Source organism: Syngnathus typhle, linkage group LG12 (assembly GCF_033458585.1).
Source record: "Syngnathus typhle isolate RoL2023-S1 ecotype Sweden linkage group LG12, RoL_Styp_1.0, whole genome shotgun sequence".
Classification (NCBI taxonomy): Eukaryota; Metazoa; Chordata; class Actinopteri; order Syngnathiformes; family Syngnathidae; genus Syngnathus; species Syngnathus typhle.
In genome coordinates, this window is record NC_083749.1 from 10757723 (window position 1) to 10976143 (window position 218421).

The following is a 218421-nucleotide window of genomic DNA, read 5'->3' on the forward strand; positions in this document are numbered from 1 at the left end:
TCACTTATTTGGTATTACACTGTGTGGTTGATGTTTGGCTTTGAGCAACTTTTCTGGTCACTGTACATTTTCAAGTAAAAGATTCTGAAATTGAAAGTGGTAATTAGTAAGCACAAAACAAAGCCCAATGTAAATGAGGATTAGTTATACTTCAAACATAAATTGAAATATAATGTACAATTTTACATTGCTGATTGGATCTGTAAAGCCCATTCTTTTGAATTTTGATTTACCGTATTTTCTGGAGTATAAGTTGCTCCGGCGTATAATTTGCACCAGCCATAAAATGTATAATAAAGAATAAAAAAACATAAGTCGCACCGGAGTATGAGTCGCATTTTTAATGGGAAATTTATTTGACAAAATCCAACACCAAGAACAGACATGAATAGGCAACAACAGGCGTAATGGTACGGTATGCTCACGTTAAATAAACACATAAATGAGGAACTGAGAATGTGCCTGACGTAACATATTAAGGGTTATTCAAATAACTATGACATGTCAAGTTTATTTATATAGCCCTAAATCATAGACAAGTCTCAGAGGGCTTCACATGTACAGAAATTGTCAATTATTCTCAACATCCCCTGATCTTAAACTCCCAGGAGGGCAAGGACAAACTAAAAAAAAAACTATTGGGGAAAATGAGAAGTGACCACAGATGGGAGGATCCCCCTTCCAGGATGACCAGGCTACAATGGATGCAGAGAGGGCACATAATGTAAAACAATCCAAAGAAACAGTGGATATCCATATTCAAAGTGAAGAGCTGCAGGAAGGTGCCCTCAATTGTCCTGGCAGTGTCTTCGAGGGTGGTAATCCGCCTCAGATCCCTCATCCCGATTGGTCGACAAGAAATCCAGACAGCCATTTTCAGTTTGGGTGTCACCTAACCCCCTCGCCAGCTGGAGGACATAAATATACATAAATAAGTTTATCGAACCATCTGTGTCACTCCAAACCATTAAATCCATCGAAATCTTCGTCCTCTGTCTCACTTATAAACAACTCCGCTGACTCCGGAAGTAGATGCGGCACTTTGCTGACATCAGACTCATTGTCAGTTGCAGTTCCAATGTTTCCACAGGCCTAGAGTGTCCTCATGCGGTTTAGTGTGAAAATAACATGTAAAATCATACACGAGTGAGTAAGTAATGTGTTAATGATCAAGTAATATTGTGTTAATAATTTCACATATAAGTCACTCCTGCGTGTATGTCGCACCCAAACTAAAACAAATGCAACTTATAGTCCGGAAAATACGGTACTCATTGTCAACTGTCTCAACTGTGTTTTCATCAGTTGCTATCAGTGTATACTTGTTCACATAAAACTACAGTACTATTAATAACGAGAGATTGTCATCTTTAAGAAATACTGAAAATGCCATTATTAAATTACATTTTATGCAGTTTTGAACATGCCGCATTCGTGAGCAAATAAACATTGGAAATGAGTAGTCATTCCTTGATAGATTCACATAACAAACAAGGTCAGACTAATTTGGCATATTTTACAAAAAAATCACAAATGAGAAATATAATTATACCTGTAAAAATACTTTGTGCTTATTTGATAACTACAAAAAAAATGTTGAGACATGTTGGATGTCAATCATTCGTGTAGCCATGACTCTGTTCCAAACTTGGCATCTGATGATTTTGCAATTTTCCTTGATAGTCAGTGTGGTTTACAGATTTGAGGGAGATGATCTGCAAATTTGAATACGTTCTGTAATATTTGGGATTTTATTAAACAAAATAACTATTGTAGAAACGGTATTTTTACTGTAAAGTGACTCGAAATACTGTGTTCCAAATTACTATGCAGTTTCAACTAATGAAATAGGTTGAAAAGAATATATGTAGTGCATTTCTCTCCTTAGTTAAAAACTATACATACATAAATCATAACTAAAATTTTCTTTACTGGTCAAGTTTTATATTAACTAAAGAAACGGTCTTCAATCTCACCTTAACTCACTCATCCATTGAAATTTTACAGTAGATGATGTCTGGCTGTCACATAAGACACAATGGTGGATGTAAGAATTGTTACCTAAAGCTTTCGTTTGGAGGAATACTGCCATTCACCCTCAGACATTTTAAGGATTGTGCCACAGGTTCCAATAGGGTTGAGGTCAGCAGGTGACGGTGGTTACACCATGAATTTTTCCTTTACATATTATGTGGTAAAGAGAACTGATACCATATACATTTCTTATTGTATGTAAGACAACTCGTCTTACATACAGTCAGATATGCTCAGTGGCCTAGTGGTTAGAGTGTCCGCCCTGAGCCTGGAGGGTTGTGGGTTCTAACCCTGGCCGGGTCATACCAAAGACTGTAAAAATGGGACCCATTGCCTCCCTGCTTGGCACTCAGCATTAAGGGTTGGAATTGGGGGTTAGAAGGAGTGGAGCTCTTTACAAGTCCTAGGCTTCGTCTCCCTCCTTGCACAGTTGTTGATATAATATGTGCTAAACAATAAACTAAACTAAATGTATATGGTATCATAGTTCTTTATATGGCCTTAATCTTGTTTTGACGCATGAGCCAACATTCTTTCTCCACGTGTGTTTTGGGTACAGCGGCTTCCTTGTCTTCCCACTTTGTACGTGTTCTTTTCAGGTCTTCAGTTTCAGTTGATCGCCAGGTCTTCTTTGGCCTCCCTTCTCTCTTTTTCCCTTTTCTGGCACCCATTTTAGTGCATGCTTAAATTATCAGGTCATTTTGACTCCTTCAGGCTACTTCAAAGGGGACAGTGATCTTACTCCTCTTTGTCTCAGCTTAGACTTCACTCCGCCACGATTGTGCCGATGTCACAAACTTGTCTGAATGTGATGACCAACCAGAACTCCATTCATCACCATACATACAATGTAGCACCACATTCAACAGTGAATAAAAGTGAGTAAGATTAGTCTCCATAAACAGTATTTATGTGAGCTGAATATTGTCATTTATCCAAGTAATTTCGTTCTCACATGACATTGAATCGATCGCCAAAGGCGAAGAGATTTAATGCCCTGAGAAATACCGTATTGGCCCGAATACAAGACGGTCTTTTTGCGTTGAAGTAAGACTGAAAAAGTGGGGTCATCTTACATTCGGGGTCTAGACATTATACCCATTCACAACGCTAGATGGCGCCAGATATCTTTAACGCGAATGCTGAACTTAACTCCCCAGGCCAAAGCGAACCCCTCTTACAAAGAAGAAAAAGAAAAATAGCGGTAGCAGTTTGCATTATTTTGTTGCAATGTTTTTCCTTATTCAGATTTGTTTCAAGACTACAGTTACAGTTAGACTTCAGTTTGATGTTAATGAAGTTATTGCAATTTTGTTGTTTTATCACAGTAGATTGGTTTATTTAAATTTAATGAACCGGAAGCCATTCATTTACAAATGTGATTGCACTTTAGTTTACATATTTAAATTTTCAGATATTAAGATGTGATTGACAGTTTTTGCATGATTTGAATGAGGCAAAATAACATGCTTTTTCTCTCGCATATATTGTTATAATCATTTGTTTCAGATGTACTGTAATTATTTCCTGTATAAAAATTCAATTTGGTGTTCAAAAAGTATTTTTTCAAACTCAAGTCTTGAAAAAGAGGGGGTCGTCTTATATTCGGGCCAATACAGTAGTCTCCATGTACCTGTTTGTCACATACAAATGAATAGTATGATGTTCTTGAAATTTCCAGTCTTCATTTCTTTTGCAAGTTTCTTTAGCAGAAAAGCCCCCCTCCCCCCATTATGCATAGAAAAATGGGACCTTAAGTCAACACCCTGATGTAATTTTCTTTCACTTTTAGTTTTAGTCGGGCAACGAATAATCATGTCTGACAGTAATCGACACAGAGACGTGCTTTACCGGTCAAACTCTAGCATGCATAATCTGGAACACTTACAGTGTATGTGTGGCGTTTTTCTTTTCCTTATAGTGTTGCTGTTACTCCTCTCAACATAGTCCTTTCAACTACCATTCCGCTTTGATGCACTGGTAAAAAGTTAACAGCCGTTGCATTCCTGCTACCCCAATCGATGGCAGTTTGGCAAATGTTGCCAAAGGTTTTTAACTGGCTGTTTTGCCTTAAAGCTACAATCCATAAAAGTTTTGATCAATGAGATACGTATGTCAGAGACACTCAAAACTGTGTATGTACTTGGAATGTTTCAGGTAATGTAAAAATGTGGACATTACAGTGTGGTATTTAGTACTTTAATAAACTGGTGGTCACATTTGATAGAATTTTATTGTTTTATACAAATTGTATATATAGCACTTCAGCAAAATACTTTAATGTGATAAATAAACAAAATATATGAAGAATAAATGAAATGTAATGAATTTGTAGTGGTTCTTGTCTTTTAAAAAGATTTGTGGATTTTAGTGCATTGTATTCACCATTGCTTTCATGCTACTTTCTTGCATAAATTCTCATCAAACTCTCATCAGAAATCATACTTTCATTTGCATTGTAATATTTAGAAATGTTATTAATTGCTTCCAGGCTTCTCCCTTGCCCACCCTAAAAGCAAAAAGGGTCAGATGTATTTTAATGAGGCAAAAATTACAATAGATATCTAAAATATCGTATAAAAAAACCATTTGCCACACGTTTTGCTTCAATTCGATGGGAACTAGAGAATGCAATTTCGGAAACAAATTGTGTGTGAAAACTGAGAGGTTGAATGAAAACTTGAATGATAATAAATGATGTGAAATGACATTGAGTGACTGGAAATGAGCAAAACATGTTGAAGTTGGTTGGATAGGTAGAATCGGTCAAAAAAAATTAAATTCCATAAAAAGAATGTGTGTGCGTGTGCGCGCGTGTGAGTGTGCGTGTGTATGTGCGCGTGCGTGTGTGTTGTAATGGAGAAAATGTTGAATTTTTGGTAAGTGGGAATTTTTTGGGAAGTAGCCATAAACTAAAAAGTTTAAAGTTGGAAAAGTTAGAATCAGTCAAAAAATGTAGACATTAAAGAAGAATTTCTGATTATTTTTTGTGGGTATTTTAAAATCCACAGTGTTTGTTATAAACTACGTACAGTGGAGCCTCGGTTTTCGAACGTCCCGGTTCTCGAACAAATCTGTATTCGAACAATAAATTCGGGATATTTTTGCTTCGGATGTCGGACGAAATTCGGTTGTCGAACCTCGCGAGATGAGCCGAGAGGACCCGCATGCCAACTGACTCCGTTCGTTATTACATTCTCGTTATTCTGAGGATTGCATCAACTCTAATCATGCCTCCAAAGAAAGCAAGTGGGAGCAGTAAAGCCATCCTAAAACACAAAGACGCTCCTGAAGCAATGCGACAGTGAGCGCCTGGCGCGTTGCAGTTGCGCGATCGGACAAAATTAAGCTCCCTGCGCACTGAGGTCCACTTAAATTTTGGAAAGTACATCAGGATTTAAAAAATATTTTCTAAATTTCAGCGACGGCTCTGTCACAATAATGCGACCAGCGTGGTGCAGTTGCGCGGTCGGCGGCACGCTGCGGTTGCGCGTTCGGCGGTGCCCAAATGAACAAATGCTTAAAAAAGGCGGAGTTTTTTGCTTGGAACGGATTAATTTTTATTCCATTATTTGTAATGGGGAAACCTGATTTGGAATTCGAAGGATTCACTTCTCGAACAGCCTTCTGGAACGGATTGTGGTCAAAAACCGAAGCTCCACTGTATATACTTTTCTACACTTTACTACTAAAAGTAAGAACATCTCAAAAGTTTTTGTGTACCGTTTTTTTCCGTGTATAGTGCGCCCCCATGTATAATACGCACCCTAAAAATGGCATGCTGATGCTGGAAAAAAGCTTGTACCCATGTATAATACGCACCCAATTTTTGATTTTTTTTAAATTTTATTTTATTTTTTTAAGTCCCAATGATCGTCACACACGCAGGGAGGCAATGGGTCCCATTTTTATAGTCTTTGGTATGGTCTTAACTAGGCTGGATGTCATTTTTTTTGTTGGCGTTGATTTCTCCGACTGCCCGTAAACGCACCACCGCGCTCCGTGCGCGCACGGGAAAGACGCGTGCGGACGTGAAAAAGGCGGCTCTGTATGGGAGAGACGTTGAAGAGGAATAAGAACACCCTTGGAAACCAAAACTTGCCGCTCGTCGTGACTCGGAGCCGCAACAAATGTTTCGGATTTGTGTAGGGTACATTGTGACAGACAGCAAACGAGCAGGTGATCGAGCAAGCGTCTGATACGAGAGCATTGCGGTCGCATGGAGCGTGTTTGAAGTGAACAGCAGAGAAGAAAGGAACAAGGCAAAGTGTTGTGAAATAAAATATTACCTGTAATACGGATTTAGGTAGAGAACTGAACTCTCGCTCTTTATATAGCTGACGTGTCTTGTGCATCCGTTCTGCGCATCTGTAATGGCGGCCTCCGTATAATATCCGGTTTGCGTGTGTGCGAGAGCGAGAGAGAGCGAGAGAGAGAGTGCGAGAGAGAACGCTCAACCGTAGCGCGCCGCCGACCGCCCAACTGCACCGCGCTGGTCGCATTATTGTGACAGAGCCGTCGCTGAAATTTAGAAGATATTTTTAAAGTCCTGATGTACTTTCTAAAATTTAAGTGGACCTCAGTGCGCACTGCGCAGGGAGCTTAATTTGGTGCGGTCGCGCAACTGCAGCGCGCCGGGCGCTCACTGTCGCATTGCTTAAAGAGCGCCTTTGTGTTTTAGGATGAACAGCAGAGACCAAAGGAACAAGGCAGTGTTGTGAAATAAAATATTACCTGTAATACGCATTTTGTTATTTGCTGATTGAAACTGCTAATTAAACTGTGAATTGAAACTAATAGGAAGAAAACAACTCTCGCTCTTTATATAGCTGACGTGTCTTGCGCAGCCGTTCTGTGCATTTTATTTCACAACACTTTGCCTTGTTCCTTTCTTCTCTGCTGTTCACTTCAAACACGCTCCATGCGACCGCAATGCTCTCGTATCAGACGCTTGCTCGATCACCTGCTCGTTTGCTGTCTGTCACAATGTACCCTACACAAATCCGAAACATTTGTTGCGGCACCGAGTCACGACGAGGGGCAAGTTTTGGTTTCCAAGGGTGTTTTTATTCCTCTTCAACGTCTGTCCCATACAGAGCCGCCTTTTTCACGTCCGCATGCGTCTTTCCCGTGCGCGCACGGAGCGCGGTGGTGCGTTTCTGGGCAGTCGGAGAAATCAACGCCAACAAAAAAAATTACATCCAGCCTAGTTAAGACCATACCAAAGACTATAAAAATGTGACCCATTGCCTCCCTGCGTGTGTGACGATCATTGGGACTTGAAAAAAAAAGAAAAAGAAAAATTATAAAAAAGAAAATTAAAAAATTTTTTGTACCCATGTATAATGGGCACCCCAGATTTTAGGACAATAAATTTGGTAAATTTGGTAAATTTTGCGCACTATACACGGAAAAAAACGGTAAGTGCCACGGGGCGGTAGTCATTGAAGCAGGACGGAGCAGGTTTCTTCGGCACAGGCACGATGGTGGCAGCTTTGAAACACGACAGGAGGATGGCCTGCTGCAGGGAAGTGTTAAAGATGTCCGTGAAGACACCCGTCAGCTCACCAGCGCAGTCCTTCAGCGCTCGACCCGGGATGTTGTCAGGGCCCGCCGCCTTACGGATGTTGATAGCGGCAAGCGCCCTCCTCACGCTGTCGGCGGAGAGGCACAGGGGCAGCTCGTGTGAAGGGGGAGTGGCCTTCAGCGGGCAAGTGCTGTTCTGAGCGTCGAAGCGAGCAAAGAAGCGGTTAAGGTCATTGAGCAGACGGACGTCGCCTTCACAGCTCTGGGGCGCGGGCTTGTAGTCCGTGATGGTCTGAACGCCCTGCCAAAGGCTCCGTGCGTCCCTGCTGTCCTTGAAGTGGGCGGTAATTTTGCACGAGAACGCCCTCTTTGCTTCTTTGATGCCCCGGGACAGGTCGGCCCTCGCAGTCATCAAGCCAGCCTCATCCCCCGCTCTAAAGGCTTTGTCCCTGGCCCTCAGCAGCCTGAAGACAGCCCCTGTCAGCCATGGCTTCCGGTTAGCCCGAGTGACGATGGATTTTGAGTGAGTCACATCATCAATGCACTTCCTGATGAAGGAGGAAACAGAGTCAGTATACTCCTCAATGTCTGTCCGATCGTCGCAAGTGGCAGCCCTCCTAAACATGTCCAAGTCAGTAGAGCCAAAGCAGTCACGAAGCGCATCAGAGGCACCCTCAGGCCACACCCGTACCCGCTTGCGAACCGGTCTGGATGTTCTCACCATTTGTCTGTAAGCGGGCAAAAGCATAAAAGTGATATGGTCAGAAAGTCCAAGATGGGGGAGGGGGGCGGCTTTGAAAGCACCTTTATGCAAAGAGTAGACCAGGTCCAGGAAGCTGTCGCCACGCGTCGGAAAATTAACATGCTGGTGAAGCCTCGGAAAAACAGACTTCAGGTTAGCATGATTAAAATCCCCAGCGAAGATGGTGAAACCGTCAGGGTGCGCTGTCTGTTGTTCACTGACAGCCTGGTACAGTTCACTAAGAGCCGCGATCCTGTCGCCTTCGATGTTGGAAGGCGGGATGTAAACCGTGACCAGCAGAAAAGCGGCAAATTCCCTTGGCAGGTAAAAAGGACGGCACTTAATGATCACAAACTCCGCCAGTGGCGAGCAGTGCTTGCATACCACTACAGAATCCCGGCACCATTCGTCACGGATGTAGACGCATATTCCACCTCCACGAGATTTTCCCCCTTGTACAATGGCCCGGTCCGCCCGTCCGGCGACGCTTCAGGACGTAGCAGTCCGAGCTCCTTTAATGTCCCCGCATCAAAGTCCAGAACTCGACAAAACTCGCTTTCGCCGATGTCGAGCAGAACCTGCCTGCCGTACTTGTAGCACGACTCAGTACGACAAGACGAACACATAAAACTGCCGGACAAACACTCATCAGACGAGCAAAACACCGTTCGGGCGGGACAGAGAGAGGTCGCTGCGTATGCACGCGCCGCCATCTTGAAAAATGGTCTTTGCTGACGACGCAGTGATCTTTGCGGAGACCCTAAACGTCTTGACCGAAGCACTTGAAGCGCTGAGCGAGGAGGCGGAGCCGCTGGGACTGCGTGTCTCCTGGATCAATACGAAGATCCAGGTCTTCGGTGACTTTCTGGATGCTGCTATCGAGTCAGCCGATGCGGCGGGCGAGAAGGTGGAGATCGTAGACAACTTCATTTATCTCGGCAGCGTGGTTCACCGCTCCGCTTCGTGTAAGGCTAAGGTCGCTCGTCGGCTTGGTTTTGCGCATGGAGCGATGGGCTCACTGAATGGGACTGTTTGGCGCGCCCGATATCTGAGTTGACAAACGTTCGAGTCTTTTGCTCGCTGGTCATGCCCGTCCTGCTTTACTCTTGTAAAGCATGGACACCGACTGACGGGCAAAGGTGAACACTGAACACCTTTGTGTGCACTTCCCTCCGTCGCGTCCTCGGGATCCATTGGCAAGACCGTGTGTCAAACCAGACAGTTCTCGAGTGAGCGGGGATGGAGTGCGTCAACTGCCAGATATGGGAGCGACAGCTGCGCTTCTATGTGGTACGCTACCCGCCCTCAGTTCGTGCGAACAGGATTCTGTCCGCTCCGGACCCGAGGGGGTGGAATTGCCCAGTAGGACGACCGCATGAGCGCTGGTTGGAGCAGCACGGGAAGCATCTTGAGATTGTGGGGGTGTCGGGCCGGGTGGGCGCTCAGTCCTACGCCATAAGGTCACTGATGGAGTGGAGCAAGAAGGTGAGCGCAGCGAAGCGTCACTGCGACGCGTGCCCCCATACCTGACCTGACCTTCACTTCCCACAGAACTAAGCACTTCAAAGTTGGGAAACCACAATGTGTAACTGCTATCACAGCGGGTTGACAAGACTACATTTATTAATAGCACGATAAAGGCGGCTAGCATTTTACGATAGAAAGCATGGGGGCAGCGACTGAATTACGTTGGGGAAGTACATTTTTAAATAGTATTTGTGTTTTGAGCTATTTGTCTCTTTCTATCTCTGTCTGGAGGCGGCACGGTGGAACACTGGCTAGCATGTTCACCTCATAGTTCAGAAGGTGTGGGTTCCATTCCACCTCCAGCCATCCCTGCGTGGAGTTTGCATGTTCTCCCCGTGCCTGCGTGGGTTTTCTCCGGGCACCGGTTTCCTCCCACATCCCAAAAATATGCACGGTAGGCTGATTGAGCACTCCAAACATCTCATGGGTGTGAGTGCGGATGGTTGTTTGTCTTTGTGCGCCCTACAATTGGCTAGCACCCGGTTCAGGGTGTCCCCAACCTACTGCCCGATGATAGCTGGGATAGGGTCCAGCACGCCTGCGAATCCTGTGGGAACAAGCGGTACAGAAAATGGATGGATGGATGGACGGACGGACGGATGGATATCTGTTTGTACTCCACCATCTGGAGCAGGGAAAATGTCTGTCATGGTGCCCACTGGCCAGGATACTTTCGGGAACCAATGATCCACAATAGGGACCAACTGATAAGCACAGAGCTCCTTAGAGTTGTACTGTCACTTCGGACGATCTTAAAAACCCGGTAAGTATTGGCAGACTAAGAATGACCAAAGGTAGTCCGCAAGCACTTGGCTGTGTCTACACAGATGTTGCCCCAGAAGGTCTTAACTGTGAAAGATAGCTTGTGGAAGTGTTAAATCTCTGCGTTGCATGAGCATCATATGCTGCGTGATGGGATTATGGGGTCACGAGCGATGTCAGTTGAGACATGTCCAAGTGGCTTGGGGTCTGAACCCTTCCACTTGATGAGTAAGGTATGCAGGACAGGCTACAGAATGACTTGTTCTTTCATGACAACTCTCAGTGAGAGAAATGCAGAGCAGTCGGAACTGTATCTTCTGTTCAACTAGTTGAAATGGGCCAAAACACTGAACGCCGACTGTTGAGGATAGCAACCTCTAATGCTGGACTTTAATGTGATTGATCACTGTTAGAAAGTATGCTGGACATCAGTGAAGATTTGTCTGTTTACTTTGGAATGATGCGCTCCGGTAGAATGCCATTCAGTTATGCAGTGAAGTTAGTCATTTAGGAAAACAAACAAGCATGCGACCAGCAAGCAACCAAGCAAGCAAGCCAACAAGCAATCCAGCAAGCAGTTTATCGTCAATGACTGCTGTAACACTGTAACCAACATGTACGTACGTATGTACGCTAACGTGAAGCAGGAAGTGGTATCACTTTAGCGGCAGACTTTTGCACCCTCGATGTAGTAAGGAACGGTTCCGCAGGTCCTTCATTCCCTCTGCTGTCAGACTTTACAACATGCGTAGTACCTGATAATATTAACGTGTTTCGTCTCTACTAGCGGCACTTGTGTTTGTCCTTGTCTGTTATTTACCCTTTTTTGAAATTTTGGCACTTGTTTTATTCTTGTACCGTAATTTTCGGACTATAAATCGCACCGGAGTATAAATCGCAACAGCCATAAAATGCCCAAAAAAGTGAAAAAAAACATATATATGTATATAAGTCGCTCCTGAGTATAAGTCGCCCCCCCCCACCCAAACTATGAAAAAAAACGCGACTTATAGTCCGAAAATTACGGTACTCGTATTATTCTTGCACTCATGCGCTGCTGTGACAAGTGAATTTCCCCGCTGTGGGATGAATAAAGTTCAATCAATCAATCAAAAACGGCCTTCAGAATAAAGCACCTTACTTCAAATTAAAGCACTGCTGACATGAACTAACATGAAGAATTCTTAACACCGACTGAGTAAAAGCTTAAGGAAGATCCGACATTCTTGGATTTTGAGGTTTCGCCTACCAGAACTGACACTTATGGTGAAACTTATGGCAGTTCTACTCTCAAAATCCAGAATTTGCATTGCAGCTCTGCTCGGATGTGTTCTGAGAATGGGGAAGCCTTTTATCACAGTCTTTAATGAACAACTTCGTGAGAGGGTTCCCGGGGTCCAGAACGATGGTTTCAGCTTCAAGATCAGTAGCTTATCGAAGCCTACCACTGATGCGCCCAATGCCAGTTTCCAGCTCGTACTCTGGAGCCAGGAAACCGATTCTGCTTCCTGAAGAGGGTGGATGGTACTGCTTAAGAGCTTTGACTTCTCCCAGAAAGGAGTCAGCGTGTGCTTAGACTAATATGGCCCTCTCGGCACTGATGTAGTTGGAAGATTTGATCTGAGAATCGGGGTTGGCTGCCCCATGATGGGAGTGCACAGTAGCTTTATTCACTTCTGTCCATGTTGGAGATTGGCTGGAGTCGGATAGTTGGAGGCCAGGCAACTCTGTAACTGTTGCGATGAAGCAATTCTTTTTGAGTTCATTTTGATTTAGCGTTTTAGCTACAAACTATATATCATGCTTTTTTTCCTTCTCGATCAATCAAAAGACTCGTCAAACCCTTATTGCCATTGTGTGTTTCTTCAAAGAAACCCACAAACATGTCAAATTCACCTTTAACATCATTGGGATGTGCTTTATCTTCCATCATTATAACAATGTTTTGTTTCAGTTTGTAGAGTTCATTTATCTTAACCTTTCTTTTTCTAAATTACCAGTTTTAGCCAATAAAGCTTTGGCTATTAATTTTACCTCTCGCTTTTCTGCTTCTGCCATGTTGGCTGAAAGTCAACAACTCTTATTGGTTCGCCACTGTGATTTTTTTATATGTAGGACAGTACACCTTGATGCGCAGTTTGTTTGACAATTGCGAGTCAGCTACCAATGCATACCAGGTGTGGACATCATTTATATGGCCCTTGATAGAAACCATCTCTGAGATGCAGCTTTAGACCACGCGCATCGTGTCTAGGCGGCTCCACGCTTGCACTGAAGCAATAACAAGCCCACTTTGCGCTGTCCAGGTGGTTCCAATAGCATGCAGTGAAATACTCCTCCTCCTCAACGTACTTTGTCCCAACAGCTCCAGTAGCCCGCTGGAATGTAGATTCAAGCCAGATGCACAGCTTTTCAAGGGCTTCAATACCCCACTGTGTGCAGCTCAAAACACCTGTAGCTGGTGCAGACATCGTGCCAGCTCACTGCTGTTCTTGCTCTAAACCATGGGTGTCAAACTTAAAAATTTGCAAAACTCTACTTCAAAGCCCAAAACTCCTCCACAGATCTGCACAACATTACACACAATGTCTGCTTCACCCTTTTTGTAAAACATTACAAACAGTGATTTGTAAAACTCTACACACATTTTCACACCTTGGTCGCGCCATCTTGGATTCGCTCAGACGCTAAACAAAGTTAAAGATAGTGCTGCAGCTGCGCGTCAAGTGACAGTGGCAATTTGGGATCACAGCAAGACAAGCGAGTGACCGTGATGAAAAAGTTTTTGAGAAGGGAAAATGCAAATGCTGAACAGGACCCTAGACAAAATTATGACACAGATGAAGGCTCTAATATGATTGTCAGGAAGCAAAGGCAAGGCAACCAAGTGCAGCACAATCCTTTATTGCCAAAGGGGAAATGGAACGCCGGACCTGCGGTCGGGCTGGCGTGGCAGAGCACAGCGCGTAGGAGTAGTCGGAGGCAGGCAGGCAGTCGAAGGACGAGCACGTTGTCAGGACAGGCGGCGAGCAGAAGCGTGGTCGAAGGGCGAGCTGGTTGTCAGGACAGGCGGCGAGCAGAAGCGTGGTCGAAGGGCGAGCTGGTTGTCAGGACAGGCGGCGAGCAGAAGCGTGGTCGAAGGTCACGGAAGCAGGTGGCTACAAAGATCGGTTCGGGGAAAAAAGGCAGGAGTATCACAGGCAGGGTAAGCAGACGAACTGACAACCACTGGCAGAACACAGAGAGGTTAAGTAGGGGACCTAACGAGCTGTAGCAGGTGCTGGCAATTCACTGAGTAGGGCTTGGCTGGAAGTCAGGTGACGCGGAGGCGTGACAGAACCCCCCCCCCCCAAGGGACGACTCCCGACGTCCAAAAAACAGAACCCCGAGCCAGGGCAGGAGGCTCTTACCCCAAGACGCGCGTCGATCAATAATCCGAAAAGTCTGAGTCAGAACACGTCGACCAAGCCCCATCCTCAGGCGGCATCACCGCCCAGTCCCCCTCTCCAGCCGTGGCATCGGGAGATTCCGACCAGGGGGCCGGCACGGGAACCGAATGGGCCCCTACCGGCCTACCTTGAGCAGGGAGCCGGTCAGACCATATCACCCCGCCCTCCGGAGCAGAACCCGGCTGCAAACGTCGCAATGGCAGCCGAGTTAGGGCCCGGGCCATACGCCGCGGCTGACGACGAGGCCGGACCCGCGGCCGCTGTCCCCGGGCTGGTGAAGTGGGGGGCCGAGAGGCAAGGGCAATTCTGTCAGGAAGCAAAGGCAAGGCAACCAAGTGCAGCACAATCCTTTATTGCCAAAGGGGAAATGGAACGCCGGACTTGCGGTCGGGCTGGCGTGGCAGAGCACAGCGCGTAGGAGTAGTCGGAGGCAGGCAGGCAGTCGAAGGACGAGCACGTTGTCAGGACAGGCGGCGAGCAGAAGCGTGGTCGAAGGGCGAGCTGGTTGTCAGGACAGGCGGCGAGCAGAAGCGTGGTCGAAGGGCGAGCTGGTTGTCAGGACAGGCGGCGAGCAGAAGCGTGGTCGAAGGGCGAGCTGGTTGTCAGGACAGGCGGCGAGCAGAAGCGTGGTCGAAGGTCACGGAAGCAGGTGGCTACAAAGATCGGTTCGGGGAAAAAAGGCAGGAGTATCACAGGCAGGGTAAGCAGAGGAACTGACAACCACTGGCAGAACACAGAGAGGTTAAGTAGGGGACCTAACGAGCTGTAGCAGGTGCTGGCAATTCACTGAGTAGGGCTTGGCTGGAAGTCAGGTGACGCGGAGGCGTGACAATGATTAGTGGACAAAAGAAAAAGAAAAGACGGTGAGATGGAGCCAATACAGTGAACGCTATCTTTCATTTGGATTCACTTTCAGCGGGGATGCAATGGCACCAACTCCGCTGTGCTTGGTGTGTGGTGAGAAGATGTCCAATAGCGCCATGGTGCCAAGCAAACTTAAACGCCATCTCCAAACAAAACATCCTTCCATTCAAAACAAGCCGACGGACTATTTTGTACGCTAATGTACAAACAATGAGAAACAGGCAAACCTTTTGAGAAAAAACACAAAGGTAAATGAGAGCGCCCTCAAAGCTAGCTACCTTGTCGCTGATCTCGTAGCTAAATCAAAAAAGTCCCACACTGTGGCAGCCCATCGTATTGATGACATGTCTGCGGATATCGAAACTGTTGTTTTAGAAAAAATGCGCATCAGTAAGTAATTTGCCTTGCAACTTGATGAGTCGACGGATATTGGTGGACATTGTCAGCTCTTGGCCAACGTGCGTTTTGTGGATGGAGAAGCCATTAGAGAAAACTTCCCATCTTGCAAGGCACTGCCAGAAAAATCAACAGGAGAGGAAGTATTTCGGGTCACTTCAGAATATCTTGACAAAAGCAAACTTACGTGGCACTGTTTTTTCCATCGTGAGGCCCTCAGGGCAAAGACGTCACTAGCAGATCTAGCTCCTGTGTTGGATGATGTTGTGCACACAGTGAACTTTGCGACCTTTGAAATGTCACTTATTTGCGTCTTTGTGTGAGGAAATGGGAGCGGAACATGAAGTCTTATTGCTCCACACAGAGGTCCGGTGGCTGTCGCGTGGCAAAGTGCTGGCCCGAGTGTATGAGTTGCGAGAGGAACTTGAGGTTTTTCTGACAAACGAGGGATCCGATTACTAAAAGCTGCTTACAAGTGATGAGTGGTGTGCAAAGCTGGCATACCTGGCTGATATATTCCATCATCTGAATTAATTTAACACACAGATGCAAGGAAGAAATGAAAATCGGCTTACAAGCACAGATAAAATGAACGGATTCCGTTTAAAGTTGCAGCTCTGGCAACATGTGCAGCGTGGCAGCCTTGAGATATTCCCACTCACCGTAAAGCTGCATGATGGCAACACTGCTGCAATGTGCGAGGTGATTGGCACACATTTGAAAACCCTTGAGGAGACATTGTCATTTTATTTCCATTCAGCCTTCACAGAATGCTTTGACTGGGTTAGAGACCCATACAGCTCAGCATCGGTTGCTGGAAAGGACATGACTTTAAAGGAGCAAGAGGAACTCGTTGAACTGAAACAAGATTGTAGTTTAAAGCTAAAATTTGCTGATGTTCCTTTGGACAGTTTTTGGTTATCTGTTGCCAAGGAGTTCCCCATTCTGGCCATCAAAGCTATTTTGACATTGTTCCCGTTTTTAACCGCATATCTGTGTGAGCTGAGCTTCTCAAGGTTGACAGCAATAAAAACTAAAAATAGAGAGAGACAGAGAGCTCTTGAGCAAGAGCATTAATACATTAAATTACTTATTAACTATATGTAATACTGTGTTTGAGTGTCATTTTGGTTGGTGGTGTGCCCCAAGATTTTGTAAATGTAAAAAATGTGCCGCGGCTCAAAAAAGGTTGAAAATCACTGATCTACTGAATGTTTTGTCTGTGTCATGCAAATTAACTGAGCTCTGTGTGCCGTGTCTGTGCTCTGATTGAGCAACTATGTTTGTATAAATTAATAAGAGTATTTACACATTGATTGACATAAAAAGTATATAAATTAATAGGAATATTTACACATTGATTGAAATGATAGAGAAACTCATATGAACTAATAACAGGATGTACACATTGCTGTTGCTCCCTCTTCAATAACCGCATCCACCAGGTGTGGAAGCACACGTGCTAATTTCAAAACACAGCACTCATTCCATCAGGCTGCTCTGGTCCAGAATTGGTTCCACCCTGGAAGAGATGGAACGCCTTCTTTAAAAAATCTGCCAAGCGGTCGAGTGATGGTGAGGAGGAAAGTAAAGCAAAGAAAAAGCCTGAATTGAGTGGAAGTGTAGAGGGTGAAGATGAAAGTTAAAACGAAAACATAAAACACATATAAAAAATAAATAAGCTAAGTTAGCTTTAAGTTAATGTTATGTAAGTTGGATAAAAAAACCTGAAAAATAGAAAAGATACCGTTTTTTTTCCGTGTATAATGCGCCCCCATGTATAATACGCACCCTAAAAATGGCATGTTGATGCTGGAAAAAAGCCTGTACCCATGTATAATACGCACCCAATTTTTATGATTTTTAAAAAAAACTTTCTTTTTTTTTTTCAAAGTCCCAATGATCGTCACACACGCAGGGAGGCAATGGGTCCCATTTTTATAGTCTTTGGTATGGTCTTAACTAGGCTGGATGTAATTTTTTTTTGTTGGCGTTGATTTCTCCGACTGCCCGTAAAGGCACCACGCGATCAGTGCGCACATGTGAAAAAGGCGTGCGGACGTGAAAAAGGCGTGCGGACGTGAAAAAGGCGGCTCTGTATGGGAGAGACGTTGAAGAGGAATAAAAACACCCTTGGAAACCAAAACTTGCCCCTCGTCGTGACTCGGAGCCGCAACAAATGTTTCGGATTTGTGTAGGGTACATTGTGACAGCAAACGAGCAGGTGATCGAGCAAGCGTCTGATACGAGAGCATTGCGTTCGTATGGAGCGTGTTTGAAGTGAACAGCAGAGACGAAAGAAAGGCAAGGTGTTGTGAAATAAAATATTACCTGTAATACGCATTTTGTTATTTGCTGATTGAAACTGCTAATTAAACTGTGAATTGAAACTAATAGGTAGAAAACAACTCTCGCTCTTTATATAGCTGACGTGTCTTGCGCATCCGTTCTGCGCATCGGATCCATAGTGCGCATGCACAGTGATACTGCCTCCGTATGACGTCCGGTCCGCGATGGAGATTACAAAACAAATTTTTCAAATGACAGTAATCCCTTGCTACATCGCGGTTCCACTTTTTTTTCCGAAAATCTTTGAAAGAATTCACATATAAGTCGCTCCTCATTATAAGTTGCCCCCCCCAAACTGTGAAACAAAACGCGATTTATAGTCCGAAAATTACTGTATATGAAATGTAAAAAACCCAACAACAAGCTAAGTTAGTTTGAAGTTTACATACTGTAAATTACGGAACGTATGTATTAGGGGTGTAACGATTCATCGATACACATCGATTAATCGATATAATGCTCTACGATTTATTGGCATCGATGCTAAACGTAAACATCGATTTATGTCGCCGTGTTTGACCTCGGACATTAGACGCGACTTCCAGTTCATTGTTGCTTGCTTCCTCTTTCCGGGAGCAGTGCGGGGGCGTGTTGTGTTGTGAGCAGAGCAGGCACGTGAAAGGGAAGTCGACAACTAGTACGCGGCTCCTGGGCTGGTGCTATTGCTAGTGTCCAAAAAGACGAGGAAATTTGCTCTCCTTTAGGCTTCAAGTCATTCGTTCGGAAGCACTTTGGATCCCAAAGGAAAGATGGCTCAACGGGCAAGACACGTGCAGTTTGTAAATCCTGATCAAATATTCAGGGAGCACAAATCTCGCCGCACATTTAAAGAAAAAACACGACATCAAAGTTCAGTGTTAAATTAAGCACTTTGTATACTACAATACTCTTGTAATTTCCTAAATAAAGAGTTTGCAGTACAAAGTCAAAGTCAAAGTCAGCTTTATTGTCAATCTCTCCACATGTCACAACACACAAAGAGACCGAAATTAGGTTTTTCTCTATCCCACGGTGACGAGACACATAACACGATAGACATACATGTACGCGACACAATATAAAAACAAGAAGGCAAAAATTCAAACAATCAATAGTAAGAGTGATGAATAAGTCCTTGTTGTACCTTGTTGATTTTGCGTATGAATTGTTATAAATCAGGATATTGTTCTATATTTTTTATTTAAAAAATATATATATATCGATCGAAGAGCACTATATCGCGATGTATCGTGAATGAATCACAGCAGGCTTTAAGATATCGGCAAATATCGTATCGCGGTTCTTTGTATCGATATGATATCGTATCGTCACAAAACCCGCGATTTACACCCCTAGTATGTATCTCTATGTGTCTCTAAGGTACATCCATCCATTTTCTATACTGCTTGTCCCCACGGGGGTCGAGTGCATGCTGGAGCCTATGACAATAAAACCCTCTTTTTATTGATTATTTTCTTGGAATGTATTTCTCTTTACTATTTTCAGCGGGGAATTGGAGCACTGACATAATTTCTCAATAGAGGTGTATCACATAAGTGCCAATGTTGGGCTCGCTCTACCCTCCATTTAAGATGACTTCCCAATGTTAATAATGATTGACGAAATCGAAATGTTTAATGTTTGATTACTGCTTTTTGCAGACGACGTGGTGCTGTTTGTTTCTTCAAGCCGTGATCTCCAACTCTCACTGGAGCGGTTCGCAGCCGAGTGTGAAGCGGTCGGGATGAGAGTCAGCACCTCCAAATCCGAGTCCTCGGTTGGAAAAGAGTGGAATGCCCTCTCCGGATCGGGTATGAGATCCTGCCCCAAGTGGAGGAGTTCAAGTATCTTGGGGTTTTGTTCACGAGTGACGGCAGGATGGAGCGCGAGATCGACATGCGGATCGGTGCAGCGTCGGCAATAATGTGGACTCTGTACCAGTCCGTCGTGGTGAAGAGAGAGCTGAGCCAAAAGGCAAAGATCTCAATTTACCGGTCAATCTACGCTCATACGCTCACCTATGGTCACGAGCTATGGGTTGTGACCGAAAGAACAAGATCCCGGATACAAGCGACCGAAATGGGTTTCCTCCACAGGGTGTCCGGGCTCTCCCTTAGAGATAAAGTGAGAAGCTCAGTCATCCGTGAGAGACTCGGATTAGAGCCGATGCTCCTCTACGTTGAGAGGAGCCAGGTGAGGTGGCTCGGGCATTTCATCAGGAATCCTCCTGGACGCCTCCCTGGGGAGGTGTTCCGGGCAAGACCCCGTGGACGACCCAGGACGTGCTGGAGAGACTATGTCTCTCGTCTGGCCTGTGAACGCCGGGATGAGCTGGATGAAGTGGCTGGGGAAAGGGAAGTCTGGAAGTCCCTCCTAAAGCTGCTGCCCCCGCGACCCGACCCTGGATAAGCGGAAGAAAATGGATGGATGGATGGAAATGTTTAATGAAAGACGCTGAACAAGTCCAGCATAGTGGTCGGTCACCTTGTGTTTGCTTGGTGAGTTTTCACAGGCCAGGGTGGAGCTACCGTTCTGGCCACCACTAACCAAGGGTGTCATCGTTTAGTGATTGATTTGACCCACATGCAGAAAACCCAACTCAGACGTCCAGAATCAGTGAGGAATGTTAATTGGAGGAGCTCCGGTGGAGGTAGAGCGGAATGATCGGAGCCAGGAGCACGGAGCGGGGCAGAAGTGGCGGAGCGTGAGTTCAGCCAGAACGGGGTGGATCTTGGCGGTGATCAGTGGAGGTAATCTCCAAGCAGGATGCACAAGACTTGGTCAGAGAATTCAACGTAGCTGTGGCGGGGATCTTACTGCAAACCAGAGGATCTAAAGAACTTGCCGTCGAAAAGCAAGGCGAGAACTATGAGCGAGGGGCACAATGATGGAGAAGATCACACTGAAGGGACACTCAGGCGACTGCTCGTCGACAGCATGCTCCTAAAGAGCTCTCCTTTAACAAGCCTGATGAGTTGCACCTGGGCCCTCTGCACTCTGTTGCTCCCTGTGGACAAAAGAAGTATGCCACCCCAGACCCTGACAAAGGGTTAATTCTGATGCCTGGCTTTCCTGAAAGTTTGACATTGATGCAATTACTCACTTGATTCATAGCCATTTTCCTATTAAAGTGTATATTTTCTAAATATACAAGTGTAATTCATTCCATGACTCAATGCATAATGACACCTGCCACAAAAGTTAGTGCTGAGAACTGATTGATCCGCCTGCCATCCACAGTCAGAGTTAGATGGCATCAAATGCACATGATCAAAGAAGCATTAAACCTAAGTCAAAGTTAATGTTTAGAATTGCGAAAAATGTTTGTGCTGTCATTGTGATTTTTCGATAGGGCTTGAATGAATGGGTCACCAGTTGCAGTATGCAAAATTCGATCACTCTGATTGGCTGTTAACGTGTGTGAGATAGAAGTAGACAATGCGAGCTCAACCAATGACCTTATCGAGCAAACTGAGCTGTACGAAACCATGAATTCATTTCAGCATGATCCTGCTTGTATTGAGTGTGTTGTGTAGGTTTCTGGGTATGTGTGCATTTGCTTTCATGAAAGCCTGACTGCAAAAAGAATGTCGAGCAAACTGAGCTGTGGCGAGAACGACCGCTATGCGGCAGCCCTTCACAGGACATTCAGTGTTAGAAACGGAAGTCGTCTTCATATTATCGAGGAAGATTCGCCCGGGAACTTTGACGCTGTCGTAGACCCTTCAACTTTATCTTAGATCGTATATATCCCCTGTTGGTGAGTTGCGGTTTGTCTTTGTGATTTTATTAGTCGTAAAGTCTCACGAGGTTTGGGTTTAAATAAGCGTCAATGTCTGTTTAATGACTCTTCTTTCTATCGTTTCTCTGAATGCGTCAACCTTAGGCACAACGCCAATATACTTATCAGCACACTAGTACAGTAATAGTAGTATAAATCCGAGTAGTGTCGTCTTTCATTGAACATTTACTAATCTGTTTGTTTGCGGTTAAAAGCTCGGGTCTGGGTTGTAGGTTTGCATGGACATTTTCCAATGTATCATTTACATGTCCAACCAAGTATATTGTTCTTACACTGGCGATCAGTCCTCTTTTTGAGCTGTCTTGAAATTCGTGTGTGTGTGCGCGCGCGCGTGTGTGTGTGCGCGCGCCCACGCGCAGGTGTGGGTGTGGTCGGTCGGTGGTCCAGCTGTCATGGAGGGCCGATTCGCTCACCTGCTGCAGCCTATCAGGGAGCTAATCAAAAACTGGGACATGGACCTGGCGGCGGAGCTCAACGACTACCTGGAAGAGGTCGAAAACGTTTGACTGCAAGCCAACAAAACAAACATGGACAATGTGGTTCTAAAGGTCTGTGTTTCAGCTGGACGATATGTGCATTACGCTGGACGAAGGGGAAACCCAACTCAACTTTGCGGAGGCGGCACTGCTGATTCAAGGTTCTGCCTGCATCTACAGCAAGAAGGTAAACAGAAAGCTGGAGATGTTTGATTTAAAATGTCCACCCAGGCTCCAACTTTTCTTCAGAGTGTTTTTCAATGAGAAAGACCAACAAGCATTCGGTTAAGAAATCTTCTTGCAGAAATCAAGCCTGACCAATCGGCCGTTATGACATTTCTTCTGCTAAAAATTCTGCAATCGCATGTAGCAGACAATACTGGACGTCAACTCTGTCTTTTCCTTGTATACGCTGGTCAATTGGATTCATTTACATTTGCGGGGCTTGAGAGTCAGCAATCCAGTTCTCTTTGTTGAAGTTTGTATGTTCAAATCAAACTCGCTAACAGTCTCTCCGTCACTACAGACTGTTAGAGACCACCAATATAGTGAAAATCAAACAAATCGAACTAACCAGCGTATCGGCGTATGCATTGGCAAGGAAGACGGAGTTGACATTCAGTCTGGTCCGCCGCATGGTATTGTGGGATTTTTAGCAAATGTCCGCCGTCTCACTCGCTCTTGAACAAGGAAATGAACAATTTGCGCTATCCTGTATGTGACTCCACTCTGATGCCGATGATGTGTTTGCAGGTGGAGATGCTGCATAATCTGGTCTTTCAAACATTGGACTACATTCGAGACAGGAAGAACAAGTAAGCAACACATCAAGTCTGCCTTTCTCTGATTGTTTTGCTTTTGTTTGTTTTTTTACATTCTGGTGACAGGCAAAGCAAAGAAGCGGTTGGGCGTGAGGATGTCGGCACAACAGCGGTGCACGGGCACAATGCTGACGACGACGACGTAAGAAGTGCACCGCGTGAATGTCAACAACTGCATCTAGTTTCTTACGTGCTGTCGTCGTTGCAGTTTTGCGAACTGGACATTAAAACAACTGACTGGGTGGACAAGCCGGAAGCCAACGCGGTCAGAACACGCGCACACACACGCTAACACACACACACACGCATCTACAGTACATGAACATATATAAAGACAACCTGTACAGAAAGCCAACTGGGCACAAATAGCAGATGCACGCACACACCCCTGTGGTTTTTCTGTGAGCTGTCAGTCAAAGTGGCTGTTGGTGTTATTGTAGCGGGTGAAGGTGGTTCCTCTCCCTCCGGTATCTCTGATTCCTCCTGAAAGTCGAGACAAGCACAAGTATCCTCTCATCAGGTGGGCCAGCAAGTCTTAACCTCACAACAATACATGGGCTCCAGGTCTTAATATGCTTATGTGGCTGTCAGTGCCAAAGGTGAGGTGGTGTGTAGCCAAAAGGACTTTCGCATCAATATTTTCCTGCCAGGACATGAGGACTTGATCGATCTGATGCTGCCCTCTGCCACGAGTACGCCTCGCCAGGATGCTGGTAACACGCACGCGCACGCACACACACACTTATTTTGTATGTACATAACCTCGGATGTTCTCCATCCCATGTACAATTGTACATTCTCCGTGACTGGTGATTACAAAGTCATGGCCGACGATCACGAGAGCATGGTTGACCTCCCCGAGCAGAGCTTTCTTCCTGCCGGCGCAGTGGAAGTGCAACAGGAAGTAGACGAGTACATCGACAGACAGCAGGTCGTGTAGTGCCGGCGTGTGTGTGGTTTGTTTTTTACTCTGTGTGGCATGTTGTGTTCAGGGTCCAAGTCGAGAACAGCAGCAGGTTGTGTCCATGGATGCGGCGGCGCGCCCTGCTGTATGGTGCCCAAACCCCCCCCTCCCTGTTTTCAACGTTCTGTTTCAACACAACTTGTGGCCACTTCATGACCCGTACGCCACACTGGGAGCAGACACACCTTTCCAGCCAGGTATGCCTTCAATGGGGAGGGGATGAGGGTATTCAGCTCAGTTCAGAGGTGGACTTGACCACTCCGATGCTGGCTGCAGGAAAGAACTTCAAGGTTCCGTCCGGTTTGGACGACAAAGGCAAGAGGAAGCGTCAGGCTGTGTCGCCCCTTCAGGACTTCAGGACCTGGTTCAAACAAATATGTCAGACTCAGGCACCTTCTGGAGGCTTCGACTCTTTTGCCTTTTCATTATATCAATGCTGCTACTTCTTGCAGATGACCTTCCAGAACGCAAGCTCAGAGAGGGACCCGCCTGCATCGGTACCGCTGATGTGCTAACATCGCAGTTTAGCTTCAAGTCACATCAAATCTGAACAAAGAGCCGTTGTTTTACCGCAGACCTCGGCTACATTCATCGCCTCAGAAGAAAGCTGAGTCGTTTTAAGAGAACCAACAAGGAAGAAGTTGAAGATCATGCTTTAGAGGAGGACCTTCTGGAGCCTGAGGAAGCAGAGACCCAAGAAAAGCGCCAGGATCGTATGGATGGACTCGGGGAGCGCGACCTTCTGGGTAACATGCGCAAGCACTTACACATGCACATACGCACACCTGAGCGGTACGTTATGTACATGTGTGTATAGATGCAGATGAAGACAACATGGAGCAGGAAGCGTTTGCGGCAGGAGATGACGTGTCTGGAGGTGAGTTGAAAGGACTGATGGATGGATTTCTGACTTGGTGACTTGCAAATGTTGGCTTGCAGAAGCTGAGCTGACTTACGAGGAGTTGGTCAAGCTGCGAGTGGTAAGTGATGATGCCTCCCACAAAATGAGATAGTGTCACGTGCGTACATGCGTGTTTAGGAGCAGATGATGGGGAACTGTCGAGAATACACACAAGAGACTGCCTTGTCCCACCGTGTCCAAAAGTGGGAGGAGCAGATCCGTCCCAAGCTCCTTTGGCAGGTCAGCCGCCTCTTCTTCCTCCTCCTCCTGCTGCTACTGCTACTCTTCCCACTCCTTTCCCCACCTGATGCCATTCCCCCCAATAGGAGGCGCGTGCACCATTAGACATCCATGAGTACAGTAGCAAGATTGTGTCAGCATTGGGCGGCACAGGTCGGCGTCTTGCCTTCTCGTCCATTGTGCACGGCTTGGACAGCACTGAAGCCTGCAGGTTCCTGCTGGCCTCCCTTCACCTGGTAAGTGGTATGCCGTCACTGTGACATCGCATTGACCTCACCGTGCGTCTTGTAGGCCAACGAGTACACGGTGGACATCGACAGCGCGGCAAGTTTGGAGAAGAGCATAGACTCGATGGGCTTGACGCTGCTCAGCGGGCTTCCGAAATAAATAAATAAATAAACTACTTTGATCGTCACCTGGATACTGTGTTGAACTCTAAACTGCCCAAGTCCTCGCTCATTTCAGCTTAAAAGCAGACTGCGTCAACATCTTTGAATTTGGAAAAAAGCAAATGTCAGTTTTGAGGATTTTTCTCATGGACTTTGTGCAGAAAAAGAATTGTCAGCAATTGTCAGTAATTGATGTTTGTGCATTTTATGCATTCTTACTGGAAAACCTTTGTTCACAATAGAGCAATGTAAACGCGTTGTGTTTCCGTATGTTGGTGACTGGTGAGAGGAAATAGACGTGATGGCACTTCAGCTGCAGCTAGGCATATGCTGAAGTAGTCCTAAGTAGAGATGTCCATGTAGATTTTGGTGCCAATTGATAACTGTTTTTGTTTATTTTAAGCAATAACATTTACAATGAATTCCAATGCAATGGAGAAGTTGTGATCTCTTCCTTCCATGATGTAGTCAGATTGATGTCAAATCAAGCAGACTGCCCAAAAAGTGGCCATCAGTAAGTGTTCCAAAATACCGTTAAAGCTCTTCTGTTTTTTTTTTCCTGGGGGTATGGTAACACTGACAGCATTTTTTAAATACAGTTCTATCATATAAGTGCCAATGTTGGGCTCGATTTGCCCCCACTTCCCTTTAAAAAACCCCACTTCTAATGAGTAATAGGGCCACACCTGTGATTTCTTTATGCATAAATATATTGTTTATTATAAGGAGTTGTATGCAGTGTAAAATCTCCATCCTTAGTCACCGGCTTTTTTCTATAAGTATTTTATATTTTGCCTTAGTGTTTTCTTATACAATTAATAAAGCATACGAATTATTGTACTTTTATTGACTTATGCTAGTTTTTCAATGTCTGTCTGGAATCTCTGTATTATTGTCTATGGTGGTGGGCAGCTCGCAACAACATTAAGGCTTGAAAAGAAGTAACTGAATGAGTTTTAGCACAGCCTATTCTCGTTTTACACTTGCATTGTTACAACTCCCGTTTCGTTATCACTTCTGAACTGGTGGCAAGTGTCACGTGATGATGTCACGTGAATAAGGTCAGAGTTCAAAGTCATAGGTACGCTTCGTAAATATGGCGGCCCTAGTCGGACGCAGAGTGCTTTTACAAGCTTGCCGCTTGCATTTTACAGACAATGATAACGCGTGCAAGCTCGGTTCGTCCTTCTTCTCTTCAAGAAAGTATGCCGGCTCCACTATATCCTTTTGCCCGCCGTTTGGCTTTGGCGCACTAGCACGACAGTATAGCTCAGAGGCAAAAGACGACTTGCTCGTGAGGTACCTTGACGGAGAAGATTACGGTATGTTTTCCTCTCCCAATAGTGACCGTGAAAGACACTGGCTAACCTCCGGTATGCGATGCTTGCACAGTTGTCTCATTACGCCTGTAAATATGAAGTAGAGTTACGCCGAGCGCTAAACTACAGTGGCTGGATCTTGCACCGATTTAGTCGAAACATGACCGTCTTGTATCAGTACCTGAAATCAATTCTTCAGTGAAAGTTCACATAACTTACTGGAAAATGTTTTTGCTAATGAACGAGTAAAAGTTAGACATTTACTCACCCTGGAGAATATTAGTCATGAAGTATCACAAAGTGAAAGCACTAAATTTAATTTTCTCATATTAAATGCACACAAAGTAGAAGTCTTTAAGTTGGTAAGATTTTGATTGTTTTAATTTTTAATTTTGCCTTTGTATTTAGTTTACTAAAGTGGTCATTGATAGTCACTGCAAAGTGAATATCAAATATGCCTTTTAAATTTGGCACACCACAGAAGGTAGTTAATGACCCTGCCGAATTTGAATGATTGTAAAAAAATGCTGGGTATAAAAGTAGGCGAATTAAGCTGTTTCCTCATGAGACGACAAAGCCAAAATAGTCACCGAATCGGTTTTGTGTTCAAAACAATGGTGAACACCAGTGCTGTTTGCAGTTTCTCTATTCGCCCATCTAGAGATAAAAAGAAATTGTCAGCCTTGTGTGAAAGAACACAAACACATCTTCGATGTGACTACTTTACACCATCAAAACATACAACGTACAAAAAACAATCAGTCTATATCGGGTACTTTTGTATTTCATATGCAGTGGGTCATATATTCAAGGCATATGCGATCTTTACCTGTTTGCATACCCATACAAGTTTTATTTTGCATTGCTGATCAACAATAATCTAATTATGTAGGCTACACATGTTGGCTTATGAAAAAATTGCTTCAATTTATGCTAATACTCAAAAGCCATGTTTGAGGTGGCGTAACCTTTTTTGAATTGGTTTTACAATGTTTTTTTCCGTATGGCGATCTTAATGCTTGATTTTAATAGTTAGTTGTGCTCTCTGTGTTGACATGTTTAACAGATTTTGTGTTTTTTTATATGTGAAATTTCTATGTTGTTCTGGTTAATAACACATTCAATCATCATTTACCCTTTTGTTTCAGGTATAGTGGTTGTTGGGATAAACCGACCAAAAGCCAAAAATGCTATAAGCAAAAATCTGGTAAAAATGGTATGTTTTCTCTGTTTGCCTCTTGTATTTGTCAAATGTCTGTAAATTAGTGTGCTTGTCAACCGAAATGCATTTTGCCTAAATGCGTAATGTAGGTACTTTTATATTAATGTATACTATTGAATTTGTATGTTAAAACTATATACCGTATTTTCCGAACTATAAGTTGCTCTGGAGTACAAGTTGCACCAGCCAAAGAATTCATGACAAAGAAGGAAAAAAAAAAAATCGCACTGGAGTACAAGTCGCATTTTTGGGAGAACTTAATTTGACAAAATCCAACACAAAGAACAGGCAACAGCAGGCTAAACGATACGGTATGCTAATGGTACATAAAAATCGTAGCGTTACCAAAGTACCAGGCAAGTCGTGGGTTTGGTAACCACCTCTTTATTTCACAAAACAAGAGTTCAACATACAAGCCAACACACAGTGTGTGTAGCCTCACTCTGACAACGCGCCCCGGATCTCTCTTCCCGTCTCCTCCCCCCTGCTGCCTTCACGGCCTCTTTAGGCAATCTGAAACTACTGAACTCCAATGATAGACAAGCTGCTACACTAAATAAACCATATATATCAAATAATTATAGAATAAATAAGTTTATTGAACCATCCGTGTCACTCCAAATCATTAGAGCCATTGAAATGTTCGTCCTCTGTGTCAATCTCTGTTATAAACAACTCCGGATTACTCATATATGTCGCTCCTGATTATAAATCGCACCCCCGGCCAAACTATGGAAAAAAAACTGCAACTTATGGTTCGGAAAATACGGTACTTATACTTAACGTTTGTCTAATAACATTTGACAAAATGAAAATGATCAAAATATCTCAGAAAGCAGAAACTAATTGCCATATTCCAACGAATCTCATGAACAGATGAAAAATAAAACAGACATACATCAGTATGGAAATGCGTAGTTACCAAGCTGTTTTAAGGCCTGTTTATACATTGCATGCGCAACAACTGCCGTTTTGCATCACGTGACTGACGCATTGTGTCAAATGCTGCATGGATCATCTTTTGTGATTGGTTTATTTAGTCTCAAGCAGTGATGACACAGTAGGGCTTCCCCCAGCTGCATTCCATAAAGCCTCTTCAATCGTAATGTAGTCAATGCAGCCTAGATCAGCTGCAGTGACATCCTCAGACTTGAAGTGATACTGCAACACACTTTCAAAACAATGAATGGGCTGTGCTCCAGTGTGAAGACAAACTGCGTGCCGCCTTGAGTATAAAGAGGCCTTAAAACATTAGTCCTCCAGTGAACCACAAAATGAGTCATTATGCCCAAATAGAGAATACATAGAACAGTGGTAAAGATTCAAGGAATCATAAATCACCACGCAACTCAAGCACATTGATGACTCATCCAGAAACCCTGGACAACATCAAATGAAATGCAGACCTTTCTTGTCTCAGTGATCTGTGTTTATGATTATAAAATGAAAAAGAAACTGGGCAAAAATGGCAAACTTCTGAGGCCAGGTGACTACTAAAGGCTCTTGTTACTTTTTAGGAAGATGGGAGTGGGGGCATTTGAACGATCCCCAAGACTTTTGGGAAAATATTTTAAAATATGAGTTGATAAGACAAAAGTAGAACTTTCTGGATGGCATGCATCAAATGATATATATATATGTATATATGTATGTATATGTATGTATATGTATGTATATGTATGTATGTATATGTATGTATATATATGTATATGTATGTATATATATGTATATATATATGTATATGTATGTATATATATGTATATGTATGTATATATATGTATATGTATGTATATGTATGTATATGTATGTATATGTATGTATGTATATGTATGTATATGTATGTATATGTATGTATATGTATGTATATGTATGTATATGTATGTATATGTATGTATATGTATGTATATGTATGTATATGTATGTATATGTATGTATATGTATATGTATGTATATGTATGTATATGTATGTATATATATATGTATATGTATGTATATATATATGTATATGTATGTATATATATATGTATATGTATGTATATATATGTATATGTATGTATATATATATGTATATGTATGTATATATATATGTATATGTATGTATATATATTATGTATATATGTATGTATATATATTATGTATATATGTATGTATATATATTATGTATATATCTATGTATATATATTATGTATATATATGTATATATATTATGTATATATATATGTATATATATATATGTATATATATTATGTATATATATATATGTATATATATTATGTATATATATATATATGTATATATATTATGTATATATATATATGTATATATATTATGTATATATATATATGTATATATATTATGTATATATATATATGTATATATATTATGTATATATATATATGTATATATATTATGTATATATATATATATATGTGTATATATATTATGTATATATGTATATATATTTCTTTCTTTCTTTCAGATGTCTGATGCTGTAGGGGATATAAAAAAGAATAACAAAATCCGCAGTGTCATTTTTTGCAGTCTGGTTCCAGGGATCTTCTGTGCAGGTCAGTCTTCATTTTGTCCATTTGTCAAATCAGTAAATGCAAATTTAAAGAGGTTTAAGGTTTACTGCTTTGTCTCGTGTACAGGAGCAGACCTTAAGGAGAGGGCCAAGATGCATCAAAGTGAAGTGGGACCATTTGTGTCCAAAGCAAGAACACTAATCACTGAACTGGGTAAACATTTGTCCATTTTAATTGGATCCTATGGATGTCACATATTGTCACTGCCTGGTGAAAACTGGTCCAAATTTGGTCAAGTTAATATTTTTTTCAATTTAATACAATTGGTCTGTACCCATGTGGGTCTAGTTTTACATATCTACCAATCTTGTATTCATTGTTTTTAATACAATTACTGTATTTTCTGGACTATAAATCGCTCCGGAGTACAAGTCACATCAGCCATAAAATTAAAAAAAGATTCAAGAGTTTTTATTTGCCATGTTTGAGCGTTCCAAACAAGGAATTTGACTTCGGTAAATCACACTCTCTGTTCAACATTTAGGTGACTAACAACACTCAGGACATGTGAAAAATGGCAAATACTCTCAAACATCCCCTGATCTTAACCTCCCAAAATGGCAAGGAAAAACTCAAAACTCCAGCTAGGGGAAATGAGAAACCTTGAGAAGAGACCACAGATGGGAAGGTCCCTCTTCCAGGATGACCAGGCTGCAATGGATGCAGAGAGGACACATAGTACAAACAATGTAGACAAATTCAAAAAAGGTGTGTGGAGAGCAGGATGTTATTGCACAGTAATGACTCTGAGACTCTAAGAGTGGTATGAGTTCATCAGAGCAACAGCCTGGGGGAAGAAGCTGTCTCTGTGTCTGCTGGTTTTGGCGTACCGAGCTCTATAACGCCGTTAAAATGCGTAATAAAGAAGAAAAAAACATAATAGTCGCACCGGAGTACAAGTCGCATTTTTGGGGGAACTTTATTTGACAAAATCCAACACCATGAACAGGCAACAACAGGCTAAACGTTATGGTATGCTAACCGTTACATAAACACAAACAAGGAACTGAGAACGTGCCTGACATACACAAACAAGGAACTGAAAACGTGCCAGACATAACATTAACAGTTATTCAAATAACTATCACATAAATAACATGTTTATCAAACCATCCGTGTCACTCCAAATCATTAAATCCATTGAAATCTTCGTCCTTTGTCTCTCACGTCGCTGCTGACTGCGGAAGTGCATGCGGCGCTGACTCGTCAGTTGCGGTTCCAGTTTTTCCACGAGCCTATATATATATAAATTATATATCAAATAACTATAACATAAATAACAATTTTATTGAACCATCCGTGGCACTCTAAATCATTAAATTCATCGAAATCTTCGTCCGCTGTGTCACTTTAAAAACAAAGCGCCAATGCTGACTCTGGAAGTACATGTGGCGCTGACATCAGACTCGTCATCAGTTGCGGTTCCAACTATTCCACAGGCCTATTTAACTATATATAAACCAGGGCTGTGCACTCTGACTCGGGGACTCGGACTCATCGGACTCAGTCATTTTTGCCGGACTCGGACTCGGTGCTGATTTTGACCGAGTCCACCGAGTCCGACAATAAAAAAAATACGTTCAATTTAATTTTCATCATGCTGCTGAGAATGCGCGTAGGAAGACAAATTTAGTCGTTGCGTGCGCGCCCGCGCCTGCCTGCCTGCGTGCGTGCGTGCACGTACAAGACCCACAATGCCAAGATGGAAGAACCCGGGAGCAGCGAGAGAACAATGTTTTGCCTCTAGATTTAGGGGTAAAACGGAGTGTAAGTTACGATCAATGCGGCCACGTTGAGTTGCACTTAGGCTAATGTTTACATTATGTACCAATGTCAAGGACGATTATGTCACCCAGCTTATATCATTGATGTGTTTCGATAGTTGTGGGGTCGTCACTAATTATTTGTGTTTAGATAAATGTCTGAGCTATAATGGTGTAATTAATGATTAAAACTTGAAAGTATCTGTTTATTGTATTTGTTTATATGTTTAATAAAGACAAAGCTATCACAAAACTGTTGTAATTATTTAGATTTTGATCTAAATTAGCCTTGAATAAAGACTAAGCAGTCACATGAATTAACAGAAAAAATGGACAGCCGGACTCGGACTCGTGGTCAAGAGGCCGGACTCGGACTCAGTGCAAAAATCCGACCGAGTCCACAGCCCTGATATAAACCATATATAAAATAACTATAGCATAAATAAGTTTATCGAACCATCCGTGTCACTCCAAATCATTAAATCCATCGAAATCATCATTCTCCATGTCGCTTATAAACAACACCGCTGCTAACTCCGGCAGTAGATGCGGGGCTGAGGCCAGACTCATTGTCAGTTGCGGTTCCAATTATTCCACAGGCCGAGTGTTCCCTCATGCGGTTTAAAGTGAAAATAATGTGAAGTGATCAACTATACTAGTAAGTAATGTGTTAATGATCAAGTAATAATGTGTTAATAATTTCACATATAAGTCGCTGATTATAAGTCACACCACCGGCCAAACTATGAAAAAAACTGAGACTTGTCGTGTTGATGTAATCATATATGTTATCCCATATTTACCGTAATTTTCGGACTATAAGTCGCAGTTTTTTTCATAGTTCGGGTGGGGGGGGCAACTTATATGTTTTTTTCACAAATTTTTACTTGATCATTAACACATCACTTACTAACAAGTATAGTTGACCACTGCACATGTTATTTTTAGTATAGTTGATCACTTCACATGCTTTGATATCTTTATCTTGAACATATTCTAAACATGAAAAATAGAGAGAAGAAATCAAATAAAGTAATTACTAGGGGTGTAACGATACATCGATACACATCGATTAATCGATATTATGCTCTACGACAGGGGTCCCCAAACTTTTTCCTGTGAGGGCCACATAACCTTTCCCTTCTCTGATGGCGGGCCGGTGGCAGTTTGTAACAGAAAAAGTGTGACGATCGTAGGGGAGCTTAAAAAATTTATTGTTTTCCAGAAAGCCACACATAACCAAATAACGGTTATTTAATAACCCTTTCCAGGTTCTTTACAGAAAAAAAGTCAGGAAACAAATAATAACACTATTAATGAAATAAATAATAACTAAACCCTCTCTGAGTTCTTCACAGAAAAAACAGAAAATAAATAATAACTAAATAACTCTCTCTGGGTTCTTCATAGAAAAAAACCCATGGAACATTAACTTTCTGTTGTGCCATGCACAATCTTAACAGATAAAAGTTCAGCTCAGTTGTCAGAGCAGAACCTCTCTGACACATATGAGCAGTCTCTTAAAGTTCTTGTGTTCCTTCCTTATAATCCTTTTGTAGGTTCCAGTAGGCTTGTAGACACCGCTGTCTTTTTTGTTAAAGTTTGATAGTGCGTCATAGTCTGGAGTAAAATTTGTTGTGGCAATTCTTAGGCGAGATCCAAGGTGTTGGTCTGTTTACCTCGATCTGTGACGGGTAGATGTTGACGTTCATGTGGCTGAACGTCACGTCGCGTACGTCGAGCCAAATTGGCTCTTTTAAACGCTCGGCACTGTGTTCACCCTGCTTTACTTGGGCGACATTTTAACGGAAGGATTCCAGGGGAAGGTTTGTGGGTGGCCTTAGGGCAAAACTGCATCTGAAAGCTCAGCGCGCAAATTACAAGAATGCTGTCGTCACAGCCCACGCTCTAAATTCGGGACTGATACAAATAGAGCGCGAGTGCGCCATGTCCGTACACGCACTTGTGAGTGTGCACCGAGCTTTCTGACACGGCTTCCGGTAGTAAATGCGCAGGCGAGCGCTTCCCCATCTACTGGGGAAACGCAGTCATTGCAGGCAAAATGAGAAAAAAAAAAAAAAAAAAAAAAGGTTAATAATACAATTTATTCAGGGTTGGCGGGCCGGATTAAACGGTCCCGCGGGCCGTATCCGGCCCGCGGGCCGTAGTTTGGTGACCCCTGCTCTACGATTTATTGGCATCGATGCTAAAGGTAAACATCGATTTATATCGCCGTGTTTGACCTCGGACATTAGACGCGACTTTATTTTGAAATCCAGTTCATTGTTGCTTGCTTCCTCTTCCGGGAGCAGGGAGCAGTGCGCGGCGTTGTTGTGTTGTGAGCAGAGCAGGCACGTGAAAGGGGGAGTCGACAACTAGTACGCGGCTCCTGGGCTGGTGCTATGGCTAGTGTCCAAAAAGACGAGGAAATTGGCTCCCCTTTAGGCTTCAAGTCATTCGTTTGGAAGCACTTTGGATTCCAAAGAAAAGATGGCTCAACGGACAAGACACGTGCAGTTTGTAAATCCTGCCATGCGGTGATCAAATATTCAGGGAGCACAAATCTCGCCGCACATTTAAAGAAAAAACACGACATCAAAGTTAAGTGTTAAAGTAAGCAATTTGTATACTACAATACTCTTGTAATTTCCTAAATAAAGAGTTTGCAGTACCTTGTTGATTTTGCGTATGAATTGTTATAAATCAGGATATTGTTCTATATCTTTTATTAAAAAAAAAATTATCGATCGTAGAGCACTATATCGCGATATATCGTGGTTGAATCGCAGCAGGCTTTAAGATATCGGCAAATAACGTATCGAAGTTCTTTATATCGATATTATATCGTATCGTGACAAAACCCGCGATTTACACCCCTAGTAATTACCGTTTTTCTCCGTGTATAGTGCGCCCCCATGTATAATACGCACCCTAAAAATGGCATGCTGATGCTGGAAAAGTCGCGTCTAATGTCCAAGGTCAAACACGGCGATATAAATCGATGTTTATGTTTAGCATCGATGCCAATAAATCGTAGAGCATTATATCGATTAATCGATGTGTATCGATGAATCGTTACACCCCTAATACATACGTTCCGTAATTTACAGTATGTAAACTTCAAACTAACTTACCGTTTTTTTCCGTGTATAGTGCGCCCCCATGTATAATACGCACCCTAAAAATGGCATGCTGATGCTGGAAAAAAGCCTGTACCCATGTATAATACGCACCCAATTTTTATGAATTTTTTTTACATTTTATTTTTATTTTTTTTAAGTCCCAATGATCGTCACACACGCAGGGAGGCAATGGGTCCCATTTTTATAGTCTTTAGTATGGTCTTAACTAGGCTGGATGTAATTTTTTTTGTTGGCGTTGATTTCTCCGACTGCCCTTAAACGCACCACCGCGCTCCGTGCGCGCACGGGAAAGAGGCGTGCGGACGTGAAAAAGGCGGCTCTGTATGGGAGAGACGTTGAAGAGGAATGAAAACACCCTTGGAAACCAAAACTTGGTGATTTCAAGTTTCATTTCGAGGGACATTTGTCACGTCTCGTCCCCACTTTTGCTATGTGTCTAGGTTGCCATAGTTTCTGTTTGCGTCGCCCCTCTCCTCCTGTGTCACCTCAATCGATGTAACGTGTTTTGTATTTAAGTCCTGTCTGCCCCTCGCTCACCGTCGGATCATTGCATGTGTTACTGTCATGATGTCTGTTTGCTTTCTGTTCCTGTCTTTGGTAATGTCACCCTGTCTTTTTGTTTCACGACTTTGTCGGTCAGTCCTGTTGTTGGTTTTGTTTTCTAAAAAAAAAAAAAAAAAAAAAAAAATTAAAATATTTTTATACCCATGTATAATGCGCACCCCAGATTTTAGGACAATAAATTCGTTAAATTTTGCGCACTATACACGGAAAAAAACGGTAACACTTTAAAGCGCCATATCCTCTGGACATGTCCTCTGTCACCAGGATGACATAAAGGACGAGAAATTTAATCGATGGATTTAATGATTTGAAGTGACACAAATGGTTTGATAATATTGTTGTTTATGTGATAGTTATTTAAAATATAGTTTATATATCTTTGTATGGGCCTGTGGAATAATTTGAACTGCGGCACGGCACACGGCATTGTTGACAAAGGACGATCGATGGATTTAATAAATTGGAGTGACACAGATGGTTTTATAAACATGTTATTTATGTGATAGTTTTTTTAAATAACTGAATGTTACGAGCAGGCCCGTTCTCAGTTCCTCGTTTGCGTTTGTCACGTTAGCGTACCGTATTGTTTAGCCTGTTGTTGCTCGTTCATGTCTGTTCTTGGTGTTGGATTTTGTCGAATAAATTGCGACTTATACTCCGGAGCGACTTATATGTTTTTTTCCCACATTTTTGGGCATTTTATGGCTGGTGCAACTTATACTCCGGAGCGACTTATATTCCGAAAATTACAGTACTCAACATTATTGTGCATTGTACTAGATAGTAAGAGATGTCACGAGAACTGATACTTTCTGTACCAATTTGGTACCAACACGCAAAAAATACGTCAATACCTGCTTTTAGTGATACAGAATATTTAACTTTTCACTCAGCGAGCTGTGTTGATTCTTGCCGGAACTGAAGGGGGCAGTATATGCATGCGAGCATCAGGGAGCAGCAGTCAGCGGCGCTGAAGAAGAAGAAAACTTTCGTTGTTTCAGAACAATGGCTTTAGCAAGTGGGAGTGGAAGTCCAACACCCCGGCTTGTTGAGGAGCCAGGTCGCACAAAGAGTCGTGTGTGTGGAAATATTTTGCATTCAAGGCGGATGCAACCGGACCAATTATAGATTCGTCCTTTTACTATCACTGTTGTGCCACGTTAAGTTATAAATATGTTAACCCGAATATGCCTAAGTGCCGTCATTCTGGCATGAGTCAGCTGGGGCATTACGGTTACCAAACGTATCTAATGTCAAACATTTTGACAAAGTGCCCAGACAAAGGCTCAAATATGCACAATTATGTTTGTGCACATGTTTAGGGTTAGTGCGCAAGCCTTCTTGGCTGGATTAGTGATTTTAAAAGTAAGTGTTTTTGTTGTTTTTTACCGTGGTACCGAATTGGTATCAAGAATGGAAAATCAAGGTATTGGTACCGACTACTGAAATACTGGTATCGTGACATCCCTAACTTGTACTTGTGCTTCTGCTGAAATGTATTTCCACTAATAGGCAACCTACCAATGCCCACAATTGCTGCACTTGATGGAGCTGCCTTAGGAGGAGGCTTGGAAATGGCTCTGGCATGTGACATCAGAGTTGCCTGTAAGATTCTTTTAGGTTTTGTTTTAGAATAATAGCGAGAGGTTGCGTTTGTATTTGTATTGCTGTTACATGCACATGACTTTCTGGCCATTTTGTGAATCTTTACTCTTTTGTCCCTTTGCACATTTGTTTTTCATTGATGTGGAACCTTCAAAAGTTTCATTGTCATGTTATCTCTCCCTATAGCAAATTCTGCAAAAATGGGACTTGTTGAGACTAAACTTGCAATTATTCCTGGGGCAGGTAAGATTATATTCTGTTACGGTGAACAATAGATTTTTTGGCTTGTAAAAAAAATTAAAAACCTTTGGTTGAGAGGCTTTATGCACACACTCTTATTGTAGATGATGGTGACTGTATTCATTATTTTGATTTATTTTATTGATTGTTGCTATTAGAAAGTATTTTTTTGAAGGATGTTGGATGGTCTTGTATTTTATTGAATAAACGGAGCTTCTTATTTTACCCTTTTCCAATGCAGGTGGCACTCAGCGTCTCCCCAGGGTGATTGGTGTGTCCCATGCTAAAGAGTTGATGTACACTGCCCGGGTGGTGGATGGAGCAGAGGCTTGTCGCTTGGGCCTGGTCAGTCATTCTGTGGAGCAGAATACGAGTGGAGATGCTGCCTATCTGCGAGCTTTGGAGCTTGCGCGTGAGATTAACCCTCAGGTGAGAGGGTGCTAGTTGCAAGAAGCTATCAAGGAAAGCATCTTGTCATTTTTTTTTCTATTCATGCTGTCATACTCCTGTTAGACCTTGTATTTTGTTCCCACAGGGTCCAATTGCAGTGAGAATGGCAAAATTGGCTATCAATCAGGGTATAGAGGTAAGCCAGCAATGCACAACAGTCCACTTTATGCGCTACCAACTCTTACATTCTGCGAAATACGTGAAAGCACTTTGTTCTGGCACAAGTAAATGGCAGAACCCTATGACAGGATACTCAAACCAACTGTCTTCAGGCAGTTGGCGGTATACACTCTAAACTGGTCCCCCAGCCAATTGTTGTGCACACAATGTCATATTACGATGAAAATTTGATGTACATGTGTATTTTAAGGGGGAGGAAAATTATTTAGGGATGTTCTGTGCAGCCCCATCAGTTTATTTATCGATAAATTGTTTTATCCCAGTAAATTATGTATTTTGAGAAATGAATTAATCTCAGGAAACGAAAGTTATGAATGTAACTATGGTTTTATGAATCCCGAATGACCACCAGGAGGCGGTGCTTAAAGCACTGATTGATTCCTTCAGGCATGCGCAGTCCGAGTGTGCATACCAAATTACCGTAATTTTTGGACTATAAATCACGTTTTTTTTTCATAGTTTGGGTGGGGGGGCGACTTATACTCAGGAGCGACTTATATATGTGTTTTTTTTTCAAAAATTTTAAGAAAAAAAAAAGTGAAACCACGATAAACGAACCGCAATGTAGCAAGGGATTACTGTAATTTGAATTTCAAGTGACGACAGCAGCGCAACGTCGCGTCAGCCGCAGCTCTTCGAGTCAATCTTTGTCCTTTATGTAAACAACCGCCGCGCTGCTGACGCAGCGTCGCAACAACACGTGAGCAACAACAGGCTAAACGATAGGTATGCTAACGTGTCATAAACACAAACTGAGCTGAGAACGTCCGTGACGTAAAATTCAGAGTTATTCAAAAAACTATTACATAAATAACACGTTAATAAAACCATCTGCGTCACTCCAATTCATTAAATCCATCAATCGTCCTTTGTCAATAATGCGTGCGCGCCGCTGACGGCTCTTGCACTTCAAAATATTCCACAGGCCCATATAACGATATATAAATAATATATCAAATAACTATTATATAGGCAATAATGTTATCAAACCATCTGTGAGCTCTAAATCATTAAATCCATCGATCAAATTCCTCGTCCTTTGTCAACATCGCCGCGCGTGCGCCCTGACGTCAGCCTCGTCGTTATTCCACAGATCTACTATATAACTATATTGTAGCGTTAACAAAGTTCAAGGAAAGACGTGGGTTTGGTAAACGGCTCTTTATTTAACAAAACAAATTTACTGGCGTGTGGTGAATGACAGCTCGGTGGAGTAGGACCGGGCGTGCGTAAAAGCATTGTCCGAGCCTCATCCACCGTCCCTGGACGAATCGATCTTTGTCCTTTATGTAAACAACCGCCACGCTGCTGACGCGACGTCGCGCTGCTGACGTGCGACCGCGACGTCGCGTCGCGCTGCTGACGTCAGCATGACCATTTCCCGTGACTCCCGGTGCTGATGCTGGAAAAAAGCCTGTACCCATGTATAATACGCACCCAATTTTCATGATTTTTTTTTTTATTTTATTTTTTAAGTCCCAATGATCGTCACACACGCGGGGAGGCAATGGGTCCCATTTTTATAGTCTTTGGTATGGTCTTAACTAGGCTGGATGTAATTTGTTTTGTTGGCGTTGATTTCTCCGACTGCCCGTAAACGCACCACCGCGCTCCGTTCGGGCATGTGAAAAAGGCGTGCGGACGTGAAAAAGGCGGCTCTGTATGGGAGAGACGTTGAAGAGGAATAAAAACACCCTTGGAAACCAAAACTTGCCCCTCGTCGTGACTCGGAGCCGCAACAAATGTTTCGGATTTCTGTAGGGTACATTGTGACAGCAAACGAGCAAGCGTCTGATACGAGAGCATTGCGGTCGTATGGAGCGTGTTTGAAGTGAACAGCAGAGACGAAAGGAACAAGGCAAAGTGTTGTGAAATGAAATATTACATGTAATACGCATTTTGTTATTTGCTGATTGAAACTGCTAATTAAACTGTGAATTGAAACTAATAGGAAGAAAACAACTCTCGCTCTTTATATAGCTGACGTGTCTTGCGCATCCGTTCTGCGCATCTGTAATGGCGGCCTCCGTATGACGTCCGGTCCGCGATGGAGATTAAAAAAGAAACAATATTTGACAATAACACACCATCAAGGATTGCACCATCGCATCAAACGATGTGTCGTCAATTATGAATTTTACTAAGTGTGTTGGGCAGGATGGCTGAATGCGATTGACAACAAACAAGAAGAAAGGTGATTTCAAGTTTTATTTCGAGGGAGATTTGTCATGTCTCGTCCCTAGTTTTGCTATGTGTCTAGGTTGCCATAGTTTCTGTTTGCGTCGCCCCTCTCTTCCTGTGTCAACTCAATCAATGTAACGTGTTTTGTATTTAAGTCCTGTCTGCCCCTCGCTCACCGTCGGATCATTGCATGTGTTACTGTCATGATGTGGTTTCTGTTCCTGTCTTTGGTAATGTCACGCTGTCTTTTTGTTCCACGACTTTGTCGGTCAGTCCTGTTGTTGGTTTTGTTGTACCATGACTTTCTTTAAAAAAATAAAATAAAAATAATAATGATTAAAAAAAAACGGTACCGTTTTTTTCCGTGTATAGTGCGCAAAATCTAACGAATTTATTGTCCTAAAATCTGGGGTGCGCATTATACATGGGTACAAATTTTTTTTAATTTTTTTTAAAAAAATTTTTATTTTTATTTTTTTAGAAAACAAAACCAACAACAGGACTGACCGACAAAGTCGTGGAACAAAAAGACAGGGTGACATTACCAAAGACAGGAACAGAAAGCAAACAGACATCATGACAGTAACACATGCAATGATCCGACGGTGAGCGAGGGGCAGACAGGACTTAAATACAAAACACGTTACATTGATTGAGTTGACACAGGAAGAGAGGGGCGACGCAAACAGAAACTATGGCAACCTAGACACATAGCAAAACTAGGGACGAGACATGACAAATCTCCCTCGAAATAAAACTTGAAATCACCTTTCTTCTTGTTCGCCGTGTTTGACCTTGGACATTAGACGCGACTTTTCCAGCATCAGCATGCCATTTTTAGGGTGCGTATTATACATGGGGGCGCACTATACACGGAGAAAAACGGTAATTACTAGGGGTGTAAATCGCGGGTTTTGTCACGATACGATATAATATCGATATAAAGAACTTCGATACGTTATTTGCCGATATCTTAAAGCCTGCTGCGATTCAACCACGATATATCGCGATATAGTGCTCTACGATCGATAATTTTTTTTTTAATAAAAGATATAGAACAATATCCTGATTTATAACAATTCATGCTAAACATAAACATCGATTTATATCGCCGTGTTTGACCTTGGACATTAGACGCGACTTTTCCAGCATCAGCATGCCATTTTTAGGGTGCGTATTATACATGGGGGCGCACTATACACGGAGAAAAACGGTAATTACTAGGGGTGTAAATAATGTAAAAAATAATTTCATAAAAAATAATTCATAAAAATTGGGTGCGTATTATACATGGGTACAGGCTTTTTTCCAGCATCAGCATGCCATTTTTAGGGTGCGTATTATACATGGGGGCGCACTATACACGGAAAAAAACGGTATATGTTTTCTTTCGCTTTCTTGGGCATTTTATGGCTGGTGCGACTTATACTCCGGTGCGACTTTTAGTCCGAAAATTACGGTAGTCACCAGTGACACTAGACTAGTATGGTGTCACCATAGGCTCGTTTCCTACGGAATCTTCTCACGTGAACACGAGGATTCAGAGAGACAGGACGTTGTGGCGGTCATTCGTGATTCATAAAATCGTAGTTACATTCGTAACTTTTCGTTATATTGCATCCTTGCCGACCGCCAGGAGACGGTGCTTAAAGCACTGAATGAGAAATGCCAGCGTTGTCACAAGGAATCCCAGACACAAAACTTCACTGGGAAACCTCAGCAGGACCAACGACCAACCCCAAAGGAAAGGGTGATGGGACATCCGCAAAGTAGAACCTGGAGAAAGTACTGGGCGCTGACCAGAAAGCAGCGGCACAAATGTCCTCCAGGGACACTCCCCTCAGGGTGACCCAGGATGTGGCAATGCCCCGGGTAAAGTGGCAACGCACCCACTATGTTAGGGGTCGGCCAGACGCCAGGTAACAATGGCGGATGGCATCCACAACCCAGCGGGACCAACGTTTGGAAAGAGTGCATCCCCTGTTTACGCCCCCATAGAAGACAAAAAGCTTCAAAGACGCACAAATGTTAGCCACATAGGCCCGGACAAGCATAAAAGGTTTGATTCAACACTGCCCTCACTCGACAGGGGCACGAATCGGGCAAGCTGCACAAGCTGGTTTTGATGAAAGTCCAACAGCCCCTTCGGGACAAAAGCGCAGTTTGAACACAGGGTGACGCTGGCACGATCCGGGTGCCACCGCAGGCACCCAAGGCTCACCGACAAGGAATGCAATTCTCCATCCCGCCTCGCAGAGGCAATGGCGAGCAGGAAGGTGGATTTATGGGACACTCACTGAAGGTCCGCATCTGCCAGGGGCTCAAAAGGAGGCCAACACAGGCGGTCAAGCACCAGATGAAGATCCCTTGGGTCAAGATAGAAACCACTCAGGGATCCAAGGCACACGCAGCCCAGTAACTGAGCTGCTTCAAGATTCAAGAGTTTTTTATTCGCCATGTTTGAGCATGCCAAACAAGGAATTTGACTTTGGTAAATCACAGCCTCTGTTCAACATTTTGGTGACTAACAACACTCAGGACATGTGAAAAATGGCAAATGTTCTCAAACATCCCCTGATCTTAAACTCCCAAGAGGGCAAGGAAAAACTCAAAACTCCAGCTAGGGGAAATGAGAAACCTTGAGAAGAGACCACAGATGGGAGGGTCCCTCTTCCAGGATGACCAGGCTGCAATGGATGCAGAGAGGACACATAGTACAAACAGTGTAGACAATTCAAAAAAGGTGTGGAGAGCAGGATGTTATTGCACAGTAATGACTCTGAGACTCTAAGAGTGGTGTGAGTTCATCAGAGCAACACCCTGGGGGAAGTAGCTGTCTCTGTGTCTGCTGGTTTTGGCGTACATAGCTCTATAACGCCGTCCGGAGGGGAGTAGTTCAAACAGACTGCAACCTGGGTGAGAAGGGTCTGTAGAGATGTTACTTGCATGTTTCCTGGTCCTGGACAGGTACAAGTCTTGGATAGATGGGAGGTTGAGTCCAATTATCTTTTCTGCAGTCCTGATTGTCCGTTGCAGTCTGTGCTTGTGTTGTTTGGAGGCCAATCCAAACCAGACAGTGATGGAGGTGCTGGTGGGAAAAGCAACCGACGACCAGCCCCGAGGCCTCGGTCCCTAGACCACTGGGGCCGAGGAACCCTAGACAGACGGCAGGGTAGAAGTGGCAGACTGGGGCTGTCCGGGAGGCAAGCGGGGAGAGGAGCGGAGTGTTGTAGCCCCACCCCGCAGAAGCCACAGGGCGCCACCGCCATCCACGTGCCGAAACCACGGTGGAGGGCGCGGCTGGGAAAAAGATGGGACACGGGGCCCACTCGGGGGTGCCCGGCCCTCATTAAGGCCAGAGAAACACTCCCTGGTCTCGCAAGCTCTTGTTAGAATAGGCCTCTTTGGCACTTATGATTAGCTAGTTCGCTTGAGCTATGCCGTTATATCGCTGTAACATTTCTCTTGCTTTATTGGCTGTTCCCTTCTCTATGAGACTCTTTGCACATATGTAGGAGTCGCTGTCAGTTAAGACTACAAGGTCACACATTATCACACAGGGTAGGCAGAGTAGCCACCTTGCAGGAGCACGAGGGGGCAACGCCCCCGCAAACAGATGTCCTGCCCCCTCGAATCAAACTGTTAGAAGTGAAAAATTCGCTAGCAGAAACACACGTTAATCAGCCCCCTCTTTTCTCTCATGCCGGTGCAGTGTGTCTCCTCACACAGCCTGCTGTCAGGACTCCGCGCCCCTCCGTAAACATCCAATCACTGTGAGTATGCAAATGAGGCAAGAAGCAGCCGGAGAGTGTCAAGTTACAGTCAGCGCGGTAGTAGTTGGAAGAAGCAGTAAAAACTCCACCAAACTCGTCCTAATGACCCGTGATATAACTAATGATTAACGACAACTCAAATAATAGTTAATATAACATTATATGTTCCCCCCCCTGAGAGATTTCCACCTTATTGTGGTCAGGGGGTTTGCGTGCCTCAGTTACCCTAAGAGCAATACCAGCAGAAGCTTTAATCTTCAGGTGGGACACCTAAGCGGGACAGGTCTTAGTGTAGTGGCCTGACAGAGTGCAATCCACTTCTCCAGGTTGAGATCTGGACACACAGCTAACAACTGCCGTGAAGAAAACACTAACATTGTTAAAAAAAAAAAAAAGAGAGAACATGCCCCCTTCACATTTCTGACTGCCCCGTCTTATGTGCATTCCTAGAACCGGCCCTGGGGGGACGGGCCACAGCAGCCGGTAAAGCACAACGCTTATAGCGTAGCATGTAGACAGCTGGTCCCGGCGGCGGGTACCTTTCATGTCCACGGTGTCAGCTTGAAGGAACCTCGGACAGCGCTCAGCACTTATGTCCGAGGCCACAAAGAGGGCACTGTAGTCCACACAACAATGGGAGTCCTCCATTGTGAAAAAAGGACAATCCCAAAGAAGGCAACGCGGATGTTGCCTGCAACAAGCGCAAGCGGGGCAGCCGAGGGTAGGTGGAGCGAACGGCACTTGCACAGCGAGTGCAAACGCACATCGCGAGCGACAGTCTAAGCAGCAATGAGCCGAGGGAAGGCGGCGCGAATGCCACCTGCTCAGCAAGCACAAATTCGCGACGCGACAGTCCAAGCAGTGACAAGCCAAGGAAAGGCAGCGCGAGCGCTACCTGGACGGCAAGCACAAATGTACTCGCGGGGCAACAGCCCAGTGATAAGCCGAGGGAAAGTGGCGTGAACGTTACCTGCACAGCAAGCGCAAATGCACGTCGCGGGGTGACAGACTAAGCCGAGGGAAGGCGACGTGAACACTACCTGAACAGCAAGCACGTTGCGGGCGACAGCCCAAGCAGCAACAAGCTGAGGGACGGTGGCGCAAATGCTTCCGACACACAGCAAGCGCAAAACGCACGAAACAAAAGGAAAAGGGGGATAACCAAGGCACACGACGTGGAGGTCAGCACGCGACTACGCCGGGACACGAGTATGGTTACAACAACTGCGCCAAAACACCATACACAAAGCCAACCACAGCCGCAGCCTAGGAGGGCGAAAATATCCTGCTCCAACCAAAGGCTCCACAGCGGCAGGGAAAAGATGTCAAAAGACGAATCCAACTTTCTTCAGGGCCGAAAACACCCATTGGTATACAACCCACGCGAGAAGAAAAGAGGAAACGAGCCTCTGGTGACACCAGACTTTATACCCGTCTCGGGTCATCCAGGGGTCACAGGTTTTTGCATTTGGTATGCAAACTCTGACTGCGCATCAGCGAAGAAATTATTTAGTGCTTTAAGTACCACCTTCTGGCGGTCAGCAGGAATGAAATTGAATTTGCTTAAAATCACACTCAGATTGTAGATTACAACACTTTGTGTCTTTCAGGTGGATCTGTCTACTGGCTTGGCTATTGAAGAAGCATGCTATGCCCAAGTGAGAATCCTTTCATGTTGAAATGTTACCAAAATTGGCACCTCTTAAATACTGTGAAATCAACATCCTGTTTTCCAAAAGGGCCCTTGTTTTAGAAATTATTTAAGGAAAATTATTTAGTTTTAACATTCTTATAAAGACAATTCCTTTGGCCTGTAGTGGTATAAATGGCTAAGGAAGTAAAATAAAATGTGCGGAAATCAAGATGAAAGGTGATCTTTTTCAAGGGACAACTCATAATGTTAAAATAGGCAAAGCAGAGAGAGAATAGTGCGTTATAACACAAGGACAACTGTTGATTTTAATATTTACTTGTGTACCAAATGTAAACTACTAAAGTGCATTTGTTAGTGTGTGCATTTCCTGTACACCTTTTTTTTTTTTTTTTTTTTTAAATAGTAGCCAGAAACATGATCAGTAAATACTAGGGGTGTAAATCGCGGGTTTTGTCACGATACGATATCATATCGATACAAAGAACTACGATACGATATTTGCCGATATCTTGAAACCTGCTGCGATTCATTCACGATATATCACGATATAGTGCTCTACGATCGATATATATATTTTTAAAATAAAAAATATAGAACAATATCGGGATTTATAACAATTCATACGCAAAATCAACAAGGTACTGCAAACTCTTTATTTAGGAAATTACAAAAGTATTGCAGTCTACAAAGTGCTTATTTTAACACTGAACTTTGATGTCGTGTTTTTTCTTTAAATGTGCGGCGAGATTTATTTATTTATTTATTTATTTATTTATTTATTTATTTATTTATTTCAAACATGTGAAAAAAGAAGAATAAGCTTATTGTACACAATAAAGGACATAACAAAATACATGCATATACACATACAGACGTACCTACATTCATACATATACATATAGCCGCAAAAGAACCATAAGTCACATTCACATGTCTGAAAAGGAGTAGGAAGAAGTATAACTTAATAGAGATTTGTGGTCCCTGAATATTTTATCACCGCATGGCAGGATTTACAAACTGCACGTGTCTGGTCCGTTGAGCCATCTTTTCTTTGGAATCCAAAGTCCTTCCAAACGAATGACTTGAAGCCTAAAGGGGAGCAAATTTCCTCGTCTTTTTAGACACTAGCCATAGCACCAGCCCAGGAGCCGCGTACTAGTTGTCGACTCCCCTTTTACGTGCCTGCTCTGCTCACAACACAACGCCGCGCACTGCTCCCGGAAAGAGGAAGCAAGCAACAATGAACTGGATTTCAAAATAAAGTCGCGTCTAATGTCCGAAGTCAAACACGGCGATATAAATCGATGTTTACGTTTAGCATCAATGCCAATAAATCGTAGAGCATTATATCGATTAATTGATGTGTATCGATGAATCGTTACACCCCTAGTAAATACCACATTTTTGTTAATGTAATTTTTTTTTTTAATGGGCTGAAAACTCCTGCAATTGTCTGTATCTTGTTGAATGTCTTGTCACCATGTTAAAAACAAAACAAGCCACTAGGTAACAATAAGTGAAGAGTATTAATGTTGCATTTTTCTTTCTAAGGTGATACCAACCAAAGATCGACTGGAAGGTTTAGCTGCATTTAAGGAAAAGAGGCGTCCTCAGTACAAGGGAGAGTGAGTCATTGTGCTCCTCAGAATGTTCAAGACTTTGGCCTTAATTTCTTGTACCGCTGCTTCCGACATGCTTAGAGGTGAAATTGTACATGACAGTGCATTTGCCTGCACAGTCCTTGAAGGGCAGGATTATGTTTGATCCTTGTTTTAGTGACCATAGCATATTATTCAAGTAATGTCCAGTAATTTCTTTTAGTTCCCCAATGCAAAAAGCCATAAATTAGTATGATTTAGTTATTGCTTCTTGAATGATGTATCAATAGGAATTTTTTTTCTTTACTTGGGGGTCTGTCTATCAAAAACACTGTGACCTGAGAATCGCCATAGCCATTTTGCAAACCAAAGCAATGATTGCTAAATGACTGTGGTGTCACTCATGCAATGTTTCCTCTCAAAAACTACAGAGAGAAATATTGGAGTATGCTCATACCACATCCCTTACAGTTTGCATGGAGCTTGCATGGAGTCATAGGAAGTGGAAAATTGTTTTGTCTGACCTGTTTTACAGTTTATGCCATACTTTTTGTCACAGTCACTGATTGGAACATTACAATTAGTCTGCATTAAAAAAATTACATGAAAAAAAAAAAGCCAACATTCTGTGTTGCAATTCCGAATATAGAATTCAAATATAAGTTTTTCCTCAATATGCGTGCATGTGTGTTCGTCCGCGAATAACGTTTTTTGACAAAAGATTATTTTGTACTATTGTAAGGCATATTAAAACAGTGTAGCTGTAACTTGTATATACAGTAGTTTCGCTACAGAGTATAAGTCGCACCAGCCATAAAATGCATAATAAAGAAGAAAAAAAAACACAAGTCGCACCGAGTATAAGTTACGTTTTTGGGGGAAATTTATTTGACAAAATCCAACACCAAGAACTTACATGAATAGGCAACAACAGTCCGAACGGTACAGTTTGCTAACGTTACATAAACACATAAACGAGGAGCTGAGAACGTGCCTGACGTAACATTAAGAGTTATTCAAAAACTTTAAAAATATTTTCTAAATTTCAGCGACGGCTCTGTCACAATAATGCGACCAGCGCGGTGGAGTTGCGCGGTCGGCAGTGCGCTGCAGTTGCACGATCGGACAAAAATGCGCAAATGAAAAAATTGTTAAAAAAGGCGTTTCTATAGCCTTGGAACCGATTAATTTTTTTTTTCATTATTTGTAATGGGAAAAATAGATTCGGAATTCGACCGATTCACTTTTCGAACCGCCTTCTGGAACGGATTGTGGTCAAAAACCGAGGTTTGACTGTACTTGGAATACAATAATGAAGATAACAGATGAGTTTATACTTGATGAATGGGTGCACATGGACATCTAGGTTTCAACTCAATGTGTTATATGTGTTATTTTATTATGTGCTGTCGCTTAATTTAGGTATGTAGCAGTGTTTTTGTTCATAACTACTGCAAATAAATCTCAAACTCATCTGGACTGATTATTATTGTAATCCTTCTGTAGTGTGGCACTTCCCAGATGGATAAAGGTCTGACACATACAGTTGTGATAACATCGACCACTTGTGTACTGTGAGATGACACGTTTTAACTCTTGATCATTACTAACAAGCACGGCAGCTAACCAGACTGCAAAAAAGCATACATAGGTAGCAAGGCTGTCACTCGGTTTTGTGGACTCCAATGTTAGCCCCAATGTTAATAATTGGTTGATTTGAGATTATTTTTACTTCTACCCGTAACATAAACTAGTAATCAATGCATTTTGAACAAAGCCGTGCTAATTTTGCTCATAATTTTCTTATATAATTTATTAGTCTTTTTTAGCGTGGAAGAAAGTGCCTGTGTCTGGCTCCCCCTCTTTCAGGCAATACGACTGCGCCCCGGGGCATTTCTACAAATAGGTTTGTAGAGTTGTAAACTTGGTTTAATACAACCAGTGTAAAACAGAAACACTTGAATAGAGTTTTCTTGATAATTCAAATATATTGTTTTCCTCTGCTTCTCCTCATCAATATGGCCCCACCCATTCCGTCTTCCCATGTTTTGGTGGTAGTCAGCAGAGGAATGTGACACAATTTGTCCATTCAAAATCATTGTACATACATTGCTAATTATGTCCAAAAACAGCTCCACAATGTATGTGGACATCTCTACTTATGCCCACTGAAATCTTTAAATATACAGTATCTTGATGATTAGCCTCTGTATGGCTCATTTATGAGGGAATAAGGAAGCTGTATTGTTTTTAGGTCGTTATGTATTTAATTTCAGTCTATAGGGGTTAGCGTGATTTATCTTTTTCTCAAGTCCGCCTCCAGGGGGTAAGCTCGCCAACATGTATCCAAAGATGATGCACCTTAATTTATGCCTCCACAGTTGGCTAGAGGGTCAGCTCTCGAAATGGAGCTCAGGTACTCTGAATTTTTCAAAGGTCATCCATTCAGCCATCCATTTATTTTCTACACTGCATATTTTCACTAGGTTTATGGGTGCCCTGAAATGTTCAAGGTCCATCAGAAGTTGACACACTCAAAGCAGTCATTTCAACGAGCGCAATCCGCATGCAATGTGGAGCTCTGTTTCTGGCCTGACAGAAGCCAGCATTCCCCCAAGCTAAGTTTGGCTGTTCAGCTAACTGGTTTGTCTACTAAATGTGTCCGTCGTTTCCATAGATTGAAGGAACTGAACCATCAACGAAACAAAGTCTTTCAGGGAATCCTCTATACTAACAAAATATTTCTGAAACACTACTTGAACAAGCAGGACTTTGCCCACAGTCGTAGGAACATTGCTGTAAAAATGAAATTTGACCAAGCACTTCTTTGAGGTTCTGATGTTGGGGGATGGTTCAATGAGTTGTCTGGATTGATGCATCCAACAACGGAACATTTTGATCTCTCCACTTCGGCGTTCTTGAGTTGTTTGGACAACAAAAGTCTCTCCAAGTAATAAACATAGCGGATTTGAGAAACTGTTTGGCAACACTGTTTGGTTTGTCCCGCCCCAACGGATGTGCCGTAATAGATAAAATTACATAATGAAAAATGGAGAAATCTGAACGGTGTAAAAAAGAACCCTGCATAATCATAAAATCATAAAAGTATCTCTGGAGGGATATATTACACTTTTCCACACTCCTGGAGACTCCAAATACACAAGAAAATTATTTTAAAAGCAAAACAATTTATTTTTCATGAGATGTCTTCTTTAGATAATTAAAACTTAGATCGATGCATAGAATTTCTTCTGCTTTTCTGCTACGTTCTGGCAATAATAAATTATAAATAATACAATTTGGGGTGTGCTGTGATTTTATTCAGTTTTATTGCAGAAGCAGAAAATGTATTTTTTACTCATTTTACTATACAATAGTTCAGTAAGAAATCAACAGATCCTGAAATCAAGTTGATGAAATTTCTATATTAGCACAATTGTGTTTCTATTCATTCTGCAATGTCATAATAATACTGCCGCAGTCTTTGCTCAATGACAGCAAATGCAGGTCTTTTCTCCACCCTGTAAAAAAGAAAAAAAAAAAAGAGACTATTTTTAATGGAACGTCTTATAATTGTTAAGACAATTTGTTTGCCGACAAATTATTATTATTTTTTTTTTTAAAGTATCACATTTTGCTGATGCGCCAACCTTCAAATTACCTGTCAAATTACTTTTTTGTCACTTACTCGTATGTCCAGCAAGTCATCATGAGGCTATACATTTCTTCTGGACAGTTTGATGGGGGATCCATCCGCATTCCACTCTCAATCAATTGCAAAACGCAATTTCCTCTCATTCCCTGTGAAAAATATGGCAATCAGATTAGAAGGGGCAAAATCAAGTCAACTAACGGTTACTTGGAGCAGAATGCTTGTGCAAAATAAACTTCAGAATCACAAGCAATTATGAATTGATTTCAGGCTTGCTGTGAGCAGGGAAGAAATGTCACACCTCGCACCTGGAATATGAATCTTTCTACAGCTACATTTATGCCGTACCATTTAGGATGTACAATAAATAGTTCATACCCTGTATGGCTTCTCGCCATATGAGTACGCTTCCCACATGAGCACCCCGAAGCTCCACACGTCACTTTTGGTTGAGAATTTGAAGTAATTTATACATTCGGGAGCGTACCATTTCACCGGCCACTTCCCATGTCCCTTTGCCTGAAGAAACATACACATCATTGTCAGTTTTTGTTCTTTAATGAATAGTTGAGAAACCATTCTCTGTTGCTTACAGACATTTACATTTGACCAATTTTGAGCTAAATTTTGAAGTTAGTCTATCTTACCTGTCTTTGTGGGTTTTATTAGTTATGACTTCAAATGATTGGAAAATGCATACAAATTATATTAAAACGGTACATTTTAAAAAAACTTGCATTGTTATTGTGTGCATGAAGTATGTAGTTTTTTTTTCCCCAGTAACGCCCAACCCAAGCTCACCATTATTTAAATGCTGTTTAGAATATAAAGAATAGTTGTCAGTCAGGTCAATATAAGCGAGACTATTCTTTTTCATTTCCCTCCAAAGTCAGCAGTTACCTTGTAGTAGTTCTGGTCCTCTGCAACCACTTTGGAGAGACCAAAGTCACTGATTTTGGCATAGTGCTGTGTTACAAGCAGCACGTTCCTGGCAGCAAGGTCCCTATGGACAAAGTTATGCTCCTCAAGGTATTTCATCCCCATGGACACCTGGTGCACGAGCTCAGTGATGTTGGCAATGGTTGTTTGCCTGTGTAAGAACAATCAAAACTTATTACAGTTGTAAAATTATGTTTAATTGGTAAATTAATTCATTCATCAGGTTTGAATTGATTGCAGAGGGTGGGGGGGGGTCAACATGAGAAAATAGAGGTTAGTAAGTCTGCCAAAATAATTGCAAAAAGATCTCGTTAAGGATTATTCATCTTTTGGAATAGGTACTGGTAAACTCAGTGGTGGGTCGTCAGGGCCTGCAAGCCCTTCTCTGCTTGCCTAAAACTATCTGAATAACAGATTGATGTTAATTATATTTTGTCCATGAATACGTATTAATTCATGGACAAAATGTATTTAAAATGTATTTAATACATATTAAATAATTTCAAGTCAAAGTCAACGTCTTCACATGCCGAGACACACAAAGAGATCGAAATTACGTTTTCTCTATCCCACGGTGACAAGACATATTTCACGATAGACATACAAGTAAACGACGCAATATAAAAAACAAGAAGGCACAAACAATAAATAATAAGAGTAATAATAAATAAACAGATAACACAACAAATAAGAGCCAGTGTGCATACAGACAGTAAAAGTACAGGACGCTACGCAGAACGGGGAAGCGAGTTCAGGATCCTGACAGCCTGGAGTATGAAGCTGTTTGAGAGTCTGGTGGTGCTGGAGCGCAGGCTTCTGTACCTCTTCCCAGAGGGCAGAAGCTCGAACAAAGAGTGAGCGGGGTGACTCACATCACTCACAATCGTGGTCGCCTTGCGAGTGAGATGGGAGGTGTAAATGTCCTTCAAGGAGGGGAGCGAAGCACCAATAATCTTACCAGCCGTGTTCACTATGCGCTGCAGGGCCTTCAAGTTGTAGTCAGTGCAGCCGCCACCCCAAACAGCAATACAGCTGGAGAGGACGCTCTCAATGGTGCCGCGGTAAAATGTAGTCATGACGGCCGGAGGAGCGCTCGCTCGCCTGAGTTTCCGCAGGAAGTACAGGCGGCGCTGGGCTTTCTTTGTCAGTGATGCGGTGTTGGTGGACCAGGAGAGATCCTCACTGATGTGCACCCCCAGGAACTTGGCGCTGCTCACTCTCTCCACCACAGCACCGTCGATGGTCAGCGGCAGGTGTTGGGTGTGACCCTTCCGGAAGGCCACAACAATCTCCTTGGTCTTGTCCGCTTCCTTTAATTGCAAGCCCCCTGGTTGCGATCCTTCCAGATGTGTATTTTCATATTTAATCATTTAACCAATTACATTTCAGCCACTATTTGTTGCCAGGGTCAATGAAATCTGCCTGGAGGCCTTCACAATCAGTTCTGCGGGCCCTGTAGTTCAGTTCTGCCGTTTACACGAGGTGCGTTCAAAGACCAATCACGGAACACTCATTCTCTTCACCAAAAAGCAATGATATAATTACATGAGCTCTTTGCATAAACGTTGATGCAAAGGAGTTCCACTTTTTGGGGAGCATTACAAGCTACAAGGAGTATAGTATATTACAAAGGAGACCTTCATTGTGGTCATCATTAATCCATTTTTATTATTCAGGCGTTTCCAAAGCAACTTAATATTGTTGCATTTGTTAATTTGCATTAAAATGACATTATAATTACCGTTTTTTTCCATGTATAATGCACCCTCATGTATAATACGCACCCTAAAAACGGCATGTCGATGCTGGAAAAAAGCCTGTACCCATGTATAATACGCACCCAAATTTTTTATTTTATTTTATTTTTTTTAAGTCCCAATGATCGTCACACACGCATCTGGGTGTGGTGAAATTTGTCCTCTGCATTTGACCCGTCCCCGTGTGATTTTGATCCATCCCCTGGGGGAGAGGGGAGCAGTGAGCAGCAGCGGCGCCGCGCTCGGGAATCATTTGGTGATCTAACCCCCCAATTCCAACCCTTAATGCTGAGTGCCAAGCAGGGAGGCAATGGGTCCCATTTTTATAGTCTTTGGTATGGTCTTAACTAGGCTGGATGTATTTTTTTTTTGTTGCCATTGATTTCTCCGACTGCCCGTAAAGGCACCACCGCGATCAGTTCGTTTAAAATGAAAAGAGGAAAGTGACGTGCGGACATGTGAAAAAGGCGGCTCTGTATGGGAGAGAAGTTGAAGAGGAATAGAAACACCCTTGGAAAACCCAAACTTGCCCCTCGTCGTGACTCGGAGCCGCAACAAATCTTTCAGATTTGTGTAGGGTACATTGTGACAGCAAACGAGCAGGTGATCGAGCAAGCGTCTGATATGAGAGCATTGCGTTTGTATGGAGCGTGTTTGAAGTGAACAGCAGAGACAAATGGAACAAGGCAAAGTGTTGTGAAATAAAATATTACCTGTAATACGCATTTTGTTATTTGCTGATTGTATTAAACTATCACATTCATTGTCAGTCAAGAAGAGGACTATTCGCTTCGGATCTATAGTGCGCATGCGCAGTGATACTGCCTCCGTATGACGTCCAGTCCGCGATGGAGATTAAAAAACAAACAATATTTGACAATAACACTGGTTTCTGTTCCTGTCTTTGGTAATGTCACCCTGTTTTTTTGTTCCACGTCTTTGTCGGTCAGTCCTGTTGTTGGTTTTGTTAGAGAGTTATGTTAGTTTACCAAGTCTGTGTTTTGAGTTCCTCCAATGAACCCTGGTCCAAGCTGCACTTGGTCGCCCTGCTCCTTTCCACACTCCATCCGTGACAAGATTTTCTTCAAAAATTGTTGTGCCATGATTTTCTTACAAAAAAAAATTTAAAAATTAAAAAGAAATTGTACCCATGTATAATGCGCACCCCAGATTTTAAGACAATAAATTAGTCACATTTTGCGCATTATACATGGGAAAAAAACAGTAAATGCTGACACTACAGCAATGTAAAAAATGTGCATTTAAGAAAAACCCACGCACGTTTAGTTTTGAAATTCATAACGAGAATGAATTAAGCCAATTCATTTGAATGAATGATTGAGACAGAATTTCAGTTTTGAAGGTTCCCTTTGTCCCAAGCAAAGTGACAGGTGGCGGGGAGGGGGATAGAAATTGTAACAGGAACTCTATAAAAACGTCAACCTGTGAGAATTTGTACCCCCCTCCTATTTTAAAACGGTGAGTCCTGGACATTGACTGTCTTATTTTCTGTCTTCGGGGGGTCTGTTCAAGTAGTGTGGCAAATATGAACAGGTTGCCTCCTTCCCAGCCCAAGTTACAGGGGGGGAACAAATCCTAATTTTTTTTAGGCAAGCAGGAACTTTCATTTCAGGGGCACGATGAAAGCGCCGGATCCAAAAACAAGAAACTATGTGGAGCTTCTTTCTCTCATGGCTGAGAGCAACACGGATTTACACATATCCCAGAAATACGACAGGGCAGGCTCGATTTTCAGCATTAGCTTCGATGGCGATAGAAAAGGACTTCTTGATGAAACTGAAACGCGCGGATAATCTGCACAACAGAGTAATTGAAATCTTCTTGAAGAAAGAAAACAGGATGGATTTTGTGTTCAAATAATCAGGATTTTTGGTGAGTAAAATGTTGCGATATTCCTAAATAATATTGCAATTTTATCAGGTTATTTTTTATGCTTTTTTTTTTGTGTGTCGCAGCTGTACCTGCAGTAGAAGTGTTATAGCCATACAATAGTTATTAAGGGTTGGATTGATTCAGACGGAACACTACTAAAGGCCTAGGTGTGAAATCCGCGACCCGCCACTGGGTGAACTGTATTTTCTGCTTATCATGTTGTATGAAAACAAAATGTGAAAATAAACTTTTGAACTTATTCTTACCCTGGTTTGTCTACAAAATGAGCAAGATGAGAATACAAAGGCGAAAACCCACTTGTTTTTCTGTAGAAACTTGTGAAGTGGCCCCAGGTCAGCTAGCTCCATTACTAGCATGAGGCTCTCTGCATCACAGATACCGATCATCCTCACGATATAAGGATTGTCCAGCTGCTGCATGACATTTGCTTCTCGCAGCATTTCTTCCCGCAGTGATGTGCTGTTGTCATCGTTCTTCAGGATTTTGATCGCCACTGGCTGCTGTGTCCTAATACAGAAGAAAGATTGGTCAGTGGTGTTGGTCTACTTAATACTAGTGGAATCACTGGCCTACATTTGTGACCTAAGTTATAATATTTGTTCAATGAAATAATATCGATTTAGTGGATTTTCTCTAGGCAAGACTGCTTTCAGTACTGTATGTGTGTATTATTTCTCGTCCAATGAGAGTTCAGCTTCTGTGTTGCCATGTCAATCTAATCTGCCCAGGGTCTTTAGAAATCAAATCGTACGGGGTGATGTAATTCAAAATACATTAGCTACGGGACTCTTCCCTCAACCAATCAAATACCCCCCCCCCTAAAAGAAATAAGTCTGTTTGAACCCAGATGCCCAGATAGTTGACTTTTTTATTTCCGGGAAGCTTTTTCCTTATTTATCCCGTCCCCTGTACTGAACATTGATTGTTTATTAGCGTTTTCAAAATATTTTTTTTAGGTTTTATTTCATGTGGATCCTTCACTACCTCATGGCCCCACCAAGCAAAAAATATCCTAGCTCAGCCAATGCTTTTTAGATTTTGATTTGGATTGAATAATTTTTATTTGGTAATTCATCCATTCATTTTCTGAACCGCTTTATCCTCGAGGCTCACAGGTGTGTTGAAGCCTATTGCAGAAAATGGAGTCTAAGCTGGTTTTTGTTTCACCTGTCTTTGGTGTCCATGTGCCTTCATACACAGAATATATAAAATAAGATATTACTTTATTTGTCCCACACGGGGATATTCCAGTAAGTACATTTCCAAATTATTAAGATTTGAAAACTTAAAAATCTTCATATTGTTATATACATCACAGAAGTGCCACAGAGATACCGTAAAAGAAGAAAAGCAATTATGTATCAAAAATGTTGCTTGCATTTTTGTCTGGTAGATGCCCTTCCTGACTGTACCAAAGTTCCCTGAACCCAATTCTTCATTTTCCAAGATGAGCTGTTCTTTATTCACGGTGGAACTCCTCAGCTCATCTGGGTCTGCATACGTTCTGTCATATACCGGTGTGTCCATCGGCAAGGACTCTTAACAGAAAAAAACATGAACTATTAACCATTGAACAGTCAGAATTATAACTTGCACTGATAACAGCAAGGGAATCATTTTGTGTTTTTTAATAAATGTTTAGTCCCCCCACAACAAAATAACCAGTACAAATAATCAGTACAATGATATGCTGTCATTTTTCAAATAGCTAATGTGGGGTAGAAATATATTTTACTCAACTGCTAATGGTTTTGTTGCAGTTGAGTTACCGTTTTTTTTCTATGTATAATGCGCCCCCATGTATAATACGCACCCTAAAAATGGCAGGTCGATGCTGGAAAAAAGCCTGTACCCATGTATAATACGCACCCAAATTTTGACTCCTACTTAAATCCGTAAACGTAAAATTATATCAGAAAAAAGATCATCTTTGGGAACAACCGGATGTTATTCTGCCGGTCAGTATCACTGCGCATGCGCTAGCAAACTCGATAGCGAAGAAATGTTTCGGATTTGTGTAGGGTACATTGTGACAGCAAACGAGCAGGTGAAAGAGCATGCGTCTGATACGAGAGCATTGTGTTCGTATGGAGCGTTTTTGAAGTGAACAGCAGAGAAGAAAGCGCATCTATAATGGCGGCCTCCGTATCATATCCGGATTAAAAAAAAAAAAAAAAGAAAAAACGTTTTTTTTTGTACCCATGTATAATGCGCACCCCAGATTTTAGGACAATAAATTAGTTACATTTTGCGCATTATACATGGAAAAAAACGGTAATTAGAAAGAACTGGGATTAAACAGGCTTAGAAATGTTATTGTAAATTGAGTGTAAACATCATTTTACAGACACAAATACGAACCTTTGGTGACTACCCGATTGTTGATTGGCACTTGTGCTTCATAGGGATTGGAATTATTCGATTCCTTGTTTTCATGTCGAGATCCGCGGCTCTGAGGTCATGAGATATGATTTGAAAGATATGCACAGATAAAACAAATACAAACTGTTCTCTTCTGTCAGGTTTCTTTTCGAACTTCTAGAGTTGGATTCTGTATCTCATACAGATTAATGAATGTATCAGAATTTGTTTTATATGGTTCCAATTTACTGGCAAAGCATACTTTAATAAATAAAAAGTATGTTAAAAGTTTGAGCCAATGTTATTGCTTGATCGACAATATTACTTCAACACTTTGTTTGATCTGTAAATCGTAGATAGGCTTCAATTGTGTAGTATTTTTCTACATGCAAAGGTACACTAGGAGATGTTTGTGTCACCTTTTGTCGGCCAGGGATGGAAACAGTTTTGATTTTGGCAAGAAACCCCCCTGCTGCATTTTGCTGAAACACAAAGAGAGATTATCTATGCGTGTCACAAAGTCAAAGTTATCAACACATACATTTTCGTGATTTTTTTCCCCTTCTTCTGCATTTATCCCATCACAGTAATCAACAGCTCAAACACAGTGGCAGCCTAAACACTTCAGGCCTATTGCCTTGACTTCCCACCTGATGAAGACTATGGAGAGGATCATTCTGGGTCACCTGCGTTCACTAGTGGGAGTGCAGCTGGACCCCCTGCAGTTTGCTTACCGACCTGGTGTTGGGGTGGACGATGCAGTGATTTATTTACTGCACAGAACACTGCTTCACCCGGAGGACAACAGGAGCACTGGGAGTATCATGTTCTTCGATTTCTTCAGCGCTTTTAACACCATCCAGCCGTCACTGCTTAGGGTGACGATGGAGAAGGCGGGTGTGGACCAGCACCTGGCTGTATGGACAACGAACTTCCTCACCGACCGGCCGCAGTATGTGAGGTTACATCGCTGTGAGTCCGACGTGGTGCGCTGCAGCACAGGTGTCCCCCAGGGTACGGTGCTCTCTCCTTTCCTTTTCACCCTTTTCGCTTTAGACATTAACCACGACACCGCTCACTGCCACATCCAGAAGTTCTCTGACGACACGGCCATTGTTGGATATGTCTCGGAGGGGAACGATCTGGAATATAGGACGGTCATCAAGGACTTTGTCAGCTGGTGTGAGCTCAACCAGCTTCAGCTGAACACCAGCAAGACGAAGGAGTTGATTGTGAGCTTCGGGAGGACAGCACCCATCTTCACTCCGGTGAACATCCAGGGATCGGACATTGAGGTAGTGGAGAACTACAAATTCCTGGGTGTTCGCCTTAACAACAAACTGGACTGGACTGATTACACTCAAGCCCTGTACAAAAAGGGCCAGAGTCGCCTCCACCTGCTGTCCTTCGGTGTGTGCAGGGCTCTCCTCCGGACCTTCTATGACTCTGTGGTGGCCTCAGCCATCCTCTACGCTGTGGTCTGCTGGAGTGGGGGCAGTACTGACCGGGACAGGGGGAGTCTGAATAAGATGGTCAGAAGAACGAGCTCTGTTTTGGGCTGTCCCCTGGACTCCATTGAGGTTGTGGGTGAGAGGAGGACGTTGATTAAGCTTAAATCCAGCATGGACAACCTCTCACCCCTTCCATGAGATTGTGCGGTCCCTGAGCAGCTCCTTTAGCGGCAGACTCAGACCCTCGGTGTAGGAAGGAACGGTTCCGCAGGTCCTTCATTCCCTCTGCTGTCAGACTTTACAACATGCATGCCACCTGATAAAATGAATGTGTTTTGTCTCTACTAGCAGCACTTGTTTGTGCTTGTCTGTTATTTACCCTTTTTTGTAATTCTGGCACTTGTTTTATTCTTGCACTTGTATTGTTCTTGCACTCATATGCGCTGCTGTGACAAGTGAATTTCCCCGCTTTGGGATCAATAAAGGTCAATCAATCAATCAATCAGATACTGGATCTCTTCAGAGTCTTCCTTTAGGACGCCACTGAAGCTGACATTCATCTGCCGGTCACTGACTAAAAAGACGCCCATGCTGGGTAAAAAGCCAAAGAATAAAAATGTTTTTATGACAAAAAGATGGACAGTGCAGGGGCTTATCATTAACAGGAGGTCATTCCAAAAGGGTGGACTGGCAATGGAAAAAGCTCAATACCCTCTGAGTCTTTGTTAGTCCTCAATACCTTGAGTAGCGTCTGATTCACTGACCTGGGGAACGGGACAGGTACATAAAGGTGGAGGTGGTAGGTGGGTCAAGACTATTTAAACTTTTAAAGACAAAAGACTCTTAAAATGAACAGGGAGCCAGTGAAGGAAGGCGAAAATTGAAGTTAACTGAAAATGACGTCAAATTGCTTAAGGGGTCGGGTAACAACCAATTTGTTGCTCATCTGTTTTCTAAATTCGGGCATGTGACATTTGCAAGCTGAGCTATAATTGTTCATTACCTGCGCCAAGGAACTCCAATGTCATTTTCAATTGACAGAATGTAGCAGTATTACCGCCCTTTGAAATGGCTTCAAAAGAAAACAGGTGAGTTTTGCTGCTTAATTTATATTCCACAAACACAATTTCAATTTAAAACAGTCTTTAGACTAGCAGGGGCCACATCGACTATTTTATTGGAAAGAAACATTTTGAGTTGGTGTCCCTTTCACTCGTCTGGGGCAAATATCCTGTACTGTAAATATCTGCAAATGTATGAATGGCACCAAAAGCATGCACAGCACGCAAATAAAACTTACAAATATAGAAGCAAATCCAGATGTATCCTGTGGTAGCAGCGGCTGTCCTAAAAGATCTAGGAACAGGGGTACTTGTAAACAGTATATCATGATTTGTTAGACGTGTTTAGAGTAGCTTTGTATATGTATGTTTGTAGTACAAACTTTGTACCTGTATCTCTATCAGGTCGTGGACTGGGTTCCGTGAGAACTTGCAGAAGGCCATCTGGCTTATATGAATAGTGTTCCACCAGCTGGTGTGAAGAAAGAGTTTAATGATAATTTTATATAACAAGAGCATGACATTTGTTGGGTTCTTAATAAAAACAAATTCTTGCTTTCACATGTTGAAAACTCTAAAGGGAGTTATTTCCTACTGGCATGATTCCATGATGGCTAACAGTTAACACTGAAGTCAGCTGTTTTTGAAAAGGAATATAACATTTCTTATGTTAATGAAAAAATATACAATTTTGATTACATTCATTTGTGAATTGATGAAATACTTTGACATTGGAAAAACCTTGATATCGACGAGAATATTATACAAAATCAGAAAGATAGTTTTAACCTGCCAAAGGGTGTCAAACGTCTTGCCGTCTGGAATGGAGAGCTTGCCAGCTTTGTCCTGGTCAATGCGGTAATGCATCACTTCTCCTTCATGTAATAAACAAAGCGCATAGGATCCATTGACATCCCTCTGCCGTATGCTGAAGATAGAATAAAGTCAAGAGAAGGAATGGAACAAGAAATCAAAATAAGCTTTGGGTTAATTCCATACCAACTGGACCAAGGCTTCCTAGTGCAAGTCATTGATTTTCCTGATTTCTTTTTTTCGTGAAATCTACAAATAGATTTAGGATGTCATGCAAACTTGTATTGTCCTGCTCCAAAAACCTTCTATTTGAAAGCAGTTTCAAATGTCAAATTTGTCTTGGTTTTTTTTTTTGGTTCTGTACAATACAGTTTACTCTGTACACAGTTGGAAGGAGATATGACTATGAATGTTATAGTAAAGCATGTTTTGAAAACCCAGACTTTCTTCACCCTATTTTTTTTTTCATGTGCACACACATTCACTTCCATAAGCAATTTCCAACATGCAAAAAGTAAACCATAGTACTTTATGAGCGACCGTCAAGATTATTTGACACTATGCCTAGGAATGTGAGTGTAATAATTTAATAACATTGAGATAATACAAAAAAGGTCTGTCAGCCTTTTAACAGTAACTTGAACAACTATTTAACAAACTATAATCCTTGACTTCTGATTTAAAAACTAGTAAACCACCAATTTGTTGATGATAATAATAAGATGAGATAATTAAACATTAATCTGGTTTCACCTTCATAATTACTCAAGGAGGGAAGCTGGAGGCCCATGACTACAAAGTGACTCACAACAAAAATAAGTTTGACACCTCTGGTCTGAATCCATTGCCAGTCGGATTAAGAGGTATGTGTTTCAAACAAATAGTATATTTAGGATAGGTAACGTAAAGATTAGTAAAATGCTTTGCGTAATGTGTGGCATAAACGATCTAACAGTCACATCTTTGCGTAGCGTCATTCTTCCTCTTTTATGGCTATTTCAGGAAGCACTGAGCGGAAACCGCCTGTCCGCCTGTATGTGTTTGTGTGATGTTTCTTCAGCCAACCGCAACCTTTTCTCAACTGAAGCACAAGCAGCAAAAAATACTTCTCATTGTGTTCTTGAAAAAAGGAAGCAATGTATGCCACTATATGCAACAGCGTACTGTACTTTGTCAATCCAAGTACAATTTCAGGATGTAAATTTGAGGCATTCTTAGGACCCAATCAAGGATACATTACCTTGTAGTTGGTAAATACATAAAACAACTGTCAATGACAACAACTGTCAATGGTGTTGTGGTACACAGACGCTCTTGACTTGACGCAAGTCCATCAAAGGAGAGAGACAGCTATTCTCACTCACATTCATGCCGTCATCGAGTGTCAACTGCTTGCACCGAAGTCAGTCGTATATACCACACTACCATCAGTGACTATTGTTGTTGGGCAGTAGGCGGCATATACCCTTGAGTGGTTGCCAGCTGATATAATGTCCAAAATATGGACAAACAACTTTTTCAGTCACACTGAGTTTGAAATGGTTAGTAGCTGTTGGAGATGTTATGACATCATATTGCAAGTAGAATATCGCACTCTTAAAACTGGTGGGTCAAAAGTAGCTGAAATTGTGTGAAATAACTAACTCAACACTTGGTTCAAACGGAACTGAGCGAATGCTTGATTATTTATATCCAACGTTTGGGTGGAGGAGTTGACCAATGAATATTTGGATCCAACAAAGCGGAAAGCTTCCCGTTCCGATGAATTAAAGCTACCAAGAAATTGGATACCATGTTATCAGTTTAGCTGTGGTTGATAATAATTAATACCGTATTTTTAGGACTAAAAGTCGCTCCGAAGTACAAGTCGCATCAGCCATAAAATGCACAATAAAGGGAAAAAAACATAAGTCGCACAGGAGTATGAGTCGCATTTGGGGGAAATTTATTTGACAAAATCCAACACCAAGAACAGATATGAACCAGCAACAACACGCTAAACGATACGGTATGCTCACGTGATACAGGGCTGTGGACTCGGGGACTCGGACTCGGTCGGACTCGGTAATTTTTGCCGGACTCGGACTCTGTGCTGATTTTGACAGAGTCCACCGAGTCCGACAATAAAAAAAATACGTTCAATTTTATTTTCATCATGCTGCTGAGAATGCGCGTAGGAATACTGTCCACAGCCCTGCTTGCTTGTTATGAAGACAAATTTAGTTGTTGCGTGCGCGCCCGCGCCTGTCTGCCTGCGTGCGTGCACGTACAAGACCCACAATGCCCCGCGCGCAGCCAAGATGGAAGAACCCGGGAGCAGCGAAAGAACAATGTTTTGCCTCTAGATTTGGGGGTGAAACGGAGCGTAAGTTACGATCAATGCGGCCACGTTGAGTTGCACTTAGGCTAATGTTTACATTATGTACCAATGTCAAGGACGATTATGTCACCCAGCTTATATCATTGATGTGTTTCGATAGTTGTGGGGTCGTTACTAATTATTTGTGTTTAGATAAATGTCTGAGCTATAATGGTGTAATTAATTATTAAAACTTGAAAGTATCTGTTTATTGTATTCGTTTATATGTTTAAGACAAAGCCATCACAAAACAGTTGTAATTATTTAGATTTTGATCTAAATTAGCCTTGAATAAAGACTAAGCAGTCACATGAATTAACAGAAAAAATGGACAGCCGGAACAATACAATTGATTTCTTTATTACGTTATTTAGATGTATTCTTTCACTGATTCTTCAAGATGATGTATTTGGTCAGAATGTTTGCCGTTGGATGTGATTTTGCCTCATTAGATAAACATATTTCATAAATCTGACCTGCAGGCGCTGAAGTGATGGAAAATGTTATTCATCATAACTGTCGTATTTAATAAGAATCACTGATAGTAGTTTTTTGGTGGAATATTTTTTTAATGCTGTTAATAAATGCATTTGCTTTCAAAAAGCTTTTTTTTTAATATCCATGCTTTAGTATCTACTAAAAGTAAATTTTATGCAATGACCTTTACATGTCATTTATATTACTACATCCATCTGCTCCTGGTTCGGCCCCCCGGTCAAAATTTAGAACCCAATTCGGCCCGCAAGTCAAAATGTTTGCCCAGGGCATCAGTGAGCTCCTGTAAAGTCTGAGGAGCAACCTGGCGGCATCTGATGGACCGAAACATTATGTCCCAGAGGTGTTCTATCGGGCCCTCCATGAGTCGTCACCTTACCGTGGTGGTTTTTTTTTTTTTTTTCTTTTTTTTTAGGGCCAGATAAAGCACGGCTCAAAAAGCCCCTTATGAAGAAAAACATATTTCTCAGATTTCCCTCGCCCGACACGGGTCACCAGGGCCCCCCTCTGGAGCCAGGCCTGGAGGTGGGGCTCGAAGGCGAGCGTCTGATGGCCTTCGCCCATGGGGCCCGACCGGGTACAGCCCGAAAAGGAAACGTGAGTCCCCCTTTTCATGGGCTCACCACCTGTGGGAGAGGCCAATGGGGTTGGGTGCATTGTGAGCTGGGCGGCGGCCAAAGGCAGGGACCTTGGCGGTCCGATCCCCGGCTGCAGAAGCTGGCTCTTGGGACATGGAATGTCACCTCTTTGGCCGGAAAGGAGCCCGAACTGGTGTGCGAGGAAGAAAAGTTCCGACTAGATATAGTCGGACTTGCCTCCACACACAGTTTGGGTTCCGGTCCTAGCCCTCTCCAGAGGGGCTGGACTCTCTTCCACTCTGGAGTTGCCCCCGGTGAGAGGCGTCAAGCAGGTGTGGGTATACTTATTGCCCCCCAGCTGGGCGCCTGCACATTGGGGTTCACCCCGGTTGAACGAGAGGGTAGCCTCCCTCTACCTTCGGGTGGGGGGACGGGTTAGGGTTAGGCTGTTGTTTGTGTCTATGCACCAAACAGCAGCTCATAGTACCCACTCTTCTTGGGGTCCCTGGAGGAAGTGCTGGAGAGCGCTCCTTCTAGGGACTCCATTGTTCTACTGGGTGACTTATATGCTCACGTGGGCAATGACAGTGAGACCTGGAAGGGCGCGATTGGGAGGAACGGCCCCCCCGATCTGAACCCGAGCGGTGTTCTATTATTGGACTTCTGTGCTCGACACGGATTTTCTATAATGAACACCATGTTCAAACATAAGGGTGTCCATGTGTGCACTTGGCACCAGGACACCCTAGGCCGCAGTCGTGTCATCGGATTTGCTGCCACATGTTTTGGACACTCGGGCGAAGAGAGGGGCGGAGGTGTCAACTGATGGTGGGGCTCTGATGGTGGGGGAAGATGCCGGTCCGACCTGGCAGACCCAAACATTCTGTGAGGGTCTGCTGGGAACGTCTGGGAGAATCCCCTGTCAGGAAGAGCTTCAACTCCCACCTCCGGTAGAGCTTTTCCCACGTCCCGGGGGAGGCGGGGGACATTGAGTCCGAGTGGACCATGTTCCGCGCCTCCATTGTTGAGGCGGCCGACCGGAGCGGTGGCCGTAAGGTCGTTGGTACCTGTTGTGGCGGCAATCCCCGAATCTGCTGGTGGACACCGACGGTAAGGGATGCCGTCAAGCTGAAGAAGGAGTCCTACCGGGCCGTTTTGGCCTGTGGGACTCCGGAGGCAGCTGTAGGGGCCGGAAGGCCAAGCGGAACGTGGCTTCGGCGGTTGCTGAGGCAAAAACATGGGCATGGAAGGAGTTTGGCGAGGCCATGGCGAATGACTGCCGGACGGCTTAGAGGAAATTCTGGTCCACCATCCGTTGAGAGGAGCCAGATGAGGTGGCTCGGGCATCTCATCAGGGTGCCTCCTGGACGCCTTCTTGGGGTGGTGTTCCCACCGGTAGGAGACCCCGGGGACGACCCAGGACGCGCTGGCGAGACTATGTCTCTCAGCTGGCCTGGGAACGCCTTGGGATCCCCCGGGAGGAGCTGGATGAAGTGGCTTGGAAGAAGGAAGTCTGGGCGTCCCTCCTAAAGCTGCTGCCCCCGCGACCCGACCCCGGATAAGCGGAAAAAGATGGATGGTGTTCTATCGGGTTTAGATCAGGTGATTATGACGGTCATTCAATTGTGTCAATTCCTTCATCCTCCAGATTCTGTCTGCATACTCTTGCCGCATGAGGCCGGGCATTGTTGTAGATCAGGAGGAACTCGAGACCTACTGCACCAGCGTAGGGTCTGACCATGGGTGCAAGGATTTCATCCCGATACCTAAAGGCAGTCAGACTGCCGCCGTTCTCTAGCCTGTAGAGGTCTGTTCGTCCCTCCAGGGAAATGCCTCCCCAGACCATCATTGACCCACCACCGAACAGGTAATGCTGAATGATGTTGCAGGCAGCATAGCGCTCTCCTTGGCTTCTCCAGATCCTTCCACGTCTATCACAGGTGCTCAGGGTAAACTTGCTCTCATTTGTGAAAAGCACAGGGCGCCAGTGGCGGATTTGCCAATTCTGGTGTTCTATGGCAAATGCCAATCGAGCTCCACCGTGCTGAGCAATGAGCACAGAAAACACTACAGGACATCGTGCCCTGAGGCCACCCTCGTGAAGCCTGTTTCTGACTGTTTGGGCAGAGACAGTCACACCAGTAGCCTGTTCTCAACCTGTTCTTCCTTGGTCAAAGCAGCAGATATCGGTCCTGCTGATGGAATGAGGACCGTCTACGGCACTGTCCAGCTCTCCTAGAGGAGTAACTGCCTATCTCCTGGAATCTCCTCCATGCTCTGGAGATTGTACTAGGAGACATCAAATATTCTTGCAACAGCACGCATGGATGTGCCTTGCTGGAGGAGTTGGACAATCTGCGCAACTTCAGGAGGGTTAAGAAATCGCCTCATGCTCCCAGTCGTGATAATGACTCTAGCTAAAGCCAACACTTGTGGAAAAACTGTTAAAAAAGATCAAGAGGAGGAACTTGAAATGGCCTCCACCTCCCAAAGCAGTCCTGTTTTGGGGACCATCTCGTTGTTGCCCCTCTAGTGCACCTGTTGGTAATTCCATCAACACCAATGCAGTTGAAACTGATTAACAACCCCCTCTGCCACATACCTGACCAAAACCTTATCAGAAAAGTCCAATTGAATTCACAGCATACCCTGATAAAAAACTGTTCCTTTAATTTTTTTGAGGAGTGTATATATCAAATAACAATAATATAAACAACAATTTTATCGCACCATCCGTGTCACTCCAAATCAATAAATCCATCGTAATCTTCGTCTTACGTGTTACTTTAAAAAAAAAAAAAAGAACTGCTGTTGACTCCAGAACTACGTGCGCCGCTGATGTCAGACTAGATATATCAAATAAATGTAACAACAATTTTATCAAACCATCCGTGTCACTCCAAATCATTAAATCCATCGGAGTCTTCCATGTCATTTAAAATAAAACACACGCAGCTGTTGACTCCGGAACTACGTGCGCCGCTGACGTCAGCCTCGTCGTCTGCCTCGTCGTCAGTCGCGGCTCCAATTATTCCACAGATCTACGTATATATGGTATTATAGTCACTCCCTGTATGCTGCTGATTGCGGCGGCAACTCCCCGAATGCCGCCGATTGCGGCTGGGACTCCACGTATGACGTCGATTGCGGCGGGGACTCCCCATATGCCACCTATTGTGGCGCGGACTCCCCAAATGCAGCCAATTGCACGCGGACTCCCTGAATGCCGCCGGTTACGATTGCGGCTGGGACTCCCCGCATGCTGCTGATTGCAGCGTGGACTCTCCGAATGCCGCCGATTGTGGCGCGGACCCCCCAAAGGCCGCCAATTGCGGCGCGGACTCCCCGAATGCCACTGATTGCGGCTGGGTCTCGCCGAATGCCGTTGATTGTGGCACGGCTCCCCGAATCCTGCCGATTGCGGCTGGGAAACTCCGTATGCTGCCGATTGCGGTGCGGACTCCCCAAATGCTGCCGATTACGCCGCAGGCTCCCCTTATACAGCCAATTGAGGCTGGGACTATCGTTATATACTAGGGGTGTAAATCGCAGGTTTTGTCACGATACGATATCATATCGATACAAAGAACTACGATACGATATTTGCCGATATCTTAAACCCTGCTGTGATTCATTCACAATATATCACGATATAGTGCTCTACGATCGATTTTTTTTTTTTAAATAAAAAATAAAGAACAATATCCTGATTTACAACAATTCATACGCAAAATCAACAAGGTACTGCAAACTCTTTATTTAGGAAATCACAAGAGTATTGTAGTATACAATGTGCTTACTTTAACACTGAACTTTGATGTCGTGTTTTTTCTTTAAATGTGCGGCGAGATTTGTGGTCCCTAAATATTTGATCACCGCATGGCAGGATTTACAAACTGCACGTGTCTTGTCCGTTGAGCCATCTTTATTTTGGAATCCAAAGTGCTTCCAAACGAATGACTTGAAGCCTAAAGGGGAGCAAATTTCCTCGTCTTTTTGGACACTAGCCATAGCACCAGCCCAGGAGCCGCGTACTAGTTGTCGACTCCTCTTTCACAAGCCTGCTCTGCTCACAACACAACGCCGCGCACTGCTCCCGGAAAGAGGAAGCAAGCAACAATGAACTGGATTTCAAAATAAAGTCGCGTCTAATGTCCGAAGTCAAACACGGCGATATAAATCGATGTTTACGTTTAGCATCGATGCCAATAAATCGTAGAGCATTATATCGATTAATCGATGTGTATCGATGAATCGTTACACCCCTATTATATACTATATAATTACCGTATTTATTCTAATTATCGCCCATATTCTAATAATCCCCCAGTGTGTGTTAGCGATGACATGAATAAAAAACATTAATACCTCAAACAAGACGATTGAATAACATGACGTGTGCAACATGTGATGTGCGACGGTAACGTGTCGCATCGATGGAGCGTCAATTGATACACCCCGCTGTTAGAGGTAGATCAAAACAGCCGCTGTTCTAGTGTTAAGAACACCAGTGACGACCTGGGCGATAATTAGAATAAATACGGTATATTGTAGCGTTACCAAAGTACCAGGAAAGACGTGGGTTTGGTAACCGGCTCTTTATTTCACAAAACAAGAGCTCAACATATGAGTGTGTGCTCGAAGCAAGTGCCCTGGATCGGTCTTCCCGTCTCCCCCCCCTGCTGTCTTCATGGGCTCGCTAGACAATCGGAAACTACAAGTCTAACAACATACACATTGCTACTCTAAATAAACTATATATCAAACAACTATAACAGAAATAAGTGGTTTACCGAACCATCTGTGTCACTCCAAATCATTAAATCTCCTGACTCCAGAAGTCAGTGAATGAAATTCATTGTCAGTGAGGCTCCAATTATTCCACAGCCATAGTGCGCCCTCATGCAGTTTAAAGTGAAAATAACCTGTGAAGTCAACTATAGTAATAAGTAATGTGTCAGTGATCAAGTAAAAATGCGTGAATAATTTCACATATAAATCGCTCCTGAGTATAAGTCGCCCCCCCCCCCCCCAAACTATGAAAAAAAACGCGACTTATAGTCCATAAAATACAGTAATAATAATAACACCCCTGGGCTCAATAAAGTATATGTCTGTCTGTCTAATAATAATAATTTTATGACCAACATTTTCTTGGAAGAAGAATCAAATTTCCCCACAGCAAGTCATCCACGTAATAATTGGGTACAGTTTTTACACACGATGCCCTTCTTAACACAAGCCACCTATTGGGCCATCTGACCTGCCAGTGTCCAAAGTAAGAAATGTTTTTCCCCCCCAAAATACTCAAAATCTCAAGCAATATCCTGTTGAGATTTTCTGAGGGAGTTAAAGTCTGTCTACATTGGCCAAGTTGATTCCTTTCGGTTTGCGTCTGTCAAAGGATAACAAGTGTTGACCAAATGTTTACCAAATTACGTAGTATAATAACTCACTTCAATATTGTATTTTACACTCCAAACCCCCTTTTTGATGACAGGAGGATTGTGTTTTCCAATGTGATTGTTTTTTAAATCAAATATTCTCTCCGCATTTACAGCAAAAACTCAGGACAGACATAAGTAAAATACTCACAGAAATTTTCCATTTGTACGGGAGCCATTTTGAAGCCTTGGCTCTGACTCCTCTCGAGTTATTTTCCCATGGAACCAGGGCATTCGTTCATGAGCAGTGGTCGCAATCAACTTCTCCAAATGCGGTCTTTGGCTGATAATGGCTTGTTCCAGAGCTGTCCCCTGCTCAAAGAAGTTAAGATTTAGACCCTCTTTTTCAAGAAAGAAATGGTGCCTCCTTAAGCAAAAAAATATTCACATGAATGGATTCTCACCTGTAAGTTCCAGGTCTGCTTTACATAGTCCTGGATCAGTTTTTCCTTTAAATCCTCAAATGGCCCCACCTTAGGCTGCATGTTCATGGGCCTGTTGCAAGGCTTCTTCAGCCGACACACAAGGCCGTCCATCTCCTGGGAGTGGTAGTCAATCACATCTATAGGGCTGCTGTGGCTTTTACCACCGGCAATAGCGTACGTTTGATTGGATTCTCTTTCAATTGTGTAGTGGTAGCAGCGGCCAGAATGTAATACAGACAGGGCAAAACCTCCAAAATGGTTTCGACTTTGCCGTAGCAAATACAAGCCACTAGCTGTACCCGGCTGCTGAAGAATCTCCTCTGCCTCTTCTCTGGTAATGTTGCCATAGAAGAATGGCAGACTAGTCACTCGGTCTGCCATCTTGGCTCAATGATGGTGGGTGCCTTTAAAAGGTCCACTCCCAAAATAATTCACCTAAAATAAAAATAAATGTCATTGCAATGCAGTTTGTTTTACAGGTGGTAATTGAAATTTAGATCAAATGAAGACAACAAATGCCAAACTAAACAAAATTAGATGATGCAGTTAATTAAGTAAATTACAGAGAGCTACTGGCTTCATACTCACAAAAAAATCACGCATTGAAATTTCTGTCCTGGATATTTTGACATTAACGCAGAGAGTCTCCATGGAATGTCCCTGCCCTCATGCCATTCAAAAAAGAAAATCATCTATTTTGACCAAATGCATGACAAGGACTATAAGTCCCTTGCCCTTCAAACAAAGCCAGATGGAGCTGGCAAAGGAAAGGAATATCTTCAGTGGGATGCGTAGCTGTCCTACCGAGCCAAGTTGACAAGTCATGGTGTTTGTGCAGGGGTATTATTATTATTATTATTATTATACATTCACAAAAGATTTACTTTGTTGTGTAACCTATCTGAAGAAATTACCGTTCAAGAAAAAGATCACGTGTCTCCAGCACGGGTGAACACAAAGCTTGTTTTCTGTGGGTGACTTAATGACATCTTTGACGCCTTACAATAGGGTCACTAAACTTGTGAGCAGAAGTTATTGTTTAAAAAAGGGCCCCAATAATAACATCCTATTTAATTTGGGCAGCCCATAGCAGGTTACAAAATCCAGATTGGATTTCCTTGGTAAAACAATAATTTCTTAAATGTGTCCGTATAGAAAACATTACAAAAATTATTAATCAAAACAATATTTGTCACGGGAAGTAAAGACACATTTTTTTTAAACGTAAAAAGCTGGACAATCATTGGCTTTCTCTTAATGGAGAGAAATTCAATGTATTTGTGGTTAGCAAAAGAAACATCAATAACAGTTAAATATCAATATAGTTTTGTAGTTTTCTAATACAGTAATAACAGAAACAAATGGTTAAAAGGAAGTATAATGATATCTCCTACCCAGCATTGCGCAGAATGATTGTTATATGGTGTATGAAACCGATGAAGACGAGCTTGAATCATATAAACATAGAATAAACTGATTTTTTTTTTACTTACTCTATGTCCAGTTGTGAGGAATTTCAATAAGAATTGATCCTTTTCATGTTTTCAGACAATTCAACACCAACACTGTAAGCAACATGGTCCAATTCAGCTAGTAACAACCAAGATCTTTGCAGTTGAAACATGACCACAGGCAGTCTGAAGCTTCCTTATTTCAGACTTCCTTGACAAATGGATGCTTTAACTTCCCCCTTTTCTGATAACACTGAACAACATGTCACGACCAATCAGGGAGCAATAGAACAACTGAAAAAAAAGAAACACATTATGGCAGTAAAAAGTAAAGATCGACTGAATCAAAGAAAACTAAGATGCAGCAATCAATAGATTTATGTACTATACACAGCACTTTTCTACTTGTTTGCATGTTCCCTCAGTTCAGAATAATTCCTAATTAATGCTGACAGCAAATGGTAGTTCAGTGTCTTGCTCAAGGATACTGTGAGATGCTTGATGATATTTAGGATTGGGAGATGACCTCTTTCCACAACTACAATCAGAAAGATCTGTCTTTGATATTAGTGCAATACATTTTCAATAATCCATAAATCAAACCTACTTTGGAATTTAATTGTAATTTACTAGTTTTGTAGAGCAGTGGTTATCAGATGGGGGTACGTGACAAGAACTTTACACTTATCCCTGACTGGTTAGCACGTCTGCCTCACAGTTCAGATGTTCAGGGTTTGATTCTGGCTCCGGCCTTCCTGTGTGGAATTTGCATGTTGTCCCCGTGCCTGTGTGAGTCTCCTCCGGGCACCCCGGTTCCCTTTCACATTTTTAAAACAGGCACGGTAGGCCTATGGATCACTCCAGATTGCCTGTAGTAGGCACAATTGTGAGTGTGAATGCTTGTTTGTCTGTTTGCCCTGAGATTGACTAGCAACCAGTTCAGGGTATACCAACTGGGCTAGGTTTCAGCATGCTTGTGACCCTTATGAGGATAAGCGGTTCGAAAAGATGACTTTTACTGTGGGGAAAAAATAAATAAATAAATAAAATCATTATTTATTTGCCATGTTCGAGCATGCCAAAAAAGGGATTTGACGCCGGTACATCTTGTTCTCTGTACAACATTTAGGTAGCTAACAACATTCAGGACAACATGTAAAGCGATGTTCAGTACGTACATAAGATTGTTTTCTTACTTTCTGACAGAAAACGGAATAAAATTAGGGTCAGTCAGTCGTCCATCCATCCATCCATCCATCCATCCATCCATCCATCCATCCATCCATCCAAGAAGTGCCAGATGACTTCATTTCATTTCACAATCTTCAATTCTCACTTCTTGTAAAGTATGTTTTACATGTACTCTCTACTCAGGTTTAAATTCACACAGGAATGATGCTTTGAGATCAGAGGAGCTGTCAATTATTCCATTTGAAGGCTTTTTTCATCCTACACCATTACAATGCTACAATAATTTGTACATCATGGTGCATTGTTTTACTGAAGTAGTTTGCTACATTTACCCCAAGAATGCATAGTGTATATCTGCGGGGGCTCAAACATTGTTTCCAAGTGTTGCTGCCCACATAAACTGGCACAGATTGCAATCACTCTGTGACATTTAAAACTATATGTATCTATGTCAATCGCCAACCCTCAATGAAAAAAACTTTTACTTCCTCAAGTTGCTTTTACACCAGTTAAATCAATCTGTCGTAAAGTGTGGTTTGCATACAAGCCCCACGGTGTTAGTGCTTAATAATAATAATAATAATAAGTATATATACATGTATATATATATAAAATATATATATAATATACACATATATATATATACACACACACACACGTATTTTAAAAAAATATATATATATATATATATATAATTCATTTTTTTTTTAAGGAAAAAGGAACATTTTATGAGAATAAGGCTGGCTGGATTTCAACATATTCGCACCATTATCAAATTGCGTGCTAATTTAGGTTTCTGTTAAATGTCATTGGTGTTCAATAAATTAGTATAAAAGAAACATAATCCCAAATCTCATCTATATGAAAGGAGACATTTTAGGGTGTATTCAGATCAGAAAAGAACTTCAGTCCGTTTATTTGATCTGGGCCAAAAGCGGAACTAATTTTTACATTTTGCAAGTGAAGTACATTTTGTAAACACAGCCACTTGTGACGATCTGTTCTCCCATTGGACAGCAATGACCAGGGTGGCACACAGAGCACAGACCCGGAAATGGAGGAAATTATGCGAGTCCTACGTGCTGCGTTCCTGCTCTGCATATTTCTGCAGTTATTAGAGCTGCAAAATCATTTTCAGTCTCAAGAGAAGCTAATTCAACGCATGTTTCGGGACTCTCTCAAATTTTGGAAAAGCGTCGGCGAATGCGCGCAGTATACCAAAAGAGACGTTTTGCTCTGCGTGTCCTGACCCACATACTACGCAACATGGAGTTGGTTCGGATCTACGCTGTTTGTATTCGCACCTGAAGCGAACCGCACCAGAGTCCGTTTGGAAGCGAACCGAGATCACTTTAAAAAGTGGATCTCAATCCGGTTCTTTAATCCGCACCACGATTCGTTTGCGTGTATTCACACCTGAACAAAAGGCGCAGGCGTTAGAACGAACCCTAGTCCTTTTAAAGTGGACTAAACAGTAAGGTCTGAATACACCCTTATTCTGTGATTTGCCTAGATATTAAGGTTTAGAGGTTCCTGAGGTTCACTTTATTGTATTTTTTTTTTTTTATCCGAGCTAACGTTGGGGTGAGGCACAGTGAAGTAAAGCCACAGTATTGACACAAGACTACTTATTCGGACATTCACACTGAGACCATGCAAAAAACAAAACAAACACATTAAAATACTGATGGTTTTAAAGTCTGCTCATTTCTAGTTCTAAAAATTAGATGCATATATGGCATGATATACTGCACAAATGGCATAACATATTGCACACAATGACTATTGATTTAAGTGGTTAACACCATACCAAGAAGGAAAGATATGAGCAATGGACCTGAATTTTGGTCTCAATTTATCAGTCATGTGACTGACGGGTCACTGATCCTAAATTCACTCACTCACTCACTCACTCACTCACTCACTCACTCACTCACTCACTCACTCACTCACTCACTCACTCACTCACTCACTCACCCACCCACCCACTCACCCACCCACCCACTCACTCACTCACTCACTCACTCACTCACTCACTCACTCACTCACTCACTCATTCTGACCAAAACAAAATTCCCACTTTTGAGAGCATGTGCACGCTGTGACGTGTGACTATAATTTCAGTTGTTCATTTTCACTTCCCCTGAAAAAGACATTATTTATCTGGCTTTCACTTTTTGCATGTAAACAAGGGTGCTTGTACCTTTTTGAGTTAAAGGTGGACTTAAAATTAACTAAAATTAAATCATATTGCACATTCTGCACTTTCCCCAATTCATGACCTCCCAGTCTTACACCATCTGTCAGGTTAGCATCAGCCTATAGCAACTCTCCATTATCACTTCCACCATCTGCCATTCTCAGTCCACTGCAAATGTTTATTTAAAGTAGAAATTTCTTTCTTTCTTTCTTTCTTTCTTTCTTTCTTTCTTTCTTTCTTTCTTTCTTTCTTTCTTTCTTTCTTTCTTTCTTATTATTTATTATGTATTATTATCTTACATTTGTATTATATATTGCATTTTAAAGGCAATATATAATGTATAATACAAATGTAATTAAGATAATATAAATACTGAACCCCAAGTTGCTCTACCTTGGTGTCACAAAAGTACTTGATAGCGTCACGTTTATTGATAACTCGATTTAATTTTTCTGCCTGTCACTATTAGCTGCTGGCGTAGACAACTTTTAGCTGCTGACGCAGACAAATAAGGAAAGTTAAATTGTAGTAAATTATTTTCTTTTTCTACCAATTAAGTGTAAGTGGATAATTTACGCCTTATCTTTGTCACACCTTGTCTTTGACAGCACACAATATACCCCAGACATAGGTTGGAAAAGTGATCTGAAGTACGTGCAAGCTATTTATTATTAAAAACATATTAACACGTGTGTTTAAAGTGTCGACTGTGTACTATGCTTTGCGTACCTTCACATGGCATAAATCGGAAGGGACAAGACAGTAATTACTAAAGCTTACTTGAATCGGTCTATATTGACGTACTCAATCAACAAAACTGTCACATTTTACATATTTGTAAAATCAAAACAGCTTTTGGTAATGATAATTTCTTCTGTCACGTTGTATTTACTTGCCTCACGTTGCTGCGCCCAATGTGACCCGTTTAAGTGGGAAACGACTGACATCTGGTGGAAGGCCTTTTGAAATAAACAGTATTATACTGTACATGTGGATAAGAATAGAGGTCATACTCACGTCATGAAATGTCGCCCAGGACATTTGGGACCAGTCGGCAATCATCTTAATACGAATTCATTTGTCCGTGATCAGCCTTACTGTGTGATGTAAATAGAGCAGATAAGCAGTGGCATCCCATCACTGGTGCTGGGACTCTTGTCGATGCTTCCGTCCCATAGCTTCTGGATTCCTCGGCCACTTCCTATTGGGCCAGACGCACAAACACGAGCTGATTCGGTCAACCAATGATGTTGGTGCAGAAGCCGCGCGCTCAAATCTTCACTTAACTGTACCTACTGTTCACTGCACGTTTGAATGTACATAGAATAACCTGTAGATGGCGATAATATCACCATATATATATATATATATATAATTATTTTTTAAATTAATTGATTAATCATTCATTAGATTTCCCCTAACCCCAGTATCCTGTAAAGTAGAGGCTGAAAATTGGGTTAAACTTCACAAAAAGACAAAAAGGTACTTATGGAGAAATGACTCAATGCTGAAGAAAGTGTTGGGGCCGACCGGTAAGTGCACACATTTTTAAAAGATTACCTGCATGCCTCAAAATGCAACCAATTAACTGGTTTCACTCGTTTAGTAGACTCCAACTGCCAGCGGTGTATATAGTCATTAGGTATGTTTTTGAACAGGCAGGCATTGAAAAGGGCAACTCGTCGTCTATGTTTTGGTTTGTAAACCACTGTAATGACTAACAGACCCCTGAAGAGGACGGTGTTGTACTTGAGAACACAGCATTTGGGAAGACGATGGGTCACGAAAGATAATTCAAAAGGCGACTCTGCTTTGGCGGATGGCAGCATATGGATTATTAGCATAAAATGCAGTAAAACACTATCAATGTAAAATATGCAAGATTTGCGATCAAGTATTAAACAACAACAACAACAGTGAAAAGGACTAGTATGCCAACTGAGTAGAAAAAGAAGTACATGAATGAAATACGCGTTTGTTTTGTAACAGAATTTCTAATAGCCAAATCAAAGCATACGCAAATGTTTCTGGTATGGGAGTTAGACAATTAATGTGTTTGTTTGGCTGAAGTTGTACTGTTAGTTTGAAGGGGCTCCACAATCAGTTGCTCTCTGCCGTTTCACTGCTGTGCTGCACACTGTAGTTACGTCACTGTCCGGGGTTTCCTAGCGAAGTGAACCCTACGGCGTCATGGCGGAGGCCGGTTGTCGGAAGACCCTGGAATGAGATGCCTGCTTTTTTACTGTCTGGATTGACCATCAAGCACGGAACTTCAACCCAACGCTCGGCGCAAAGAGGTTTTGCCTCTTCCCCCCCAAAGGTGTGGAGGGAACGGCAATCAAAAAGCTCCACTGAACTGGGTCGTTACGGGCTGCTCTCCCAAACTGGGAGATAGCTAGCCAGCTAACGCAAGACAGCGTTAGCTATCTGCAGCTGTTATCTCACTAATTGTTGTTTGTATAAAAAGGAATAAAGTGTGCACCCGGCAAGAGGACTTTGACAACAGTTTCATCAGAGGAGCTAAGGTAAAACAAGGCAAGAATAACTTATTCCACAGTTTATTGATAGCGTATTCTTACGTTACATGATGTAAAGTCGCGAGAGCGGATGAAAACAAGATGGAGAGGACGAAGTTGGGTTAGCTAATTTGTATATGTGGGCTTTCTAATAAATAATTTGTATGTTAAGTACTCCGTCAAGGATCACCTTGACAAACATATTCGCATAAAGCACCACTTGCTGCTACAGCCTCAATATTTCTCGTGATTACCAAAGAGATATTGCAGCGCAACCTTATTAAGAGGAAGCGCAAAGTTTTGTCATTTTGTTAGCTTGCGTGCTAGCCTCATGCTTAATTTACGTTAGCATCCTACTGTAACCCATTTACCAAGCGACCGTTAACTTCATGTAAACCATTTATTGCATTTGTGTGAAATACTTCAAGTATTTTTACGCTTTGTGTCGATGTTATTCTGTTGTCTACAGGCACGCTAGTCATCTTTGAGCAAGTGAGGTTAAAACTGGCCAATTGGCATTTTCCCGTGGGTATATTGTTGGCCGCATTTATACAGTTAAAAAGCGTCGTATGTGTTTAAAAACTTAGTCTTGGGTTCTCAATTTAGATCCTGAAGAGTCTGTCTGGCGCGTTACCACTATATACACAACTTCCCCCGCCAATAGCCGACGCTGGCATTAGCAGGTTAGCATAAAGGTAAACGGTTCTTCTCATCAACTGGTTAACTGTCTAAAATCGACCCAACAATAACAGTCAAGAGAGTGGGGCGACTGAAGGCCTTTTGCACGGGGCTTCTTAAATGCACCTAATTATACAGTTTTCTTGTTTTCGAGCGCCTTTGGGCTATTGTTGAGACGTAAACACGCTGCTGTTGCGCAGGCCTGACAGGCCCCAGCCCGTAGGGGCAAACAGTGATAGTGGCTAATGCTGCATCCGTACTCTACATACTCGTCGCTGTAATTTCTTGTTCTACTGTTACTGTACTGTTATTACTTGAAATATTAGTACAAACCGATTTTTATGCTCGCGGTACAGGAACACGTGCATTTTTTAAATGTTTATGCAGTTGGTAGTCGAGTAGCCTACTACGATATAATCCGTCCGCTAAAGATAAAAAAAATAGATGAGTTTAGATTGAAAGTGTATCAGTTACCTTGAAAATCTAAACGAATTCTGTGATTCAGCGACATATTCAATACTCATTCCTGACATTTAGTTGAAAAAGCTATGGTGCTAAACAAGAGTTTGTTGATAAAAGTACACTTTTTAATTTTGTAAAATGCGTGTTATAATGTGAATTTTAATCTCAAATTTCAGTTTAACCACGGTGAACATACTATTGGAGGCACTGTGGGAGAAGTCTGCATTCTAGACTTCAGGATGGCAAGACACAATGAGGAGGAAACTGTAAGCAACAGCAGTGGAGAATCAAGGTTAGTTTTATATTTGACATCCCTGGTAAAAGAAACATTTGATTCAAAATGTATGATTATTCTACATGGATGACAGTAGAAGTGGGCATTCCGTCCCTTACCAACAGACACCCATTGTGTTGTATATTTTACATCCCTGGTAAAAGACAAATTTGATTCAAGATATATGATTATTCTACATCAGGGGTGGGCAAACGTTTTGACTCGCGGGCCGAACTGGGTTCTAAATTTGGACTGGAGGGCCGAACCAGGAGCAGATGGACGTAGTGTTTGTGTGAAGTAATATAAGCGACCTGTAAAGGTCATTGCATAAAAGATTTTGGTAGGTAGTAAAGCATGGATATTCCAAACAAGTTTTTTTTTAAAACAAATGCATTTATTAACAGCATTAAAAAAAAAAAAAAAATCACTAAAAAACTGCTATCGGTGATTCTCATAAAATACGACACTGTTATTATGAATAACAGTCTCCATCACTTCAGTGCCTGCTGGTCAGATTAATGAAAGATGTTTATCTTATGAGATCACATCAAACGGCAAACATTCTGACCAAATATATCATCTTGAAGAATCGGTGAAAGCATACACCCAAATAAAGCAATCAAAACGGCAACACGGTGAGGGGTATCTGAAAATCAGAGCAGAGTTTTAACTCGCAAACACCTGGTAACAGAGGTGAGGAAACGGGAAACACTTCCTTAAAGTAAGCCTTAAGAACTTTACAGGTTAAGATTAGTCTCAAACAGGTGATGCATCAATGTCCTTGAGCATCCTGCATTGTTTGAAAATGAGAATGATCGCTAGTTTCAATCCCTGCTTTGTGTACAAATCATATTCAAAATGCCTCCCCTTCATTTTCAGTGGGAACAGTGTTGTTGGTCTCCCTTTTTTGCTAGTGCGTCATAGTCTGGAGTAAAATTTGTTTTGGCAATTCTTAGGAGATATCCGAGGTGTTGGTTCGTTTACCTCTATCTGTGACGGGTTGATGTTGACGTTCATGTGGCTGAACGTCATGTTGCGTACGTCGAGCCAAATTGGCCACTCTCTTTTAAACACTCGGCACTGTGTCCACCTTGCTTTTCCTTGGGCAACTCATTTTAATGGAAGGATGCCAGGGGAAGGTCTGTGGGTGGCTTTAGCGCAAAACTGCATCTGAAAGCTCAGCGCGCGAATTACAAGAATGCTGTCGTCACAGCCCACGCTCTAAATTCGGGACTGATACAAATAGCATGTCCGTACTACTGAGTACGTACACGCACTTGTGAGTGTGCACCGAGCTTGCTCTTACTTACTTTAAATGACAGTTTAATTTTTTCCTTTTTCAATTTTACAGCAATTCTGATGATGAATCTGGTTCTGGATCAGCATCTGGTTCTGGGTCAGGTTCCAGTTCAAGCTCCTCTAGCAGCAGCAGTCAGTCAGGGAGTAGCGACTCAGGAAGTGGCTCAGACTCTGGCAGCCAGTCGGATTCAGAGACAGAAAAATCTAAGGAGAAGATCGACCCTCCGAACAAGTCAAACATTGATGGCGCTGAGGTACAGTATTGTTTTAATTCTCTATTGGGTGTTGTTTTTTTTAGTATAAATGATCAATTACAAGTCAAGTGTATTTTAATGTCCACATTTTATGGTATAACCTAACTAGTAGTAATTCTAGTGCTCAACACTGCCGTTAAACAAGAGAGCAGTTTGCATGATTCTTAGACAAGAAAGTAAGAAGCGGTTCTAAATCTGTTATGACGAAAACATCTACACTTGCTAATGATTAGATGTGGATGATAATGTGAACGGAAATAAATGGGAAATAATTAGATTCAAAGATAACCTACTGAAACGCAAACATACTGTCTTCAATCTTCATGGTGAACAAGTGTGAATTTACTATGCGCTAAAATATTTTGACAGATTTTTGAGCACCATGTAGCACTTGCTTTGAGGTCAGTAAGAACATTCAGATTAACACGTGTCTCACTGAATTATAAAGAGCACTATTGATGTTTGAGAAAAGTAACAAAAGAAAGAGTAAGAAAAATACAAATTAAAAATTAAACGAATAAAATTATCGTATTGGCCCGAATATAAGACGGCCCCGATTATAAGACAACCCCGTTTTTCAAGACTCAAGGCTAAAAAAAGGTTTGACCATTGACATGGGCAGGGCTGTTCGTGGTGCACAGGCCTTCATGTGTTGTCTACTTTTTGACTGGGTATGTGTCTGTTGATAAATGTTTGGCTTTCCTTTCCATTGACTAATTGCAGTTTTGGAAGTCCAATCCAAGTATCCTAGCAGTCCAACGATCTGCTATGCTCAGGAAACAGCAACTCCAGCAGCAGCAGCAACAACAGCAGAGACAAAGCTCCTCAAATAGTGGATCCGATGAGGTAATACACTGTTACTGTGTGTGCATTATATGAATTTGGCAGTTGATTAGAAATCTGTCATTATTGTTAAATTATTTCAGGACTCATCAAGTAGTGATGACTCAGACTCCTCAAGTGGATCCAAAAGGAGAAAAAATTCTGGCTCTTCGGACTCTGGATCAGATTCTGGATCAGGAAGTGGATCTGGATCAGACTCATCTGCTGATCACAATAGTGAAGGAACTGCTTCAGACTATGAGCCCAGTCAAACAACCAAAAACAGAAAGCCTCCCACTAAGTAAGTAGATTATTGTCAACTGCGACTGGTAATTCAGTTCATCCTGCACGGTTGAACATATCTTTGGGGAAGGATTCGTTTGGGTTTAGAAACCATTTTTTCCATCGGAAATTACGGAAATATTTAAATAATATATTCCAGGATAAAATATGAATTGGATACACCAATAAAACATGTATTAAATGTATTTACTATAAATACTATTGTGTTTAAAAGTGCTTTTGGACAGGGCATCCTCAAATCATCGAAGAATAAAGCCAAATATTAATGTGTTCGTCTTACCTCCATAAATGACTGTACTCTGTCTTCATAAACTGAATTTGTAGCAACTCACTACACTTCTAACAAATAGTGCATTACACCAAGAAACAAAACATGAACAGTTGGAGAGCTAATTCTAATCATTAATGTGCAATGTACTTAGGAAAGACCAGAATAAGTGCTTAGGTGTACTTGCACTACCTTTTTCACCAGTGTGGCAAGAACCATGTTATGGTGGAGAGCAACTAGGACAGCAAATTTGGAGAATCTTGAGATAAAATAATAGAACACAGAACACACTTGAAAAACTGAAATGAATAATTTACAGCTGAGGTCAGTGAGGAGATTAAGGTCAAAAGTGTAATAAATACAGTCTTATGCAAAAGTTTGGGCACTCCTGATCAAATGCCTAAAATTATGCACCTACCTACTTTTGTTCAAGTAATGATTGCACATTTTCTGTAAGTCCTATAAACCTAATTTAACTTCTCAAATATTACTGTGTTTGTCTGCTATATGATATATTTAACTGAAATTGCTGATCCGAACAACCAATGATTTATAAAGAAAAATCATGAAAATGATCAGGGGTGCCCAAACATGTGCATACGACTGTATTTATAGTACCAGCTATGTTTTCTTTGCATTTATTTGCACCACTAAGGAGCACTTACAAATAATGTTAACACGTCAAATTTCGAATTGGACAACTTTAGCGGAATTCAACTTTATAGGTTTCACTCACAAAGTCTCTTTTGTAGTTTAATTTACTTCAAAGTGATTTGTCAAGTCAGCTTTTGTTTTTTCTTTTGTTTTGTCAGGATGAATTTTCGAAATGGCAAAAAGAGCAGCTCCCAGAAAAAGAAAGCCCAGAAATGTTCATCTTCTGAGGATGAGGATGATAATTACAAGAAGGTTGTCGCCGCTGGTCCACGGCGGCAGGCCACCGTTAACATCAGCTATAAGGAAGATGAGGAGCTGAAAACAGATTCAGATGACCTTGTGGAAGTTCTTGGTGAAGATGTCCCTCAACCTGAGGAAGATGAGTTTGAAACACTTGAGAGAGTGATGGAGAGCAGAATCGGAAGGAAAAGAGGTACGGAAAGTGTTGGCTTTCTCACATTCAAAGAATGGAATTCATTACGTCTCACTCTTAGGCATTTTGGTGAAATGTAATCAGTCAATAAATGCAGGAAAAGTTCAGAACATGTTTTTGCTTTTGGATCTAACAGCTGTGGGGAGTGTGACTACAGTATATGCTGTAGAAGCGGATGGAGACCCAAATGCCAACTTTAATTCCAATAAGGAGGCAGGGGAAATCCAGTATCTAATCAAATGGAAGAATTGGGCCCATATTCACAACACTTGGGAAACAGAAGAGACCCTGAAGGCGCAAAATGTTAGGGGTATGAAGAAACTGGACAATTTTAAGAAGAAGGATCAGGAGAGAAAGAAATGGTAAGAAATGCAGTTTATAGCTTTATTCCTCGTTTGATCCCACACTTTTACCGTATTTTCCGCACTTTAACATTTAAAAGCTTATAATTTACCCCAAAAAAACACAGTGCGCCTTATAATGCAGAGTGCCTTATATATGGATCAATTGATGAATTTGTTGATCCATACTGGTTGTACACAATTCTCTGCCAAAATATTTCAGTACGACTAGTAAATTTTAAGGTCGCATCGCTTTCAGCATTACGGCAACCGTGGTCAAGGGCGTCACCGAAGTAAGCTACTACTGGTCGATCGCATGCCATTTAAAAAGAAATGTATTTTTTCTATAGGCTAGAATCCATCCCATCGCTTGATTGAGATGGAGGCAAGCTTGTCAGGAGGCAATCACAGTGAACCCCACATGCGCAATACACAGTGACCACACCCCCTCATCGCAGCAGTTTGGCTGCGCATACACAAACCCAGCACCAAACCTAGCAAGTAGGAGTGTAAATCGCGGGTTTTGTCACGATACGATATCATATCGATACAAAGGATCACAATACGATATTTGCCGATATCTTAAAGCCTGCTGTGATTCATTCACGATACATCACGATATAGTGCTCTACGATCGATATAGAACAATATCCTGATTTATAACAATTCATATGCAAAATCAACAAGGTACTGCAAACTCTTTATTTAGGAAATTACAAAGTGCTTCCAAACCAATGACTTGAAGCCCAAAGGCGAGCGAATTTCCTCGTCTTCTTGGACACTAGTCATAGCACCAGCCCAGGAGCCGCGTAGTTGTCGGCTCCTCTTTCACGTGCCTGCTCTGCTCACAACACAACACGCCGCGCACTGCTCCCGGAAAGAGGAAGCAAGCAACAATGAACTGGATTTCAAAATAAAGTCGCGTCTAATGTCCGAGGTCAAAAACGGGCGACATAGATCGATGTTTACGTTTAGCATCGATGCCAACAAATCGTAGAGCATTATATCGATGTATCGATGAATCGTTACACCCCTACTCGCAAGCTAATTAACGCATTACGCATCAACACACGCACTCACTGTTTTTCTTTTGAACTAAAAGTTTATGACCATAAAAAATCGGTAGGGTTGCTGGACCAAGTAAGAAGCCAAACCATATCAGTTTCATACGGAATGGGAGTTGGACTTTGTTTTGTTTTTTTGTTTTTTTACCTCATCGACTGGGTTGATCTTTTAGCATTGCTCCATCTAGTGGATGCATAACACAACCCTAGTCAACCACAGTTTGATGCAGTAGTAGCTTCTATTCTATGCGCCTTTTAATCCGGTGTGCCCTATATATGATAACATTTCTAAAATAAAAAATTAAATGAAGGTGCACCTTATAATCCAGTGCGCTTTATAGTGTAGAAAATACTGCACCTAATGAGCTCGATTCAAGTGTTTTCAAGGATAATCCAGTCAGGTGTTTTTCCTTAACTTTGAATTATAGTTTAGCTATTACATATTTCGTGATGACTTTTAAACCTTCTCACCAGGTTGAAGGCGGCTTCACCTGAGGACATTGAGTATCTCAATTGTCAGGAAGAACTCATCAATGACCTGCACTCTCAGTACCAGCTTGTGGAGAGGATCATAGGTATGTTTTCAATATTTGTTTAATTCAGAGCTAGTAACGTTGTTGTGGAAGTTTCATGTTTCATGAGCTGAATGAGGAAGTACCAGAATTATATCTGTACAGTTACAGCTCCTTAATGTTAATGCGCAGCAGTCATAAATGATATTTTCATCACTGTCTGAATATCATTGAACAGGCCATTCTAACCAAAAGTCAGCCGCTGGCTTCCCAGACTATCTGTGCAAGTGGCAGGGATTGCCGTACTCTGAATGTAGCTGGGAAGATGGAGCTCTGATTGCCAAGAAATTTCAGAAATGTATTGATGATTACATGAGCAGAAACCAATCAAAGACCATTCCATTCAGAGATTGCAAGGTAAAAAAAAATACTGGCGAGATTAAATTATCTGTATCCATATGTACATATTCAATTAAAAGCAGTATTTATTAAAGTGTTTAATATACTATAATAGAATATAGATTCTGTTACTCTAACCTGCTGCATTTTTTTTGTAGGTTTTGAAACAGAGACCAAGGTTTGTTCCAATGAAAAAGCAGCCACATTATATAGGAGGTGATGGACTGGAACTCAGAGACTATCAGTTGCACAGTTTAAATTGGATGGCACATTCATGGTGCAAGTAAGACTCACGCAAGCGTGCCACGCAGTAACCTCTAGCTCCTACATAGAGTAGTCTGATAGTAAATATTTTCTTCTGGTCTGTCTGAATTTCTAGAGGCAACAGCTGCATCCTTGCTGATGAGATGGGTCTTGGAAAGACCATTCAGACCATCTCTTTCCTCAACTATATGTTTAACGAACACCAACTATACGGGCCCTTCTTGTTGGTTGTACCGCTCTCTACATTAACATCTTGGCAGAGAGAAATCCAACTGTGGGCCCCTCAGATGAATATCGTTGTTTACCTTGGAGACATAAGCAGCAGGAATATGGTAAGATAGGGTCCTTTTACACTTAAACTCTAACAAACAGTTACACGCGCACACGCACACACACACACACGCGCGCGCGCACAATGTGACCATTCATAGACATTCATGTACACATCTTTAACACAATTCATATTATGCAGTTTTAAATATTGCATCTGTGTTTATAAACATTCTGTGTCTTTGAATGTTCCAGATACCCTGATACACACAAGGACAATGACTTAGCTTTTATCCAGGTCTCTTTATACAAATGAATTAGTTCAAATTCTAATTTCTTTATATGCCAAAAAAGACTCCTCACACCGTCTTACTATGACAATTTTAATACAAAATTCTTTTATTTTATTTTACAATTCTAGATCAGGACACACGAGTGGATGCATGTTCATTCTAAGAGGCTGAAATTCAACATCCTCCTCACTACATATGAGATACTTCTCAAGGACAAGGTTGGTACCTGATACCTGGCATCAGTGCTCGCCCATCCCTAATATCAATCCAGTGGACTACATTTGTGTTCATTTGTTGATATTAAATAGTTAAATGTTTTAATTTTATGGGACATTTCCTCAGACCAATAGTTTTTTGTTATGTTACACAATCTGTAAAGAAACGTTTTTCTTTGTATTGTTTTTGTTGAAGTTGATACACATTAATAGTAAACAAAATGAAGCATTAGAAACCCTATATTTGTTTTCAAGAGGAATACAAAGCCCAAAACTTATTTTCAGTTATTACTTGCCTTTTATTTCTATTTAAGAAGCAAAAATCCATTTTCGGAAATCAAATTTTTGTGATTGAGTGAGAAAGAGGAGGGGAGGCAGAGGGGGTTCTGCAGATTTTGGTTAAAGGTCATAACTCATATCGCCCAGCCCTAACTTGCATCATTGAGATTTTGTGAGCCGTATAACTAAACATGTGACATGTCTTTTCAGTCTTTCTTGGGCAGTGTTAACTGGGCTTTCATCGGTGTGGACGAAGCACATCGGCTGAAGAATGATGACTCGCTCCTCTACAAGACTATGATTGACTTTAAGTCCAATCACAGGCTCCTGATCACAGGAACACCACTGCAAAATTCCCTCAAAGAGCTCTGGTCCCTGCTTCATTTCATTATGCCTGAAAAGTAGGCCTTCTTTTTTGTTACATTATAAAAAGTATTTTTATTGCACTAATTTTAGCACAGGAAATACTAAAGAAAAAAATTCAAAATGAAATGGCATGACAATGTTGTGGCGTCATATAAAAACATGGGGCTGTTATTGCTGCCAGCGCAAAATGACCATAAAGTATATTGATAAGTTATGTTATATTTTTCAAGGTTTCACTCATGGGAAATGTTTGAAGAGGACCATGGTAAAGGACGGGATTCTGGCTACACCAGTCTGCACAAAGAGTTGGAACCTTTTCTTCTACGCAGAGTCAAGAAGGATGTAGAGAAATCTCTCCCAGCCAAAGTGGAGCAGATTCTCAGAGTGGAAATGAGTGCTATCCAGAAACAGTATTACAAGTAAGGACCGTATCAACGCTTTTTCTTGCTTGTTTTGTAGATTTGCATTTATTTGGGCCTCCCAATGACACTAGTGTTCATTAGCAAGTCCTACCGAGTATATATGGTTACATTGCTTTTTTTATTCAGAGCTCTAAAATGATCTCATTTTTCTATTGTCCGCCTCTCCATTTGTCTGTCTCTCTTGTGACTGTAGATGGATCCTGACCAGGAATTACAAGGCTCTGAGTAAAGGTGTCAAAGGTAGCACATCGGGTTTCCTGAACATCATGATGGAGTTGAAGAAGTGCTGTAACCACTGTTACCTGATCAAACCTCCGGAGGACCACGAATTCCTTAACAGAGCTGAAGCATTACAGGTTTGAGTTTTAGTATTGCATTTTTTGCAGGGATTGAATGCTTCACGGCATTAGTTTTTAGGCACTCACAGTTAGGGTTGGCTGATGCAGTAGGTCCTACTGAGTAGGGGAAAGGCCTTCAGTAGTAACTTCAATCTAATCCACCACATTAGGTAATTTAATGTATCAAGAGGGAGGTGGATTAGGTCAGTGTTTCCCAACAATTGTGCCGCAGCACACTGCTGTGCCATGAGAGATATTCAGCTGTGCTGTGGGAAATTGTCCAATATTAATAAGGTAGTGCAACGCAAATAGGTTCGCCATACCACTGATCAGTTAGTGCAAGACCTGAGAATCTTGAGATTTCATGTGTCTGTCTGATTGTGCTGCATCAGCATATTCAGTTTGCTGCTGTGTGCTTTTGATAACAGTGAATTGACTCTCTGATGGCCATGGTGCATTTGCTGACTGACTGAAATCCTAGCATGTAGTAGTTCAATAGAAGAACCTGGATTGTTTATTTTCACCAATATAAAATACACAGTCAAATCGTGACACATTGGCTGTGATCACCACTCAGGTTCTGCCAGAACAGCAGTGTCTTTAAATGTGACTTTAATATTTATAGAGGTAGTGTAAAACAGGAAACAAAATCATCTCGATTCTTTTGGATTTTAATTACAATCACTTTCAATAGTTTATTCCTTACACTGTCAAAAACCTTTTTAAAAACCTGTCACTTAAAAAAATACATTTTTATAAACATACCGTTTTTTTCCGTGTATAGTGCGCCCCCATGTATAATACGCACCCTAAAAATGGCATGCTGATGCTGGAAAAAAGCCTGTACCCATGTATAATACGCACCCAATTTTTATGAATTTTCTTTTATGAAATTTTTATTTGTTTATTTTTTTTTAAGTCCCAATGATCGTCACACACGCAGGGAGGCAATGGGTCCCATTTTTATAGTCTTTGGTCTTAACTAGGCTGGATGTAATTTTTTTTGTTGGCATTGATTTCTCCGATTGCCCATAAACGCACCACCGCGCTCCGTGCGCGCACGGGAAAGAGGCGTGCGGACGTGAAAAAGGCGGCTCTGTATGGGAGAGACGTTGAGGAATAAAAACACCCTTGGAAACCAAAACTTGGTGGTTTCAAGTTTCATTTCGAGGGACATTTGTCACGTCTCGTCCCCAGTTTTGCTATGTGTCTAGGTTGCCATAGTTTCTGTTCGCGTCACCCCTCTCTTCCTGTGTCACCTCAATCGATGTAACGTGTTTTGTATTTAAGTCCTGTCTGCCCCTCGCTCACCGTCGGATCATTGCATGTGTTACTGTCATGATGTCTGTTTGCTTTCTGTTCCTGTCTTTGGTAATGTCACCCTGTCTTTTTGTTCCACGACTTTGTCGGTCAGTCCTGTTGTTGGTTGTGTTTTCTTAAAAAAAAAAAAAAAAAAAATCTTTTGTACCCATGTATAATGCGCACCCCAGATTTTAGGACAATAAATTCGTTAAATTTTGCGCACTATACACGGAAAAAAACGGTAGATTTATTTCTACAAAATTATTCCACTCTGTCTCGCCATATATATACACATATATAGGAATAGGACTTTATTTATATGGCACTTCCACAACGTCATTTGTGATAATATAACTAATTTAATATACAGAAGTTGGTGTAACAACAGATTTTTGTTGGTGGTGTACCTCAAGAGATTTTTCAATGAGAAGGTGTGCCGTGGATGAAAAAAGGTTGGGAAACACTGGATTAGGTAATATACCATTTAAGAGGTAGATAACGTACCGTATTTTCCACACCATAAGACTCTTCGGGTTGAAAGGCACAGACTCAATTGCAAGGTCTATTTTGTATTTAATACACACACAGGATGCACCGCATTATAGGGCGCAGGCATGCCATGACTTACGGTAAACAAACAAAAAACGTCACAGGAACAAGTTCGATTGTACTTTATTCTACTTTAACCATGTACTCTACTGTACTCACATGATTGTTAATCGATATTCATACGCAAATCCGCTCAAGTCCTCATCTTCTGTATCCAAATTAAACAGTTGGGCAAGTTCACCATTAAACATCCCAAGTTCCCTCTCGTCGTTGTCTTGTCGTTGTCACGTTGCTCCTCTGCAACGGTCCTGGCTTTCCAGAAAGCTCTAATTGTGCCTCGTAAGCGTGTCTCTTTGTCTGCCATTTTAGAGGGTCCTAACGCTATTTATTTATTAATGGCGGCAGAGGTATGTACTCTACGTGTTACGTGAAGTGCTCTGATTGGTTTACCGCCCCGATCTACGAAAAACGCAGTGTCCTCTGATTGGTTCATCGTGTGCCTGTATATGTGGCGGAAGCCACACAAAACAACCTTACAGATTTGCACAAATGATAGTATTTATTTACCAATGGCGGCGGAGGTGGCAATCTACGTAAAACATAATGTCCTCTGATTGGTTCATCGGGTCTTCATATTTCGCCTGTATATTACGGAAGCCACACAAAACAACCTTACAGATTTTGAATTTGGTCCACACAAAAGGCTCACCCTATCGATTTTTGAGAAAATGAAAGGCTTTTAAATGCGCCTTATGGTGAGGAAAATATGGTAATTTAGTATAATATGCATGGCATTACAGACAGGTGGAGGGCATTTCAAGAAACATGACTAAACTTTCCGTACTTCAACTTCATACAAGTCCTAACACTAAGATATAGCCGTTAACAATCATTGTTTATCTAATGTGTCCAAAATCTAAAAAATAAATCAAATCAAATACATCACAACAGAGATGTTGATTACTTGTAGACAAAATCCATCCTCCTTTAACAGCTAGCTATTGTCAAAGCTAACTTGTTGCCACTGAGGAAGGGGCAAATAAATCCGTTTTGAAATTTGAAAGGGAAAAAAAAAGTTGTATTTAAACTTTATAGTAATTGCAAAAATGAGAGACAATAGATGTTTTTCATCTTTTCTTTTCAGCAACTTATCCGCAGCAGTGGGAAGCTGGTTTTATTGGACAAATTGCTGGTTCGTTTGAAAGAACGAGGCCACAGAGTTCTTATCTTCTCCCAAATGGTTCGGATGCTGGATATCCTTGCTGATTACCTAAGGAGCCGACAGTTCCTCTTTCAGGTGTCATTTTAGCTCAGTGACCATTAAAAGTGTTGCACACACATTATTAGTATGTACTTCTCTGCTTTTTATTTTTCATCATTTGGATTTTTCTCTTTGTTGATCCATTTAGCGATTAGATGGGTCTATCAAGGGCGAAATGAGAAAGCAGGCATTGGATCATTTTAATGCAGATGGTTCAGAGGTAACTTTTTTCATACAAATATGGCATTTTGCGTAATTGATCATCCGCGTAAATATGGTTATCTGATTTATGAACATTTATCCCAACCACCAACCACCCCCCGTACACGTATCCCCAGGATTTCTGTTTCCTGTTATCTACTCGCGCTGGTGGGCTTGGAATCAATCTGGCTTCAGCTGACACAGTCGTCATCTTTGACTCAGACTGGAACCCCCAAAATGATCTTCAAGCCCAGGCCAGAGCCCACAGGATTGGACAAAAGAGACAAGTAAGCAAAACTATATAACGGCTGTGTGATTAATCAGTTATACTCAATTAGTATGATTTTTGCTCAGCCCCTTTCTTCTCTAAGAAATAAATTCTGCTGCAATGGCACATCACTTTTTTCCTGTGCTACTAGTTAAATGCAATAGTGTTACTCTGCATCTCTCCAAAGCTCCCACTTTCACTTTAAGTGACTTACCATTAAAGAATATTCTGTTCTTGTAGCTCAGGGGTGGCCAACCAGTCAGAGACTAAGAGCCACATTTTTTACTGTGTCATCGCAAAGAGCCACATCATACACATGAGCACCCATGAACATCCCCCCCCCCACACACGCACACTCGCACGCACACACACCTCTGCTCAGCCAAATTTATTGTGTGATATTATCATGTCACGCACCAACATAATGACAAATTGACTCCTACAGTACTAAAACCACAGACCAAAGACCAGATTTTCAACAATGAACATTGTGTGCATTGTCTCACACAGACAAACTCTCAGTTCAACAAATTCCACAAACAAAAACATAAGTTTTTTCACTTACAATGTGTGGCGGGACAGACCATTCGTTTTAGTTTGTCGTTTTCAGGAGACAAGATATCAATAACGTCACTGAGGCATTTTTTGACGAACTCCACTTCATTGTATGGCTTTTTAGCCCGTGCAATGTTCCAAGCCAGTTGAAACAATGCAAGCGTGACAGTCTCTGAGTGCTTTGTAATTTTTTTTGAAAAACTGTACCTATTTTTCTGCCTGACTTTTCAAAGTGTCCAAACTTGTGCTTGCGAAATTCAGTCCCTTTTGGAAAGTCCTTATCAATATTGGCATGAAGTGAGCTGAAGTGGCGCTGAACATTTGAAGCTTTTAAATGCGCTAATGACATATCAGGCAGAATGGCTTGCCATTGCGTTAAACAAAAAAGAACTTTAACTCTGTTAAAAACGTCCTGTGTTCGTCGTCATATATTCGTTTAGCTGTGCATTTTTTCCTTGCCATTTTGAGAGCGAAATTGACACTCCTCAAATGGGTTTGTCCCTCCTCCTTTGCGGGATTTCACCTTACGCGCATGCGCGTTTGACCAAGATACCATATTGAACTCAAGCAAAGCAAATACGCACAAAAAATAAACACAAATGTTGATATGAACGTAAAAGAGCCGCATGAAACCAGCCAAAGAGCCGCATGCGGCTCGCAAGCCGCGGGTTGGCCACCGCTGTTGTAGCTCCATCTTCTCCTGCAATATTTTAGCCTCAAATGCACGGATTAAAAGAACATTTGCAAAATATTCCACATTATAGGGTGAGGTAATCTACACCCAGTCGTCTGGGGTAGAGACATCACTTGTTCGTTTTCTTCTCCAAATCAGCGTTTTCAACAAATTAACATCTAAAGAAGAAGAGACATTCCCGCTTTCAAGATGGAACTAAAATATATAGTATGGTTCATTGTACACTCCGTAGAAGGGTGTTTTTGCCCGGATCTAAAAAACCAACACGCGCGCGCACACACACACGCACACACACGCGTCGTGTTTCTTTAGATAAACAAAACGGCTGTGAAAAGAGACCCAACGGAGGCAACAAAAAAAAGTTCTCCAGCCTTATGGCAGGGAGCGCTAATGATCCCGGGATGCTTAGTGCGCCCACCTGTAGAATACCGTAATTTCCTGACTATAAGGCGCACCGGACTATAAACCGCACCAGCTAAAATCCAGGGATATTTTAGTTTTTTTTCTTATATAAACTGCACCGGACTATAAGCCGCACGTGCACACGAGTTTTTTTACAAAGAAAGACAGTATACAGAAAGCCTTTTTAAAGTTTTAATAACATACTTTAACATGTCTTTCTAAACATTGCCTGTGACGCAGCAATAGTACCGCAGCAACACGGAAGTGTGCACGCGAGTTATTAACAAAGAAAGACTGGACACAGAAAACTTTTTTAAAGTTTTAATAACATACCTTAAAATTTCTTTCCAAACACTGCCTGTGACGCGGCAGTAATACCGCAGCAACATGGAAGTAGCACAGCACTAATAGGGTTTGATTAAATAAAACATACCGGTAAAAGTCACTGAGATGCGGCGGTAACACAGCAGCAACACGGTAGCGCAGCACTAACAGGGCTGATTAAAAAAGCATACAAGTAGAAGTAAAAATCATCGTCTTCATCTTCCTCCTGTGCATTGAAACCATCGAAGTCTTCCGATTGGAATAGCGTTAGTTATCCTTTGCCACACACTTTCTCAGTATCTCTTTCGTTGTCAGTTTTATGCATTTCTTCTAGCATTTTCCATGATGAGGGTCTGTTCATGCTAATTTTATTCATGCACGAAGCGCTAAATTACATTAAACATTAAACTCCAGAGTAGACGGGACCACGAAATAAAGAAAAGGGTGACGCAAAACAATGTCATCAACATCGACTGCCTTTAGCTTAAAAGCGGCATCATATGCATTTCTTTTGTCCCCCATAATGACGGTTTGTGTATAAAAGCTTCCTTTCAGTAATGTCCATCTTGATCTCGTTCTGTCTCTTCTTTGTGTGATTTATACGGCACTATTTGCCTGGCGGATGGACGTGCGATCAACACACCACTTTTCTCCCCAGTGACCGTGTCATACATCCCTCCGCCCAGTAAAGCGGTGCCGCACAACACCGGTCCACAGCCTTTTTACGAGTGTATAAAAGTGATCAAGTCATCACAAAAATCACGGAAAAAATCCTATATAAGCCGCACCGGACTATTAGCCGCTGGGTTCAAAATTTGAGAAAAAAGTCGTGTTTATTTTCCGAAATTTACGGTAAGTTATCTCCAGTTCAAATTTACAATAAACAACTGAGGAGCAGTCGTCCACTTATTTTTGTTTTTTTTTGTTTTTACATATTGCTTTACAATGGAGGATTACATATGCAAACCCAAACAATTTTCAACTATGGCTCTTTGGTCGAAGCATATCACCAGTAAAGGAAGACCGACTCCGGAGTTAAAAGGTTTGATTCGGACAACGGGACTTCGTAGCATGTCTTTTCAAACGGAGTGGTACGCATGATCGAAAACAAGTTTTTGATTCCATGTGCTTCATTGAGTGTTTTTAAGTGTGAAGACTGCTATTATGGGATTTTAATTAAAGTAGTTCATCGATACACATCGATTAATCGATATAATGCTCTACGATTTATTGGCATCGATGCTAAACGTAAACATCGATTTGTATCGCCGTGTTTGACCTCGGACATTAGACGCGACTTTATTTTGAAATCAACAGACAAGACACGTGCAGTTTGTAAATCCTGCCATGCGGTGGTCAAATATTCAGGGACCACAAATCTCGCCGCACATTTAAAGAAAAAACACGACATCAAAGTTCAGTGTTAAAGTAAGCAATTTGTATACTACAATACTCTTGTAATTTCCTAAATAAAGAGTTTGCAGTACCTTGTTGATTTTGCGTATGAATTTTTATAAATCAGGATATTGTTCTATATTTTTTATTTAAAAATATATATATATATCGATCGTAGAGCACTATATCGCGATGTATCGTGAATGAATCACAGCAGGCTTTAAGATATCGGCAAATATCGTATTGTGAGTCTTTGTATCGATATGATATCGTATCGTGACAAAACCCGCGATTTACACCCCTAATGAATAAGCTACTCTAGAGCAGGGTTCTAGAGGGGGCGGGAGGGGGGTACGTCAGTGCCTCCCCAGTCATGAACATCACCGCATTCACTGCAAACCCTCATTGTGGTGCACAAAAGAAATTCGTATGATGCTGCTTTAAGTTAAAGCCAGTTGATTTGGTGCTTAACGAAGGAAATACAGCTGCTACATCTACTGTAGAAGTTTCCTCCGGCCACTCGAGGGCACTGGGCTGTTGTTGATGACATCTTGATGGCATCACCCTTTTCAGTATTTTTTTCTTGGTCGTGTCTTTTCCGGAGTTTTATGTGTAGCTCGCACGTGAAAGGGGAGTCGACAACTAGTACGCGGCTCCTGGGCTGGTGCTATGGCTAGTGTCCAAAAAGACGAGGAAATTTGCTCCCCTTTAGGCTTCAAGTCATTCGTTTGGAAGCACTTTGGATCCCAAAGGAAAGATGGCTCAACGGGCAAGACACGTGCAGTTTGTAAATCCTGATCAAATATTCAGGGAGCACAAATCTCGCCGCACATTTAAAGAAAAAACACGACATCAAAGTTCAGTGTTAAAATAAGCACTTTGTATACTACAATACTCTTGTAATTTCCTAAATAAAGAGTTTGCAGTACATTGTTGATTTTGCGTATGAATTGTTATAAATCAGGATATTGTTCTATATTTTTTATTTAGAAAAAAAAATCGCTCGTAGAGCACTATATCGTGATATATCGTGAATGAATCGCAGCAGGCTTTAAGATATCGGCAAATATCGGATCGTAGTTCTTTGTATCGATATGATATCGTATCGTGACAAAACCCGCGATTTACACCCCTAATAATAATATATAATGTAATCGTACTGCAGCAAACGTATCCCCGACAAACACATCCAGCCCAGCCACATCACAAACATGGACGAGGTGCCGCTCACTTTCGACATTCACTAAGAGTGGAAGGCAGCGCCGGGCGAGTTACGCCACAATTTTGCGAATAGATTGTGGATGATTGGGCTAGCATGTCTGCTGGCACTGTTGTGCGAGCTTTCGTAAAAGCCAGCATCATAGCCGAGGAGCCACACGCCACTGAAAGTGACAGTGAAGAAAGTGAACCTGGCATGTCATTTGGAGATTTCAATGCGGGAACAGAGGATGACGACTTCGATGGGTTCAATTGATGACCATTACCGGTAATAAAAATGTGAATACCAAACTCAGTTTTGCTCCCGCTTCATTTTTAAATATGCACACTTGTATGCTTGTGTGTGTTGTTGATAAATGAAAATGTAAATGAGAACGTTTACGGGGGAAGTGTGGGCATGGATTTGCAGTGTGTGTGCGCGCGCGTGGATTATATATATAAGACTCGCGCCCTATGAGCCGTTGGGCCCTATGTGTGTGTTAAACACAGTCATGGCACACAACTGAGACTGCGCCTTTTATTACAGTGCGTCTTTTGAACGTGAAAATACGGTGGAAGGTATGCGTCCCGCAAGATCCAGCTCTTTCCTGACAATCCTCTCTGTATATTCTTTCACAAATGGTAATTAAACATTAAAACACCTGCGATTTATAGTCCAATGTGGTTTATTTGTTAACAAAACAAGATTTTCCCCTAATTTTAGCTGGTGCGGCTTATAATCAGTGCGGCTTGTAGTCCAGAAATTTTGGTAACTGTTTTTTGTTGCATTTTTGATTAATGCTTCTGGCCAAATTTGTTTGCTGAAGCACATTTCACCAATAAAAATGTGGCTTTCAAATCTTCTGTTATTGACATATTTATTAGTCATACACTACAGTTTTCTAATGTTCTAGAATTCAAATTCTTGTTGCACAATTATTACATCACTCATCCGCTGCGTCGCACTTTGTATTACGTTAGTCACGCTACGTTCCATGGCGCGCACGAGTTGAGCTGTCACCGGTCAAATTTATCGACTATTGATTAGTGATAATTGATCCACACTCACTCGTCAAGAAATGAGCAGATGTTACAGGACATTCCTGTTTTCGGTATGATTCATCAGATACTGTAATTACAAAGATACAGTAGATAACCTGTGACATAGTATCAGCACAATATCACTACAACCTATGACTGAAGCCATGAACATGTTGAATGAATACCTCTCATATTGAATTAAAACTGAGCAAGTGGGTGTATGAGACGAAAGTAAAGATTATTTCTTGTAAGGTAAATGTAAACACTTGGAAGTTGCCCTGTGGGATTCACTATGGTTGTTTACAGCAATCAATTTATTTTCATGTATTCTTCCCTTAGGTGAACATCTATCGATTGGTGACTAAGGGCTCAGTGGAAGAGGAAATAATAGAGAGAGCTAAGAAGAAGATGGTGCTGGATCACCTTGTCATTCAGAGAATGGACACAACGGGAAAAACTGTCCTTCACACTGGCACTGCTCCCTCGAGGCAAGTCATACATTGTGCTTTTCTTAGGAGAATATTCTGCCGTGTTAAGAAGAAGACTATCCTGCTATGTGACGCAAGACAATCTAAATCTTCATGTCATTTTATCATTTGCAGTTCAGCACCATTCAACAAAGAAGAGTTGTCTGCAATCCTGAAATTTGGTGCCGAGGAGCTTTTCAAAGAGCCAGAGGGCGAAGAGCAGGAGCCCCAGGTAAGAAACACGCACGCACACACACGCGCACATACACGCACATACGCGCACACATTTTACAATCCCACTTATTCATAAAAGCGTTTTTTTTTTTTAATGGACCGAGTTGTTTGTCATGTTTTGAAGGAAATGGATATTGATGAAATTCTCAAAAGAGCTGAGACCAGAGAAAATGATCCCGGACCTTCCACAGTGGGTGAAGAACTGCTGTCTCAGTTTAAGGTGAAATATCAATAATTCATTTGTTACACTTACTTTTGGCCAATATTGGCTCGGTAACTCTTCTAAGTTAATATGTGCTAAGTTGACAAGGTTCACTGGCCTGTCTAGGTTGCAAACTTCACCATGATGGAAGAAGAAGAAATAGACATGGACTCAGAGCGCAGCCAGCGGAGTTGGGATGACATCATCCCAGAGGAGCAGAGGAGGAGGATTGAAGAGGAAGCAAGACAGAAGGAGCTTGAGGAAATCTACATGCTGCCGCGTATGAGGAATTGTGCCAAACAGGTCATCAGGCAGTAAAACGTCAGTACACTGATTCAGTTTTGTGTATATTTATTATTTCTTTTGTTTAACAGATAAGCTTTAATGCTGGTGAGGGGAGAAGACTGGGCAGGAGCAGAAGATACTCAGGTTCTGACAGTGATTCCCACTCGGACCGAAAGAGGCCAAAGAAACGCGGTCGGCCTCGGACCATTCCACGGGAAAATATCAAGGGCTTCACTGATGCTGAGATCCGGAGGTGACTGCCATAATGTTTTTACATTTTGATTTTAAAGCCAGTTTACATAAGTTATTTTACATTTATTTTAACTATTTATCAGGTTTGTCAAAAGTTACAAGAAATTTGGTGGACCACTGGAACGGTAAGTGTCCATCTCAATATTCTTAGTGTACCGTATTTTCCGCACCATAAGGCGCATTTAAAAGCTTCTAATTTTCTCAAAAAACAATAAGTTGAGCCTTTTCTGTGGACCAAATTCCAAAATCTGTAAAGTTGTTTTGTGTGGCTTCCGTAATATACAGGCGTGATATGAAGACCCGATGAACCAATGAAAAGACATTATGTTTTACGTAGATCAGGGCCAAAAAACGGAGGACTGGACGTAACACGTAGAGGAGTACGTAACTCCGCCGCCATTGGTAAATAAGTACTATCATTTGTGCAAATCTGTAAATTTGTTATGTGTGGCGGAAGCCACACAAAGATGTAATATACAGCCACCCGATGTACCAATCAGAGGACACTACGGTTTACGTAGATCGGGGAAGTAAACCAATCAGAGGACTGGACGCAACACATAGAGTACATACCTCTGCCGCCATTGGTAAATACTATCGTTTGCGCCAAGTACGTACCTCCGCCGCCATTGATTCAAGATTCAAGAATTTTTATTCGCCATGTTTGAGCGTGCCAAACAAGGAATTTGACTTCGGTACATCACAGCCTCTGTTCAACATTTAGGTGACTAACAACACTCGGGACGTGTGAAAAATGACAAATATTCCCAAACATCCCCTGATCTTAAACTCCCAAGAGGGTGAGGAAAAACTCAAAACTCCAACTAGGGGAAATGAGAAACCTTGAGAAGAGACCACAGATGGGAGGATCCCTCTTCCAGGATGACCAGGCTGCAATGGATGCAGAGAGGACACATAGTACAAATAATGTAGACAATTCAAAAAAGGTGTGGACAGCAGGATGTAATTGCACAGCAATGACTCTGAGACTCTAAGAGTGGTGTGAGTTCATCAGAGCGACAGCCTGGGGGAAGAAGCTGTGTCTGCTGGTTTTAGCGTACAGAGCTCTATAACGCCGTCCGGAGGGGAGTAGTCTGTAAAGATGTTACTTGCACGTTTCCTGGTCTTGGACAGGTACAAATCTTGGATAGATGGGAGGTTGATTCCAATTATCTTTTCTGCAGTCCTGATTGTCCGTTGCAGTTTGTGCTTGTCTTGTTTGGAGGCCGATCCAAACCAGACAGTGATGGAGGTGCAGAGGACAGACTGGATGATGGCAGTATAGAAGGTCTTCAGCAGCTCCCGTGGCAGGTTGAACTTCTTGAGCTGTCTCAGGAAGTACAGCCTCTGCTGGGCCTTCTTCCGGACAGAGTATATGTGGCCGGTCCGTTTCAGGTCTCGAGAGATTGTAGTTCCCAGGAACTTGAAGGTGTCTGTGGAGAGAATAGTATGACGGATAGTGAGGGGTGAAAGTGGTGAAGGGTCTCGCTGTCCACTGTCATCTCCACGGTCTTGAGTGGGTTCAGCTCCAGGTGGTTTTGGCTGCACCAGTGGACCAGCCGCTCCACCTCCTGTCTGTACGAAGTCTCGTCACCGTCTCGGATCAGTCCGGTGAGAGTGGTGTTGTCTGCATACTTCAGGAGCTTCACAGAAGAGTAGCCTGAGGAGCAATCGTTAGTGTAGAGAGAAGAGCAGTGGGGAGAGGACGGACCCCTGAGGGGCACCAGTATTGGTGGTCCGGGTATCGGATCTGATGGTCCCCAGCCTCACACGCTGTCCTGTTGGTCAGGAAGCTGGTGATCCACTGATAGGTGGAGGCAGGCACCGCGAGCTGGATGAGCTTCTGTTGGAGGATGTCAAAAGTCAAAGTCTGCTTTATTGTCAATGTCTACACAAGACACACAAAGCGATCGAAATTACGTTCCCACTATCCCACGGTGATAAGACGTAGTACACCAGGGGTGGCCAACCAGTCAGAGACTAAGAGCCACATTTTTTACTGTGTCATCGCAAAGACACCTCAACATACACATGAGCACACATGAACACCCCCCCACACACACACACAAACACGCACACACACACACACACCCCTCTGCTCAGCCAAATTTATTGTGTGACATTATTATGTCACGCACCAACATGATAATGCTTCCTCTTTCCGAGAGCAGTCCGCGCGGCGTTGCTGTGTTGTGAGCAGAGCAGGCACGTGAAAGGGGAGTCGACAACTAGTACGCGGCTCCTGGGCTGGTGCTATGGCTAGTGTCCAAAAAGACGAAGAAATTTGCTCCCCTTTAGGCTTCAAGTCATTCGTTTGGAAGCACTTTGGATTCCAAAGAAAAGATGGCTCAACGGACAAGACACGTGCAGTTTGTAAATCCTGCCATGCGGTGATCAAATATTCAGGGACCACAAATCTCGCCGCACATTTAAAGAAAAAACACGACATCAAAGTTCAGTGTTAAAATAAGCACTTTGCATACTACAATACTCTTGTAATTTCCTAAATAAAGAGTTTGCAGTACCTTGTTGATTTTGCGTATGAATTGTTATAAATCAGGATATTGTTCTATATTTTGAAGAACCAATAATCTTACCAGCCGTGTTCACTATGCGCTGCAGGGCCCTCATGTTGTATTCAGTACAGCTACCACCCAAACAGCAATACAACTAGAGAGGACGCTCTCAATGGTGCCACGGTAGAATGTAGTCATGACGGCCGAAGGAGCACTCGCTCGCCTGAGTTTCCGCAGGAAGTACAGGCGGCGCTGAGCTTTCTTTGCCAACAATGCGGTGTTGGTGGACCAGGAGAGGTCCTCACTGATGTGCACCCCCAGGAATCTGGTGCTGCTCACTCTCTCCACCACAGCACCGTCGATTGTCAGTGGCAGGTGTTGGGTGTGACCCTTCCGGAAGTCAACAACAATCTTCTTGGTCTTGTTGACGTTCAGCAGGAGGTTGTTGTCCCTGCACCACGTGGCCAGAAGGTCGACCTCCGACCTGTATCGAGCCTCGTCGCCCCCGGTGATGAGACCTACCAGAGTCGTGTCGTCTGCATATTTCAGTATGCGGTTGCTACTGTAAGTTGCAGTGCAGTCATGCGTCAGCAGGGTGAAGAGCAGCAGCCTTTGGGGGCCCCCGTGCTCAGCGTGACGCTGGCGGAGATTTTGTCGCCAACACGCACCACCTGAGGCTTCTGACAGAGGAAGTCCAGTAGCCAGTTGCAGAGGTAGGTACTGAGGCCCAGCTTGTCGAGTTTGCAGATGAGTCGTTGTGGTACAATGGTGTTGAATGCAGAACTGAAGTTCACAAACAGCAATCTCACATACGAGTCCCTTTTTTCCAGGTGGGTGAGGGCAGATTGGAGGGCAGAGCAGATGGCATCCTCAGATGACCGTTTGGCTCGATACGCAAACTGGAAGGGGTCTATGGTAGGGGGGAGAATGGATCTGATGTGCTCCATGACAAGCCGCTCAAAGCACTTCATGATGATGGGCGTCAGTGCCACGGGGCGGTAGTCATAGAAGGACGGAGCAGGTTTCTTTGGCACAGGTACGATGGTGGCAGCCTTGAAACTTGAAGGGACGATGGCCTGCTGCAGGGAAATGTTAAAGATGTCCGTGAAGACACCCATTAGCTCCCCAGCGCAGTCCTACAGCGCTCGACCTGGGTTGTTGTCAGGGCCTGCCGCCTTACGGGTGTTGATAGCGGCAAGCGCCCTCCTCACGCTATCGGCAGAGAGGCACAGGGGCTACTCGTATGGAGGGGGAGGGGTCTTCAGCGCGCAAGTGCTGTTCTGAGCGTCGAAGCGAGCAAATAAGCGGTTCAGATCGTCGAGCAGACTGATGTCGCCCTCACAGCTCTGCGGCGCGGGCTTGTAGTCCGTGATGGTCTGAATGCCCTGCCATAGGCTCCGTGCGTCCCTGCTGTCCTTAAAGTGGCCGGTAATCTTGCAAGAGAATGCCCTTTTCGCTTCCTTGATGCCCAGGGACAGGTCGGCCCTCGCTGTTCTCAAGCCAGCCTCATCCCCCGCTCTGAAGGCTTTGTCCCTGGCCCTCAGGAGCCTGAGGACAGCCCCTGTCAGCCATGGCTTCCAGTTAGCAGTCATGCGTCAGCAGGGTGAAGAGCAGCAGCCTTTGGGGGCCCCCGTGCTCAGCGTGACGCTGGCGGAGATTTTGTCGCCAACACGCACCACCTGAGGCTTCTGACAGAGGAAGTCCAGTAGCCAGTTGCAGAGGTAGGTACTGAGGCCCAGCTTGTCGAGTTTGCAGATGAGTCGTTGTGGTACAATGGTGTTGAATGCAGAACTGAAGTTCACAAACAGCAATCTCACATACGAGTCCCTTTTTTCCAGGTGGGTGAGGGCAGATTGGAGGGCAGAGCAGATGGCATCCTCAGATGACCGTTTGGCTCGATACGCAAACTGGAAGGGGTCTATGGTAGGGGGGAGAATGGATCTGATGTGCTCCATGACAAGCCGCTCAAAGCACTTCATGATGATGGGCGTCAGTGCCACGGGGCGGTAGTCATAGAAGGACGGAGCAGGTTTCTTTGGCACAGGTACGATGGTGGCAGCCTTGAAACTTGAAGGGACGATGGCCTGCTGCAGGGAAATGTTAAAGATGTCCGTGAAGACACCCATTAGCTCCCCAGCGCAGTCCTACAGCGCTCGACCTGGGTTGTTGTCAGGGCCTGCCGCCTTACGGGTGTTGATAGCGGCAAGCGCCCTCCTCACGCTATCGGCAGAGAGGCACAGGGGCTACTCGTATGGAGGGGGAGGGGTCTTCAGCGCGCAAGTGCTGTTCTGAGCGTCGAAGCGAGCAAATAAGCGGTTCAGATCGTCGAGCAGACTGATGTCGCCCTCACAGCTCTGCGGCGCGGGCTTGTAGTCCGTGATGGTCTGAATGCCCTGCCATAGGCTCCGTGCGTCCCTGCTGTCCTTAAAGTGGCCGGTAATCTTGCAAGAGAATGCCCTTTTCGCTTCCTTGATGCCCAGGGACAGGTCGGCCCTCGCTGTTCTCAAGCCAGCCTCATCCCCCGCTCTGAAGGCTTTGTCCCTGGCCCTCAGGAGCCTGAGGACAGCCCCTGTCAGCCATGGCTTCCAGTTAGCCCGAGTGACGATGAATTTTGTGTGGGTCACATCATCAATGCACTTCGTGATGTCAGAAGCGATGGTGTTGAACGCCGAGCTGAAGTCCACAAACAGGATCCTGGCGTACGTTCCTGGGGTGTTCAGGTGATGCAGTCCCATGTTGACCGCATCGTCCACTGACCTGTTTGCCCGGTAGGCAAACTGGAGGGGGTCAAGCAGGGGGCCCGTGACATCCTTCAGGTGGTTCAACACTAACCTCTCGAAAGATTTCATGACAGGGCGACAGGTATGGTCATTCAAACCTGTAATGGCGGGCTTCTTGGCCCCCGGTACGATGGTGGAGCTCTTGAAGCACAAGGGCATCTCACACACCTCCAGGGAACGGTTGACGATCCGTGCAAAGGTGGATGCCAGCCGTTCAGCACAGACTTTCAAGCAGGAAGGTGACACGCCGTCTGGGCCCGGTGCCTTCGGGATCTTTTTCCTCCGGAACATCTGGCGCACTTCCTCCTCGCGGATCTGGAGTGCGGGCGCGGCCTCTGCAAGAGAGAGAGTAGGTGATAACGGTGATGGAGGCGTGGACCAATTAAACCTGCAGTAGAACCTGTTTAGCTGGTTTGCAAGCCTTGGGCTCTCCACAGGACTTCATTTCTTGAAGCCCGTGATGCTCTGCAGAACTTTCCACACTGTTGAGGGATCAGGATTGGCAGGCTTTCCCCGTAACACCTCTTGGCTTTCCTGACCTCTCGGTTCAGTGTGTTTATGGTCTGCTTAAACAGGTCCCGGTTGCCACTCCTGTAGGCCTCCTCCTTGACTTTGCGCAACCTCCTGAGGTGCGGTGTAAATCAAGGTTGGTCGTCGTTGTACGTGCAGAAGGTCTTAGTCTGCATACACAGATCCTCACAAAAACTGATGTATGATGTGACAGTGTCAGTGAGTTCATGCAGGTCTGAAGTTGCAGCTTCAAAAACTCCCCAATCGGTGCAGTCAAAGCAGGCTTGGAGGTCCTGCCTTGACTCCACTGTCCACTTCCTCACAGGCTTAGTTTTTAATTTCTGCCTGTAGCCCGGGATCAGATGAACTAGACAGTGGTCCGAGTGTCCTAAAGCTGCACGAGCCACAGAGTGGTATGCATCCTTTATCACGGTGTAGCAGTGGTCCAGTGTCTGTGCCCCTCTGATGGGACACATCTGCTGTCTGTATTTGGGGAGTTAGTGTGCGAGATTCGCCCTGTTAAAATCACCCAGAACAATGATTGGTGAGTTTGGTAGAAGTTTCTCCACGTCTGTCACCTGGTCAGCCAGCATTTGTGTGGCTTCACTCGCACGTGCGTGTGGTGGAATGTAAACAGCCGCCATGACGATTGAGAAGAACTCCAATGGTGAACAGAACGGCCGGCAGTTTTATTCAAAAGTGTTTCTAGTAGAGGTCTGCAAGACTCTTTCAACACCGTGACATCAGTACACCAACGTTCATTAATATAGAAACAGAGACCACCTCCCTTTGATATTCCGGTGAGCTCCGCGCTGTGGTCTGCACGCATTAGCCGAAACCCAGCTAGCTCCACGGCGTGGTGGGGGGTGCGTCCGTCAAGCCACGTTTCAACAAAGCACAGCGCGGCGGATCTGCTGAAATCAGTGTTCCTTGAAGTGAGGAGCAGCAGTTCGTCCATCTTGCTCGCCAGGGAGTGAACATTCGCCAGATGAATTGATGGTAGGGCAGAACGGAACCCTCTCTGCCTCAGCTTTACGAGGGCTCCGGCGTGTTTGCCACGTTGTCTTCGAGGTGCTAGCTTGTATAGCACCGCCGTTCCGGGTAAAATCTCTGTCAAACAGTCTGGATCAAAGAAAACAGGAGGGAAAATACCAGGAGAAGACTCCAATTTTTAACAGGGCTTCTCTGGTAAAAGTGATCCGGGACGGACAGCAGAGGACACAGAAAACACAAAATAAGACAAAGTAGCAGAGAGCGACTCACCGTGGCGGCCATCCGCGACGCCATCATGACGTCATATCCGTCATATATTCATCTCTTGATGAATAAATACTACCGTTTGTGCAAATCCTGTTGTTTTGTGTGGCTTCCACCACAGAGACGTAATAAACAGCCGTAATATGTAAACAGGCGTAATACGTTGACCCGATGAACCAATCAGGGGACATTACGTTTTACGTAGATCGGGGCGGTAAACCAATCAGAGGACTTCACGTAACACCTAGAGTACGTACCTCAGCCGCCATTGATAAATAAATACTATCATTTGTGCAAAGAAAACAGCATTAGGACCCTCTAATCACCTTTTAAAATGGCATAGACCCTATGTGTGGATTAAATACAAAATAGACCCCGCAATTGAGTCTGCGCCTTTTAACCTCGAAGCGCCTTATGGTGTGGAAAATACGGTAATTTCTTTTGGGTGTGGGGACATTAAATACAATCCTGACTTCCAAATGTTTTGTTTTGGAATTTCCAATCGACTCAGGTTGGATGCAATTGCTCGTGATGCCGAACTTGTGGACAAGTCTGAACATGACCTTAAACGCTTGGCAGAAACCGTTCACAACGGCTGTGTGAGAACGTTAAGAGAAAACCCCTGTGGACCAGAAAAAACTTCTGGTAATTAAACAAATCTTTGGGATTAACAAAACTCTTGCCTTCTAGCCATGTCAAATGTATTTCCTTGGGACTGTAATAATTTAAGATAATTGTCTCCACTTTTACTTAAACTAGGAGGCAGAAGAGGGAAGGTGAAAGGCCCCACATTCAGGATCTCTGGTGTTCAAGTCAATGCCAAGCTTGTCATTTCTCATGAGGAAGAGCTAGCTCCACTTCACAAGGCCATCCCTGCAGACCCGGAAGAGAGAAAAAAGTTTGCAAAAACAGTTTGATTTTAAATAATTGTTAAAGTTATCAAAAAATCTATGCTAATACTCAGTTATGGTTTACTCTGCTTTTTCTGAGTTGCTGAATCTGACTGTTGTTCATAGGTACATGATTCCATGCCACTCTAAGGCTGCGCATTTTGACCTTGACTGGGGGAAAGAAGATGACTCTAGTCTGCTAATAGGAATCTATGAATACGGTTATGGCAGTTGGGAGATGATCAAAATGGACCCAGATCTCAATCTCACACACAAAGTAAGTTCAAGCAATCATTTCCAACTTTTGTGATTTTCAGAGAATTGCACAAATTGTCCTCTTTTTATTTTTTGATATCACACAATACAATAACAATGCTTCTCAAAGTTTGAAACTTGCTTCTCAAGTGATTGGCAAGACTGCTCTGCATACTAGATTTCTATCATTTTAATTGTATATGAAACTTAATTTTTGTGTTTGATGTCTCTGAGTACTCACCGATATTTTCTAAATGTCACTTAACCAAGTAACCAATATCACTAGTACCGTAATTTTCGGACTATAAGTCGCGGTTTCTTTTCCATAGTTTGGGTGGGGGGGGCAACTTATAATAATTTTTTTTTTTTTTTCAAAAATATGTCCCAAAAAAAAAAGTGAAACCGCGATGTAGCAAGGGATTACTGTAATTTGAATTTCAAGTGACGTACGTCAGCAGCGCGGCGTGGCGCGGCGGTTGTTTACAAAAAGGACAAAGATTGATCACGGGATGACGAAGATGACGAAGGGCCCCACGTACTACCGGCATCATTAGCGGCTTTGTTTCTAAGTGACACGGAGGACGAAGAGTTTGAAAGATTTAAGGATTTGGAGTGACACAGAAGGTTTGAAAAACTATTATGACTTTTACCCACGCCCGGTCCTACTCTACGGAGCTCTCTTTCACCTCCCTGGATTGAAGTCGGGGGCCGGCGCTCGGCCGGGTGGCTGTCCGGGGACGGTGGATGGGGCTCGGTCATGGCTTTTACGCACGCCTGGTCCTATTCTATGAATCTCTCTTCCACCTCCGTGGCTGGAAGTCCACGCCGCCACACGCCTGGAGTTTGTTTCGTTAAATAAAGAGCCGTTTACCAAACCCACGTCTTTCCTTGTTCTTTGTTAACACTACAATCTAGTTATGTACTAGATCTGTGGAATAACGCCGAGGCTGACGTCAGGGCGCACGCGCAGCATTGTTGGTTTTATAAACGTGTTATTTATGTAATAGTTTTTTTTTTATAACTCTGAATGTTACGTCAGGGCCGTTCTCAGCTCTTTGTTTGTGTTTATGTCAGGTTAGCATACCTATCGTTTAGCCCAGGGGTGGGCAAACTTTTTGACTCGCGGGCCGAACTGGGTTCTAAATTTGGACCGGAGGGCCGAACCAGGAGCAGATGGACGTAGTGTTTGTGTGAAGTAATATAAGCGACCTGTAAAGGTCATTGCATAAAAGATTTTGGTAGGTAGTAAAGCATGGATATTTCAAACAAGTTTTTTGAAAACAAATGCATTTATTAACAGCATTTAAAAAAAAACAAAATCACTAAAAAACTGCTATCAGTGATTCTCATAAAATACGACACTGTTATTATGAATAACAGTCTCCATCACTTCAGTGCCTGCAGGTCAGATTAATGAAAGATGTTTATCTTATGAGATCACATCAAACGGCAAACATTCTGACCAAATATATCATCTTGAAGAATCGGTGAAAGCATACACCCAAATAAAGTAATCAAAACGGCAACACGATGATGGGTATCTGAAAATCAAAGCAGAGTTTTAACTCGCAAACACCTGGTAACAGAGGTGAGGAAACGGGAAACACTTCTTTAAAGTAAGCCTTAAGAACTTTACAGGTTAAGATTAGTCGCAAACAGGTGGTGCATCAATGTCCTTGAGCATCCTGCATTGGTTGAAAATGAGAATGGTCGCTAGTTTCAATCCCTGCTATGTGTACAAATCATATTCAAAATGCCTCCCCTTCATTTTCAGTGGGAACAGTGTTGTTGGTCTCCCTTTTTTTGCTAGTGCGTCATAGTCTGGAGTAAAATTTGTTGTGGCAATTCTTAGGAGAGATCCGAGGTGTTGGTCCGTTTACCTCGATCTGTGACGGGTTGATGTTGACGTTCATGTGGCTGAACGTCATGTTGCGTACGTCGAGACAAATTGGCCACTCTCTTTTAAACACTCGGCACTGTGTCCACCTTGCTTTTCGTTGGGCGACTCATTTTAATGGAAGGATTCCAGGGGAAGGTTTGTGGGTGGCTTTAGCGCAAAACTGCATCTGAAAGCTCAGCGCGCGAATTACAAGAATGCTGTCGTCACAGCCCACGCTCTAAATTCGGGACTGATACAAATAGAGCGCGAGTGCGCCAATTCCGTACTACTGAGTACGTACACGCACTTGTGAGTCTGCACCGAGCTTTCTGACACGGCTTCCGGTAGTAAATGCGCAGGCGAGCGCTTCCCCATCTACTGGGGAAACGCAGTCATTGCAGGCAATACGACCCAAAAAAATGTTTAATAATACAATTTATTCAGGGTTGACGGGACGGATTAAACCGTCCCGTGGGCCGGATTAAACCGTCCCGTGGGCCGGATGTGGCCCGCGGGCCGTAGTTTGCCCACCCCTGGTTTAGCCTGTTGCTCGTTCATGTCTGTTCTTGGTTTTGGATTTTGTCGAATAAATTGCCCCCCAAAATGCGACTTATAGTCTGGAGCAACTTATATATGTTTTTTTTTTCACTTTTTTGGGCATTTTATGACTGATGCCACTTGTACTCCGGAGCGACGTTTAGTCCGAAAATTACGGTACTTCTGATACATAAAACTTGACTTTTAAACTGTCAGATAATTTTAAGACTTTTGTTTATTTCTGACAAAAGGCAGAACTGCCACTCTGCAATAGATAATTTAAGTTCAAAATAAGACACAAATCAGTCTGATTTAGGGTAACATTCAGAGTTATTAAAAGAAAACTATTACATAAGTAACACGTTTATAAAACCATCTGTGTCACTCCAATTCATTAAATCCATCGATCGTCCTTTGTCAACAATGGGTGTGCGCCGCTGACGGCGCTTGCGCTTCAAAATATTCCACAGGCCCATATAACAATACATGATTATATATCAAATGACTATTATGTAAGCAATAATATTGTCAAACCATCTGTGTCACTCCAAATCATTAAATCCATCGATCAAATTCCTCGTCCTTTGTCAACAACGCCGCGCGTGCGCCCCGACGTCAGCATCGTCGTTATTCCACAGATCTAGTATATAACTATATTGTAGCGTTAACAAAGTACAAGGAAAGACGTGGGTTTGGTAAACGGCTCTTTATTTAACAAAATAAACTTCCAGGCGTGTGGCCGCGTGGACCTCCAGCCACAAAGGTGGAAGAGAGATCCATAGAATAGGACCGGGCGTGCGTAAAAGCCATGACCGAGCCCCATCCACCGTCCCCGGACAGCCACCCAGCCGAGCGCCGGCCCCCGACTTCTATCCACGGAGGTGAAAGAGAGCTCCGTAGAGTAGGACCGGGCGTGCATAAAAGCCATTGTTGGGATTTGCAGAATATCTTCTATATCGTATGATTATGTTGGACTGTAACCTGTAATAATTTAACTAGCTTGTCCTGTCTTAACAAAAGTAGTAGACCAAAGTGCTAAGATCTTTTCAACTGATTGACTAGCTGCAGAGGAAGCAATCAAAGTTGCTTTGTTTACAGAACGTTGTAAAAGGCCCCCCTGCTATGCTTTGATCAGCAGGGGAGCGGCTTCACCCCATCCTGTGTTCCCACACCGCCACTTTCAACCCCACTCTGTTTCTCTCAATAAATATGCACCTGAAAAGGCCTGGGTCAGACTTCATTCGACCATCGCTGTAAGCACAGCGACGAGTGAACTCTCCACCTGCAGGTGTCTGAAACGACTAACTTGTCTCCAGTGTGGTTCTTGCAAAATAAGTTAGTGAGCACTACCCTAAAAGCCATACCGTTTTTTTTCATGTATAATGCGCCCCCCATGTATAATACGCACTCTAAAAATGGCATGTCGATCCTGGAAAAAAGCCTGTACCCATGTATAATACGCAACCAAATTTTGACTCCTACTTAAGTCCGTAAACGTAAAATTATGTTACCGGATGTTATCCTGCCGGTCAGTATCACTGCGCATGCGCTAGCAAACTTGATAACAAAGAAATGTTTCGGATTTGTGTAGGGTACATTGTGACAGCAAACGAGCAGGTGATCTAGCAAGCGTCTGCTACGAGAGCATTGTGTTCGTATGGAGCGTGTTTGAAGTGAACAGCAGAGAAGAAAGTAACAAGGCAAAGTGTTGTGAAATAAAATATCTGTAATACGCATTTTGATATTTGCCGATTGAAACTGCTAATTAAACTGTGAATTGAAACAAATAGGTAGAGAACTGAACTCTCGCTCTTTATATAGCTGACGTGTCTTGCGCATTCGTTCTGCGCATACTGTCATGGCGGCCTCCATATGATATCCGGTCTGCGATGGAGATTAAAAAACAAACAATATTTGACAATAACACACCATCAAGGATTGCACCATCGCATCAAACAATGTCCTCAATTATGAATTTTACTGACTGTGTTGGGCAGAATGGCTGAATGCGATGCGCGATTGACAACAAACAAGAAGAAAGGTGATTTCAAGTTTTATTTCGAAAGAGATTTTCTTAAAAAAAAAAAAAAATGTACCCATGTATAATGCGCACCCCAGATTTTAGGACAATAGATTAGTTAGATTTTGCGCATTATACATGGAAAAAAACGGTAATGGTTTTTCAAACCTTCTGTGTCACTCCAAATCCTTAAATCCTTCAAACTTTTCGTCCTCCGTGTCACTTAGAAACAAAGCCGCTAATGATCTCGGTAGTACGTGGGGCCCTTCGTCATCCCGTGATCAATCTTTATCCTTTTTGTAAACAACCGCCGCGCCGCTCTGCTGACGTCACTTGAAATTCAAATTACAGTAATCCCTTGCTACATCGCAGTTCATTTATCGCGGTTTCACTTTCTTTTTTTTTTTGAACATTTTTGAAAAAACTCACATATAAGTCGCTCCTCATTATAAGTCGCCCACCCAAACTATGAAAAAAAACTGCGACTTATTGTCTGAAAATTACGGTAATTCTTTCGGGGTGCACGTTATGTAGTTGTTAGTGGCAAGTTGTAATAACAGAACTTGGCTCTGAGCTGCGGTTTTCATCAAAATAAAGATTTCAAACAGTGCGATCACGTGATTGTCAAAGTTTTTTTTTGTTTTTGTTCTGTTGTATCAGTGTTCTCACACAAACAGTCGCGCTTCTCTTTCACAAAGCGGTATGCAATTCGTGACACCAATCATCTCAGACCTGCTGCTCATGAGCTCGGGGCAATAACACACGCTACGAGGAGTACCAACACCAATAGAGAAATCACAAGAAGCCCATATTAATTGCTAAGATTATTTTGTGTTGCAAAACATCAGAAAAAAATGCTTCGGTGTCCAGTACACTTTTCATGGAAGCCTGGCTGGAACTGAAATTGGAGGTTGAACATCATCACAGAATTTCTTGTGTCTCGTGTCGGTTTCATTGTTTTTATTAGTTATGTCAACTTTTCACAGTTGCCAAAAAGGTCCTATTCTCTCCAAGCAAATTATGTCAAATTATCTGTTACAGCTTCTACCAGATGACCCTGATAAGAAGCCCCAAGCAAAACAGCTCCAGACCAGAGCAGACTACCTCATCAAGTTACTGAGCAAGGACCTTGCCAAAAAAGAAGCTCAGAAACAAGCAGGGACAGTATGTCTGACATTTACGTTTTGTTTTCAGTCAATTATTTGTTCATTCATTTAATGAAATACGCCTTGCATTTATCTGTAGGTCAATTCTCGAAAGAGGAAGCCAAGAAGCAAAAAAAGAGAAACTGTGAAACCATCACAGATAGATGAGATGATTAAGAGTGCATCATCAGATCCTCCATCGGATAAAAGATCGGATGATGAGGATGAAATGGATGAGGAAAAGGTACATTAAAATTCCTGTTATGTTTGCTTCGTTGCTGTGCCTCGTCGAAGTGTTTGCGCTCATGTGAGACATTAACTGTTTCAGGAGGAAATGCCCGAGAAGGCTTTAAGCAGACGAACCAGATCAGACAGAGAGACAGTGAAGGAAGAAAATCAGGAAGAGGAAGAAGATGATGAGGAAGAAGAGGAAGAGGAGGAGGAAGAGGAGGAGACTCAACAGGACAATGGCTCTTCATCTGGTGAGAGGGAGTATAAAGAGGAAATAAAGAAAGAATGCAAAAAGGAGAAAAAGGAAGACAGTTGGGACAGTAAAGACAACAAGGAGCCAAAAGAGAGAAAAGAAATCAAACCTTTGGATTCGGTCCATAAACAAGAGGACAGCATGGAAAAGGTAAATCCACTTAAATATTATTATTATTATTATACACACATACTGTCAACAAATGGACATAATTATCGCTTTTTTTCTTCAACAGACTGAAACCAAAGCTGAGGTCAGAGAACGAATAAAAAAAGCATCTGATGGGCCAGTCCACATAACAGCAAGTGGAGAGAATATACCAGTGTCTGAGGAGTCTGAAGAACTGGACCAGAAAACATTTAGTGTGGTACGGTCAAACTTTCACAAAGCTGGGCATGATGGTTTTAAAATGGGTTTTGTTTCATTCATTATGATTAAATAACATTCTTGTGATGCAATCACCTAGCTGTAGTTAGCATTGACTGTTTGAATGTTGCAGTGTAAAGAGAGAATGCGGCCAGTGAAAGCAGCCCTTAAGCAGCTGGACCGACCAGAGAAGGGTCTCTCAGAGCGTGAGCAGCTTGAACATACCAGGCAATGTCTCATCAAGATTGGAGACCACATCACGGAGTGTCTGAAGGAGTATTCCAATCCTGACCTCATCAAACAGTGGCGAAAGTAAGCATGTTTTGCCTCTTTGTTACAAAAAAGCGTCAAGAAATAGGGAACTAATCTTTCCAGAGATTGAATACAAATTTGGCCTCTCAAATACAAACTAATCATTTTGATTTCAGCGTTACACAGTATTTTTTACATCATTAAGTTAATGAACTCAAGAATGGGTTCATATTTTTAGACAATACGGGACAAAAGATATACAAAAAACATACCTGCAAATTAATGACACGACGAACATGACCTTGATGACCCTAATGAACTCATTGATTAAATACCAAGTTATATTAGCAGTACCTGTGTGTTTAAAACAGGTACATTTCGTTAGAGCTTTTTATATATACCGTAATTTTAGGACTATAAGTCGCGTTTCTTTTCACTGTTTGGGTGGGGGGGGGGGGCGACTTATACTCAAGAGCGACTTATATATGTTTTTTTCCACAAATTTTTACTTGATCATTAACACATCACTTACTTACAAGTATAGTTGACCACTTCACATGTTATTTTTAGTATACCGTTTTTTTCTATGTATAATGCGCAAAATTTAACTAATTTATTGTCCTAAAATCTGGGGTGCGCATTATACATGATATAAAAAATATAGAATATATAAAATATAATACAAATTCTCTCTTTTTTTTTTAAGAAAATCATGTTACAACAATTTTTGAAGAAAATCTTGTCACGGATGGTTCTTTACAACGCCGCTTTCCTCTCTTCATTTTAACCTAACTGATTGCGGTGGTGCCTTTCTGGCCAGTTGGAGTTTATTTATTTTAAAAAAATATACATCCAGCCTAGTTAAGAAATCACCAGAAAGATCACCATGACAATTGTGAATAATAAATAAATAATTATTATATATATATTATAATTATAATCACTCAAATATTGGTGATCCCGTTGAGAGTCTCACATATTTCTTCGCTATCGAGTTTGGTAATGCATGCGCAGTGATACAGACTGGCAGAATAACATCCGGTTGTTCCCAAAGATGATCTTTTTTCTGAAATAATTTTACGTTAACGGACTTAAGTAACCCGGCCGGGTCATAACAAAGACTATACAAATGGGACCCATTGCCTCCCTGCTTGGCACTCAGCATTAAGGGTTGGAATTGGGGGGTTAGATCACCAAATTATTCCCGAGCACGGCGCCGCTGCTGCTCACCTCTCCCCCAGGGGATGGATCAAAATCACACGGGGATGGGGTCAAATGCAGAGGACAAATTTCACCACACCCAGATGCGTGGGTGACGATCATTGGGACTTTATTTAAAAAAAAAAAAAGAAAAAAAGGCAAAATTTGGGTGCGTATCATACATGGGTACTGGCTTTTTTCCAGCATCAACATGCCATTTTTAGGGTGCGTATTATACATGGGGGTGCATTATACATGGAAAAAAATGCTTTGATATCTTTATCTTGAACATATTCAAAACATGAAAAATAGAGAGAGAAAATCAAATAAAGTAATTAACACTTTAAAGCGCCATATACTCTGGACATGTCCTCTGTCACCAGGATGACATAAAGGACGAGAAATTTGATCAATGGATTTAATGATTTGGAGGGACACAAATGGTTTTATGAACGTGTTATTTATGTAATAGTTTTTTTTAAATAACTGAATGTTACGTCAGGCCCGTTCTCAGCTCCTCGTTTGTGTTTGTCACGTTCGTATAGCCTGTTGTTGCTCGTTCACGTCTGTTTTTGGTGTTGGATTTTGTCGAATAAATTGAAATATAAATTATAATTTTACTAATTATTATTTTATTTTACTTTCCTAAAGAAAACTCGTTTTTATTTCATCTCTTTAATGATGTTATTTCAATTTTAGTTTTAATGTTACCTTTCATTAGCTTTAGTAACTTTGATTGACACACAGAAGTGTTTGAATAAATTTATAAAGTAACTGGTATTTTGTCTACCTTTTTATGCTTGTTCAAGTTTGTCTGCAATGTGTTTAGAAAGCGTGTTTTACTCCGTTTAAATGTGTTTAAATTGTGTGGGAGGAGTATTTCAAATATTGCAGATGTTCACCTATTGTGGGTGAGTCAGTTTAAATGGGGGATCACTCTAATTTAAGATTCTTTGTGTTAGATTAGCCCAAGAACAAATGGCATGTAAAACTCCAGAATTTATTGTTACCCACACCGCATGAGCACCATACACTGCTCTCAAACTATATTTCCCATATCTGCAACAAATTGACACACATACACTCGGATGGCTACTGAAGTGAGACAAATTGAATATTAACTTGTACATGAATAAGATTCACTTCAAATAAAACACCACATCAGTTAGCATGAATTGTGAATGTGATTTCTTCAATGTCTGAGTCGATAAGCACCCTTATGACAATAATAATGTTTGTTTTTGACAGAAACCTGTGGATATTTGTTTCAAAATTCACTGAGTTCGACGCCAGGAAATTACATAAATTGTATAAGCATGCCATCAAGAAAAGGCAAGAGAATGCACAGGTAGGGTAGTATGCCAGTATTTCTACATCCCTGGAATGCCAAAAAAAAATGTATTCCTCCATAATGATGTTATTTTTTCTCTCTCTTTTTTTCTAAATATACAGGCAATGGAGCAGAACACTAGGAGTACAAACACTATAGGTTTTAAACACACAGGTACTGTATGACTTTCACTTAACTGTGCAACCATCACCTGATTATTTTATGGCTTTTCGACTAGATTAATTTTTCCCTGCTATTTTGTCCCAGATATCGAACGGCTGAGGGACAACTCTCACCAGGATGACAGCAGCAGGGACAGTTATAGCTCAGACAGGCATCAGCCATCAGTGCGTTACCATGACAGCAGCAAGGAAAGACACAGTTCAGAGGCCCACAGGAAGGCAGCAGAGTCTAGAAAAAGACCCTACTCCTCATTAAGCAATGGGAAAGACCACAGAGACCACTACCGACCAGACAGCAGGGACCGAGACAGGCAAGACAGGTGAATACTAAAATGTCTTTCAGCCTACTTGATTGGAATGCTTCAGTTACAATAAACAAGGGATGTTCTATGCCACTTTTTTTCAGACTGATACCAGTATGAGTGCTTAACACTTGAGTACTCGCATATAATAAATACAAGATTCCAGAGGAAAAATACCATTCATATTACAAAATGTACAACAATAGACAAGTTAAAACGCTATGTTGCCTGTACTGCATTATGCAGAAAAAAAATGCTTGTAATAATGCACTGAACAATGACATTCTATTTTTCTAAATTGCATTGAGACAGGTATACATAGTTCACAGCTGACACAGGTCAAATACAGTGACTGCTTTAGCCTTTCCACAGATGTTAATATGCGTAATGATGCACCAATACTCAATGCCTCTACTTATAAACTCCCATAGTACTTCATTGATTGGCAACAAAGGTGGCCACCCTGCACTTTGTGGTCAGGTGGTGGGTCGTCCTGTAAGCGCTGCATTTCGTGAAAGAAAGCTTTGTATTAGGTATTTTTGGTGGCCCAAATTTATGGGCTTTGTTGCTAACGCGTGTGATACTGCTTTACCCGCAATACTATTGTTTACATCACGGATGACACGTTACCATTACTGCGCATGTGAGTCACAAACAAGGTATACAGTCAACGGGATGACCTGGAGACAGCCAGTTTCTACAGAAAAAGAAAGCATTAAATACAACAAATAGTTTTTTAGTGAATGGCAATGATAGTCATTGATAGTCATTGATTGACAAATGCCATGCTTTTTTTTTCTTCTTTATGATCGACATTGAAAGTCATTGATCGACATGCTGATAACGTGCCTTTTGTTCCCACATTTTTCTATGGAAATTGGTCCGTCACAGTCGGTGGCCAGTCGATTAGAGCACCACTAATATTAACTTCACAAAACATTTTGCCAAATAGTGGAACCGTGACCACGTCATGAAGTAGGTATACTGTACCTGGAAAAAACTTGACGCTTAGTTCTTTTCTAATTGGAGCCTTTGCAATTTAAAAATGTAATCCTACTACACTGCACTTTGAATTTGATTAATTGTTCATATATCCAACAAATAATCTTGCCGGTCTGAGTCAGGTCAATGTATTTGTGTGTGCAGACATTACAGCGATGGTAAGCAAAGGAAGTTGGAGGAGTTGCGCTCTAGCAGAGACCACCGGCCGGACCTAAAGGATCTCTCCCACTCGGACCAGCGCTCGTCTTACCGCTACCACTCGGACTGGCAGACGGAGCAGAGGGCCTCGGCCAGCGGGCCCCGCTCTCCCCGTGACCAGCGCTCACCTTACGACTCGCGTTCCCCGCTGGGCCACCGGTCTCCCTTCGACTATTCGTCCGACCACAAGAGCACACCGGAGCAGATCTGGAGCACCCGCAAGACATAACGGAAGCTGCCTGGGCCTGCTAAATAGCGGCCATGAACTCGCTAACACAGCCCACGCCTTACAGGGAAGCTGTAGAAAGCACTGTTCCACTGGAGATGAACGCTAAGCAGCGCCTCAAACCAGGCATCATGGAAAACAAATCATAGCATATTTTTGTATTTAAAAGTTAAATGCTGCTGCGTATGCAGCACACCTTTTGTTATTTTTTTACGAAGTTTTTTTTAACCTCTGGACAAAATAGACCCTGAGCGCTGCCTCATTCTCCCGCCAACCCCATGACACTGGATCCTGTGTTTTGACTGTTCGTGTCTGTCTGTCTCGATCATGTCTAACATGATTATCTACCTTATTTAAGTGTTAAGTCACTCAAACCGTCAGCTGTTGCATGACTCATGTTACAAGCTGATGTCAAAAGTCCAGTCTGGGCTCAGGCTTACCACCTGACGTACCTCATTTACATACTTTCTCATTTGTTTGCGTAAGAATTATTTAAGACCAGATTTTAGCTGTAAAAAAAAAAACCCACAACACCCTGTATTTGCTTTCTTCATTTTGTGAGCATTTTTTCCCTCCTGTAATGTAAATTTTTGTAAAATAGTAAATCAGTGGTCTTTTTCCTCAGGCTTTTTGGATTCATTAAGACTTTACTTTTCTTTATCAACTCAGGCGTTTTTGTTCTACAAGTGAGTTTCTGTATAGTAGTTCTTTCACAATAATTCTTTCAGAATGTAACTTTGGTAAAGGGAACGTTCTTGCCGAGTTTGTCTCTAGCGCTTTTTTGTTAAAATCGGTGACTTTTCAAATCAGTCAAAAGAGACCTGCTTAGATATTTTTCACAATTGTTTTTTTTCGTTCATTTTTCAATTCATGACGTAGGCAATAATGTCAATATTCTATGCAGCCAAGTATATTTGTGGTGAACCACCCAACTGAATGAAGTCACTGTTACGGTTCACTCTGTTGTACATAATTTTTCTCTATATTTCAGAATCAATTTACACTGAGAGTGCATGGATTTTTATGAATTGTTTTTATATAGTTGTTTATGAAGCCATTAAAATCAATCACTGTATTCCCTTGGACCAGCCCTTAAAACATTTGTCAAGTGGGTCATACTGAAACTATACAATTCCGTGGATTTAGGCCTTAGCTTTTGTTGAGTTTGAGCTCCAACATACGGTTACGCGGCAAGCAGGAACGGTTAACAATACTTAACAGTGCTGCTCTTTGCAAAAACACGGACATAATCTCCATCCCACATTTACCTCACTGGCTTCCCATTATCCACAAGGATGATGCATAATCTCGCTGAAAAGACATCTTACTTCTGAAATGCTACCTAGTACCTTTTCCAATGCAACATTCATTTTAGCAGTGCTAATTCCATTCCTTTGTCTTCATTCCAGAACTGTTAAAAAGCTATCCCTGACCACTTAGCTTTATTTATTGTTACATTAATTTTGATTATCCAAACTTACTCTGACCAGCCTCTGAAGGTTATTTCACATAACACAATGTGACTTGTACTGATTCCACCACCTGCATGGTATGGTGGCGCACTGGTTGGCACGTCACAGTTCAGAGGTTGTGCGAATTGAACCCGCAATCCGGCCCGGCCCTCCTTGTGTGGAGTTTGTATGTTCTTACCTTGCCTTCATGGGTTCTTCTCCAGGTATTCAGATTTCTTTACCCCCCTAAAAGACTGATTGAGCACTCCAAATTTCATCTTAGTGTGCCCTGTAATTGGCTGGCAACCAGTGCAGGGTATCCCCCTCCTACTGCCCAATGACTAATGGTATAGGATACACTCGCGACCCTAATGTGTTATGATAAACGAGAACAACGAACCATCTATCGCAGACCCTTGTCTGAATTTAAACCGGCCCGAAGCATCGTGTCATAAAATTTATGTAACCCTGGCACTGTCACGGGAACCTGCAAGCAACAAAAGTCAAACGCATACGAACGGGAAAGCACACATGTGCGAGCGCGTTCTCCCCAGTCCCTTACTAGTCCACGCGCACACATGTCCGTTTGCAAGATAGTCGGTGACACACTTCATCATTCAAATGTCTGCACACCAAGGAAACCACGCCGCAGCCAGTGTGAGCGGGGCGTAAGGCGACGCTAAGATCAGAGAAGCTGCCAGTGGCGGAAGCCGTTTTGGAACTCAACTGTAAGACTGAATCAACCGCAGTCATTTGTTGCCTACGACAATAACAGAAATTCTTTTCGTTTTAAGCTTTTTCACTGAGCCTTAATTAAGCTACGTCTTTTTGGTTAACGGTTTTGCTATTCAGCAAAATTCAAGTCACTGTCAAAGAAGGGAGGGTTTAAGATTCTCTGCATAGCTCAATAAGTAAGGATAGGTTAACATTTTTGCTATTTCACAAAAACAGTGGATTGGGCTTTGAAAATTTTGTGGCCAAAAGAAAAACTAATGTACAAGTGTAGCCTACACATTTAATTGCAAAATTGTTTATATTTCAATAACCAATAATACTATAAATCAGTTTGAACTCCGTTTCCTAAACAGACCAGGCCGTATAGGTTAAAATAGTTTGAGACTAGCCTTGGTCTTGAGTTAAATAATCTCCTGTCTTCTATGGCCAGGCACCAGGTTTGATATGAGTACGTAAAGACTGAATGCTTCACTGTTATGATTAAAAAAAAAAAAGGATTATCTTGACTACATCAATGATGCTGAAGACATGTCATGACAACATGTCATGTTCTGGCAGAAAACATTCAACCATTTCTGTTAGGTGTTTATTCGGTTCATTCAGGATCAGGGCAATGTACAGTAACCTGTCAAACAAGTAAACTGAACAGGGAAATGGCTTTGACATTACAGACCAGACAGATAATTCATTAAATACAACAAGGCAACATTATTTTATGGTAACAGCTGCGCACAGACGATCCTGGGTGGAGGTCCTGATTAGGAGCTCTTCTTCTCCTCAAAAATTATGTTGGCAGTTGCTTTCTTGGCTGTGGACACACACACACACAAATGCAGACACGCGTACACACAAGATGACTTAAGGGACACAGCACAAACTAACACACAGTAGATCCCTCTATTCTTGATAAACAGCATATAGTGTTTTCCTTGTTGAAATAAATCATGTGGCGCAATGGTTAGCAAATCCACCACAGTTCAGAGGTGTATGTACTTGATAGGTTGTGGCATTCAAAGGCAGGGGATGATGTGTTCTTTTACTGTGCAGAGTACAGGACTGTGCCTTTTGTCTCGTCTTGTGATTTACCGCATCTCCACAACACATGTTTCAATTAATGTAGAACAGAATTTTACTCAGCCCTAAAAATCAGAATCAGTCGGGCACTTTATTTCGGTCAATAGGACTAATCAATCGATTATTTAGGGGGCAAGTCTGAGCCCTAGTACTCACCCTCATCTTTGAACTTGTCAGCTGCTTCTGATGCCTTATCCTTTATGTTCTTAACTGCATCATCAATCTTGGATTCGTTCTTGAGGAAAAAGGGGCGAATGATGCGATTGTAAATCTGGACCGAACCGTTTGAAGGAGTTGGAGCCATGCACCAGACCAGGAAGGCACACTGTGAAGACAGGTACCGTGTCATAAAAATGCTCACCACATGAACCTCCCTTAAACTTCAAGTTTAGTTTGATAGTATAGTATAATAGTTCAAATATGTCTGTACTGCCTTGGTGCAGGTCTACACTGTCGCAGTTAGGATGCCTTACTCCATATTTGTCCTTGGTTATTCTATCCTTGGCCACCTGTTTCCATCAAACTCACCTTTGTTTTGTTTTTGACAACTTAAAATCTGAAGACATCATATACAACATGGCAGGCTGCTAACAAACTACAGCTAGATTACCTTTCCGATGTAGTAAAACGGGAACCACGAGAGAAAGATGTCTGCAAAGAACTCGGCCACACTGAAGAGTCCATACACCACCCAGTAAGTCAGCCATTTAGTATCATCTTCTTTGGTAGCACTTTCTATGGCCTTGATGCTGTAGAGAAAACATACAATTGTCAGGACTTATGTTAGAAGTCACTAAATTCAGAATAGTTGTCCGTATACCTGTCTGTAGCTTTTCACTTCATCGTTGAATGTTTAAAATACTGTATTAAATGTGACTACTAATAATAAAAATAATAAATAATCAATAAAAATAATTTGAAATTTGAATTAAATTAGAATTTTTTGAAAATTAGAATATTTTAAATAGTCATTTGTATATTGAAGAATTTTTTTTGAGACAGTGATCTGCACAAACCTGTCTCTAAAACAATAAGCTGTGTGGAGGTAAAAGAGAGAAACAAAACATCAAGCATTTAATCACATTTTTTTCTATTAAGCATTTGACCTGAAATTCAAGAAATGATTGCCAAGACATTGAGGAGGCATACTCTTTTAACAGACCTGGCCTGAAAGCAATACAACTTGGTTTTAGTCAGTGTTGATCGCTGTCATCCAGTTTGTCAACATGGTTTTACAGCCCACTTCCGCCTGTAGATTGCATTTGGACGATGACTGATTTACAGATACTGAGTGACATAATGCCGCGCTGCACAGAATAATACATGCAGGTCGCCCAAAAACTGCATCAACTTGCATGATGTAATGAAATTATTCAACAACCTCAGGATGCCCAAAAATTAAATACAGGTCTATGTTTTGGTTATTTCATTCATGTATACCGTTTTTCCCATGTATAATGCGCAAAATGTAACTAATTTATTGTCCTCAAATCTGGGGTGCGCATTATACATGGGTACAATTTTTTTTTAAATCCGGATATCATACGGAGGCCGCCATTACAGTTGCGCTTTCTTCTCTGCTGTTCACTTCAAACACGCTCCATACGAACACAATGCTCTCGTAGCAGACGCTTGCTAGATCACCTGCTCGTTTGCTGTCACAATGTACCCTACACAAATCCGAAACATTTCTTCTCTATTGAGTATGCTAACGCATGCGCAGTGATACTGACCGGCAGAATAACATCTGGTTGTTCCCAAAGATGATCTTTTTTCTGAAATAATTTTACGTTCACGGACTTAAGTAGGAGTCAAAATTTGGGTACAGGCTTTTTTCCAGCATGCCATTTTTAGGGTGCGTATTATACATGGGGGCGCATTATACATGGAAAAAAACGGTAATTTTTTTACATGGACTGATTGTATTAATTTCAAAATTTTCAACATTGATTCCCTGATCAGGTCTTATATGCTGTAACATCACTGTCAGCATTTATTGCAATTCTCAAAAATTAACGACCATTAACAAGATAAGATGATTACATACAATCACATACCACTAGGGGTGTAACGATACATCGATACACATCGATTAATCAATATAATGCTCTACGATTTATTGGCATCGATGCTAAAGGTAAACATCGATTTATATCGCCGTGTTTGACCTCGGACATTAGACGCGACTTTATTTTGAAATCCAGTTCATTTTGCTTGCTTCCTCTTTCCGGGAGCAGTGCGCCCGGCGTTGTTGTGTTGTGAGCAGAGCACGCACGTGAAAGGGGAGGCGACAACTAGTACGCGGCTCCTGGGCTGGTGCTATGGCTAGTGTCCAAAAAGACGAGGAAATGCTCCCCTTTAGGCTTCAAGTCATTCGTTTGGAAGCACTTTGGATTCCAAAGAAAAGATGGCTCAACGGACAAGACACGTGCAGTTTGTTAATCCTGCCATGCGGTGATCAAATATTCAGGGAGCACAAATCTCGCCGCACATTTAAAGAAAAAACACGACATCAAAGTTCAGTGTTAAAGTAAGAAATTTGTATACTACAATACTCTTGTAATTTCCTAAATAAAGAGTTTGCAGTACCTTGTTGATTTTGCGTATGAATTGTTATAAATCAGGATATTGTTCTATATTTTTTATTTAAAAAAAAAAAAAATCGATCGTAGAGCACTATATCGCGATATATCGTGAATGAATCGCAGCAGGCTTTAAGATATCGGCAAATATCGTATCGTAGTTCTTTATATCGATATTATATCGTATCGTGACAAAACCCGCGATTTACACCCCTACATACCACTAGTCTGTTTTAAATTTTGTGTTACTGTTTTACATGTGTGAGACAAGGTGAACGATTTAACTTATTCATGTTGGTGTGTAAAAAGGTTCTTAAACTGGGTCATAAAGTGTAAAATTGACAAACCTTCCATGTGTTAAACTAAACCTAACACTAAAACTAAACTGAAATGAAGCACGTTCGAATATATGTAGAAAAAAATTGCTCTAAAAACTAATTGCTTATGTCCAACCCGATTCAACATGTTATGGAAATAGGTTTAAAAACCATGCTAACTGAGTCATATCATGTAATACCGTATTGGCCCGAATATAAGACGACCCTGATTATAAGACGACCCCCTCTTTTTCAAGACTCAAGTTTGAAAAAAGACTTTTTGAACACCAAATAAGATTTTTATACAGAAAATGATTATATATGAAACAAATGATTATTACAATATATTCGAAAGAAAAAGCATGTTATTTTGCCTCATTCAAATAATGCAAAAACTGTCTATCACATGTTAATATCTGAACATTTAAATATGTAAACTAATGTGCAATCACATTTGTAAATGAATGGCTTCTGGTTTTTGAAATGTAAATAAACCAATCTACTGTGATAAAACAACAAAATTGCAATAACTGCATTAACCATCAAAGTGAAGTCTAACTGTAACTGTAGTCTTGCAACAAATCTGAATAAGGAAAAACAGTGCAATAAAATAATGAAAACTGCTACCGCTATTGTTGGGGAGCCTGAGGACTGTATAGGGGGTTGGCTCGGAAGGTTATGCTCTTTTCGCCTCGGGTGTCGGTCAGAAGAAAGGAGGGAAAACGTGGTTCAGTTTTGATTGCTTTACTGAATTATTGGCAAAAAAGTAACAGGCACTGTGGCTCATAGGGGCATGCAGGCAAACTGGCAAAAGAGTATAGGCACAGTTTGGTCGTAAGTATGTGAGAGCAGGTGTGAAGTGTACATGGGTAAGTCTTTGGGTGTGTGAATGTGATTCTTGTGTGTGTGATTATTGTATGAAGCGTGTGAAGGGTGTGTTGTGTGTGTGTGTGTGTGTGTGGTTCTGCAACAGACAGAAATACAGCACGTAAGACAACACTCAACTTCTGACATCACACAACACTAGTAGACGGCACACATTGCATAACTAACTGCGTGTACCTTTTACGCTATACTAAATAACCATAAATGAAATACTCTCGGCAACACACCAAACATAAGTCATCAAGACACGAAAATACGTACACTGCTCAAAAAAATTAAAGGAACAGTTTTTTATCAGGGTATGGCATGAATTCAATTAGACTTTTCTGATAAGATTCTGGTCAGGTATGTGGCAGAGGGGGTTGTTAATCAGTTTCAGCTGCATTGGTGTTGATGGAATTAACAACAGATGCACTAGAGCGGCAACAACGAGATGGTCCCCAAAACAGGACTGATTTTGCAGGTGGAGGCCATTTCAAGTTCCTCCTCTTGATCTTTTTTAACAGTTTTTCCACAAGTGTTGGCTTTAGCTAGAGTCATTATCACGACTGGGAGCATGAGGCGATTTGTTAACCCTCCTGAAGTTGCGCAGATTGTCCAACTCCTCCAGGATGGCACATCCATGCGCGTGCTGTTGCGAGAAGATTTGATGTGTCTCCCAGTACAATCTCCAGAGCATGGAGGAGATTCCAGGAGACAGGCAGTTACTCCAGGAGAGCTGGACAGGGCCTGGACGGTCCTCATTCCATCAGCAGGACCGATTTCTGCTGCTTTGTGCAAGGAAGAACAGATTGAGAAATGCCTGAGCCCTACAGAATGACCTCCAGCAGGCTACTGGTGTGACTGTCTCTGTCCAAACTGTCAGAAACAGATTTCACGAGGGTGGCCTCAGAGCACGATGTCCTGTAGTGTTTCCTGTGCTCATTGCTCAGCACCGTGGAGCTTGATTGGCATTTGCCATAGAACACCAGAATTGGCAAGTCCGCCACTGGCGCCCTGTGCTTTTCACAGACGAGAGCAGGTTTACCCTGAGCACCTGTGATGGACGTGAAAGGGTCTGGAGAAGCCAAGGAGAGCGCTATGCTGCCTGTAACATCATTCAGCATGACCTGGTTTGGTGGTGGGTCTGGGGAGGCATTTCCATGGAGGGACGAACAGACCTCTACAGGCTAGAGAACGGCAGTCTGACTGCCATTAGGTATCGGGATGAAATCCTTGCACCCATGGTCAGACTCTACGCTGGTGCAGTAGGTCCTGGGTTCCTCCTGATCCACAACACTACCCGGTCTATTGTGGCAAGAGTATGCAGACAGTATCTAGAGGATGAAGGAATTGACAATTGAATGGCCCTCATGATCATCTGATCTAAACTCGATAGAATACCTCTGGGACATAATGTTTCAGTCCATCTTACGCCACCAGGTTGCTCCTCAGACTTTACAAGAGCTCACTGATGCCCTTAGACAGATCTGGATGAACATCTCACAAGACACCATCCGTCGTCTCATTAGGAGCATGCAGCGACGTTGTCAAGCATGCATACAAGCTCGTGGGGGCCACACAAGATATTGAGAAGAATTTAGAGTTGCAGAAATTGAATTTAGGCAAAAAGGATGAGCCTGCCATATCATTTTTTCACTTTGATTTTTGGGGTGTCTGTATACTGAGCCCTCTGTAGGCTGAAAACATTTATTTCCATCAAAAGATGTGACATCCTTTTGTTCCTGAGACATTAATCTGTCCATATCAGTACAAATATCCCCCCCAAAAAATGTCCCCATTGAAATCTGATGTGTTTTCAAAGTGTTCCTTTAATTATTTTGAGCAGTGTACATTTGCTGGCGACCGTTAGTCGCCGTGCCGCTGCGTAACGTCTACTCGCACAATGCGAGGCAATCTTAAAGGAGCACGCCGGAGCTGTCAATCAAACAGCGCGCACACGAAGCAAACCGCGATTGGACAAACGGCACAACAGTGGACAGTAGTAACAATGAAATGTATATGCTCACTTTGTGTCAAAGACGCACACGATCACAGCAACATACTCAGTCAATACCAGCAACCTTTAATTTACCGCTGCGCACAAGTGAATGGGCATAATGTCTAGACCCCCATTATAAGATGAACCCCACTTTTTCAGTCTTATTTCGATGCAAAAAACATCGTCATACTCGGGTCAATAAGGTACATAATATGATACTACCCTAGAGAAGATAAGCAGTAGAGAATGAATAGACGGGCATTTATGCTTTTGTACTTGAAGAAATGCACACATATTGTACATAATCCAACAACAGGATTAAAAATATTGAGAGGGGATTGCTTTGTAAAAGGATTCTTCAACTGTGTCAATAACACTGTTGTGAGGGAGGGTTCACATCATCACAGTAACACCCACACAACTACAAACACAAACAAGGAAAGAGCTGTTGAGAGACTAAGTTTACTCAAATCATCACCACCGGCTGCTGTGGGTGTAAACTTTCCCGAGTGGAACCCACAAAAAACTTCCATCACGCTCCATATTTGACTATTAGGACAGAAGAATTTTGAAAAATCACCTGATTGCGATTTGTTTCCCTCTCACTATTGTGTTTATTTGTGTTAATATTTTCAAGGTCCTCTTTCCATGCATTTTTAACAAACACAAAGAAAAACTATAATCTCTACTAAACTAAACAATAACAGATTTTTTAGATTTTATTTATTAGATTTCCATCCATCCATCCATCCATCTTCTTCCGCTTATCCGGGTTCGGGTCGCGGGGGCAGCAGCTTTAGGAGGGACTCCCAGACTTCCCTCTCCCGAGTCACTTCATCCAGCTCATACCGGGGGATCCCAAGACGTTCCCAGGCCAGCTGAGAGACATAGTCTCTCCAGCGTGTCCTGGGTCGTCCATGGGGTCTCCTACCGGCGGGACATGCCCGGAACACCTCCCCAGGGAGGCGTCCAGGAGGCATCCTGATGAGAAGCCCGAGCCACCTCATCTGGCTCCTCTCAACGTGGAGGAGCAGCGGCTCTACTCAGAGTCTCGCCCGGATGACCGAGCTTCTCACCTTATCTCTAAGGGAGAGCCTGGACACCCATTCCCCCCTTTTCCAACCGAGGGCCATGGACTCGGATTTGGAGGTGCTGACTGTCAGGGTTTTCCAAAACTATCTTGATCGTATGATTGTGTTGGAATGTATGCAAAATCTCCTTAGATAAATCTAGTGTAATGCACTAAACGATAGCTAAATTAAAATATACTTTAAAATATATGTGGAAATAGCTTTGCTTTTATTTGAACTAATAGCTGTTTTTTGTTGTTGTTTTTTTTTGTTTGTTTTTTTACAGTTTTGCTGCCAGGATGAGGTGCTCAAGAAAACATTGTGTGTTATGGTGTTCATAAATGAAAAAACTAAATATAATCACAACATTTTCTCAAAAACAACCAATTTAAGTAGCCTATAAAAAAAAAATCTTATGCCTGTTGTCAAGTTTTGGCAGTTGCTCGCATACATATAATATTCTAATATACTTGCCCCCCCCCCCCTGGACATACTCTCCGAGTGGACCATGTTCCGTGCCTCCATTGTTGAGGCAGCCGACCGGAGCTGTCGTGGCGGCAATCCCGAACCCACTGGTGGACACCGGCGGTAAGGGATGCCGCCAAGCTGAAGAAGGAGTCCTATCGGGCCGTTTTGGCCTGTAAGACTCCGGAGGCAGCCGAGAGGCACCGGATGGCTAAGCGGAACGCGGCTTTGGCGGTTACTGAGACAAAAACCCGGGCGTGGGAGGAGTTTGGCGAGGCCATGAAGAATGACTTCCGAATGACTTCAAGGAAATTCTGGTCCACCATCCGGCATCTCAAGAGGGGGAAGCAGTGCACCGTCAACACTATTTACAGTGGAGATGGCGTGCTGCTGACCTCGACTCGGGACGTCGTGAGTTGGTGGGGAGAATACTTCGAAGACCTCCTCAATTGCACTGACACGCCTTCCATTGTGGAAGCAGGGCCTGGAGACTCTGAGATGGACTCTCCAATCTCTGGGGTCGAAGTCACTGAGGCAGTTAAAAACTCCTCAAGGGCAAGGCCCCCACGGGCGGATGAGATCCGCCCGGAGTTCTTAAACGCACTGGATATTGTGGGGCTGTCCTGGCTGACACGCCTCTGCAACACTGCGTGGACATCGGGGACGGTGCCTCTGGATTGGCAGACTGGGGTCATGGTTCCCTTCTTTAAGAAGGGGGACCGGAGAGTGTGTTTCAACTCCAGAGGAATCACACTCCTCAGCCTCCCTGGTAAAGTCTATTCAGGGGTGCTGGAGAGGAGGGTCCGTTGGGAGGTCGAACCTCGGATTCAGGAGGAGGGTGGAAGCCCTCTCTGGATCAGGGATGAGATCCTCACCCAAGTGGAGGAGTTCAAGTATCTTGGGGTCTTGTTCACGAGCGAGGGCAGGATGGAGCATGAGATCGACAGGCGGATCGGAGCAGCGTCGGCTGTAATGCGGACTCTGTACCGGTCCGTTGTGGTGAAGAGAGAGCTGAGCCAAAAGATTAGATAGATACATAAATAGGGTGAGAGAGAGAGAGAGAGAGACAGAGAGAGACAGAGAGACAGAGAGAGACAGACAGAGAGACAGAGAGACAGAGAGAGAGAGACAGAGAGAGACAGAGAGAGAGAGAGAGACAGAGAGAGAGATCCCCCAATACCTGGGCAATACTTTAAGAGAAAAATAGACATCCAAATTGCCCAATTATCTTTTTCTTCTTATCTGATGAAATTATCCCCAAAATACCTTTTTCATATGGCTATGCCTTTGTATCGATTGTCAGTCATTTGATGAGAATGCCGTCACCCCGTAATCCTCAGTAACATGTGGGCTCCTTTTTTTGGTTCATGTACAAATGAAAAGATAGGTTCTGTCTTAAAAGTTGGAGTTTGAATAAGCGACAAGCATTTTTGTGGTTTTCTGCTTTTCCACGCCACCACTCAAACCGGAAACATTACATTGTGTAAAAAAAAACTAGGCTATTGCTGTTTCAATTGGCAATATCTTTGTACATCTGAATCATTTTGTTGTATTATGATCTTTGCTAATTAAGAAAATTAAGAAATCATGGCATTTTCCACCAAGTACCGATAATATGAAAATTTACATGTCCTGCTCTACTGCTCTAGTTTATAACATAATGGTAATATTGTTTGAAGAAAATGTTCATTCTCATATTAACACAAGATTATCTGAAGGATAACATAGAAGATCTCTTAAAAAGCATGTTTGCCATTTTCCCCTTCTTACACTTATATAATTTTGAAAACTCCTCTTTTCTCAATCTGATTTTGCCTGGTGTTTTTTGAGTCCTCAATTTGTGTGCAAGTAATAGTAGCTTAGTAGACCTTTAAATCATGGGTTTGCAGATCCAGTATATAATTGACAATTGTAACTCAAAAAAGCATGCTCCCAATTTATATTTTATACAGCAGCCTAGTGCATATGGTGCTGTTATTCCTGCGCCAAAATTAGGGATCACCTCTTCCGAGGTCAACCAGTTTTAAAAAAAACATTGGTGCCTCTCGTGAAATGTACCCATTGATGTAATATCTGGAAGTCATCCAAAAGTTCACACATCTTATCCAGCAAAACTTATTCAGCATATAAAAGAACTCAAGAAAATAACATGTACCGTATTTTCCGCCTTATTAGGCGCACCGGGGTATAAGGCGCGACTTCAATGAACGGCCCATTTTAAAACTTTGTCCATATATAAAGGCGCACCGGCCTATAAGGCGCATAAAATAGAAGCTTTACTGCAACAAACTGAGGTTGACTAGGGTTGCGGTATGCACCCACTAGCCAATAACCAACGAGCCCTCTGTAAACAATCGCGTTTCTGAAACGATCTCCTATAAAATGATTGGAACTGACTAAAGTTCAATCTAACGCATTGGTACTACTTACCTATGTTTCCCTTCCATATCGATCCGTAGATTTACTCGAAACATGAACAGAGCAGCCTATTTTGACATGAAATAGCCTCGCGCGTATAGCAGCTAGCGTTATAGCATTAGCCATCCGCAAAAACCCATGACCCTCAGCTCCCAATCTCCCATGAGCCTCAGCAAAGTGTAAACAATCGCGTCTCTCAAACGAGCTCCTATAAAATGATCAGAACTGACTAAAGTTCGATCTAACGCATTGGTACTACTTACCTATGGTTCCCTTCCATATCGATCCGTAGATTTACTTGAAACATGAACAGTGCAGCCTATTTTGACATGAAATAGCCTCGCGCGTATAGCAGCTATCGTTATAGCATTAGCCATCCGCAATTTCCTATGAGCCTCAGTTCGCAATCTCCCATGAGCCTCAGCAAAGTGTAAACAATCGCGTTTCTCAAACGAGCTCCTATAAAATGATCAGAACTGACTAAAGTTCGATCGAACGCATTGGTACTACTTACCTATGTTTCCCTTCCATATCGATCCGTAGATTTACTCGAAACATGAACAGAGCAGCCTATTTTGACATGAAATAGCCTCGCGCGTATAGCAGCTATCGTTATAGCATTAGCCATCCGCAAAAACCCATGACCCTCAGCTCGCAATCTCCCATGAGTCTCAGCAAAGTGTAAACAATCGCGTTTCTCAAACGAGCTCCTATAAAATGATCAGAACTGACTAAAGTTCGATGTAACGCATTGGTACTACTTACCTATGTTTCCCTTCCATATCGATCCGTAGATTTACTCGAAACATGAACAGAGCGGCCTATTTTGACATGAAATAGCCTCGCGGGTATAGCAGCTATCGTTATAGCATTAGCCATCCGCAAAAACCCATGACCCTCAGCTCGCAATCTCCCATGAGCCTCAGCAAAGTGTAAACAATCGCGTTTCTTAAACGAGCTCTTATAAAATGATCAGAACTGACTAAAGTTCGATCTAACGCATTGGTACTACTTACCTATGTTTCCCTTCCATATCGATCCGTAGATTTACTCGAAACATTAACGGAGCAGCCTATTTTGAAATGAAATAGCCTCGCGGGTACAACAGCTATTCGGTGACGCCCCCTGACTACAGTTACCGTAATGTTGGGAAGCGATGCGACCTTGTAACTTACTAGTCGTACTAAAACGTACTAAAACATTTTGGCAGAGCACTGTGTACAACCAGTATGGATCAACAAATTCATCACTTGATCCATATATAAGGCGCACCGGACTTTAAGGCGCACTGTTGACTTTTGATAAAAATTTAGGTTTCTAGGTGCGCCTTATAGGGCGGAAAATACGGTATGTGATTTTGTGTTTGACACCTAGCCTTGATGTGCATTTTTGTGATGCCACTACAGAACCATATCACTGATGACAGAGGAAAAAAATGCATGACCACGTGACTAGCAATGAAACAGTTTAACAGTCTGCACACTTCAATAATGTGTGGCCATCAAAGTGTATTCGTTTATGTACATATGTGTTTGTTTGTTTCAGTTTTTAGATCATTTTCAAGATTCTAGTGATTTTATAGTAGTGTTAAATTATCAGAAACTTAACATGCAGAACGTTGAATGTTATGACAGTTGGGTTACCGGTTTCTTACTTGTCAAAACCCATCTCGGGTGCAATTGCGCAATTTGTTAAGTGATATTTGGGATATTGTGTTGAGTCACAAGACATGCATGACGTCATAGTGTGTGTGTTCACAATTCGTGATTACTAAATTGCATAAATAAAGTGACGGGTTAAAACTACTCTGAGAAATGTGGTAGGTACAGACAAGATACTTCATTGCAGCGCAAACAAAAATAAATAGGATATACGCCAGAGATGATAAGTTTAGAACAGAGGGGTTAGTGTGTGCGAGTACTAGTGTGTTGATGGGTGTGGCCCCTCCTTGATATTGCCCGGTTCACTTACGATATGTAAGCTGGGTAAAGAAAGCCGATGAGGTTACACAGCAAGGAGGCTCCATAGCCAATGACCAAGTACACTGCGATGATGCCAACGATAGCTGGAACAAAGCAACACTGCTGTTTAACACAAATAACTTTCAACATATAATCCGCGTTGTGCTTTAAATGTCTCTATTTAGAAATGTCTTTAAACACAGTGAAACATATGCTACCATTCTCCGACGGGATCAAAATGTTATCACAGCCCAAATTGCGCTGACTCGCCAATGCAGTCTTTTTCCATTCCTGTCTTCCTGTCAACACTCACCGAGAGCGAGATACGTCCTGCTAACCCCGGTCTTTGCTTCGACTTTAGCAAGGGCATCAGTCAGGAGGTTCTTCTCATGGAGGAACTTCTCAAATCTTTCTTTAAGTGCGTGTGCCATGGCTGCTCTCTCTTACAGAACGAGGATGAATTAGGAAGTTGTTCTATAGGAAACTGCGACACTTGTGAAACTGAACACTCCCGTTAGTTGCAAGGTATCAAAGTGCATAGCTTTTCCGGTATGTTCTTCAAAATAAAATATCAGTTTTGTTTCAGAAAAGTGGACACTAAAGCAAACACACCGTTAATAAATGCTACATTTTTATTTTTCTCATTATGTTTGTGTTGTGAAAACCTCCTCTCCGTATACGATAGACACGTTCATAGCTCAAATTCTGAGAAATGGGTTGGAGCAGCGTAGGATTTGGTTATACAGTATTCTGAAGGTACGGCAAGCCTACTAATCGGTTTAATTAATCAAGAAAATTGTGTTTTGATATTGTACATAGAGCTTCTGTGTATGGATGGGTTTCATTTAACATGTCCAATGACCCTTTTGTGTTATTGAATTCTTCCCACGAGTGTCAACGTTCAGGTCATTACCGCAAAAATTTCACTTGGAAGCACTCCGCTTTGTACAGCCACGCCCATTTCTTTTCTTTTTCCTTTATATTTTGCCAAATAAAGGCAGGACAGACCCGGTTAAAAACAAATGTCGTGGCTGTTTTCTCTGATTTTAAAGCCGGAATAATGTACACATTAACGTGCAGGTATCAAACAAAAAAAATAACTGAGCATCTATTTTAGATCCGAATACAGCCTGTTAGTGGAGTTGACGTGTATATCAGATTATCTCTTAAAGGCAGTAATTGTATTGTGGTCTGAAACAAAATAGTAATCATTCATTGACAAAATAACTAGCATATACATAAAAATTGAATAATATTTTTTCAGATTGGGAAAATGTTTTGGTTCTCCAACACGCCCGCGACCCTCGTGAGTTTTAACTGTTCGGATGATGAATAAATGAAAGAATGAGTTTATCACTCTCGTAAACTTGATTTCGCTTCACAAACGTCTTACAAACTTGATATATGACGCTGTAGCATTTTGACTGGCATCAGAACAAACCAATCATATTCCATAAAGTAACTCAAGAAAGCTCCTGATTGGATGGATAACTACCTTTTTTTGTAGCTTCGTCGACCCTCGTCTGAGAGGTTCTAAGCCAATATTTACAAGTTTTTTTCGACTGTGGAGTCGGTCTTGGGCTCCTTCGGTATTAAGGATGTAAGTGGAGACACGTGGATGTAGTTTGGCCCGCCTATGGCTTTTGTTTGAGTTCGTTTTTCACTAGAGCCTCAATGTTTTCGCCCAACATGGAAACAAAAAGATTAGAGATCCCCTCTGGAATACTGGACGACCTCTGCAGGTAATCGGATGCTTAATGTTGTTTGTTAACCATTTTTTATAAACATAATATTTGCGAGTCTACACTATTCCGCTTTCTTTATAGAGGCCCGTTTCCAACACTTTTTAAAGATATGTTGTTGTTTTTCTATCGTAAAGTCGAACTTCGGCTTTCTGATCTATATTCAGTGCATTTACTGACGATTTTAGTGCTAGAGTCAGACGCTGCGCTTGACAATAGTACACACATATCGATAGGATTGTATTTATTTATTGGGTCTCTTTTGTGCCAGAAGATGAATACCTGTCCCTGATTGCACAGTGTAACGCGATTACTGTTGTAGTAACCTGGATTCATATACAATTGAGGCTCCATATACACAATTGAATGAAATTTACCAAGAATAACGTCGTCGCTGCTTCTGTAGGTCTTGTTTTCTTTCCGGAAGCATTTGTTTTGCAGAGTGCATTTCCCCGCCAAGGGTATTCTCAGAAACTAATACAATAGAAATCTCACAGCAGCTGGATGAGCCATGGCCATCGTTAAAAAAAATAAACTGTACAAATACTAATTATGTTATAACGCAAGATAATGAGTAGCATATACAGTGGAGTGAAAAGCATTCCTATCCCTTGAACCTTTCCCCCACATTACACATTTCAACCACAAATAATTTTATTTGGTGTTCGTATGATAGCCCAGCATTGAATGGAAAGAAAATGATACATGACTAACATGAAACTAACAAATAAAAGTAGCTTTAAAAATATGGCATGCAAATTTATTATGCTCCCTTTACTCTGATAACCCTAAATACTCCTCCTCATCCTGTGTTTGTAGTCGATTCATTCTACACATTCCCAGTGAGGAAAGGGACAACGCTATCCGGGTGTGCTTCCAGATTGAGTTGGCACACTGGTTTTACCTTGACTTCTGCATCCCGAACACTCCAGCCGCTCCTCACTGTGGGATAAGAGACTTTGCCAAAGCTGATATCCTTTCTCCTCAAGTAACATTGCCAGTGGGATTTTCTCCTCACCTCTTGAGGTGCCAGTTTGCCACGCACTCAGTCTTGAAATTTATTGAAATGCCATTGTTTGCTAAATAAAACAGTTTTTGTAATGCGAGGTATAACACTCATGACATTACTATAATGACATATAAATGTATTTGATCAGTTTTTTCCTCTTTTTTTTTTTTTTTTTTAAATCAGTTTACATTGTGCTGCTTATTCATGTGTGGTCTGGGGTTGTGGTCAACCCCAAAAATTCTTGGTCAACTTTCAGTCCAAATATTTAACCATGCAGTTGGTCACTGGAGCAAAGAAAAAAAATGCCGTTATCCCTGGATTAATTAAATCGACTACAGTGCACTGCATGCTCTTCACCCACACTCCATAACACTTATGGGCCTCATCAACAATTGGATGATGTGCAATGGGATACAGTGAAGTCAAACACGCATTTGTAATATTTGAATGTTGGTTTCTAGAACACAAGTTTTTCTTGACAGCAACAAACTATTCCAACACTGCCCTTTCCTTTTGCCCCATGGAGAAGATGTGCAGAAAGTCCTCGAACAGTGGAAAGAGTACAAGATGGGTGTCCCTACTTATGGCGCAATCATTCTTGATGAGTTATTCGAGAGTGTGAGTTTTATTCGCAGTTACTCATTCAGCAATATTAGAAATTAATATTAATTTCACTTCAGTTGTTTTTGTTTGGCTAATAAATTACTAATAAAAACATTACTTTTTCCCCCAGGTATTGCTTGTTCAGGGCTACCTTGCAAAGTCAGGCTGGGGCTTTCCCAAAGGGAAAGTGAATGAGGATGAAGCGCCTCATGATTGTGCCGTTCGTGAAGTGAGTTGTGAAGCGACCACTGAACAACTGAAGGCACAAGAAAATGTCTTCATGGCTTACCGTATGTGCTGTATGTCTCTCCACAGGTGTTAGAAGAAACAGGCTTTGACATTAAGAATTGTATTGACAAAGATATGTACATAGAGCAGAAAATCACTGACCAGCTTGTGCGGCTCTATATCATACCAGGAGTATCCAAGGATACAAAGTTTTATCCCAAAACGAGAAAAGAAATCAGGGTATGAAATTTTTTTTAAATTATTTTTTAAATTTAGAATTCCTTTTTTTTTTTAATGTATGATTATGTAATAATAGTTGGTTTCTATTTTAGAATATCGAGTGGTTCCCGATTGAAAAGCTACCATGTCACAGGAACGACATGACCCCAAAGTCTAAACTTGGACTTGCCCCCAATAGGTTTTTCATGGCCATTCCATTCATAAGGTAGTGTAACGTATGTGTGGAGAAAAGAGTGGTTGTTACTCTACTGTGCAATTGAGTTTGAAGTTGCTGCCTGCAAAGTTATTTTATTTGGATGTTACGTTTGACATAAGTGTGACAAGTGTCTGAAAAAGGTCACAAGTGTCTGAAAAAGGTCACAAGGAGTCATCATGCAGTATCACCTATGACATAATGGCTTTCAATTCTGCAATGTCATTTCAGAGCATTGTGACTTGTCAATTGGTTCTAGCTACCCCAAGAGCTGTTTTTTTAGATGTGACGTGAACCACCGATTATTTATTTCTGCTCCCCTGGTGCAGGCCGCTAAAAGACTGGATTAGCAGGCTGAAAGGCGAGCCTCCAGATAGTGATGACGACTTTGCAAGCAATGGCACCACTCCGGGCAAAACCTCAGACAATACACGGTAAATGCAGCTCATCAGTCTCAACTGAAACCTTTTTGCAGTTGGTCATTATCTTATATTAGATAAAATGTCTGTGTCAGCAGAAGGAATAGATTAATGCTCTACTTTCTTTGCCACCATCAGAAGACTATCAACCCAATGGAATATACTGTACTTCTATCTATACATCAGTATTTTCCAATATTGTGTTATTGACGTTCTCTGTTTGTCTTAGATCCAAATCCCGGCGCATCACTGCTATTGAAGTATTTTCTGGAGATTGCTATACCAAATACAAGCAGCAGCAGAAGGAGCTGAGCCAATATGAGCTGAACCAGGTTTGCAAAGACAAGTGACCTTGACACTACTATTTAAATTTCCAAAGTTATTCAGCTGTTTGTATATTTATAAAAAAAAAATACTGTCTAAATTAGTGTATTTGATTTGTACACCATTAACAATGACTGCCGTTGACTACAAATAACATACTATTAACCCTTGGTGAAATTGGGTTTCCGCCCTCACGTCAAAGTTCAGTGGCAATCACACGAGTGGTAGGGCCAAATCATTTGACTTAATTGACTCTGTGTTTGCTTCATAACGTTATTCCTTCTGTGTAGAGCCAACACTTAAAAGGCAATGGGAAGAAATCCCAGGAGTCATCTTATCTGAAGAAAGGACTAAATGAAAATGGATTCAGCAGCCAGCAGGTCGAAATATTATCCGTCTGTACAATTTCTTATGAAATGTATTGTTTAACTCTGGTTGCATCTTGATTGCACTTTTTATTTGCTAATAACTAGTCAAGCCTCTACATCCGAATTGAATTCCGGGACCTACTTTGTATGTTGAAATAGTCGTATGTTCGATCAAATATTAATATAAATCAATATAAAGACATAAATATAGTAAAGACACTGTAATTTGTTTAATTCGTTCCACAGCCCAAAATAATTAACACTAATAAATACTGCAGATAATTAATTACACATGGCAATCAAACAAATGCATTATATGAGAGAGAGATGTAAAAAGAGATAAATTACAAAGAAATAATCAATTAAAAAAGGATGTTTTATTATCACTGTACCTTAGAGATACATACGTTCTGTAACTTGCAAAATGTGAACTTCAAACTAATTTAGCTTGTTCTTTTTACACTTGATATATTTTTTTCTATTTTTCAGGTTTTTTTTTACCCAACTTACTACATAATGTTAATTTAAAACTATCTATCCATCCGTTTTCTATACCGCTTGCCCTCACGGGGGTCACAGACGGGCGTGCTGGAGCCTATCCCAGCAGTCATCGAGCAGTAGGCAGTATATATATATCTATATATATATAGATATATATATAGATAGATAGATAAACATTTCTGTCTGTCTGTCTGTCTGTGTGTATAAAGCGCCCCCATTTATAATCCGCACCCTAAAAATGGCATGTCGATGCTGGAAAAAAGCCTGTACCCATGTATAATACGCACCCAAATTTTGACTCCTACTTAAGTCCGTAAACCTAAAATTATTTCAGAGAAAAGATCATCTTTGGGAACAACCGGATGTTATTCTGCCGGTCAGTATCACTGCGCATGCGCTAGCAAACTCGATAGCGAAGAAATGTTTCGGATTTGTGTAGGGTACATTGTGACAGCAAACGAGCAGGTGATCGAGCAAGCGTCTGATACGAGAGCATTGTGTTCGTATGGAGCGGATTTGAAGTGAACAGCAGAGAAGAAAGCGCATCTGTAATGGCGGACTCCGTATCATATCCGGATTAAAAAAATTGTTCTTTTTTTTTTTTTTTTGGTACCCATGTATAATGCGCACCCCAGATTTTAGGACAATAAATTAGTTAAATTTTGCGCATTATACATGGAAAAAAAACGGTATCTTACGTTTACATTTTAACTTTCATCTTCACCCTCTTCACTTCCACTCAGTCCAGGCTTTCTTTTCTTTGCCACACTTTGTTCTTCACCATCACTCGACCGCTCTGCAGATATTTTTAAGAAAGGCGTTCAATCTCTTCCAGGGTAGGGCTGCGACGTTTAGAGATGATGGTGATCCCCTTGGATGGCTTGACAGCTTTGAGAGCTTCCTTCTGCTTAATCGTCGTCGCTTGATCGTCAAAATTATTGACATGTTCTGGCCATGTTGTTTCGCAGAATCACTGACACACACTCTACGCTCATGTTTTCATATGATTTCTTTTAATTGTAAAGAAATCATCACCACCTTTTTTTCACCACTACTACCATTTGCGTTAGCCTTCTTGGGATAGGATAACGTGACGCTGTTGTCATCCCGACGTGACGCTGTTGTCATCCCGACATGCCGCCGTCTAGCGGGCTAACCGCAATGACATATGTTGGGAATTACTTCGGATGTTGAGTCAAACATTTGATCAAATTTCACATCGTATTTTGAAAAATTCTAATGTTTAAGCAATCGTATGGAGACGTTTGACTGAAATGTCGTTTCATTTACCATTCATACAGAAGGAAGATAAACGGGTCATTTCCAGAAGACTACAAGACAGATTTGAGAAAGGTATGTTGTGTGGTTGTCTGGACATCTTGCCGAGACCATTAGCTAAGATAGTCATTTAACAGTGGAGTGCAGAAATGCACTTGATATGCCTGATCTGCCTAAAAGAAGACGACGAAGACGGGCAAAGACGACAAAGAAGAAGTGACTATAGCTAATGCTCCACAACAGCTAGAATGTTTGCTTGGCTCCAGTCATAATAGCTCATTCAATTCTATAGCAATTGTGACGCGGATTGAGTTGTTACAAACGTCAGACATGCAGCTACTACGGTGCAAGCCACATGTCATTTTATAATTGAGGCGTGAACAAATAGGGGTGTAACGATTCATCGATACACATCGATTCATCGATATAATGCTCTACGATTTATTGGCATCGATGCTAAACGTAAACATCGATTTATATCGCCGTGTTTGACCTCGGACATTAGACGCGACTTTATTTTGATCCAGTTATTGGATTGGATCATATTATTATCCAGTTCATTGTTGCTTGCTTCCTCTTTCCGGGAGCAGTGCGCGCGGCGTTGTGTTGTGAGTAGAGCAGGCACGTGAAAGGGGAGTCGACAACTAGTACGCGGCTCCTGGGCTGGTGCTATGGCTAGTGTCCAAAAAGACGAGGAAATTTGCTCCCCTTTAGGCTTCAAGTCATTCGTTTGGAAGCACTTTGGATTCCAAAGAAAAGATGGCTCAACGGACAAGACACGTGCAGTTTGTAAATCCTGCCATGCGGTGATCAAATATTCAAGGACCACAAATCTCGCCGCACATTTAAAGAAAAAACACGACATCAAAGTTCAGTGTAAGCACTTTGTATACTACAATACTCTCGTAATTTCCTAAATAAAGAGTTTGCAGTACCTTGTTGGTTTTGCGTATGAATTGTTATAAATCAGGATATTGTTCTATATTTTTTATTTAAAAAATATATATATCGATCGTAGAGCACTATATCGTGAATGAATCGCAGCAGGCTTTAAGATATCGGCAAATATCGTATCGTAGTTCTTTATCGATATGATATTGTATCGTGACAAAACCCGCCATTTACACCCCTATGAACAAAGAGTCCATCGCAGGACCCAACATGGCAGAAAAAGCTCTATTGGTATTTATGCCAACGGTGTCTGCCTTAAACATGTGTTTCTTTTTTATTAATGACTTTCAGACCCCCCCCCCCCCCCCCCCTCATCATTTGAACATATTTTGTGCAGCTTTGCAACTTGTTGCATTGTTAGCATTTGAACTAACAATAGGGGGGGGGGGGTCGAGCTCTGTGATCAACATGCACATTTGTTTGATTTCATCAATTCAATGAGGAAGATTTGCAGGCTAGTTCATAGACGATTTAAAAAAAACATCAGGTATGATTTTATGTGCACGGACTCCAAACATTCTCTTAAGATGTTTCAACTAACTTTCCAACATGCTTTAAGTTTGTAACCTTCATAAGTACACAAATGACTATTCATTTGTATACAGCACAAAAGTGCGTGCGTGCGTGTCGGAAGCTTCCCTCGGGTGTGAGTTTGTCTTCTATGTAGTACTGGTGTGTACTGTAGCTGAATGTCTCTTTCTACAGGTGGGATTTCATGCAGTTCTTTTAATGGTCAACAGACTGTCCATCAAAAAGACTTGGAGCACCTTCTGTCATCCAAAACGTTCCTCAGTTTTAAATTTGACAAAGATGCCATCATGAGATGTTTTGACTTCTGAAGGTTAAGAAATGTACACCTGATATTTGTTTCATGCCAGTTTTACATGACAACACAGCGTAAGGACAGTTTTCATCCAGCAACCTTCCTCAGTGTGGACTTTTGACATTTGTTTGACATTTGAGTACCGTAATTTCCGGACTATAAGTCGCTCCAGAGTACAGGTCGCACCAGCCAAAAAATGTCCAAAAAAGTAAAAAAAAACATATATAAGTCGCTCCGGAGTATACCGTTTTTTTCCATGTATAATGCGCAAAATGTAACTAATTTATTGTCCTAAAATCTGGGGTGCGCATTATACATGGGTACATTATTTTTTTTTTATTATTATTTTTTTTATCATACGGAGGCCGCCATTACAGATGCGCTTTCTTCTCTGCTGTTCACTTCAATCACGCTCCATACGAACACAATGCTCTCGTGTCAGACGCTTGCTCGATCACCTGCTCGTTTGCTGTCACAATGTACCCTCAGTGCCGGCTCTACGCAGGGGCAAGAGGGGCCAACGCCCCCTCAAACAGATGTCCTGCCCCCTCGAATCAAACTTTTAGAAGTGAAAAATCCGCTGATAGAAACACACGTTAATCAGCCCCCTCTCTTCTCTCGTGTCGGTGCAGTGTGTGTCCTCACACAGCCTGCTGTCAGGACTCCGCGTCCCTCCGTAAACATCCAATCACTGTGAGTATGCAAATGAGGCAAGACGCAGCCAGAGAGTGTCAAGTTACAGTCAGCGCGGTAGGAGTTGGAAGAAGCAGTAAAAACTCCACCAAACTCGGCGTAATGACCCGTGGTATAACTAATGATTAACGACAACTCAAATAATAGTTAATATAACATTCATATTATATGTTCCCACCCCTGAGAGATTGCCACCTTATTGTGGTCAGGGGGTTTGCGTGCCTCAGTGACCCTAAGAGCAATACCAGCAGAAGCTTTAATCTTCAGGTGGGACACCCAAGCTGGACAGGTCTTAAGTGTAGAGGCCTGACAGAGTGCAATCCACCTCTCCAGGTTGAGATCTGGACACACAGCTAACAACTGCAGTGTTAAAAATGTGTAAATAAAAAAAGAACATGCCCCATTCACATTTCTGACTGCCCCCGCTTATGTGCATTCCTAGAACCGGCCCTGTGTACCCGACACAAATCCGAAACATTTCTTCGCTATTGAGTTTGCTAGCGCATGCGCAGTGATACTGACCGGCAGAATAACATTTGGTTGTTCCCAAAGATGATCTCTTTTCTGAAATAATTTTACGTTTACGGACTTAAGTAGGAGTCAAAATTTGGGTGCGGATTATACATGGGTACAGGCTTTTTTCCAGCATCAACATGCCATTTTTAGGGTGCGTATTATACATGGGGGCGCATTATACATGGAAAAAAAACCGGTAAGTCGCATATTGGGGGGCAATTTAATCGGCAAAATCCAAGAACAGACATGAACGTGCAACAACAGGCTAAACCAGGGGTGGGCAAACTTTTTGACTTGCGGGCTAAACTGGGTTCTAAATTTGGACCAGAGGGCCAAACCAGGAGCAGATGGATGTAGTGTTTGTGTGAAGTAATATAAACGACCTGTAAAGGTCATTGCATAAAAGGTTTTGGCCTTTAGTAGGTAGTAAAGCATGGATATTCAAAAAAAGTTTTTGGAAACATGCTTGGTAGGCCGATTAAAGACTCTAAATTGTCCCTAGGTGTGAGTGCGAGTGCGAGTGCGAATGGTTGTTTGTCTCCGTGTGCCCTGCGATCGGCTGGCAGCCGGTTCAGGGTGTCCCCCGCCTACTGCCCGATGATGGCTGGGATAGGCTCCAGCGCTCCCGCGACCCCCGTGGGGACTAAGCGGTTCAGAAAATTGATGGATGGATTAAAAAAAAAATAAAAAAAATCACTAAAAAACTGCTTTCAGTGATTCTCATAAAATACGACACTGTTATTATGAATAACAGTCTCCATCACTTCAGTGCCTGCAGGTCAGATTAATGAAAGATGTTTATTTTATGAGATCACATCAAACGGCAAACATTCTGACCAAATATATCATCTTGAAGAATCAGTGAAGGCATACGTCCAAATAAAGTACCGTATTTTTCGCACCAAAAGGCGCACTGGATTATAAGGCGCACCTTCAATGAATTTTTTATTTTAGAAATTATTTCATATATAGGGCGCACCGGATTAAAAGGCGCATAAAATAGGAGCTATACTGCAACAAACTGAGGTTGACTAGGGTTTCGGTATGCATCCACTAGCCAATAACTTATGAGCCCTCTGTAAACAATCGCGTTTCTCAAACGATCTCCTATAAAATGATCGGAACTGACTAAAGTTCGATCTAACACATTGGTACTGCTTACCTATGTTTCCCTTCCATATCAATCCATAAATTTACTCGAAACATTAACGGAGCAGCCTATTTTGAAATGAAATAGCCTCGCGGGTACAACAGCTATTCGGTGACGCCCCCTGACTACAGTTGCCGTAATGTTGGGAAGCGATGCGACCTTGTAATATACTAGTCGTACTAAAACGTACTGAAACATTTTGGCAGAGCACTGTGTACAACCAGTATGGATCAACAAATTCATCAATTGATCCACATATAAGGCGCTCTGCATTATAAGGCGCACTGTTTTTTTGAGTAAAATGAAAGTTTTTAAGTGCACCTAATAGTGCGGAAAATATGGTAATCAAAACGGCAACACGGTGAGGGGTATCTGAAAATCAGAGCAGAGTTTTAACTCACAAACACCTGGTAACAGAGGTGAGGAAACGGGAAACACTTCCTTAAAGTAAGCCTTAAGAACTTTACAGGTTGAGATTACCGTTTTTTTCCGTGTATAGTGCGCAAAATTTAACGAATTTATTGTCCTAAAATCTGGGGTGCGCATTATACATGGGTACAAAAACATTTTAATTTTTTTTTTTAAATTTCTTTTTTTTTTTTTTTTTTTTTTTTAGAAAACAAAACCAACAACAGGACTGACCGACAAAGTCGTGGAACAAAAAGACAGGGTGACATTACCAAAGACAGGAACAGAAAGCAAACAGACATCATGACAGTAACACATGCAATGATCCGACGGTGAGCGAGGGGCAGACAGGACTTAAATACAAAACACGTTACATCGATTGAGGTGACACAGGAAGAGAGGGGCGACGCGAACAGAAACTATGGCAACCTAGACACATAGCAAAACTGGGGACGAGACGTGACAAATGTCCCTCGAAATGAAACTTGAAATCACCAAGTTTTGGTTTCCAAGGGTGTTTTTATTCCTCTTCAACGTCTCTCCCATACAGAGCCGCCTTTTTCACGTCCGCACGCCTCTTTCCCGTGCGCGCACGGAGCGCGGTGGTGCGTTTATGGGCAGTCGGAGAAATCAACGCCAACAAAAAAAATTACATCCAGCCTAGTTAAAACCATACCTAAGACTATAAAAATGGGACCCATTGCCTCCCTGCGTGTGTGACGATCATTGGGACTTAAAAAAAAAAAAAAAAAAGATTCATAAAAAAAAATTCATAAAAATTGGGTGCGTATTATACATGGGTACAGGCTTTTTTCCAGCATCAGCATGCCATTTTTAGGGTGCGTATTATACATGGGGGCGCACTATACACGGAAAAAAACGGTAGTCGCAAACAGGTGGTGCATCAATGTCCTTGAGCATCCTTCATTGTTTGAAAATGAGAATGGTCGCTAGTTTCAATCCCTGCTATTTGTAAAAATCATATTCTAAATGCATTTTTTTTACAACAAACTTGAGAGCCTCCCCTTCATTTTCAGTGGGAACAGTGTTGGTCTCCCTTTTTTGCTAGTGCGTCATAGTCTGGAGTAAAATTTGTTGTGGCAATTCTTAGGAGAGATCCGAGGTGTTGGTCCGTTTACCTCGATCTGTGACGGGTTGATGTTCATGTGGCTGAACGTCACGTTGCGTACGTCGAGCCAAATTGGCCACTCTTCTTTTAAACACTCGGCACTCAGTGTCCACCTTGCTTTTCCTTGAGCGACTCATTTTAATGGAAGGATTCCAGGGGAAGGTTTGTGGATGGCTTTAGCGTAAAACTGTATCTGAAAGCTCAGCGCGCGAATTACAAGAATGCTGTCGTCACAGCCCACGCTCTGAATTCGGCACTGATACAAATAGAGCGCGAGTGCGCCATGTCCGTACTACTGAGTACGTACACGCACTTGAGTGTGCACCAAGCTTTCTGACACGGCTTCCGGTAGTAAATGGGCAGGCGAGCGCTTCTCCATCTACTGGGGAAACGCAGTCATTGCAGGCAAAATGACCCAAAAAAATGTTTAATAATACAATTTATTCAGGGTTGGCGGGCCGGATTAAACGGTCCCGTGGGCCGGATGTGGCCCGCGGGCCGTAGTTTGCCCATACCTGGGCTAAACGATACGGTATGCTAACGTGACAAACACAAACGAGGAGCTGAGAACGGGCCTGACGTAACATTCAGAGTTATTTAAAAAAACTATTCCATAAATAACACGTTTATAAAACCATCTGTGTCACTCCAATTCATTAAATCCATTGATTGTCCTTTGTCAACAATGCCGTATGCCGCGCCGCAGTTCAAATTATTCCACAGGCCCATACAACGATATCTAAACTATATTTTAAATAACTATCACATAAACAATATTATCAAACCATTTGTGTCACTCCAAATCATTCAATCCATCGATCAAATTTCTCGTCCTTTATGTCAACAACGCCGCGCGTGAGCATCTGACGTCAGCCTCGTCGGTCAGTTGCAACTCCTTTTATTCCACAGATGTAGTATATAAATATATTGTAGCGTTAACAAAGTACAAGGGAAGACGTGGGTTTGATAAACGGCCCTTTATTTAACAAAACAAGAGTTCAACGAGCCAACAACTATGAACTGTAACGATAAAACATATAGAAGTTGCTACACGAAATAATATATATATCAAATAACTATAACAAAAATAACAATTATTTCCAAACCTTCTGCGTCACTCCTAATTATTAAATCCTTCAAACTCTTCGTCCTTCGTGTCACTTTCAAACAAAGCCGCGACTGATGCCGGTAGTACGTGGGTCCCTTCGTCATCTCAGTCGCTGACGTCAGACTTCTCGTCAGTTTCCGTTGGAATTATTCCCGTTTTTCTAAATCCTGACAGAATGATTTTAGGTGTAACCGAAGCCCACGCTTTGTCGATCCATCCAATGACGTCCAGGAGTGTTGCACGTCGCATTCTCCCGGTTGCCGTGAAGCTGTGTTCTCCGTCCACCATCCACTGCTCCCACAGGTTACGCAGAACTGCTTTAAAGCTCCTATTCACGGAGACGTCAAGTGGCTGAAGTATTTTAGTACAGCCTCCAGGGATGATGGCAGGTATTGAGGCTGTTTAATTTCTCTTTTATCTGTGGCGTGATATGCGCTCTCATGCTGTCCATCACAAGCAGAGCTTTGTTCTCTCTGAAGAAGCTCCGATTTTCGCCAATCCCTCACAAGTTTCTCACTAACTCCAAACTTTCTTTCTGCTGCTCGATTACTGTTTTCGGCTGCATATTTTACAACTTGAAGTTTGTAACCTGCAGAATATGAGTTTGTTTTTGGTGCCATTTTTGTTAAGCCCTTCCCAGTTGAGTCACGGCCAACGGTGAAATTTAGAGCGGCCTCATCCAGTTTCGTCTGAAAATAACAGTTTTGTCAATTTCTTCATATGCCAAGACACACAAAGAGATCGAAATTACGTTCCCACTATCCCACGGTGACAAGACATAGTACACAATATGCATACAAGTAAACACAAAAAAGTAAAAACAAGAAGGCACAAACAATGAATAAATAAGAGTGATGAATAAATAAACAAATAACATAATAAATATAAGAGAAGCAAAAATGGAGCAAGTGTGCATACAGCAGACAGTGGACTTGGATATGCCGCTTTAAAGTGTTAATTGCTTTATTTGATTTTTTCTCTATTTTTCATGTTTTGAATATGTTCAAGATAAAGATATAAAAGCATGTGAAGTGATCAACTATACTAAAAATAACATGTGGAGTGGTCAACTATACTTGTAAGTAAGTGATGTGTTAATGATCAAGTAAAAATTTGTGGAAAAAAAACATATAGGTCGCTCCTGAGTATAGGTCGCCCCTCCCACCCAAACTATGAAAAAAACCGCAACTTTTAGTCCGAAAATTACGGTAGATTGGTGTGGATGATTTGCCAAGTAATTATTGTTCAGCTATTTGTATTTGAATCATTTCTAAAAACCAATTTAGTATATATTAGTGATGCACCGATCGGACTTTTTCAGTTTCGATGCCGTGGCTTTGCGTATCGGTCGATACCCGATACCGATCCGATATTATGGTTGACTTAACAAGTGGAACAGAAAAGGCTAAAGGCAATGGCATCAGGCATGACTACACAGTTCTTTGCTCTAAATTCTCATTTAAGCAGCAATGAGAAGTGCTCCCTGAAAACAAGCTCTGCTTAGTTGAACACACAAAAAAACATTCAAAATTATTTCTAAAAACTGAAAGTGCAGAGTGGAATTAAAAATAAAATATAGCATCGGGACAAGAGAATACTGACTTGGTCAAATACAATAATCAAGCAATGTAAACATGTCTCTACATAGTTGTGAAGCTCATGGCATCTACATCTCTTAATTCTTGTGACAAGTGTTCGCACACTTTCTCATACATTTCTGACAGTGCGGTCTCAGAAAAATACTTGCGCGATGGCAAATTGTACAATGGGACGTCCAATGCGTGTTCGCTTAGAGGGAACATTGTGTGTGTATATATATATATATGGATTGTTGTGTATTGTTTTTGTGAAACAATGTGCACTTGGTCTTATTTTGAAAGTTGTATCGGATCATGTATAGAAGTGTGTTGTTACCATTATTGAAATGAATTAGCAATAAGAATGTTCTTATGAACCCAATATTTTTAGTCACAGTCAAGTAACGGTAAATGATCCTAGGTCAGTCACCCAATCTTTAACTTACCTGGTATGTTTTCTGATTTCCAAGGCAAGTTACATTGTTTCATTTTGAATTTCATAGCCACGTGACATTTTACACTATTTGTTGATACTCTGCCACCCAAAAATATTTTCAGTAAAATATAGTATTTTTAATAATTGTAACCACTAAGCACCACATTTTATAATTTGACTGAAATGTACTCTTTACTGTGTACTTGTTTGAAAGGAAATGTATGACTGGTCTTTGCTGCCAACCAATGGATACCAATTTGTTAGATTTCATCTGTCACAGTTTGTGTTGGATTAAAGAAGGAAAAGATTGCCACAATGAACCCCAAGGATCGCTAGGTTTAACTTTCTAAAATAATGCCTGTTGTATTTAAGACACATTAATTTCATTGCTTTTACGCTAAAATTAAGTTGTCACATTTTTGTGTTATTTTCCAGATCTGTTGTACATTCACATGAAATGACTGTATTTGAATGTGAAATATAGGGTCTATTTGAAAGTTTGATACTGTGTTTATTGTACAGATAGTGGTATGTTAGCTACGGTGGATTTTGAGTGATTTGACTGACCTGACTTCACAAATGTAAAATATTATAAATAAAATAAGTTTTCCTATACTTTAGTTTTGGGTTTTTTATTTTTAAATTGTACTTTATAATGGCCAGAGCTATCGCTCTGATGAACTCACACCACTCATAGAGACTCAGAGACATCACTGTGCAATAAGATCCTGCTCTCGCCACTTAAATGTTGTTAGTTACCTGAATGTTGTCAGTCACTTAAATGTTGTACAGAGGCTGAGATCAACCGGAGTCAAATTCCCTGTTTCGCATGCACAAACTTGGTCAATAAAGCTGATTCTGATAAAGGACTGTGACTGAGCAGACATATTTGATCACCTTATAGGCCTATTTTTTTTTTATTTCTGTGAAAATGACATGTTGGACAATGAGAAGTCCTGTGAGGTGGGCAGATTTAGTCAGAAGATATTGGCAACCCATGCAGGCAGAGGAAGGGAGCCCTAGGTGAATCTCATTGGAGCGGACAAAAGCTCGCGTCATATGCAGAAGTGTGGGTGAGGTCGCGCGCAGATGGCTGGAGGCAAGTGTCTGTTTTAGGCCCGAGAGAGCTGGGAAACCCCAATATAATTTGGTAATTTAATAATTTTATGATTAATAATCTAGACATATATTAAATAGAGAGAGAAATGACTCAGAAATAAGAGAATTCTCATGGTTTAAACTGAATGTAAATCCAGAATTGACGACTGGTTGGGCACTGACAATATATATATATATTTTTTTTTTTTTTAATTCAATGTTTTACCAGGTAGGTCAATTGAGAACATTTTCTCATTTACCATGACAACCTGGAGGCAAGGTGTGTGAAGTGTCTTGCCCAAGGACACAACGACATGTGACTGTGACAGAGCTAGGGTCGAACTGTCAACCCTCCTGATTACTGAAATAGAACATAAAACAATTATTGGTCCTATTAATTAAAATTAAAAGGGAATTTCTAAAATTCAGGATTAAAGAAACAAGTATACAATTCAGTAAGATTTTAACACTTAAAAACAAAGAAGAAAAAAACTATTGCAAGATTTACATTCTGTTTGTAGCTAGATTAATTTAACTTCAGAAGATGAAAGTAGAATTATGGCAGTACAAAGTAAGTGTGACCATTTCTATTTGAATAAGCCACAGTGAGCTTTTGTGAGATCGAGGGAAAAGTGGATCGAATCCGGTGAAAAGATTTCTGCCTATTTTTTCAATTTAGAAAAAAAGCCGGCAATTCGGTTTTTTTTATTAGTGGTTTTCTGGTGGATGGCAAGAAACTCCGGCCCTCCCTGTGTCGAGTTTGCATGTTCTCCCCATGCCTGTGTGGGTTTTCTCCGGGCACTTCGGTTTCCTCCCACATCCCAAAAACATGCTTGGTAGGTCGATTAAACACTTCAAATTGTCCCTAGGTATGAGTGCGAGTGCGAATGTTCGTCTCTGTGTGCCCTGCGATTGGCTGGCAACCAGTTCAGTCTCCCCCGCCTACTGCCCGATGACTGCTGGGATAGGCTCCAGCACACCTGCGACCCCCGTGGGGACAAACAGTATAGAAAATGGATGGAGGTCTGTGATTCAAAACCTAAAATCGAGGAACTGGATGCAAGTCTCGGAAGAATGTCGTTAAACAAATCTCCAGGATCAGATGGGCTCACTGTGAACGTTTACAAACGCTTTTGGGATAACTTGAGGACATTTTATTTGAAGCTTTACATGAATGTATTAGTGACAATAATTAGTGACAACAAGGAAGCAAACAGTAATTACTTTGATGACAAAGCCTGGAAAAGATAAGAACCTGTTAGCTAATTTAAGGCCCATCACATTGTTGAATACAGACAATTTTTTCCCGGATCAATTGCGAACAGACTCAAAGAGAGAATAACAACACAGTCAGGCTTTATAAAAGGAAGAGTTATTCATTAGTCAGGCTTATTTTGGATTAAATAGACTACGGCAATTTCGTGGAAGAGGATGGCTTTATTCTCTTCCTAGATTTTTACAAAGCCTTTGACTCTGTTGAAAATCCTTTTATTTGAGAAACACTTACCGTTTTATTCCATGTATAATGCGCCCCCATGTATAATACGCACCCTAAAAATGGCATGTCGATGCTGGGAAAAAAGCCTGTACCCATGTATAATACGCACTCAATTTATTTTTTTTATTTTATTTTTTTTAAAGTCCCAATGATCGTCACACACGCATCTGGGTGTGGTGAAATTTGTCCTCTGCATTTGATCCATCCCCGTGTGATTTTGATCCATGCCCTGGGGGAGAGGGGAGCAGTGAGCAGCAGCGGCGCCGCGCTCGGGAATCATTTGGTGATCTAACCCCCCAATTCCAACCCTTAATGCTGAGTGCCAAGCAGGGAGGCAATGGGTCCCATTTTTATAGTCTTTGGTATGGTCTTAACTAGGCTGGATGTATTTTTTTTGTTGGCGTTGAGTTCTCCGACTGCCCGTAAAGGCACCACCGCGATCAGTTAGGTTAAAATGAAAAGAGGAAAGTGACGTGCGGACATGTGAAAAAGGCGGCTCTGTATGGGAGAGAAGTTGAAGAGGAATAAAAACACCCATGGAAACCAAAATTTACCCCTCGTTGTGACTCGGAGCCGCAACAAATGTTTCGGATTTGTGTAGGGTACATTGTGACAGCAAACGAGCAGGTGATCGAGCAAGCGTCTGATACGAGACCATTGCGTTCGTATGGAGCGTGTTTGAAGTGAACACCAGACACGAAAGGAACAAGGCAAAGTGTTGTGAAATAAAATATTACCTGTAATACGCATTTTGTTATTTGCTGATTGTATTAAACTATAACATTCATTGTCAGTCAAGAAGAGAAGAGGACTATTCGCATCGGATCCATAATGCGCATGCGCAGTGATACTGCCTCCGTATGACGTCCAGTCCGCAATGGAGATTAAAAAACAAACAATATTTGACAATAACACAGGTTTCTGTTCCTGTCTTTGGTAATGTCACCCTGTCGTTTTGTTCCACGTCTTTGTCGGTCAGTCCTGTTGTTGGTTTTGTTAGAGAGTTACCGTTTTTTTCCGTGTATAATGCAATCCTTGATGGTGTGTAATTGTCAAATATTGTTTGTTTTTTAATCTCCATCGCGGACCGGACGTCATACGGAGGCAGTATGACTGCACATGCGCACTATGAATCCGATGCGCAGAACGGATGCGCAAGACACGTCAGCTATATAAAGAGCGAGAGTTGTTTTCTTCCTATTAGTTTCAATTCACAGTTTTATTAGCAGTTTCAATCAGCAAATAACAAAATGCGTATTACAGGTAATATTTTATTTCACAACACTTTGCCTTGTTCCTTTCGTCTCTGCTGTTCACTTCAAACACGCTCCATACGAACGCAATGCTCTCGTATCAGACACTTGCTCGATCACCTGCTCGTTTGCTGTCACAATGTACCCTACACAAATCCGAAACATTTGTTGCGGCTCCGAGTCACGACGAGGGGCAAGTTTTGGTTTCCAAGGGTGTTTTTATTCCTCTTCAACTTCTCTCCCATACAGAGCCGCCTTTTTCACATGTCCGCACGCTTTTTTCACACGTCCGCACTGATCGCGGTGGTGCCTTTACGGGCAGCCAGAGAAATCAACGCCAACAAAAAAAATTACATCCAGCCTAGTTAAGACCATACCAAAGACTATAAAAATGGGACCCATTGCCTCCCTGCGTGTGACGATCATTGGGACTTAAAAAAAAAAAAAAAAATTATAAAAATTGGGGGCGTATTATACATGGGTACAGGCTTTTACTCCCGAAGCACCCCCCACAGGACCTCCCGAGGGACACGGTCGAACGCCTTCTTTAAGTCCACAAAACACATCTGGACTGGTTGGGCGAACTCCCATGCACCCTCGAGGATCCTGCTGAGGGTGAAGAGCTGGTCCACTGTTCCACGGCCAGGACGAAAGCCACACTGTTCTTCCTGAATCCAAGGTTCGACCTCCCGACGGACCCTCCTCTCCAGCACCCCTGAATAGACCTTACCAGGGAGGCTGAGGAGTGTAATTCCCCTGTAATTGGAACACACCCTCCGGTCCCCCTTCTTAAAGAGGGGAACCACCACCCCAGTCTGCCAATCCAGAGGCACTGTCCCCGATGTCCACGCGATGCTGTAGAGACGTGTCAGCCATGACAGCCCCACAACATCCAGAGCCCTTAAGAAATCCGGGCGGATCTCATCCACCCCCGGGGCCTTGCCACCGAGGAGTTTTTTAACTACTTCAATAACTTCAACCCCAGAGATTGGAGAGTCCGCCTCAGAGTCCCCAGGCCCTGCCTCCACAATGGAAGGCGTGTCGGTGGAATTGAGGAGGTCTTCGAAGTATTCTCCCCACCGACACACGACGTCCCGAGTCGAGGTCAGCAGCACGCCATCTCCACTGTAAACAGTGTTGACGTTGCACTGCTTCCCCCTCCTGAGACGCCGGATGGTGGACCAGAATTTCCTCGAAGCCGTCCGGAAGTCATTCTCCATGGCCTCGCCAAACTCCTCCCACGCCCGGGTTTTTGCCTCAGCAACCGCCGAAGCCGCGTTCCGCTTGGCCATCCGGTACCTGTCAGCTGCCTCGGGAGTCCCGCAGGCGAAAACAGCCCGATAGGACTCTTTCTTCAGCTTGACGGCATCCCTTACCGCCAGTGTCCACCAGCGGGTTCGGGGATTGCCGCCACGACAGGCACCAATGACCTTACGGCCGCAGCTCCGGTCGGCCGCCTCAACAACGGAGGCGCGGAACAAGGTCCACTCGGACTCAATGTCCCCCGCCTCCCCCGGGACCTGGGAAAAGTTCTGCCGGAGGTGGGAGTTGAAGCTCTTCCTGACAGGGGATTCCGCCAGACGTTCCCAGCAGACCCTCACAGAACGTTTGGGTCTGCCAGGTCGGACCGGCATCTTCCCCCACCATCGGAGCCAACCCACCACCAGGTGGTGATCAGTTGACAGCTCCGCCCCTCTCTTCGCCCGAGTGTCCAAAACATGCGGCCGCAAATCCGATGACACGACTACAAAGTCGATCATCGAACTGCGGCCTAGGGTGTCCTGGTGCCAAGTGCACACATGGACACCCTTATGCTTGAACATGGTGTTCATTATAGAAAATCCGTGTCGAGCACAGAAGTCCAATAATAGAACACCGCTCGGGTTCAGATCGGGGGGGCCGTTCCTCCCAATCACGCCCTTCCAGGTCTCACTGTCATTGCCCACGTGAGCATTGAAGTCACCCAGTAGAACGATGGAGTCCCCAGAAGGAGCGCTCTCCAGCACCTCCTCCAGGGACTCCAAAAAGGGTGGGTACTCTGAACTGCCGTTTGGTGCATAGACACAAACAACAGTCAGGACCCGTCCCCCCACCCGAAGGCGGAGGGAGGCTACCCTCTCGTTCACCGGGGTGAACCCCAATGTGCAGGCGCCCAGCCGGGGGGCAATAAGTATACCCACACCTGCTCGACGCCTCTCACCGTGGGCAACCCCAGAGTGGAAGAGAGTCCAGCCCCTCTCGAGAAGGCTTGTACCGGAACCCAAACTGTGCGTGGAGGCAAGTCCGACTATATCTAGTCGGAACTTTTCTGCCTCGCACACCAGCTCGGGTTCCTTTCCAGCCAGAGAGGTGACATTCCATGTCCCAAGAGCCAGCTTCTGCAGCCGGGGATCAGACCGCCAAGGTCCCTGCCTTTGGCCGCCGCCCAGCTTGCAATGCACCCGACCCCTTTGGCCCCTCCCACAGGTGGTGAGCCCATGGGAAGGGGAACCCACGTTTCCTTTTCGGGCTGAGCCCGGCCGGGCCCCATGGGCGAAGGCCCGGCCACCAGACGCTCGCCTTCGAGCCCCGCCTCCAGGCCTGGCTCCAGAGGGGGGCCCCGGTGACCCGCGTCCGGGCGAGGGAAAACGTGATTCAATAATAGTTTTCATCATAAGGGGGGTACTGTGAGCCGTGCTTTGTCTGGCCCCTCACCTAGGACCCGTTTGCCATGGGTGACCCTACCAGGGGCATGAAGCCCCAGACAACATGGCTCCTAAGATCATAGGGGCACGCAAACCCCTCCACCACGATAAGGTGACGACTCACGGAGGGGTCAATTAGGCCGAATTTACCAATTGTTTAATCCTGACAAAGCAAGATAATACAGGCGCCTGGGTCTTGGGTCCTTAACACAAAAACTCGTGTGCCTTCGTGACCAGAATAGACGACACATTCTTCCGGGTTGCCCAGTTTTAAAGAAACACAATATGAATATTCAAGCATGCAAAATATTGTGTGGTGATTGGTCGATGGTCATCTCCTCCTCGTTTGGGTTTACCCCTGCTCAGCACAGGTGTCTGGACCACAAAGACGAGTTGTTTTTCGCGTTCCCCATCGGCCTTGAGATATCCTCCCTTTCTGGACATCCTGTTCCACAATACTTTGAAGAAAACAAATTCATGTAGTCTGCACATTCCTTTCCACTTATTAAGCGACCACATTACTACTAGAAATTATATTGATATGATTATATGTGTCTGACGCAGCCTTGATCAAATGTGTTTGCAAACTGCCGAAAGTACATTTCCCTTTAAGTATGAATACTTTAGCTATATCTACATATGTTACACACACACACACACACACACACACACACACACACACGCACACACACGCACACACACGCACACACACACGCACACACACGCACACACACACACACATGTATCATATTAATATTTATATTATTTATAAATTAGTTTCTGTATGTCATATATACCAGTGGTCCCCAACCTTTTTTGCGCCACGGACCGGTTACACGTCAGAAATATTTTCGCGGACCGGCATTTATATAAATAAATAATACATTTATATAAATAAATAAATAAATAATACATTTATAATAAGTATATAAATACGATGAAATAAAATGATACGACTGACATAAAAACAAGTACAAATGACAAAAATAAAACTCACCATTACGTTGAATTAGTGGGAGCACTGAGTTTGTTTGTCAGAAACGAGCCGGTCCCATCTAGACGTAATCGGAGACAATGACACCCAAAGTGATTAAGGTTTGTCTTTTATTCCAAGATGCTTGGTCTCCATGTGTTGAAGCAGTTTTGAATGCTTCATTGCCTGGTTAGTTCGCCTGTCGCCACATATTAGCTTTGCGGGCTCGACTGGGGAAACATGTCACGTGACCGGGACGAGTGTCTTGACCTGAATTAATTGATCGTCGATAAAAAAAAAAATTCTGTGCGGCTTGGCGGCCCGGTACCAAGTGACCCACGGACCGGTACCGGTCCGCGGCCCGGTGGTTGGGGACCACTGCTCTAGAGGAGTGTGGGCTATATCTGACTTTATGGATGACTAGGGAAGAATTTTTCAACATGCTGAATTTTGTGATGAATTTAAAATTTCTTGTACCCAAAATAAGTACAAACAAATTCCCATTATCTCTGATAAACATCGTTAAACAAGATCAAATTTATATAAAAAATAGCTCCAACTCTAAGGCTACTTTTTGTTAATGGCATTGATTTTTGTGATTACAAATGTAACAACAAGTTTATTCGAGGCTGTTTTTTAGAAAACTGTTTTTCAGGTTCTTTGAAACGTGGTTTAATTTTGAAAGACTTTAGCTGAGGAGATATAAAGTGATTAGATGTAGTATTTGAAATTTCTGGTCCAGCAAAATCAAAGTAACTTCGAGTTAAAATGATCAGTGATATTTACCCAACCAAAACCCTTTTGAAGACGAAATTTAAAATGCATATAGGGAACTGTGTTTTTTCTGAAAGTGATGTTGAAGATTTAGACCAGGGGTCTCAAACTCCAGTCCTTGGAGGCCGCATTCCTACATGTTTTCCAAGTTTCCCTCGTTAAACACACCTGATTCAATTATCAGGCGCCTGCAGAACGTGAGGACGAACTGATCATTTGAATCAGGTGTGTTTAACGAGGGAAACTTGGAAAACATGTAATATTGCGGCCCCCGAAGACTGGAGTTTGAGACCCCTGATTCAGACCTTCTTGTCTTTTGGAGTGAGTCTGTGGCTACAATGGTTTTGGCTTGACTTTCAACAATGGGCTTGTTCAAAGGGGCTACTCTTTGTTACTCTTAGTATCTCTGATGTTAAATATGGCTTTTTTTTCATAATGGTAAATCAGATTTTTTTTATTAACAATATTATTTTGTTGGCCAAACAATATGTACACAGACGCCGTTTCTTTAAAACACAACCAAACAGTGTTCGTTGGAAGAATGATCTGAAATCCTACAACATTTCGTTAAAACTTATTAACACCAAGAATGCTGTAAAACGGGATGTGTACTCTTTGGATATAAGATGGAGTTACCTGTAATGTCTTTTTATTTTTTTATTTTTTTTTTCTGGTATCGTGTATACTTTATTTTGTTTTTGTCTGTCTGTAGTTGTTGACGTGCTAGGGGATGTGATTATACGTAATGTGTTTGTGTTTGAATAAATGTTCGAATAATAAAAAAAAAAGATGTCTGTTTTCGGTTTTACTATATCTGTAGGTGGCGGTAATGTGTCTCAACGCTGGTTGCCAACTGCCAATCAAATCAAGTAAGACGAGGAAGAAGAAGAAAAGGAGGTTTCCTTTTTAAAGTGATCAGCGCAATCATAAATGTGGTACGATCTAATTTAATGTTATTTATTAATTCCTGTCTTCGAACGCTTTATCTTGACTAATGTACTCTATGTTTGTGGGTAAACAGCTAATACTGTCATTCATATAAAACACTGGCGTTAGTAAATATTTATTTTTGCAGCGTATGGCGGAGAAATACTTTCCCAACGTGGACATGTTAGCTTTTCTGATTAGCTAATTTACGTGTATTGGAGGGAAGACATGTACAATGAAATGTCGTGATTAAACACGACTCTTGAGGGTATTGTCTGTCGTCACGAGGGCAAGAAGGTGGAAGCACTTCAGGGGTGCGTGAAATTTTAAAATATATTTAAATGTTGAGAAATCCTCAGTTCAAGCCTCTCACTTGAATGTCTTACTAATTGTAAAAACACTCAATTCAGTGCAACTATACAATAATTCAGCGCTGACGGTAATGTCAGTCTTATTTTTAATTAACATAGATATTCTAAGATCGTATTAGCATGAATTCGGTTACTAATTATCTCTCCCTCTCTTTTTCTCTTTCTCTATCTCTCTTTCTCTGTCTCTCTATGGCTTTCTTTCTGTCTCTCTCTTTCTCCCTCTTTGCCTCTGTACCAAACCTGTTCTTGCCAAGTTTCCCTCTCATTACACAGGTGAGCACTTGCAGGTTATAAGTTTGTACAATACAGATTTGTTTATGGCCCCTAATGTATGGTCAATAATATGCCATCTCAGGCAGCAGCACAGTTTTGATTCGCTTTCTCCTCACAACTTAACTCATTCTTGTCTTGATTACTTAATTTCATATGCAACTATACTTTTAAGTGTTTATTTAATTATTCAGCCCGTTGCTTTGGCATCATTAACATGTGGTATGACAAAATTTACGAAAATGAATTCCCCACGATCAATAAAGTATCTCTGTCTGTCTCTGTCTGTCTGTCTGTCTGTCTGTCTGTCTGTCTGTCTGTCTGTCTGTCTGTCTCTGTGTCTGTCTCTGTCTCTGTGTCTGTCTCTGTGTCTGTCTCTGTGTCTGTCTCTCTGTCTGTCTCTCTGTCTGTCTCTCTGTCTCTGTCTGTCTCTCTGTCTCTGTCTCTGTCTCTCTCTCTCTCTCTCTCTCTCTCTCTCTCTCTCTCTCTCTCTCTCTCTCTCTCTCTCTCTCTCTCTCTCTCTCTCTCTCTCTCTCTCTCTCTCTAAAATGTTTTTATCATGCACTGTACAATCAAAACAGAATGATAAAAATGAAAAATGCTTTGTGAGCCAAGTAATTTTTTGTGTGTGTTACAGTGAACCATGTCGTATTTCCGTCTAACTTCGAAAAACTCTGCAAAAAGCCAAAAAGCAAAAAAATCCTCTACCACAAGTCGCTTCAAAGACATTCACATCAATGAAGAAGTCAAAATTTCAATTAATTTGGCACTGGAGAGGTTTCGTTACAGTGACCAGAAAGGTATGTGATGTTTACATAAAACAAGTGTAATTATAGGCACCCATTGTGAGCAGCAAGGATTGATAGTTCAAAACTAATCTCCCCTGAATCAACAGAAATGGAGTTTCCTTCTTCGCTTTTCTCCAATGAGCGAGCCTTCATTCATCGTACAGCACAGTCTTTGGGATTCATTTCTAAAAGCAAAGGGTACGTATGTTTCACCAGAAATAAAAGGTAGAAGTTAATGTAAATATACAAAAGTGTTTTCATAAAGAGTTCTTCTGCTGTTGTTTTTGTGGTGGCCTCTAGTGATGACCGAATTAAGTTTCTATTTGTAATTTTACTTTTGTAAAGGGTCATTATTACTCAACACTTAATTTTTAATTCACTAGCACTATCTAGTGTTCAACCAAGCCTTTCAAATAGATTTTAGTATTAAAAAACAAAATATACTTTTGTAATTTTATCATGTTTTTATGCTATTTTAGCAGATAGCCATCCATTCATTATCTGAACCGCTTTATAGTTTAATTAAACCCGAACCAAAACACAAACTGTTTACCCAAACAGTTGAATAGCATTTCAAATCATTACTCAACACTTAATATATAATTCACTAGCAGTTTCTAATGTTCAACCAAGCCTTTCAAATAGATTTTTGTATTAAAAACTAAAATATATTTTTGTAATGTCATCATGTTTTTATGCTATTTTAGTAGATAGCCATCCATCCATTCATTATCTGAACCGCTTTGTAGTTTAATTAAACCCGAAACATAATACAAACTGTTTACCCAAACAGTTGAATAGCATTTCAAATCTGTTTTGCATTACCCCTAAAAATAAAATCATGCACCCAAAGTGCATGATACAGTTGAATAGCATTTCAAATCTGTTTTACATTACCGCCAAAAAATAAACGGTTTTCAAAAATTTTATTTTGAAAATGATGCACCTTATGTAGCATAGAATTTTGAGACTGTCTCCTGGCTAAATTAACTCCACTCTGACGTGCAAAGCTTTACGCTCGTCCATAATGTGTCACTTCAACATAGTTCTTTGGCACTGAACTGTAACAAGACTGCACCAAATCCCTGTGCAATAAATATTATATATTAGGTGAAAGCCCAGACTATAGGTTGTTGTGACTTTCAGCCCGTCGGATCAGTGATTGATACAGCAAGCAGCTCGTATGATTTGTTTGGCATGCTTAACTTTCTATTAGGACTTGGGCATTTGAGAAGCACAGAAATAGCAAAAGGTGAGTTATTAAGTCAAGATAAGATTACATTTGTTGGTCAATTAACGGAAGACATTGTAATTTCCCCTACAATCAAAAAATTAGTAAATTTGCAAAGAGCTAATTTTTTCTTCTTTTTTTGGGTTAAACAGCAAATTCATGGATAACCACACACAAAATTAGCTTTAAAAATGTATTTCAGTTCAAATTCGGCTACGAGTTTTGACATATTGTTCGTATGAACCGTTACAGAAACATACAAATGAAGATTTTTTTTCTGTCCAAAACACAAATCGTAATGTTATATTTTCTTTTCCAGGAAAGGCTCAAATCGCTTCCTCACCATCAGGAAAAAGAATCTCCTAGACAGTTGTAGGTCTGCCATGCTTCTGACACTTTCCCAAACCTCTTTACATGCCATCCACATCCTTCTTGAGAAGTTTCCTATCACCAGTAAAGAGCGTGAAGACCTTCAAGCCAGCAGCAAAAGCAAGCTGTCTGTCTGTCATGGTGAGTTTTGTTTTCAATTATATATCACATAACTACTATACGAGCAATAAACCATCTGTGTCACTCCAAATCATTAAATCCATCGATCAAATTCTTCGTCCTTTGTCAACAACCCCGCGCGTGAGCCCTGGCGTTAGCCTCGCTGTTATTCCACAGATCTAGTATATACCGTTTTTTTTCGTGTATAATGCGCCCCCATGTATAATACGCACCCTAAAAATGGCATCTTGATGCTGGAAAAAAGCCTGTACCCATGTATAATACGCACCCAAATTTTTTTTTTTTCCGGGTTTTCTTTTCCTTTTTTTTTTTTTTTTTTTTAAGTCCCAATGATCGTCACACACGCAGGGAGGCAATGGGTCCCATTTTTATAGTCTTTGGTATGGTCTTAACTAGGCTGGATGTATTTTTTTTGTTGGCGTTGATTTCTCCAACTGCCCGTAAAGGCACCACCGCGATCAGTGCGGACGTGTGAAAAAAGCGTGCGGACATGTGAAAAAGGCGGCTCTGTATGGGAGAGAAGTTGAAGAGGAATAAAAACACCCTTGGAAACCAAAACTTGCCCCTCGTCGTGACTCGGAGCCGCAACAAATGTTTCGGATTTGTGTAGGGTACATTGTGACAGCAAACGAGCAGGTGATCGAGCAAGTGTCTGATACGAGAGCATTGCGTTCGTATGGAGCGTGTTTGAAGTGAACAGCAGAGACGAAAGGAACAAGGCAAAGTGTTGTGAAATAAAATATTACCTGTAATACGCATTTTGTTATTTGCTGATTGAAACTGCTAATCAAACTGTGAATTGAAACTAATAGGAAGAAAACTGAACTCTCGCTCTTTATATAGCTGACGTGTCTTGCGCATCCGTTCTGTGCATCGGATCCATAGTGCGCATGCGCAGTGATACTGCCTCCGTATGACGTCCGGTCCGCGATGGAGATTAAAAAACAAACAATATTTGACAATTACACACCATCAAGGATTCCACCATCGCATCAAACGATGTGTCGTCAATTATGAATTTTACTGACTAAGTGTGTTGGGCAGGATGGCTGAATGCGATGCGCGATTGACAACAAACAAGAAGAAGTCAAAGTCAAAGTCAGCTTTATTGTCAATCTCTCCACATGTCACAACACACAAAGAGACCGAAATTACGTTTTCTCTATCCCACGGTGACGAGACACATAACACGATAGACATACATGTACGCGACACAATATAAAAACAAGAAGGCAAAAATTCTAACAATCAATAGTAAGAGTGATGAATAAATAATAAATAAACAGATAACACAATAAATAACGGAGCCAGCAAGCATAGCGCAAAAGTAAAAAACATCATAAACAAAAAGGCACAAACAATAAATAAGAGTAATAACAAACAATAAATAATAAGAGCCAGTGTGCATTCAGACAGTTCAGACAGTAAAAGTACAGGACGCTACGCAGAACGGGGGAGCGAGTTCAGGATCCTAACAGCCTGGAGTATGAAGCTGTTTGAGAGTCTGGAGGTGATTTCAAGTTTTATTTCGAGGGAGATTTGTCATGTCTCGTCCCCAGTTTTGCTATGTGTCTAGGTTGCCATAGTTTCTGTTCGCGTCGCCCCTCCCTTCCTGTGTCACCTCAATCAATGCAGGGCTCGAAACTAACGATTGCCCGATTGCCCGGGGCAAGTAGCGATGGCAGACGGGCAAGTAGAATTTTTCCTCACTTGCCCGAACTTGCCCTGCCATAATACCGTGTTTTCAAGCTGTAAAAAGACGATTTTGTGCATAATTTCTCGCAACTTCTGCCGCTTCTGGTCCGACATTTTGTTTTCTAGGGAGCGGTTCGTTTCTCGTGTAAGTCTGCAATACATTGATAACGGCAAAGCGCTTCGTAATTAAATGCATGCTCCCTCACTCGTCCCTGGCTCTTCTGCGCCTGCGCACCAGCAGAGCTTGTTTCCGGTTGAGCGAGGGAGGAGGGGCAGAGGGCCAGGAGGGCAGAATACATGGAAAGGCAGAGGGCCAGGAGGGACTGAATGAATTTTGGTACTACAGTAGACTAGTGTGGTTTAATTGCATCAAAAGTTCTGTATTAAAACAGGCTGCAGGCACAATATGATGGAATAAAAACATATGAAGGCAAAACTTATAGTGTTGTCTTTTTTATTGCAAAAATGTGTCGGGCAAGTAAAAATCCACTCCAAAAAAATTCGGGCAAGTAAAATTTTGTTTCGGGCAAGTAAAATTTTCTCCAACTTGCCCGAGGGCAACTTGGGCAAAAAGTAAGCTTCGAGCCCTGCAATGTAACGTGTTTTGTATTTAAGTCCTGTCTGGCCCTCGCTCATCGTCGGATCATTGCATGTGTTACTGTCATGATGTCTGTTTGCTTTCTGTTCCTGTCTTTGGTAATGTCACCCTGTCTTTTTGTTCCACGACTTTGTCGGTCAGTCCTGTTGTTGGTTGTGTTTTCTTAAAAAAAAAAAAAAAAATCTTTTGTACCCATGTATAATGCGCACCCCAGATTTTAGGACAATAAATTCGTTAAATTTTGCGCACTATACACGGAAAATTCGGGCAAGTAAAATTTTGTTTCGGGCAAGTAAAATTTTGTCCAACTTGCCCGAGGGCAACTTGGGCAAAAAGTAAGCTTCGAGCCCTGCAATGTAACGTGTTTTGTATTTAAGTCCTGTCTGGCCCTCGCTCATCGTCGGATCATTGCATGTGTTACTGTCATGAGGTCTGTTTGGTTTCTGTTCCTGTCTTTGGTAATGTCACCCTGTCTTTTTGTTCCATGACTTTGTCGGTCAGTCCTGTTGTTGGTTTTGTTTTACCATGATTTTCTTAAAAAAAAAAAAAAAAAGTGTACCCATGTATAATGTGCACCCCAGATTTTAGGACAATAAATTAGTTCAATTTTGCGCATTATACACGGAAAAAAACGGTAACTATATTGTAGTGTTAACAAAGGACAGGGAAAGACGTGGGTTTGTTAACCGGTCTTTATTCAACAAAACAAGAGTTCAACGAGCCAACAACTACTGAACTGTAACGATAAAAACGTATACAAGTTGCTACACGAAATAAAATATATCAAATAACTGTAACATAAATAGTTCACCGCCACACGGCCCCAAGCACAGGCGTTGACTTCCGGGCGTGTGGCGGCGTGGACTTCCATCCCCGGAGGTGGCACTTCCAGCCACGGAAGTGGAAGAGAGCTCCAAAGAATAGGACCGGGCGTGCGTAAAAGCCATGTCCGAGCCCCATCCACCGTCCCCGGACAGCCACCCGGCCGAGCACCGGCTCCCGACTTCCATCCACGGTGGTGAGAGCGAGCTCCGTAGAGTAGGACCGGGTGTGCGTAAAAGCTATATCCGAGCCCCATCCACCGTCCCCGGACAGCCGAGCGCCGGCCCCCGACTTCCATCCATGGAGGTGAAAGAGAGCTCCGTAGAGTAGGACCGGCCGTGCTTAAAGCCATAATCGTTTTTCAAACCTTCTGTGTCTGATTATCATTAAATCCTTCAAACTCTTCGTCCTCGGTGTCACTTACAAACAAAGCTGCTAATGATGCCGGTAATACGTGGGGCCCTTCGTCATCTTCGTCATCCCGTGATCGAATCTCTGTCCTTTATGTAAACAACCGCCGCGCCGCGCTGCTGACATCACTTGAAATTCAAATTACAGTAATCCCTTGCTACATCGCGGTTCGTTTAGCGCGGGTTCACCTTTTTTTTTTAATTTTGAAAATTTGTGAAAAAATTCACATATGTCGCTCCTCAGTATAAGTCGCCCCCCCCACCCAAACTATGAAAAAAAATGCGACTTCTTGTCCGAAAAGTACGGTAGCTTTATTTTAGTATACAATAATGACTGTGATCTTGTATGCGCCAGCTCTTGGCTGTTTGCACAAAATGCAATTTATATTGTAGTCTTTTATCCCTAATCAGGTGGTCTTTGAATTATCGTAAAAAAAAAAAAAGTCATCAACAACTGTAAAAGTTGCAACATGTGCACCCAATGGCGTCAATAAACCAATAATGAAATGCATATTGGATTTCAGATTTTGTTCAATATTTTCATATACGTACAGTGAATGACAGAACACTAAAAGTTGTAGTCATGCAAACGTTTGGCTGTTCTAGTCACATTTGGACAAAGTTGTATCATGTTCTGTCTTCTATCAATCAGACAACAGCTTTGACATGAACAGGCCAAAGGGGTGCCTGGATAGTGGCATTTCTGTGGTTCCCCCAAGGAGGAGGGCATCAGAGTTTGACAGTTTCCGCCGTGCGCTGCCTGTGTATGAGCATGAGGAACAGATAGTCAGACTAATTGGAGAAAACAAAGTGGTACTGATCGTAGGAGAGACGGGTTCTGGGAAAACCACCCAGGTAAGAGAATGATTGCAAAATCAATACAATTGTTTATGAATACTCCTCAGTGGCATTCTTGTACATTCAGTGTCACATTTTAACCAGTAGTCACTTTTCCACGAGTCAGAGCTGTATATGCTTTTTTTAGTCAAGGACTTTAAGTGGGTGAATAATTTCACACACCCAACATCTCCTTATAAAAACACTTTATATTATTATATCAATTTTGTTCTGCTTCATGATTGTGTCCCACTAGTGTTGATTTTTCACAAAACATGCAATTTTATCTTTATATTTGAAAGCTGAAAAGTGGCAAAAGGTCAAAAAGTTCAAAAAGGGGGGTAATGCATTCGTGAGGCACTGTATATTTTTTTAGCGGGGTTATTATTATTTTTTTAACCCAGATCAACTCACCTTACTTGGGGAATTCTGGTTGCCCTGAGAAATTTACTGCATTGCTACTGCATTGCAGTCAACATAAGCAATGTTTAAGCACAGCGGAGGAGCCATTTGAATAAAAACAGATCCGACCTGAGCAGATCTTGCATTAACATTAGATAGTGCTTATTTTTGGTGTGGGTTTCACTGTTGGGTTTGCCATTCGAATAATTGGATTTTTTCATATACGTTTGATCAGATTCCACAGTTTCTGTTGGACGACTGTAGCAAGAAAGGAGAGTGCTGCAGAATTTTCTGTACTCAGCCCAGACGCCTGGCTGCTATCACTGTCGCTGAGAGAGTGGCAGCTGAGAGGGGAGAGACAATCGGCAGGACTGTTGGCTATCACATTAGACTAGAGAGCAGGTAAAACCCTTTTTAGTCAAAATTTCCTACATAATAATAATAATAATGATAATTTCAGAGCTTTCCGCCTTGGCAGAGCAATGAAGTTCTTGTGGCGGCAAAAAAAAAAAAAAGGCTCCAGACTAAGGCTCTGTCCAAATAGCTCGAATAGCTCATAAAAGCTACGTGTGCACTTCAGTGAGCAATGTCGGGTGTAATGTGAATGCCTGGAGAGAGCCTATGATATTTTCTAGGAGCACAGCAGCACCTCACTTAAAATTATAGTTAGGTTATATGGGGGAGATATTTATATACAAGTCCCAATCCTCTCAAATTATCCCATACTTTTGCACAAACTAGACAGTGTTTATATTCTATGAGCTATTTGTACATTTGAAAAAGTGTGAAATAATTTTAACAACAAAAATACGCTACACTCAGCATTAAACTCTTATTCCTTCTTGTAATCTTTGTGAAATTGTGCAAATGACTCTTGGCTTTGACTCCATAGGGTTTCTCCCAAGACTCTTCTTACTTTCTGTACGACTGGAGTTTTACTCAGGACACTCATGGCTGGAGATGTCAGTCTGGCATCTGTCACACATGTCATTGTGGTGAGCATTTAATGTACAACTCTAAACTCTGAAAATGTGTTTGTGGTATTACTGGTTGTATTTAGGTGTTTCTGTTCATACACTTGGTTGTTCCCTAAAAATCAATCTGCCAGGCTAACCTACTTTGCTGTGTTTCTTAAGGATGAAGTGCATGAGCGCGATGGTCTCACTGACTTTTTGCTCACGAAGATGCTTGATGTACTTGAGGAAATACCTGCAATAAAACTGGTTCTCTCCAGTGCTTCTTTGGATGTTGACTTGTTCCTCAAGTATTTTGGCGCTTGGTCCTGTCCTGTTTTTCATCGTAAGACATTATAAACTGTGATTCTGGTGTAATTGGTTTGTTTGAGTTAATAGTTGCTTTCGCCCATAATATAAGGGAATTACTTTCACTGCTGGCATCTGGCATGTCTAATGTCCACGTTCATATCAAATCATAATCTGAAACCTAAACAATCCAGAAATAAATAGACTCTGTTCAATTGAGTCTTCATTCCAACACAATAATGCAGTAGTCAGTCCTCAAGCACTTAGGCGATGCACAGTGGTTGTGGGCACTTTCTCCAGTTTAATAAAAAATGAAGCAATATAGTACACCTAAAACTTCATCGACACTAACCCTAATTTACTAAAGATTTGCAAAAACTGGTGTAAACTTGAGCGCTTCCTCGAACAGATGTGGAAGCTGTTCTTAGTAACCAGGTCTACACAGAATTGTGTGCCCTCTATTTGTGATCCTAATAAGTTAATGTCGAGTTTTTAAACATACCGTGTGGTCTCAGTGAACACATCACACATTACAGGAATTTCTTACAAGTCATTATCTGCTTTTTACACTGTCTGCTTTTTAAACTACTCGTACATGAAGAACTATATCCATTTCAATAAAGTATGAATCAGGAATTAGGAGCACCATCTCACACAATCAAATGAACTAATGAATATGTGCTAGATACTCATTGTGAGAATATTCAACTTTTATTTTGCATGACTTGTGAATAAATTGTCTTGTGTTTTTTTTGTAGTCAAAGGAAGACAGTATGAAGTGAAACAACATTTTCTTGAAGACATTTTGAAGTTCACAGGTTTTAACAATAGAGAAGTGGGCAAAAACAAGGAAGAATCCCAGAGAAGTATGAATATTTACTTAGTGTTTGAAGCAACAGTATTGTCTGGTTCACCTCACTGTGAATCTGTCTGTCAGGGAAGGAGACTCAGGACCTTTTGACAAAGAGGGACAAAGTAGAGGAGAAAACCAGGATTGAAGATGGGCAAAACACACACCTGGCATCCTCTAACTTATTCAGGGCCAGCAATGATCTGGATGAAGGAGGCACCATCAAGACACTGGTAATGTCCTTGCAAACACACAGTTTGCCAAATACTGTAAATCTATAGTAAATGTACTGTAAATATAAACCACTAATATGTTAATGATTCAGTTGCGATATAGTGTATGTAAAAGTTAAATAGATAAATTGTACCTAAATGTTTAAAAAACACCCATTCTTAAACATGAACTGCAAATACTGTATGTTGAACTCAAAAGTTAAATGAGAAAGAGAGGAAATGTTTCACTTGATTCATTTTTTTCAGGAGATACTCCACATTATGTACATTAACTGCCAATAATGGTGAGCAGGACTGTAAATGGTTCATTTTTGTTTTCTTGTGTTACAGAATGTAAAAGGCTCAGAGCAGTTGCAGCCATGGCTCGTGAAAGAGATGGATACTTGTATTGCTAATATTTTCACGATTGCAGACCAGGAATATATTGTTCAACTCTTCAATCTCATTCTCTATGAAAATGTTGATGGTATGACTATGTAGTCCTGAATGAACACAATAGAAAACATTTTAGTTGGCAGTGTATACCTACGTATATGAAATGTGTTAAGCAGTCTCAAGTGTTATTTGTCATTTTTTCTTGTGGAACGTGACCAGTTGTGTCCTTGTGTTTGCATTGATTTGCCTAGTTAACTACATGCACAGCAAGACAGGGGCCACATCTTTGATGGTGACAGCAGGTCGAGGGTTCCTCGCAGAGATGGAGCGGTTGCTTAACATGGGGGCGGACATCAACTTGAAGGCAGGAAATGGATGGTATGATACGTTGTTTGTTTATTTGTTTATTTATTAATGTTATTGCCAACGCAAGCGAAATGTGTTTTGTCTTCACATTACATCATCTTAGACCAGGGGTGGGCAAACTTTTTGACTCGCGGGCCGAACTGGGTTCTAAATTTGGACCGGAGGGCCGAACCAGGAGCAGATGGACGTAGTGTTTGTGTGAAGTAATATAAGCGACCTGTAAAGGTCATTGCATAAAAGATTTTGGCCTTTAGTAGGTAGTAAAGCATGGATATTCCAAACAAGTTTTCTGAAAACAAATGCATTTATTAACAGCATTAAAAAAAAAAAAACACTAAAAAACTGCTATCAGTGATTCTCATAAAATACGACACTGTTATTATGAATAACAGTCTCCATCACTTCAGTGCCTGCAGGTCAGATTAATGACAGGTGTCTATCTTATGAGATCACATCAAACGGCAAACATTCTGACCAAATATATCATCTTGAAGAATCGGTGAAAGCATACACCCAAATAAAGTAATCAAAACGGCAACACGGTGAGGGGTATCTGAAAATCAGAGCAGTTTTAACTCGCAAACACCTGGTAACAGAGGTGAGGAAACGGGAAACACTTCCTTAAAGTAAGCCTTGAGAACTTTACAGGTTAAGATTAGTCGCAAACAGGTGGTGCATCAATGTCCTTGAGCATCCTGCATTGTTTGAAAACGAGAATCGTCGCTAGTTTCAATCCTTGCTACGTGTACAAATCATATTCAAAATGCCTCCCCTTCATTTTCCGTGGGAACAGTGTTGTTGGTCTCCCTTTTTCGCTAGTGCGTCATAGTCTGGAGTAAAATTTGTTGTGGCAATTCTTAGGAGAGATCCGAGGTGTTGGTCCGTTTACCTCGATCTGTGACGGGTTGATGTTGACGTTCATGTGAACGTCACGTCGCGTACGTCGAGCCAAATTGGCCACTCTCTTTTAAACACTCGGCACTGTGTCCACCTTGCTTTTCCTTGGGCGACTCATTTTAATGGAAGGATTCCAGGGGAAGGTTTGTGGGTGGCTTTAGCGCAAAACTGCATCTGAAAGCTCAGCGCGCGAATTACAAGAATGCTGTCGTCACAGCCCACGCTCTAAATTCGGGACTGATACAAATAGAGCGCGAGTGCGCCATGTCTGTACTACTGAGTACGTACACGCACTTGTGAGTGTGCACCGAGCTTTCTAACACGGCTTCCGGTAGTAAATGCGCAGGCGAGCGCTTCCCCATCTACTGGGGAAATGCAGTCATTGCAGGCAAAATGACCCCAAAAAAAAGTTTAATAATAAAATTTGTTCAGGGTTGGCGGGCCGGATTAAACGGTCCCGTGGGCCGGATGTGGCCCGCGGGCCGTAGTTTGCCCACCCCTGTCTTAGACTAACACTACTTAGACTAAAATGTCTTTCTTTTAATTAAAGGACTGCCTTGGACTTTGCAAAAAGCTTACAACAATTAGATGCTGTTGATCTTCTTCAGCGTTCAATGTGAGTATGACAGCTCCTAAATGCACATCTGCTCTGATGGTTTATATACATTCTTTATGGTCATATTGTACTGTATCAATATTGGGTTATCAAGTTTTATTAACTGCTAAAGTACAATTATATCACAATATTACTTAATGTAAATAATTTTTGTATTAAAAATCGTTTTGGTTGTGGTCAGAGTTGGAGGAAACTCATTTCGGCTGGTTGTATCTGGGATCTCGTTCTTTCGGTCACGACCGACAGTTTGTGCCCATGGGTGAGGTTAGGAACGTTGATCGAAAGCTTCGCCTTTGGGCTCAGCACCCTCTTCACCACAAAGGACCAGTACAGTACCGCGCCTAGAAATTCTGTCCATAAAAGTTCTTCAAAGAATTGGTGAATTTTAGCGACTTGTATTCATGATCTTATTGCCGTAAGAAATGATATTTTGTGTGGTGAAATCCTGAATAATGCATAAAGAAATAATCATGTAATTGCTTGGATATCTTTGTTTGTGCAGTGCCATTAAAACAAAAGACCAGAATGAGACCCCAATGGTTCAGTGTGACAGTGCTGAGCAAACCTCCGAAGACCAGGACCTGCTCAAAATGTACCATCACATCTTTGATGATGAGTTTGTAGACCTAGATCTCATCATGGAACTGCTGCACATGATCTGCTCAACCACGTGTGATGGTGTGTCTCATCACAATCTCTTTACTGGCCCTTCCTGGAAAAAATTCCATTGAACAGCAATTTTAGTTCTGAAACATCAATCATACGAGCTGGAACAGGTTAAAATTGTTTCCTCAAATTCAGCACCATTTTTATCCAAAGATCTTTTACAATGTATCTTTTGCAAACACAGTGCCTTGCGAAAGTATTTGGCCCCCTTGAACCTTTCAACTTTTCGCCACATTTCAGGCTTCAAACATAGATATAAAATTGTTATTTTTTCTCAAGAATCAACAACAAGTGGGACACAATCGTAAAGTGGAACAAAATTTATTGGATAATTTAAACTAATAAAATATCAAATAAAAAACTGAAAAGTGGGGCGTGCAATATTATTGAGCCCCTTTACATTCAAGATCCAAGAGTTTTTCTTCGCCATGTTTGAGCGTGCCAAACAAGGAATTTGACTTTGGTAAATAACTTCAGTGCAGCAAACTCACTCTAGAAGTTCAGTGAGGATCTTTGAATGATCCAATGTTGTCCTAAATGACTGATGATGATAAATACAATGCGCCTGTGTGTAATCAAGTCTCTGTATAAATGCACGTGCTCTTTGCTAGTCTCAGGGTTTTGTTTAAAGCGCAGAGAGAACCATGAAGACAAAGGAACACACCAGGCAAGTCCGAGATACTGTTGTGGAGAAGTTTAAAGCCGGATTTGGATACAAAAATATTTCCCAACCTTTAAACATCTCAAGGAGCACTGTGCAGGCAGTTATATGGAAATAGAAGGCGTATCAGACCACTGCAAATCTAACAAGACCCGGCCGTCCCTCCAAACTTTCATCTCAAACAAGGAGAAGACTGGTCAGAGATGGAGCCAAGAGGCCCATGATCACTCTGGATGAACTGCAGATAACTACAGCTGAGGTGGGAGAGTCTGTCCATAGGACAACAATCAGTCGTGCACTGCACAAATCTGGCCTTTATGGAAGAGTGGTAAGAAGAAAGCCATTTCTCAAAGATATCCATAAAAAGTCTCGTTTAAAGTTTGCCACAAGCCACCTGGGAGACACACCAAACATGTGGAAGAAGGTGCTCTGGTCAGATGAAACCAAAATCGAACTTTTTGGCCACAATGCAAAACGATATGTTTGGCGTAAAAGCAACACAGCTCATCACCCTGAACACACCATCCCCACTGTCAAACATGGTGGTGGCAGCATCATGGTTTGGGCCTGCTTTTCTTCAGCAGGGACAGGGAAGATGGCTAAAATTGATGGAAAGATGGATGGAGCCAAATACAGGACCATTCTGGAAGAAAACCTGTTGGACTCAGCAAAAGACCTGAGACTGGGACGGAGATTTATCTTCCAACAGGACAATGATCCAAAACATAAAGCCAAATCTACAATGGAATGGTTCTCAAATAGACGTGTCCAGGTGTTAGAATGGCCAAGTCAAAGTCCAGACCTGGATCCAATCGAGAATCTGTGGAAAGAGCTGAAGACTGCTGTTCACAAACGCTCTCCATCCAACCTCACTGAGCCCGAGCTGTTTTGCAAGCAAGAATGGGCAAGAATTCCAGTCTCTCGATGTGCAAAACTCATACAGACATACCCCAAGCGACTTGCAGCTGTAATTGCAGCAAAACGTGGCGCTACAAAGTATTAGCGCAAGGGGGCCGAATAATATTGCACGCCCCACTTTTCAGTTTTTTATTTGTTAAAAAAGTTTAAATTATCCAATAAATTTTGTTCCACTTTACGATTGTGTCCCACTTGTTGATTCTTGACAAAAAATTAAACTTTTATATCTTTATGTTTGAAGCCTGAAATGTTGAAAGGTTCAAGGGGGCCGAATACTTTTGCAAGGCACCGTACGGAGTAGTTGAAATGTAAAACTAGACAGTCATTTCTTGGAAGGAAATCTTTATTCAAGTTCACCGGTTGTAGTATTATGGAAATAAGGACACATCGGCTGTTTATTGTTCAACAGAACTCCTTAGCTAGTCAATATATTAAACTCAATCACAGCTCATTACAAGGAAAAATCGTAAATATTTGCATCAATAATAGATGGAGATTCAAATAACAAAAACGTGCACTTGAGTGCATGAAATTGTTTTATTTTGCCATTTGTGTTTGGAAAAAAAGCTTAGTTATGTACCACATTCAAGAAACTGCGTACTTCTGATTCTGCTCAAATGTGATCATAGCTGTTTGTCTCAGGTGCGGTGCTAATTTTTCTTCCTGGATATGATGACATTGTGTCGCTCAGGGACCGTATTCTCTACGATGATACGAGATTTTCTACCGTTTCCAAAAGGTAAGCCGCTTAAAAAATAAGCAGATAATTTGTTATACTAACCAAACCTTTAGTAGTGCACTAACCGTCGGTTTAGGTTGAGTGGTACTTTTTTGATTGGATAGCAAATACCTCTGCTGGCTGCTCCTCATTACATCCTGTATTTGGGATGCCAGTATGACTCAGGTATACCAAAATACAGTCTTCTTTCGTCTGCTCCCGTTCGTGGTCGACACAACAGGTCAATTGTTTCCAACTCACTGATCCCTCACCAAAGTACAGTATTTCATAAAATGCACATTCAAGGCTGCACAGTAATAAGGACTGTGGGGTCAAAATAATACGAGGTTGGCATAGCCAAAGTGGTTGAGGGCTGGGGGAACCCATATGTTACAGGGTTGATCTCCAGCTCCCGCATTACATCCTTAGGCACGAATCCCATCGAGCAGCAAATGTTTTATAAGGCAGCTTATGTTGCTTTCACGTCACAGTTCGTCAGCGTTTGTTCAAGGTTGCAAATGTTTGCAAAACGTTTGCCTAGAGTTTTGGTGATCTTTCTTCTCGCATGTTCAAATTCCCCTGGGACATGAAAGAACAGGTAAAGTCTGCCGACTGCTTGGCATGTTTGGCCTTTACCAAACCCTGATGAATCCTGTCAGGCATTAGTTACCTTTGAAACAATTCACAATTGCTTGCCGCTCAATGAGAGAAGGGCTTTATATATCTTATCCTATACAATTTGCGGACCACTGAGATAGGCTTTAAAGTTATGTCCACCAGTGGCAAATAAGGATGGCTCATTGCTGCTATTAAAATACTTGTCCCAGATTATCCTCATGAAGCCATTCATGTCAGGTATAACACCATTCTAAAGCATGGCTATGATGTGTATATTTCTCTCAGGTACCAGGTGTTCACACTTCATTCAGACATGCCAAGCATTGAACAGAAAAAAGCCATGAAGACGTCTCCACCGAGTGTTAGAAAGATTGTAAGTACATATGTATTTTTCTATATTTACATGCAAGAATACATGTTATGTTTCAGAGGAAAGCCATCATTCTTTAATTGATTTCAAATACCGTAATTTTCGGACTATAAGTCGTTTTTTTTTTCATAGTTTGGGTGGGGGGGCGACTTATAATAAGGAGCGACTTATAGTATGTTTTTTTTTTTTAAAAATTCAAAAATGTTCCAAAAAAAAAAAAGAAAGTGAAACCGTGATGTAGCAAGGGATTACTGTAATTTGAATTTCAAGTGACGTCAGCAGCGCGCCGTAGCGCGGCGGTTGTTTACATAAAGGACAAAGATTGATCACGGGATGACGAAGATGACGAAGGGCCCCACGTACTACCGGCATCATTAGCGGCTTTGTTTCTAAGTGACACGGCGGACGAAGAGTTTGAAGGATTTAAGGATTTGGAGTGACACAGAAGGTTTGAAAAACTATTACGGCTTTTACCCACGCCCGGTCCTACTCTACTGAGCTCTCTTTCACTTTCGTGGATTGAAGTTGGGGGCCGGCGCTCGGTCGGGTGGCTGTCCAGGGATGGTGGATGGAGCTCGGACATGGCTTTTACGCACGCCCGGTTCTACTCTACCGAGTTCCCTTTCACCTCCGTGGATGGAAGTCGAGGGCTGGCGCTCGGCTGGGTGGCTGTCCGGGGACGGTGGATGGGGCTTGGTCATGGCTTTTACGCACGCCCGGTCCTATTCTATGGAGCTCTCTTCCACTTCCGTGGCTGGAAGTCCACGCCGCCACATGCCTGGAAGTTTGTTTTGTTAAATAAAGAGCCATTTAGCAAACCCACGTCTTTCCTTGAACTTTGTTAACACTACAATATAGTAGATGTGTGGAATAACGACGAGGCTGACGTCAGGACGCACGCGCGGCGTTGTTGACGAAGGACGAGGAATTTGATCAATGGATTTAATGATTTAGAGTGCACAAATGGTTTGATAATACTATTGCTTGTATAATAGTTATTTGATATCTAATTTATATATCGTTATATGGGCCTGTGGAATATTTTGAAGTGCAAGCCCCGTCAGCTGCGCGCACCCATTGTTGACAAAGGACGATCGATGGATTTAATGATTTGGAGTGACACAGATGGTTTGATAACATTATTGCTTATATAATAGTTATTTGATATATAATTTATATATTGTTATATGGGCCTGTGGAATATTTTGAAGTGAAAGTGCCGTCAGCGGCGTGCACGCATTGTTGACAAAGGACGATCGATGGATTTAATGAATTGGAGTGACACGGATGCTTTTATTAACGTGTTATTTATGTAATAGTTTTTTGAATAACTCTGAATTTTACGTCAGGGCCGTTCTCAGCTCTTCGTTTGTGTTTGTCATGTTAGCATACCTATCGTTTAGCCTGTTGTTACTCGTTCATGGCTGTTCTTGGTGTTGGATTTTGTCGAATAAATTGCCCCCCAAAATACTCCGGAGCAACTTATATATGTTTTTTTTAACTTTTTTGGGCATTTTATGGCTGATGCGACTTGTACTCCGGAGCGACTTATAGTCCGAAAATTACCATATTGAGATATATTTCATGTATACCGTTTGTAATAAACAAATTAGATTCATTGTAAAAAAAACTTGATGTACCTTTCACCACTGCTCAGATTCTTTCTACTAACATTGCTGAGACAAGCATCACCATTAATGATGTTGTCTTTGTGATTGATTCTGGAAAAGTCAAAGAGGTATGAACATTTCAAAAATATTTCATAACATTTGTAGTTATCAATAGACAAATTATCTGTAAACATGTCTTATTTTTTTTTTTAGAAATCTTTTGATACCATCAGTCGCATCTCAATGTTAAAGACAGTCTGGATTTCAAAAGCCAGCGCTCTTCAACGAAGAGGAAGGTAACAACTATAATGTCCATATTTAGAATTTGTCATGCTCCTATTGTATTTTGTTTGATACAAATTTGAAATGGCTGTGCCCATTTACTCAATGATAATCAGTGTTAATAAGTGTAAATTGAACATGAACCTGAAAGTCAAACATGTCCACAGAGCCGGACGCTGCCAACCAGGAATTTGCTTCCACCTCTTCAGTCAACTAAGGTTCAACAATATGCAGGAGTTTCAGGTTCCACAGCTGCTACGAATGCCTCTGCAGGTAGGTCCTTTTTCCCGGGAAAAACAAATTCTATTGTTTTTATTATAAAGTCATTTTCCTTTTAATTTCAATAGTTTTGTATCATTTTGAACCAAAATCGCTGAATTTTTATTGTTATTTTAAAGCAGAAGACAATTCGCTCGGAGGAGCCAACTTCCTGCCTAGCCTCCTCTGAGGATTGCGTAATCGCACGGCTGCCTATGTTGACAGGCTATGCAGTTAGAGTGAACTGCTCTCTTTCTTTGTCGCTTTTTAAGTGTTCAAACACTGTGGTTATATTAACTCATTTCCGTAGTTAAGCTGATGTATATAATATCTAGTATTTTTTCTGTCTATAACGTTGTGTTTAGATGAACAAAGACGGCTTTGAAAAGAGACCTTACGGAGGCTACGAAAAAAGGTTCTCAAGCCTTATGGCAGGGAGTGCTAGTGATCCCGGGATGCTTCATGCGCCTACCTGTAGAATAAGAGATCTCCAGTTCAAATTTGCAGTGAACAACTGAGGAGCAGTCGTCCATATATTTCGTTTTGCATTCGGGTTTCCCCCCACCCCCCCGATTTTACATTCCGTTTTACAATGGAGGATTACATATCCAAACGATTTTCAACTATGGATTTTCGGTCGAAGCAGGAGGTCATCAGTAAAGGAAGACCAACTCCGGAGTTGAAAGGAGTGGTACGCACGATCGAAAACAAGTTTTTGATTCCATGTGCTTTATTGAGTGTTTTTATGTGTGAAGACTGCTGATATGAGATTTTGATTAAAATAGTTCAAATTGAATAATGAATAAGCCACACTAGAGCAGCGTTCCCCAACCTTTTTTGTGACACGATTGGGTGCCGGGCAAATTTTACCGGGAGGGACGTCAGTGCCTCCCCAGTAATGAACCTCACCACACGTCACTGCTGTTTACAGTTTTGATACCCGTGTAATGTTTGTTGTTGTGACTATGTTTCTATATTACGTCCATGACCAAGCAAATTGGATGCACAGAACCATAAATACTAGAGATGAAATCAGATCAAGTGGAAGCCTGTGTTCACTGTTACTGTTATCAAAATCAACAATCTTTATTGGCCAAATGTAGGGTTTCTGTGATCTGCTCACCATTTATAAAATATATATAGTAATCCCTTATCACTTTGCGCGTCACCTCTTGTGGCCTCGGTGCATCACGGGTTTTTATGAAAACAAATACAGTCAAACCTCGGTTTTCGAACGTCCCGGTTCTCGAACAAATCGGAATTTGAACGGAAATTTCAAGATTTTTTTGCTTCGGTTGTTGAACAAAATTCGGAGATCAAACCTCGTGAGATGAGCCGAAAGGACCTGAGAAAACCTGACTGCGCAGCCCGGATGCCGACTGACTCCGTTCGTTATTGTATTTTCGTTACTTTGAGGATTATATTAACCCCTAATCATGCCTCCAAAGAAAGCAAGTGGGAGCAGTAAAGCCATCCTAAAACACAAAGACGCTCTTAAAGCAATGGGACAGTGAGCGCCCGGCGCGCTGCGGTTGTGCGATCGGACTAAATTAAGCTCCCTCCGCACTGAGGTCCACTTAAATTTTGGAAAATACATCAGGACTTTAAAAATATTTTCTACATTTCAGCGACGGCTCTGTCTCAATAATGCGACCAGCGCGGTGCAGCTGCGCGATCGCACAAAAATACGCAAATGAAAAAATGCTTTTAAAAAAGGCGGTTTTTTTTTAGTCTTGGAACGGATTAAAATTTTTTACTTTATTCGAGCTGTCCTCCACCACGCGCCTGTAAGTTTGTTTTGTTAAATAAAGAGCCGTTTACCAAACCCACGTCTTTCCTTGAACTTTGTTAATATAGTTATATAGTAGATCTGTGGAATAACGACGAGGCTGACGTCAGGGCGCACGCGCGGCGATGTTGACAAAGGACGAGGAATTTGATCGATGGATTTAATGATTTAGAGTGCACAGATGGTTTGATAACATTATTGCTTATATAATAGTTATTTGATATATAAATTATATATCGTTATATGGGCCTGTGGAATATTTTGAAGTGCAAGAGCCGTCAGCGGCGCGCACGCATTGTTGACAAAGGACGATTGATGGATTTAATGAATTGGAGTGATGCAGATGGTTTTATTAACGTGTTATTTATGTAATAGTTTTTTGAATAACTCAGAATTTTACGACAGGGTCGTTCTCAGCTCTTAGTTTGTGTTTATGTCACGTTAGCATACCTATCGTTTAGCCTGTTGTTGCTCACGTGTTGTTGCGACGCTGCGACAGCAGCGCGGCCGTTGTTTACATAAAGGACAAAGATTGACTCGACGAGCTGCTGCTGACACGACGTTGCGCTGCTGTTGTCACTTGAAATTCAAATTACAGTAATCCCTTGCTACATTGCGGTTCATTTATCGCAGTTTCACTTTTTTTTTTTTAATGGAAAATTTTTGAAAAAAAAAACATAAAAGTCGCTCCTGAGTATAAGTCGCCCCCCCACCCAAACTATGAAAAAACCCCGCGACTTATAGTCCAAAAATTACGGTAATGACTGCAAACTTGCTGTAAATTCTGTAAACTTCATCTCACTTCTCAAATATTACTGTTAATATTGCTGCTACAGTAATCCCTCCTTTTTTGCTGGGGTTACGTTCCGAAAAGAACCCGTGATAGGTGAAGTAGAAACCTTTATTTTTTTTATTATACAAGTAAAAGTTGTTTTCAGGCCCAAGCATTTGTTTAACAAAGAAAAGTAAACACTTTCTTCCAGATAACTACAGTAAAATAATAATTTTAGTCATCAGTACGTACTATATAGTGCGCCACTGCGGCCTGACTTCGCTCTGTATTGTCTTTTTCATCTGAAGCCATAACACAATTCACTGTGGAAAAAAAAAGCAGCGAGGCCGTGAAAGTTGAACCGTGATATAGCGAGGGTGATCTGAATTGAAAAAAACAGCTCAGTGGCCTAGTGGTTAGAGTGTCCGCCCTGAGACTGGAAGGTTGTGGGTCATACCAAAGACTGTAAAAATGGGACCCATTGCCTCCCTGCTTGGCACTCAGCATTAAGGGTCGGAATTGGGGGTTAGAAGGAGTGGAGCTCTTTACAAGCCCTAGGCTTCGTCTCCCTCCTTGCAAAGTTATTGATATAATAATATGTGCTAAACAAAACTAAAATTACTGTATATAATATATTTTACTGAAATTGCTGCTCTGAACAACCAATGATTTATAAGGAAAATCTTGAAAATGATCATGGGCAATGTTCCCTCTAATTTTTCAAGCTCCATGTACACACTGTGTGCAACACTCGATGAAATAAATCAATAAATAGTCAATGAGAACTTTACAAGCTCGGGGTCGGATTTTGCTTTGTGTGACAGCTCGTTCCTTTTCTGTCGGTCTTTTGCGCTCACCCCCAATAATGTACCGATCGATCCCCTGTCCCATCTTGAGTCTTTGCACAATTCCAACAGCTTTCAAATGTCATTTCTGCTGAATGTAACACTTGAGGTAGCCAAACTTTCATTCAGTTCATATTTTCGCTCTGTAAACTCACCCGCCACTTTGGTTTCACTGCGTGCTATGCATAGTAGACCTTTCTCATTCAAAAAAGAGAAAATCACACCCAGTTTCACCGATTGATCTTTTATTTGCACACACTTCGACAGCCATTCCATCTTAAAAGAACCGCCACATCTATTATTTACTTTGGCTTGGCGAGTGGATGTGTCGCTGCTCGTTCGTTTTGCCATAAGAAGGGGTTAGCTAACTTAGTGTTTGCATCTCTTGACTCTGCCGCACTGTTGTTAGCTAGCTAACCTGCACGGCACAGATGGGCAGGACACATTTTCAGGCACTGTCAATGCTATGATTAGCTACGTATGTAGCGTAAGTCTACCATATCACATCATTGGCTGGACACCTGTCAATCACTGATTTACACTACAAAAAGGCACAGAAAGAAAATCATTAGATTAGATTACGTCTAACATTAGATATTAATCAATCAATTTATGCTGAATTTTATTTTGTGTGCAGCATAGAGTTTCTTGTACGCAGAGACTGTGGGAGCAGTACGCAATTGCACAGCTTAGAGGGGACAGTGATCAGGGGTGCCCAAACTTTTGCATATAACTGTACATAATTGTAAAATCACAAATTAACTGCCAATTTACAGTGGAATGGGAAGAACAGCAAATAATTGTCTCCAGCCTGGATAGAACCTAGATCAGGGGTGGGCAATTCCGGTCCTCGAGGGCCGGGTCCTGCATGTTTTTCTATGTCACCCTTTTGCAACACACCTGATTCAAATGGTCAGATAATTAGCAAGGTCTGCAGAAGCTGGATAACAATCCTGATCATTTGAATCAGGTGTGTTGCAGCAGGGAGACCTATAAAACATGCAGGACACCGGCCCTCAAGGACCGGAATGGCCTACCCCTGACCTAGATGCTAAAATACCTTACCAAGGTATTCATTTTTGTTTCGTGTGTTTGTGTCTGTGTGTTTTTGTGTTAGGAATTATGTCTGCAGACCAAATTGCTGACTCCCTCTTCAGTATCTGAGTTCTTGTCCAAGGCTCCACAACCTCCTACAGCACATGCTGTAAAGAGTGCTGTGCAGATGCTTAAGGTAAGAAATGCTTATAATGGTTGCGTAACAATGAATGCATCACACACATGGTGGGTATTGTTTCAATCATGTCTTTTTCATCAGACAATAGATGCTATGAACGAGAAGGAAGACCTGACTGATCTTGGCTTCCATTTGGCTGATCTACCTGTTGAGCCCAATCTGGGAAAGATGGTCCTATGTGCTGTAGTGCTGAAGTGTCTAGACCCCATTTTGACCATTGCTTGTACATTAGGTTATCGGGACCCCTTTATTCTCCCTGTCCAGGGCTCTCAGAAGAGGGCTGCTCTTCAGTGTCGTAAACATTTCGCTTCCAACAGCTTCAGTGACCACATGACCATGCTGAGAATTTTCCAGGTAATTGTAATTCTTTATTCAGTACCCAGTACAATACTGACTTATGTACAAGAGATATTTTCACAAATAATTACCATCCATCCATCCATCCATCCATCCATCCTCTGTACTGCTTTGTCCCCACGAGGGTCGCGGGCGTGCTGGAGCCTATCCCAGCAGTCATTGGGCAGTAGGCGGAGGACACCCTGAACCGGTTGCCAGACGAGGGCACACAGAGACAAACAACCATCCGCACTCGCACTCAGGGGCATTTTGTAGTGCTCAATCGGCCTATCAAGCATGTTTTTGGGATGTGGGAGGAAACTGGAGTACCCGGAGAAAACCCATGCGGGCTCGGGGAGAACATGCAAACTCCACACAGGGAGGGTCGGAGGTGGAATCACTGGCACACTCCTAACTGTGAGGCGGATATGCTAACCAGTGCACCACCGAGCCGCCAATAATTACTACCGTAATTTTCGTACTATTAGCCGCACCAGCTAAATTTTGGGGATAATTGAGTCTTTTTCTTATAGTATAAGCCACACCGGACTATAAGCCGCATGTGCGCATGACTTATTTACAAAGAAAGACAGTACACAGAAAGCATTTTTAAAGTTTTAATAACATACTTTAACATGTCTTTCTAAACGCTGCCTGTGACGCAGCAGTAGTACCGCAGCAACACAGAAGTGTGCACGCGAGTTACTTACAAAGAAAGACGGTACACAGAAAGCCTTTTTAAAGTTTTAATAACATACCTTAACATTTCTTTCCAAACACCGCCTGTGACAGTAATACCAGTAATACAGGCAGTAATACCGCAGCAACACAGAAGTAACAGCACTAATAGGGCTGTATTAAAAAAAAAAAAAACACCGGTAAAAGTCACTGAGACGCGGCGGTAACACAGCAGCAACACGGTAGCACAGCACTAACAGGGCTGGTCAAATCAATATACCAGTAAAAGTTATAAAAAAAGAGCCAGTAAAAGCTGTCTTCATCTTCCTCCTGTGCACTGAAACCATCGAAGTCTTCCTCCTCAGTGTCTGATTGGAATAGCATTAGATATCCTTCGCCACACACTTTCTTAGTCTCTTTCGTCGTCGCTTTTATGCATTTCTTCTAGCATTTTCCATGACGAGGGTCTGTTCATGCTAATTTTATTCATGCACGAAGCGCTAAATTACTAGCGAGCTACACGTATAGCTCCAGAGTAGACGTGACTGGGATATAAAGAAAAGGGTGACGCAACACAATGTCATCAATATTGACTGCCTTTAACTTAAAAGCGGCATCATATGCATTTCTTTTGTCCTCCATAATGACGGTTTGTGTATAAAAGCTTCCTTCCTGATCAAGTCATTACAAAAATCACGGGAAAAAAAATCCTTCTTTTGTCTCCCATAATGACGGTTTGTGTATAAAAGCTTCCTTTCAGTAATGTCCGTCTTGATCTCGTTCTGTTTTTTATATATATATATATATATATATATATATATATATATATATATATATATATATATATATATATATATACACACACACACACACACACACACACACACACACACACACACACACACACACACACACACACAGCACTATTTGCCTGGCGGATGGACATGCGATCAACACACCACTTGTCTCCCCAGTGACCGTGTCACATATCCCTCCGTCCAGCAAAGTGGTGCCGCACAACACCGGTCCACAGCCTTTTTACAAGTGTATAAAAGTGATATCAAGTCATGACAAAAATCACGGAAAAAAATCTATATAAGCCGCAGGGTTCAAAATTTGAGAAAAAAGTTCCAGTTTATAGTCCGAGATTTACGGGATATGGAAGATTATTAATAGTATGAGAGATTATTTAGTTTTACGTTATTGGGATATTTTTGTCTATGAATGTGCAATTTTGCCAAATCTCTAATACATATGTTGACATTGCTTTTGGTCTGTTAGGCATGGCAGAAGGCTCGCAATGATGGCTCAGAGAGGTCCTTCTGTGAAAAGAACTATCTTTCTAATGCCACCATGGACATGATTCTTGGCATGAGAACGCAGCTGCTTAGACACCTTCGCGCAACTGGTCCGTTGTAATTGATTACATTTACACTCAAATGTATAAAGGTTGTCTGTCATTGTCTTCTTTCTTTGCTTTTCTTCTCATTGTCATCCTGAAATATTTTTATATATGTCAGTGTAATAAATTGTCTCTTCATTATTCCTATTTTTCCTCCAGGCTTTGTGAGGGCCCATGGGGAAAGTGATATACGAGATGTGAACATCAACTCAGAAAACTGGGCAGTGGTGAAGGCAGCCTTGGTTGCTGGCATGTACCCAAATCTGCTTCATATTAACCCTGAGACAAAGCTGCCCTCTAGTCATAAGGAGAAGAAAGTCAATTTTCACCCTACATCCATATTGAATCAGTCCCACAACACAGAGGTATGTAGATTAAATTACTCTTTTAGAAGACAGTTTATTTTTTCAGGCGGCTGAGGATGCAAAGTACAATCTTCAAATCCTATGAAGTTGGGACATTGTGTAAAAGGAACAAAAACATAATACAATAATTTTCCAATATTTTTCAAACGTGATTCAAATTACCGTTTTTTTCCGTGTGTAGTGCGCCCCCATGTATAGTACGCACCCCTAAAAATGGCATGCTGATGCTGGAAAAAAGCTTGTACCCATGTATAATACGCACCCAATTTTTATGAATTTTTTTTTTTTTTTTAAGTCCCAATGATCGTCACACACGCAGGGAGGCAATGGGTCCCATTTTTATAGTCTTTGGTATGGTCTTAACTAGGCTGGATGTAATTTTTTTTGTTGGCGTTGATTTCTCCGATTGCCCCTAAACGCACCACCGCGCTCCGTGCGCATGGAGCGTGTTTGAAGTGAACAGCAGAGAAGAAAGGAGCAAGGCAAAGTGTTGTGAAATAAAATATTACCTGTAATACGGATTTAGGTAGAGAACTGAACTCTCGCTCTTTATAGCTGACGTGTCTTGCTCATCCGTTCTGCGCATCTGTAATGGCGGCCTCCGTATGATATCCGGTTTGCGTGTGTGCGAGAGCGAGAGAGAGCGAGAGGGAGAGCGTGCGAGAGAACGCTCAACCGTAGCGCGCCGCCGACCGCCCAACTGCACCGGGCTGGTCGATTATTGTGACAGAGCCGTCGCTGAAATTTAGAAGATATTTTTAAAGTCCTGATGTACTTTCTAAAATTTAAGTGGACCTCAGTGCGCACTGCGCAGGGAGCTTAATTTGGTGCGGTCGCGCAACTGCAGCGCGCCGGGCGCTCACTGTCGCATTGCTTAAAGAGCGCCTTTGTGTTTTAGGATGAACAGCAGAGACCAAAGGAACAAGGCAAAGTGTTGTGAAATAAAATATTACCTGTAATACGCATTTTGTTATTTGCTGATTGAAACTGCTAATTAAACTGTGAATTGAAACTAATAGGAAGAAAACAACTCACCGCTCTTTATATAGCTGACGTGTCTTGCGCATCCGTTCTGTGCATTTTATTTCACAACACTTTGCCTTTCTTCTCTGCTGTTCACTTCAAACACGCTCCATGCGACCGCAATGCTCTCGTATCAGACGCTTGCTCGATCACCTGCTCGTTTGCTGTCCCGTGCGCGCACGGAGCGCGGTGGTGCGTTTACGGGCAGTCGGAGAAATCAACGCCAACAAAAAAAATTACATCCAGCCTAGTTAAGACCATACCAAAGACTATAAAAATGGGACCCATTGCCTCGTGTGACGATCATTGGGACTTAAAAAAAAAAAAAAAAAATTAAAAAAAAAAATTTTTTTTTTTTTTTTTTGTACCCATGTATAATGCGCACCCCAGATTTTAGGACAATAATTTAGTTAAATTTTGCGCACTATACACGGAAAAAAACGGTAATAACTAAATGTTTAATATTCAAACCAATACTTTGTTTGCAAATATTCACTTTTATATCAGCTTCCTCTTAAAGTCCTCGTCACACACACATCTGGGTGTGGTGAAATTTGTCCTCTGCGTTTAACCTATCCCCATTTGATTTTGATCCATCCCCTGGGGGAGAGGGGAGCAGTGAGCAGCAGCGGTGCCGCGCTCGGGAATCATTTGGTGATCTAACCCCCCAATTCCAACCCTTAATGCTGAGTGCCAAGCAGGGAGGCAATGGGTCCCATTTTTATAGTCTTTGGTATGACCTGGCCAGGGTTTGAACCCACAACCTTCCAGTCTCAGGGCGGACACTCTACCACTAGGTCACTAAGCTGTTTTTTCCAATTCGGATCACCTTAAAATAAATTCGAATGTGGGGCTCTTCTGTATGTGAATGTAAATCGGATATGTATCTAATATGTCTGCATATGACATATTGCATCCAATCTGAACATCATCAAAAGCCCAATATGCGGGCAGGGCAGAGTGCTCAGGAGATGACTAACAAATCGTCCCTGAATTTGCAAAGTTGTTTAAAATTGACTTTATGTTTGACTTCAATTTCATCACACCTGGAACATGTAGGGTAAAGTGGACGTTTGTGGTAAAGGTTCATTTCTTATTTGCGGCAATGACATAATAAACCTCAGTAGACATTTTCATGAAATGGGAGGATTGAAGACCGTCGCCTCATACCCCCAAATTATTACTCATCAATTGGTCGATAGGGCCAACTGCAGCATACATGTGCACAGAGTGCATATGTCAACTAGGATTGGTCGATGTAGTGTTGAACTGTGATTTTCAGATTTTCACAATATTTTGATGATATTATAGACCATAGAGTAGATGATAAAGTTCCTTACCATTGTACATTATGAATTGTTGCTCTTCAACTGACTTTTTGCTCACGCAGTTGTTGAGAAGGTGGTGAACCTCATTGCTGCTTGTGAGCAACTGAGCCTTTTGGCGATGCCTTTATATAACCATTCATAACATTCGCTATGTTCCAATCTACTTTATCATCTTTAGATTGTTTCAAACAGGTGTTTTTTTTTTTAAAAGCATTCCATATCTTTGCAAGTCTTTTTGCCCCTGTTCCAGCTTTTTTTACCCCCCCGGTGTACATGTTGCCCACTGAATGAAATTGCTGCTGAATTTTCTCAGTTTTATTTTGTCAAGTGGTTGCACAAAATAAATCCATCCTGACCCAGAGGATTTTATTTTGTGCAACTATCTGACGAATTAAAATTAATCAAAATTAAGCACCATCATTTCAGGACTATAATCCGCACCTGATTATAAGACGCACTGTTAGAGTGGTGCTCACTCTAACTTATTTTGCAAGAACCACACGGGAGACAATTAAGTCATTTTAGACACCTGCAGGTGGAGAGTCCATTTGTCGCTGTGCGTACAGCGATGATCGAATGGAGGTCTGACTCTCGCCTCCTGCATGAGCATTTTTATTAAGAGAAACAGGGTGGGGGTGAGAGTGGACTGGATAGAGAAGAGAAAGCCCTTGACCTCTAGTCAAAGCATAGCAGGGGATGTTTTACGACATTGTGTAGGATGGGACAAGCTAGGTTATTTATTACTGGATACACACCAACATAAGCATAAAACTAATCTAGCTAGGTCATTTATCACTGGTTACATACATTCCAACGTAATCATACGATCAAGATAGTTTGGAAAACCCTGACATGCACCAGCTAAATTTAGGGGGAAATCTTGTTTTGTTCATATATAAACCGCACCGGAATATAAACTGCAGGTTTTTTAATGTTTAATTAACATTTTTAAGAGAATATACACAAAGAATATTGTCAGGAAAGAGATGGTTCTTTAGGGACGCATACCTTTTATTAACATAACCTTTATTGACAGAGATGGAGCTCTGCAAGCATACAAACATGTATAAATCTCAGCGACGACCATAATAAATGTAATGTGCAGGGAACGCAAGCAACACACTAATAATAAATAAAATGGGACCACTTACAGGGGTAAAGTTGGCAATGCGATACGAGCTACACAAAAGCTCCGGAGAAGACATGACCAGAAAAAATATAATAAATAAATACTGAAAAGGGTGACGTAACAAGAGGTCATCAACACTAGCCTGGTGCACTCTAGTGGCCAGAAGAAAGCTCTACAGCAGGGGTGTCAAACTAATTTTTTTCGCGGGCCGCATTGTAGTCATAGTTTCTTTCAGAGGGCCATTATTGTTAGAGTGGTGCTCACTCTAACTTATTTTGCAAGAACCACTCGGAGACAAGTTAGTCGTTTTAGACACCTGCAGGCGCAGAGTTCACTCGTCGCTGTGCTTACAGCGATGGTCGAATGAAGTCTGGCTCTCGCTTCCCACAAGAGCATCTTTATTACAAGAAAAAGGGTGGGGGTGACAGTGGACTGAATAGACAAGTTAAAGCCCTTGACCTCTAGATTAGCAGAGCAGGGGATGTTTTACGACATTGTGTAGGATGGGACAAGCTAGGTTATTTATTACTGGTTACACACATTCCAACATAATCATACGATCAAGATAGTTTTAGAAAACCCTGACAATTATGAGCAGTCACAACCCAAATAAATGTATGAGCACCTCATATTATATCCAGTAAAAGCTACAAGACAAACTGACAAATAACTCGTATTCAAATCAGACGAGTAAAAACTGGTCAAATATTTAAAAAAAAAAAAAGATATTATTAGAACTGAAGACAATCTGAAGACAAAAATTTGATGCATAATTTGTCTTCGCGGGCCACATAAAATGATGCGGCGGGCCGTATCTCGGCCCCCGGGCCTTGAGTTTGACACCTGTGCTCTACTGTAAACGCAGCAGCTCTTTTCCCTTCGTTAAGAGCCAAATCGACTGCCTTTAACTTAAAAGCGGCATCATATGCATTTCTTTTGTCCCCCATAAAGAGGGTTTGTGTATGAAAGCTTCCTTTTCTTCAGTAATGTCCGTCTTGATCTTGTTCTGTCTCTTCTTTGTGTCAATTATATGGCACTATTTGCCTGGGGGACGGAGATGCAGTAACCGTGTGTCCGGTCACATATCCCTCTGACCAGCAAAGCGGTGCCGCACAACAGCAGTCCACAGCCCTTTTACGGGTGCATAAGTGTAATAGTCATCAGAAAAATCAGGAAAGATCCATAGATACGCTGCACCGGACGACAAGCCGCAGGGCTCAAAGTTTGTGCAAAAAGTAGCGGTTTATAGTCCGGAAATTATGGTACACTCAACATACTGTTTTTTTTTTTCAGTGCAGGCATCAAATTCAAAGTGATAGTTTATTTACAAAAAAAAAAAACTGCTGTTCATGAGTTTAACACAACATTTTTACTTTTTAAAGTACTATTCAATTGAATAAGGGTTGAAGATGATTTTCTAATCATGGGATTCTGTTTTCACTTACATTTTACACAGCATCAGAACTTATAGTACTATAAATCAAATTCCTTCTTTTTAATTCTCTCCAGGGTAGTTCATCTAAATCATCAAAGGCCTTTCCCACAGAATGGCTTATCTATGATGAGATGAGCAGAGGCAACAGAATTGCCAGTGTTCGCTGTTGTACTTTGGTGACACCCATCACTGTTGCCATATTTGCAGGCGGTTCCAGACATCGTTGCTCTGGCCTCCATGAAGCTACTTTTCAAAAAGGTACCGTTATTTTAGATAAACCCAGGTAAATACAGTACAATACCGAAATTTAAAAGCACGAATGCATTTGCTATCTTTGTACTGTATTTAAATATATATATATTTATAAAAATCAACCCCCCACCAAGCGTAAAAAACAATTTCTAAATTTTAGGATCGTTTCGAATTTGCAACCTTGCCATTCATTCAGGTTTATTTTCTCGATTAATAGGTGAATAGAAATATTTTTTGTTAGAACTCTCTACAAGTTTTTTCTTGCTTTTATTTTATTGGCAAAAGTTGGTCTATTATTTTGTTAAATTTGATTCAGAAGATGCTGTCTCTTTACCATTATGTTCTTGTCTTTCAGACAGTCCAGCAGATGACATGAGTGACAGTGAGACAGAGGATGCCACTGCCAATTTGAGAATTGATGAGTGGCTCAACTTCCAGACAAACCATGAGGTGTGGAAAAATTACCGTGAACAACATTTCAATATACCGTATTTCTCGGACTAGAAGTCGCTCCAGAATAAACGTCACATCAGCCATAAAATGCACAATAAAGTGAAAAGAAACATGTATAAGTCGCACCGGAGTATAAGTCGCACGGGGGCCCCCCAAGGCTGCGTGCTCAGTCCGCTGCTCTTCACCCTCCTGACGCACGACTGCACTGCAACCTACAGCGACAACCGCATAGTGAAGTTTGCTGACGACACGACTCTGGTGGGTCTCATCACCAAGGGAGACGAGACTCAATACAAGCTGGAGGTTGACCTTCTGACCACGTGGTGCAGGGACAACAACCTCCTGCTGAACGTCGACAAGACCAAGGAGATTGTTGTGGACTTCCAGAAGGGTCACACCCAACACCTGCCGCTGACCATCGACGGTGCTGTGGTGGAGAGAGTGAGCAGCGCCAAGTTCCTGGGGGTGCACATCAGTGAGGATCTCTCCTGGTCCACCAACACCGCATCACTGGCAAAGAAAGCCCAGCGCCGCCTGTACTTCCTGCGGAAACTCAGGCGAGCGAGCGCTCCTCCGGCCGTCATGACTACATTTTACCGCGGCACCATTGAGAGCGTCCTCTCCAGCTAAATTGCTGTTTGGGGTGGCGGCTGCACTAACTACAACTTGAAGGCCCTGCAGCGCATAGTGAACACGGCTGGTAAGATTATTGGTGCTTCGCTCCCCTCCTTGAAGGACATTTACACCTCCCATCTCACCCGCAAGGCGACCACGATTGTGAGTGATGTGAGTCACCCCGCTCACTCTTTGTTTGAGCTTCTGCCCTCTTGGAAGAGATACAGGAGCCTGCGCTCCCGCACCACCAGACTCTCCAACAGCTTCATACTCCAGGCTGTTAGGATCCTGAACTCGCTCCCCCTTTCTGCGTAGCGTCCTGTACTTTGCGCTATGCTTACTGTCTGCTGTACGCACACTGGCTCAGTTTTGCTCCTCTTATTTATTGGGTTATTTGTTTATTATTTATTCATCACTCATTTTATTTATTTATTATTTATTGTTTGTGCCTTCTTGTTTTTATTTTGTGTCGTCTACTTGTATGTTTATCGTGTACTGTGTCTCGTCACCGTGGGATGGAGGAAATGGAATTTTGGTTTCTTTGTGTGTCTGGACATATGAAGGGATTGACAATAAAGTGACTTTGAACTTAACTTAAACTTAAATTTTGGGGGAAATATCCATCATCCATCCATGTTCTTCCGCTTATCCGGGGTCGAGTCGCGGGGGCAGCAGCTTTAGGAGGGACTCCCAGACTTCCCTCTCCCCAGCCACTTGATCCAGCTCATCCCAGGGGATCCCGAGGCGTTCCCAGGCCAGTTGAGAGACATAGTCTCTCCAGCGTGTCCTGGGTCGTCCCCGGGGTCTCCTACCGGTGGGACATGCCTGGAACACCTCTCCAGGGAGGTGTCCAGGAGGCATCCTGATGGGGGAAATATATTTGACAAAATCCAACACCAAGAACAGACATAAACGAGCAACAACAGACTAAACGATGCGGTATGCTAACGTGACATAAACACAAACAAAGAGCTGAGAACGGGCCTGACGCAACATTAACAGTTATCCAAATAACTATAACAAAGAACACCTTTATCAAACCATCTGTGTCACTCCAAATCATTAAATCCATCGATCGTCCTTTATGTAAACAATGCCGCGTGCGCTGCTGACGTCGGACTCGTCGTCCATTGCAGTTCAAATTATTCCACAGGCCTATATAACGATACATAAATTATACATCAAATAACTATTATATTAACATCAATATGATCAAACTACCGTAATCTTCGTACTATAAGTCGCGGGTTTTTTCATAGTTTGGGTGGGGGGGCGACTTATACTCAGGAGCAACTTATATATGGTTTTTTTCACAAATCTTTACTTGATCATTAACACATCACTTACAAGTATAGTTGACCACTTCACATGTTATTTTTAGTATAGTTGATCACTTCACATGCTTTGATATCTTTATCTTGAACATATTCAAAACATGAAAAATAGAGAGAAAAAAATCAAATACAGTAATTAACACTTTGAAGCGCCATATCCTCTGGACACGTCCTCTGTCACCAGAATGACATAAAAGACGAGAAATTTGATCGATGGATTTAATGATTTGGAGTGACACAAATGGTTTGATAATATTGTTGTTTATGTGATAGTTATTTAAAATATAGTTTATATATCGTTGTATGGGCCTGTGGAATAATTTGAACTGCGGCGCGGCACACGGCATTGTTGACAAAGGACGATTGATGGATTTAATGAATTAGAGTGACACAGATGGTTTTATAAACGTGTTAGTTATGTCATAGTTTTCTTTAAATAACTGAATGTTACGTCAGGCCCGTTCTCAGCTCCTCGTTTGTGTTTGTCAGGTTAGCATACCGTATTGTTTAGCCTGTTGATGCTCGTTCATGTCTGTTGTTGGTGTTGGATTTTGTCGAATAAATTGCCCCCCAAAATGCGACTCATACTCCGGAGCGACTTATGTTTTTTTTCACATTTTTGGGCATTTTATGGCTGGTGCGACTTATAGTCCGAAAATTACGGTATCTGTGTCACTCCAAATCATTAAATCCATCGATCGTCCTTTAGTTAACGCCGCGTGTGTGCCGCTGACGTCGGACTCGTCGTCAGTTCCAGTTCAAATTATTCCAAAGGCACATATAACGATATATAAAGTATATATCAAATTCCTGTTATATAAACAACAATATTATCAAACCATCTGTGTCACTCCAAATCATTAAATCCATCGATCTAAATCTTTGTCCTTTATGTAAACAACGCCGCGTGTGCGCTGCGCCGCTGACGTCTGACTCGTCAATTGCAGTTTAAATTATCCCACAGGCCCATATAATTATAAACATCAATTTTATCAAACAATCTCTGTCATTCGAAGTCATTAAATCCCGTGATCGAATCCTTTGTCCTTTATGTAAACAACCGCCCCGTGTGCGCCGCGCTGCTTATGTCAGTTGCAGTTCAAATTATACTAATCCCTTGCTACATCACGGTTCATTTATCGCGGTTTCACTATATCGCCGATTTTTTAATTTAGAAAATTTGTGAATAATTTCACATATTAGTCGCTCCTGAGTATAAGTCGCCCCCCCACCCAAACTATGAAAAAAAAACGCAATTTATAGTCCGAAAAATACGATAAATTATACCCATGGAAATATAGAATCAGAAGACTGAGTATACAGTTCATCATACAGTTAATAGTGTTTTGTTTACCCCAGGGCTGTGGACTCGGTTGGATTTTTGCACCGAGTCCGAGTCCGGCCTCTTGACCACGAGTCAGAGTCCGGCTGTCCATTTTTTCTGTTAATTCATGTGACTGCTTTGTCTTTATTCAAGGCTAATTTAGATCGAATCTAAATAATTACAACAGTTTTGTGATGGCTTTGTCTTTATTAAACATATAAACGAATACACCATTATAGCTCAGACATTTATCTAAACACAAATAATTAGTGACGACCCCACAACTATCGAAACACATCAATTATATAAGATGGGTGACATAATCGTCCTTGACATTGGTACATAATGTAAACATTAGTCTAAGTGCAACTCAACGTGGCCGCATTGATCGTAACTTACGCTCCGTTTCCCCCCCCAAATCTAGAGGCAAAACATTGTTCTCTCGCTGCTCCCGGGTTCTTCCATCTTGGCTGCGCGTGGGGCATTGTGGGTCTTGTACGTGCACGCACGCAGGCAGGCGTGGGCGCGCACGCAACAACTAAATTTGTCTTCGTAACAAGCAAGCGGGGCTGTGGACAGTATTCCTACGCGCATTCTCAGCAGCATGATGAAAATAAAATTGAACGTGTTTTTTTATTGTCGGACTCGGTGGACTCGGTCAAAGTCAGCACCGAGTCCGGCAAAAATGACAGAGTCCGAGTCCACAGCCCTGGTTTACCCTGCTGTCAGGTTTTATGCAATAGTTACGTCAAACAAAACGATTTCATGTTAATCTTCAAGTAAATTGGAATGAAGAGCCCGTGTTCTTTGTAATTGTTGTTGTCCAGTGTAAATTGATGTTTAGTCATTATTTAAGAAAGCGTAATTTAATCTATCGGATTTACTCAAGCAAAAACAAAAGATTAAATGGATATTTTTCAGTGAGTGTTACAATTCAGTAATCTGTGTTTTTTGCATTCAGCAATTTTGGGCCGTATTATGACTTTGGAATGTACTGTCAGTCAGCAGAATTGGTGTTTGACCTGAGGAACAAGTGGCATAATCTGTTCATCAGGAGAATCTGTTGTCCGTCAAATCCCTGGTCTCAACAAGATGAGATGACCGTTCAAACCCTTGCTTCCGTAAGTCATAATCTTTTCTAATTAAAACTGTTTTTGTATCCTAAATTGTTGTACATTTGCAACGCGAGACAAGAGCTAATTTAGAACACAAGTACTTTGAGTATTTTACAGGAGTGTAAAACTCCACTGCATATTTTAAAATTGTTTCACATATTTTCTTGCAATAATATTTCACACAATTCCTGATGTAATCTGATGACACTAATAACACATGCAATAGCAAAACGTCGGTAAATTAATTCCTATGTCAATATTAACTGAGCAATATATTTGTATGCGTATTTTCCGGACTATAAACCGTACCTGATTACAAGCCGCACCAGCTAATATTAGGGGAAAATCTTGTTTTGTTCATGTATAAGCCGCACCAGAGTATAAACCGCAGGTCTTTTAATGTTTGATTACCATTTGTAGGAGAATATACACAAAGAAGATTGTCAGGAAAGAGATGGTTCTTTGGGGACGCATACCTTTTATCAACATAACGTTTATTGAAAGAGATGAAGGAGCTCTGCAAATGCACAAACGTATAAATCTCAGCTACGACCATAATAAACTTAATGTGCAGGTAACACTAGCAACACTAACTAATAATAAATAAAATGGGACCACTTATAGGGGTAAAGTTGGCAATGCAATACGAGCTACACATACAGCTCCGGACACATGACCGGGAAATAAATACTGAAAAGGGTGACGCAACAAGATGTCATCAACAATAGCCCAGTGTCCTCTACTGGCTGGAGGAAACCTCTACAGTACATGAGCAGAGTAGTAGATGAGTGTGACCCAAGCGTCCATACTTCAGACTCATCTGGCACATATCTGATTTACACTCGCATACCAAAAAAGTCTGGGTCAGATTTGGAAAGAAAAATCTGAATTGTGCAATTCACATTCTATAAAAAAAAATCTTATGCATGTCACACATAGGCAAAAGATTGAAACCGACCTTCAGTGTGAGCATAGCTTTAAAAAAAAAAGAAGTCATATCTCGTCCGAGCAGGTTCGTGCACATGGTTAAGTAGGACAGCAGTATCCTGAGTAATGCTGTGAAAACCCAATTTACCTTTTATGTTGGAGGCATGTTCCAAACCACAATAGGCATCACTTTTGGAATACAAAATGCATTCAACCTTATTATCGTAGCCTCTCTTCCTCCTTTTTTAAACCATCTGTCTTCTCTGTTCAGAATATGCATATATACTTGTTCTCAATACTTCAAGGTGTGAAAATGACCAAAAGGTTTGTGTTGGTTGGAAATCCCTCTGAGTTTCTCAGATAGCTCAAGTGCGCATTAAATGAAAATATTAGTGCTGCTGGGGTATTTTGACAAAAATGCTGTATTTTATTAGTAGAGTTGACAGCTGTTTTGAATGTGAAAATATGCATTCATAGTGTATCTCCTTTAATGGTTAACAAAACTCACACAAAGATATACTTACCTAACTTACATATTAGAATTACATGATCCTGTAGGTGCTTACAACAGAAGAGCATGGAGCAGGCTTGGTGCAGCCCTCAGGGATAGGCCAGCGTCCCTGTCCTTCAGTGCCAGAGAGGCTCATTCAGAACTCCAAAGGGAACCCAAAGCTTACCCGCAACGCCACTGATGACAGGTAATCAGTTAACATATGCATTTCAGTCAATTGAATAGTCCTGTTTGAGCACATTCATCAGGAGTCCCTGTCCAGGAGCCAATCTTTGTTCCCTACAGGACTTTTGTATTTATTTATGCATATTCATGCAAGCCACCTTGAATTTCTTGTGGTAGGTATTGTTTAAACGAGTTGTTCCCAACCTTGTCTGACTGACAATCTTCTTTTCAATCAGCCAACCACCCACAATCGTCCTGTTCTGTCATTATTGTGAACTCACAGACTTTCCAGCCTGCAGTAACACTTCCTTACTTTCTGTCATGCAGACCACATGCTAAAAAGGTCAAAGATGAGCAAAATGTTTTCTTTTCTTTTTCTTAAACACATTTGGTGGACGTGGGACTACACTAACTCAAAATAAATAACTTTTTTTTTCTGTGCTAAATACCATCACCCCCTATCCCCCACCACTCGTAGTTTAAATCATTTTTCGAAATGATGCCCTACAGAAAGGGCATTCCCTGTGCATGTATGAAATGTTTTACTATCATAGCTTATCATGTATCTTAAACTTGGCAGTCATAGCCAGATATATGATTACAGTGCCTTGCGAAAGTATTCTGCCCCCTTGAACCTTTCAACATTTCGCCACATTTCAGGCTTCGAACATAAAGATATACAATTTAATTTTTTTGTCAAGAATCAACAACAAGTGGGACACAATCGTGAAGTGGAACGAAATTGATTGGATAAATTAAACCTTTTTAACAAATAAAAAACTGAAAAGTTGGGCGTGCAATATTATTCGGCCCCCTTGCGCTAATACTTTGTAGCGCCACCTTTTGCTGCAATTACAGCTGCAAGTCGCTTGGGGTATGTCTGTATGAGTTTTGCACATCGAGAGACTGGAATTCTTGCCCATTCTTCCTTGCAAAAAAGCTCGAGCTCAGTGAGGTTGGATGGAGAGCGTTTGTGAACAGCAGTCTTCAGCTCTTTCCACAGATTCTTAATTGGATTCAAGTCTGGACTTTGACTTGGCCATTCTAACACCTGGATACGTCTATTTGTGAACCATTCCATTGTAGATTTGGCTTTATGTTTTGGATCATTGCCCTGTTAGAAGATAAGTCTCCGTCCCAGTCTCAGGTCTTTTGCAGACTCCAACAGGTTTTCTTCCAGAATGGTCCTGTATTTGGCTCCATCCATCTTTCCATCAATTTTAGCCATCTTCCCTGTCCCTGCTGAAGAAAAGCAGGCCCAAACCATGATGCTGCCACCACCATGTTTGACAGTGGGGATGGTGTGTTCAGGGTGATGAGCTGTGTTGCTTTTACGCCAAACATATCGTTTTGCATTGTGGCCAAAAAGTTCGATTTTGGTTTCATCTAACCAGAGCACCTTCTTCCACATGTTTGGTGTCTCCCAGATGGCTTGTGGCAAACTTTAAACGAGACTTTTCTGGGATATCTTTGAGTAATGGCTTTCTTCTTGCCACTCTTCCATAAAGGCCAGATTTGTGCAGTGCACGACTGATTGTTGTCCTATGGACAGACTCTCCCACCTCAGCTGTAGTTATCTGCAGTTCATCCAGAGTGATCATGGGCCTCTTGGCTGCATCTCTGATCAGTCTTCTCCTTGTTTGAGATGAAAGTTTGGAGGGACGGCCGGGTCTTGGTAGATTTGCAGTGGTCTGATACTCCTTCCATTTCAATATAATTGCTTGTACAGTACTTCTTGAGATGATTAAAGCTTGGGAAATCTTTTTGTATCCAAATCTGGCTTTACACTTCTCCACAACAGTATCTCGGACCTGCCTGGTGTGTTTCTTTGTCTTCATGGTTCTCTCTGCGCTTTAAACAAAACCCTGAGACTATCAAAGAGCACGTGCATTTATACAGAGACTTGATTACACACAGGCGCATTCTATTTATCATCATCAGTCATTTAGGACAACATTGGATCATTCAAAGATCCTCACTGAACTTCTGGAGTGAGTTTGCTGCACTGAAAGTAAAGGGGCCGAATAATATTGCACGCCCCACTTTTCAGATTTTTATTTGTTAAAAAAGTTTAAATTATCCAATAAATTTCGTTCCACTTCACGATTGTGTCCCACTTTTGTTTAAATTAAATTATTTTAATTTAAATTTTATATCTTTATGTTTGAAGGCTGAAATGTGGCGAAATGTTGAAAGGTTCAAGGGGGCCGAATACTTTTGCAAGGCACTGTATACATGTATTACCTTTAGCATAATGGTGATCGATTTTCTTAACAAATGAGTTATTTTGGTGGCTAGTTTTCAAAGCTGGAAATAAGACTTCCGGTTAACCAAAACCACATCCGTCAGTAGATGAGGTGTGTTCAATGACCACTCACAAAGATAGGACAGCTCACAATTACATAGAAAAAAAAACATACGTACACGTAACAATGACTCAAAGAAGTTTATTTAATATAAGACTCCTAGAAATATCTGATTGTCACTATGTTTTAGTTAGAGTTTAATACAAGCAATCATTTGTTGAGTAATATCATTATCTTATCTCAACAACACCCCCTCTCCCCCCCCCCCACTCCCACATTTTTCGTTGCTCCAGATTACCAGGAGTCTCAGGCCAATGTCAGAGGAAACCTCATAGCAGTGATAAGTCTTCACTGAGCAAAAATTATCTTGTGGAGCACCATCTCTCTTCCAGCAATTCCACCGCCTCTGTGAGCTTGGACAGTCAGTTTGACAGCCCATTCTCTTATTTCTCAGAAAAGGTATTCCCAGATTAATATATCTGTCTGTGTATTCATTGCCTAATTTACACAACTAATGCAGATTGTTTTGTCCATTCTAAATGACCCAAGTTATATATTTCAGAAGCACAAACTCAAAATAGCTAATTTTCTCATATTTTTGGACGGTGCTACAACACAATTCCCAAGCGTTAAAAAAAAAAACACTAGATCATACCCATATTATAAAATCCCAAAGACGGTTGTTGATGTTTTTATGCAACTTCATTTTTGCTGGTACTGACTTTATTAGTATTTTACCAGCATTGCACAAAACCGGTGTTACCACAGCTGGAATTGTTATCAGCCCGTTACTTCATCATGAAAAGCAGCAACTTGAGGAACATCGAAATTTCTCAGCAAAAAGGCATCTGGTCCACAATTCCCAGTAATGAGACCAAACTCACCACAGCCTTCCAGGAGAATGAAGTCATTCTCATCTTTTCTGTTCAAGGCTCTGGACACTACCAGGTGATTTCTTTTTATTTTAACATTATAATAAATTACAATAATGTTTTTAGGATCCATTGGATTTACTTTCTGCTGTATATAGTACAGGTTTGTTACATACAACACCACAAAAGCAGATCGCATTCAGGCAGGCACAGTGAGTCAGACATAGGCCTTGCAAACAGTGACTGCACATGTTTTTAGACAATGTGTCCTGCTCTAGAGTTGTACCCAGAGGCGTAGCCAAGCCGGGGCGGCGCCCCGGTTAGGACTCCCTGTGCCCCGGTTGAAAAAAATCTAGCTTTTTCGATTCTTCATTTTCATGCAGTTTTTTTCTTTCGGTCTTGCGCGAATGTGCTTGCGCTATTCTATGTGCGCGATGTTATCCATTCACCGTTTGCCTCCCGGACCCGGATGTTGTTTTAGCGATCAGCAAACGGCGTGGGTGATGTTCGATTTTTTTTCCTGTGGGCGCGCGCCCCTACTGGAAAAATTCCTGGCTACGCCTCTGGTTGTACCCCACCCAGGAATGCACTGCATTCACAATTGATCCTCTGATACTACAAATGTTTCTTTTTTGTGGTTGGGGCATAGAACATGGGTAACAGTAATTCCTATCAATTATGACAAGAGCACAATTCATATAAAAAGTTCATTTTCTCCTGTACTGTCACCCGCTGTCAACTGAAATTGACGTGTCCATGGGCTTCTCTAATAGAAAAAGCTATATATAATTAAAAAAAAAGACAGTGTATATTAATGAACATTTGCATGTAAATTTATACCTATCGGCATGTTTTCATCTGTAGTCCCTTGGCAGATTCATGTATACATTATAGTTGTACTTGTGTACTCTTTACTGACCAACAACATTAATATTCTCAAGCATTTCTGTCATTATTTAGCGCTTGTTGAGCTCCTGTTCAATTTGCTTGCTAAACGTCTTTTCGCAGTATAATCCAAAACTCACAAAATCCCGGTGGTTATATGTAGGCTTTACCCCAACATTGAGAGGTTTTTACACAAAAATTCATACAAGACAAAAAAAAAAAAAACTCACTGTGCTTTGACAGCGACGAGACAGCCATTATACCAGCTGGAGTGATGAGGATGATTAATACTATTTGATCTGATACCTCTAAGCTTGATTCCCAAATCCAATTGATCAATCCAAAAGTTAATCTATAATGGTATTGATTCGCCATTGGTAAATAGAAGGAACAATGTGCCTCTAACGTCTTATTTCGCAGAGCCAATAAATTACATCATGAATCGATCTGTGAGTTAAAGTACGGACAATCGCAAAATGTGCATAAAATATCATTCAGAACATTAAATATAATTTATCAAATCATGTAGAAATACACCAGTTCTGAGCCATGTCAAGGGGTTGCCATTTTGCCTTGCACTGCCAATTGCTGTTGACTGAAAATGACATCACAATGCCTAAGAGCTCAGGTAATAACGGTCACAGAAGGTTCACTTTGTGGATTATTGTTTTTTAATTTTCAGGGATTTGCTCGCATGTCTTCATCTATTACTTACACCAGTTGCCAGGATTGGGGGTTTGGGCGATTAGGAGGTATTTTTAGTGTGGAGTGGATCTGCAAGGAAAATCTACCTTTCCAGTACACTCAGCATATCCTCAACCCATTGAACGGCAACAAGAAGGTTCAAATCAGCAGAGACGGACAGGTGAGTTTGTGCTTTTCTGTTTTATAAAGGAAAGAAGTGAACGTACAGTCTAGAATGCAATACATTCTGTGACCTAATTCAGATAAATTAACCCAGGACTTGAAACGCGTTTTTGCAATGACAGGTTTCCATTAATTTAAATCTTTTTTTTTTAACTTTTTTTTGTTTGACCAGTTAATGTTAATGATGTCATTACCATTAACTGGTAAAACGAAATGTTTTTTGTTTTTTGAGAATGACAATGTTTTAAGGCTTTCTTTTTGTAAACGTAAGTAAACCACCCTGAACTACGGTAGGTAGAACCAAGTACAACAAGAGCAAACTACGTTGGAATAGTGTTGTGTAAAAGGGGACTATGCCTGTCTGTCCATGTCCACTGCATCCTGATGTTATTCACTGAACTTCCAAAATTCATATTTGATCCTGATGAGTATTTATTTGTGAGTCAATTTGCAGTGACTGTATTAACGTGCAGTTACTATTCAGGTTATTGTCAAAATTCCGGTTTCTGAAATATTCAGAATAACCCTGAGACAGTTACTCCCATGTAAATGGCAATTCCCGACTGAAACAGTGACACAAATAGATGTAATTTCCCATTTCTCCTTTCTTCCGTCAATAAAACACAATATATTTGTCAGTCACCCTAGGAATAAAGTACCGTAATTTTCGGACTATAAGTCGCTCCGGAGTACAAGTCGCATCAGCCATAAAATGTGAAAAAAAACATATATAAGTCGCTCCGGAGTATAAGTCGCATTTTGGGGGGCAATTTATTCGACAAAATCCAACACCAAGAACAGTCATGAACGAGCAACAACAGGCTAAACAATAGGTATGCTAACGTGACATAAACACAAACAAACACAAACAAAGAGCTGAGAATGGCCCGAACGTAAAATTAAGAGTTATTAAAAAACTATTATACACATATATATATATATATATATATATATATATCCATATATATATATGGTACCCCACCCATATATATATCCATATATATATATATATATATATATATATATATATATCGGCTGGATAGCTCAGTAGGATAGTCGCCAGACTATCAACCAGCGGGACCCGGGTTCGAGACCAGGTCAGGGCGGAGCCATACCATCATCCAGTGTGGGTCTGTGGGCAAGACCCTTGACGATATCGCCTACCTCATAAACATGATGAGAGATAAAGAATCAAATGAGATGCCGGCTCAGACGTCGCCCGGACAAACAAGGTCTGCGTCAGGCGTAGGGTTGCAAAGGGGTGGAAAATTTCCGGTAAATTTCCGGAAAGTTTCCGGTAAATTTCCATGGGAAGTTAAGCTCGGGAATTTTGGAAATATTCCAAATTGGAAACTTTCCATGGGAATTATGGGAATTTATGGGAATTTATGGGAATTCATGGGAATTTAATGGGAATTTATGGGAATTGAGGGTAATTTAGTGGAAAGGTATCATATCTAAGCAAAAATAATTGTTTAGTTATAAGCAAAATAATACAATTAAAGCAGATACAATTAAAACAGATTTATTTATAAGTTGAACAATCAAACAGAACAAACACATGAACGTGGAGTTAAATTTTACTCAAAAATGAACACAAATGCATCCCCCTAATCCAAAAATCCAAACAAAGTCCCATTCAAAATGTTAAATAAATCTCTCCAAAAAAGTCCCAATCCACATGCACATAAAAAAAAGTCAGCTTCCCTAGAGCTTCTCAAGCTTCTCATTTTCTTGCTAAACCCTTTCAGGCAGTAGGCATTCGTGGGTCTCAACATCCTGCATGTCCACTTCCTCAACATCGGACTCTAACTCTTCCTCTTCAGAGTCACTGTCCAGCCTTGTGGAGGATGGCTCTTTGTCAGGCTCAAAGAGCCTCAGGTTAGCCCGAATAGCAACCAATTTTTCCACTCTCAGATTTGTGAGCCTGTTGCGCACCTTTGTGTGTGTGTTCCCAAACATGGACCAGTTTCGCTCTGAGGCAGCTGATGATGGTGGGATCTGGAGTATGATGGAGGCTATAGGTGCAAGAGCCTCCGATCCACAAAGTCCCTTCCACCAGGTGGCTGCAGATATATGCTGGCATGACTGCCAGATTGCATCCCCTTCCCAAAGGCCTTGCTTTGTTCTGTACTTTGCCAAACTGCCAAGTACTTTGCCTTTATCAAGGCCCAGGTGGTCTGACAAGGCTGTAATAACGGTGTAAGCACTGCTCATCTCTTCCCCAGAGAGTAAATCCCTGTCATATTTTGGGTCCAGCATGTATGCTGCTGCATGCAACGGCTTCATGCAGAACTCCCTGCGCTTTTCTAGCAACTTTGAGGTCTGCAAAAAGACACTGGACATCTGATAAGATGGCACCATCACCCTCTATCTTGGCTATTGCTGCTGCAATTGGTTTGAGGATTCCCAGACTGCTGGACAATCTTTCCCAAAACACATCATCTAACATGACTTTCTTTATGTCACTTTCGATGCCTGCAGTCTGGGATATGGCCATCTCTTGCAGGGACTCCTTTCCATCCAAAAGACTGTCATACATGATGACAACGCCACCCCATCGTGTGATGCTGGGGAGCTTCAGCGTGGTATTTTTGTTTTTTTCCTTTTGCTTTGACAGATAAGTTGCTGAAGCTACTTGTTTGCCCTTCACATACTTGACAACTTGCTTCACTCGCTTGTATAGAGTGTCCATTGTCTTTAGTGCCATTATGTCTTTAAGGAGAAGATTGAGAGCATGGGCAGCACAGCCAATGGTTGTTATATGAGGGAAGGTCTCCTCCACGTGTTCCCAGGCAACCTTCATATTTGCCGCATTATCAGTCACAAGTGCAAAAACCTTCTCTGGTCCAAGATCATTGATGACCACTTTCAGCTGATCAGCAATGTAGATGCCTGTGTGTCTGTTGTTCTTTGTGTCTACACTCTTGAAGAATACAGGTTTAGGAGTGGTGACAATGTAGTTCATGATACCCTGTCCACGGATATTTGACCATCCATCTGAGATGACTGAAATACAGTCTGCTTTGTCAATAGTTTCCTTGACTTTTGTCTGCACCCTGCCAAACTCTTCATCCAGCAAATGAGTGGATAGCGCATGTCTGGTTGGGGGGGTGTATGCTGGCCGGAGAACATTCAAAAATCTCTTCCAGTACACATTGGCCGTTAGCATCAGGGGTGAGCCAGTTGCATAGACTGCACGAGCGATACACTCATCTGCACGTCTCTTGCTTTGTTCATCCATATGATCAAAGAATCCTCTGATGCCAGAGGGACCAGGAGCTGATGAGAGGGTATCTGACTCTGATGCGGCTGATGCAGATTTATTTTCATCTGTAGTGGAACTCCCATCTGTTGCACGTGTTGAGCCTTGAGGAAGTTTGTTGCACTTTGCAATATGCTGCTGCATTTTTGTGGCATTTTTTGTGTATGCCTTTTCACAATATTTGCAGATATACAAAGACTTTCCTTGCAAATTAGCTTGTGTGAAATCTCCACACATCGGATGGCGCACGTGGCATTTTTCTCTCTTTGATGTCCCTGAGCTGTTGAAGTTATATTAAAATTATTAAATTGTTTATAATTTAATATAAAAAAACAACTAAATGTTATTGTTCTTAATTCTTAACCCACAACTCTGAAAAAATACAACAATGTGTCTGTGAAGCTACACATCCCTGGGGATGTGTCCAATGTATCCTGGTGGAGATACAACTCATAAAATCCAAAATATACAAGATGTTTTTAAAACTATTAGTTATTGTTATTTACTTAGGTGCAAATGATATCTAGCAACATCAAAGTTCCACTCCTGTCTGTTAAAGTGATATTTACTGTATAAATTGTGGTTTATTTGGTTTTGACCAGTTTTATTTTTTCCACCATAAGGCTAAATATAGCACTTACATATAAAAATATCTCTAAATATATTACCATATAATGTCATCAAAACTTACTTCACTTCATGCAGTCCACAGGCTCAAAAGTCTGGCTTCAATTTGTGTGCTCTGGACTCAAAAGTGTGGTCCAGAATTGTATAAATCATCTGTGCATGTGATGGAGGAATGAACAGCACATGTAGGGGGCGTGGTCTCAGTGGCCCTGCAGCTATGTGAGCATGTGATAGCAAAGATATTCAACTGTGCTGCATGATATCTGGTTGTTTTAGTCAGGATTATGCTAAAATATTATTTTACACAACTATATTTAAGTTCCCTAATAAGAACATACCTTCAGTTTAGTAAATTCCCGGTTTATTCCCGTTTATTCCCGTTTATTCCCGTTTATTCCCGTTAATTCCCGTTAATTCCCATGGAAAGTTTCCAAGTTTGAAAATTCCCGGAATTTTGCAACCCTAGTCAGGCGTTGGGGAACCAGAACGCCTAGATGTAAAGTGGGCTACTGGAACAAGGCGGAAATGGGCGAGATGTGAGAACCTAACACTGTTGGAGTGCTACTACTCCAGTGAACCAAGACAGAGAGGGTACATGAAGCGAATGTGGGAGCAATGGCAAGGGCGATATCCACACTCAACACTAACCGCTAAACAACTAGTAACTCAGTGCTCCAATATCCAGAAACGGCAATTGATATCACAACTTGAGATTGACGAGGTACAACACAGATGCCAAGTCACACAGGAACCCGAATACCAGGTCAGAGAGGAGTCAACATCAACTGCCCAAGTAATTGGGTACACAGCTCCAAGAGAATATGCAAGCCTGAACAAGTCAGCAACTGACCTGAAAAATAAGATCATGACTCGAATGAACAGCGGCCAACCCCGACGCCAACTACAAAGGCTAAGAGAAGCACCACCAGAAGATCTGGTTGAAAATCTGAATGCAGCACTGAGAGCAATCCCTACAACCACCATCACTGAAACCAATGAGTTGATATACACTTCAGCAACAGTGATCCTGGAGATGCTTGGTTACAAGAACAATATCAAGCATGAGATACAAAACCCACCATGGAAAACAAGGTTGGAGGCTAAGATCAAGACAGTGCGGAGAGACGTGAGCCAACTATCGGAGATCCAGAAAGGTGCAATGAAGAAACCAGCACCCAAGAAGTACAGCCAGATGAACGTACCTGAAGCACTGGAGACTGCCAAACAGAGGCTCCTAGCCCTGTCCAGCCGCCTAAAGAGATACACAAGAGAAAGTGAAGCCAGGCGAATAAACAGGCTCTTCACAACCCAACCAGGAAAAGTGTACTCTCAATGGCAGGGTAACAACAGCAGAGCAGACCCACCAAGACTGGAGACTGTGCAATACTGGAAGGGCATATGGGAGAAGAACACATCACACAACAGGGAGGCACAATGGCTAGTCTCTCTAAGAGAAGACCACAGCAACCACCCTGAGCAGAACCCAGTTACCATCACTGTGACAGACATCCAAGAGAGAGTCTCAGGTATGAAGAACTGGACAGCACCCGGGCCAGATATGATCCATGCCTACTGGATTAAGAAGCTCACTGCACTCCATGAGCGCCTAGCAGAACAAATGAACCAGCTTCTAAAAGTTGGAACTCACCCCGAATGGTTAACTGAAGGACGCACAATCCTGATCCTGAAGGATCCCACGAAGGGTACAGTCCCATCCAACTATCGGCCAATAACCTGTCTCCCTACAACATGGAAGATCATGTCAGGCATCATAGCGGCTAAGATAAGTGTGCACATGGCTCAATACATGAGCACAACACAGAAAGGCATAGGCAGTAATACCAGAGGAGCCAAACACCAGCTGCTGGTTGACGGAACAGTCGCCCGAGACTGCAAGACTCGACACACCAACCTGTGCACTGCCTGGATTGATTACAAGAAAGCCTACGACTCCATGCCACACTCATGGATCACTGAATGCTTGGAACTGTACAACATCAACAGGAACCTGAGAGCCTTCATTGCAAACTCGATGGGACTGTGGAAAACAACCCTTGAGGCCAATTACAAGCCAATTGCACAAGTCTCCATCAAATGTGGCATATACCAAGGAGATGCTCTGTCCCCACTGCTGTTCTGCATAGGTCTGAACCCCCTCAGCCAAATAATCAACAAGACTGGCTACGGATACCGACTCAAAAATGGGGCCACCATCAGTCACCTCCTATACATGGATGACATAAAGTTGTATGCCAAGAGCGAGCGAGACATCGATTCACTGATCCACACAACCAGGATCTACAGCACAGACATTGGAATGTCATTCGGACTAGAGAAGTGCGGTCGCATGGTGACAAAGAGAGGGAAGGTAGTCCATACAGATGGGGTCTCACTCCCAGAAGGAACAATAACAGACATTGAGGACAGCTACAAGTACCTTGGTATCCAACAAGCAAATGGCAACCTCGATGAAGCCACAAGGAGAGGAGCCACAGCCAAATACCTACAACGAGTAAGGCAAGTCCTCAGAAGTCAGCTAAATGGCAAGAACAAGATCCGGGCAATAAACAGCTACGCCCTGCCAGTCATCAGATACCCTGCAGGAATAATAAGATGGCCAAAGGAAGAGACTCAGACCACAGATGTCAAGACACGGAAGCTCCTAACCATGCACGGAGGGTTCCACCCTAAGTCCAGCACCCTGAGACTGTACACTAGCCGCAAAGAAGGAGGCCGAGGACTACTGAGTGTGAGAGCCACTGTTCGGGATGAAACAGCCAAGATCCATGAGTACATCAAGGAAAAGGCCCGAACGGATGTCGTGCTCAGTGAATGTCTCAGACAATGGCAAACAGAGGAGGAGTGGCTAGAGACACCATCATGGGAGGACAAACCCCTACATGGGATGTACCATCGACAGATAAGTGAAGTGGCTGACATCAAGAAATCCTACCAATGGCTGGAAAAAGCTGGACTGAAGGACAGCACAGAGGCACTCATCATGGCTGCACAGGAACAGGCTCTGAACACCAGAGCAATAGAGGTCAAGATCTACCACACCAGACAAGACCCAAGGTGCAGGCTGTGCAAAGAGGCCCCTGAGACAGTCCAGCACATAACAGCAGGGTGTAAGATGCTAGCAGGGAAAGCATACATGGAACGTCATAACCAAGTGGCTGGCATAGTGTACAGGAACATCTGTGCAGAGTATGGACTGGAAGCCCCAAGTTCAAAGTGGGAAGCACCCCCTAAGGTGACAGAGAATGGGCGAGCCAAGATCCTGTGGGACTTCCAGATCCAGACTGACAAGAAGGTGATGGCGAACCAACCGGACATTGTGGTGGTGGATAAACAACAGAAGAAGGCCGTGATAGTGGATGTAGCAATACCAAGCGATGGCAACATCAGGAAAAAAGAACTTGAGAAGCTAGAGAAATACCAGGGCCTCAAAGAAGAGCTTGAGAAGGCCTGGAAAGTGAAGGCCTCGGTGGTGCCCGTGGTCATTGGGGCACTTGGGGCAGTGACCCCCAAACTGGAGGAGTGGCTACAGCAGATTCCAGGAACAACATCAGACATCTCAGTCCAGAAGAGTGCAGTGCTAGGAACAGCCAAAATACTGCGCAGAACCCTCAAGCTCCCAGGCCTCTGGTAGAGGACCCGAGCTTGGAGTGGGAGACCACCCGCGGAGGGTGAGAGGGGAATTTTTTTTTTTTTTATATAACCATCTGTGTCACTCCAATTCATTAAATCCATCGATCGTCCTTTGTCAACAATGCGTGCGCGCCGCTGACGGCGCTTGCGCTTCAAAATATTCCACAGACCCATATAACGATATATAAATTATATATCAAATAACTATTATATAAGCAATAATGTTATCAAACCATCTGTGTCACTCCAAATCATTAAATCCATCGATCGTCCTTTGTCAACAATGGGTGCGCGCAGCTGACGGCGCTTGCACTTCAAAATATTCCACAGGCCCATATAACGATATATAAATTAGATATCAAATAACTATTTATTATATAAGCAATAGTATTATCAAGCCATCTGTGCACTCTAAATCATTAAATCCATTGATCAAATTCCTCGTCCTTCGTCATCAACGCCGCGCGTGCGTCCTGACGTCAGCCTCGTCGTTATTCCACACATCTACTATATAACTATATTGTGGTGTTAACAAAGTTCAAGGAAAGACGTGGGTTTGGTAAACGGCTCTTTATTTAACAAAACAAACAGGCATGTGGCGGCGTGGACTTCCAGCCACGGAAGTGGAAGAGAGCTCCATAGAATAGGACCGGGCGTGCGTAAAAGCAATGACCGAGCCCCATCCGCCGTCCCCGGACAGCCACCCGGCCGAGCGCCAGCCCTCGACTTCCATCCACGGAGGTGAAAGAGAACTCGGTAGAGTAGGACCGGGCGTGCGTAAAAGCCATGTCCGAGCTCCATCCACCGTCCCTGGACAGCCACCCGACCGAGCGCTGGCCCCCAACTTCAATCCACGGAGGTGAAAGAGAGCTCTGGAGAGTAGGACCGGGCGTGGGTAAAAGCCATAATAGTTTTTCAAACCTTTTGTGCTGGGCCGTGGACTCGGTTCGGACTCGGGGACTCGGACTCGGTCGGACCCGGTCATTTTTGCCGGACTCGGACTCGGTGCTGATTTTGACCGAGTCCACCGAGTCCGACAATAAAAAAAAGAGGCAAGACGCAGCCAGAGAGTGTCAGGTTACAGTCAGCGCGGTAGGAATTGGAAGAAGCAGTAAAAACTCCACCAAACTCGTCGTAATGACCCGTGATATATGTTATATCCTTACTATTTTCCAGGTTCTTAGATAGCAAGAATAGGTCGGACAACGACGTGAATGATAACTGCTTTATTCCTTACTCACAGTGCGTTCACAGGGCGTACCACAACAACACAGAATGCGCCCATCCCATTTCCGGGGTTTTTCTACTACGGAATTTGAGTTAGCCCAAAATACACAACATCTCTTCCCCTCTTACAATGAACGTGCTATATGCATGAATGCGACCGACATAGTCTTATGCACCTATAACTTGACATCTTCAAGATCTATCAATAACTACCATTAAACAAATATATATGGTCCAGACAATTATGACAATAATATTCCCATGAAACCTTAACTTTGGGTGAGGGTGGACTACCTCGAATCATACTGAATTATAGCGAAAAACCGATGTCGTACGGCGTCAGCACTATGTTGTTTTCAATAAAAACATGAAGAACTCACGTTTGCGTCAGTCAATTTTAATTTTTATAAAGAATTATTCTCATTTGATGTCTTTAAATTCATCCGCGTTCTGCCATTGAAGCGGGGTGCATTCAAAGACCAGTCGTACAGACGGAAACGTTTTGTGATAAAATCTTACATAACGAGAATGATTTGAGTGAATTGATTTGAATGAATAGTTGAGAAGAAATTTCAGTTCTGAAGGCTCCTTTTGTCCCAAGCAAAGTGACAGATGGTGGGGAGGGGGGATAAAAATTGTAAAATCAATTCACTCAAATCATTCTCGTTATGAAAGATTTGATCACAAAACGTGTGGCTTTTTCTTAAATGAACACGTTTGACATTGCCATCGTGTCAGCTTTTAATTATATTGCGCTGTCATGTTAAAGCAAATTAATAAATGCAACAATATTAATTTGCTTTGAAAATACCTGAGTAATATAATAAAATGGATGGATGGATGAATGATGATCACAATTAATTATAAAGTCTCCTTTGTAATATATACTCCTTGTAGCCTGTACCCAAAAAGAGGAGTTTCTTTGCATCGAGGTTTATGCAAAGAGCTCACGTAATAATATTGTTGCGTTTTGGTGAAGTGAATGAGTATTCCGTCTGTACGACTGGTCTTTGAATGCACCCCGCTTCAATGGCAGAACGCGGATGGCATCAAATGAGAATAATCCTTTATAAAAAAAAAATTGACTGACGCAAACGTGAGTTCTTCATGTTTTTATTGAAAACAACATAGTGCTGACGCCGTACGACATGGGTTTTTCGCTTTCCAAATAAGGGGTCGTCACTAATTATTTGTGTTTAGATCAATGTCTGAGCTATAATGGTGTAATTAATGATTAAAACTTGAAAGTATCTGTTTATTGTATTCGTTTATATGTTTAATAAAGACAAAGCTATCACAAAACTGTTGTAATTATTTAGATTTTGATTTAAATTAGCCTTGAATAAAGACTAAGCAGTCACATGAATTAACAGAAAAAATGGACAGCCAGACTCGGACTCTGACTCATGGTCAAGAGGCCGGACTCGGACTCGGAGCAAAAATCCGACCGATTCCACAGCCCTGCTTCGGTGTCACTCCAAATCCTTAAATCCTTCAAACTCTTTGTCCGCCGTGTCACTTAGAAACAAAGCCGCTAATGATGCCGGTAGTACTTCGTCATCTTCGTCATCCTGTGATAGATCTTTGTCCTTTATGTAAACAACCGCCGCACCACGCCGCGTCGCGCTGCTGATGTCACTTGAAATTCAAATTACAGTAATCCCTTGCTACATCGCGGTTCGTTTATCGCGGTTTCACTTTATTTTTGGGGGAAAATTTTTGAAAAAAAAACACATGGGTCGCTCCTTATTATAAGTCGCCCCCCCACCCAAACTACAAAAAAAAACGCGATTTATAGTCCGAAAATTACGGTAAACGTTTTTCTCATTAATCCAAAGGGGGGCGCCTGGGTTTTGTCTGTTTTTCCATTTTTGTTTACACTCCTTGTGTATTTTTGGAGAGTTGCGTGTCAGACGTATTCGCCTGTCTATTTACACACTGACATTATCATTATAGAGACAGAAAATAATGTGAAAACACTACAGAGAAATAAATGTATTGAAGTTAGGCTCACTAGTCGCTAGGCCGCGAGGATGCCACGCATGCAAGTACTTCCTGGACTCAAAATACAAGGATTTTTTGCAGATACGATATAGCATGCGCAGAACAAAAACAGTGCCTTGTTCAAAGCTTTACTCCCTGATTAAATTTATACGATGAGATATTTGGGTTAAAAGGCGTAATCCGGGGTCCTTATTCAGATTTTTACCTGAAACCAGAGATTGTGCCTGACGTAACATATTAAGAGTTATTCAAATAACTTTAACATAAATAAGTTTATCTAACCATTTGTGTCACTCCAAATCATTAAATCCATCAAAATCTTCGTCCTCTGTGTCACTTATAAAGGGGTTTATAAACTGACTCCGGAAGTGAATGCAGTGCTGACGTCATACTCATCGTCAGTTGCGGTTCCAATTATTTCACAGGCCTATATAACTACCATAAATTTCGGGCTATAAGCCGCACCGGACTATAAGCCGCACCAGCTAAAATTCGCGATTTAGTTTTATATTTATATAAGCCGCACGTACGCACGGCTTATTTTCAAAGAAAGACAGTACACAGAAAGGCTTTTTAAAGTTTTAATCACATTAACATTTTATTGTAAACACAGAAGTAACAGCACTAGCTGGGCTAAAGTTTTAATACCATTAACATTTCGTTGTAAACACGGAAGTAACATCACTAGCTGGGCTAAAGTTTTAATAACATTAAGATTTTGTTGTAAACACGGAAGTAACAGCACTAACTAGCCGGGTTAAAAAATAACATTCCAGTCAACAAAGTCACTGAGAGCCATCTTTGTCTTCCTCCTGTCCACTGAAACCACCAAAACCTTCCTCCTCAGTGTCCGATTGGAATAGTGCCAGATGTACGTTGCAACACTCTTTCTCATTGTCGCTTTCATCGTCATTCTCGTCCTGAGCTAAATTCACTCCTGAGCTTGTGCTCTCCTCTCCGTCACGCAGCAGACTGGCTTTTCGAAACCCGTTGGTGATGGTAGATTTTTTCACACTGCTCCACGCTGTCAGGATCCACTGCAGACTTATGCAAAGGTTGCTCTTTGCATGCGTCCAGTTTTTGTAAACGATTTCTCGCCGCTGGTCATCCAAGCCTCCCATTCAAGTCGGAGGGCCACTTTAAATCAATTCATTTATTCCAAGTTTACGTGCAACTGCTCTGTTCCCTTCTTTATCAGCCAACTCAATGGCTTTTAACTTGAAAGCTGCGTCATACGCACGCCTTCTGGTGTCTTCCATCATTGGGCTCTGTTTACGCTAACTTTCCTTGTGCACAACGCGCCACTACTGTCTTCCTCGACACATACATTCCACCTCTCTCTTGTCTTTTCTGCTCGAGTCCCCCCTGATGGGCGTTAGAAAAAATACATGTAAAGTCGCCGCATGGTTGCGTAAGGTTTTTAATGTTTAATTACCATTTGTAAGAGTATATACACAAAGATGATTGTCAGGAAAGAGATGATTATTTAGGGATGCATAACTTTTATTAACATAACAGCACAACAGCGGTCCACAGCCTTTTTAGGAGTGTATAAGTGTATTAGTCATGAGAAACATCATGGAAAAAAAACTATACAAGGCGCACCGAACTATAAACCGCAGGGTTCAAAATTTGAGAAAAAAGTAGCGGCTTATAGTCCAAAATTTACGGTATATATAAACTATATATCAAATAACTATAACATAATTAACAAGTTTATCTAACCATCCGTGTCACTCCAAATCATTAAATTCATCGAAATCTTCGTCCACTGTGTCAATTATTAACGACTCAGCTGACTCCCGAAGTAGATGTGGCGCTGACGTCAGACTCATCGTCAGTTGCAGTTCCAATTATTCCATAGGCCTAGAGCGCCCTTATGTGGTTTAGTGTGCAAATAATACATGAAGTGATATACTAGTAAGTTCATGATCAAGTAATAATGTGTTAATAATTTCACATATAAGTCGCTCCTGAGTATAAGTCGCACCCCCAGCCAAACTATGAAAAAAACTGTGACTTAAAGTCCAAAAAATACCGTATAATTATGCACGACACCCATTTCTATTTTTCTCACTATCACTTGCAATTTATAAAACATGCACCGCAGTCTGTGTGAATTGATTCCGTACGGACAGCGCAACGTTCCTCAGTTTGTGTTAATTAGGCATAAGTCTGGAATAGCTTCAAATATCTTTTAATGCATACTAGATAGTTGTTCAGCTATACCAGAAATCTGTGGTTGATTGGTCACAACACCTACTTTGCGTCTGCATTTTCATTTTAAAATAATTTTAAGTACTCTGTTTCTTTCCCTTTTGTAGGAGTTAGATGCCCAGGCAGGCAGATTGCTGCTGTCTCTTTGGGAGAGAATTACCAAGTAATAGCAAAATTGGTGTTCACACGTCACTTCAACAACATCAGTGGGACACCTGTCCGCATTATTTCCAGCACTATTTATGCCAGTTTTTCAAGTTCCAAACCACTGATGGATCTAACTGTTAACATCTGTTAAGCATTTCTTATAGAATTTGAGTAATTCAAAGGAAAATAACGTGGCAGTAAATGCAATTGAAGACAACAGTATGGGGACAGGTTTGGAATGTTCATGTCATCTGTTTCGTCTGTGTTTAAAGTTGCCGCTTAGATTGTTTACTGTTTGTATTCCAGATATAGCGTGTGTGTACTTATTCTTTACAATGTTATGTCCATAAAATACAGGAAAGTTAAATACTGCCCTTTTGCATATTTCAATTTTATGCTGTTTTATTATTTCTACTATGCCTTTGAAATCGTTTCAAACATTCTGCTGACAATATTTGAATCCAAGGAATGTTTGTCCATTCACTGTTTCTATACTGTATTCATAGATAAATAAACTATAGTTTGTTATTCATAGTGTTGATGTTTGATGTGATATACTGTATTCATTAGATGGCAATACATAACTGTAGCACGGTTCTCTCTGTGCTTGGGTGAAATTTCTCAGATGAGGCATCAGTAACGTTACGTATAAGTTGTTTTTAGCTATATTTGTGGGCTTTGAAGGCAGTGTATGACAATTTGAGGACTGGATGAGGTAAGTATCAAACAGGACATGACATCAGACATGCAACCTAACCCCTGTGAAGAATTCAAGGGTAAATGGGAGGATCGTCCAGGAAACGGTCAAGATACTGAGAATGCCCCCCCTCCACACACACACACACATACACTGCCTGCCACTGCCTTTTATTGTGGTCCTGCAAACAATATCCTGCACAGACAGAAGCTCCAACAGCGACCTCCACTGTCTTCAATGACCTATTACAATCTTCTCTCCCACCACAACGGAATGTTCACAACTGTCCGTCACTTGCATGATTCAATCAACTAATCAACCATTGTACACTTCGTGCATGTGAAACTAAATACATTCCTTGGAATTAATTAAATATTAACTAATTCAAGTGAAAACAAAAAAAACACATCTTTATAGGTCAGTGGGATACATTACATATGCTTCTGTCTAATTCTTCTATCTGATATCCTTGAATTATCTAATTATCCTATTGTTTTTCTCACTTAAAAAAATCAATCCTTTCTAAATAGGAGGAGGTATCGAATTTGGCTCAACTTTTAGGCATGGGTCATTCACGTAATTTGATCCGTAACGGTAAAGACATACCCCCATGTTATCAACTTATCAAAAGTTGTGTTTTTAAAGAAACATTTTCTGAAGCAGAAGTGACACTTCCATCCGTGCTGTTGCTGTGCACAGTTGTGCTCTCTTTCACTCGCTCTGTTTGTCTTTCTGTTCCTTACTGTTTCTCTGTGTCAGGGTTATCCTATTAAAGGGCATGTAAAGACACTATGGGGTGCCAAAATGTATTTGATAAAGATGGACTTGTATTTCAGGAAACTGTTGTTAATTTTTGAATAAAAGTGCGAATTGAGGAGTAATCGATAAAAAATCAACGGTTCGTATGTGATCGTTGAAATTCATCACGGAAATTGCCGAAGTGACTGTAGATTAGACGTAGATTATAGGACGCCGAGCGTTGCCGAGTTACTTAGCCCATGTAACCCTAATGGCGGATACAGCAGCGGAAGCGATGTCGTCTGACGAATCTCCCTCAGATGATTCTTCACCTTCAGATGAAAATGAAGAAGAGTATGATTTCTTTCCTGGTCGTGGTCGTGGGCAGGGCCGTGGTCAGGAAAATGCAGATCGGCTTGGAAACACTGACTGGTTCGTAACAAAATATCCCATAATTAACTGCCTAAATAATTGTGAATAGTATAAAACTATTCTACTTGTTAATACCTACGCGCAAAATGAAAAAAAAAAAGATATTCTAACCCAGGGGTCTCAAACTCCAGTCCTCGGGGGCCGCATTCCTGCATGTTTTCCAGGTTTCCCTCGTTAAACACACCTGATTCAAATGATCAGTTCATCCTCACGTTCTGCAGGAGCCTGATAATTGAATCAGGTGTGTTTAACAAGGGAAACTTGGAAAACATGTAGGAATGCGGCCCCCGAGTACTGGAGTTTGAGACCCCTGTATCTAACCGGAGATTGCATTGACCTAATTTTCACATGGTCCCTTTTTACATTTTGCATTTGACTGATTTTCATGAATGACTGTCTTTTATATTGTACTATCATGACCAGAATTTTTTTTTATAATGTACATAATTTCATGGTTTTGCCACAGGTCAGTGTTAAATGATTGTCTCATTCAAAAGTGCCTTGTAAATGCCTCTGATTTATGAATCATGTCAGGTAAAAAAAAAACAAAAAAAAAACACCATGATGTTTGGTTGTTACATTCATGGCAACCAATTGTTCTTCTGTGGGCACAGGTTGGATTGTAGTGACTGCGTCTTCCTTGAGAGGTTTTAGTTTTGAAGCAAGATGCTCCATCATTGACCCCTGATAACATTCCGGAGTGAAATGAGCTCCACAAATGACAGCTTGAGAGTCTGGCCGCGGGGTCTTGAAATCGGCTCGTTTTGTTTGGACAAAACGAACCCATTGTCGTCTATATATTCCGTTGCTGGGAAACGATGTAAACTGTGGGTTTTGTGCGTATTGCTACAAAATTTGACAACACAAACTTCACCATCGTGGAACAGACGTTTGAACACCAATTTGTAAACTAAATGAACCTTATATGTGACGTATTAGACACAAAACACCAAGAAAATGTGTGGTTCTTCGCGATATCAATCGGTAAACAATGGGGGGGGTCCTATCATCTACGTCACGGTACCACGTGATCCAGAATGGAGCGGTTCATGACAGGGCCGGGGAAGATAGAGAAATACACACAAATTGACTGCGTTTGGCTCACGAATGCAGTTTTATTTCAAATTCTATATTATTTGGATACAGGTGAATATAATCAAACATTCGGAGTGGTTTTTAGAGCATGTTAAAGGTGCCTTTAAGTTAAAATTAGACATACACCACTAAGACAGTAGACCAAGAACACAACCAGGGCCAGTGTTTCTTCTGCAAGAAGGTAAAATGAAGCTCTCAGTTCTCCAAGATCTTTCACACTTCCCATGTGTGTTTTTTTTAAAAATTGCATTGGACCTGGAAAGAGGCAGTTGCAAGTCTCACAATACCTAATATGGAGACGTTTGTGTGTGAGCATGTCTTGAGTATGTACTTGTATGTGGGGGGGTTAGGGTTAGGGCTACCTTGCTTTACTAGCATGCGTTTTTATACGTTTATACAGTAATTCCAACACTTGGTTGGTCTCTCACTCACTCTTTACATTTACATACGTAAAATTTGAAATTCAAATTTTCAAATAACTTTCAAAGCTGCAGTTTCTTTCCACATTTGAAAAACATGCATAGCAGGCTGATTGACCACTCTTAATTGTCCTTCGGTGTGAATGTCAATAATTGTTTGTGTACCCTGCGATTGGCTGGCAAACATTTCAGGGTGTACTCTGCCAATAGGCTCCAACATGCCCGTGACCCTCATGAGGATAAAGCGGTTCAGACAATGGATGAAATGGAAAAAAACTTTCAAAATAGAGCTTCGAGCATGACTTTCACAAATAAAACCATGGAGACAAAAAGTGTCAAATTTAATGTATTTTCTCCCAATATGTCTATCAGCTCGGTGGCGCACTGGTTCGCACGGCCGCCTGACAGTTAGGAGGGTGCCGGTTCGTTTCCACCTCCGACCCTCCCTGTGTGGAGTTTGCATGTTCTCCCCGTGCCCGCGTGGGTTTTCTCCGGGCTCTCCGGTTTCCTCCCACATCCCAAAAACATGCTTGGCAGGCGAATTGAGCACTCCAGATTGCCCCTCGGTGTGAGTGTGAGTGCGGATGGTTGTTCGTCTCTATGTGCCGTGCGATCGCCTGGGACCTGGTTCTGCGTGTCCCCGGCCTACTGCACAATGACTGCTGGGATTGGCTCCAGCATGCCTGTGACGCCCATGGGGACAAGCGGTATAGAAAATGGATGGATGGATGGATGTCTTTATCATTAATGGAATTATATGCAGTGATATTGGTGCCTGATTGATAATGATTTGGTGAATGTATTTGGGGGTTATTTATTTTTAGTTAATGATTTGATTGAAGAAAGATATTTTTTTGGAATATGAAATCCCCCTCGTGTGGAGGTTACATTCCAGACTACCTCTCTTATAAGTGAAATCTGTAATTTAGAAATGTCCAATGCTAATGCACTTTAGGTGTTTTTTTAAGAGCATTTATGGCACTTTTTAAAAACGGTATTTCAACACACCTCAAACAATATAATTACAGTTAAACATAATACTGCATATTGAGGGAGCAAGAGCAATGAATAACAAATATATGATTCAGAGTGTCGAAAAGTATCATGTTTATAATGTATAGGAAAAAAATCTGTGATAACGCAGGTCTGCAAAGCATGAAACGCAATATAATAGGATTACTGAATTTCT

At 41.9% G+C, this 218421-nt stretch overlaps 8 protein-coding genes across 15 annotated transcripts in view; 6 read left to right on the plus strand and 2 right to left on the minus strand.

Annotated features, from left to right (window-relative positions):
- nfil3 (nuclear factor, interleukin 3 regulated) overlaps positions 1-4362 on the plus strand; it is a 9423-nt gene extending 5061 nt beyond the window's left edge. For both annotated transcript variants that reach the window (XM_061294152.1, XM_061294151.1), the window contains exon 2: positions 1-4362. This exon is cut by the window's left edge and continues 1418 nt beyond it. The gene's annotated coding sequence lies outside the window, so the exon portion shown is untranslated.
- A 16764-nt stretch (positions 4363-21126) lies between these two features.
- ncaph2 (non-SMC condensin II complex, subunit H2) lies at positions 21127-26061 on the plus strand. 3 transcript variants are annotated; one of them, XM_061293166.1, is made up of 18 exons: positions 21127-21388; positions 21790-21921; positions 21992-22093; positions 22660-22721; positions 22794-22869; positions 22936-22992; positions 23168-23247; positions 23319-23440; positions 23549-23654; positions 23720-23888; positions 23968-24055; positions 24144-24188; positions 24267-24437; positions 24509-24568; positions 24631-24671; positions 24731-24832; positions 24919-25068; positions 25124-26061. In XM_061293166.1, the coding sequence occupies exons 2-18, from the start codon at positions 21823-21825 to the stop codon at positions 25217-25219; spliced, it is 1626 nt and encodes a 541-aa protein (XP_061149150.1). In that variant the 5' UTR covers positions 21127-21388; positions 21790-21822; the 3' UTR covers positions 25220-26061. The 3 variants fall into 3 exon arrangements, with proteins under 3 accessions (XP_061149150.1, XP_061149148.1, XP_061149149.1); XM_061293164.1 differs by having other exon boundaries at positions 21128-21388; positions 23549-23661; positions 23968-24069; XM_061293165.1 differs by having other exon boundaries at positions 21129-21388; positions 23549-23658; positions 23968-24069.
- Positions 26062-26280: 219 nt separating this feature from the next.
- auh (AU RNA binding protein/enoyl-CoA hydratase) lies at positions 26281-48971 on the plus strand. Its single transcript, XM_061293168.1, has 10 exons — positions 26281-26543; positions 27689-27756; positions 30242-30329; positions 30414-30500; positions 37330-37422; positions 37609-37665; positions 37904-38091; positions 38198-38248; positions 45857-45904; positions 47452-48971. Exons 1-10 carry the CDS (start codon positions 26318-26320, stop codon positions 47527-47529), a joined length of 984 nt encoding a protein of 327 aa, XP_061149152.1. The 5' UTR covers positions 26281-26317; the 3' UTR covers positions 47530-48971.
- A 1825-nt stretch (positions 48972-50796) lies between these two features.
- syk (spleen tyrosine kinase) lies at positions 50797-76756 on the minus strand. Of its 2 annotated transcripts, none has more exons than XM_061293162.1 (15): positions 76607-76756; positions 72241-72492; positions 70727-71182; positions 70474-70634; positions 61423-61561; positions 61024-61105; positions 60873-60943; positions 58541-58603; positions 58122-58212; positions 57139-57298; positions 56058-56267; positions 52051-52240; positions 51529-51669; positions 51187-51299; positions 50797-51019 (listed from the first exon to the last, which is right to left on the minus strand). In XM_061293162.1, the coding sequence occupies exons 3-15, from the start codon at positions 71126-71128 to the stop codon at positions 50947-50949; spliced, it is 1896 nt and encodes a 631-aa protein (XP_061149146.1). In that variant the 5' UTR covers positions 71129-71182; positions 72241-72492; positions 76607-76756; the 3' UTR covers positions 50797-50946. The 2 variants fall into 2 exon arrangements, with proteins under 2 accessions (XP_061149146.1, XP_061149147.1); XM_061293163.1 differs by having other exon boundaries at positions 60873-60928; positions 76607-76755.
- Positions 76757-77734: 978 nt separating this feature from the next.
- On the plus strand, positions 77735-119350 carry chd1 (chromodomain helicase DNA binding protein 1). Of its 2 annotated transcripts, XM_061293161.1 has the most exons (37): positions 77735-77909; positions 78057-78114; positions 79422-79537; positions 80871-81072; positions 81796-81918; positions 81999-82195; positions 83278-83552; positions 83689-83914; positions 85432-85532; positions 85708-85886; positions 86027-86151; positions 86248-86464; positions 86824-86913; positions 87400-87590; positions 87786-87974; positions 88171-88333; positions 91311-91463; positions 91576-91647; positions 91766-91915; positions 97844-97992; positions 98107-98203; positions 98330-98425; positions 98534-98710; positions 98782-98945; positions 99028-99069; positions 106519-106652; positions 106767-106905; positions 107024-107174; positions 112630-112752; positions 112834-112977; positions 113062-113367; positions 113453-113584; positions 113717-113895; positions 116284-116383; positions 116488-116539; positions 116633-116867; positions 117996-119350. In XM_061293161.1, the coding sequence occupies exons 3-37, from the start codon at positions 79485-79487 to the stop codon at positions 118276-118278; spliced, it is 5409 nt and encodes a 1802-aa protein (XP_061149145.1). In that variant the 5' UTR covers positions 77735-77909; positions 78057-78114; positions 79422-79484; the 3' UTR covers positions 118279-119350. The 2 variants fall into 2 exon arrangements, with proteins under 2 accessions (XP_061149145.1, XP_061149144.1); XM_061293160.1 differs by having other exon boundaries at positions 77735-78124.
- A 1683-nt stretch (positions 119351-121033) lies between these two features.
- reep5 (receptor accessory protein 5) lies at positions 121034-133738 on the minus strand. The gene is made up of 5 exons (XM_061293169.1): positions 133528-133738; positions 133225-133318; positions 122146-122284; positions 121692-121860; positions 121034-121269 (listed from the first exon to the last, which is right to left on the minus strand). The coding sequence occupies exons 1-5, from the start codon at positions 133643-133645 to the stop codon at positions 121220-121222; spliced, it is 570 nt and encodes a 189-aa protein (XP_061149153.1). The 5' UTR covers positions 133646-133738; the 3' UTR covers positions 121034-121219.
- Positions 133739-134704: 966 nt separating this feature from the next.
- Positions 134705-149525, plus strand: dcp2 (decapping mRNA 2). The gene is made up of 11 exons (XM_061293167.1): positions 134705-134956; positions 135776-135927; positions 136456-136583; positions 136699-136797; positions 136884-137036; positions 137129-137241; positions 137559-137663; positions 137878-137980; positions 138263-138352; positions 140143-140194; positions 141776-149525. Exons 1-11 carry the CDS (start codon positions 134889-134891, stop codon positions 141907-141909), a joined length of 1197 nt encoding a protein of 398 aa, XP_061149151.1. The 5' UTR covers positions 134705-134888; the 3' UTR covers positions 141910-149525.
- An 8483-nt stretch (positions 149526-158008) lies between these two features.
- On the plus strand, positions 158009-214383 carry ythdc2 (YTH domain containing 2). Of its 3 annotated transcripts, XM_061293265.1 has the most exons (32): positions 158084-158125; positions 158743-158761; positions 159396-159558; positions 159654-159744; positions 161097-161287; positions 165465-165667; positions 166287-166453; positions 166944-167046; positions 167188-167350; positions 168072-168179; positions 168251-168396; positions 168727-168862; positions 169023-169149; positions 170585-170650; positions 171153-171328; positions 173538-173634; positions 174517-174604; positions 176259-176339; positions 176425-176507; positions 176661-176766; positions 181275-181388; positions 181473-181745; positions 183687-183813; positions 183967-184172; positions 189162-189345; positions 189695-189789; positions 194067-194186; positions 195666-195805; positions 198383-198548; positions 198831-199037; positions 200529-200711; positions 213812-214383. In XM_061293265.1, the coding sequence occupies exons 3-32, from the start codon at positions 159402-159404 to the stop codon at positions 213869-213871; spliced, it is 4164 nt and encodes a 1387-aa protein (XP_061149249.1). In that variant the 5' UTR covers positions 158084-158125; positions 158743-158761; positions 159396-159401; the 3' UTR covers positions 213872-214383. The 3 variants fall into 3 exon arrangements, with proteins under 3 accessions (XP_061149247.1, XP_061149249.1, XP_061149248.1); XM_061293263.1 differs by lacking the exon at positions 158743-158761 and having other exon boundaries at positions 158009-158125; XM_061293264.1 differs by lacking the exons at positions 158084-158125; positions 158743-158761 and adding an exon at positions 158136-158431.
- The last annotated feature ends 4038 nt before the right edge of the window (positions 214384-218421 follow it).

Coding starts and splice junctions, on each gene's coding strand:
- ncaph2 (XM_061293164.1), top strand. CDS start 21,823: ATGGAGGGCCGATTCGCTCACCTGCTGCAGCCTATCAGGGAGCTAATC. Junction 22,870..22,935: donor ACAATGCTGACGACGACGAC/GTAAGAAGTGCA, acceptor TCGTCGTTGCAG/TTTTGCGAACTGGACATTAA. Junction 24,672..24,730: donor AGTTGGTCAAGCTGCGAGTG/GTAAGTGATGAT, acceptor ATGCGTGTTTAG/GAGCAGATGATGGGGAACTG.
- auh (XM_061293168.1), top strand. CDS start 26,318: ATGGCGGCCCTAGTCGGACGCAGAGTGCTTTTACAAGCTTGCCGCTTG. Junction 30,501..37,329: donor AACACTAATCACTGAACTGG/GTAAACATTTGT, acceptor TTCCACTAATAG/GCAACCTACCAATGCCCACA. Junction 45,905..47,451: donor AAGAAGCATGCTATGCCCAA/GTGAGAATCCTT, acceptor TTTCTTTCTAAG/GTGATACCAACCAAAGATCG.
- syk (XM_061293162.1), bottom strand. CDS start 71,128: ATGGCAGACCGAGTGACTAGTCTGCCATTCTTCTATGGCAACATTACC. Junction 70,635..70,726: donor AGCAGACCTGGAACTTACAG/GTGAGAATCCAT, acceptor TTCTTTGAGCAG/GGGACAGCTCTGGAACAAGC. Junction 56,268..57,138: donor GGCATCTACCAGACAAAAAT/GCAAGCAACATT, acceptor CTTCTGTATTAG/GACACAGCAGCCAGTGGCGA.
- chd1 (XM_061293160.1), top strand. CDS start 79,485: ATGGCAAGACACAATGAGGAGGAAACTGTAAGCAACAGCAGTGGAGAA. Junction 98,426..98,533: donor AACTGCTGTCTCAGTTTAAG/GTGAAATATCAA, acceptor TGGCCTGTCTAG/GTTGCAAACTTCACCATGAT. Junction 112,978..113,061: donor ATGAAATGGATGAGGAAAAG/GTACATTAAAAT, acceptor TAACTGTTTCAG/GAGGAAATGCCCGAGAAGGC.
- reep5 (XM_061293169.1), bottom strand. CDS start 133,645: ATGGCACACGCACTTAAAGAAAGATTTGAGAAGTTCCTCCATGAGAAG. Junction 122,285..133,224: donor CTTTACCCAGCTTACATATC/GTAAGTGAACCG, acceptor TTTTCTCTACAG/CATCAAGGCCATAGAAAGTG. Junction 121,270..121,691: donor TGACAAGTTCAAAGATGAGG/GTGAGTACTAGG, acceptor GTGTGTCCACAG/CCAAGAAAGCAACTGCCAAC.
- dcp2 (XM_061293167.1), top strand. CDS start 134,889: ATGTTTTCGCCCAACATGGAAACAAAAAGATTAGAGATCCCCTCTGGA. Junction 137,037..137,128: donor AAACGAGAAAAGAAATCAGG/GTATGAAATTTT, acceptor TTTCTATTTTAG/AATATCGAGTGGTTCCCGAT. Junction 137,981..138,262: donor GCCAATATGAGCTGAACCAG/GTTTGCAAAGAC, acceptor CCTTCTGTGTAG/AGCCAACACTTAAAAGGCAA.
- ythdc2 (XM_061293263.1), top strand. CDS start 159,402: ATGTCGTATTTCCGTCTAACTTCGAAAAACTCTGCAAAAAGCCAAAAA. Junction 174,605..176,258: donor CACCGAGTGTTAGAAAGATT/GTAAGTACATAT, acceptor ACCACTGCTCAG/ATTCTTTCTACTAACATTGC. Junction 176,340..176,424: donor ATTCTGGAAAAGTCAAAGAG/GTATGAACATTT, acceptor TTTTTTTTTTAG/AAATCTTTTGATACCATCAG.